The sequence below is a fragment of the Nesoenas mayeri genome (assembly GCF_963082525.1).
Source record: "Nesoenas mayeri genome assembly, chromosome: 3".
Taxonomy (NCBI): domain Eukaryota; kingdom Metazoa; phylum Chordata; class Aves; order Columbiformes; family Columbidae; genus Nesoenas; species Nesoenas mayeri.
Genome location: NC_137544.1, coordinates 61,720,960 through 62,009,317, shown reverse-complemented (window position 1 = coordinate 62,009,317; position 288,358 = coordinate 61,720,960).

Here is a 288,358-nt window from a genome sequence, read left to right as displayed (position 1 = left end):
AACCTCACAAAAATGTCATTTAAAAAACCTAAAAATTAAGTTTTATAGGAACACGTGTCAATAAAACTTAGGTCCACAATGAAATTTCTGCTTAAGATGACAGACTGTAGAGCACTCACCTGTGTATGAGAATCCCTACTTCAAATCCTACTGATTTAATACAGGAATATAATTCTAGGTTTTACATTTCCCAAGTGTCAAGCTGATAAGATACAGACCACATATTTTATAAGCACTGCAGCTAAAGGTATTGCATCTGTATAAAGAAATTATCAGACTATGAATGAAAAGAGAAGTACACATAGGCATCATTCAAGTATGAAAACAGGAGCACAGTTCATTCCACTTTAAATTAGACATTGAAAAGAGACCAGATTATTACTTTCCCCCAGTGACTGTAAAGAGAGCCTTAGGTCACTAGTTCAAATATAGAATGCACTGCAGAAAAGTAAATGCAGATGATGTCTTACCACCCTTTAGCTTTACAGTTTGTTGCTTAGATCCAGATGAATCTAATCAGATTGTTACCATCAGAGATGAGTCCTGCATGAGATTTTGTTGGTTTTTGTTTTCTGGGGGGAAGGTGAAAAGACAAGGCAAGAAGTTTGAAAAATTAATAAGATTCAAATTTGGTTAGCTTAGAAACAAAAATAAATATAAACTCTTGACAGTTTGGGGATGGAAGAACTCAGCTCTTATACTTCAGCCAGCCTTGCTAAAGCTGAGCAAAGAATACTGAAAAAATCTACAGGATTTAAATTAATACTCATTATACAACAGCAGTAAGAGGACACAGGTTCCAGAGACCTGATGACACCAACCAGTGATGTCTAAAGTATATTCAGGTGGCAAAATCCCTCAAAATCAGGTACAGCTGCAGGCAAGAAAATAGAGCTTTTGCTACCTCATGAATGCGTGTATCCAGATCCTCACACAGTCCAGACTACCAGACTGGTAATTAAATCCTGGTGAATCCAAGCAGAATACTTTCAGACAATATAATAAAAATATCTTAGGTCAATTGCTTCTAACTTTCTTTCAGAAACACAAAAATAACTTTTATCCTTACCTGCATTGTGTCTTTGGGAAGGTGACACAGAGAGGACAATAGTTAATTTCTTGATATAAAATTTTCAAACATTTAAAGTGTCTGAAATAATTTAAACCTCATGTAAGGACATTCTGAACATATAAGCATATTTTGTGCTATGTAATTTCAGGTATGAAGGTAAGGACTTCAAAGTGGGCTGGTACAATGTCTTCACATTACTGATATCAAGAGTGCTGTTAGTGCAGGGATGTTTTCCAGAACTCACACATCACACTTAACAGACAAGAAAAAGTTTGCAGAGGGTATGTGTTTATGAGCAACCACAAGACAAAGTGTACATTTTTATTCTTTTGTCTGAGGGGAGGGTATTTTTGACCACAGCTACTTAAAATCAATGTAACCGTTTAAAAATATATTTCACTTATGATTACTTTTGTGAAATTTAAGTAGAAGAAAAAAAATAACAAGAAAAAGGAATGTCTTTTTGGCATCTCACACTCATAGATTTCCTGAAACAAATGGAAATTATTAAGATGAAAATGCCAGGTTTAATGTATTTCTGCAGTTGCTTACTGTTTAAAGAGATGTATTCCCAAGATAAGCCTTTATTTATTTTGTTGACCAACAGAAAGTTTCAGGTAATTATTTTCATAGCCTTCAACTTTTGGGGCTCATGTACCCCAGAAGATTAGGACAGTGGCCCTGGCCTAATAATTGTATTTTATAAAATCTGTCATTCATTCAAGACTTAAGTAATTTTTCTCTAATTAAGAGTTTCAGTAAGATTTGTTTACGTAATTTGATCAAAAAAAAAAAAGTGTTCTACAATTCTAAATTTCACTTGTCTTGCAAAAGTATTGAAATAGAAAGAAGACAAAGTCATGTTAAAAAAAAAAAAGAAGACAAACCAAAAGCAAAAACAAAACCAAAACAAACAAACAAGCAAACAAAAAACAAAACCAAAAATACATACACACACATAAAAAAATCAAAAACAAGATCGCAAAGTCTGCCAGGACAACCTATTACTTTGGCTCAGATTTATTTCTATGAGAACACATTTGAGCATGAGAACCAGAGAAGATTTGATCAGGACAACAATCCTTCCCAGAAACATTCAACTCTATCATTAGAATAAATATTTTCTAAATAGTAGACTTTTAATATTTGGCTTTCTCTAATTTTCAAAGTTTAATTCCTTGCCTTATGTAAGGAATCCAATATACTCCCAAGTAGATCTATCATTTCCTAGAACAGACTGAAAAAAAGGACTTTTAGTTAAAAAAAAAAAAATAAAGTAAATGTGGAGGCTGGTGGACTTAAAACTGTGTAAAGTATAACGAATTTGTAACCTCGGCACTGCTGTAGATCATCAGTGTTAGTAGTAGCACTGTAGTAGTAATTTATTACAACTGTGGAAAGTAATCTGTCCTTTTCTGGACGTATGGAAGCCTCAGTCAATATTGCACATTTAAAAATCAGTAGTGCTCGTCCCTCTGAGACAATAGTGGATCTATTTTATCAGTTCCACAAAATCTGGAAGATCTGAAAGTCAAGCCTGCAGGTAAGCCACTGGCAGAAAGAGTCAAATATATGATTTCTGTGTTGTTTTGAGCCTTTATAATTTAAGAGGAAACTTCTGTATTGCCTAGCTGCCAATATGGGAGAAAGACACCTCACCTGCCTGAGTAGCACAGCTTACACATACAGAAGCATGAGATTACACACAGCTTATAACATTTCCATTCCCTTTTTTTATCCAAATAGATACAAATATTGCATATATGAAAATATTTAAATTTAAAGTGGAAAAAAAAATAAAAAAGAAAAAATAGGCATATGTAATTAACAGTGGATGTTCCAAGGTGGTTACAAGGAATAGTACATATGTCCAGTAAACAGAAGACAGCAGTGCTCACTGTGTTAGATAGGAAGGCTGAAGAACTTGACAGTTCAGAAAACATATATTGCAAGCAATTGTGTTTCAGTTACGTTGTACATATGTGAGTAATGGTGGATGTGCAGCTTTAGCCCTTAAGGAACAGTGAAACAATTGGTGGTGAACTCTTGTGTTGTGGAGAAAATAAAAGTGTGCTGAAGTATAGAAATAAGACAGGAACTGAAACAGAAGCATGAAGTCCAGAAACAGTAACACACAGAATCTTGTAAGGAAGGAAGGGCGGGAGGGAGGGAGAAAAGATATTAGAGTAGTTTAGTGGTTCCAAAGAAACTTAGGAAAGGAGCCATGTGATGCTACTGATAAATGTTGCTGACCTTCCTGGAGTGAGTTTGTGCTTTTTGGCCCATTCATCCTGATGATTTGCTGAAGAATCATTTGCTCTAGCGTAAGTTATGGATGTCATTGTGCTGGTGCTACACCAGGTGAGATAGATTTGCACTGTGCCATAGCTTACCCACGTGCTAATTTGAAAAGTAAATAAAATTAACAAAGACACAATATTTTCAGCTGCTCAGGATTAAAATTCAGAGGACTATGCTGAGAGGTAACTAATGAACAGGAAGAAATGTACTTGTGAATTTTATCAGCTTGTTTTCTGGAGATAAGGAATCCCCAGAAGACAAGTCAGGCTATCAACAGAATAAACAGACGGCAAATACCAGAAAAGATGGGCACCATATAAACATATATTACATTACACATCCTTTCCCCAATAGGTAAACAGTTAACAGAACTTCTCTTCAAAAGTGTGCCTCCCAGAGTCCATTTCCAATGACATGCAGAGCAGTCTGATCCCAGGAAATTCAGAGTAACTCAGGATGAAAAGGAATGGTACAGCTTGCCTCATACCTTTAACACATTAATTTATCTCAGACCTTTTATGGCAGATAGTCTGAACTGGGGTTTTTTTTCGATTTATTTGAAGCATACATGTGTATTTTTCCCTAAACAATATAGAATAGGACATCTTCTTCTTTACTAGTCAGATTTGACAGTGTCCATCATTCCTTTTTCCTCACTGTATTTGTCTGATTTCTTATTCCTCCACCTCACAGATGTAGCCAAGATGAAATCAAGCCAGCTTTCATGCTTGAACCCTAGCCAAAGGGTTCAGACTTCTTCATTTCACCCAAATTTAGATTACTCCATTCTCTCTTTTTTCCCTTCCCAGCACCACTACCTCTGTATTGCACAGAATGGTTGAAAGAGGATGGAATTTAAGAAATAACTTCTATAACCTGTCCCTCTTCTCTACCACATGACTAGTTATGTTCCTAGTTTGTCAGAATAATGAGGGAATTTAACGATACAGTTCTTGTTAAAACAAATTGCATTAAAGCAACAGCTACTGTTTTTGAAAGTTATGAATTTAAACTAGACAACATAAAATTCAAATTCCTGACAGAGCTGATTGTTTTGTGCTAGGTCATGCTGGCATAGTCTGTATTTTCTTTTAATGAGAGATAGTTATTTCTATTGCGGAAGAAAAAGTGTTTTGATAACAGGTGAATCAGTTAAAAATACATTCCTTTAAGCAAAGCAGTAAATAAAAGCTGCACTCTTGCTCTCTGAGGTTTTTATTTTTTCACATGTTTTCAGCCGAATAAGAGCAGGGAATGTAAATATTGCCTGCTGTGTTCTTTCTCTGGATATAGATATCCACAAATTCAGATGCTGGAAGAGATATCATGTGGCCATTCCAGCTCATGTCATTATACTATAAATAGATATCCACAGGCATAGGAAGGAACCTTGTTGTGCTACTGTTCACAATGATGACTGACTGTACTAATGTTTTCCTTTTGGTAATAAAATCTTAGTTAATGACTGCTTCCCTCAGTACTCTATTTTTGGAAAGGATATTTAATTATATGCCCGATTTATCATTTCTTATATTAGTTACATCTAGAGGTCATGTGCTAGCACTTTTAATATTTAATGTTTTGAAAATAAATTGAAATGCATAATTTCAAGATAACAAATTTCTAGCTATTACAAAAGGATTACAGAAACAATCATGCTCTATATTTTAAGTCTAGATGACTCAAATGATGGCTAAATGAGGCTGGGTCTTTCCTCTCTAGGATACCAGTTCAAATCCATCTGCTTTACTAGAGGCAGAATGCCAGTATCAAATACGGGTGGTTGAGTCATTTGCTGGAACAATGAAACTGATTTAGGTTGGGATTTCCAAGGCATCCCAGAAGTACCTAATCTCCTTAGGTACCTTTGAAAATCCTAGTCTCAGCTCTTTTTTTTCACTTCACAAAGTCATTCACAAACTGTAAAATCCTCACTCCATTAAAATCAATGGGAATTCTGTCCTTTACAACAGCAAGGTCAGAATTCAAACTATACAGGCCAAGTCTTACTTTGTTAATTTCTCTTCTACAGAAGTGGGTTTCCAAGGAGGGGACTGACTGTGTTTGATGATCTGTTTCCAAACTTTTCAGGATTTTTTTATTATAACCCAATTTATGTATTATTACTTGCTTTGTGAGTAGGAGAAAGGAGGGAGGTACCTTTAGCAAGAAAACACTGAAAAAATGAGAATTATCTGAGTATGAATAATGTTGTTTGGATACATTCATTTGTCAAAAGACATTCTCCAAACTATTAGTCATGCTGTGATGGATTTTAGAAATCCCAGCACTGCTCAGGCTCCTAAATTCTAGTAACACCTGTAATGAAAGTCTCAGCCCAATAGGATTTGTAATTAAGCTAGTTAGAAAAGATAGGTGAAAGCTGAACATCATCACTCCCTTTTACAGATGGAAAGCTAAGGCACAAAAATCCGAAATGGCTTTTTGGACATCATATAAGAAGAAACTGATCCAAGAGCGGCATTAGGTCTTCAAAATCCTCATCAAATATAACTATTTGATATAACAGCTCCAAGCCTGACAGCATTCGAGAAGTGATTGGACAATGCCCTCAGTTACATGATGTGAATTTTAGGGTTGTCCTATGCAGGGACAGGAGTTGGACTAGGTGATCCTTGTGGATCCCTTCCGACTCAGGTCATTCTATGATTTTATGATTTAACCTATCTATCTATACTCATATTTTCATTCAAATAGGCGCATGCTAAAATACTAACATTTTCAAACAATACATCTAAGTATAAGAAGCACAGCAAAACAAATCAGTCTCAGACTTTAAATAAACAGGTTTTGATTCTGGTGGACAACAAGCTGAACATGAGCTAGCAGTGTACTGCTGCATCAACAGAAGCAAATTGGATCTTGGGCTGCATCCACAGAGGCATTACAAGCAGAGGTAGAGATGTGATAATCCCACTCTGCTCAGTGCCTGTCAGGCCACACCAGGAATATTGTGCCCAACAACTCAAGAAAGACATGGACAGAATGGAGAGGGTCCAAAGGAGGGTGGATTGCACAGAGTGCTAGATAATTTTGTCTAGGCTACCTTACCCATGAAAGCTTAGATCAGAAAATCTTTTGAGATCACTTCCAACCTAGTCTATCCTATGATTGTATGGTAAGTTAGTAAACCACGGTTATCAGGACTCAGTGGTGCTGAGATAATTGTCAAGGATTCCAGTATCTATATACCTGAATATAAAGTAATTCAACATTTAAAGATTATAAGACTAAAAGCAACTTCTTCAGTATGTCCCAACTCTTCTGATTTGCATGGAAATAATTTTAAAGTATTAATTATCACTCCTCAGACCCTTCACCCTTACTCAGCTGTTTGTAATGCTTTTAGGATGTGCACTGGCAAACTGCTGCTCTTCTAGCCTTGTAGGAGATGATCGTATTCCCAAGCCCCAATATTTTGTTCTGTTCTTGGCACTGGCAAGCAATTTCACTCCAGCCACTTGCAACTCATTCACTTCACTTCATGGTATCATTATATTTTCTGTTCATCCCTTCTGGAACATAGAAACAAGAAAAAAACTGTAAAGGGAAAGAAAAAAAAAATAAAATAAAGGAGATTTAATTCAGTCAGAAAGAAAATCCTAGCCAGCACCTTCCTCCATCCTGGTGTATCTCTACCCAAGTCCATTAGATAAGCAGTCTTTTCCAGACCTTGAACCTTTGAGTTGAGAACCAGATTGGACTGCTAATTCTGTGACAGCAGGCAGTGAACGTTCAACTGCTAAAGCAACAAGCTAGGCAAATGCTTTGAAGTACAAAAAGACTGTACATAAGAGAATAAGGAGGGACAGATTAAGAAAGAGCACAGGTGAGAAGGTAATTGCAGATTCTCCACTGAGGCTTCTAAGGGGAAGATGGAGATTTTTGCAAAGACAAACCCAGTCTTGAGGGAATTTACAGAGATTTCATTTAGCTTTCTGGAACAGAAAGTGGTTCAGTTACCAGAATAGATGTCAGACACTGGGGACTATTTTGCTGGAATTATCTGGAACCCAGAAAAGTTACCGGACTCAAAATTTTACATCTATCTCTCACAACAAAGCCAGATGAATTAGCACTGTTGAGAGGGAAAACATTTACTGATACAAACTAGGACCACAGTATGTGAGATGAGCTGATAATGCATTTTTTCCTGCTAGGGTGACACCTTCACATACTTTCTCAGATTGAAATGCTGAAAACACCTGCCTGCAAAGAAATGACCACAGCAGTGATTTCTCAGAGGCAGTCAATATAGGATGAGGAGAAATCCCCTCTGACTTCTTATGTCGCAGCAATAAGATTGTTAAATTTCCAGTGAGTAGTGAGTCATCCAGTTTCTAGTTGAAATCAAATCTAGTGAATGCAAGTCTTTTGTCTTCAGCAGACTGTGAGGAACTTTGACCTGTTTGCAGTGATTGTTTTTTATTCCACAGTCAAAATGGTTAAGAGTTAGTTCTTTGGAGTGTCTGGGTTTGTTCTGCAGCTCTCTACAACAGAAAACACTTTTTGAAATATTTTTTTCTGCCTTTAAGAGTGCCTTATAGGATCCCTGCATGGAAAGAAGGCTCTGAACTCTGTCTACCCATGAATGGTTCATAAGGCAGGAGTAAACATCTGCTCCATTTAACATGATGTGTTGTCCAAGACCCTAACATGACAGTCTCTTGACTATGTTGATCTTCAGTGTACTGAACAAAAGATATTTTTGTGGCTCATGAACTAATTACTCAGCATATACTCTAGAAACACAAAAGGAAAAGTGAATCCATGAAAGTGGTACCTGGAGGCAGAAGGTGGGATTTGGGCTGAAAACTTTAAGATAATACAGAAATCTGTTTTAATTCTGGATGTAGAGTCAGAGGGAATTACTGCTGACACCATCTGGCCTTCAACACTCAAATTCTGTGAATAAAGCATTGCGTTAAATTCCTACCTCATTAAATCAGCTGTTTAGCTATGTTGTGTTCTGCTACTGCGGCTCTGATCTGCATTTACAGTGTTGCCTATAATACCTTGTAAGGCAAATAAAATGCCTGAACGATGAGGTATAATGTAGTGCAAAAGTCAGGCCAGCTACATTCTTGTCTAGTTAAGTACATTTTTACATTCTTCACTGAATACTTGTTGAGCAGTATATTTTTTTGAAGTAGTGTTGGGGTTGTGAGGAGCAATCAGCTTTCCCAAAAACTCAGAACAACAGTAAAAATATCTCTGGAGTTTCAAAATAACAATTTCCTTGTCATCACCATTCAGGAGTCATTAGCCATAGGAACATGGAAAAAAGCCTAATAGGGCTATATCTTTAAAACAGAAATTTGCTGTTTAAAGGTCTTGGACTGGCATCACTGGAAATTTTGACAGATGATTAGGACAAATACTATCTGGACAAGCAACAGCAAAGTGCCCCAAATATACTATTGTCTATCAGTCTTGACTCTTAAATGCCAGCTGTAAGTGACTGTCAATAGACGATGGGTTCTGTCACAGGTCCATTTATTCCCCTTTAAAAGTACAGGATGCTTGGCAGTGACTAGGTTCTCCAGAAGAAAAATGTTGAAAGACTTTTGCTTTAAATGTGTCTCTTGATCCCTGCAATGAGTGCAGTTAACTAAGCAGCTGGGATATTGTGCACACCACTTATTATACTGATCACTAATGTTTCAGTCTTCATTGTAGGGATCCAAGTCTTGCATCTCATCTTACACTTTGAATTTAAATATAGCAGGGTATTTTTGTTCTGTTCTCGCAGTGTGTGGCAAAATAGTGGGATGTCAATGTACAGAAAGAAATGAACAAGAGCACATGAAAAACATCATTTTATACAAACTACCAAAACACTAACTCCATTGTATTGTTCATATAAAATACTCCAAAAAGAGAAAATACAGGAACAGTTCTGTTTTGTCCTAAATATTGATCTTTCTGTGTTTGCAGAATTTTGCCTAAAGCCTTTGGTTTATGGTAGAGCGATAGGAGACAAAAGACAGTTTGATAAGTGTGACACAGAAGGAAAAAGGGATAAGCTTTCCAGTAGGCTTCTCTAAAACATTCATTATATATCTATCTATCACTGCAGAAAAGAAACAGGATTCAATGACCCAGCTGATTCCACCAGTACTTTTGCCACTGTTTCCAAAATTCGGAGTCATTACACAGGTATGCAGGTCTCTGTGCACTCAAGAATGCCCTTTGTCCAAACACCATGTTCAAAATTAACAGGACAGCAATGGTTACTTTTTGCCACTTTTTTTATATTTCACTGCCCTTCTAGTTACTTCTAAATCAGAATTGTCAGGCTCATTTTTATTCATGGAGCTCATATAGATCATCTTCTTGGCTCTGAAATACAGCAGATTTTGTCATTAGTTGTTTCCTAAAATATCTTCAAACTCTTTCTCAATCAAGTGATACAACTGGAATACAATGTAAAATAAAAGCACACTTACTAGTTTTTCAAGAGGCACTGCCTTCTTTCTTTGGTTATTAAAGAGCATTTTTGTTTGCTTGCAAAAGCAAAGGAATACATTTGCCAGTCCCTCGACACTCCTCTGCAAGTGTATGCGCCTGATATGAATTCTGTCACAAGTCAGTGGGAAAAATTTTTGTTGGTGCCTATTGTGAAAGATTGGCAGCACATCAGTGTTTTTATTCCACTACGAGTTTCCTGAGCTGCTTATCTTTCTTAGTGTTAGCACTCATCTTAGGCAAATCCTACATCCTGCCACAAACCTACTGCCTAACTTGGGTCAAGTCACTCAGGGACAGATCCAGGCACAGTGTAGCAATGAATGCTGAGTACAATGGTCGTGCTGTGCAGTTATGCTTAATCCAGTATCCTCTCTCTGACCACTGCTACTAGGAGAGCGAGATGCAAAATCCTATAGTGTAAGTGGGATTTGCCTTTCTCTGTCCCTTCCCCCTGTTAGTAGGAATGGTGTCAGAAGCCAAGAAGAAAGATAAAGGAAAGTGAGGATGAAAAAAAATAGATTGTTGAGACAAAAATCCACCCAAGACATTGCAGTACAAATAAGGATGAAGAAAGAAAACAGAATAGAAGGGAAATTTGTAGTAGCAAGTAGCAGAGAGGAAGTGTTAGGGAATGATAATGCTTACAGCACCCTTTGTTGTAGATATCTATTAAAAATGAAGGTTTCTCAGACCCATAGATTCAGATGTAGTCAAGGTGTCTATTCACTGTACATCTGTAATCTCATGCCTCAGCCTGGGCTTTGGCCCACCAATATTCTGAACCCACTATTTTATTCAAATTAAGACACAGGATATGTGTCTCCATGGCTAGCTGTCATAGGCATTATAAGTATGAAGAGTCTTTGTATTTTACCACCTTTGTTTGAACTGAAACAGATCAACAGAATTGCTCACATGGTTGGTACGAGTTTTAGAGGTAGGTCAACAACTAACAGTTCTGTAAACTCATCTTACATAAGCTGTTCACACAGCATGAGAATCTGAGCTCCCTCCTACCTTGTCCCCTTGGCCATTCTGGAAGGTGACTGAGCAGGAGATAATGATAGATCCACCAATATTAGTCAGGTTTTATATTTAAAGTGAGTGAACTGTGAGCTCAGGGACAATCACCAGACTTTGCCTCACACCCAGGATAAATACTCAGTAAAGATACAATTCCTGACACCAAGAATCATGTTTTGTGAACCTCCAACAGAGTTTTACAGATCTTCAGCATAAAATAAAAAATTCACAAAGAGATATAAGGTGTAATTTAGTACGGATTTCCTCATTGTGAAAATGTCCTTGCTGTCATAGAACTGCATCAGATCTTGAACATTCCTTCCATTTAGTTCATTTTTATTATATTAACAAAATTATGACTTTCTAAAGTAAAATCAGATTTGATAACTCCCACACAGCCAACATGTTAAAAGTGTTATAATTTGCATTCATATAGTGCATTTTATCAAAGAATCTCAAAATATTTTTTTAAATGGCTATTATTCAGTTTTCAGAGAAGAAAGAGAAAAAAGAGTCACAATTCACAAAAGTTAACACTTTTCAACTTGAATATAAATATTAGATATGAAAAACATGACCCAGTATTCAGAATTTCTGAACACCTACAGCTGCTGGTACTTCTGAAAATCAGGCCATAACTGGCTTTCAGGTCAACAAAAGGTATTGGCTAAAATTAACTACTTTCTATTTAAAATAATTGTTATTAAAGATTTTAATTGCTCAGGATTAAAGCTGGTTGAAAAATGATTTTTTTTTTCATGCAGTATTTTGAAATCCAAAGTTTGAGTTCATTCCTAAGGATCTGAAACAAGTTGATTTTCATGTCGCTGCTCTATTTATTAAGCAATTGTTTACAAGTCAATCATTTCCCATTTGTCTTTCAGATACATCTGAAGGATTGTTAGGAGAGTTCTTTTTAAAATTATCAATAATTCAGAGCTTTCTGCCTCCTTCATTATCTGCAGTTACCCTCTGACCAGAGATGAGTCAATCTGCTTTCCCACAGTAATTTTTTAGGTAAGACAAAGAACAACCATTGACAGCTTCTAGACCTTTCTTTAAAATGTCATTGACATCTAAAATTACAAACCTAGCTGTGTTGGACAAGATGTAGAAGGGATGAGGAAGGATCTCACTCTCCACTCCAAGATCAGGTGCTGGAGCAGATCTACCCTCATCCAGAAGGTCGAATGCCCTTTTGTCAGGCTGATCCAGCTCTTCAGCTTTCATTTCTGCTCAAGTTCAAGGAGAAGAGAGGAGAAGATGACTTTAACCTTCCAAAATGTCTTACTCTGTGAGGTTTTGAACAATCTGGAGATGCAGGTTCAGATGAACTTAAGCCTTGGTCTTATTTCCTGGACAAAGTGTCTTAAAAAATGGGAATACTGAGCAAAAAGACACAGAGCACCATTGCTGGCATCTTCTTTCAGAAAAGGCCACCCAGCTCCGTACAGTGTTTTGCCAGACAAAAAACCTATGCAGATGTGAGCAGCTCTCATTTCTGTTCATTCTTCTTGTGGTTTAACCCCCGTAGGCAGCTCAGTCCCACGTGTCCTCTTGCTTACTCCCACCAGTGGGATGAGGGTGAGAATTGCAAAGGTGAAAGTGAGAAAACTCATGCGCTGAGGTAAGGGCTCTACTTTTAATAGGTAAAGCAAAACATGCACGCACAAGCAAAACAAAATAAGGAAATCATTCACTACTTCCCTTTGGCATGCAGATGTTCAGCCATCTCCAGGAAAGCTGGGCTCCATTACACGTAATGGTTACTTAGGAAGAGAAACACCATAAGTAGGAATGTACCTCCTTCTTCCTTTTTTCTCCAGGTTTTATTGCTGATCACAATGCAACATGGTCTGGGATATCCCTTTGGTTACCTGGGGACAGCTGTCCCAGCTGTGTCCCTTCCCAGACTCTTGTGCACCTCCAGCCTACTCACTGGAAAAGCAGCATGAGAAACAGAGAAAACCTTGAGCCTGAGTAAACAGAAACAATACTCTGCAATAGCTAAAATGGAAGTGGGGGGGACATTTATCGTGACCTTTTTGGTCAGAATTGCAAAACACAGCACCATATGATCTTCTGTATAGAGCTCTGTCCCAGTCAAACCTGGTACAATTCCTCACAGAAACAGACAGAGGCATGGCTACACCTCTCAGGTCACGTATCTCTGTATTTGCCTTCAATTTGCCTTCATAGGGATTTTTGGTCCATCATTTAGGAAGCCTCATGCTACTCTCCCTAACTGCAGAAAAAAAAAACCTATAGATTTCAAGTACATATTCACCCAAGTTAGTATGATTATCTTTCTACTCAAAATTCCAGCTGAACTTTGTGTATCTTTTAGTACTTGTTTACTCACCATCAATTTCTATTGCTGTGCTCCTTTACCATAGTCTGCTTGGTAAACTACATGTATTAAACTGTTCTTTTGAGGTGAGGCAGTTCACAGAGAGAGGAAATAGTCTTCAAACTGAGAGTCCAGTCTGTAGTGTAGATGGCAATGATGTTAAAATGTTGCCTTGTCATTGAAAGTGGCAGAAAGGTACTGAAAAGAAGCCTATTCAGACTACATGTTGGTAAAACTCATGTTGATGGAACAAATGGAAATGTATAGCATCTGTGATCCAGTTTGCTTCAAAAGACCTATGCAGTTTGCAACATTTGGTGAAACTCTCAATTTTCAAGAATTTTTCATCCTTGATTCATCCCTAATTTTACTGCACCTGGCCATGCAGCCTTGCACAAGGCCCAGGGAAAAAAAAAAACAAAACAAAGCAAAACAACACAAAACAAACCAACCAAACAAACAAGCAAACAAAACCCTCCACCATTTTCTTACTTTCATTTTCTGGCTTTAACGCTTCGTTTACTTACCAGCTTGCAAAACCAGAGTTTAGCCCCAGCCAATACCCATCTGATTCCTCAACAGGTGTTTTGCAAACAGTAAGTCCATTATTACCACTAGGGTTGTTTGGGCCTTTTTTTACCTATTGTCAATAATTTCTACTATTCTTAAGTGAAATGTTCCAGCTCAGAAACAACTCCAAGTAGGCAATTGCTGCCCAGGCATGACCTCAGAAGTGAGTGCTGTCATCACTGAAGAAATGCAAATACTGAAGATCTCTGGTACTAGTGCTTCAGAAGGAAACATGCCTTATATATTGAGACTGTGGCAAAGATCCATACAAGCCAATGCGGCAACAAGTACCTCAGAAGCTAATAGCAGTTTGATTTCTGGCTGAAGGATCTCAGTCTTTCTCAGATACCAGAAACTTCATCTTATGCTTCAGTGTAATTACACATGATTCGTCTAGATGTAAGTATTTCAGCTATGGTCAGAGCAAACTCAATGGTAATATCTAGTCATTTTAGTAAAAATTTGAGTATATTTTTAAAACCAAGGGATGCTTCATGTTTCAGTTTGATCCTGGAAGAAAAACAAGCGAAGAAACACAATGTTACAGTTTGGCTTTCTCTCTGCTGAGCTAAGACTGATAAAGACATTAAAGTGTCACTAGTGCTATCTGTCTGAAAAAATATTCAAATGCAATGCTGACAGATGAATTTGCATGTCTGTTGCCCAGATATTAAATAGTCTGCATAGCATAGGAAAGTCTTGTCACAAAGATCTTTACTTGCTACTTAGTCAGTTCAGCTTCTTTCTCCTCCAGCTGTTCATTAGAAATTGGAACTGTGGCTATCAAATACAGAAAGATGTTTCAAGGCAAACTGGCCAGGTTTATGATCAAAGGCTAATGAAAAGGTTAGCAATCTATGCCAAGGACAGCTGGAATGTTCACCCTGGAGACAAAACTGTGACCAGCTTGAATGCACAAGGTATCTTTTTGCTGATGTTGAATGTTAAAAATGTAGGATGAAGAAATTTGCAAGGGTGAAAAGAAATGTTTGTGTCCAAATTGCACTATATTCACTTCGTCTTCTCATACATACTAATGGACCTCTGTCAGCCCTTAAGTAATAATAGCATGAATGTTTCTTACTAGCTGAAATAAAGGGTAAGGGCAGAATAAGAAATATATAACAAGTAGAAAAGTATTTGCTAAGACATTAATGTATAAAGTTAGTTTCACTGATTTAAATCACATTTTAAGGTTTTAGTAACACCTAAAAGCTGCTGTGACCTGTTTACTACCTATATGCTGTACAAACAGATAGCTATTGAAGAACTTGCTACTTAAACTTAAAAAACAAATTTTGCTAATTTTGTTCTTTAGCACATCTTTGGTCCAGCTCAATTCTCATAATTTTCTCACAGACGTTTTGTTCAACCACAGATACCTCCTTTCATTCTTAGGCTAATCCCCCTCTGCAGGGGAATGATACTACTCCTTCCTGAAAGCAGTGGTATGGAGACTACACTGGGTGTTTGCAGGCTGACTTTCACTGTTTTTGCTTTCCATTTCTCTATGTATTATTAAATACTACACAATGACAGAGCTGCAGGTGAACACCACCTAAGATTCAGCTTTCAGATCCTCATAGCAGTCAACAGCTTTCTAGAAATCTTACATGGATCAACATTTTCAGGTACTCATAATCAAATCACATAAAGTAGAAGGCTCATTCTTAACACTAATGCCAAAAAGCTGACTTAAAATAAGGTAGAAAAATAAAAATTGTTATCACACTCAATTTTATTTTATCCAAGGACTAAATCTAAGCTCACAATTATGTTGATGTGGATAAACAACCATGGTATTATTTATGGAAAAAAAAAAAAAAAAAAAAAAAAAGAGACTGTCTGGAAGCAGATTAATGAAAAAAATGCATAAATTTTAAAATAACATAAAAAGTATAAAAATATAACTATGGATAGGGTTCAAAGAGTGCTAAAATAAACTTCAATTTGCCTACAGAATGAGACACTTGAGGGGACAGGAAAAAAAGGTTAAACTAAATTAAGAAAGAAACAAGGGAACATAAGGAACTCTATAACCAAATGATGAATAAATATTTGTCTGTTTATATCTGCTTTATCTTTCAGAGTTTTCACTTGATAGTTCCTTGTTGTTGTAAAGGGTGAAGAAAGATCCAGTCTGTGAGATTTATAGCATTTAGAAATACAACAAAACCAACAAATTCCTAATATATCATACAATGGCTTTACTCTGGTAAACTTTCCTGTTAAGATATATGTAGTTGCAAAAAAGGGTAAAGAAAGTAATTTGGCTGATGTTTTTTTAACATACAAATGCATCACTTGCATTAATATTTCTAACACAACTTCTGAAAATAATTTTTGTTGTGTATCACATGCTTGTCCTCCTAGGACAATGTAGGTTTTCTTTAATACTGCATATGTTTCATTTGTACTTTTCATCATCATCCTACAGGGCCCAACTGCAGCCAGCAAACCCAGTCAGCCACCTTCCCTGTAGAAACAACGTAGAAAAACAGGATAATAATCAAGAGATAGAAGTTCCTTTAGCAGATAAATCAGAAAATACCTTGTCTTTCTATTCACTGTGTCCTGACAGATCAACCACCTATACTTTTTACTGTGAAACAGACATGAGTACAAAATCACATTTTTGTCAAATTAGTCAAAGAGAACATAGCATGGAGTCAGCTTTGTACCAGACTGAGAAGGGTTCATGGCACATGGCCCATATAACCTTCCATGCAGTTTAACTGATTTATGTTTTAAATATAGGTGCTGCACTTCGGTCACAACAACCCCCTGCAGTGCTACAGGCTGGGCGCAGAGTGGCTGGAGAGCAGTCAGACAGAAAAGGACCTGGGGGCACTAACTGACAGGAAGCTCAACATGAGCAATCAGTGTGCCCAGGTAGCCAAGAAGGCCAATGGTATCCTGTCCTGTATCAAAAATAGCGTGGTCAGCAGGACAAGGGAACTGATCCTTCCCCTGTACTCTGCATTGGTGAGGCCACACCTGGAGTACTGTGTTCAGTTCTGGGCCCCTCAGTTCAGGAAAGACATTGAAGTGCTGGAGCGGGTCCAGAGAAGAGCAACACGACTGGTGAAGGGACTTGAACATAAGACCTATGGGGAGAGGCTGAGGGAGCTGGGCTTGTTTAGTCTGGAGAAGAGAAGGCTCAGAGGTGACCTCATCACTCTCTATAACTACCTGAAGGGAAGTTATAGCCAGATGGGGATTGGTCTCTTCTCCCAGCCAGTCAACAATAGGACAAGGGGGCATGGGCTTAAACTCTGCCAGGGGAAATTTAGGCTAGATATTAGAAAGAAATTCTTTACAGAGAGAGTGGTCAGGCATTGGAACGGCCTGCCCAGGGAGGTGGTAGACTCGCCATCCCTGGAGGTTTTTAAACTGAGATTGGACATGGCACTTAGTGCCATGATCTAGTAAACAGACTAGAGTTGGACCAAGGGTTGGACTCGATGATCTCTGAGGTCTTTTCCAACCCAGTCGATTCTGTGATTCTGTGATTCTGTAAATTTGAACCAACAGAACAAGTTGTTATAAGGTAAATACCTGCTTGCCGTGGTACTGGTATTTCCTGTTCACTACTATAAGGTTCAAACACAGATTTTTAGTATTGTCAAGCACAATGAAATTCAGGTGAGGCAGTGTGACATACACTTCCCCAGAATGAAACTTTTTCACATTTACAGTTTTTATGGTATTCCACCCTTTATAGAGTTCTCTATCCCTATGCTATTACAAAATTTTATTAAGTTTTGCACATCCAAAGAGGTATTATAAGGTAAATAACAGCAGATTGGCCATTCAGTAGTTAAAGGTTGTCTTTAGGTTAGGTTACAAATGGCTAATAAGATCTGTTCACTGAAATGTTGGGTAGAGGGACTTTTATTATACTTTCAGAAACACTCTAACTTAATGTAATCGCTGTAGATTCTGAGGTGGAAAGAAATTTGTATAAACATTTTAAGTAGCTTCCAAAAGTTGTCTCGCTTCCTTTGCTGGTGTCTTGCACAGATACATGTGTAATACACTTGTCTCGTGAACAAGCTTTAAGTTCCATACCTCATACTTCATCTACTGTATTACATGTGTTAACAGTTCCATAATGCTCTGCATATTGTATCTGGCAATGCTTTAAGTTTAGGTTATGTTATACATCAAAAATTCCATAAGTCAGAATGAGACTTCATAAAACTCACTAAAGATTTTGTAGTGTGAAAATGTCTCTCAACTGCAGGACATCAACTGTCCAAATTGTATGGATATCTTTGAAATTTACCCTTTTTTAACATACTTGCTTACTGCTCAGGAGGACTTTTATACTGATTTGTGTTTTCAGCACTGTCTGGAGTAGGATGTTGCATTTGTTTAGGAGTGACAGCTAAGCATTTGCCGCTTCATACAGATTTGTGAGATCCAGGGGCAAAGATTAAGCAGGCGTTTGTTTTATTTATTATGTTTCAGGATATAGAAAAGGGTGAATAAATAACAGTTTCTTGAAATGCCACTGAATTCCCTACACTCTTTGCTGACTTGTTGGAAGCGGTACTCCACATACAAAGAGAAACTTGTGGCTCACCAGAATAAGTTGCCTGGATCCTGCCATATCATCACCATTCTTGCAAGGAAAACTCTCAGAAACAAGGCAGTCTAATGAATTGCTCTGAACTGATCCCTTTCTTTGACACATCTTCACAGCCCCTCCATTGTAAGGAGATGTCTGACTTCACCTGGCAAAATGTGGTCAGAGTCAAGCCACCATTTGTAATTTGGTCCTTTGCTGGACCATGCTGCACAGGTCACCTCCTCTTCTGCAGGGCCAGATGTGTGCCTCATTGTGTGGTCAGAGTATGAGTATGTATGTTTGCATACATGATTCCCTGCTTGTATCATCCCTGCACAGTACTATGTATCGTTAGTGACTTTAACTATAGATCAGATAATGGCTATACCATTAATGTCTCCACTGAGATAGTATGAGCTTCTCAAGCTAAAAAGACGTATATCACTGATTAAGGGGATGGTTTGATTTGCTAAGAGTTCATGACTGGAACTCTAGGCATGCAATGCAGCTTTTGGATCTGGACACACACAGCATACCTTAATATATATAAAAATAAATGAAACTTACACTTTTCTACAAATTAAAATTCTGTCTCCTTGAAATCAGAGGGAGTTTTATCTTTATCATTAATGAATATTTGGAATGAAATCTTGGCCCATAGTGCTTTGTTACAGGCTTAAACACATGCTTAAGTGTTTTGTTGAGTCAGAGCCACACATTAGGTACAGAAAGAATGTTTTAAACCACAGTTAATATGGCTTTGCTGATCAGCTTATATACAAATAAAATACAAGAACATACTATTAATTCTAATCCTTTAATGGCTAAATCTTCACTGAAAGTATAAAGAAATTAACAGGAGAATTTCACAACCACATGAGATTTAAATTTTAACAAGACACACATTAAACAACAGACTTATTCTGTGGACCTATGCATACACATAATTATCCTGAATCTTTTTATTACGACCATTTATGTGTAAAGTTTTAGCTATTCAATATCTAGAGCTATTAAACATTATGAAAATGAAACACACGTATGTTAAATATGAAGGGATAGTTCTATGCTGGTTTTTTGTAGCACATACTCTTATAATATTATTTCTGAAAGCAACACTCTTAGAATGGTATCTAATTGTTAGCATGTTAGCATCAGAAATACCAGTTCCTAGCACTAGAAACTTTGGCTTACAACTTTTAAAATTGATTAAAATCTTCTGGCAAACTCATGATGTATTTAACCACTAACTTATTCAGATAGCAAATACCTGAGCTCTGGGTTTGTTAACTAATTAGCAGGTCAAACCAGCTCCAAGAATTAAGAATATTTAATACTCAAAAGTGTAAATCAGCATTGTCCACACTATTGATAATAATCTCCTCATGTAACAACCACCACAATATTTCACCAGTAATGGTTGAACAGCCTCATTTATGTATCAATTGTTTTAGAAAATGTGCTCTAACATGTCCCAAGGTGCATATACAAAACGCAATAACTTGCACAGAAATAATGCCCTACAGCATAATAATATACGTGCATAGGAAAAAATGTATGGTATGTGAAAATCATTGAAGCAGTAAAATGGATACCGATGTGGATGTTTTTTCAGATACAAGTTTATACACTAGCGATCTTCTCACCTAATAATACTACTAAGAATGAAAAATGCACCCTTTAGGGATCATCTAAAGAAAGAAGATCCTAGATCAGATAGATCAACTGAAAAAAATCTCTCTCCCACTGTTTTCCCTACATTCTTGCCAGGAAGTTATGTGACACACTAGCAGGGAATACTCCGTAAGCCCTAATGTTTTGCCTGTGCAGATGTACGATATACAATGAATGATCAGCCGAATAATTTTTCCACATGGACATGTCTTGCTAGTTGCCTATTTTTATTTTTTATAACATACCTTATCTTCACTTTTTCCTTCACTTAATAGCTCCGAAATTTTGTATTGTTCACTTCAGTGATATGCATCATATTACAATGAGACTCAGAAGAATTATTCTGTTTTCACAGTTAAAAAAACCTAAATACTCTGACATCACTCACTACACATACTGCAATAATTTTACATCACAACCTTATTTTCCTGAGTATTTGTAAGGTAGAAAATGATTGCCATTTTTTACAGTACTCCTTCCAGTAATGCAAAAGGAAAAATATTTTTGCTTAGTGCCATAAATATCAGGGAAAAATTGAAATATTTACATTCCTGGAGAAACAGTTTAAGAGCATTACAAGGGGAAAATTGAAACTGTAGCACTTCATTTTGGGTCCACAGTAGTCTTTGAGTGTCAGGTATCCCAGTAATGGTGACCCAGCAGTTAAAATTAAAAACATCACTTTCAGCTGTCATGGGTTTTGTTGCCACTTTTGCAGGAGGAGCATAAGGCACCGAAAGAGGTTACTGTACCATCACTGCAAGAGTAAAAAGTTTCATTTCAGACTTATATCAATCACACAATGATATAAATGAAATTAAAACCACACTTATTCCCAACTAGAAGTTTTTCTAGACTTTCTACCTATGATATGATTATATTTCCATTTTACTGGTCGATAGTGAATCATGGCCCATGCCCTCTCAAAACTGTATATGTTAAGTCTGAATACTCAGGCCTGCTTCTTGGTCTCTCAGATTTTTTTAAACAATTCTCATTAAATTCTCTCTCTTTTGGAATTTCATGTCAGAATCTTCTTTGAACAGAAACATGAGAATATGAGACAAAGATTTGTGTCACACAAGTGACTACAATTTTATTTCCATTTCAAAAGGAGTTTTCACAGAAGTTTGGTTGGTTTGGGTTTGGTTTTGGTTTTGTTTGTTTTTTTCAGAAAAAATATCCTCTTCCTCTTCTTATCCTTTTCTTTATTGACTTTGATTGTAGATGTTGAAAATAATGAAAGTCAAAGTTAATAATTATTAATTTGTTAAAATATAAAAGAATAATTACGAATGGACTAATAGATACATGTGATAATTAATCCAATATAAGAGGCAGGTACGTGATTTATGCAATTTAACCTTTATGTGCTTTACATATAAAAACATGCCTTGGAAGAAAATTTGAAATTAATATTTTTTTTCTTCTTCTTTTTTTTTTTTTTTTTTTTCCCCTTAACAAAATACAGACAATTCTCTGAGGAAAGGATTGTATTGATTGTGTAAGACACTGAGGGAATAAAGTATTTTGTTCAAGGCTTTCAAATTCATCATAGTCCAGCTGCTAATCTTCTATGAAAGACATCTTTCATTTTCCTGTACGTCTAGATTGATTATTCTGTTTTAGCACTTCAAGTAGTACAACATTAGATTATTCTAACAATGCAGACAACAATTTCAAGTGAATTACCTTTCAAGTGGTGCTTCATTCCACACCTTGGTAGAATTGGGCTTGTAGGTTCTTCAAATTTTGTGAAGCTATGGGACCCATTAGCATCAGCTGCAAGAATAAAGGCACCAAGAGTGGTCAGAGCTTTTAGTTCAAGTGATAATGCAACAAAAGTGAACATCTACTGATTTCCAGAGTAAATAATGCCTAGGGGGAGTATGGAGTGTCTGCATATACACTGAATTTCAAATGGTCTCCAGATTGTGATAGTATACCACTCTCAGTGAAGAGCATTGAGACTGACTTTTCTAGGGTGACAATAATGTTTAGGACAACTGTCTTATAACAGATGGGAATAAAGTCAGCATTCAGGTGACTCCATTTGAGAACTGGTTAAGATGCTAGCCTCGAGAAATCAAGAGATCAGTTCCCTGAACTGTGCTGTTTGAAGTCTCAGCAGTATTTGAATGACCTGAGAACCCTTGTTTCAGCAATGAGCTTAAGAAGTTGAGTCTGCAGACTCTCCAGCTACTTAAACACAGAAGAGGATTTTAGTGGAATTCAAAAAAACTATTCCTTTGTTTGTATTATGTTTGGAGTGTGTATAATAAAGGCTGTGGAGCACTCTCACTGAAGTGGACAAAACCCTATAAATTTCATACAAAGTGATTGACAAATTCAGGGTTTAAAAATTGTGAAAAGATGAAAGCTGTCAGCTATTTGTTATTTCACTAACTCAGCCAACCCATGTGTTTATTGGAAATAAATAAATAAATAAATAAATAACATTTGGAAAAACAAGAAAAAAAGAGGGAAAATATTGGTTTTGGAAACATTGTTTTTCTGCCAATTCCAAATTTTAAGTGAAAACAAATTAACTCAAAGAGCCAGCAATTCCTCACTAGAAACCCCTTCCCATCTCGATTACTCAGTTCCTCTGTTCTTACCATATTTTCTTTTCTCTAGTTCTCATATTTTTTTTCTCAGAACAAACAAGGTCTTACTTCTCAATGTAAAAACAGTTATTCACACAGAAAAATTACATCCTCACATTAAAAATAATCATAATTATAAAAAATCTTTTTCAGATATACTTTCATATATATATTTATTTATATATATATATATATATAATGAAAAGAAACCTCAAAAGGGGCAAGAACAAGCCCAGTTACTCTCATTTTCTGGTCAGCGTTGGAAGGCAGCTTCCTCCATACATGTGGCTAGATGTCCTCAGCATATTGCATCTGTTATCTTTGATACGCTTAGCACAGACTCCTGTGGAGACATTTTCCTAATTGTGAGCCAGAGAAGCTCTTGGAATCCTGACTGTCTCTTTTACTTTATGTAATGTGACAGGCTCATTTGTCTTAAATACTTCACTTTGCAACCCTCAGAGTCATCCTCTAGTAGTATTCTATAACATGTGTCACTCTTTCCCTACTAATATCCAATTAGGCAGTCATCCATCTTTTGCTATTACCTTCTTTAATCAGAAAGTCATATGCAGAGATGGAAAAGATCTATTTTACCCATCTTCCTGTCAATGTGGATTTATTGCCTAGAGTATATTTTCTAGCGTTATGTTTATTTATCTTAGATTACTACAGATTTGCAAAATAAAGTTCAAGCCAAATAATATGAACAGCTTGGATTACACCATTTGGGAGTTATATGATCAGTAACCAATGCCAAGAGAATCAATAGACAGGGAACATTTAAAATATGAGCAGAGAAATAAATGTGCCTGTTCCTCTACGACCAAATACAATTCATAGGACTAAACATTAGTTAAATAGATTCTAGTGGAACTCTAATAGTTCTTTAGAAAAATTAGATCTATCTACTCTTGGCAACCAAGTGGAAGGCAAAACAGAGACAGTCATGAAAGGCCAGATGCTTTTGCACCACAAATGTTTGACTCTTTTTTAAAAATGTCAATAGCAGTGTGAAATAACTGAATTTTTCAACAAAAGAACCAAGTCTTGTCCAGGGAAAGTACATAAGCCCAACCTCAACCTGCTCAGTGGGTGTCATCAAATCCAGAGCCTGTTCAGTGCCTGGGCAGCCAGTGGAGACTCCTAGTAATGCCAGTTACTGCCAGCTACAGTAATAGTTACTGTGATGTAGACATTTGAACATAAGGATTAGGACTGAAACCACCAAACTTACTTCATTTAAGTCACTGAGCAGTTGTCAGATGACAGCAATATCAGATCATTGCTGGCTTGCAGTGGCAGGTCTTCTTGCCCTCCTGATGTGACTGGGCCTGTCTTCCCATACTATTCCTGCCCTGTTTTCTGTCTCCTGTGCACATGACACATAATACTGCATGTAATCAAACACAAGAGGGACGAGAAGCAGCAGGAAAACAGGTCAAATCATATCTGCGGACATCAACAGCCCTGTCAATAAGATCTCTATTGGACCAAAGAAGATCACAGTTGATTAGTAGTGAAAAGAATTACTGTTCAGATAAATGAAGAGTAATGGGAGAAAAAAAATAAACAGAGAGTGATGACAGACATGTCTTCAGCTTTCTAAGTACTCTAATGCAAAGATGTGACTACACCGGAGCATAGACATTCACTGGATGAACTCTAGACATGACATAGATGGATTCAGTATTAATTTGGTCTGTAAATTAACATGCAAGTTGTTCGCATTCCTGCTTAGCCTTACCTACAGAAATAAAAGCCCTAATTAAATAATAGAAATTGATATACTAGAACTTTAATTAAAAAATCATAGTCACTCCAACACTTTGTATTCAGTTTTTTTTTAATAGAAGCAGTGAAATAAATATACACCCCTTAAAGAGAAACATTGTTTTCTTATTATGAATATCAGCAGCTTCACACACTGTTGTCATTTATAATAAGGTCAAGTTGCAAGAAACTGATGAAAAAGACTTCTTACAAAATGGAATAGGCAAAGCCAACAACCCATGTGTCAAGAATAGTCACTCTCATAAACCTCAGTCTCAGTGAGCACACCTACGCTAGTCAGTTGAATAACTCAAGGAAATGTTCCCAAGCACCGTTGGCTAATCCAATACCGTTGGCTAAATCGTTAGCACTGACACTGATACAGTTTTACTGAAGGCCAATGTTCCCCTCTTAGTTTTCAGGCACAGCTTGGGTGTTATCAGGGACTCAGAACAGGTAGACATCCTCTTTGAGGGACCAGGAGAGCAGGTCAGTACAGATATGGGCTGCTCCTTTCAAGTTGGCTTCAGAGAAGAGTCTCAGACATATTTAACTGGCTGTCACAGATTTGACATCTGGAAAAACGATTCACCCTAGAAAAGGAGAAAGAAAGTTAAAGTTCCTTCCCTTTTTTTCCCTATTTCTGCCTCAAGTAACATGGTTAGCAGATATACTGCCATACAGATATTAATATCACAAGTTTCCCATGCAGATTGACATGGTAGTGAATCACTGTGTGAAGAGAAGATGCACTTTGTTGAAGACAGGCATCTGTGTTTCTACCCCACTGTTTTGCTTGCTGACACAGGAGATCATTTTTGCTGTGAACTGGGAGATACCGTTGTGATTTCCAAGAGATTATGAAAATTTGAGGGTAAATTGTTCTTATTTCAGTCAATAATTCAGTCTGTCTTCCCCCTGTCTTCAGGGCTACCTTCTCCCTCCATATCAGATTTGAGCCTGCTGACATGGTTTCAATCTGGTGAAAAAATAGTGCATTTAGTTGTCAGGAATTTGAATATCATGATAGCAGAGAAAAATTAGCGTTAGGATGACAGACAGTAAATAGAAAATGATGGGTGCGGAAGGGATTCACTGTGTATGGCAGAATGGTCATTCTGGGCTGAGGAAATAACAATCAAATCTGAATTATCATGTAAAGTTGTGATGACTTACTGGCTTCAGACAGAGGAGGCTATATTTTTGATATTGCATAAGCTTGCCACATCCCTATAGCTGTGCTACACTAAAATCAAAACTACTTTGAAGCAGAAAAGTTAGAGTTTTTATCTGTGGGCTCTATACCAGTAAGAGTTATCCTGTTTAATTTTTAAACTGTACATTCTATTTCCTCTGTTATGTAAAGCCGTTAACTGGGTCCTGCAAAATAGTACCCTTTTAATCCTCTTCTGAGCAGGGGAATTTTTTAACAGACTGCCTATATTGTGATACCATTACTTAGCCCTAGATTTGCCTTTGCCTCTTCATTGTCAAGGCAGTCTCACATAAATCAGTGCGGGTGGTCAAAAGGCAGTGATGGTGTCTGCAGTGAAACGAATGCAAAGAGGGTGAGAGTGCAGTTGCAATGACACCAGTGAATATCAGCATTTTCTGAACTGCCCTTACCCACAAAGCTGTAAAAGAGGCTCTAGAACTGCAATATGAAGAAAGTCTGCCATCCTGGAGCAGACACAACCTGCTTTCAAATACACAATTTGGTAGACTGAAGGCAGCCAGACATGCACTGCAAGAAGGCTCAATCTCAGCATTTCAAGTGTCTCTGTTGTTATTGCTGAAGTTTGTGACCACATGTGAAAAAAAAAAGAGAAGAAAAATAATAGAAGTGAATGAGACACAGAAGGTATGTCTGTTAATTTTGAGCAGTTAGCTACAAAGGGAGTTACAAAATCACATCACGGCATGAGTTTATTGAGGACAGCACTGAGAGTATATTGACTGTCCTGTTTTGTAGGGTTTTGGCTCTGATTTTAAGGAACTTATAAGGTATTGTATGGCTTCATGAGAGAAATGTCATTCTGGGTAGAATGAATACGTATTCTGTGAGGCAAAGCAAGGTAGTAACTTCTGATAAGTTAATATGTAGGACATAGCAAAACAAGAAAAAAAAAAAAAAGCCTCAAAAGAAAACCATTTAAAATGGTATGTTCCAATAGCTCCATAGGTCCTGCTGACTGACACATCTGTAACTATTAGCCTTTTTTTTGCTTTTTTTTTTTGCTTTTTTATTTTCCCTCTAAGGCTGAAAGGAAGACCTTTCTCGTTATGTTACACCTGAAAATAAGCTGAGGACAGCAAAGGAGCTGTGCACTGTTATTTGTACTGTATATTGGCTTCTGGGATACAAATCTTTGCATCTTTTTTTCTATATGATCCTTTTTGCCATCGGCTTTTTCTGGTACAGGAGCTACATGCTGTCTTGAAGCAATTTCTTACATTTCTTTTGGTCCCTTTCATCATTCCCTCCTATGTATCAAGGGTCACAGGCTCATAACACTTTTGGGCACTTGACAGACACCTCCTTCCTTCTTCTTTTCTTCTTCTGACATAAAATTGGTCTTTTATTCATGTGGAGAGAATGCTTCTTACAGATATCCCAAACGCGGCCAATAGTGAAAATAGGTTAAGAAAGATATTTTTAGAGATTTATCAATCACAAGAAGATTGTTGAGAAAATCTAATATTTTCTGTAAAAATCTTCTCAGAAATAATGAATTTAAGCAAGTATCATGGTGGCTTTTCTAATAACAATTTAGAGTCAGCAGGGTGAGTGCAACAGTAATTTTCTCAGCTTCAGATGATGATGGCAGTTTGTGGGGTATCCCAAGCAGCAAGTGTAAAGTAAATAGGATGTAAATAAGAATGAATATTGCCAAACCAATTCTGGTAAAGACTGATTTTAGCTGATGTGTCTTTCATGAAGATTTTAAAGGCTCAAAGAAAGCTACTGATTGATTGACGTTGCTCTTTAGGTCTTTACCTAGAAATGCTACTCTCTGAGCTGACTGGAGGAGGTCATGGAAAGCTGTCCTACAAATCTATAGAAAAAAGGCAGCCTACAAAGAGCACATCCACATGAGTGAGGACAATCCAGGGCAGTCTCTGTCCACATGCCCAGACAGCCAGATGTACTTCACTTATTTTTCAGAAGCTGTATTACCAAGGTCAAGAGGGGTTTTGCTCAACACCTACTACCTGTAATTGGCTTTAATGCAGATATGCACCAGGGAAGGTTTTCATACCTCCCCTCCCGAGCAGAGGTCTGTCTGTGCATGTCCCAAGTAGATGTGTTCACAGGAATGCACAAGCATGGTTTAAACTACTTGAAAATATTTTCAAGGTTATACTGGGAAACAAAAGGATTCCAATGCCAAGAAAAATCTGAAGCTTTGCAGATAGGGAAGAAAGGCCAGGCTGGTCTCATTTTGTGAGCCAGCTCAAAGCCAGGTCAGCTTCATCCTCTGACCTAGCAGCAAACTAGCTCTCTGTCCATCTCAGAATTCAGACACAGCATGCAAATAATGTGTTTTGGACTCTAGGCCTGGAAAGCTAGGGCATTTTGGATTGGGTATTTATGTTGTAGGTTTGCTTTACAATTTTATTCTTATAAACCCTGCAGTCCAAATAACTGGTTACTGGATAGCTTGCAAGGATAATTTTAAATTGTCCGTGTATTTTATTTGAATGCTTAGGCATGATTTTCAGTAACGTATTGGTTTATGTTGCTAGAAGTTCCAACTGCTTACACTGCCAAAAGCATGCATTTGGGAATAATTTGGGGTTGCTAATAATATTATCTTCCTTTTTTCCTCCTTTTTTGCTTTTGATTACTCATGCAAGTTGTACATGTAAATTGGCAAGATCCAAAGGAGCTTTTGTTTGCTGCCTGCTGTCAAGCACTGGGAAGGGGAAGCAGGGAGAATACAATCATGCAAATAACAACTTTATTTCAAGAACCACCATGCTTTAATCTGATACCTTAAGTGAGTTATTACCTTATCCAGCACATTTTATCTGAATCGTGAAGAGCACCTGGGATGTACGATATCTTTGATTCTTGTCCAACACTGCTCTGTGGTCTAGGTACATTTCAGACTCTCCTTGCCTGAGGCCATGCAAGGCTCTCATGACATCCTAGCACAGATGGTACACAATCCTCCACACCACCAACAAATACAAGATAATCTCAGATATTTCATTGCTTTCCTTTACAGTCTGCTGGTACTGCCCCTCTCTGACCTTGTTCCATGTTGTGTCATTTTCCAAGTCCTGCACTTGTTTTTCAGTACTCCAAGATGCTTATACTCGGAAAGATTAAAATACACTGACTTTGTGCCCTTTTTCCCTTGGCTGAACTGCATAGTTCTTCTCACAGCCTCAACAGCAATAAAGACAGAGCCACACTCACACATGCAAAACTAACCTCACAAGATATATTCTAATCACACCAAAAATAAGGATGGGGGCAATGAAATGGAATAAGAGAGGAGTTTTTTACTTGTAACAATTCCCTTCTAAAATGCCTAAATCTTAGTCTAAAATAATTATTATTAGTGAAAAAGCAAAGAACTACTGATGATGTCACATGCTGTGTGACTCTGCATAAACCCATATTGTGGTTTAACCCCAGTCAGCAACTAAGCACCACACAGCTGCTCACTGACTACCCTCCAGTGGGATGGGGGAGAGAATTACAAAAGTAAAAGTGAGAAAACTCATAGGCTGCAATAAAGGCAGTTTTATAGGTAAAGCAAAAGCTGCATGCACAATCGAAACAAAATAAGGAATTCATTCACTACTTCCCTTTGGCAAGCAGGCCTTCAGCCATCTCCAGGCAAGCTGAGCTCCATCACACATAACCTTTACCTGGGAAGGCAAACACCATCACTCCAAATGTCGCCCCCTTCCTTCTTCTTCCCTCAAAATATCTACTGAGCATGATGTCATGTGGTATGGAATATGTCTTTGGCCAGTTTGGGTCAGCTGTCTTGCCTGCACCCCCTCCCAACTTCTTGTGCATCTTGCACAGTGTGAGAAGCTGAAAAGTTCTTGGCTACTTAGCAACAGTTAAAGCATCAGTTCATTATGAACATTATGTGCACTGAACATTATGAACATTTTTCTCATACTAACACCATACTCACACCATAACAGCTACTAGGATAAAAAATAACTCTATCCAAGCCAAAACCAGGACAGCTCAGTAGCTATAGCTACCAGGATGAGCTGTAAAATGCACATAAAAAATTCCTCTGTGACCAAGACCTGGACTGTTGAGGGAATTCACCTTTTTTTCAAGCAACATTTCCACATTACAGGTCTCACCCCACCCCTCTGTGAGTCTGCTCCAGTTCTTTGAGATACCACTGCTCCCACATGCTTATGGTTTCCATGCTGAGTTATCTGTCAGAAAGCATATAGGCAGCCTGCAAGTAAAGAGAAATTGCTAGGACAGGGACAGGAAGGCTGTTTTGTTTAACCACACGCCCATAATGGCTTTTAGCTATCGCTAACACTATGGGGTTAGGAGAGCTGGTTCAGTCTGGCAATGGCTTTCATGACCAAATCTCAAAGCTCAGAATGAAAATAAATGAGATGGAAAAATTTAGTGGCAGATCAGGTTGTAACCAGTCAGATTTTGACAGGAGTTGAAAGTCAGATGACTAAGCTTCTTCTTCAAGAGAAAAAAGCGGTTTTGGAAAAAACTGCCCAAAGTTAAAAAAATTAAACCAGGAGTAAATCACTTGATGGGGTGTCTCCCACTATTTCAGCAGGTGATACAGAACTCAGAACTACTCTATTTAAATGGGCCACTGCTGTAATAGTGTCTATAGTGATAGAAAAAAAATACTTAACAAATGTTCAACTATGTTTTAAAAGAGAAACGTAAAATTAGAATAAAACTGGGAATCAAGGCAGATTTGTTCAAAAAACACGATTTATGGTATGGAAAAGGAGGAAGGGTTTCTGGATATTTGAGCTTTGCAACAGTATAAGCATATACATACCTCTGCATACCCCAGTTGCTGGCAATAGGCTGGTTGATATACTCGTAAACACTTATATATATATACATTGCCTTGATTTTATAGCTATCAGAGTTTTATCTGTCTGTTTGTGTTATGTTAATGACCAGCACTCCTCCAGGACAAATAACCTGTCCTAGAGGGTTTTCTTCATAATACCTCAATAAAAGAAAATTTATAAATTTTATGGTAATACTGTAATTCAAATATTAGATGGTTTAGTAAAGATGTTCTAAAAGAAATAAATTGCTCGACAAGTTTATCTACACAGTTGAACCATCATCTCTGGACTCACAGTGGCATTTTTTAAATCTTGTGAAGGAATTCATGTCACAGACTGCTAGTAGTGTTTGCCCTATGGCACATACAGCTACCTGCGTGGTTGTCTAGTCATTCCCTTTGGAGTGTCACAAAACTGTAGTAAACATTTTACAGACAGAAACTTACAGATCTCTGTTCTGCTGAATTTATCAGATGCTGTTTCATGCACATCTAGCATCTCTCTGAACTTCATGGGCTTTCTCAGAAGTGTATAAAGAAGCACAGATGCTTTCATGGCTGTGTGACTAGCCACAGATCCTGCAATTGCATCTAGTCCAGCTGATCCCAGACACCACAGGGAGTGCTGCTATGTCCATGACTAAATTCTTTATACCTGTAAACCTTATATTTTAATACATTTCAGTATCTCTAAGTCAGTCAGGACATTCTGACAGAGAAACTGAAAACTGATTAGAAGAAAACATGGAAAGGAGAGTGACAGTAGGAAAGGAAATATAGATATATGGATTTTTCAGTTCCTTTTCCAGTTATTTCTATAGAAGTTATTACACAAACCTCTTTGTTTTCTGTTCTTGGTGTGGGTTGATATATTTGGAATCACGTCACATTTCCCTTGTTCATATTTCAATTGCACATACTTCCTTCATTCAAATTTATGGCTATTCACTATTTTCAAATATAACCCATACCTCAGATAGCACTATGTCTTTTTGGGAATACTGGTGATCACGATTAAACCTTCAATAATCTCACAAAGTCAGAAGCAAAGAAGAATCAGAGCCTGGGACAGGTGGGAGCAGTGTGGGGGGAAAGGCTGTGTAAGAAAGGAAAACTTATTCTGGGGAGTCAGAAATATGTAAAAGGAGGAGAAGGTTTTCCAGGACAAATCTGGTTGTATTACCCATCACCCATCTGTCAACAACATATCTACTAAAGCATGGAAGAGCTGCTTTTAGCAGATCATCTGTGGATTATATGCACAAAAAATACAAGAGCTTTCTTTTTTATTAATACACTGAACATTAAATCCCTTCTTTTTATGTGTTGTTGTGTTGCTCTTTGAATTTATAATTTCCTTCTCCCTTTCTTTTGTCCACTCCCTGGCCTTGCAAGTGGACATTCCTCCGCAGCAACTGTGGCTCCTCTGAAATGGATGTAGCTGTGCTTGGTAAGTGGGAAGGCCTGTATAGACCCTATTGCAGGTCTGTGGCCTGCAGGTTTTGTCTGCTATAGCAGAAGAAAAGAAGTTGTACAAGAAATGCACTGGCATGAGATTCTGAACATAGGAATTCATCTTTTGGCTGGAACGTGCAAAAAGCTTTTGTAGTTCTTTTGCAGTGAAGCAACAAGCTCATTCTCTCAATTGTCAGCATCAAAATGCAATAATCAACTCCTTTTTAATTCTCTCTTTTATTCATCTTATTTTGGGGGTTATTACATACCTGGGTCAGCCAGGATGAGATTTGAGTTTTTATGTAGTTATCTTTGTTTCGGTGAGGAGGAATAAACAGACCTTCTAGCAAGCAATTAATCTTCTCTTAAATGAGATACCTAAAGTAGGCTATAGCACTAGTACCAAAAGTACCTATTTTTCTATATTACGATTAAGGTAATACAAGGTGGCTAGCATGACAGTATATGACTGTACAAGTATATATCTGTGTTTGATCACATTAATCCCACTGCCTTTGTATTTTTCTGTGGCTATGGTAAATGAACTAGATAATAGACCGCAAAACTTGATGCCAGCTTATTCCCAAATGTAAACAGAGATTTATGAAACAGGAGTAAGCAATCTCTCCTGAGCATTTCAAATGTCTGACTATCTTCTAGGCTTGATAACAACAAAGCTGTATGGAGTCTTGGACTTTTGTTCAGTCAATATTATCTCCCAAGAGGTCTACATACTGTTCTGCTCCTTCAGAAATGCAGGACCACAGGATAATTCAGGTCTCTAGTCAAATCTTCCGCTCAAAACAAGGTCAATTATGAGGTCAGACCATGTTGCTGAATCATGAACCACAGAGACCAAGATTCTTTAATCACATCTCCACATCCTTCTTCCCACTTCATAGAAAATAGTCCATTATCTTAAAAAAAGATCATTACATGTCTGGAGTTCACTACCTTCATTTTATGAATCTTGAAAAATGTGAAATCAAGTTTTTATTCTACAGTCCTGAAAAACAAGTTTATTTATTTTTTCACTTTAGATCTTCTTGGAGTCATAAGATTCCAGCACCTGAGATTTTCAGAATATCCCCTTACAGTGTGAGACTAAGGTAACAGAACTGGAAATGCTACTTCATTAGCTATAACACTACTGCCAATTTCAGTTATGTCTGAGCACATAGATCCATTTCAAGAAAATTATTTTTAATTGGTCAAGTTTTTCCTCAGGCATTTTTGTATACCTTATCTGTACTTCATACTCAGGTGTATTTATTTTCTCCAAAAAGCTCTGTGACACACCCAGCAATATTAACCACATATGTAAAACTATAATGCAAAAATACTAAGTAATTTATCCACAGGTACAGATAGGAAAAATACTCTGAGCAGATCCTCAATGTGTTTCCATTAACAGCCTCATGTGAAACTCCCGTTTTTCCTTTGTGCCAACAGGTTGGACCTCTCTGAAAGACATAAACAGGAGCCAACATGGTCAAATATACACCCCTATGGTAGGATCGCATATAATCTCTTTAGGGTCTGATTGTTACCAATGCTGGTAGTTGGATAGTGCTATGGCATTGGTCACTAAAGGGTATAAAGAACAAAGACACTATACCTGACTTCAAGTTCCTGAGTCAAAAAACACAGTATGGCAGAGATTATATTGAGGCAAATATCACTGTGTGCTTCCTCTTGTTGAAATCTTCCCATATTAGCAGCCAAGATATGGGAGTCTGGGCCCAGCTGACCATTGATCTGGGTTGCTATACCTTTTCTACCTCTCACTCCCTGCAAACCCTTCTGATACATCCTAACAACCTTCCTCCTGCCTCCTGAGTGGTTTTTTTTTTTGAAGCCTGTCTCCATAGTTTGTAGGAAAACAACTCCATTAAATTCTCCCCCTACTTTTGCATGGCTGTTCCATGTCAAATTACTAGCAACCTGAAGTGGGAGACAATGTGTGGAAAAAACAAACAAACAAAAACAAAACAAAAACAAAAACAAACAAACAAACAAACAAACAAACAAAAAACAAAACAAAAAAAAAACCAACCACCAAACAAACCATACACACACACAATAACACCCCCTGAGAATCTAGGTAGAGTTACTTTGTCTTAAAACAAAAGACTCCTTAATCTTAATGTTACAGATCATCCTCTCACAGCTCTTCTTCACAGAGAAATTACAGTTTAATGGCTATGAGATAGCTATATATAGTGGCACTGTTTTTAAGAAAAACCTGTTATCTACTGCTCCATCTAATAAAGACGAGATTCTGCAACTCTTCACATCAAAAGATAAAGTCTGATGTTTCTTATGACTCATGAGTCAATGAATTATGTAGCTCGATTTCTCTTAAGCGTGTAATTTGATCTCCAGCATGAGAAACAGTTTTTGTATTTCAATCAGTAAACAATTGCTCTTTAAAAACATTCCAACTGATGTTTATTTGTACAATCTGTCCTTCAGCAGAGCCTTAGTTTGATGAAGTAAAAGATGTAACTCTAATAGCAAAGTGTCTAAAAACTGACAAAACATTACATTTGATCATGTGTGATGAGTGCACTAAGGAAGTATGTAGTTTGGAGAGCTGATACAGCATCTCACTGAAATGACTGTGTCTTACATGTTGCCTCTTTCTGAACTAACCAGTTGCTATCACTGCAGTGAGAATTTTCTTTTTTAAATTACAAGGATCGGATTTACAGAAAAAAACAAAACAAAACAAAACAAAACCATGAGTAATGCATAGACTAAATGAAAGAAAAATGAAATCTTTTTCTTCAGCCTTTAGAGTGGTTACTGTAGATACTTCATTCCCTTGAGAAGAATTCAATGAGGTCCTTTATTTGACTAGAGATGTCAAACATGGAATCAGTGCTGTGACCTTTACTGGTGGGCAGGCTGGGTGGGCACTTTTAGAGTAAGCAAACAAGATGTTCTTTCTTAATTAGAACATCTTTGTGGCAATTAGGCAGGCTGCAAAATAAAACGAAAAAAGAACAAGGAGGATCAAATAATAACTGAAAATTTTTAACCTTAGAGGTAACAATTGTAGTGCCAGACAGCTTTGGACATCCATTTTTTACACAAGAAAAAACAAGGGGTTCCCACTCACCCTTCCAGTGGACTTATACTGTCCATTATACAATGCTCCAGAATATAATTATTATATAATAGAGGTATTTAAATAAGCAATGGAAATGTCTTGTAATCTGTGAGGTAATAATTTTTTGAGCTGTCTTCACAGAGCTGCGCATCACTTTGCAGAATTCATCCAAACCAAAGGAGTATGCTTTTGCAGTGTTATATTTTAGACACTCTTTACAGGAAACAGTACCTAAGGACTGCACTGTTCAGCAAGGTATCTCACAGAATCACAGAATGTTAGAGATTGGAAGGGACCTCAAAAGATCATCTAGGAACACCTAGATGAGGTTACACAGGAATGTGTCCAGGCAGGTTTTAAATGTCTCCAGAGTAGGAGACTCCACAACCTCCCTGAGCAGCCTGTTCCCGTGTTCTGATACCCTCACTGAGAAGAAGTTTCTTCTTAAACTTAAGTGGAACCTCTTGTGTTCCAGTTTGAAATCATTACCGCATGTCCTACCATAGCTTGTCAAAGCAAACTGCTTCAAAGCATCATGTCCTTCTGCAGATTTAGTTCCTGAAGTATAAATCATTGTATATCCCTGACTTTTGATGAAGGTCAAAAAAAGAAGTGTCCCCATCTCCATCTTCCGTAACGAGAAAATACATTTTTGCCAACTCTGCTATTCTTTTTCTCCCAGTTCACGTTAATTTCCTTTTACTGACTAAAACTAGAAAGAGTGCATCTGTTTTTGCACAAATATGTCAGGAATGTTTATTTTGGTAGTTTGTTGGGCGTTTTTTAGTTTTACCTCCTTGCTTATGGGTTTCAATGATATTATCATAGCTATTCCCAGTGACAGAACAGTGGTAGATTTAGTATATCTATATCTCGTTCTGGATGTCCACAGTACAGTACATTACCAACACTCTTATATATCATAGCTCCTTTAGTGCCACAGTTTTAAAGACAAATCACCACCATGACCATAGAACTTATGGATACAGCCATGCCATTTTGACAAGTCTCTAAATCAACAACTAGATTCTGATACACAGTGACTCTACAGTCACACAGTATTTTATCCACTGAAAAGTTCCTTTATAGTCAATTGGACAATTCATGAGAAAATAACCTCCATATTTATCAGGCAGATACATGTTCAATTTTGTTTTCATGTTCTGGCCCTTCTTTATGTTTATTCTTATATCTAATACTGATCTGTCTTGGTTTTCATATGTTCATTTTCTCACAGTCATGATACCTCAACAAAATAACAATGTTTTCTCATTGATTACTAAGGATGAGTTTCCAGGGCTATTTAGTTCCTTGAGTCAAACTATGCTCTGAGACTTGTATGGTGCAAGAGAACCTTAAGTTAACCACAGGACTTAGAGGTTCATGTCTTCTGTCAGCTGAGGAAGGAAAAACAAGGTTTGTATAGCCTGTAGCAAAAGGGGTCCTAATCTGCCCCAGACCTTTAATTGTTCTTTAAAAACAAAAGTAATAATTAAGTAGAGAAAGTTTACAATAGACAGAGACTAGCCAAGTGAGTGTAGATGTAGCTCAAATAATCCATAAATGAGTGAGGAAGAAGAGATATGTTGCCTTTCATCTCTAAATGGCTGTTTCAAATCCAGACTCAGTGTTTAAAATGTTCATTTGAGCCTATGACTTCTATTATGTGCCCAATGTGAAGTGAATTCCTGGTCCCTGGCCAGTTTCTAATGGACAGGTGGCAACTAACCAAGAAAAGACAGCAGCCACAATTGGCACCCTGGTGGGAAGTCATAGCAATGGCACAAAGTCTGAAGTGGTCAAAAGAAAAAGTCATCTCCTCACCCCCTCCAGACAGTTCAGCTACAGCAAGCCTGAAACAAATGGGCAAAGCACTGTGGGAGAAAATTGTATTATGATTATCTTGCCATCCTTTTTCTTTGTGAATAAAACAGGAGACTTGTTTTTCCAAGGCTGTCAATCTCATACTTTTCACAATTCAAGAAATAAAGAGAGAAATGTTGCTCTGTCCCCTCTTACCAGGTCTCCCTGCTGTGACAGTGAGTGTTGCCAGTCACACGCTTGAGCTCTAGATCAAAACCAGGTGGCACAGCAAACTGTATTTAAACTTTGACCCTCAGTTCCACTCTGTTGCACAGCTTTTACTTGGAAAAAGAAAAAAAAAAAAGGTTTTGCTAGCAGCAAATGCTTTTCACTTGCCAAAGAAATCATTAAATAGATATTCTACCCCTAACCTCAGATATTTCTGCAGTGTGACCCTTCTCCCAGAACACCAATTGTAAAAGGAATTTATTAATGAATTTGTCTTCCAGATTCCAATATTGCATTTTCTTTCCTCTTTCTTTTTAGAACAACAGAAAAAAAAAAAATCATAAAGCACAAGGAAAAATAAATTGACAAATCTGTCTAGCTACTATGAGGAAACAAAATGACTGCTGTGCAATGTCACAGCTAGTAATGCTTCAGATTCAACTGAAACAGCATTGAAAAATAGCCAAACAGGAACCTTTCATGTCTGACTTCACAGGTCACCCACCCCATGCTATGTGTTCTTTCTGTGAATCTCTCAGCTAAGTACTTCCAGCTAAAGTAGTTCGAATACACAGAATGAGAAAAATCAACAAAGAACAAGACACAATGAGCAGTCTAGAAATACCACTTAGCTGGTGCATTGTGACAGGCAGCACTGGATTAGTAGCAACATGGCAAACAACCCATTGCAATTTGAGAGTTTGTTTTACAACCACAGTACATTTCAGATTTATCATCCTAGTTTCAAATGTGCTATCAGATATGTACATGATCAGAGCACAGCTGATGTTCATTTGAGTTAAGAAAATCCCCAGACTCTGCACTTCCAGCAAAATAAAATAGCTTGATAGCAACTAGAGGCTATGAATAAGCACAAAACATTAGCAAGTATATTCAAAGAAAAGAACTCTGTCAAGAATTTATTCTAAATTGTAGAAAACAGAGGTATGGAAACTGAAAATGCTGCCTGTCTTCCTCCACTAAAATAACAGCAATTGCTCAAGTGGACACCTTTTTGGATATCATATTTCCATTTTAAAACTCCATGTGTATGAAGACTATCTGCCACACTTAGAAGTACTGCTTGTGAAACGGAGTAAGGAAGAATATTTTCCAGCATTCTGCAAGTGCATTTGCATGCTTATATACAGTTGCATCTCAAAAACTGCAAAGCTACACAATAGGAATAATCAACCATAAAAAAGCTTTGCAATTGTTGGGACTTTTAAGATTTTCTGCATTAACTGAGGATTATTTTTTTTTTTTAAACACATGACAACAGAAAGCCTTTTCAAATTGACTAAGAGATTTGGAAAAAAGCAAAGGCTCTGATTTCATGTTATTTTTGCACTGTTTAATCAGTTACATTGTTGGTAGTCTTCTAGTGTTTTGTATTTACCTGATTTCTGTCATCTTCCTAGTTTAAGAAGAAAGCACAGTCAAATGACAGCCTATAACCACAAGGATGAAACAGAGATACTCATGCATGAAGTCCCCAGGCCGGATTCTTGTTTACACTGTAAATCCAAATAACTCCATGACTTCAAGGAACTTACTTATCCATGACAATAGTGTAAAAACTATCAGAATCTATGCCACCAATTCTATTTGTTACAGTTGAAAGGCTGACCTAAACACATGGGATTTAAAAACATTATCACTTCTGTTAAGCAGTGAAGAGCTCAGAACAATTCCTTCAGTTCAGTGGCTTTATTATTGTTTTGGTTTGTTGTTTTGTTTTGTTTTTTTTTTATACTTAATGACATTGCACCTGGTCATGTCTTTCTCATATTACCTCTGCTCACAAAAGTTAGTTGACGCTGGTTTACCTTGGCTTGCTAACCTACTTGGTTTTCCATGTTCGGTAGTATAAGCCATTCAGTCTCTGGCTAATTTGTACATGACTAGTAGTACATTTCTAGGTAACAACATGTCTTAATAATTTTTTGCTCAGTAGTATATACAGAAATCAATTATTCTCTGCTTTACTTCTCACTAGTTACATTTTCATTTTTAGCCTAGTTTTCTAAGGAAATAATGCTTGCTAGATAATGCTGGCTTGTCTGTTGACCCCCTTCTAAGACCTCTGCAATCTATCAGAACTGAAAGAGAGGTTGGAATCTGAAAGATAAGTTATGAGAATATTGAGGAAAAGTCAGAAATCACATGGAGGAAAGTCTAGAATTGCTGCTCATGACAAAGGACATGCAGACAGACCCATATAGCAGCAGGGAGCAAGCTGGCCCAGGAGCACACCTACAGTACCAGGTTACACAACACAAATACTATTACTTGCTCAGGGGAGGATAACGCAGGGAAAAGAGGAGTAATTGTGAAGTTGGTAGTGTGTGTTTAAAAGAATTAGGGCACAAATCCATAGGAAGCCAGGTTTCATTAGTTCCTCTCTTTAGGAACTCCACATTTTACAGTTTCAAATCTTTATTAACATATGTTGCCCAGAACCATACCATTCTGTCCCACTTGAGAAATTAAAACCCTGTTCTCCCTGCTTTTATGAACAATCTTCTCTTTACAACACAAGCACTCCAACTGGACTCCTGTATAACTTCTGTAAATAACCTAATCATAAAATAATTTTCTTTATTAAAAAGTGACTATTTGAGGTTTTCTTGTTCATGCTGTTGGCACAGCTCAAATAATCCTACTTTCCCGTTTCCACAACAGCACTAATGTGCAACTGAGAACACTATTTTTCAAAAGGGAAGATCAGATATTCTCAAACATTCCAGGCTGTATTTGTAAGTTCTTATCTCCAAAGATCTGAGTGAAGTTGAGCTGCATTACAAAGTCTTCGTATCACAAAGAGAAAAATATCAGGCCTTCCTTTCTATTGAGACATCTCTAGAATTCATTTTTTTCTCTTAAGTATCTGGTGATACACAGGAAGACACAGCACTGGTGGTTTGCCACGGCTCCAGGTATGAGTCTCTTCTCTTCCTTTCACAGCTGTTGCTTGCTTTTAAAAATTTTTAAGTAATTTTCCAGTGCTTCTCAGCCCTTAGCCCTGCATACTTGAATAAACTGTGGATAGCAATTGATTATCTTAGGTGCGGCTACAGTTTTGTGATTAAACAGTACCCTAAAAATCTCTTCCTTCTCTTCTTGATAACATTATTACTGTTGACATTGTCCCTATATTTGGCCCATATAATTTTCTGGATGCATAATTAAAATTCACATCTCTCAGCCACTTAATTTAATGTAAATGTATATTATAAAACTCTCAAGCAGTAACAGTAACTTGTTACCAAACATTTCAATTTTATTAACCTAATCACATGATGTGCCATTTGGCAATGTTGAAAATCTTTACTGCAACTCAAGTGTAGTTGTCAACTATGCAATTTCTGACACACGAAGTGGACTCACATTATCAGAATAAACCAATTTTACCCATCCTTCTCTCTGAAATGGCACATAGACTAAAAACAATTTTTATGGCTCAATTCAGTTGTTTGCTCTAGCAATCTATACTACTAAAAAGCCAAGCGTGGGCTTAGAAGGGGTAATATTAGTTTTCTTGTGCAGAAATGTGAGAATTTTGCCACTTACTTAGGGATGGAAGTTTACATTTCAGGATATAGAAGATGTAGGAATTTGTATTATCCTTATGGTTGACCATATGTGAGTTTTCTGTTATATCTATCTATATCTATATATATTTTATCAGCAATATACTGGTTTTGTTTTGAGTTACAACTATACACAAGAACATCTGTTATATTGACAATGTTGTTACAAAGTCTTTAAAGACTGTGAGGATCCAGACCCAAACAGAATTATTTTGAGGGTAGCTCAACACAGGGAGTATGAAGAAATATTACATTAATTATTAATATAAAGAATAGAATGCACCTTGGTTTTCTGCCTTCTTTTGTGAAAAGGATCAGGAAGCTGATGTTTGTATCATAACTTTCCTGATAGCACAACATAACTGGGGCAGTTCAACAATGCCATTTTTGAGACTCTGAACTTTTTAATAAACACTAGTGAAAGATCTGTCTATTGACTAGAGAATAGCTAATAGCTCACTAGTTTAGACATTAAGGTAGCACTGGAAAAATTCTGTTCTCCACATCCACAAGTGTTTCTACATCATCTATATCAAGATTGCCCTGACCAGCAAAGACGGCTCATTGTAGTGGGTTGATCTTGGCTAGACCCACCAAGCCACTCCATCATTCCTCTCCTCAGCAGGACTTAGGGGGAAAAAAAATAAGATGGAAAAACCTCTTTGGTCAAGATAAAGTCAGTTTAATAAAGCAAAAACAAAGGCAACTTGCTGAAGCAAAGGAAAACCACATATTTTTTTCTCTGCTTCCCATCAGCAGGCGATGTCCAGCCACTTCCTGGGAAGCAGGGCTTCAGTACCATAGCAGTTGCTCCAGAAGACAAACATGATAGTAATGAATACCACCTTACTCTCCTCCTTTCTCTTAGCTTTTATTGCTTAGCAGACAGCATATGGCATGGGATATCCCATTTATCATTTTGGGTCAAATGTCCTGGTTATGTCCCCTCCCAAGACCTTGCCCCACCCCAAGCCAGCTGGTGAGGAATGAATGTTGAAGAAACAGCCCTGATGCTGTGGAGCACTGCTCAGCAGTAGCCAAAACACTGGTGTGTTATAAACACCTTTCTAGCTACCAATACAAAGCACAGCACTGTAGGGGCTGCTGTGGGCAAAATCAACTCCATCTCAGCCAGGAGAATTCCTCATAAGCTCCCTTTGAAAGAACCCACATGATGTACCAACCTCTAAACTGTGAATCTCTGGCTTAGATTTCAATCTGTGGGGATAAATTCGTATTACTCCCTGAATGATTCACCAGCCCACAGGAAATCAGTCTGCACGATCACTTCAAAGTAGTACTTGGAACGTAGTTCATTACCATAAGCATTTATCTCTTTTATTATTTATGTAAACTAGTACTCTTCACAAATGAGTAAATTTGACAGATGCTTGCAGGAAAAAACACCAAATCAACCTCTAAATTGTCTCATTTAGGAAAGTATTTATATTCTGGGAAATGTTCCTTGTTTTTCCTTAGTAGACACTTTCCATCATATCTTTTAGCAATTTTGTCATTAATATGCTCACTAATACATTAATGGAAGTCTATTGTTCACTGTGTTTCATCTTTTCCTATTAATTCCGTATTGTATCGTTTGTATTCACTTTGGTGAACAATCCTTTTGATCTGCATCTTATCACATTAATGATTTTGCTACAAACAACATTGTATTATGAGACTTCAATATTCTGTTAGCATACTTAAATGGTAGTAATTCAAAGTTGATCAAACCACATGGCAAAAAGCAGGTCAATAAATGAGTAGCCATAATACAGGATTGGCAAAGCTATTAGAAAAATATGGAACTCATTAATGACCTTTGTATCAGATAATTTTAAAGATGAATAATGACATGAGAATCTAAAAGTAGACAGTTAATGTAGTATTAGTGCATAATTTGTGACTAAACATACTTCCAGCAACAAATTATTAAATACATAGGGAAAATGAGACTGCTTTTTTAGCTCTCATATTATTTATTTTCATCTATATCTCTTTCATCATCTCTGTTCTTTTTATTCAGAGTGTGCCTGTATTAGTTTTTCTCTCCAAAGATATGTTTTCCATAATTTTCAGGCTGTTCCTCACATTCAAACGTTTCCTCTCTTCCACATCTTGTCATTTCAAACACAGACTCAATTCTGTGGGTATTTGTGGTAAATGGGCAAAATCCAGAAAGCTGAGTTGAATTTGAAGCTAGGCAAAAAAAAAGCTTTCTTTTATCCCTGCTGTATGCAGTACTGGGATAATTCTTTTTAGAAATGAGATTATACTGGTCTCCTTATCCCATGATAATTTACCCCTTTTTTAATGTAGTATCAGATAAATGCAGGTGAAAAAGATGGTACTTCAGTTGCGACTGTTTAAATGTGGGCAGCTAAGGATTCTGAAAGTCGACTTTATCCTGAGGCTGGGCTTTTAAATTCTGCTTTATATAATTTCATTAATTGCAGTCTCTATGCAGATTTTGAGGTAAAGGTTTTGTAGGAAAGTGAACAGTGTAACATTAACCATTGTTCAAATTAGCACACAACCATGATCCTGAGTTCTGGTATAAGTAATCAATTGGAGAAACAGAAATAATGTTATTTCTTAAGAGAATTAAAAAGGAGCTGCAACCTTTCCAGGATCCAAACACAAACAAATGTTTCTGTTGGAAAATAAAGTGTTTTTCCTGCTTGTTAGATTCACATCTGCTCAGTTTAGAATTGTCTCCTCAAAGGGGGCAGTATTTAGTGATAAAGCAAATGCAGAGTGAACCTTTCAACCTTAAAGCTATTCTGTCATCATGCAGAATTTTAGGAAGATGGAGCTACTCTGATTAATGGCTGCTCAAGCCTCAAGCTAGCTGGTGTTAGACTGCCCCATACAAAACCTTTATCAGTTTTTGCTGGGTTTTATTTTAAATATCTCTTGCACTTACAAGGCTTTTTGGATTTGTTTTAAGTTCAGAGTGTTTGCAGCCAGGGCTCTGAACCTGCAAGCTATTTTGTGGAGCTTGACCTTTCCATTTGAACACAGCCCTTCCGACTCCAACGGCAACCATCCCTAGTGTCAGAGATCAGAACCGTTGTAATGCGGAAGATCCAAAAGTACATAAAAAGCACAAAAAATCCATGGACGTGAAGTCACCATTTCTTAGACGGATCCTCAGAAACAGAGGCATGATATGCTCTGGGGTGTATTTTCCTATAGTTCCAACTAAGATTTCAACCCTGGAACTTGGCACTGACTATAAATGGTCACAGGAGTAGGTCTTCTGGAAAGGAAAAAAAAAAATACCTTTTCTCAAAAAAATAAAGCTTTTCTGGAAGCATTTCTGAACACCTTCAAAATGCTGCAGAATTTTCCATGCTTTGTTTCACACATTCCATGACACAAGCGAAAACTTAGCTATTCTTCCTGAGCCTGTTCCCAAACTAATGTTCTTGGTACAACAAAATGTTATGGATGATTCACAAGTAAAAACTGATGTTCCACTTTGCTACCACTATTTCTAATCAAGTCAACAGACTCGAAAGACAACTGTACTGGAAGATAGTATTTTGAAGTTCCGTAATTTCACCCTTGCCACTGTTATATCTACATCCATGCAAAGGACTCTGGTTCTCTACTCATCAGATATAAAGTTCCTGCCTTCACTGTCAAGTGCATTTGTGGTAAGCCTCCATCTGTCTTTCATCTCTCATTTGGTCTCAGGAGGTCAGTTTAACATCTGTCCACCCTATGATACTATGTAATCATTTTTTTTTCCAAAAAGTATATTTGTATTTTGTTTGATGTTAGCCCACCTGTTTTGGAGAGAACTGCTTCATTATCATCTCTGACCCATCTCATCAGTCTTTAAGTCATTGCTTAACATTCTTCTGCTGCAATGGCTTTGAAACAAACAAACAAGCATCCTTTGGCAGCAGATACGCAAAGGTTGTACTTAAACTCCTAACTGCTAGGGTGACTGATTTTGTGTTACCAGATATGCCCAGAAGGGTGACTTGAGCCTGTGTAAACATGTTTAAGCTTTCTTTGAACTGCCTTTAGACATACCATTGACTTCTTGGACACCCATTCCATCTGTATCCCAGTTTTATCTTTTCTAATCCTGATTAGACGTGCTCAAAAAACACAGACTATATTTTTTTCTTTACAGTTGTACAGTAGGTCCCACACACTGGGGACACAATTAGGTATTTGTTCCTGACATGTTTCTAGGTAGTATTATCATTTTAAATAATTGTTTAAAAAAATACCAAACTCAATAAACCAATTCTAAAGTCTTCCCTGAGGCGTCAGGAATCCAAATCGGTGCAGCCCATTGAGACTGATGAGTTGCTGCACACAAGCAGGACTTGCCAGCCTACTCCACAGTCTCATTCCAACAAAATATCCTGCAGATGTAAGGATCTGCTAGTAAAATGAATATGTAATCTAACCTCTCTACAATATTGTAACCCACTACTGTTGAGCAGAGTTTTGGTGGTTTTGTTTGTTTTTTGGTTTTGTTGGTGGTGTTTTTTTTTTTTTTTTATTGTGGAAGGATGATGCCTAAAATTGTTCTAATCACTATCCTGAATTGTCCCAGTTCTCCCTCAGCAGAAAATAAATGACTTCTAATAACATGACTAACCATAGTAGGACATGGAAACACAACTTTGAATTCTACTTTCCAGTAAATTTTATGGAAAACCTGGTGACTGAATCATTAGCACTTTTCTTTCTTTGTCTTACCTTTTTGTGAAATGTCATAATGCTCTTGCTGCTGGGAACAAATGTACAAACATGCAAGAAAATGAAATCAAGAATTAAAATTTCACTCAGGCCATTCCCAAATATATTTTATCTTGACAGCTTCAATTTGAATCTGCTTACTACTGTGGTACTTGGTCTTGCTTTGGTCTCTGTTTGCTCTTTAAAGTTACTAATTTCAGAGCATTTAAAATTCATACTAATTAACTTGTTCAAGGAATTTAGATGCTTGGTTATTATTATGGTATTTCTCTTTTTTTTTCTGCAAACCAATGCAAGTAGTCCAGCCCCATCTATTTGTATAATCTATTGAGCTAGGCGATCTATTTATGACATAATGGAAAAGCAGACGAGAGTGATCGGAGCTGTGTGCTTGGCAGTAGCTGTTGTAATCAATATTCTAGTCATGAACAAACTGTCAAAAATTAAGGATGCACAGAACTGTATTATTTTATCATGGGCTGGGTTATTTTCAAAGGAATCTGGGAGACTTACAGGCCCAGCTCTCATTAAATTCTAATGGGAACTGGGAGTGTAACTCCATTGAGCTGCCTTCAAAAAAATCACAGCAGTGGTGAATAATTTTATGAGGTCACCCAACCAAAATAAATTCCATCATGATCTCTAGACTCAGTTAAACAACTTCTTGGGCTTAATTCTTCTCTTTTTAAAGGATTAAGAAAATCAAAATAAATTGTAGTTAAATTTCTATAGGATTTCAAGTTACATTTTCCTAGCAATAGCCTGGCTTCTTTTTTTGCTGTTAGAGGTAAATTATTTTTCATGTCATACACTGTCTTCATTGTGCCATAATCTCATGAGAAAGTGATGAAAAATCCAAGTGTTGATACAGGCCCCAACAGTTGCAGGGGAGGGAGATGTGCAGTATATATTCTGAGACTTTCACATTCTACAGGTAAAATGAAAGAGTATGATTAAATTTAGTGTTAGATTAAACATGAAGGATCAATAGTACTCCAGCATTAATAAACTTTTGTATCTTCATATCACCCACCAAAGTTATCTTCATTAATGTATTCATATATTTAATTTTGTGCAAATTTTTACCAGAGCCCTGACTACATGCTGGGCTGCTGTATAATTTAAATGATGAAATAAGGAAACCATGAGCAGTAAACTGTCATGAAGTGGAGCTCTTTCTCTACCCTTGTAGCTGTCCTGTGAATGATTATCAAAAAGGTGGCCTGTCATCCTTCTTCTGCATCAGTGTTGATATATTTCCTCACATAGGCATGAGCACTTCTCCCCACATTCTTCCTCTTACCTCATGACTAGGTAGGAAAATATTACACAAATTTGAATCTTCACTCTCATCAAAAGGTCACTTTAACAGTGACCATCAACAAATTAATAAATTATGTACGGGAAGGGTGTGTGTGGGGTGGTCTGTCTTTCTGGATCAATTTTTTTTATAAGGTAGATAAGCTGCTCGTTTAGCCTAAACTAAAGGACCTTGTTCATGTCTCATACTTGCAAATAAAGACGGAAGCAAATCTGCTTGAGAAGACTGCAAGTCCAAGTCCACTGATGAGTTCAGTGATGTTTTTCTTGCTGAAATCATGTGTCACTTGAGTTGATCCACCTTGTATTATCATACAACCCTTTTGGGAAAAGCTGGGTGCATTTGCAGGTCCACAGTCCTGCATAATCTTTCATGCAATGTCATTAAATTGTCACGTTTTTAAAATATGTGACTTGCGCATGGACCACACTACGCAGCTGAGATTTTTCTTCTGATATTTACTTTATCTGACATCAAGGTAAAAAAGAAAAAAGCAAAGCTGAGGACCTTAATTACCAGTAAAGGTTGATTAATAACAGTCTCTATTTCCTCACTCTTTTCCCCCTCTCCAGACATCCAGTGGTGGTACCAGATACAGTAATTAGAAAACAGTGCAAGAGAGGCAATTTTCTTTTACAATGAAACCTTTGCTTTTACTGCTCCATGAAAGCAAGACAAGGTCTATTAAAATGTCATTAAAAGATGAGCTGCTGGACTGAATTAGGAAATAGGTTTTAGACAACCTGAAGAAGAAAGTAGGGAATGAGTTATGATTAAAATGTTGATGAATTAAGAGACAGAAAAATTGAATTATCAGTATTTTAGTCAAACTAAGTTTTCCTCCACTCTTTTCAATTTTCCACCAGCTCAAAAGTTTTCAGTAACTATATGAATATATTTATAGACATATAGCTATGTGTGTATGAATTAGTGCACAGACAAACACACACATATGTTCTCAGCTTACGTGGAACAGTCTTTTTTCTAAAATCTTTTTCCTGTAATAACATAATGGCTACTGTTCAGTTAAAACTTGCATGCAATCCTTCACTCAGAACCCAGATTTCTCAGAAAATGGTTTCATATTATGTTAATACAGCCAGCAGTTCCAAGAAAATATATCTGGTATTCCCTGTGTGACTACTCTATGATCATGTTTGATTTCACTTTTATTATCAATAATAATTTCACAATTTTCTTAATCTTATCACAATGTATTTGTTTTCTTATGAGTGAATGTTTGTGCAGCTTATGATCTCATTAAAATCAATACCAGCAACTTGCAGCAATAAAGGCAACTGAGTTCCAGAAAAAATACACAGAAAAAAAAAAAAAAAAAAAAGACTATTTTTAAGCATTTAAAGATTTGGTTTTTTACTTTTTTCCCTTCTACTCGGAACATTTTTAAAGGTTACTGGGGCTACTGTTTTTCACACAGTCTTTGAAACTCCAAAGTACCTTCCATCAGCACCTACGAGGAGAGCCATACATTTGCAACCTGTTGAAAATAATTGTGTGGAAAAACCCATTCTGTTGCTTCCAGACACAATCCAATCAGTGTAATGGTTTTTGAGAAAAAAAGGAACTATATTCATATTTCATTCATGTAAAGAATGAGATAATAGAAGACTTTCATGGTAGATGAGCACCCTGCAGGTACTGCAGTTTGCTGCAGCATACATAAGGCCTTGTTGGGTTCATTGCATAAGGAAAAATCACTCTTAAATTGTACTCTTCCCCCAGGCTTCAAATACATATTCTTTTAAAAGGACTGAAGTGGGAACTGGAGGGATTTTGCACCCCAGTACAGTGTTCACTTTGGAATGATGTCTCTGATGTTCTGGGAGAACTTGCCATAATTCATTTTTCTTTAATGAGATAAAATTGACCCAAACAGCAGATAACGGTGTACTCATCATTAAACTTAGATCATTATTTCCAAATCAGAAAAAGAAAAGCCCTAAAACAAAGCAATCAAAGCGATGAACATCTTGTTTGTTTTCAATATTCTCTGGTCCTGCTATCTTTGTGTGGTTTTCAGTTTTAATTGAAATTCAGTAACAGCAGAGTTCAAATGCGAATGGATGTCAGCTAGTGTACTGCAGCAGCAGCAGAGCCGGAGAGGTGTGGCTGTTTGACAAAGAAGAATGTTCCTTTGCTTTTTATAGCACATCATTGTTATCGGTTTCCTTTTTATTGTAGCAGGAAAGATAGCCGCCACTTTTGTGTTCAAATGCTGTGTCCACAACAATCCCCCCTCAGCAAGTCTGCCTATCCAAATCACATTCCTCCTGTGCTGAGACTGCTCACCTTCACTCTGTGCACAGATACAACTGATTTGAGAAAGAATGCATTAACGAAGATATATCATTAAATTAAAATCTGGGCAGAAAAATGTAGAGCTGTAGACATTCAAACATGGCAGAGAAGTGAGTTGGTAACAGTGACTAGAATTTGCTCTAATTTGACTTCTTTGACCTTGCATGTGTTAACTGATTGATTTTAATTCAAGAGATGCTAATGATTAACTGATATATAATCTATATACATATAAAAATAAGCAATAGCGAAAGTATGCAGGAGAAAGCAAGATCTTGAGGAAAAGCTTTCATGGCTTGACATTAATAAGCATGAAAGACGTCTTCTTAGCAAGTTTTATTAACCATTACATGCAATCCTCTCTTTTAAACTGTTTAGTCTCGTGTTTTGGATCACTTCTAAACAGATAGACTACAGATATGTTACATTTGCAAACCACCACTTTTACTACAGAAATAAAGATTTGTATTATTTATTTGTTTTATTAATGTAATGTCGCTGGCAGAGTTTATCTCAGTCTTCATCAAACTTTTCTAGAAAAATAAAATTTTTATTACAACTACATGTGTAATAAGGGATTTGTAGGTCTAGGATTGGTGGTCAGCAATCATACCTGTTCACATACCTGTGTGATATGTCCCAGGTTAACACATATTTGCAATTTCACGTGGCTGAAGTGAGTTCACTTAGAGACTTCTTATGAAAAGGAAAATGCCTGCATGATTTAGCAAAGCTGACAAGTTCACTCACCCCTCCTCAAACCTAAAAGATACTGAAAGACACCTGAGGAATATTTATGTTGTATGTAACTCTGGTAAGTTTATGTAACATGTTACTACTTCATGAAAGTTCTGTAACTCATAGAATACTTATGTTGGTAATGCTAGTAGTACAGAGGTAATTTGAACCAAGCTTGTTTTATTGCATTGGATATATTTTTGTGAAGGTTAGGTGTTAACTATGCAGTTGAATTTAGAATGGAAAATACAATACATCACACTGAAGATGAATAATTCAGTTTTTAAGTTGCTAGCAAGATAAGAATAAGTGGATTGCTGTCAAATGATCTTTATCTTATTTGTCAAGATAAAGCACAGTACCAAAGCCATAAACAGATTGTAAAGGAGACATTTCCTTCATACCCTTTCTTTCACACTTTCAAAGATCTTTGCAAATCTGTCTAACTAAATTAGAGCACTTTTTTCTCTTTATAAGGTGGTACATTTTAAACAAGAAAACTCTTAGTTTATGCATCAATATTTAGAAAGGTTTATATGCCCCTTCTCTTCAAATTGGATGTATATTTAATTAGTCCATGCATAAATCTGCATGCCACAACATCAATTTTACAATATATTTTTTTTAATGTTACAAAATCAAAACAGCTGCATGTTTTTACATTTCTGTCATAGAAAGTTCTAGTCAATATATTCTACGCCTCAGATTTATAAGCTGTTTAAGGTTAGCTAGCTTTATCTCTGACCATAGCTACTACAGTATTGTACCCATTAATGACAATAAGAAAAATAATGTCTTCACCATTTTCAGTCTTTTAATTCCCCAAATTCCCTATTCCAGAAGTGACATCCTGTTGAAATATAGGTGTAGCCTCTTCTTCCTCTCTACATATCTTTTTGAGCAGTGCCTCAGAGGGTAAATATAAGAAGTATTCTGACCAGGTTGGGAACATATTTCCAAGCTGAGCAGTAGTTCCCACCAGAAACAACTTTGGATTCAGACCAGGACTTCAGTTCACATAAATCAGCATAAAATGTCTTTGGAACTGCAATAATTTGCACTTGAAGAAAACGTGGCCCTTAGACCAGAAGATCAGCATGAAAGAATTTATATCTCCCTTCTTAATTATGCCAGACAAATGGTGTGTTGCTTTAATGAGAGAAAGGCAGCTTCCAGAAGTGACCTGTATTTGGTGAGATTAAGTTCTACATACACAATGTCAGGATCATCTGACCAACCTTCTTCCTTTTTGGTTTGGTTTGGTTTGGTTTGGTTTTTTTACCCTTGAGCTATTTTTTCTTAATCATGCATGTAAGTCTACCTGTAAAGCCTTATCAGGTTCTAGTTGTTGTTTTCTGCTATATCTGTACTGGAACAAAAAGATTTTTCAGGGAAAAAAAATACAGTCAACCAAAATCAAGCAAAAACAGTCTAGACAATATTTAGACCTAAGACCTCTCGCTCTTTTTTTTTTTTTTTCATTTTGCTTTAAGACTATTCTTTTAATAATTTACTGAAAATCATCTGTATTTTAAGGATGCTCTTCAAGTTCTTTCTTTCAAATCTTCTTAAAGAAATTAAATTGAGAACTTCCCAATTACAAAATTTCTCCTGGACAGACTCACTGATACAGGCAAAGCATGTTAGAATAAGCAATTATTTTCTGAATGAAAAAAGTTATTTAGGATTCTAATACGAGACATATGTCGTGGTTGAGATGGACAAACGACATAGACCAAGTTCTTCTGGGATGAAAGTAGCAGATGCCATTTATTGCCACAAGTGCATTTTTATACAGTTTTGCCAACTCATGTGTCTCTTCACTATTGGTTACAAGTTACAGCAGTAACATCTCATTGGCTAATTTTGCTATCTAATTTTGCTTCTACTCCCTTCTCTCTCACGGTTACACCTTAATATCTCCGGATACTCCTTTACTCCCACCTTTCTCATGGGTAGGCCTTCATATCTTCAAGGCTAATTTCTCTTCCCATGCCCTCTGTCAGGGAATCCATGGACCCACCGTAGTCCCCCACAAACATATATCAGAACTTTGTCAGCTACCTACAATTTTAGGCAACATTGTGCAACACTGAATTATCCAACACAGAGATGCAATGTCCTGCACAGTCCATTAACATCTCAGTATCTGCTTATAATGTTGTGTGGGCACCTCATTTTTCACTGATGCTGATGTGTTTCTTCTGGGTTTTTATCACACTCCCAGGTGCTCCTCAGTGTACCTGCAGCAGGGTGCTGAGTTGCTTCATTGATCCTCCTTGGGGTCCAGGGCAGTCTGGTATTCAGAAAGCACCTCTGCTTGGACTGGGCCTCCTGAAACAAGATCTGGGGATGAAGCTTACAGTTGTTTGGATTAGCGAGGAGCATAACTTGGTCCATGTCCCCCCAGGGTGTGTCAGAGGGTGGGAACCCCGGACAGTGTGTTGACACTTACCTATTGCCCGTGCCAGGGACAGCCTTTCCAACCTTTGATTTTTCATCTAAAGGTCTGACATCATCCACAATATTGAGAAGCCTCTTTATCTCATCTTAAGGAATTTTTTACTGTCTGAGGTAGCTGCTGGTCAAAGTCACCAGTTCCTGTAAATAAGATCCTTAGTTAGCAAATGTTTGCATTTTGCAGGCAAGTTAGATCTGACAAACTTCATAAACAAGAGACCATGGCATGACTCAGGACCAGCCAGTAGAAGCTTGAGATAACCCTTCAGTCATCTTGCTTCCGAATGACTACTGAACCATTCTCTCAGCCTTCAAAGGTTGAGTCATCAAGCAAAGAGGATAATTAAAAAATCCCATTACTTACTTAGCCCTCAAAGTCTATCTTTGATTGTTTCTTTTAGAATAATAAATGTGTAGCATTATCCAAATACAAGGGGAGGCTTGTACATTTCCCAGGGAAAAATGTCGTATTCTAACCATCCTGTTCTTCTCATGGAAATAACACATGTAGTAGCACAACTCTGACTGAGAACAAAACCAAAATACCTCACTTTTTTTTAATATTTTCCATCTTTTTATTTAAAAAATACAATGGCTGAATCACTACCTCTTTTAGTGAATTTAATTTTATCATGTGAATAAAACACTGGCACATATCTCTGTACTTACTCTTTCTGAGAGATAATCATTTATCATTGGATTACAAGTTCCATTGGGGTTTGTGAGAGGAAGGGAAATAATTTTTCTTGGTATTCAGCAACTTAAACAGCATATAAAATTACGTCTACCTTTTCCATTGCAGCCTAGTACCTGAAGAAGGGATACACTTAGGAAGAAGTCACCCTGAATTTGTTGCCTCACCCATCTGATACACCCTAGATGTACTGAATTTCCAAGTATTGTCTGCTTATATAGTGTGACATATGTTGCTGTCCCAGCGGGATGTATATCGTAAGCACCAGTCTGGGGCCAGAAACAAGGATCTGTATAAAGAGATGTCTGAACCCTGACAGCCTTTTCTACAGACCACACAGGAGCAAAGATGAGCAGCACAAACTCCTAATTTTGGCACTTCCTGTTAGAATGTCCAAATGCACCTGAGGGTGACATTGAACTGGTTTGTGTTTCTGCAAGGGTGAAATTCAAATGCTGGTTTGTCTGGAAGAGTTTTGAACTTTGTGTCAATCAAGGCATAAGATAGTTTATTGTGCCTAATTAATGCATTGATTAATATTTTGCCTGTCTTTAGAAACATGTACCTAGCGTGGAAAACAGGAAAACTTCATAGCAGATGAGGGAGGTATTCTACTGGAAGATGAGAGGTTTTGAAATGTACAGGTTTCTAAGAGCTATTGTTGCCTAAAACACTGAAAATATTGTATTTAGATGTGTTCCACTTACTCATTTTTTCCACTTACTTTGTACTAGTTGGGCTATTTACATGGAAACATTGTCTTTGTTCCTTAAGAGTTCATCTGCTGCTTGTTCCCTGCCTGAAGTCAAAATAATGCTATGTTTGTGAGATTTTAATCACCTCTACTGCAAACAATTATGAAATTATAAACAGAAGATTATGACTTCAAGTGGGAACTAAGTGGTGGGAGCAGATGAACTCTTAAAAGCAAAGATCCTGTTACCATGCAAATGCTTCCAGTAACGAAGAAAATAAAGCAAAAATAATGTAAAAAATCTAAATGTGAGCATTTGAATCATAGACAGCAGTGGGTCTTTCAGACAGGATAATGGTAGTTAAAATTATTTCTTAATGAACTTATAAAACCATGTCAGCAATTATTATTTCATTATATATCCATTTTTGCATCTGTAATATTTTTTCATCAGCAGGATTTTGTTTTGAAAAACAAAATCCTACCAGAGCCTACCATTTTTAAACACAATCTCATTTTCTGAAGACAGCAGATGCTTTTCACACTTCTTATTTTTCAATGGCTGCTACATTATCTATCAGCAACCCTAGCTAACTGGGGAGGTCCCAGTTGACTGGAAATTGGCAAACATGACACCCACCTACCAGAAGTACTGGAACAAGGATCTGGGGAACTACAGACTTGTCAGTCTAATGTTGGTGCCAGGGAAGGTCATGAAGCAGATCATCCTGAGTGACATCACATGGCACATACAAGAAAAACAAGCCATCAGGCCCAGTCAACATGGGTTTATGAAAGGCAGGTCTCCTATTTGATCAACCTGGTGTCCTTCTAACACAAGGTGACCTGTCTAGTAGACGAGGGAAAATCTGTGGGTGTTGTGTACTTAGACTTCAGTAAAGCCTTTGACACTGTATCCCACGGTATTCTCCTGGAGAAGCTGGCAGCTCATGGCCTGGATGGGTGTACTCTTCGATGGATAAAAAACTGGATGGATGGATGGCTGGGCCCAAGAGTGGTGGTGAACGGAGCAAAATTCAGTTGGTGGTCAGTCATGAGTGGTGTTCCCCAGGGGTCAGTATTGGGGCCAGTCCTATTTAATCTCTTTATCAATGATCTAGATGATGGGATTGAGTGCACCCTTAGTAAGTTTACAGATTACATCAGTTTGTTGGGAGTGTTGATCTGCTGGAGGGTAGGAAGGCCACAGAGAGGGATCTGGACCAGCTGGATCACTGGGCTGAGGCCAGTTGTATGAGGTTTAACAAAACCAAGTGCCAGGTCCTGCACTTGGGTCACAACAACCCCAGACAGTGCTACAGGCTCAGGGAAGAGTGGCTGTAAAGTTGCCTGGTGGAAAGGGATCCGAGGGTGTTGATTGACAGCTGACTGGATATGAGCCAGCAGTGTGCCTGGGTGGTCAAAAAGGCCAACAGCATCCTGACTTGTATCAGGAACAGCGTGACCAGCAGGACTGGAGAAGTGATTGTGCCACTGTACTCGGCACTGGTGAGGCCCCACCTTAAATATTGTGTTCAGTTTTGGGCCCCTCATCATAAGAAAGACATTGAGGTGCTGGAGAGAAAGCAGAGAAGGGCGATGAAGCTGGTGAGGGGCCTGGAACACAAGTCTGATGAGGAGTGCTTGAAGTAACCGGGGCTGTTTAGCCTGGAGAAAAGGAGGCTGAGGGGAGACCTGATCGCTGTCTACAACTACCTGAAAGAATGTTGTAACATGGAGGGTGTTGGTCTTTTCTTCAAAGTAGCAAGTGATAGGACAAGACAAAATGGCCTCAAGGTTTAGATTGGTTATTAGGAAAAAATTATTCACAGAAAGGGTTGTCAGGCATTGGGACAGGCTGCCCAGGGAAGTGGTGGAGTCACCATCCCTGGAGATGTTTAAAAGGCGTTTAGTCGAGGTTCTTAGGGACGTGGTTTAGTGCTACAGTTTGGTTATGGTTGGACTCAATGATCCTGAAGGTCTCTGCCAACCAAAAGGATTCTGTGATCCTATGATTCTGTGATTCCACATCCAAGAAAGGCAAGGCATGCATGGTATATACTACAGCTTTCCTCTCTCTCCAGTTGAACAGTGCTCAGGAGGTCACGAGTAAGCCTGACATGTTCAGCTTCAAGGATACCAATAGGATACCAAGGGATACCAATAGAAGAAGCCAGCAAGCACCTACACAACAGTAGCACAGGTGTTCTCCAAACCACTCTCTGCCAGACTTGCTCTTTTATCTCCAAGGCAGGATATACAGAGAAAAGTATCTGACACCAGCCCACCTTCTCAAAGAGTTGCAGTAATGCACCATCAAATGCACAACCACCCCTCTGTATTTCACTGCTTTTTCTTACAGGGAATGACTGCAAGTGTTCTGCTTAGCACATCTGTGCAGGTTTAATTCATGTTACTCTCTCCTGATTGATGTTGGCTTAACAACGCTGGTTAACTGAGTGATGGCACTGTTCAGAGAGACCTGCTGTTCTCATGTGGCTTGTGGATTTGGATTGCCCTGAGAATCCCTGGCAAATCCTGACACATCCTCTTAAAAAGCTTTTCTTCCCAGGAAGCTCTTTGACCTCACTGTAATAAGTAGCTGGATATTTATGGCTCTCACTGAATTATATGTACTGTTTAGGGACCTCTGCACAAGATTCCTCTAAACTTGCTTTATATATCTTTGGAGTGTGTTTTATTTCTGGCAGCTGGCTGAGTGGCCTGAAAGACCACCTGGAGCTGGAGCTTGCAGTCGCTACTGGCATAAGAATGGGAGAACACTAACAGCTGGAGACAACTCCAGGGCACTGAGTCCAGTAGAGGTGATCTGCTCCAGCAAAGGTGATTCACCTGAGGACTGAGGTGTAGTGCAGTTTCCAGGGAGCAGAACTGGTTGTAGTAAAGGTGAAGTCACTGGTGAAACCTAAGTTAATATCAACGTTTTATGTAAGTGGATAGAGTTTTTACCACTGAAGACCTGGTAGATGTATAATTGCCTGAAAGTTAAAGTGCCTTTAGAGCAGGATGGAGGTGAGATTAAGGATATGGCAGACATTACTCACATCATGATCTTTTTATGACAGCATGGTAATCAGGTGAAAATGGAGGTTTCTTCAGAACTACACTTGGAACAAATTGCTGATATTTGTTAGGTGACAAGGTTTCAGTATATTTGCTTTGCTTACTGAAGCTTCGGTTACTCTAAACACATAATTGCATGCCATGTGATAAGACTAACACAGACTACAAAAACAGCTTCCAATGCTAAAAGTAGACATTGAGTGAAATCTGTCACCTCAAAGGAATAACATAAAATTCAGTTAAGACTTGCTTTGGTAATGTTTGCCATCTTGCTTGAAGTCTCATCTTCCAGGAAGAATAAATGCATAAGAAAATCAGGTTTTATTTTTTAAGTAAATCTCTAGCTTTGTGTTGGAGAGAAAATCTTGAATGTATTACTCACTTTGAAAGTGCCTAAATCAGAAATCTAATAAAATAAAATTTCTTTTCAAAATCTCATGGAAAAGAAGGAAGACATTTACCTCCAAAGTTTATCTCAGTGCTAGGTTGCTGAGGCTGAAAGCTGTGGTCACATATACACAACATTTTGAAGATTTTTGTGGAATTTTGCCATATCCTTTTCTTTCAAATTGATACAATTAATAGGTTTAAGCTAATCCAAAACAAGATCTTCAAAGGACATGTATTTGAAAGCACATGCAGTTATGCCATGTAAAGCCTTAGTTCACCTATAGAGGCATTTAGATGTCAGCATCTTACTGCACTTTCTCTGAAAACTATATGGCAACAGGAAATTTCACACTATCATTTACATTTTATATGGTCTTTCTGTAAAACTTCTTTGCAAAACTCACAGAGCTGAAAGAAGAAACTATCCCAGTTTTTGTTATAGCCTAGACAGTTCTTTTATATTCTTGTTGCTCAACCTTGTAATTTAATGGTAAGTGTCTCAGGTTTGGATTGTTTAAGTCAATAGATCATATTAGAAAATCAGCTTAAAAAGAAACAAAATCTTTCCTAGCTACCATTGTTTGATACAAACAATTGTACTCTGAGGGTACAGAAATCAAAAAGTTAAATAAAATGTATTTTTCTTTAATAACCAGACTCATGAATTTTCTTTAATAACCTAAGTCATGAATTTAGAGACCTAACTCAATGTGATGCTTTAGTTTTACACTTAACAATAATGCTTAGATACATGCTTTTTTTCTCTTTACATATAGTGTTAGGTGTTTTTTAAAAGATCAGCAAAATTTTTCTTATTCTTCCTGAGATATAGAAGTGTGAAACACAAGCACACACTTTACCTACTGTCAAAATGTCAAGGTTCCTTTTCCTAGTGCTGTCTGTGGAAATAATTGAAGTTAGACTGTACATAGCTCTTATATAGAAAGACACTAATGGTTTGAATCAGTTTCCTATTTAAGATTCTAAAAGAGATAACAAATAGACAGCTGCTTCCAAATGCAGTGATTGTGGCACCTTTGGAATCCTAGCATTTTCTAACCTTTCTCTGCCTTTATACCACCACTGCTTCATTTTCTTTTCAAAGGACACACAGAGTACAAGCTGTGTTTTTAATAATTTTGCTAGGTTCGTAATACCAGTGCGATGTTTTAATGAGATTCAAGAAGTAAAGAGGCAGTCAGCCAACTGTTTTCACTGGGACACTTAGCAAAGTGAGATATACAACAAAGGAAATTATATATTTTTTTTCTTCTCATTCTTTGTTGGATGCTATTGCAACCTGCAAATGCTACACTGTCATAGACTTCTACCATTCTCTGCTGCAGGAAACAACCAGTGTACTGTAACAGACACACTTCTCTATTACCCTGTTTAGTGTCTCCAGCTAAAAAGCAACAACAGTTCATCCTTGGTCAGGTCCTAGTTGGGACTACGTAATTACCATTGTGGTGGATCAGAGGCAATTAATTTTATTCCTCTTGCTTTAAAAAGCAGCAATCAAAGGGGGGGATGGTGAGGCATTTAATGTCAGAATAGAGTCCAACACAGGGGTTACACATTAAAATAAGAAAATGTCAAACAACAGCAAAGTTAAAATAGCACTACCTCAGCTTGCTTACAGTGGCAGAGCACTACAGGGAACAACACCAGTTTATACTTTCGAAAGATCTGTTGCAGGTTTCCAGTAGTTCAAACATTGCTGTTACTAAACCATGTTTTTTATCTAGTCATCACAAAGTGCAATCTTTCTACTACAACAAGCTTTGCTGCTTGATTGGTTTTATTCAAATATCAGACTAGGAGATGACAATACAACCTTTTTGATACCTTCTTGGATCTTTCCTCAAGGTGCTTATCTATACAGATCCCCAATAAGAATGGTTTCACCCTAAGAAAAAAAAGACTTCTGAGTAGCAAGATCAACCTGTGAGAGGTTTGTCCAACTTATTTCCCAGCTCACATTGCATTTCATTTTCAAAATAAGAAGTCAACCACAGTAACAAATCCTGTCTGTCACCACACCTCACCACTGTCCATGAAGAGGAGGTAATTCACATAGAGGGCATCAGTTGCTTCTGACACACATGAAGATGTTTGCATAAGCTGTTAAGTGATAATCATAAAAATCTGTCTGTTCTCAATGAATTGCCAGCATAGAAATAAAGCTTCCTTGAAAGCCAGTATACAGGTTGCCTTGTCCTTTTTCAAAAACAATGACCAGAAAAGAATGTTCTGTATGGGTAAGATAATAGTATATTTGTTAAACATGTTTCAAAGGAAGAGACATTCTAAAGTATGTGACATAAACTACCTTAAATCTAGTAAACTATGTTATAATATCCTTTGAAACAATGAGCTCCCTAATCTGACAGCAAAAGTAAATGCTAGTTTTAGCCCACTATGGTGCTCTTGAAAAAGAGACTGCAGTAAAAATGATGTACGTGCTTTGCTAAATGATCCATTTCTATTCAGATAACAAACATCTCTTGACATCTAAAAATGTTATCTCTTTTGAAACTGAATGGGCCTGTCAATAGACTCTTGCATGGGTGAATTGGCTCAGGCTATTTCAGAGAATGTTTATGGGGAGGACTTCAGATAAATATATAGAAAATACAAGACAGGATTAGATTTTGTTCTGTCTGCTAAGTTACACAACTAATCCATTTGTTTATATTTTCCAAATTTTTATTTTAAGGTTTTGCTTTTTGTTTTTATTGGATGTGTTTTTTAACATTATCTGAAAGCTTGCCAGATGAAAACCTGGATGCTTTAATATTTTAGACTTCAGGGGTTTTAACCTCTAATGTTGGGAGTCATGCACTTGCAGTATTACCTGACGTCACCTAGACAAGGCAAATAACTAAGTGCATACTGGTCAGCTGTCCTGCAGTGATTCATTTCAAGGCTTTTACCTCATGTCCTCCCCTGTTATGGAGGCTACATATTATTAGTGGTAGCATGGAATTGTCATTGTCTTTAACTTTGTGAAGCCAAGTGCCACACTGGCAGCAGGAATCTGGAATAAGAGATGAGTTATGGAGTTACACGCCGCCGTTGTGGCCAGGGGATGAGTCCCGCAGCCACAAGGAACAGGAAGTCCTCCCCACTTATAATCTCATGTCTGTCTGCTGTGCAGTCTACTGCTCACCTGTCACACAGTCCAGAACCTGGATTATCCCCAGTAGATGACACTGTATGTTCTTCAACCCCAGCACACAGTGCATCAACTCACAGATGTCAAGACTTCAGAAAATCAGAAGCACTGTAAGAACAATTGTGATCCCAATTTTAGGTTTAAGTTATGAGGTGTAATATTGCATATGCAACATAAGTGGAAAGGTTAAGTTGGACTGAAAGTCAAGGCCTTAAATTCATTAGTGGTACTCCTCTCACTACATCTGTTTTACATTGATATAACACCACCAGACTTTCTCATTAGAGCATTTTCATATACATCAGAGCAGAAAGGAACATATTCTAAGTACACACACAGATTCAGGGCCAAAGGCAGGGGGAGGGTTTGGGAGCCATTCAGTGTACAAGAACAGCCATCAGGAAGTTCTCCCTGGTATGAATGTTAACTTTTCAGTGCTTTCGTTAGAAAAGGCTAATACATGTTTAAAACAAACATGCTAGATTTCAGAAAACAGAGGTTATGCATACAGCTGTTACACACATACACACACCCACCAAAAAATCTGTTATCAAACCACACGTTAGCCCAAGCAATCATTTGCTCAATAAGCAGGAGCAATACTGAAGGTAGATTGAGGTAAACTGTTTGGGCTTTCATCACTCATGCGCGTCTGGGTAAACAGTATGGTATCTTACAATTAGCCCTCCCTTTTAGATTCTGTTTTACATGGTATGCAAAGAGTTTGCACTCCAAATTGTTGGTGTCATTTGTGCAGTATACCTCTAAGGATCTTGGTGGAAATACTGAAGAACCAAAGGCAAAAATGCATTTATAATAATATGCAATCTCAATTCCTTGCTAATGTTTTTTGTTTTTTTTCTCAAGAAAATACTTTAATTGTTCTGTCTATCATAGTCCGCCTTTCTGTTGTTAGAACAACATATTCAGTACTGACAGCTTGGCTAAATACCAGCCTACCAGGAGAGTAACCTGATTAATTGCCTGGATTCTGGCTTCATAAAACAGCTTTCACACCTTAATCTGGACTAGTTCGCATCTGTGGCTGTCAGGTTTCTGGCTTGCAAATGAAGAAATCAACTGCTTCTGTTCCTTAAAGAATACCCAGGAGTATCAAACCTCATGCAGAAAGTCAAAACATACAATTTAATTTCCATACAGAATAAGAATAACATATTTTGTTAATAAGAACTTCTCTGAATTACTGTACCTCTCTTTTTTCTAATTTTTTAATACACAGAAAATACCATAACATGGCACTGATGAGAAATTAAATCAGGCTTCTAGTTAAAATTTAGATCACACCACTTTTGTAACCAAACTGACTGTAATCTCAATTATGTCATCTGGGTCCATTCAGACCTTGTGAGTGACATGCTTGAGTAATTTATTTTTTTTTTTAAATAAACAAAAGGTATTATGAAAAGCTTGCCTTATGGCAACATATACTCCAAGAACTATCAACAAACTAAAAATCCTGCCTTTCAAACTTACACATCAGTTCAGTTGAGAGATGTGTAAAAGGACAATGTTGTTGCTGTACAAGAAACAGATTATTTTACCCCCCTACAACCTCCCTCTTTAAACAGACTTGAGCCTAGCTAAATCAATTTCTTTACAGTAAACATAAACACTAAATATCTATAAAACTCCAGTTTTTTGAAAGGAAAGTGAATGCTCTTCTAAATCATAAAAGTCTTGCTGGCATCAGATGTTCTATTAAGAAAAAAAAAAATGCATGGCCTACTTTACCTTCCCCCATACAAATTAAAAACTGTGTACACTCTTCTGTGTTTAAAAGATACTAACATATTAAATGAACATTAAGGGTGACAAGATAATCCCTTAAATAACAAAAAATGCTGGAAATCAGGTTTTTTCTACTTTAGAATTTAAATCAAAGTCCATCACTGTAGAAGCTGAATATCTTGCATACAAACGCAGTATCAATAACAAAATCCTCACAGATTTTATAGCATTTTTCATACTTATCTGCTTTGACATCAGAATTTTGCCTGTACATTATTAATTCAACGACACTGTTTATAAGTATTGATGATACAATCTTTAATTAGGTAATTACCCAGTATTTTTCAACACAATGCACAAGATGACTGGCTCTCTCTTCATGAGCAGCTAATCAATATTTCTTCTTATCCTACCATATATTGTGTAGTTGTGACCTTATTTATTCCAGAGTCACTTCACTCAGCAGAGTAATATTTATTTCTCAATAGACTTCTTTGTGATATTGCTGTCACTGTAATAGGGCTCAAAAGCAAAAAATTCATCTTTGCATTATCCTTAGTAGGCAAAACCTTTGGAGGATTAAGACCTAGGAAACAATTGGTCTCTGCTAGGGTCTGAAAGTCTTTTTCTCCTGACCATCCTTCTGGCCCATGCTCTTGGACTTCTGTCAAAACCACAGAATGAGAGAGAAGAAGTGAAGGAATAGCATATTTCTAGGTCCCATTCAATATGGGATCAAGCCATGACCCTGGACTTGGCTGTTAGAAAACATTTCTGGGTTCCACAGTTTAAACCTGACCAGAGAAACAGAAGGTCTGACATTTGCCCCAGTTTCATGTGCACAGATGTAGGAACAGATTTCTGTACCCTTTCCTCATTTTTTAGCATTTCACCAAAGCAGCTCAGCTGGACAATAGCTGGGATTCCAAGGGAAAGATAACAAGTGTAAAGGAGTTCACTCTCCTGGAATATGGGAAGGGCACCTTGACCCTGCCCAGATCTTCCCAGATCTTCCTCTTGTAGACAACAGCTCTAGCCCCTAGAACATCACATAAAATTAACATGACACAACCATCATCACTGTTCGAAGAGAAAAACTCTGTCCTCTGAAACCAAACCTTCACATCCTCTTATACAGCTTTGGGCAGATAGAATGTCTTGTCCTGAATACTGGGCATTTCTTAATCACTCAGAGGACCTGGAAGAATAAAATATATTAATTAGACCCTCACAGAGAATTTCAATACCTTCCTGACATTGAGTTTCAAAATTTGAGTTGTACATGGAAAGAAGTTTGAGATGTTTTCTAAAATGTGTACTGTCTCCTACCACTAGTGTTTCATGTTGCTTTTTTAATGTAAAAGTTTAAGCAAGGAAATTTCAGAAGGTGAAGATTAGTTTTTTATGTGCCTCATTTACTTTACAGTGTTAGTTCTAAATGGTCAGCAACAACTTTTATCCAATAACCAGCAACTAAAAACCTGGGAAAGTAAAATACACACTAAAGTTCACAGAGGAATTTAGACCTTACTTTAACAGCTCAAAGCCACTGTGACATTCTTCTAGTATGAAAAACTTAGACACCAAGAAGTACATCTTATTGATTTTCCACGGCAGAAGTAGAAGGAAATGAAGGTCCAGAAGGAAAATAAATTCTTATATGACCATATACACTGCACATCATACTTCTAGATTTTTCAGACAATTGGCTTATGCCGATCACCATCTCCACACCATGTTAAACATGCAACTTTCAGGGATAAATAGAGAGGGTAGAAATAATGAAGCTTCAGTTTATGCACAAGTTATCTTTAGTTTAGTGAGAAACTGATAAACTGTACATTCGAATTCTTCTGCCCTGAATCTACTTTGGTCTGAAAACAAACCATTAGAAGTCAGTTTTCTTTCTCTTTATCTCACAACTTGACAGACTGAAGAAAATGAAAAACAGAATATGTCTGTCTTTTTTCCTTTCCTCTTTTTCTTTTTTAATATTTTCTGTAAAAGGAAAAAATGAAAGCCCAATAAATATAGCTGAGGGAATGATGCCTGAGTTGTTGCAACACTGCACATATTCTTATAGCCTTCTAAATCGTAAAATGTTAACAGCAAAACTAAATCTTGACATCTTGATAGCTGAAACCATACTGCAATATGGCACATCAATTGCCTGTTATGTTTTTGAGGACCAAAAAATATTCTCTTCTGTACCATTAACATAAATCAAACTGGTTAAATCACTTTAATACTCCAGGTGCCTTTTTTTTTTTTTCCTCAGATGGCACGATGGTTGATGTCAGTGCTAGTGGCAGAGAGGGAAGCAAATAAGAGGGGGAAGGGAAATCAGATAGACTGCAGATTTGCAGGAGGGTTCCATACACAAATCAAGCCCAATAAGTTTGTCAGATGAACATTTCACATTAAACAAAATAATAACCTGTCATATGATTTTAAACAGCTTCTTTATTTTTTTTATTTCTCTCTTATTTTTTTTTTTCCCCCAGGTTTCAGAAGAGCAATGCAGGGCTGTAAGTGCAGTGCCACAGCTGCATTTCTCAAACTCAGAGCAAACATTTAAAAGCCTCCACACCCTTGGTTCTTGCCAGGTGTTGATTCTGACAGGAGGAGAAGTACCATTTTTTTCCAAAACCTTATCATGGGTGGATTATAGCCAATGCAAAACAAAAAAATAAATATAATCTCTCCTTCTGCAGGTCTGGAAAATTACTGTGCACAAGTAAGATATCCATTAAAATAAAATAAATAGAAAAGGCACAACACACCAAATTGACATATGTCTCTTTTGGATGTTTGAAGTGCTAAATCTCATGCCTTAAGTAACCAAGTTAGGACCTCAGCATCCCCCTGCTAACCACCAGTAACTGATTTCTCTCAAAGCAGCTCTATCCATTCTTTAACAAATATCTAAGTCTTTCATGGCAGCAAAAGCTCATGCTGGAATTCCTCTACTTGGAGAAGGAATGGAGCTCATAAAATCTCAGGGTTCATTTAAGGTAATCTGTCTATGAACTTGTTTTTTCATAAGTTCTATTTCATGAGCTGCCTTAATTTCAGACCACTAAAACTGTAATTAATGGTAATGGAGTGACTAGACCTCATTTGTCTGATGAGTGCACAGTCCACCTGATGCCCGTTCTTATACTAAGGTTTGCTGCTGTATTCAAACACGATTGTATGGGTTAGTGGTTGAGGGATCTGGGTTAATTTCTGCCATTGTTTGTATATCATCTTGGCTTTTGCTTTAACATCTGTGCCTCAGTTACTCCTGACTGTGAAAAAAAAAAGAAAAAAACAAACCTATGCAAATCACTTCAAGTTTTGTGCATAAAGGAGTCCTAGCTGTACATACAGAGCATTAGCCAATTCATTCTCCAGTGTAATTAGGTTGCTTGTAGCTAGTTCTCTTTGTATCCTGATGTATTACAAAACTGTTAGAATTACAAAACAAATTAAGAATTTAGGTTCTGGTTCTGTTCATACTGGATTTTATGGCAAATTTCCCATTAAATTCATTGGTTCAGGATCACAGCTTGTTGAGCATAATTCTTCCAGTTTGTTGTTGGTATAACAAAGAGTTTGTATTGTAGTCTTTGTTCATTGCAATATTCAGGATATAGTAAATATATAATTAAAAGAAACTCAGTAAATGTGTAGCTACATTCAGAGTGACTCAGATTAGGATTTTAATGTAAGAGATACTGTAACAGAGGCAGTGTATATTTGTACATGAAAGAGAACTCAGATGCAGAGCTATTTGTTGAAAGAGTACCTCAAGTCCTCAGTCTCTCTTGTCTATAAATTGCATTCATAATAGACAGCTCATTAACAACTCATTATGATACTGAATATTGCACAAACAGACACAGTGCAGCAAAGGAGACAAAAACTGAATTTATGAAAGGGGAAATAGGGAGATATTTTTTAATTGAAGAGTGTGACTTCATTAATGGCATTTGAGTTCTCTTCCACATTCGAATTGTCAGAAACAAATCTAGTGATAACTACCACTTATCAACATCTGAGAAAAAATATGTATACTATACATAGATAATAGACCAGCTGCATAAGCATGCACTGCCTGCTTTCCACAGACTACAAGATTTAGGAACTATGAATTAGTAAAATTCTACTAAAGTGAATATAAAGCAAATAGGGATTCAGTAACTCTGTATCATCTGTGGAATGAGTTTAGTAACCTTTATAGTGCAGCCTAGGAAATACTACTGCTTCCTTAACACTAACAGTCTTCAGAAAGTTACAGTGACACTTAAAACGTTGCCATTTGACATCTTTATTCAACCACCTATCAACCACATTTTAATTATTTTCTTTCATGGAAAAGTCAGTACCAAAGGAAAAATGTTTTTTTTCAAGTCCATGAGATCACAGATAAACTGATGGCACCAGGGAGAAGAAGTCTAACACATCTTCTCCATGTCCTAGTATCATTTCAAAGGAGGTGTTGATACTGCAGTTACACTGGTAGCATTGAATTACACAGCTCCACAATCATTTTTCAATACAATAGGATCAATGACTCCTGCCAGACAGTAACATCGATACTTCAGATTATTTAAGTTAGGAAATTCATCGTTCCTCTGCAGTAATACTAGTGACAGGAAAGTATGAAGTAGTCAGAGCAGAACTCTAAAAAATCTGGAAATTAGCACAGAAAAAACTGTAAAGAGAAAAGGTTATATTCTTATCTACTAGCAAAGGATTTAGAAATTTATAAGAACTATGTATGTTCAGTGTCTTAGAGATTATTTTTTATTTCAGTACACTTTATGATAAGATCTGTTTTGTACAAGGAAAATTAAGACCTGGTACATTTCATTTTTCCTACCTTCAAGGAAAAGCCCAAAGCTCTGTTGTAGAGTCCAGTAGAGTCTGATGATGAATTATGCTATCATTGCCCTTTTCCAACAAAAGGATCTTCTTTGCACACCTCACACTCAACTCTTCCTTACTGTGGTCTATCTCAATCATGGTGTGACACTGCGATGAAATAAAAAGTTGAAAGAGGACATTTTCTGTCCAGTCTTCCTCTGAGAATATTTTCTTTTTTTATCCCTTAACTGCAGTGCTAGAAGGTAATATCTGGGAAGCCATCTGCCTGCTCCTCACCTTTTTGCCTATGTCATGAGTCAAAATAATGAATCAAAGACAACCCCTTTTTCTTCCCTTTCTCATTTGACATTTAAACATAGTCTTTCTCAAGGGACAAGTTGGCATCCTGTAGTCAACTCATATGATTTCTAGACGGCCCAGAGAGGTCACCAAAATGTCTCTGAATGTCTTCTTCCAAACTTGGAGGTTTATCACAAAGGTTTGAGAAATGGATGTTAATTTGCTCATTTGGGATTGTGTAATCTCATTTTGGAACTCTGGAGATACTGTTCTGCATTGGGATGAGGAGGAGCTGGGTTCTTTCCGAGTCTCAGTAAGAAAGGCACAACAAGTAGAATAAGGTAGAAAGTAGGAAAAAAAAAAAATATCGATAGCAAGGTAATCATGTATTCCTTCAGATGGTGGGGATGTCACAGTTATACAGCATCGGGTAGACCCCAGATGGGCAGCCTTGGTATGCTGTGCAGGATCCACAGCTGTGGAGAGGTTCAACCACCACCTACATGGTGGCTCCTTATACCTGCAGGTCAGAGTGATATCTCTTTTTTAATGCCCACCAGAGCATATCTAGCCACATGTAACTAGGAATTGTTTCTAGGAACAGCACGTACCCAGGGTATTCTGGCACATTCCCTTACATTGTTGTATGCATGGGGTTGTATTGTGACCACTCGTGCTGACACACAGGTTTCTCAAGCCTCAAGTTGAAGGTCCAGTGTAGCAGATGTAGCTTGTTCAAGATCTCTAACTCCCTGAATACACTGCCATCTGCAAGATTCCTAATGCAGGTACTTATTTGTATCCTGAAGAGCTGGTTTCCTCAAGCTAATTGAAACTGATTTGGAGGAAATCCTTTAACCATTCTAAATGCATTTTATAAAAAATGTCACTGCATTTCTGTTAATGTATTCCTACATAGATCACTAATGCTGTTGTTGCAATATAGTAATAAAAATTGAACAATTATGTTATTTGAGACTAGAGACCCTCATAAACTTATATAAATACTAGTATAAAGTTTTGCAGTCATTGTATAGGTTGATGATCAAAACAAATTTTATTAAAAATATCTAGTAGAGATTCTGTGTTTTGGAGTGAATATAATTCTCCATTTTTATTCTCTGGTAGAACAGCACTCTGTCACATAATCACTGCCACAGAAAATTCTGATTCCTTCTTACCAGATAACATTATGAAAAATCAAAATTTGTGGTTTGTTTGTGTGTGAGGGGAATGGGAATGAAGAGTCATATGAGGTAAACAAAATATGAACTTTTTTCTAAGGAGTTATTTCCAATGATGAAATCAGAAAGGGTGAATGTTGAGTTTTCTATTTTTTCCCCTGCCTATTTCAATTGTATTTTCATTTGGATACCTTTGGCAACTTCACTGTTTTGTTTATTTATGATATCACAAGGTAGAGAAGGGGTGATCCACTAGATCAATTTAGTCCTTGAGGGAATGTAGTTTCCCAGTAGCTGCAAGGTCATTAATTTAAAAAATACATCTTTTGGTAGGCTGGCAAAAGATATCTTAGTTGACAGAGGCTTGTGGGAGAGGTGGTCTTCAAAGTGACGGCTTGTTCAGAGAAGGAAAATCTGCCTATGAGGACAGATATTGTCAGAATGTAAAACTTGTGGCTTAAATTCAGCTGAATGAACATGTCACTTTTGCAACGATACCGAAGTGATAGAGGCTAGGACTCTTTCTCCTTCAGGGTTGGGGGAAGAGAAGATACTTTTTTCTAAATTCTAAAACCATGGGTTTTTTAGTAAATGGCTTGAACTGAGTGGCATTCTTTTCTCTTTCTTTCCATTCCCACATGCCTGCTACATTTATCTGCCCAGCTGTGCTAGTAAGTATGATAAGGTATTTTAACAGTCAACAGTGAATTACTTACTTGCAGTTTTATAAAATAGCATAGCTGCAGAAAGTAATCATAGCTCTATATTTTGATGCATAGTGTCCTATTTCCTTACAGGTTTTGATACATCTTTGGCTTAGTTTCATATCTCATTTCTGCAGTTTATAAATTAATTGACTGTTTCTTGTGGTGAAGGAGATCATATTTTAAAAATTTTCTGCTGACGTATTATAAGCTATAGTGTGATACTGTCTATGTGTCTTGATGCAGTTATGATGACTGAGCTGCACTCTGCTAATTTACAAGTTAGCTGGTTGGGTACAAGGTATTTTGGAAACACTCCCTCTGCTGGGACACTCTCCTTGTCACAAAAATTCCCCAATGAAATAATGTGTTACATTTTGCTTCTACAACAGGTAAAACCCCAACTTTTCTGTAAATCACTGACATTAAAGGGTTCAATTGATTTAAGACACTTCAGACTAAAGTCTTAAAGCTAAAGATACAATTATTTAACTGAATGTAATGGGATTGGAAGTTTATTTTTCTGTAAAAGACAAGTTAGCCAGTATTTAAAACAAAATCTAGAATAAGTGCCTGGATAATGTTTCTTCATTTTCCTCATAAAAAAATGTGTTGTTTTATATTATTATAAATTAGCCACTATAAAACAGTGTGACAGTTACAGGCAGAGGTAGAACTTCAGTTTCTACTGTAATGTAGGATGATCAACACTCTATAAAAATGAAAATCATAAATCAAAATACATATATAACACTTGCCCCTCATTCCTATGTTGATTTGATTTCTAAAGCTGGAAAGAATAATTAATCTGACCTAGTGTATAACAAGGCCATTTAATGTCATGTAAAAATGACTATGCGATTTTCAATAACCTATCTTCCAGAAAAAGCCACTACACTAGATGCAAACACTTTGAAGAGATATACTTATTTTGCCAATGATAAAAAAATATTATCTTTGGGTATTCCTGACTGGCAAAGCTTTGGAAAATTAGAGAAAAATTAGTATTTTCCATTCAGAGTATAAAGTACCTGTGTTTCTTTGTCTTTCCCTGTTGATTTCATGTACATTGAAGCAGGTATCAGCAAAAAAAAATTACCCACTTAAAATACTTAAGCTTGACAAAAGACCTCTGTTAATTTCAGGGTGAAATTGTTTTTCTCAATTTCAGTCTGAAATACATATATAAGGATGACTTATTAGCTTTGGTTATCACTGAAGATAGCAATTTAAAACAGAAATACTGACCTTAGCTAGAAAAAATATTAATGTTTACACAGTGATCTGCTTGCAAAGACTTTTAAGAGAGAGCAGAAAAATTTTGGGGTGTTAAGGCAAAGGAAATGAATGCTTCATCTTATGATCAACATCACTTTTTGCTGTTGCACTCTTCAAGGAATTTCACCAATAAATATTATCATCCACAAGTGCACAAATACTCATGACCTTTTGGGATGATCTAAGGTTTTAAATGATGTTCAATTGATCGTTCCAAATCCATATCCACATTTTTCATAAATATCTACTGTCGAGAACCTTGGCAGGGAAAAATCAAAATTTTCCCCATTCCCATATGGCCAAACAGAGACATTCATCAAAGCTTTAGTTCCCACTGACTGTCATTCTCTATTTTCACACCAATTAGAATGTGACACCCAGGGTTCATTAAAATAAATGAAGTTTAAGAATTGTACATAAAGATGGACTTGCTTGGTTTATATTTATTTAGTTAGTCCGTTTATTTATTTGTTTGTTTTCCTTTCCCACGTTTTAAAAAAATGTGTTTATGTTTATCCTATCATCAACAAAATCTTACTGTATATGGTGTTCCACAATTTTCCACCTGTGATTCATTATCTGTCAATGCTATGACATGGGACTGCAATTTAATGTGTGTTTTGTTGTAACAGACACACATACATGTACAACCATCAATTGTTTTGGAGCCTTCATAAAGGTGCTGGAGTCCTCAGCAGAGAACATTTTCAGTGACACTGGCTGTCTAACTCCCATTGTCTGAGAGCCAGTCACACATTTGAAAACTGCCATTATAAGTAATGTTATTGCACTATTATAAGTAAATGCAATATATATGCTATCATCTTCAGCTCATCTTCCAGTCTTGTAGTTCTGAGTCTTTTTGTCTTTTACTATGTAAATCTTTAAGTTAATTTTGTCAATGCATGCACAATTCATGGATATAAGATTGGTAAAAGCATAGTCAAATCTTCCCTGTTGACTAAAAGATCTTGAAGTCTCTGTGTGAAATAATGTTTATACATTTACACAAACATTTAATTCTTGAAATTAAGTGGATTTCAACAGATGGTTGTGCACAGGGACCTTAATCTTCACTTGTCTTTCTATGTAAAAATGTTGAAAGTAATTATTTCTATGGTTTCTTGATGATTTAAGGTTCGTCTAGTTTTCTTAGGATCCTCTTTCCCCTGTCTTGGAATACACTTTAGAGAATGTTACCTTTTATTTAGGAGGTGAAAGAGCCTGTGAACAGGCTAATTTTTTCAGTTTTGGCATGACAATGTTCAGTTATGACTTTTTGCTGCACTCAGAGTAAAGCTAAATCTGGCAGAGGGAAAAACAAGATTCTTCAAATCTAGGAGGGTCTTCTTTCATGAAGGATAAGTGCCTTCAGAACTTTACAGAGGAAAACTGACACATAATCACAATTGCCATTTCTGCATGCCCAAATGTCTTCAGGCAGTACTTCCCACAAAGCTCTGTGTGGACAGAAGGGGGGAAACTGTACTTCTGCAACTATTTGGAAGGGATGATAATGCATTACCAAATCATGCCATAGTAGAGGTATGACATATATGTATACACATAGGAGAAAATGCTTAATGTCCAAGACCAAGAAAACCCTCTGTTACAGCTCCCACCATTTGGCACCTAAAACCAAAAGAAACAACACAAAACAGATCTGCAGAAATGAGTCTTATGGATTTGTTGCTCTGAGAACTACTTACTCTTCTGCTATTCCATGGCATTATTTGTATTTCAAGGGCTGTGGCCCTTCCTCTCTGTTCAGGTGGTAGGACTGTTAAATATTTTTCTCAGATTAAACATTAATCATGAACTCCAAAACTTATTTCAAGGGAAAAATATTTTTCCTGTTTTTTACACCTCTCTTCTTCCTTTCAAAAGAAAGATAAATCTTCTCTCTGGCATATCAGTTCTGGAATAAGAGACACACTGGTGAATCTGCAAGAACATTAAATATGAATTTCTATCCCTGCAGGTTCCAGTTTAAACATTTACTTACAGTGCATTTATCAAGGAAAACAAAACAAAACAAAACAAACAAAACACACAAAACACAGTCCCTTTCTAGATTCAGTGAAACAAACTTTATAACTCAGAATTAACAAAATAGGACCAAAGTTTCATTCTTTAACTGTCAAAAGTAGAGATCCCTTTGAATTACATATATGAAACTGTTACTGGGGTGAAGTAGTTTGCTTTTTCTTTCCCTTGATCTCTGGTCTGCAGCCTTCCAGCAGACAACTAATAATAACCTGAAACAATTTTGTTGCTAGGTTTTCTAATGCCTTATACATGTGAACAAGGACTGAACATACCTTCTTGTTCTTCCTGTTAACTGACACAAAAAAAAAAAAAAAAGATTCCCCCACTTATCATTTCAAATGGTGGCATCTATCTTGATCTATTAAAAAAGGTGATTTGAACCCTTCCTGGGCCACACACCCAACCCTGCCTGCAGGGCTGGTGTCTCATTTCAGGAGTGTTCCATTAATTGGGAACAGGTAATCGATCCCGGCTACTAGGTGTTTACAGGTCATGCTTCAAAGGAAATTGCAAGGAAGGTAATATCCTGAAATAAATATAAAAATTTAATCTTTTAAGGCCATTGCAAATTACATTTCTTCAAATATTTTTAAACCATGTGAGCAGTAAACCAGCTATTCAGAAGAAAACTTAACCCCATACAGTAAGATATCTACCAGCTATTTATTTTTAAGAACTGAGATGTGCTAGTTCTGGATCATTTGTTACACACACCAACTGTCAGCAGGAGGCCAAAGATCTAGCATTTTACACATTTTTAAGTAAATGTTTGTTGATTCTTAGGTTGCTTAAATTAGAGGAAAAGGTTTCCAGTAGAGAATATTCTGCTTTCTTAAATGGAAAGAATTGTAAGATTTGTTGCAACTACAGATAAGCTATACTGAAGTGCCTTTTTGCACCTCTTAAGCACACTTTCCTGAAAAGAGGTTTGTTACCTTCGACTTTCTGTGGATGGAGGCATATGGTTCCACCACTCTCATACTGGAAATCCTGGCGGCAATATCTCATTTACTACACATGTTGAACTGACAGACCCAACTGTGTTTGTCATCAATATGTCTTTTCTTCCAAGAGCCTGTGGCAGCAGATGAATTAAAGTGACCTCAAGCCAGCTTCTCCAAAACAAAGCATTATTCACTCAAACACAGAGAATAGGGCTTAAACAAACAAAAGACCCTTACCTCAGCTTTCATCTTTCCATCTGAGCCTCAGTAAATTCAGCTTTGTCCTACTACTTCTATTTCTAGGCTAGGTGGGGGTAGATGAGACAGTTTATTTTATTTCATCTTGCTTATGTGCCCCTCAGAGTCAGTCATCATCTCCCCCCATGCAACTGCTGACAGCCCACTTAACCTCCCTTCTTCCCTTGAATCAGCATTTGGAAAGTTATAGTGTCCTGCTTGGGCCTAGAAAGGCTAAACTTGCCCACCAATTTGGTATCTGGCAGAGGTGATTTCCAATTCAGAGCCTTCCTGTTAGTTCCCACAAGGATTCTGGACATTTTCCTCAGACTCTGTCATTATTTTCTTTCATGTGGGTTTCCAATTGCAGTCAAGCAAGACAGTAACAATTAGGGAAAACGAGGTGCATATGATATTTGTTAAAAATATGCATAGCTCCAACATCATCCAAAGCAGTAGAAAGGAGACTTTAGTGGAAGTGACAGTCTCATTCCCTGTCACTGTCTCAGGGTTTAATTGATCACAAGAAAATTTTATTTCTTGTTCTTGAATTTCTAAAAAATTATCTATTTAATAGGATGTTTGATATACTGACACTCACTTTCGATTCATCCCACAACATAGGTGTGTTTTCTGTGAAATCAATAGCAATAGATGTAACTAAAAGATTTTAAGTAACTATCTTTTCCATAAAATAAATAAAATGTCTCTAAAAGTCAGTCAATTTGAACTACTTTCAAGATGTCTGGTACCTTGACTCCCTCTGGGCCAAGTGGAGGTGGAACTCTTCCTTGCTTACCCATGTCTCTGAGCTTTCATTGCTCAGAGCACCTCTTCACTCTCCTTCATTCTGTGTTACACAGAATAGGCTTCACCTGCTGAATCTACGATAGTTTCCTAAGAGAAGTACCAAGATCCTCATGTGAGCACTGTTTTACAATGTGCTGGAGAAGACACCTGGAAATACAATATGGAGAATGAAGTCTCTTAAGTGGATGGTGGACAAGACTGTTAATTATAGTAGGATCTATTTGACACCCAGATTTTCTTTCTCTGTTCAGAGAAATGAGGATAAGAGGCTTGACATAGCTTTGGCATTACTTGTATTACAGGTTTTTGCTATTCAGACAAGAAGGGGAGACCTTGTTACCTCCCCAGATCTAAAATACCATCAATTTCTGTACTTTTGTCTGTGAGCAAGTGCTGAATTAAAGTGGGTCACAGACAGCAGAGGACTAGAATGAGTTGTGCAAGCTTTCCATTTCCTTCCTTCTTTGCACTTATATTAGTTTTGTGGTGAGTTTGGCTGCTATAAAGCCAAGTCAAGCATCTAGTAAACTGTGTAGAAAATACACACCATTCAAAAAATTTGAAAAGCAACTAATTGCCACATACATGGCAGGCTGCAGTTACTTTTATCGTATATACATGGTTACTAATTTCAGTGATGAAATGTGTTCAAAGGCTAATTGGAAGCAAACCATTCTCACTGCACTGTAGCGTTAGATTACCACATACCACTAAATGAGCTTTCTACCAACATAGAACTGCTTTCAGAAGCAAAAGAAACCACAGCTCCTGGGAGCACACTCTTCCAGTGGGCTTCCCAACAGGAGACCTAGTGACTCATTAAGTTCCCCTTCACATGTCCTGCGAAGGAAGGGGGCAAAGCAGCAGGAACCACAACTGCAAGCACCAGAGCTGGCTGACAAGGAATCTTGTTTCCAGGTACTCAGTTGGGAATACCTCTGTTTTAAAGAAATACATTCTGCCCAGCTCCTCTGGAGTTCAATAATGAGTACGTTATAACTACTCTCCTCTGTAACAGTTCAGTAAAATCTACAGATATGTCTGGTGCCAACATGCAGTGCACCATCCTCACCTGAGCAGCCTACTCTGTTGAAGATGAAGCACTGCATGGTAACATCAGTCTCCCTGATAATGCTTCTGAATCAAAGTTACCACAGGGCATATTATTGGATTCTTTGGGCAGCTTTGGTCATTTTATTCTATCTCCAATTATTAAACAGAATCATTTCTGATGTTTGATGTTCAGTGAGAGGAAGGAAAAACATTTTACAAGTTCATCTTTGTTAATTCTACTTTATAAGGGATAAAGCCTAGCTGTATGATTGTAAAATCAGGTAAATTCCAAACATTACACCAAAACTTCTTAACATTGTAGTTTAACATCCAGGCACTCATACTGGGACAGTAGGCTAAACAAATTTGTGCTATTTGATGTAAGGAACTTGTTTATTTTTCCAACTAAACAGACTTTGCCAGGAGAAACAGATGATCTGATAACTGGAAGCAGATCTAACAGTGACTCAAAGCCTAAACTGTGAAGGCAAAAATACTTCCTATGGTTAAACAAAATATTATTGTTATTGTTATTCAACACACTTTCAATTGCTATCCCAATGCACCCATGCTAAACCCCAATTGCTAGAGATTGAATAAAAACCAAAACCCACTAAATTTCTATTTGAATTTGGATGTCTACTTTTAAAGTATTTGTATAGTATGGTGTTATAAGCATTATGAGTGCAAAGAAGATGAGGTGGAGTAGACTTGTTAGAAACCGAGGAGTGACATAAGCACACTCACGATCTTTGGTAGAGATCAGCCCGGACAGGTCAGCACATCTGAATAATCCGTCTCCCACTTTTAGGAATGGGGTGTTGGATCCAAGCTCTGTCACTCCTCGGTTTGAGTTTCCTTCCAAGCATCTTGACTTATAGAGTGTTATCCCAAGGCTATATCCATACCATTAAACCAAAGATTGCCAGGGCCCAGTCCCTGGCCCTGAGGTCAATGCCATAGTCTCCCCTCTTCCATTCTGTAGTTTCCTACTAGAAATGGTCCATGGTCTCTGCTAATTCCCAACACGGACCTCAGAAGTTACTTGAGAGTGTACAAGTTGGCTGAACTCAGAATGCAAAGCATTTTTGCCTAAAAATGTTCCTGTGAAGAATATTTTCTTCCAGTGCTTGGAGTGAAGTCCTAATACCCTTTAGTGTAATGCAATGAGCCTAGCCTCAGAGTTTGGAGTTTGTTTTGTTTTGCTGGTGATTGCACATTATAATCCAATCTTTTGTTATTTAAAATAGGGAACAGTCTTATTAACCCCGTTAGATGTTTTCCTTTATGAAGACTACGAGTTTTGTGTAACAGCTGGATCTGAACTGATCTATAAGAGGACACTTTGTTACATCATGACCATTAAATTCCTCAGCTATGCATATTGATTAACTTGAAGAGACACTGATCCCATCCCTAAAGAGCCACTGAAAAACTTTAAAATACAATCCATGTCCTGTGGAATTTGTCAGTGCTTGAGCTGTCCGTAAAGCATACACCACACCACCACCATGATGACCATGCAACACCTCAGCAGTAGTAGCTATCTTAGGTGATGTTCAGAAATCACAACCCACATGTAACCCCATTTCCTGGGCTGTCCTGCTGCCATGACAATGCCCACACACATCACAGAAGAGATGCTGATCAGAGCAAAGAGGAACCCCTCACTAATGAAATGTGGCCTCATAAGCACACTCACGGTCTTTGGTAGAGATCAGCCTGGACAGGTCAGCACAGCTGAATAATCCGTCTCCCACTTTTAGGAATGGGGTGTTGGGTCCAAGCTCTGTCACTACCAAGTGGACACCAAGGGGCCTGATCAAAGTCTTCTTGGGCCTGACATGACAGCAAACAATGACAGAACATTTCTGACCCAGTGCACTTGCCCATCTATCTTGTCTGTAACCAGCTTTTGTCAGCCCAGCCTGTTCTGTCTCACCCTTCACAAACATGGGACTGATGAGCCTCTGGCTCAGGTTCCAACAGCCACCACTGCTACTATGCTAGTCTATGGTAGCACCTGAAAGACAGCCTTATGAGGATACAAAACAGCTCCTGTACAGCATGAAACAGACTGTTCTCACACTTCTATATCCTCCTGCTTCTTTTACCGTTCAGCCATTATCCTCTACAAAATCCCAGGCCAAATTAAACCAATGTACCTCTCTTCCACAAACTTTCCTAACCTCCTTCACAGCCTGTCAAGTATTCCACTTGAAGTCTGCTTCCCAGAAAGGACCAGTACTCAGGTACCAAGCTCTTAGATTACAGAGATGTTTTGGAGGCAAATGGGGGCAAATATCTAGTATAGGCCACAGAACAAGAATTTCTCTCTTTATACTCTCTTTATACATAATCAGCTTTGCATCCTGAGATTTGGTAAAGCCCTTGCTTCCAGCTTCCTGAAAAGCTCGTTAAGCATCACAGTCTTGCAAGAGTGCTTATTGTTTCTGGGCTGGTGTATCAAAGAGCTCATGAAGTAGACTTAATCACCTAGCACTGACACTTCATCATGCCATGTCCAGTTTCATCAGAGATGGACTTGCCTGGGGACAACATCATCTAAAGAAATGTGACATCTTTGCATTGCTAGTTCACTGCAGAGGATTATAGGGTCAAACTGCCAGTGGTGAATTAGCATGGGTGAAAAGCAGCAAAAGTACACACACATGGATTTGTATTTATGGTTTTGTGCCCACCATGTAACCTAATGTAAGTACAGGGAAACGAAGGAGACTCGACCAATTTAATCATATTCAAAAACTGCACTGTCAGTCTTAAAATCTCAGTCATAAGATATGACGGTAGAACTCAGTCAGTAACCGAAATTTTAGCAGTGCTACTGGGAGCTCAAGGCACAACAGTCTTTTCTGGATTTAAAATCTAGGATTATCAATGAAAACAAACATATCTGCTGTGTCATCAACTATCTTCCAAACTATGTAAACAGTATGTTAGAAACTACTGGCCAAGTTTATTCTGGAAAGAGTTTATGCAACTCACATGAAAACAGAAAGGTCATCCACTAAAAAGCAGAATTTACCTTTGTTCACAAATATCAAGAGTTTGTTTGTAACATATAGCATTTTTCAACATGTAAGAGCCATGTATATGATTTGAAAAAAAGAAAAAAAAAAAAAAGAAGAAGCTTAAAAGTGATAAAACAATTATATTTCCTTAGTAAGAAAGGAAACAAGCATAGCTAAGAAAGAATCGTCAGGGAGTATGAAGAGCGAGTGGTTCCCCAAGGGAAGGGAGGCCAGGAGGGGCCCCCACACAGGTAGGGCCAAGCCCTCGTTGGTGGGGCAGAGCCCCATGGCAGTGAGGTAGGGTGAACAGGCCAGGGTGATGGCAGCAGCTGCTCCTACTGACTGTCCAGTGGTCTTCTAGCAAAAGCAAAGTAACACCTTGAGTCCAGGGTTAAGCCACAAAGTACAAAAAACAGGACTGAGGACAGGCAGAGTCACATCAGCCCTACAGGTGCTCTCAGGGGCCTGGTAGGGAGAGATTTTTTCTTGAAATATTCTAGTTTTAATCTAATGCAATCCAAAATGGGAAAGGTTTTGACTTCCCCAAGTGCTGTGATAAAGACTTCCGTTGTATTTCATGACTGTGACAATTTATTAAGATTAACGAATTGTAATTTCCACATTGGTTCTTCTTCACATGGACCACTAGGTTCAGTGCCTGTGTTTGTCAACTGACTAACAGGTGATGGACCAAAATGTAAAATGTTCCCAAGACAGCACTGAGTGCAGACTGACTTCTATTTTTTTCCTGGTGGATTTTCCTCCTAGTAGTAGGTATGGTGTTGTGTTTTGGATTTAGTATGAGAAGAGTGTTGATAATACACAGATGTTTTAGTTGTTCCTAAGCAGAAAGCAGTCAAGGGCTTTTCAGCTTCTCACACTGTGCCAGGTACACAAGAAGCTGGGAGGGGTTGAAGCCAGGACAGCTGACACAAACCAACCAAAGGCATATTCAATACCATATGACATCATGCTCAGTATAAAAGTTGGTGGAAGAAGAAGGAAGGGAAAGACGTTCAGACAGATAGCATTTGTCTTTCCAAGTAACAGTTATGCACTATGGAGCCCGGCTTGCCTGGAGATGGCTGCACACATGACTGCAGATTGGAAGTAGTGAACTGAGTTGCTTTGTTTGTGTATGTGGCTTTAGCTTTTCTTATTAAACTGTCTTTATCTTAGTTGATGAGTTTTCTAACTTTTACAGAAGTGAGCAAGCAGCTTCATAGTGCTTAGCTGTCAGCCAGGGTTAAACTACAACAATTTTACATGTTTTTGCAGTGTTACTGCCAATGTCAAACAAGTTACTTTGAAACATACATGATAAAGTGCATTCCAATGCACTACTTGTTATCACTGATTAAATGCTCCCTGTGCCATCCAATATGGCTCATTCACTTGCTTATATATGATACAAGCAAGGTGGAATCATAACTATTTGCCAAACAAAATGTGAAGAAGAGAGCTTCAGTGGTTTTAGAGGTGCACAAATATCTCAATATCAATAATACTACTTTTTAAAAAGACTGCACGGTGTATAAAAGAGTGAGGACATACTTATTGCTGAGCTGAACTGTCACCTGAATACTCTCAACTTTCATCACAACTGGCCTAAATATCGTCTCTCTTTGAAACACATCACAAGCCTGGCTGGAGAGATTTCTAGTTTATTTTATTTTTAACTGTCATTCTCCAGCAAAGGCTGAAAGAATCATCCCCTAAAGTCTTTTCCTTTTACTACCAGATACATAAAGGACAACTAGCCTGGAGCTTCATATTTTTCAAGCTTTTAATTTTTTTTTTTTCTCAATTTAGAATGAGTGTGTGTCATTTTTGTGGCAATTCAGAAGTAAATGGTCCTGAGTTCAAACTGTGACTTTTCAGATTAGATCTGCCAGTTAAAATTTTGTTGAGATGAAATGGAATTCATTTGAAGTAGATGACAGCCCAAATTGACAGAAGGCAAAGCAAAAGCAAATTTCAGGGATCCAAAAGTCCCAAACACGGCAATGTGTCAAATGAAATGTCTTTATTCACAGCCTATACACCTGACTGTTCTCTTCAGTGGCAAAGTAACAAAGGGATTATCCAAAAAGCAATCAGGCATCTGGGCTGTTCCATTTCTAAATGGTAGTTTCTCTGTTTGAAAAACACTAAGTGTCAGCAGACAGAGAACAGAAACATGGTGCCAAGAATCAAACAATCAGTATGGGCCAGCTGGAATACACAGACAGTTCCTTCTCAAATTCATGGCTTTATTTCTGTGGTCAGCATTTCAATCACCAGTCATGAATTAATAAACAATGATGACTCAAGCTTCCTCACAGTACAGCTCTACCTGCAGTATCAAACTGAGTAAGGAGACATGGTAGGGAACATATAATAGTTTCCTATAACTGGACATCAGCAAGGACAACCGTGTTCATCTGTTAATTAAATGTTAGAGCACAGTGAATAATTCATCATGAAGTATTTGTTTGACAGATCTATTCTTTCACTGATTGCCTTCTTGAGAACAGTTATGTCCTCCTCAAATTCATTTTGTTTCAAAGGGTGGAATGACCATGAATAATTCAGCCCATTCATTCATTATTTTACTACTGAAATATAGATTATCTTTTTCAGGTTTATTTGTTGGCTTAAGGCAAATGAAATAAGTACGCAAACTCTTTCTCTATAAAGGCTCTTTTACAGGAAAGTTTTAGACAGAAATGTCATAAAACTTATTAAGCAGAGGAAATTAAGAACATCTCTGCCTTTAAATGCTTCACTCTGGAAGTGAAAGCTTAGAATGCAGGAAGTCTAAAAGTTTACCATCAACTTAGAAAAATCATGCATCTCTCACAAAAAAAAAGATGTATCTTACAGTGTATGAAATTCTGAGAAATTCCATATTTATTAAGTATTTTTGCCTTTTTTTAGCCTGTGTACCCGCTATTTTCCTCGGTGTTTTGATGTTTCAGAGTATTATCCCAGGTACTTACATCCAATATGTATGGCATTAAAGGAGTTCAGTAACAACAAAGTGAGATATTTCTTTCTTGATATATTCATATATTTATTACTGGGAAAATATTAATGCTTAAAGGCCCCTATGTGACACTGGTCTTAATGGTGTGGGGACTGAGATACACAGCAGTATAAGATTTTGCTACCTAAATGAAGTAGACAGATAATGGTTGAAAAAGACTAGAGAATGACAGAAAGATGTCTCCTGTCAGAGGGGTTTTGAATGTACAGCTCAAGTCTGAATTTTCCCCTAGGTACTTGGTAGAGCAATTGCTCAGTGCATGGCCAGATGTCTCAGAGAAGTGTCTCAACATGAGCATCTCTGCTGCTTCTGTGTGATCCCAGAAAGGGACATCGAGGTGAAAGCTTTGACAGACAGTAGCCTTTCCACAAAAATATACAAGGGAATGACAGTGGAGACAATCAAATAAGATGGACAGTCTCCCGTTCTCCTGTCTGTAAGGAACTAGAAGAAAAGAGCGTCTTTCAAATGAAGGAGACCTAAGTATAATAGGTATTTCTGAAATAGAGTTGTCTGTGCCAAGTTGGAAGAAATAAAAGTAGCTTATTTCTACTGTGTGCAAATAAGAAATTATATTTAAGACAGACTGAGAACAGGATTGAATGTGGATGCAAAATTAACCTGGTAACAGGATTGGGGAGCAGACAGTGTTCAAACAGATAAAGGTTGGAATGACAGGACAGAATAATTCATGTTTAGAAAGCACTGACAAGCTAGTACTTTCTTCCTGGAGCAAGTCTCATCTCAGTCTGTATGCAGCAGAAGAGGCCTAAAACTCCTCATTCTACTGTCAGACAACACAACAGTAGAAACCTAGGAGAAAAAAAGAAAATAAAAAAAAAAAAAAAGAAGAAGAACAACTTATCTTTTCATTCTGAGGATGAACTGTGGCTATATATTGGACAGACCCTCTCCTCTTTCATGGACAATGTCAAAGACAAAGATGTCTAATGCTAGCACAAAAGTTAACAGGATTATAAAATCTTTCTTCTATATGAGAAGAAACAGAAATTGAGATAAAAGAGAATAAACCCTTTAAAACTTTATCAATGGGTGACCATAACCATTTTTATATAAACCATCCATACACCATGTCAAAAATGAGGTGTGTAATAGCAATTTTTCAGTTTAATATGAGTTGCATAGTTCTGTCAGCTTTAGTAAATGCAAGAAGAAAACCTCATCCTAAATAACACCTAAGGAATTTGATTAAAATTTGGGTTGAACATTAAGTATAGAGATTGAGCTGTAACTCATGCAACACTGTAGTACAAAGTGGCTTCTACCAAATCAGGAAATGTGCGTACACTTTCCCCCTTTTGCATCACCATTGAACATGCTTTCTTAGTCCTGAAGACAATTTCTGGATCTGTCTTTCTAAATAACTCAACCTGCCTGTATACCCTTCACAAGTGGGATTTCATTTTGTAGGCCCCATGCTAATTAATCATGAGGAGAGATTTGAAGAAGTTTCCAGTTAAGGTTACCGAATGTTTTCCAAGCATGACAGCATGAAAGAGAGTTTGAAAAAAATCTTGCTCAACCAAACAGACTCATAGATGACCCATGAATGGCAGCAGCAGGGTCAACTTGAGGGACATTTAAGAGGCAAGAGCAAGCAAGTAGAGGGAACTGATTTCTGAGGGAGATGGTGGAAGAGATTTTACAGTCATGTGGGGTTTTTGAGAACATGAAAATCCATGGCCAGACCCAACACTGGACCTCTCCAGAGATATGAGCAGGAATAAATTCTATGCGTACAAAAGGTAGTTTCTTTTCCCTGCACTGGCGATTTGTTTTTCTGCAACTGTGGATCTTCAACCAAGGGCAATTCCCACAGAAGATGAGACCTTTGATAACTTGTATCTGTTCTAATTCAGGTGGGAGGACAAAACTGTGGTCTGCTGGTAGATGAGAGACCTGCAAAAAAATTTCTGTTCTCCATGGCTGCATCCTGCTTAAGCTCTTGAAGGCTATTAAGAGTACTTGAAAACAATGATTTATGTGAGTCATACAGATATGACCATCTAGCAGAGTGAATTCCCTCCCAGCTCAGAAGCTAAAATTGGCTCAGTCTGCTTTGTCTTTTTTTTTTCTTTTTTTTAAACTTTCACAGGAATGTCATATCATGCCACAATTGCTAAGAGGAAAGCAAAATCTTCAAAGTCAATGAGGCTAAAACTGATACCTAAATCATATTTAATATAGTTGGACTCAAAACAAATGAAGAATGCCTTCAGCCCTGAAACAAAGGCAAATAGAAAATGAAAATCACCTGATGAAAGAATAGAGTTATCAGTTCTTAATGCAGCAAAAGTTGGTGATTCAACTGCTGGAACAGAACAAAGCAAAACAGAAAGCATTTGTAGATAAGAGAACAGAACCTAATGGATATTTTCAGTAAGCCTAAAAGCTCTGTTACCACTATATTGCAAAGATAATGGTTTCTACCTCTGCAATTCCTTGCAATGATTGTTTTGCCAATATATAGTATAAAAGAAACAAAGACTGATAATTGCTTGTCAGCACTGACGAAGCATGACAGGTATCAAGCATGGGAAGGTTGATTGGTGACTGCTGTATCCGATAGTAATAGACTGCATACAGTTTATATTGTTCACCTCTGAAATTCGCTCAGGACTGTAAAGGAAAGGACATCTGAATGTCAGCTTAAACAAGCTGTTTATGTCTCTCTAGCTAAAATACATTCAGGAAGTCTCAATCACAGAGATCATTTAAAATTGCACAGATTGGTGTTGCAAATCATACAATAGACAGATCTAGGCTCTGCTCACAGGTCAGGTCCAAATGAAGTTCAGAAAAGCTGCAACAGAAATATTTTATCCAGGAAAAAGCATGTGTCTCAGAACCTTCCATCACAGATAGGTATCTAAATATAGGCTAATTACATAAAATGATATGCAGCATACAGATTCAAATTGTGGAGTGGAGGCACGGAAGGAAGAAGTCACCAGATGAAACCTCATTATAAAAAAGCATGCACAGTGAAAGATAAATCATAGTTTATGAAGATCCTTTGTTAACTAAATGAAATCATAGCAAAGTGGAAAAAGAAATGCTGATAATGTTATTACCCATTTTCCTGGATATTATTTGAATCAAGGCTCTCAAGTATAGTTTCTTAAGGATTTATTTATTATGGAATTCACAAAGACCTGTTTGGAGAGTGGTTTTTTTAGTATGTTTGTATTACCATAAGAATAAGGCTGTTAACCTTTTTAAATCTGAATAAAACTTCCAAAAGGCACCAGCGGTCTTAGGAATTCCACTTGAAGTACCTTACAAAAGTCAGGCTGTCAGAGCCTGGGGCTCTTTGCATTCTAAAATTCAGGAGGCAATTAGTAACCTAGCCCTCAAGATCCTCTCACTCTTTAAGTAACAGTATGCCCTAAGAAGGGGCAAAGAAACCTCTCATACATTAAACTATACAGGAGATCAGGAATCCAAGTTCTACCAAGATGCTTGGACCATAATTTTAATTGCTAGTTTGATTTACATATGGAAAAAAGTATATATACATTACATGAACAAGCTGGTTTAAAAATATACAAACCCTCTATTAATTCTGGGAGAATTACAAAGATTCTTGTTGTTTGTCACAATTATTTTAAGGCTATTTGTCTTCTCAGTCACTTGGCTCAGCAGACTAATTTTACTGTAAAAAATCTGGGGGTGTTTTCCTGCAATAAGAGCAAATATTTCCCTGAGGAAATATGACAAAAGTTCAATGAGTTTATCAGAGGCAGGACTCTTCCAATTTTATTGCTAAAAATGTGTTTACCAATGGAAATATTAGAATATACTACTAAATAAAATTTATAATAAGCTTATAGAAAACAAACTGAGGTTTTACATAGCAATATTTCTGGGAAGAAACAAAAAAGCCACACAATTTTATATTTAAATTCCAGAGAAAGCAGGTCTGCAGCTAATCAGCTTTACTCCCCTGATAAGTATTTTATTACAGAGCATGGAATTGCTCTAGAGAGGTTCACAGATGCAGAGACTAGATGTCTCAAGGGAAAAACACTGTGCTACTGAGCCTTCCACCTCTAAATTGACAGCTGAACACAACACAAGGAAGAACTAGATTATATTCTGAAGGCAGTGTAATGTTTTATTTAATTCATCACTAGACTCTATAAAAATATTTTGAAAGGATTCTTTTAATCTGGTGGATGTTCAGGGTCAGTCTTAGTCATGCTTGAATCCTTTTTTATGTATCAGAAGTCCAGTCATCACCAGTACTTTATGACAGCTTCAGATTCATGGATGTACAGGACATAGAAGATGAAACATGACCCCAGGAATTTTCCCTCACAGCAAGATTTGAGACAAATTAATGGATTAGTGTGGGGAAATTTACATCAGGTTTGTTTAAACAACAGACCATCAATAGATGTCTTCAGTCCCCAAGGTTATCAAGTCAATGGCTTTCATCATTTTAATACCTTCCAAAAAAACTTGTAAGACAGAGCACATTCTCAGGAAATCTAGATTCATACAAATCAATGCAAGATAAATCAATGAGCCAAATAACATCATAAGCTACCAAGAAAACAGTGCTATCTGAACACATAAGAGAATAAACATTCAATACTTTATGCCATGCAAACCTTTTGGTGAGTAGAGCTTTTTAACCACTAGAAAGGTTTCTTTTAAGATGTACATGTATTTGTTTTCTGACACAGTTTTCTCTTTATAATCAATGTTTAGCTTTTCTGGGATTTTCCTTTTAGCTTAGTACTTTGAAAATATGTGTCCTTCACTGTAAGTTCTTACATCCAACAAGCAATTGTTTAGATTCATTTAATTAGGTATGCTTTCCAATTTTTCTTACTTATTCCTGTGTATTACTTCATTTTGTGGATGAGTGGATGTTAACATTAAAGGAAAAGAAAATAACAACACTATATTCTCATTCTTATTGCCAGTCACAATGTCCTTCTAAAATGCAGATTTTTTTTTTATTGCCATAATTTCCATAACAGATATAATACAGACAGAATAATTACAGTGTGAGATTATGAAAGTGTGTCCTTTTTGGTCAACATCTTGAGGGGCATATTTTCTTCCTCTTATTTTTGAGCTCTATCACATTCACTGCAGGCAGCTCCCAGAGGATTTTCAGAGCTCCTCCTCCTGTAAATAGGCCAATTCTCTTGCAAGTATGTACTCCAGAAAAGAGTGAATATATAAATCTTGAAGGTAGCTGTTACCATGCTCTGGCTACACCTTGCACTTCACACCTTGTCTACAGTAAGGATGTTTTAGTGGAAATTTCACACCTAGACTAGAACACCTATTTTGACTTCTGTCAGCATTTTAGCACCATATTGATTAGACTTGCATACACAGTTCTCAAAACACTGGCAGAATATGGTGGTACAGATGCCTTCTAAGTTGAAACAGTGAAATCAAATTAACGGTAGGAAGAAGAAATTCCTATTTCCAAAACTTCCTACCAAAAAAAAAATAATTGCAACAACTCCTGTAGAATTGCAGACTGTATGCCAAGAAAAGGCTGTCTAATACTGTGGGAAACTACTGAAGTAGAGAGAAAATTTGTGCCACCATGACTATACTCCTATCATTCAGGTATATTTACATATAGTTTAGTCAGATCTGGGAATTTCAAAGTTACTTGCTGAGGGTACTCTGAAAACATACTCTCCCGTGGCCTGGGCCATTTGAGACACCTTTCCTGACATCTTCTCACAAATAAGCATTAGTGATATGACATGTATTTGTTAAATCTTCCCATTAGAGGTTGGTGACCAGTACTTCAAGCTGCATCAGAAGATGCTGCAGTAGATTTGAACTCCAGAGGGTAAACCTCTCCCAGTATTCGCAGCAGTGGCAGCAGTAGTGGTGTCCTGGAGGCAGAAGCAGACTCCCATGGGTAGATCTTCTGTACAGCACAGCACACAACAAGCCTGGACACAGCCACAGCAACTCCCTCCTACCCATGGGAGTCCACAATAGATGGCTTCACATGCTCTTCTTTTTGAGGTTTATACCTACATAAAGCAAGATGGTTTTTGAATATGGATGAGCCCAGAGACTGAATCCAGTTAGCATGTACACTTTACATACTTTAATGGAGCTTTTATAGTAAGGCACAAATCAAGCCCTGTGATTCTGAAAATTTGTGGGGTATTATTGTGACTAATGTGATTAATAGGGTTTAGAAGGACACACTAGGTGTTCAAGGTCAGATTTCTATCAGGCAAAGTCATCACCAATATAAATCGCATTCAAGTCAGATTTTGTAGTTACCAGCATTAATATCTGACATTCCTCACCTAAAAAGCCACTCACTAACTGTGTGTTTACACCATATGTTGCATATCAATAGGAGCTTGTTGTGGGCACAAATTAGCTGATTCTATGTGTGTCCAGAATGGAGGAAAAAAACAACAGAAAAACAACCAAACAAAAAAACAACCAAAGCCACAAACAGAACAAACAAAAACCACAAAACACTTACACATCAAAAAAATTTCAGTGCATTACCCACTGTGTGCTAATAATCTCAGCCTGTCAACACCTTTCATTGGATCAACATTTTATTATTGTAATGCTCTCATGTATCCTTTTTTCTTTTAACTCAGGGCACAGATAAGGCAAACCTGCACCTAAACATAGTGTAAGCACTGTGTAAGAGGACTCTATAGCAAGGATTATTTGTCATCCCACACATGGAGCAGACTGCACTCATGGATAAACAGAGGGCTTAAGGACATGAGCATCCCCTAGCTCAAGTGGTGGAAGAGAAATAAGATGCTGGGAAGGGACGAAGGGCAGCAGCTGTAGAGTCACTGATTGATTGGTGTGGGAGGGGCTTCCATACAAAACTGACATTGATCTATCTTTTAATCTAACAGCACAACAACAAATCTTAAGGCAATCAATTTTAATGGTATTAATAGTCCCATTCAAATTATTCACTTTCTACCTTAATTTAGGAGGCTGGCTTCATATTTCCTTGGCAGACTTGTCAAATAAATATTGCTGTTTCTTTGAGAGCAGCTTTCCTTACTGCTCCATTTCTTTAGCATGCTTGCTTCTTTAAAGACTGCTAGAATTTCCTCTCAGGACTGAATAATTAATAATTCATTCATTTGCTGCTTGTTGTGATAATCTTTCTTGCTTGTATAAATCATTTCCATGTTGGTTTGTTTTTTCTTTTGGCAAAGCACAGCCAACCCTAACATTTCTTAATCCAAAACAAGCTCTGATCAGTTTAGATAATCTTTGTCACTCCTGAGTCAAGGCTGGGCACAGGTCAGGACTCTTCATTCTAGTAATTGCCCTCGCTTCATCTATTATTTGTTCTCTTGAATAAACCATCAGCTCAGAATATATATTTTTTTTTTTGGTTATTCATTTCAAGCCTCATCCAGTGGCCATGAGAATCAATGGGAGACTTTGGGAACAATAAGCACTGACCAAAATTTTTATCGCTTTCCAGTGTATTGAACTGAGTGAGAAGAGCAAATGGAGCAGGGCTAGGATGAACTGCTTCGAGACAGAAAGCAGTAACTTGAGCAGCAAGCTCACAGAGCTCATAGCCCTGCAAGCATATGATCATCTTCCACGGCTGCTTAAGTCTCTGGAATAAGTAAATAAATAATAAATACATGAACAGAAGCCAAATTGCAGTATTCCTGTAACCAATAGCCACAGAGTGATACAGTAATGTTATTTTCCATTTTAGTTTGTTTCTAACTAAAATATGAACATAAATACATGTAAACACCATATGTAAAAGCCATACATCTCTACTATTAAGGGATTACATTTTCATTTAAGGGAATACAGTTAAAGGAATGCAATTAAGTAAATACATCTTCAGTTTCAGAGAACTTTCAGAAAATTCAAACACTTTGAGAATAGACATCTCTGCTGGAAGTTGGCAGACTGAGTTTTATTTCTCTCTCTTTATTCATATAGTCTAACATAAGGATTTGCTACTAACCACTTCCAGAGGCAGGTTTGGTACATCTTTCATCTCACACAGTAAAACAGTCCTTACAACCATACACCTCACACCTTCACTAGTGGGACTCCCTGTACTACAGGTCATGCTAGCCTCATACATCTAAGTGTCTGGCTGTCAGGTAGATTTGGAGCTGTTAAACATATATCTGTCTGTCAAACATCCACATCTGATCTGTAAGCCTGGGATTTATCTCACCTAGCTTAAAACTTCTACAAAAACTGAATAGAAGATCTCCACATTAAAACAGCTGAATCACTTTCCAGAAAGGCTTGTCATCTCCATCTATTGCAGAGAGACAGCATAGTCATTTAAGAATCAACTTCAGCTGGCTGGTCAAGGGTGTGAAAGGCTGTGTGAAGCTCTGCTGTGTAGCTGTGTCCCAGACAACTTTGAGCTGTAGCTGTCAGTATTAATCTGTGAGCAAGAGAATCTGTTGACTATAAAATTGTGCAGCTTAAGAGAGCACAGAGTGGAGGATTGAGGCTGTGCTCATAAGAAGCCATGAACTCAGTTTCAGGAGAGAAAAGTTGGCATGAAAAGCTATAAAACTTCGAGGTAAAAAAAAAAAAAGTGCAGAATAAAAAGAAAACACTGAGAAAAAGGAAAAAAAAAAAAAAAAAAAGAAAATACTGAGGAGGAACCTATTTCACAGAGCATTGGAGGTCAATGCTTTCCTCTGACTGCCTCACCAACAGAGACTTCTCACATATCTGCACCAGGGTGACAAAAATAAAAATGCTTAACTTAGTAGTATCTTTGTTTCAGTCTTTGATAGCCATATTAGGCAATAAGCAATTTCTGTGTAGGCAGAAATTTTGCACATGATCCTGATTGCAAGTCTTCACACAGACTAAAAGATAGCCACATGAAAAGGTCTAAATATTTACTAAAGGAAGTGATCCAGGTCACTAAACTTAGGTACCTAGTACCATTTTAGGTGTTTATAAGATCTGATAAGACCACAAATATACTTAATTCTGACAGATAAGGATGCAAGACCTTCTGGAGTACCCTGCTGAAATCATGTGTGTGATAGCCTAAGATACACCATTAAGTGCTCAGGTAGTGTCCTGAATCACATCCTTAAAACCAGATGAAATTAATCTTACTCTTGCAGACTAGACCTGAGTGCTGGACAGTGAACTGCAGTAGTCATGAAATGAGGAAGTAACTCATTTCCCTAAAAGCAGTATAAGATACTTGCTCTGTGTCTCCTTCAGGTTTTCAAAAGAGTTCCCTTACCCAGGTTGATAAGGAGATTTCAACCACAGATCTCATATGCATGTCCTGTCATTATTTATGTGTAATTTGGTAGCACAAGGAAGCTCTCATCGTGATCCTGGACTCTTATGTTACACTTAGTAAAACAAGACAAAGGGAGCATTTCCCAAAGACCTTAAAATGTAAACACAAGTTTCTCCCAGCAGTCTGCTCGGTCAGCAGTCTTTTTCTTTTATCACTTTTTGTTAAGAAAAAACAGGGAGAGAGAACTAAGAGAGCTCAGATTACTCTGGCAGAGAAAGAGAAGATGGAAGAGGTAGGAAAAAAAATGCAAGCAGAAGAGGGACAGAAGAGAAAAATTTTGGAGGAGATAAAAAGGGTAAATGAAAAGAGAAATATAGACATCCATCCCTCAATAGGAAAGAACACAAGAAATCATTTTATAATTAAGCCATCCATAAGGAAAGCAGAAAATATTTTCCTTGAGAATGCCAGGAAAGAAAAAAAATATTTCTCTCTTTAAGATGTTGTAGTGAGAGAAATATCTCTGCCATAATTTAGTTAATGTATGACAATGGAGATAACCCTATCAGAAAATCAGCAGCAACACAGAGATCTCATGGAAAATCATTGCAGAACTCACTCTGAAAGAAGATGCACTTCATGGTAGAGCATAATTACGTGACAGTTTCACTGCAAATTATATGACAGTTGCCATCAATAAAAATGGAACACAATCTTAGCATGTATCCCACAGTCTGATTTTTTAATGTTTGTTTTTGAAATCCAGGTATAGTATATTTGGCTGCAGACATAATAACACCATACTAAAAAAATCTGTAATCAAAGTTTACTGTACCAGTGATGAATTAGCCATGCATAATCACAGTGCAATTAATGCATTTTTTAGAGCTCAGATTACAGTCTACAACTATATATCACACAAATGTGAGATACAAAGACAAATTACAATGTAATTGCATTGTACCTGTTGGATATTGAATGTGACTGTAAAGTATCAGCCAGCCAAAAGGATGTACGTGTTTTGACTCCCCAACACTATCTTGGGAAGTGAAGTGTTAGAAGTCCCAAGAAATTGAGCAATAGGTGCAAAGGAGCTTATATGGAAGAAGAAATTATGATATTTAGAGTAACAAAACTAAATAAATTGAGTCTTTGGGAAAAGAGTCAAAGATATCAAGAAGACTGTGAAGAACTGACTATGAACCTCTTATACTACCTTGAAGGTAGCATGTGCCCTTGAAGATGCTAAAGAAGGAAATGAGAATTTTTTGTCCTTCTGATGGCTTATGGAAGGATGTTATAGAAAAGAGCCAAATAACGCGAAGGTGGACAACCCAAAAGAGAAAGGCCACAGCTCTTCTGCAGCTCTGTGTCTGGAAAACAACCTCAGCTGTGTGTGAAAGAGAATGGGTGGTGGTGCTACCCATTTGTGCAAGGCATTGTGCTCTCACCATACCTTAGTCTTTTTCCCCGTTTTTTCTCTTTTTTTGATGTTTGGAAGCTAAACTGGTTTTGATATCAATGTATTAATCTTTCCTCTGCAGAAATATCTTCAGTGTCTAACATCATTGCCAAACTTCAGAAGAGTTAAAAAAATCAACAAATGCCATTAATCTCAGCAGAAATCCTCATAAACTCCAACTATGTATCCTTCAGTTTATAATTTTCATATTCTCCTACCCATTTAGTCTGACAAAATACACATCACCTCCATGCTGCTAGTCCCATTTGGCCAGAGACTGAGACTTGGAGACTGAGACTCCACTTGGAGTCAGGAACACTAGAGAAGCAAAGGTATGTGGTGGCCACAACACTTCACCCTGCTTAGTAGTTAAATTTGGTTTCTCAACATAAGGATTTCTCACTGATTTGTTTTGAAAATTAAAGCCTGAGCTGTCAGAGTATTATTTTCCTGACTATATCAGAAGACAAACCTGACAAGCAAAAAGGCTGTATAAGAGATCTACAATGATGTAACAAAGAGGAAGGGAGAGACTTGGTTATCAGGGGAAAGGTTGTGCTTTCTTTCTTGGATATCTGCAAATGGGTTGCATGAACCATGTTAACACATAACTTTGCAATCTCTCCCTCTTTCTCTTCCCCTTCTCTTCCAGCTAAAGAACAGGTAAATGTCTCTTCCATTCATTTCAATCAATACATGATAATTAAGCCTTCTTATTCATGTGCTATTAATAACTGTTAGTCCTGGACATGGACTAAGAACTTGTGGTCACAGGCAAGGCACAAGTAGAACAGAAAGCTATTCCTACTCTACCTTTTATTCTACACAGCTTTGGGAAGCAATTTGCTAGACAATAAACTAAAGTCAGCTTTACTATGTGTGCAGAGATTGGTATATTTTGACTGAGAAACTGAAATTGTTCTAGGTTGAGTCTGAAAATCATTTCTAAAATATTGATTCAAGTGGGCAGTTAAGCCCATCAGGGCAAGACAGAAGAATGGTTTATGACCTTTTTCTTAATAGGGAGAAAAGGATAGCTGCAAATTTTCAAAATACTTCACCTGCCATCTCCTACATTCCCCTTCTGATAGCCCCTCTCACAGCTGCCTTGTACTAGAGACACTGTCCTGGAAACAATGAGCTGTTCATACGAGCCATCCTTTCCCATGAGAGCAAACAAATGGCTCCTGGAGCAAGAGGAGGATAGGAAGAACTATGTGAGTGATAGGACCTGCAGCCTACACTACACCCTGCCAGTAGAAGTCTACACTTTGCAGATGCAAGACAAAAATTCCAGGTTTTCATGCACAACAGGCTGTTTTACTTTGAAATTCAGAACGAGTTAACTAGCAGGGCATTATATAAGAAAAGGATTGTTAATTTATTCCCCTAGAAGTCTGGTAATGCCGGGAAAACATGCCATCTTAACAAAGCCTGGGGAGCTGGGAGCAGCTATAGTGACCACGAGCACTCTAAAAAAGGTGTAACCTTACCCCTCCTCACCCTCTGCATGCACTGAGGACAGCAATCACTCTCAGGCCACTCTGCTTCTGCATTTCTCTTGCAGCCTTTGACATTTTATTTGGACACAGAGATAAGGCTGTAACAGGAGAACAATAGAAGCTGCGACACCACCGAGCAATTTCCCTCCCTCCACCTCCAGTTTCTCATCCTCTGCCAGCAGCACACAAATAAGGGGGCTGCAGCCTTTTAACAGCTTGGGATCAGGTTCACACTTTCATTCCAGACACTGCACTAGGATGATTTGTGTTTATCTGAGCCACCAAAGCAATCAAACCTGAGACCAATGTTTTCGTGGTAAAACAGAAGTTAATTGGAGCATTTCAGGCTTTTTCTGTTAGTGTCTTCAGCCTGATCTTCCATAGGATGGAGTTCAGTGAAAAATATAAATGTTAAAACAAAACAAGCAAGACCTACGTCCATCCGATGCTGCAGGCACTCCATTAGTGGTATGTAAGATCTAGCCAGCCTTAGAGTTCAGAAGGTGAAGAATTCCTCAGACGGATCAAAGCTGCAGTTTTCTGAGGGTAGAACAAAAAATTTTAAAGCAGCAGAAAGATACAGAAAAGTAGAGGTATCTTTTTTTGTAAGTTTACAATAATTCAGATGCTTCCTATCAACAGGTATGCTGAGTTTCTTCACTATTTGAAAATGGCGTATTTGGTCATTTAAAAAAAAAATTGACCTGGAACTCAGACCTCTTTGTATTTCAAGTATTCAACAAATCATATCTGTTGGCAACATGTTCATATCATTTTGAACATTAATTTTTCTTTTTTCTGCTATTTGCCTTTTGGTTTCAGAGATATACTTGGTCACTTTTGTAGTATCTTCTCCAGAAAAAAGGCTGAAGCTGATAGTTTTTTGAAGGTTTTCTTCTGATGCTGGGTTTCTGACGTAATTTCATAACTCCAGGAGGCCATACTACCAAAAAAATACATAAAGCAGTTCCAATACTGTCTGTCTTTCCCTAATCTGAATATAACAGCTGGTGAAAGAAAATCTAAATAACTGTAAACAAAACAAAATTTCACAGATGAAAGATTCTGCTTTCATCAAAAATCCCACATATGTTCCCAGATGAAGATTTTCTTTTTAAATTTTGTTTTTTATTTCATCTGAAAATACTATGGAAACCTTTAATTGACAGGAAAGTTGAGAATTCTTCTGATATGTTTTTCCCCCAGTGCTTAATCACTTTCTCTGCATAAAGATGCTTACCTTACTTCTCCTTTGCAATCATTTCTCATTTGCAATCGTCTGACTTCAGCTTCCAGCTATTACACTTTGTAATGCCTTTGTCTTCTAGATTAAAGAACACTTCAGTACCTAGTGTTTTCTCCCTGTGAAGTTACTTGTATCTATGCTATAATCAAGTCACCTCTCAATCTTCTTTTACTTTAAAGGAGTGTGAAGGATGAAAGACCTAACAGACTGTGAACTCTGGAGGGGTACTAGAATGGAAAACCCAGTATTCATTATGGGACCTGTCATTCACCCTCAGGCAAACCAGTTTATCCACTCCATATTTTCCTTCTTACAGATCTTTCTTGATTGTTTAAATTGCAAAGTCTTTGGGTGTGTCTGTAGCACAACAGATTAGCAACCTTCTGGTATCTTTATTAGTGCAATACAAACAGCTAAACCATAGTACAAAGGGGTCTGTCCATTGTTGCTCATTTACATTTATTTGGCTGGTAACTGTCCTTACACAGTTCTCTAAAGTTTGTCTTTGTTTGTTTGCTTTCTAGTTGAAACATTGATTGACTTAGAGGACATGAGGATCCCTCTTCAGATCATTGCTGACCTGATTTCAGAAAATGCAGGATCTAGTTAGCGTAAGAATATGAAGCTTTTCCAACCTATCAATTCTAAATCCCAAGAGAAAACCAATGGAAAAACATTTTCAAATATACATTTGCGTGGGTTTTGTAAGCAGACAGATTACTAATACAGACAGTTCTGTTCTTTTGGAATATTAGTTGCTCCATTTTAATTAAGCATAGGCAAGAGATCCCTGCCCTATACAAACATGCATAATTAGCAAAAATGTGTACTTTATACACTGCTCTTGTACATATTTCTGCAGTAATTAAAGGCCTTAAATGACTGAGGTGAAAGTAAGAAGGTTCATTTAATGATATCTGAACTCTGCCCCATAATGCTTATTGGTTTTGATGTAGCTTGAGTTAATTAAACTTGGAGTAAAAGGTAAGAAGTTAATCAAAGCCAGGGCAAAGTGAAAGATTTTTGAAAGTGTCCAGAGGCATAAGTGCAGTCAAGACTGAACAATTATGAGAATACTTCAAAAAAAAACCCTAAATAGCACAGTAAGCTGCAATAGGTAAATCGTGATAGATAATTTGTGGTAGATAACATCTCTCTCTGGCCACACAATTCTGCCTGCATGCTACTGATACTAACAATGCCACCTAAACTTTACACAATGTTTTAGTAAAGAAAAAAAAAATCATATTGGGTTCTGCTCACATGACTGAAAGAAATACTAAAAAGGTCCCTGCTTGTGCACACCAAAGAAAGATTGATGAGGTAATAATTAATTAATTAATTTTGTTATTTTCTTGACTGACCTCATATGAAAGAGCTGGAAGAAAAAAACCTGAGATTTTGAACATCAATTCAAGGACCATTGAAACACCACAGATGTTCTTTATCTCTATGCTAGACCACCTTAAGATGAGACAGCGATTAATTTTAGTATAAGCTATAATGTTGAAATGTACCTTTTCAAAGCAGAGGCCATTTATGAAAACTGTGGAATCAGAATGAAAGCAACATTTAGTGACATGAATGTACTAAGCTGTACACTTTCATAAGCTTCGCTAAATAACTTTTTCACCCAGCCCAAGAAGAAAAAGGCTAGAGGATATTCTATGTCCCAGTCCATTCTGGGTCTCCTCCAAAATTAATGAAGCTGAATATTAAGCTTCACTCCAGGGAAAGAGCAAGCTAACGTGCTGTAGAAGAGAGAAACAAACTGATCAGGACATTGTGAGGAATTTTTTTTTCAGTAGTTGCACAAGCTTACTTCATACCTTTGTATGGTAAATGCCACTCTGACCTAATAAATATAGAGAAATAAAAGGAAAAAAGATCTGAGGTGAAGATGGTGACATGTTCATTAAAGTGACACTCTATCTCATTTTAAAATAAGTGTTAGGGTCGTCATGGGTCACCTTAACACTAGCAACTTATTTATACTGTCTGTCTGACCCCTCTGGGCAGAAGCCTAAAAGTGAAGCAGGTGGGCTGAGATTTTCTTACCAAACCCACACCAAGGTTGAATTCCTGTAACTATGCAAGGCATGAGCTGATTCCTTAATGCTGACCAAAAACTTCCAGATCTTATGACAAAACTGGACAGACAGCCCATGTTGGTACCTAACAGTCTGTTGACCCTGCTGTACCCAGAGCTAACTCCTGGTGGCAGAAGCCCAACATCCTGGTTAGTCTCTGGGTCAAACCTAGCTATTTGTCCTTATATTTTGTGCTGGCTCTTTCCAATTCTAACATTTACCCTTTGGCTCTGATGACCTGAAACTTAACTTTAGGGATGGCCCAAATGTTAACCCTGAAGAGATCCAAATAGCCAGACAGGCGTAGTTCTTATGTGAGTACAGTGCCTTTTGGAAACCCCTGCCTGTACAAGCCTCAACCCTCTCTGGAATTGATTTCAACCTGGAAGCCACTTCCATAGCAAGAGATCATAAAGTGGCCACAGGTCATGCTCGCTGATCCTGCTGGTTGATCCTGCTCTAGCCCTAGTCCTAGTTTGGCCCAGTGCCATCTGTTGTGTATGTAAATGTCATACAGGTAGGTATAGGAATAAGTGTATAAATTCATACCCACATTGTATATGTTTGTAGAGGTATATGCACATTGTTTACATGTATACAAATACAAACCACTATACACACAAAATAAATAAATATATAAATATCTAAATATATAAATATATATGATCAGTTTGGTCCAGTAAGAAATACCATTGTTAAAATATAAACTATAAAAACCAGTTGATATCTGCCTATCCCAATGCTAATTTCTTCTATATCTGTATCTCAAACATATAAGCCTTTCCCAGCCTGACCACCCAAAATAGTCTCATAGTAGTCCTTCCTGGTATGGTAATCCGTGTAGGTTTCTCCTGGACATTAGGATTCCGTCAAGAGGAAAAAAATTACATGTGCAAGGCACTCCTGGCAGGTTGGTTTGAGTTTTGTTTTTACAATCAGCAAATATGATGTGATTTTGAAAGTAACTAAAATGTTCATTATGTATCAAGGACATAGAAAGGCTCTTTAACTGGTGCCTTGGATGGCTTAAAATTGTACTGGCGCCTTCCTGCCTGCTTCAGTATCTTAAACAAGGCATGAATCACAAGTAAATTGCTCAGTCTAATCAAATTCTACCTGAATATATGTTACATAGAGTTGCACAAGATGTGCTATATCTTGAAAAATGGAAATATTTCAAGGTCTAATCAGATCACTTTAAGTGGAAAAGCAGTGATCACTAACGACAAATGAAATTAGATTGTGGAAAGTACAGAATGGGTTATTAGATAAGGGCTGAGGGATCACTAGTATAAATTATTGAGCACTACTTCCGAATTCCACTCTATGACTGACATCTCCAGTGTTTCTAAGCATGGGTCAATTGTTATGTGAGTAACATCCCCTAACCTTATACATTCAAAGTACATGCCAAGTTTTCTAAGAAAGAATCAGTGTGATAGATAAGTCTGATTCATCGCTCTTTAATTCCAGTTTTGGCACTGTACAGAATGTTATTGAGCTCAATGGCAAATAAGAAGGGTTAGTGCATAAAGCTATAGTTATCATTAAAATAAATGACAGATAACTATCTTAAATTCCAGATTGTTCCAGAGATGCAGGATTGAGCTGAGAGAGATGGCCTCAGAAGAAGCAATATGATTTCAAAGAACATCTGTAGTCAAGAACTAAATCTTCTTTCACTGCCATAGGTGCCCAGAGAGCTAAAACAGGAAGGTAAAGGGTGTGCGGGCTATGCTTGCCTATGTTGATATATAGGGAAGACAGGGATAAGAAAGGAGGGTATTAGTGAGAATGGGCTGAGAAGTCCCCTTGTTATGAAGGATATCCTTCCTATTTCTTGAGAGGCTTTCAGAGACAACCAAGAAAAATACAGTTTACTCAGAGCAGAGAAAACCTCCAAGTACCCAATTTCCAGGTATTTGGAAATACTGAATCCAAGCCCAGAAGCTGGTGGAGGTTTATCAGTGCCACAGAAATAAATACTGACAACACTGAGCAGATGTGTAAAAGGAAGAGAAAAACCACAGACTGACTCACAAATTATGGATCACTGGACTGATTTGCCTTTGGAGAATCACTGCAAATCTGTACCTTTCACTTACACTGCAATCTATACTTCACACTGCCTACTCTTCCGAGCCAGGTGCACACACCAGGGTTTTGGCTCATTTAACACTTTACATTCCTGTGATTTTGAAGACTCTTCTCTAGACTAATCTATCAAGTTTCTGCAAAAAAACTAGAAAAAGGGAAAAAAAACCAGAATTCTTATACAACAAGTTTGGCCTTCCTCTGAAGTGTATGGGCTTAACCTTTCTTGTATGGAAAGCAGACAGGGAGTGGGAAGGAATATGGGAAAAAAATAGAGAGGAAAAACCAGTTGCTCTGAACAGCTTAGTTGCAGTCAAAACTAGGAAGTTAAAGTACCATGAATAGCACAAAGGATGTCTTTTGGATTTCATGCAGAAGTGCACTCCTCAAAGATTTCTAGCTCAATTTTCAAACAAAAAAGCTTTCAATAGAACTGTAATATTTTGAGTTCATTTTCTGCTGAGCATCATGGAGTGTGTGTCACATGTATTATTTAGATCAAAAGTATAATTTTCATTTGAGCTCTTAGTCTGAATGTTCACATCTCTTATATTTGATCTGGGTTTTTTTGGAGTGGAAAAAAAAAAAAAAAGTAATTGAAACAGGAGTTATTGCACACTAACAGCATGCATTTTATACAATATTTTTGCCAAGCCAGGTTGCTAGATCAATTGAAACCAACAGCACTGGTCTGGGCACTTGCTATCAATTCAGATTTGATAGGAAGAAAATCAATAGAGCTGTTGAAATTAATAGAGCCATTCTAAGGAATATGACCTGTTAACTAACCAACATTTAAATAATCACTCCTGGGCTCAATATAAAATTTCCATGGTTTTAAACAGTAATTTGAGCAAATCCTTATTCATTAACAGGTGAGATTTGTTAGATATGGGTTATAGATTTCCAGATCAATGAAAGATGGTTTTGTAAATGCAACAGGAACTGTTTATTAAAAGCTCTAGTTTAAACTCACAGAAGAGCTAACTATGATAACTAAAGATAAAATCTCTGGTATATAAAACATTCAGATCAGTAAGGAAGGGCACCATTTTTGCAACCACATTATGCTTCTCTACACCAGGCTGATCTTTCTACTACATAAGCAAGAATCCTGCTATGTAACAGAAAGTCAGAAGAAACATATGGGAACATATCTACAGACACAGATAAAAATGCTTTTAAAATTATTTAAAATCAAGAGCAACGAATTAAACCTGTGGAAATCCAATTGATCCCTTGAAAAACAATAACAGGGTCAAGAAAAATACATTGTGAAGCATATACTTAGAACAGTTCATTGCCACTCAAAACTAAAGAGATTTTTATTTATTTTTCTTCCATTAAAATTCTTATTGTAATGTAGGTTCTAGATCAAGGCAAAGAACTTCATTTCATTTTTAAATTTTTCTAGCACAAATGTAGAAGTGAATTTCAAGTAAGTATACACAAAAATGGGATTTTCAATCCACCCATGCAAATATTCATCCTGGCAGAGCATATGTGGTCACTCAATCCAGAAATAGAAATTATATCACGTGAGTTTCTGACCAGCTACAACTAAGCAACACAATATAAATCTGGCTGTTTGCATATCAACTACTTTCAGAAAATGGTTTATGATTAATACCCTCAGGCAATAACTATCATAAAATGGCAAACAGAGTTCACTGAAAGACACAAGGAATCTTAACCTGAACACAGCTATTTCAGAGAGCATACAAAAAAAGATTCAGTTATAAAAATGATTGACTTCAAATTATTTCTGTGAGGGAAACAATTTGTTTCTATTTCAGCTATGGTGATTCTAAGTGAAAAATTCATTCTTTCCAGTTATCCAAAAGTTAGCTTCATCATTACTGACTGTTCATTTACTTATTAACCGTACATGGGAATGTTTTCCACTACTTATACACAGCATAATACACTACAGAGAAGCAACAGAGCATGAATTTCTGGACACATATAAATTCTAAGGGCTATACTGTCTTTAAGATTTATTTCGTCTGTTCTTTTGCATTTGATCTTCAAAATATTGTTGCATGTATATATGCTATAACACAATAACATTATGCATTTTTTTTCCTGTTTCTTTAAATTTTGCAGTAAGAGCAAAACTACAGACCTTATTGACTTGAAGAAGACTGTGACTATATTGCCTTTTGGAAAGTCAGGCCATACAGATGTATTATCAGCAGGTTATTTTCTGCTCTTTGACAGCAGGAGTCACATTGTGGGATTTTTTATTTTTTTTTTATTCAGACATTTGGAATTGTTTGTTTCTGTTGGTAATGAGTCAGTGTTCCTAACTCATAAGTGCTTGAAATTTTCTTATTTCAGAAAAATGACAGAAAAATATGAAAGATGCTGTCACTTACTGTATTTTTCTGCAACCTCTGTGACACATCTCAAGTAAAGAAAAGAAACAGAACGTTTATTTTCCCCCATCAACAGGAAGAGAGATTGCAGTGGATTCAAACAGTTTTAACTCTTTAGTATCAGACAGCAGAAGTGAAGCAAAACGCCGAGTTCTAAAAAGAGAAGTGTGGGAGAAAAATTCAGACAGGCAGAAAGAACAAAGCAGAGATCCACCACCATTTCTACAACCAAGGGAGGGGGACTAACAACCTCAGGGACTTGATAAAGATGTCTTGAGTGCTTGGGAAGGAAAGACTGCTTGATCCTAGCCCAAACCATCCTCCTCTGTATGAACACAGTAGGACAGCTCTCTAAACTGATTAAACTGGATTTTCTTTTCAACAAATAAACTCCAGGAAAAGGTGAACCCTCTCTCAGCACTAAGCTGAAGAGATGTGTTTTAGTTCCTGTATGAGCCCTAGCTACAGGATCACAGCGCTTCAGCTTAGTTGCTTATTACCACAAGCACTCCTTCAATGAATATAAAACCAGCTTAACAAGCTTCAAGTCAACAAAACTGGAATCACAATGGCTAATACCTACTGTCTCCTCTCAGGAGTGAGTGACACAGCAGCAGCGATCTTTTGTGACTGACTGAACATGAATGTTATTTTCCCCAATGTGGCCTAATCTACCCTGTCAGTTTCGCAGGGGGTAAACTAACATCAGTGGGAACCCTTCAGTTAAATCCCTGTGAACCATTCTTTAAATATCTCCCCACATGTCACCTTTTAGAAAGGCAATTGTGCTGCATAACAACACCCTCTCAAGCTCTGGCATCTCATTGACAGAGGAGGAACACAGTTTCAAAATATCAGGGTATGTAGGTGTAATGTAGCTCAGTGCTGTTAAGGAAATCCCTTCTAAGTGAAGTGAGATGCAGACAGGAATTTCTAATGATAAACTGGACATGCTAATAGCAGGAGATCCTACCCTGTCACTGGTATTGTAGCTGCTGCTGAAACTACTTACACTGACCTCTATACTCAGAGAAAAGTTTCCAAGGACTGAGGAATAAAATGTTTGAGGATTTCAGGACCAAGTCTCTTCAGTCAGACAGGCCTAGTGGACTTTCTGCTACTCTATTCTTAGGATTTCTATTAAGAAATCAAAGGAAGCCTCAACTGGCAAAAATTAAGACATTAAGTATGCTAAAACCTGCTTTATCTTTCAATTTTTAAAACTTTACCTTTAAATTTTTATGCCCTTTTTCCTTGCAAACTCACTGTATGACCTTATGTGTGTCATACCTACTGCTCTAGAGTTACAGCAATCATAACCATTCCCAGCTCTCATCCTTTCCCACAACTCACCTTGTGATATGAATTAATGAATGGAAGGGTTAAGAAACCTTAATTCTCTTTTTCATCTGTGGCCAGATAGCTGCTTGCAGTGACATATTGAATAATTTTCTGTCCACTGTTGTATGCTCTGCTATCCAAAGGGAGTCCAGGCACTGCAGACCCAGATGTAGATCTCATCAACTTTCCATGTTTGTCACTTTTTGGAGGATTTTTTCTAACCAGTATTATTCTCTTACAACTCTTTTGCCATGGAGAAAAAAATAAGTTAAAGAAGCTGGTAAGTCATTTCTTCTTCTTTCCAAAGCCTGATTATTCCCACAACAACAATTCGTTGCTACTTTCTTGTAAGGAGATTTGTATTCAAGGATATCTAATACCTCACTTTAAAGGGGACACATAGAAATACTTCTTTCTACATTACAACTGTTCTTCCCACACTCTAATTCTCCTCCACTCTTTTTACAAAATAGGAAAATAGCATCTAAAAAAAAATAATCTGAGTTTCCAAAAAGGATAAAGAATATATGAAGTAAATTAAGATTGGACAACTTTGCCTTTTTTCTCTACCCATTTGCAGCATTTTTTTCATCAGTTTTTCCTGAAATTCCCATCAACTTTTCCCATTCCAAGATCTACACACTTTTTTCCTTTGTAAACATCCTGCAAATACAGACCTTAATTAGTAGAGAGTATTCCCTACGGGTGGATTTTTTCAAGAGCCCTCCCAGGCCCTCTGGAGCTCTTCAGCTTAAAGTGAAGATGACTAATACTGGTGGAATGAAAACGGGGACAGCAATTTTCTTGAAATGAGGGGTAAAAATATTTTCACTCAAAAATGTGAAACATAGTATGTTGAAATTTAGATACATGGATGCCTACTGTCATAATTAGAAAACATGCAAAAAGGAAAGGCCTTAAAAATCCTGTGGGGACTGTTCACTGGCCCGAAAATTTAGCTCACCATGCAGTGTTTACTCATGTTGTAAACAGCTATTCCCTCATAAGCAATTTGGATTTTCACTTCATTTGCTTTGGTATTCAGTACTGTTTTGTACTCTTTGTTTCACATATTAACTTTGCACTATATAAACCAAATACAACCCTCTTTATAATGAAACACAAAACATGACACTGGTGTGTAAGGGGCTGAGAAGCTTCTTAGTGAAAAATAGCTTGTGTCGTGCTCCGGTTTGAGCACAACAGAGCCTGGAAGGACAGCATGTTGAAATACTGCCTCTGTTTCCCTTCATCAAGTGAGAAGCCCATCCTTGAAGACTGACAACTGTGCAACTGTTTTCTGCACTGCCTTGCAATGCCTGTTGCCTGGATGCCGTCTGAGGAGCAAGGGAGAACCACAGCTAAGTAATGAGGCAAAGCACTCTCCAGAAATAACACATGTAGTCAAGCAGTTGTACTTTCCATTCACCAGCACTGCTAACATTTATCTTTTTAAATTCTACTTTTATAGTATTGCAACTTTTCAGAAGGGAAACACTGCTTTTAGGTAGGGATAGCCCATCTTCTTTGTACATCCAAGGAAGTGTAATTATTTCATTCATCTTCCAGGTTGAGAGCCACTGGTTCTTTTATTACCCCAGACACTTTCTGAGATCCCAAATAAGATATTTTTTCAGTGCAAAATGCCTCTGCTCTCCAAGCCAGCACAGGATTTCTTAGATAAACTGCTCCATTTATGCTAATGAAGATGCCTGCTTGGAAGTAAGTTTATAAAACTCAGAACCTACCCTAGCTGCTTATCTTCACCATTACTACCAAAAATAAATAAATAAATAAATAAATAAATAAATCAAAACAATGAAAACATGCCCCTGCGACTTCAAGAACAGCTTATGTTACCAAAGAAAAACTCCATTACAGTATAAAACCCCTGCACGTTACTGCAGAGTGCAAGTTAAATTGTGTTAAAAGTGGTGGATACAAAGCAAGGTCTAAAAGAGTGCAGAATCCATTTTGGCTTTTGCAGATGCAGGTTGTTCTCAGGTGCAGCATGAGGTAATTCCTCTTACTAATTGATTAATTTATGCATGAGAGAAAGCAGTTGTTTATGTCTTACAGGAACTTTTGCCAAGCCCCACTCCTGCTTTCCCATCTCATGCTATCAGATGAGATATTTCAGTGTGGCTGGACCCTTGTCAAAAAAGGAAGAAGGATGCCACCGTGGGGACTCGGACTAACAAAGGGTTGGTTTACCTCTGGGAATCCTTCTAGGATTCTGGAGCACCTAAATTACAATTGTGTGCTTTGAGGTCCTACCTCAATGCTCTTCTCACACATGTTCATCCTAATTGTCACTATCAGGAAGAGAAAACAGAGCTGTGACACCCAAGATTTTCCCCTTATCTGAGGTAAACTTGTATCTTTGTAACCCCCTTTTTTCTCCTGAAGCAGCACAAAATGATAGCTGAGGAGAGGGGTACAAGGATCTAAGCCACATCCCTTTTCAGGGATGCTCTATTAAAGTGACAGTTTGGATTGGAAGGCTGTTAGCGAGGGCCTGTACATTAAGGTTGTTAACACCTTGTACAGTGTTTCTTTAAAACAAACAAGAGCAACTTCTCCCTGTTACTACTCATGGCTGAATAGTGTGGCAAACTAAATAGCAGATCGTACAATATTGTGCTCTTAATTATGCCGATTCTCAGCTGAAGAGTCAGCCATCAGTTGGGAGTGCAGACACTCCCACTGAAAAGATGTAACAGCAAAGTATGTCAGGAAACAGGGAGGAAGGTGGGGGTGGGGCTGTTTATGAGACATATGTGAACCAAATGCCCAGACAAGCCTACCCCACACAAAAAAAACCCACAACTGTTCGAGTTTTCTCCTAGAGACTAAGACATGAAGCTAACTGGAAAAAATTATCATCAGATTTTTGTCAGGACAGATGGATATAACACTATTAAAAATAATTTAAAAAAAAAAAAATGAATAGCTGGCTTATTATAAGCCAGTTGAGATATCTGGTTATATTACTCCACACTTAATCTCTTATATACTTTTTCAGTTTTTACCATTAAAATGAAACCACTGGATTTTGTTTTTGCTTTTGTTTTTCTTTTAAGCATTTAAGAATGACATTGCAAAGTCATGATAGACATCTTGTTCCAAATACACATTCTCTGCAAATTCACTAGTTTGATGGTTGTCTGTAAACATCCCTTTGAGAGGAATAGATTTTATATAACCAGATTAGAAACCCTCCCGCCCGGTCAGCTTAGCATTTGTTCCTATTTAAGAGCATGAGGGGAGCACCCAAGGATTCTGGCTGGCAGGATGCCCTATAGAGATGTCACTGCTTAGCACTGAGGTTTTAAAAGTACTTTTGTGGACAGAAGATGAATCAGACAGAAATATTGTCACAGAACAGCAGGAAGGCAACTTAAGGAAAGTCCTTACATTGCATGCATTTAGCCCTCAAAGCACAGCTAAGTAGAAATGAGCTTATGTACTCAAAAATTTGTGCTTTTTCAATGGTACGAATTCTTCTCACAGAAAGCAGCGCCTCTTTCCACAAACCTGGCTGCTGAACAGGAGAAGTCTGCTTCAACTGAATCAGCAAAACGGAAGAAGGCAAAATGAAGGAAAAACAAAACTGAGCAAAACCTCAGCAACCATATTGCAAAGGCTTTTGTTAGCATAGTAGATTGCGTAAGTTAGTTTTGGTTTTAAAGTACACAGATAATTTGCTGGTTCTTATTAAGAAGTAGGAAACAAGTTTCATTGTCAACAAACAGCCACCTCCAACCAGGATGTGACAGCATCTTGAGATTAGACTTAATCTTTGTCCAAAATAAGTTTCGCAGAAGGAAACAATTTACTTGCATTTTTATCATTACGGAGGTTTTTTTGCAGTGTATTGACAACAATGTGACCATTTAGATTTATTCTACCAGTCTGGAACTTAGATGATGCTTAAATTGTTATTTTTGCTTACACAAGCTCTTGAAATTATTTTCTTTGGTGTTTATGGGCCTGATTTTCAAAAGACCCAGGCAGATTTTGAAAATCTGGTCACCACATTTTTGTTGGAGGCAAAAAGAGATTGATTGTGTGACTGAAAACATTTACTTTTTTTTTTTTAATTGATACCAAACATTCATCATGACTATGCACTGTACCTCAGAACTTTGGTATCAAACTGCTGACCTCTCTGCTTTTTGAAATAAGGAATGCATCTGTTAGTGTCTAACTTTATGTCAGCAGTATTTAGAAGGGGAAGAATTTGTATATATTGTTCACCTATATAGCATTTATGTCAACTGGTACTCTGGCATATGCCTTGTGGCATATGAGAACCATGTGCACAGACAAGTGGGTCACAGCCAACCTCCATCTCTGAAAATATCCCTGGATAGCAAAATCCCATTGAGTCCTCAGACAGGACTGCTTATGTCTATTGTCTATTTTAAAGCACATGCTTTAAAAAATACTGGCCTCAATGAGTACAGAGTGCTCCTTAGCAACTCCACTTTTCTTCAGGTTTCATGTACAAGTATGTACATGTACACACTTTCTTATTGCAGCTTTGCTTCTCAGTACAAGATAGAAGAAATGTGTTTTAACATCAACAACAAACTTTCCTACCCCAGGAGTGATCTATTCTCAGGTACTGGTTAGGTCAGCAGGATGCATCATCACGAAACAGCTGCCTCATGAGAGGACTGTTGAACTGTCTGGATCGACCTTGGAGCAGACCTGGAGGCAGCAGTGATATTAAGAAACAGAGAGGATAACAGTACCTAAAGACTAAAGCATCATGTTGCAGTAACAAACTGTTCTTGCAAGCAATCAGTTTCCAACTGAGACTAATGCTAGGACTGTGAGACAATAACTGAAATACAGAATAAATATACTTTACTCACATGTTCCCATGCGGTGAAAAGAAAGCAGTTTTCCCAAGAGCACAGAATATCATTCAGCTCCATCCTCCAGTGACTCCTGAGAGTTCAAAGTTCATCTGATATGAAATAGTTGTGATTAGAAGCAGGATGAACTGAGCTCATCTTCAGGTGTACAGACAGCTAAGCTAGGAAACATGGTTGTACAGGGAAGCTATCCTTTATTGATTACACAAGGAAGCCTAGAGGATGATTCCAGATAAAATAAAATGGGATTAAGACCTCACAAACATAAAAACCACCACACCACAACTATTCAGTGGGTAAACAAAGAGCACTTTTACAGTGGAACATCTTTATTACAATAGGTGTATTAGAGTGGACTTGTGTTCAGATACCTGAAATTACAGAGATGAACAAGAGCAATATTGATTACAGAGCATGTCTGTTATAGCGTAGAGCCTAATGGCCTAAAACTGAAGAAGTAGATCACAGTAGACCTTGTCTTCTGTTTCACAGCCTTCACTATGATTGCAGCAGGATACCAACGCAGTTTGGCCTATTAGAGCACTAAAATTTTCTCATGTTCTGTAAGAAAATATGTCACCACCCAGCTTCACAAAAGTGAACTTCACTCACTGCACACTTGTATAGGACAGTATCAATAGCGTTTACCAGTCAGGGAAAAATAGTTGGATAATAAAGAACTGTTATCATACTGATGTACAACTTATCTGCTTTGTGTCAACTGCTGGGATCCTTGTGAGTTCCATCTGATATAAATGCCACTAACTAGCAGTTCTTCTTGAGAAAGGTTCGCTGCTTAAGAACTATTTTTATTGGAAAAACACTGCAAATGACACACACTTCCATGGGAAAGCAATACATCCTCCTCCTCCTCATAATTCATCAGGGTCAATTACCATTCTTGACATAAAACATTCATGTTATCATCACTACAATCTTGAAATGTATGCTAACCCATGGGAACACAGTAAATCATTTCTTAAAGAAATAATACAGCATACAGTTTGTATGGTACAAGCCTTTTATTAGAATTACAAACTAGTCTATCTGTATTTTAGGAACAGTGTTTGTGTTACTCCATAATCCTGGAGTGCGACATTCCATGTCATGTATCAAATATTTACTTTTGACTTATTTGGCTCTCAGTCTAATATAAAACACCTTTTGGGACCACCTATCCTCTAATATAAAACAATATTATTTGCTAGGGGAAAGCATTCCATATTCCCAGGAGGATCTTAACAGCTGCCTGGCTTAAATCCAACATCAAAATGTACAACAAATAAAAGAATATTTTTTCAGCAACCATTTTATTTCTGAGGGGCCTAGTATGATAGGGGTGTTATCTAGCATGGCAAATGATCTTCTTGTATTGAGTTACACACAAAATCTCAGCCGCATGACTCACTGTTCTTTACATTACGCGAGAGTGCCTTCATTTGACATCTGTATCACTAATTTCTCCAGACCATCTCAATATCAAGAAACTTCCATTCCAAACTATTTCAAAGTTGTACAGGAGTAATCTGACTCCAAAAGAGTATTTGAAAAGCATTTCAATAATTAATGGAAAAACAATTATTAATTAAGACAAATCTTTCCCTAATAATTTTTCCCACCTCTCAGGTATGGCAAATAGGCTTGAGCTGCATCTGCAGTCATAGGGGAAGGAGAGTACATTTCTATGAGTGAGTGCTTGTTTCAGATGAATACAGAACCTGTTGAGCACACTTACATACACATTAGGGAATGACTAGCAGAATTATGGGACTAACAATTTTGAACCTAGCATTTGAATGAACCTGCAAATTCAACAAACAGTGAAGAGATGACAAAGGAAAGTTGTGGTAGGCTGTCTTTTCCAAACTTTTTCATCCATGTCTTGATTTGCCTTTTCGGCACAATGTAACAGTAAAAAAAAAACCCAAAACATTTATGAAAAGCATATGAAGTAATTCTGACTTAAAAGACCACAGTCCTCAGAGATTTTTTTTAAAATCTCTTAGCTGCAAGAAGGAGGATAACCCTTTCTATAATTCGTGAGAATAGAAGACCAGTCTATTAGGTGAAAGGTCCAACCAGATCAGTGTCTTGTGTTTGTGAATGACCAAGCAATACATCTGCTTTCTTGAACTTCCATTCCCCCCGATACCTTTGCAAGCACACTCAGATTATTTCCTTTCCTTCCATGAAGAGTCCTCACTCATTCTATAGAAGCTGCCTCATGACTTCGATCACCTTAGTGTGAAACCTTCATATTTTTTTATTATTATGTCTTTCTTGAGATGATGCAACCAGACCTATACAGCCTATGTAAGATGCTGTCACATCTTGAATTTTAACACAGGACTGTCTTTGATAAGGTTTTCCATTATTTTCTTTATAATTTTTAAAGGATCAGTTTGCTTTAAGAACGTTTGGTGAGAAGGTTTCATCTTTTGGAAACCCAGCTAAATTATATCAACCAGATATTCCTTCATCTTCATACTTGATGATTCCTGGGATATCAGCTAGGACAATCTTTTATTCTCATGATTTTAAATTCCTTCAGAAAACTCTACTGGCTTTGTGAGAAATTATTTCCATTCACACTATCAAAGCCAACTGTCCCTTGACAAAACTACATTTATCCATTTGTGTAGCAATTCAGTTCTTTAGCATAGTTTTATCAGTCTGTCTAGCATGAACATGAGGCTCAAGACAATTTTCAACAACATGTTAAACCATGCATTAATTGTTCATGCATTTCATGTTTAGAATCCTTGGTAAAGTATCACCAGGTACCAATGACATCTGACAGTTTATTTTGTCCAGCTTGTTCCAGAAAGTCTTCAGCTGACCCTTCATTTTGAGATGGATCACTCAGTGCTTCTCCCATAAAGATTATGGAATGAAACCTCCTGAAGTTTAGCCACGGTGCATACAGACACAAATAAAGAATACAGTTTTTCTGATATAATATCATCTTCTCTGAGTGTTTCTGTATTCCAAGAGAGGAGGCCCTACAGATTCTCTGGCAGGTTTCCTGCTACTGATATGTTGAAAAAGGATTTATTGTTAGCTTGTTTGCATTTTCCAAGAATGTTATCTTTTTTGAACTCCCTCGATGTTTTTATGTTTTACATAGCAGAGTTTGTGGGTTTGGTTTTGGTTGGTTTTTTTTTCTGTTTTGTTTTGGTTTTTGGCTGTTGTTGGGATTGCTTTTTATTTGAACACAGCTTTCAAGGTCATTTTCTTACTTCTGGTAGCCTACCACCCCCCGCTATATAGCTTTCTTTAGCTTCTGTCTGAAGTCTTGTAACAGGTAGAGTCTTCTGTGAGCCATCAGTGTTATATCTACAAAATTTTCCCATCATCTGCAAATATTTTCTCCTTATAACTGCTCCTTTTGGTTTACATCCAGTGAGATTCCTAATTTTCAAGTGTTTTTCCTTTCTATAACTAAGCATTACAGTAATTAGTTTATTGGCTTCATGTGTGTTGTATTTAAGGGCATTTCATGCTATGTCATAGCTCTGACACATGTCGTGTACTGTGTAGTCATTACGTAGCCCTTTAGCCTTTGTTTTATCATGTCCTATTGGGCTTACTGTTTAGTGAAAGAAAAAAAAATAAAATAAAAAATAAAAAAAACCTTTCCTACAAACAAACCATAGAAATAAAAACCTGTCTAAATGAAAATGGAAATCAGTATATTACTTTCCTGCAGTCACAAGGAATGAAAGCAGTTATGAGCAGATCCCAACACAAGATAGTCTTTGTTAAAGACCAGGCTGTCTCCACATACGATCTCAGTTGCATAGTTATTAGGAGAAGAGATTTTGAAAGTTTGTGGGTGGAAGGGGGCACTGAGCTCCCTTGCCATCATAACTGAGAAATGCCAGCTGGGAAACAGCAGTTTTCTGAGAAGGTAGGGAGGTGCAGAGCTAGTGCAGCTCCCCAAAATAGGAGAATGACCAAGGGTGATATAGAGGAAGATCCATCAACAAGCTCTGATAATGATATTCTGTAAATAAAATTCCCAAAAACCATTTCTGGTAAAAAAAACTAGAATTCATATCAGCATGGGGTAAGCAAGGCAACAGACTGGCAAACCTGAGAAGTGGCTACACATGTCAGCGGGTAACCCCTGGGTCTTGGAAGAATGACAAGGAAAAGCAAAAGTAATACTGACTCTGCTTTGGGAGATCAGAATAGCTCCAGGACCTGCCCATGTGGAAAAGGCTTGAGTGCTTCATACACACAGATAGTCTGACATATGTTTTTTATATATAACATATGGTATGTGTGTGGACTGTAATTAAAGAGAACCACTCTTATGAGTCAATATATGATCTCACATAAGTTCAATATGTAAAACATATGCTATTTAGGTATATATAGCACTTGCATACAGCTTACATACATTTTTGTGATGCATCATGGACAGGCATAATAGGAGACATTTGGATGACTGTGGATGCAAGAGGAAAGGATTTTTAAGCCAGGAGAGACAGTATCGTGACAAAGGGTACAATAGCAGGAATGACAAAAAAAAGATAAAGAAAAATCGGTGAAATCATTTAGAGATGCTAAAACCACAGGGTGAGAGGAGGGGAAAAAAAAAAAAAAAGGGGGGGGTATTCCTGTTTCCTAGCTTGGAGTACAAAAAAGCCCAGAGTGAGAAAAAGGCAGCTTCTAGAAGAATTCGCAATGACAGGTGGGAGAGAAGAAGCGTAAAACAAATACAAAAAAATAGGGGCAAAAGAAAATAAATTTTAAAAACTCAGTAGCAGAAAACCAAAGGAAAAAAGGAAAAAAAAAGTAGTGGGAATGAAAGAAAAGTAAATGTTCAGATCAGAGAAGTAAAAGAAAAAGAAATATTGTGAAAAAAAAATAAACAGAAAGGAACAAGAGGTAAAAAAGACACAAAAAGCACTTGATTATTTTATTGATAGCAATTAAATACATTAATACAGCTTGAAAAATAAAGTATCATTTTCTGTGTATTAACAAAGTAATATTAGACATTTTTCCTCAGCCTTTGTCACATCTTGCCTCCTCCGGATGTTGAGATTATACATCATTAGGATCCATTCGGATGAAAGGCACTATGTAAATTTAAACTTATTAGCATAGTAATTGTGACATTTTCACAAATGCATCATGATTCACTCTAATTTATTTGTTATTTGAAATGATTTGCCAACTAATTTCTGTAATTCTTGGTCTGCAGCTCATTCATAGTTCATTGTGAAGAACTGAAATTCATAATTTAAGCTATTTTGGTTGAAGAAATAATCACATGGTGATTTTCTGTTTGCTTATTGGAGAGCTGTGACTCTTAGAATATGCATATTTGTCCATATATCTTCTTGATTACCAATTGAAAATCTGTTTGTAGCTAACAGTCTATATTTTTCATATAAATCCCTGTGCTCTAGAAAACACTCTTGCCAGGAAACTTGTTTGTAAGAGTGGATATTGATGGAAAGTGAATAAAATAGTTATATGTACAAAGCAAATGAAATTCATTTAAAATTACAAATGAATGTTCACAGTATATTTCTTCTAGCATTTGCCAGCTCTGGAAATAATCATGGCCTAAGTTACACCCAGAAACATGTGTGCACACCATATTTAAGCCAGATTTAAAATTCCCACTAATTTATCTGTGAAAAATGGAGTTGCTAACACTTCTAATGAGCTTGTTTTACAAAAGAGCAACATACTATTGTTCTTCTAAAGAGAATAAATTGATAGGCCCTAGAACAACAGCAGCAAATGCAGTTGGATCTGTGATTGTGAGTCTTTTTTTAAAATGTTTATTTGTTTTGACAAATGCAAAGTTTGATACAAGAAATGACCCATTAAACCTGAATTCTTAAAGCAAGTTCTTTATTGTCACAGAAAGGTTGTGTCAAATGCTGGCATGAAAATATTGCTTGTGATTTCATCTTGCTTCAAAACATTGTCTGCATTTATCTGTGTATTGAAGAACTGTCTTTCCATCATATAGATCTTAACTTGAACCTATAATCAATCTCTAGTTCCTATAACGGCTAATCTCAAGTTCACATGGCACTCTGCCGCATCAAACTTATGTTTCACCTAGAGGGAAATGAATCACAGCATGGATACAGCAAAATGCATCCAGATGCAGACTTAGCTGGGATTTCTTAATTACATTCATGTAATCAATTTTTGGTGCTGTACATCACATGTCAGCTTTTTGATCCACATTGCCATGGTCTCATGTTCATTTGAAGATACAGGTTCTTTAACTACATTATCTGTCAATGAGTGTAGGGGGTTTTTTTTAGGGTAGGGAGCTTTTCTGTAGTCCAAGATCTGAGATACCCATATTTTGCTGAGAATTTGAAATTAAACTGAAGCTGTCAGCAACTGTTAACAATTGTTTATTTAAGCAAAATATCCACACTACTTATATGTTTGCCATCAATCTTTGTCCTCCCAAAACAACAGAATAAAGTGGAAGACTTTCTTGCAAGCAGAATCCTGTGCTTTCCAAAGGTGGGACATGATAGGTTTAAGTTTCCTCTACAAATAAGGAAGACAGGATAATTTCTAATTCCATTATTTCATTACATGTTAACTTGATGGTTATAGAAAGTGATAGATTGATTGTCAATGGGAATTAGCAACAGGAGTTTCTAACACTTGCCTTGAAAAATGCCTCAATGCTCTTGTTGAAGATAAACAAGAAAAATCATTCATCCCCTCTTGTGTTTCTCTGTTAGATTCCTAAAAAGTGGCAACCATAATGATTTTATGTAGGTAACACACTGTGGGCTTGGATATGCAGTCAGTCCAGATGTGTAAGATAATGTCTGGATTAGTGAGCAGATGTTCTAGACAGACCTACTATAGAAGTGCAGGATATTTCTGCATTGCCTGTTTATTCTCTAGTACATATAAACATTTTTCTTTGTTCCCTGTACATTAGGAAATTACATTCCACTAGAATGACAATCGATTAACTAAGCAAGTAAACTCATGCAAAATACACTATATACTGGACGTTAATAACAATATAATTAACATGAGAAAGGGTTAAAGCTGTGAAAGTAATTATATTCCGTCTAAATCACTCATTAATTCTCACTGAAAATGGAAGTTGTAATGAGTCTTTTTAAACAACAGCTACTAAATTTGTGATGAGAGTTGAACTAGACTCTGAGGTATAGGGAAAAATAACTTTTTTTTCTCATAAAAATGTTTTCAGGTTTCAGCTCTAATTATAGTCTTCTAGGAGTATAAATTGTGCAGTCTTAAACACTCAGAGGTTCTCCAGAGAACATTAATAAACTTCAATAAACTTCAGCTGAATTTCAAGAAAATCAAGCTGTGTTTTGAGTAAACTTGATTCAAGTTATGAAAACTTTTAAAATTGTATAGTTTAAAATTATTCTAGTCACTAAACATTACAAAATGACTGTTGCCAGTTTTATTGCATTTTAAGAACCTGGTACTTTTTAATTTTACATTGAAGAAAAACTCTGTGGGGGAAACAAAACGAGACAAAATTATTGACCGGAAGGCAGTCTGTTGAATCTCATAGAGACCAACCAGTATCTCTGAAATCAAATATGATATTCAGAGAGAAGAGGAAGAAGAAACAGCACAGTTGTAATTTACTACTGCAAAAGCTTTTCTTATTGTTTGCCTGCAGAGCTCTCACTTGTTCTAAGATTTAATTGGCTAGATAGAAAAAAATATCAAATATCTATTACAGAACATGACATGGTACTTAAGCATATATATTTAGACTTTCACATCTGTTCCTAAGCTCCCACACCCACTTAGATGCAAAGAGAATTTAAAATCCGGTGGAAAACCTTGAGTGTCAGCTCATGCGACTAATTCAAAACACATTCAATATAGATAATGAGTGGGCAAAGCTAAGCATCTAAATGGATCTAAAAGAGTGCAAAAAAGATATGTGGGCAACTTCCACTTGTGGTGAACAATACAATTTTCAAAGACTATGCTTACTATACAATAAAATCCTTATTAAATTACAAATTAAACTATTCAGGTTTTATGTGGAAGAAATTAACAAATACAGTATTAAGAGAGCACCATCTGACAAATGGGACACTGGAATAGCAAACAAGGTTATTACTCCTGTTTCAACCAGGAGTATGCTTCTTTGTGTGGAATGTGCATTGTATTGAAGGACAGTGTAAAATATTATAATGTATTTATTATAATGTTTCCTCACTATAAGAAAGTAACACCACTGACTATCTGGATGAGTTGAGGGGAAAAATGTGTCTTTGCAAAACCTTTGCAACTTACAGAATTCTCTATACAAGCGAGTAGTGGGTTTTTTGTTTGTTTGGGGATTGGTTTTGTTTTTTGTTGTTGTTTGTCTGGTGTGGGGTTTAGGGGTTGTTGGTTTGTTTGGTTGTTTGGTTGTTGTTGTTGTTTTTAATTTTCCCAAGTCTATCACCTGAAATACATTTCTCTGTCACTAGGGCAAGGAAAGGACTTTTGAAAGCTCAGTGTCACAGTGTCGTCTTGTCAGTTTTCAACCAGTGTTCCTGGACATCAACTGGGATAGTTTGTATTATGAGATTCAGTAGCAATTCAGATGAGTATCATCTCAACCACATGATAACAGGCAGTCCAACAAATAGTTCAGTGTTTGCATAAGGCACTCTAGGAGCCAAATTGCAGGACTGAGAGTATTAGTCACTTGAATGAGCTGATGGGCTGAGCATTGCAAAGTGCTCTTTAGTAAGTGCTTTCTTTATTCTTCTCCTTTAAAAGGCTGGCCTAGAAAGCTGACAGGCTTTGTAGGTGGCAGCAGGCAATTAAAGTCTTATTCACAAATGCAAACCCCTGTAAACTGAACATACTCTTCAGTGGGCATTTTGTTTATTGAATTTTATTTTAGTTTCTTTGAACTTTAACTTGGTGTTAAATTGTTTTCTTCTCTTGTTATTGGTGTTATTTGTATACAGACATCCTACACACATTTCATACAATACATTTCACGTTGCACTGTGATTTGTCTTCTTTTAGGCAAAGTTTTCTTTCAGACTTGAGGCTTTTTCTAGGCTCCACGTAATTCCTGTGCTTCTGAAAGGTCAGCTGGCTGCACAGCACATTTCACTTGGAGGCAGTAAGCATGCCGCATCCTCTCATAGGCTCACACCTGCATCTCCCACACTGGCCTGTAACATTTTCAGGGGAGACCTATTTCTTGCGGGACTTCCCAAACTTGGGCAATTTGGTCGCTGCCTTTGATCCCAGCAAATATCTATGAGGATGGAGAAAATTTAGCAGACATATTTCAGTTGATGAACACTCAGCTCCATTGCAAAACTCTTCTACTCAAATTTAGGTAGCTACCACAATGATACCTGCACCTGAGCTAGCCAGCCTGGATTCTCTTTATCATTAATAGAGAGGGTAAAGTCACTTTGAGACTCATCAGATCTAGCTGAAGTGTTCACATTAGAATCATAGAATCATTTTGGTTGGAAGAGACCCTCAAGATCATCGAGTCCAACCATAACATAACTCTAGCACTAAACCATGTCCACAAGAACATCATCTACATGTCTTCTAAACATCTTCAGTGATGGTGACTACATCATTTCCCTGGGCAGCCTATTCCAATACTTCACAACCCTTTCCACGAAGAATTTTTTCCTAATATCCAATCTGTTACATGGGAGGAGAGACCAACACCGTCCATGTTACAACCTCCTTTCAGGTAGTTGTAGACAGCAATAAGGTCTCTCCTCAGCCTCCTTTTCTCCTTAGGAGAGAGTTAAACTTTATGATGGAAATGCCTAAAAGGCATTAAAAGAGAAAAATGTCTGAGCAGGATGGAAGAACTATTGGAAAAGTTTTTTTTTTTTCTGGCAGATGGAGACTTTTCAGCTGTCAGCATAAGAGAAAGTGGGAAGCTGGCAACAAAGGAAGGAAATGTAAAAGGAAAGAAGGGAATCTACTATTCAGAGGATAATCAAAACATATGAAGGTATTTACTACACCGAAATTCCTGAATTCTTGAATAACCCAAAATATTTAAGTCTGTTAAGAAAACTGATGTATTACCTGTTTTGCCAAGTTCTTTTTCTTTTTGGATTTTTGTTTTCACCAACTGTTCTACAAAGCTAGTAGTTCTGACTGTTTTCACCATCAAATGTCACAGAAGCAATGAGCTGTAAGATAGAGCTGTGACAGGATGAATCTTCTGGGAAGCTTACCTGGGAACTTTTAGATACTACCTAGTCTTGAAGAGCTGAATTCCCATTTCTATAAGTTGGCAAAATAAGTCTTTGCCTAGAAAGTGTGCAAAAGAGGCCATGAAAAGCACCAGTCCTTGAATGTCCTCAGAAATTAAAGACATGAACCCAGAAACAAATGTTCAAACCCAGTGCCTAAAACTACTGAGTATGTAGCTGAAGTGCTTGGCCAGAATTTACTTTGCAGCATGTTTGATCTTGTGCCAAAGTAATCCTTTTTCTACTATAAGCACTCCTTCACAAATTTAAGTTCATAAAAGAGGATTTAGACTATGGTGGTAGTACATTTAAAAAATAAAACAGCATGATCTGATAAATAAAAACTCCCGTTTCACTACGAGAACCATTGTGTTCCTTTGCTTTGAAACATTTGTTCTAATTTTAAGAGGCCAGAGTTCAAATATAATGACCTGCCAGCCAATAAGACAGAATTTTGCTGAATGGAAGAAAATATTTAGTTGTCTACATAAAGAGATATATTTAAAAAAAAAAAAAAAAGTAAAGGTAACTAAGAAATATTTTCTCACATCAAGGCAATAGTCTTCAATTATGAGCTTAATTAAAGTCTGGAATTACTAGTTTTCCATAGGAATTAAGAGAATTCTCATTATTTTAATAGTGTGAATTGGCAAATATGCTGTAGATAATCTCTCCATGGCAGAAAAGTTGACAAAACAACATTATCACAGTCACAGAATCACAAAATGGCTGGGGTTGGAAGGGAACTCCAGAGATCATTTAGTCCAACCCACCTCCTAAAGTAGGTTCACCTAGAACAGATCTCACAGAAATGCATCCAGCTGGGTTTTGAATGTCTCCAGAGAAAGAGACTCCACAGCCTCTCTGAGTAGCCTGTTCCAGTGCTCTGGCACTCTCAAAGTAAAGAAGTTACTCCTCGTGTTTAGATGGAACCTCCTATGCTTCTGTCTGTACCCATTGCCCCTCATCCTATTACTGGTCACCACTGGAAGGAGTTTGGTCCCATCCTCTTGACAACCACCCTTCAGATATTTATGAGTATTGAGGAGATCCCCTCTCAACCTTCTCCTCTCCAAGCTGAACAGACCCAGCTCTCTCAGTCTCTCCTCATAAGAAAGATGCTCCAAGCCCCTAATCAGCTTTGTAGTCCACTGCTGGACTCCCTCCAGTAATTTCTTGACCTTCTTAAACTGAGGACCCCAGAACTGGACGCAGTACTCCAGATGAGGCCTTACCAGGACACAGCACAGGGGGAGGAGAACCTCCTTCAACCTGCTGGCCACACTTTTCTTAATGCACTCCAGGATGCTGTTGGCCTTCTTGGCCACAAGGGCACATTGCTGACTCTTGGTCAACCTGTTGCGAACCGGAACTCCCAAGTCTTTCTCTGCAATGCTGCCTTCCGGAAGGTCAACCACTAACCTGTACTGGTGCCTGGGGTTATTCCTCCCCAGGTGCAGGACCTTACACTTGCCCTTGTTGAATCAGGTTCTTCTCTGCCCAGTCCTCTAGCCTGTCCAGGTTTTGCTGAACGTCAGCATAGCCCTCTGGCGTATCAACCCTTCCAGTTTGGTATTAGCAGCAAACTATGATATTGCTAATATCTAATTTACATGACACAAAGAGCCAGATGCTTGGTCAATGTAAATTTCCATAGTTCCATTGAACTCAATGGACCTGTGAAGGTCTACAGGCAAAGAAGTGCCCCCATACATACAGCAGTTTGTTCACTATGGAACATCTCTTTACAACCCCTCTTGAATGGAACACTATCCTATTTCTTCTCCAGCTTTTGAGCTCTTCAGTGTAAAGATATTTGAAGTTGACCTTAATTTGATTCTGAAGTTCTAACAATTTTTTTTCATAAACCCTATTTCAGTTCTTAAATTCCCAGTCTATAATGAATTGAAATATATGCATTTGACACACCTTAACTATATGATTACATATGTAAGTAAGTACTCAAGATCTTAACTCCTATGTCAAAATATACAAAATGTGAGTGCTAGATTAAGAGCATGTGTGAATACCATCACAGAAGATAATCACACATTTTCCCTTCAACACTTCTTTTTATGTGTATTTAGCATTTAGCAATAGTAAGATACATTAAATGATTCTGAGTCTTTGCAGGTGCAATTAAGTGGATAAACACAAAAAGAATGGAGAACATTTACCTTTCTAGCAACAACATAATTATTTACCTTTCAGATATTGAGTAAATGTATATTTGTGTTGATCAGTACACCTGATTTTTTTCCTATTGTTGCAACGTTCGTAAGCAACCACAAAAACAATCTTAGTCAAAATCTTAGCTAATGTGTAATTTTCACAAACTGTGCCAAACATTGTGTTTAATAGAAAAACAGCTTCAGAGGAATTTAGCAAAAAGATACATTAAAAAAAAAATCATTATATTTTAGATGAGGGAAAAGAAAGAAAGTGTTTGTGTGAGCAAAGATTCTTGTTCTGTGTAGATTCCTATAGAACATTTAAGGATGGAGTTTCAAACTCATTTTGTTGGAGGCAACATCAACCACCTGGTTGCCTTCAAAGGGCCAAATGAAATTTTAGGACTGTATAAATGTAGGAGTAGTTACATTTATACAGTCCTAAAACTACATTCAGCCCTTTGAAAGCAACTGCCAGGCTGGTGTGGCCTCCGGTGAAAATGAGTTTGACACCCCTGCCCTGGTTTAAGGGCTTGAATTAACCATGATATTATAGAAAGAGAAGGAGAGAGGTGGAACGTAAAAGTCTGGAGCTGCATTTAGCGTCAAAGCAGAAGAACTGCTTAAAAGGCAAGGAAATAATCCTTGTATAACTCAACAAACCTTAATATTCAATTAAAATAAAACAACAACAACAACAATTATTAGTTCTTAGTACTGCCTTATCTGAAAATATTAATTGCAAGTGCAAATAGTTATCAGCTGGTCATTAAGGCTGAAAGTTTGTCAATGATTTCTCCAAATAATCGAAGATTAGTCACATTCCTCGCACTTCTGGTAGTGCTGTCCTTTACTGGGGATGAGCCTTTGGCTGGCAGCAGCTACCCTTAAGCCTCTGGCTTCAGCAAGTTCCCTGGCTCTGAGCTATCTGATCTTCCAAAGCTTCTGCTGCTGAAAACCTGTGTTACCCTCCAAAGCTTTAACATGCACACAAGCCAGCACAGCGCTAAGGCTTAGTTAATGAATGCTTGTAAGGGCTTGCAAACATTAAATGTTTACATTCAGTAAAATGCATTCAGAGCTACCTAGGGCCTGGAATTCAAAAGGCCCTTCAAACCCCAGCTTGCTTGGATGGTTGTTTTAATATACCTTCAAGGTCCAATTTTGCAAGGCTGCCCATACAAACTTGTGACACTTGTGAGTAGAGTTTGCATGGACAACTGTTACTTGGAAAACAAGTATTTACAGTGCCAGGAGAAGGGATGAAAAAAAGATGCAATGCTTAAGGTGCTGATTTATATAATCACATTCTATTTCCTTTAACTGTGCAATATCATTTCTACATTATTGTGTGTTTACAAAGTATTTTATTTCAAATTTATTCAATAAAATTATTTCGACATTGTGTAATCCTTAACTTTTAGCTACTCCAGAGCAAAAGTCTTTTCAACACTGTGTGCACGCATGTGTGTGTGTGTGTGTGTGTGTGTGTGTCTTTGCCTAGAATATCATCATAATTACAGGTAACAGACCATGACTTTCTGTAGCTAAACTCATCTACATATGATGACTTGTGTCAAAAGCATCTTAAAATGAAAAGCATTATAATTGTCCAGAAACTAGTAACCGCTTTTTATCCCTTTGCTCAAGTCAACCACAACCAGAAGGCAGTTCTGATGATACATAGGGCTAGAAGAGGCACCCAGAGACTGACAGATCCGGCCTTCAGTAACTGAACATCATTGCTGCTTGCACAGTCTGGCCTCATATTTGTTTGAAGGAATTGTTCCTCATTGCTTCTCTGTATGGACAGTCCTGTTGGATACAAAGGCCAGGGCTATACTGTGGGGTTTCACCCTCTGCTGAGGGTGAAAGGAGGTGAATATCAGCCCTCTACTCTTTCTTATCACAAGCCCAGGTTTCCACACAAAGATACCTGAGTCAAGTAGGAAGGAAACTGTGCTACACATTAGTGCATCCATGTTGAGTTAAAAGGGTAAATGAGAATTTCAACACTACATAAGATATGTATCACACCATACAAACACACCTGACCTGTGAATTTGCAAATGGATGAAATTAATCTACTAAGCAGAATAACGGAGTCTTAAAGGAAGACAGTGTGGAACCAGTATTGTGCTCTAAACTCCAAAAATCCCACTTTTAAAATTTTTCCCTTGTGCATATACTTGCACTTTTCATCCTTTGAAACACAGCTTCATCTGTTATACTGGACAGGCACACAGCAGTTCATTCATGGAGGTGCATGCAACTCAAGTTGTGCTGAAACGGACTGCTCGTGGTTGATCAAGGTGAAAAAAGTTGGTTATCATCTCTCGCCATTGCACATAGCTTCTTGCTCAAACACATTAAAAAAGCCAAGAGCTGATGCTCTGAGGAAAGCATCCACGCTTTCCTATTTTAAATATCAGTGGAATATCACAACCCAAAATAGGACATGACCTGAAAAGCTGGGAACATTTCTCAGTCCTTCAAAGTTAAAGTATCACATTTCAATAATTTTACACATTTCCCTTAAAGAGTGGAAGTCAGGAAACTTGGAAGCAACTCCCATATCCTAAGTGCCTACTTCCCAACTAAACAAGTATTTTTCTGGGAGTTTCTCTGAGTTGGAGGTCTGTTTCTGAGCTATATATAGACATCACATCCCGCCGCAAAATTTAGAATCACATGTGGAAGCCAGCTGAAACAGATGGCTCATATTTTAAAGACAGATTATTAATATTTGTTAAGTGCCCATCATCATGTAGGCATTCATCCCTTTCACAAATCTGTGTCTTCAGAGCTTTACAACACAAGCGAAAATAAATATTTTATAAAACAACTTGGCATGGAGCATCATTTCCAAAGTCTCTATTCTACACAGCCTTAAGCGTGTCTGCACAACGGAACTGACCATTACAACTACAATAGAATAAGCTCTCCCAGTAAGCTCTAGTTACTCGGTGAATACTGCACTCTAGAATAAAAAGGATTTACTATCAAAATAATTATTTCTCTGAGATTTATTTTGCCGTTGGTAAGCTAGACAATTTCCTGTTTCCAGTTTTTCTGTTTCAAAAGGACTACCTACCTGGAGGTTTTAATTACTTTGCAGTTACTGCACATCTGTAGCAAATACTGTAGATCAATTTTTTGGAAGGATTTTGTTCACAACATTGCTACACTTTCTAATAAAGTGCAACTACCATTTAGTCTCTGCTTTCAACAAAATGGCTTCCTATGCATATATAAATAAGAGATTTTATTCAGAAAATCGGAAATTCTGTGGGTTGCTCCAATTAGATGTGCTAATGTTTATTTCACTTTAAAGGCTTTATTTGGTGAAGAGACCACATATTGAAATCCACTATATAACATTCATACATTTGAAATACTTTTTGTGTGAAATATTTTTAAAGACCAAACAAATGTGACTAAAAATTACTTTCATACACTTATGCTAGAATTGGTAAAATTTGAAGGGACTTCTCACCCTGCTGTATGACAGCACAAGCTAAATGAGGACTGTTGACTTTACATTGTATTTCGTGCCTTTTTTGAGCTTCATATCAAATGCTTATTGTAGTTCAAACATTTAGTATGGAAACTTAATCATTTCAGTCATATAAATATCTATAACTGAGATCTTTCATCAGCCTATAATGTGAAGTAGTTTAGACAGCATAAGCTTAAACAATTGAAGAGCTTTTTTCTTCCACCACTTACTTTATGGCATCTGTCAGACATGCTCTCACAATGGGGATCAGACCCATGCTAAGCTAATACTGGCCTTAGGTGGTGACTTGAGCCCAAATTGACAAAAGGAGAAGAAAGAGGAAGAAAAAATTCTCAGGAAAATCCAGTCTCCATAGAGCTCATTTTTGGGCTCCTTATTTGAAAAGTAAACCAAATAGAGCGAGTTTTATTAGATGATGTATGTTCAGATCCTTCAAATGTAACACTGAAATCGTCTCAACAAACATTGTCATATCCTTATACCTGTACATCCTCAAAAACATCTGTTGCACTTAATCAGCCTAAAGACTTTTTTAATTCACATTTTTCTGTATTTATGGGCTCAAGCAGCACTGAAAAAAAGACATATATAAGATCAATTACGAGCTGCTGTGAGTCCACATCTCCTCTTGCAGACCATAGCCATTAACCTTCTTTCAAATCTAGGGATCTGAGAATTCAATAACCAAGGAAGTCAAGTCATTCCCAAACACAGGTGTCAGAGGATTACTGCTCACTGCTCACCCTGGAGGAGAGACATGAGGTCCCAATCTTCTTGTTTCTAGTGACACTTGAAGCACATCTAAAATGATCTAGTAGGAAACACTAACCACCCTGCTATCAGCCAGCACTCCCTGCAAACTGGACAGAGGTACCAAGTTCAGGGTTAAACCTCAGAAAACAGATCAGAACTGTGTTGTCTTTGTGACTCACAAAATCATCACATAGCTATAAAATGAACGGACTTTTTTAGTATTGGTGTTACAGATATTCTAGCAAACTGAAATTAATTTCTCTTTTTGAAGCTCAATTTATGTCTGTCTGTATAGTATCTAAAACTTTATTAGACCACTGATGCTGGCAATTGAATCTGCATCTTATGTTACCACTCAGGTAAGAGAACAGGAACTCAGCTTCCAGGCTTTAAGATAATGCTACAAAGTTTTAATGAAACAGTTTCAGAGTGTATCTTTTCTAAGATGAAAAATCAGATATCAGAAGTGTGATAAGACAACATTAATCATGTGAAAGACATGGAAAAGCAATAAAAAAGGTATCTAGTAACTTCTTGCTGCTAAAATTTTGGAAGTTATTTTGATGCCTTTCAACAGAACCTTGAGTATATGTGTAGTTTTAAGCACCTAAGAAAAAGCAAGGAAAGAGGAGGACTGGTGTTGAATACCACTAGCATTTAAATGTCAACCCTGGCTGCCTGAAGAGGTATTTATGTGCCTAAATTCTCCTTGTGAATCTAGGTCTTTAATGTTTAATGTGGCTGTTACTGATTGCTAGAGTGAGATGAATAATTCACAATTAGCAATGTATTCATCCAGCCTAGCTTCCTCTGGTTGCAGAATGTGCAAGAGTAAATCTAGATTTCCCTGAATTTATTTGCTTTATTCCTTTAGACGGCTTGCAAAGAGCTTCTGGCAGAGATTCATCAATTATGATAGATTTCTGAGCTTCATGAATTAAACTGTAAGAGTTCGGATTATTCAGCATTTTTTTCTGATCTCTGATCATGGTTTCTAATAGGTTTTGAACCTCCTGGGGAGTTGCAGTAGATAAAGAAGATTAAGAAATCTTAGAACACTTTAATTCTTGTCCTCTTTAGCCACATAGCTTTTCAGGGATTCATAGCCACCAAAATCAGCTTGCTTCTGAATACATTTCCTGAAAACGGAGGTGAAGTTAATTTTTCTTTCACTGTGTTGTAAAATGTTTGCATATAAAACTCCTATGAAATCAAGGAGGTAAAAAAAACAACAACAAAAACAAAGACAAAACCAAAACCAAAACCAAAACCAAAACCAAAAAACAACAACAACAACAACAAAAACACAGAAGGCTGGTATGCCACTTTCAGTTGTCAGTTGTCCATACCTTGTTACACAGCACATTTTCCTTCTCTTGGACTGCAAATTTTCCTCATATCCACAGCCACTGCAACACTGAAAAATTGTGTGAAGTCACTGTTAACAGTCAATGCACGACATCGATACCTCCTTTTCTGGAGAAATCATCCATTTTCAGTGGGAAGTCTGGATGCAGCTGTTGCCTATCTCTGGGAGTGACATGCTTCTCTGAAAAAACTCTTCTATCTTGAGATATCAAACCTGCACCATAGCTGGCAGTGCTAATCCAGTTGGAGAAAACACTGCAATCTCTCAAGTGTTTACAGTAAATCCCTAATAATGCAAAAGCTATTTTTGAGTCAGTTTTGAACTCATATGTGCTGCTTCTGTGTATCCTCTGTACAGGAATAAATGTTACCTATTTTGTAAAATGGTGCAAATAAAGCCTGTTTGCTCAAGCCTTTGTGGGAAGCAAGTGCAAAAGGAATAGGAAATTGATGTAGAACTCAACCAAAAATGCACAAAAGATATTTTACAGTATTTGTCTAGTTCTTAATGATTAAACAACCAATATGTCAAGCAGTTGCCATGCAGAATACATTCACTGTTTGTTTGGCAGTTTAAGGCACCTAATGTACTTCAGTGCAAAATGTCAATGTTTTATTAACATGTCAAGCTTTTTTAATGTGTCGTTAATTAAACATTAAAAAAATCTCCAGGATAAATGTTTTGATAAAAATCCAGTATTTGTCACCGCTTTCCAACCATGTGCTCTATCTACTAAATCTCTACAGGACCAACTGCACTGTAGCAGTGAGAATACTCTAAATGTCTATTTTGATTTTATAACAATAATTATTTTGGTCTAATTTCTTCTTTGGTTAACATCATAAAGTTAATATCTTTTTCCTTTAGGGTGGAGAGGTTGATACTGCCAGGGATTTCAAACAGGAAACCTACACAATCACAAACCTTACAATCACAAAACAAATGATTACTTCTTTTAACACATCTTGTTGGCCTAACCTTCTAGGTTGATTCAATGTGGCCATGTCACGGCAGAAAGAGTCTCCTCTAGAAATATCTGTGTGAAGATCCTCTTCACTCCAAGAAGAATAGAGAAGCTCTGAAAATATTAGACAATATTTCTTATACACGTATTTTGCATTTATGATAGCAGTATATTTTGATGTTAAGCCACCAAGAAATGAGACAGAAGTCAGTATCATGTAGTAAACGATCCAAAAAATATATTAATAGTGACTAAATTGCTGCCACAAAAAGCTGGAACTGAATAAATGTTAAAATCTCTTTTGATGTTCAGTTTTTAATAACACATATTTCACATATTATTCATCTTGGGTAATGATAATACGGACCTAGATTTCTGTTTCCTGTTAGCTTTAATTTCTTAAGTTTTCAGGTTTATCATAAAATTCCTTATGTTCTTTCATAGTACTATAATATTTACGTTTCCTCCAACGTGAATGTTTAAAAGCTTCTAAAATATTTTCCTGTATTCTAAATAATAAAAAACAAAAATAATTTTTAAATATCTCATATAGAGTTCTTAAACTTAGGTTCTCTCATAACTTGAGTGTAAGAGCAATACTTGTAAAAGGCAGGTGGTACCTAAATTTTCTGTGTGGATTTTGACTCAGGAGGAGAACCTAACTTACACTCTTGTTGGCAAAATCATTGCACTGACAATGTATCTCAAGAGGGCACATCCAAAGGAATCTCAAAGTAAATTGCAATTCTTTTAATTTCTGCTTATATAAATAGCCTCATGTGCTGCTTATGCAAAGTGTTGATGTTTTTGATCTACTTAATAGCCTAATATAAGTAAGAGATACTCATGCCTTTGAGCACGTAACACTTGGAAAACTATGGTTGTTACAACAGGTAATTAATCAAACACAAGAAAAATAATCTCTCCACAAAAAAAGTCTCAGAAGAATGTTTTCCAACAGCTTGTGGCAAAATACTGCACAAACATGTTTAAAGGAATGTTCTTGCCATAAAACCACATATTCATAAAATCTAGAGTGGTCCACACAGGACAAATCAAAAATACATTGTTAGAGCTACAGCAATTCCTCCTCTTGAAAAGCAGAATCACCTATTCTTTCTTACACCGGCAAAAGCTTCTTGAAATCCACATGTTCTTGAAAGTTTTCACAAATCTTTTCGTCAAAGAAGTTTCATGTGTAGTGTTCATTGCTGTTAGGTAATATGTGCCAATAGATTTAGACTTTCTGCCAATAAGAAATCAAATCCTGGTTATATATCTCTTCATTTAAAAAAAAAAAAAAAAAGAGTGACAACTGTAGTAAATCATGATCAAATTTCCAAATTTCCACCCACTTCAATTTACTCAACATCCCATGAGTGAATCTGGTGACATCAGGATTTCCCAGCTTTTGGTAGTTGAGATCAGGTGTGTTGCTGTAATGATGATTCTGTTTCTGCGGAAAAAGGGAAAAGAATCATCACTTTTTCAGCATCCTTCTCTAACTTTGGCCTGGAGATGTCATTAATGAGATTCAGACGAGTGTGCATTCCACCCTGCTTGCTTTCCTGATTTACTTAAGCCTCTCCTGATGTTAGTTTCTCACAAAACTTGCAGTCTAGAGTTCTCTAACTATGAACTTGTTTGTTTGCTTTTAATACAGCAATTCTGGGGCAGGGATAGCCCTGTATTCCAAAGTTGGCTGGAGAGACAAGAGCCTTTCTGCATGGCATCAGCACTATGCGTCTACACTGCAGATTTACATGCCTGAGCTCAGCACTGGAAAATACTTCTCCCTCTCTCTGTTTAGATATTTTCCATCTAGCTGTACTCATTTAAATGGTATTTATGTGCAACTGGCACTGGTGAAGGAACCTAGGAGACAACTCCGAACAAGCACTGAATTGAAAACTTAAGTTTCCAAGATGCTGACCTGTCTAAGCACTGAGTCTCCAAGGTACCATCTGAGGCAAACAAAATGGATGGCGATTAAGATCTCTAGATGTACCAGGTTGCTTTCTGAAATTGTACACCTCCGAAGGAAGGTCGTGTGGGCACTTGAAAGCCTTCACTATACTGATTACATTTAATATCCTTGTCTTGCTACTCAGCATCCTGGAGCCAGTCTTGTGAATATGTACTCTGACAAAAATAATTTCATTCCAGCATAGCCACTGGCTCTAGAGGCATCACTTGTTTGATTAAGCATTCAGCCCAAGAGCAGAAAATTGTCAGATCAGTCCAAAATGGTGGCAGGAATAAGAAATGTTTGTAACAAACAGAGGTAATTAGAATAGGGGGCATGAGTACAAAATCTCTTCTTAGTGTTTCATAAGTAGAAACTTAAGCTTTTAGGCTATTTGAATATTTTCTAGGAAGACTGACATAAATTCTGAATATTTTCTTCTGTTTTCTGCCTAAGAAAAGTATGTGGTTTCAAGCATCAGTTAGATTTTCTAAGCTATTTTAAAGTCTTGGGTGCATGTGCAAAATAATCTGTGTTACAAAGGAAGAAAAGTACATAACATATAAATATTAATTGCAGTTCACAGTCTATTACAATTATTAAATATATTTCTTTTATCATAAATAAAAATAGACAACTCAAGAAAAAATAGGATAATCTGTTGTTTGTATTAAATAGATTTATGTGGATTTTATTTGCACTATTCTTCATTATCTAGAAATCAATTAAATGAAACTCACATTCGAGATCAACTATAGAGAGAAAATATAGAATCAAAAATGTTCCAATACTTTCACAAATGTGGACAAAATTTGATCTATGTAAGAATGACTTTTCCTGAAAAAATTATTTTCTTTAGAAGAGTTAGCATGTGAACATTAATATTCCTAATTCTTATTAAAGATCAGGAGCTGTATATCAAGAAAGAATTGGATTGCTTATTGTTAGGGTTTTTTCCTATCTAAATAATAATCTCTTAATGTCAGTATTAATGTCAAGGGACTGAAAATAGATATGAATAACCAGTTTATTAAGTTGGTGTAAAAGGAATTGTGGTTTTTGCATTGTTGAAATTTTCCACTTGATATTGGAATACATTCTTAAATACATATGGTTATGTTATACACTTTAAGGCACTTTGCTTATGTTTTTTTGCTACTGACTTATTACTTGCTGTTTGTTTTATATGCATTTTAGACTATGGAAATGATGTTAGACAAAAAGCAAATTTGAGCAATTTTTTATTCTAGTCTAAAATGGATTGTAAAAACAGCACAGACACCTTGCAACATCAACAATGCATTTGGCCCAGGAACTGTTAATGAGTCCAGTGGTGGTTCCAGAAGTTTTGCAGAACAGATGAGAGCCTTGTAGATGAGGAGCATAGTGACTGCCCATCCAAAGCTGACAACAACCAATTGAGATCAATCATCGAAGCTGCTCCTCTTACAACTACACAAGAAGTTGCCAAAGAACTCAATGTCAATCTTTGTATGATCATTTGGCATTTGAAGCAAATTGGAAAGGCGAAAAAGCTTGATAAGTGAGTGCCTCATGAGCTGACCGGAAAAAAAAAAAAAAAAAAAGTCATTTTGAAGTATTGTCTTCTCTTCTACACAATAACAATGAACCATTTCTTGATCAGATTGTGAAATGTGACAAAAAGTGGATTCTATGTGACAACTGGCAATGACCAGCTCAGTGGCTGGACAGAGAAGAACCTTCAAAGCACCTCCCAAAGCCAAACTTGCATCAAACAAAGGTCATGTTCATTGTTGGGTGGTCTACTGTCAGTCTGATCCACTATGACTTTCTGAATTCTAGTGAAACCCTGACATCTGAGAAATATGCTCAGCAAATCAATGAGATGCACTGAAAACTGCAACGTCTGCAGCTGGCATTGGTCAACAGAAAGGGCCCGATTCTTCTCCACAACAACGCCTGACCACAGATCACACAACCAACTCTTCAACACTTGAACGAATTGAGCTGTGAAGTTTTGCCTCATCTGCCATATTCACCTCACCTCTCACCAACCAACTACCACTTCTTCAAGTATCTCTACAACTTTTTGCATGGAAAACACTTTCCAAGGTTTTGTTGAATCCTGAAACATGGATTTTTATGCTACAGGAATAAACAAACTTATTTCTCATTGGCAAAAATATGCTGACTGTAATGGTTCCTATTGTGATTAATAAAGATGTTTGAGCATAGTTCTAATGATTTAAAATTTACAGTCCAAAACTGCAATTACTTTTGCATCAACCAAGAGGTTTTTAGGACTAGCTAAACTTGTCATAAGACCAGGGATCATTGTAGCAATAGCTTTTTCCCAGGGGCTGATAAGGAATATAATGTTTAATTATTGTGTAAATAAGATACCATCACATATTTCAGAATATATTCTTACAGAAGGTAATGGTTACTTTTGTGTTAATTTCCAAAGTTGTTTTATACATAAATTAACATTGGATGGAATTAATTTGTCATTGTCTTTCAGGGAAAAACATCTTCAATGTACTGTGTAAAGCAGGTAGAGTTTGCTTAGGCTAAAATGTAGAATTACTCTAAAATTCTTCCTAGGAAATTACCTGTGGCCAGTCTAGACTGCAGAAACATGGAGAAGACCCTGGGAAAGGTGGAGAATGTGATTAAAGTGTAGGTAGGTACAGAGTCAATGTGCAGTAGGAGGTTTTTCTTTCTCTCTTTCTAGTTCTTTTGGGATAAATAAATAAATAAATAAATACATTACAGGTTTTGTGGCAGTAATGGAAGAAAATGAATGTCAACAGCCTCTCTGTGGAATGCACAGAAGGCTCAGAGATGTGAAAGAGACAATGGTTTGAAGAAACAGCTTTTCACCAGTTGAGCCATTTGAAAGGCATTTGCAAGGCATTTGCAGGATTAAGGCAAAAAGGCTTTGTATACCTGAAAAAAATTGCCATGGATAAAGTGTATCAAGTGGTGTACAAATTTTCTCACATGCACCAGAGGTTCCTGTTGTCACCATGAGCTGGCGGGCTACCTAATTTGATTGTTCAGATATACGAAAGACATGGAGTTATGCAGATGTTGAGTAATTGCCAATAAAGATCAGGTTAACTTTAGAGGGAAAAATCCAAGTAGCCTAGCACAGTCTTCTCCATAACAGAAGACTAATTTTAACCTAGCAAGTTAAACATTTCCAGAGAAGACAAACAGTACAGAAACACAAAATGAGGTCAGGAGATTAAAATAACAATGCCAAACACAAATGCATGAAAGCCAAGATTTCGATAAATGGTTTGCTTTTGATTTTTTTGCAGTACAAGATTCAGAGTACCTATAAGTACTTTTAAGCTCAGTTTATCCTTTGGACTACTATGTTCTGTTTACCTTTATGATCAGCTGAAATACATGCAGTAATACCTACCATTTGCTTCTCACAGTATTTGTGGGAGACTCGTTGTGGGCACTAACCGATACACTCTCATATTCATCCTACCTGTCTCCTAGAGCTATAGGCTGAGCAGGCAGGGAGACAGACTCTCCTGATCTCTGTTAGATCTCTGGTACTTTATGTTCACTGAGGAAAAGCAAGGATATCATGTAGAAAGGCAGAACAAACAGAGCACCAGCCTATTCACCTGCCTGCATTGCCTCAGTTTAGGAATCATATTGTTCTGGCTTATTCAGGTGGAAAAGGTTAACAAAGAAGGGCCCTGTGCTGTCAGAATACACAGAAGGAAAAACAGAGGGATGGAGAGAAAGGAGGCACCACCTCAGCACTGACAGAGTACCAATACTTAAGGATATATAGGGTAGAGATAAAGTGTCTAGTTCCAGATATAAGATGTTGCTGGAGGAACTGCAGTTAATTAATAATGGAAACAAGTAGGCAAATCTGAAGTTCAATTCAGCCAAGAAACATTGTTTTTCATATTCTATTTCACACAGCTCTAGTCTGCCCTGCAAAGAACTTAAAGTGCTGCAGGGGAATCGCTGTGATATTTCCTCTTCCTTTGCACAGGAGAGAAAACATAGAAACCGTTATTAGTGCTGTGTTTTCATATACTAATGGATGAAGGACTGTTAATACTCTCAGGCACCTGGAAAGGGACCATCATTGCTCAGAAGGGCTTACAACCTGTAATCTCCACAGTATGTTTACATAGACCTGGACACTATTCTTTCAGCCTGATACTTCCAGCTTCCCTCAAACATCCATTTGTCCAAATCTGCTTCCAAAATAGCTGGTTGTTTTGCAGTTGTCAATTAATTGTCATATTGCTGCCAATTTTGACCAAGCAATTAATCAGGTGTGAAAGAGAACTTCATCGTATCGCTTGTACCAAGGTTGAAGAATAGGCTCTTGCCTCTAATAAACCAACAATTATTCCACTGTTGAGGTTTTGATTGCGGGGTGACAATAAAACCATGGCAGATGTATTGTTAACCCCCTCTACCCTCACTTTTCCTCTTTAGCCCCTCCCTCTCCCCCCTTTCCACTAAGGACAGGTGATTGGGAGGGAAAGAAGGACAGAGAGAAGAGAGTTGGAAAAATTAAAAATGTTTTACTAATGCTACTAATAAGAATAGAGAAAATAATACAAAAGATACAAAACGATTCTTCAAAGTCTCAGCAACTGCTCCAGCAGATGAAGGGACAGCACCTGAAGTCCTGGACTGGACTCTGAAGCCAACCAGAATTGGATTCAGTCTGTCACTAGGTCTCAGTTCGCAGGGAAGACTCACAAGGTCCTCTCCTAATGTTGGCCACAAGGAAAGGGGACAAGAACCTTGTGATCTCCCACTTTTATAGAAAGTATCATGTGAATGGGATGTTATACTCAGTTGGTCAGGTTTTGGTCACCTGTTTGTCATTGCCCCTCTCGTGAGATGTGCATCAATTCTTATCAATGACATTGCATAGCATTGCTTTGTCTACCAAAACATGTATCTGGCTTTCAGGAAAATGCAGCTAATAAGAAGGCATTAGCTGACAGGGAAATTCACTAAAAAAGAAACTCATTTTTAACAAAACCAGGACATCCACCTAGTCTGTTTTTTTCTCAAATCAATATCTGTTTTACTGAAATTTATTTTAACTGTATTTCATTACTGAATATCATAAAAAGAAGTAATAAAAAGGTACAACCTGTTAGTTTCTGCTAAAGTGATGTGAAAACCCATCTTATTGTATTTATAAGCTTTTTAGGCTATGACTTTATGATCAAACAGCTGTTGCAACAATGAATTTTATCTTTGCAATCTCAGCTAGTGATTTCTCTTAAAAATTGATATTATCTTTTGTAATACTAAATAATTGAATCTACAAATAGCTACACAATATAGATGTACTATTAAAACAAAAAGACAGTGCTGCCACAATCACAAATGAATATACATACCCTGCATGGATGAACAAGGAGGTCCTGGATAAACTCAAACACCCTGCAGAGGGTGTAAGCAAGGACAGGTAGCCTGGGAGGAATAGAGAGAAATTGTCTGAGCAGCCAGGGATCAGGTTAGGAAAGATAAAGCCCTGATAAAATAAAAACTGGCCAGGAACATCAAGGGCAGCAAGAAAAGCTTCTATGGGTACACCAATGGTAAATGGAACACTAGTGAAAACATGAGCCCTCTTTGGAAGGAAATGAGAGACCTGGTGACTGGAGTCTGGAGAAGAGTCAGGTACTCAATGACTTTTTTACAATCTTCACCAATAAGTGCTCCAGCCACACCTTCCAAGTCACAGAAGGTAAAGGCAGGGACTAGGAGAATAAAAAACTGCCCAACAGCCCACTGTAACAGAAGACCAGTTTTGAGACTCTCTAAGGAACCTGAAGGTGCATAAGTCCATGGAGCTGGATGAGCTGCAGCTGCAGGTCCTGAGGGAACTGGTAGATGAAGTTGCCAAGCCACTATCCATTATATTTGAGAAGTTGTGGCAGTCTGGTGAAATTCCCACTGACTGGAAAAGAAATTATTCAACATGAGGGTGGTGAGGCACTGGAACAGGTTCCCCACAGAAATTGTGAGTGTCCTATCCCTGGGAGTGTTCAACGTCAGGCTGGATGAGGCTTTGAGCAACCTGGTCCACTGGAAGGTGGCAGGGGGGGTTGGAACTAGAGGATCTTTAAGGTCCCTTCCAATGCAACACAAACCATTCTATGATTCTGTGAATGAATTTAGGTTGGACATCAGAAGAAGGACTGTGGTTCAAAAACAGTCTACCAAGAAAAAAAAAAATCAAGCCTGTAGTGGAGGCAAAGAAGCATTTAATTTCTGGAAGAATTTGATTCCTGCTGTGTCAGCAAATGCTGCTTTTGAAGGCATATGCTCTTTGGTGGTCTTGCTAAGTTTGGAAGGGTCTTTGAATCCTCTTTTTTAAATTTGATCTTCTTTTTAAATTTTCCTCCACAGTTACTCTGTCCTTGACACTGCAAATAAGAACAGCATCCTTTAATGTCTGTTTTAACACTTTCATAAGACTTTTGAACATCTAGCCATGAAGAACTAGGGATCCCTTCCAAAAGCCCATGACATGTTTTTGAGAGCTTCATATGAGGGAAGTGACATGTTCACACCTGAGACAGGTTTGTTCTCAGAACTCTTGTGCTAGTTCGCGGCTGAGGAAAACATGCAGGCCGACTCAATGTGAGTGATAACGCATGATTCAACTTTATTGCCCGGGATAGCGCGTATTTATACCAAATACCATAATTATGCATACTTGTCTCTATCTAATAGGCTTAGCACTAAAAAGGTTACATTCACTTACTCCACCTACTTGCAGTTAGCTAACTATGCACATTCTGCACTCTTCTGACTCCTACTTTCTCAAGTTGTTTATCACCTCTTCAAGGGCATGCTGACCCTGCTTTAATTAGTACTTTTCCATTTCTCCTTTTCCCACGGCCTACTAGCAAAGCAATCTAAGGCCTACTTATGTCAACTAGAACGGGCTCTGCTCGTACAGTTGCTCGGTGGACTCATGTCCATGCTCCTTGAGCCAATTCCTGACACTCTTGCTCTTCACTAGTTTTTCTAGATCACTCCCAGCATTTCATGTGTCTTTTCATCTCTGTGAAAGCTCCTATATTTATGAGAAGGGAGTTTGTTCCTGAGTAGAATATTTAATTTATGTCTTTGACTTTTCTGTGTGGACTACTCTAGCTAGAGACAAAAATGCTGAGATAGCATACTGCAGATTACGCTCATTTTATTTTGTTAGCTACTCTTTTAAATGAGCAACTTCTTTCTGCATGTAAGAAATCTTCCCTTCAGCCCATTTTTCCCCTCTGTCAGCCCACACTCACGAAGCATCTGAATTTCTTACATCTTCCTGTTTGCCCTAATAACAGAAAAAGCCTATACTCATGCTACCTGTCATATCATTGACATTCTTCCTCATTTCACTTGTTTTTTTAATTCTACCTTTTCTTTTCTGTATGTTTTCTTGTTTAGTTGTGCTCTATGTCTCCTTCAAGGACCACAGCATGTTTTCCTGGTTGTTATTCAGCACAAGTGTCAGGTCTCTGAATGCATTTCCTGTTTACCTTCTATTGCTGCACCAAAAGATATTTAATTTTTAATGAGAAAGTCTTTGAACAAGACATTTTATCATTATGAAAAATGACTGTACTGTTTTCTCTTCTTACTCAGTCTGTACCTTTTGAAATATATATTCCTAGAAAATTTATTAAGTTTTTTCTGATTGTAGATCTGCCTGCCTGCTGCCCCTCTGGCAGAGTCAGAAAATCAAACACCTCACACGTTCTCAAGACATCAGCTTGGGAGAGTCTATAACTTCCATTTTTAGGACACTGCAAACCTACTGAAGATGCACTAATGCTCTTGCTGGCCAAGTGCTATGCTAAAGCTCCTTTGAAGCCACTCAGCTCAGTCTTCTGTGGGAAGACCTGAAAATGTTGTAAGTACTTAGAGTTTGTACCTTCCCTTCACCTTTCCCTTTATTCAAGGCTTATCACAACCTCTTTCAGTACAGGCACACATGCATGCATGTACAAGTTCTCATGCAAACTCCACAGGCATATACATTTCTGTTACTGTAGCTTTGTTTCCTTGCTCACTTTGAGCACATTATTCCAGGAATATTGAGATCACAGAATGTTAGGGATTGGAAGGGAACTCGAAACATCATCTAGTCCAATCCCCCCTGCTGGAGCAAGAGCACCTAGATGAGGTTACACAGGGAGGTGATCAGGTAGGTTTTGAATGTCTCCAGAGTAGGAGACTCCACAAACTCCCCAGGCAGCCCGTTCTAGTGCTCTGTCAACCTCACTGTGAAGAAGTTTCTTCTCATATTTAAGTGGAACCTCCTGTGTTCCAATTTGTACCCATTGTCCCTTCTCCTATAGTTGGTTGTCACCAAGAAGAGCCTGGCTCCATCCTTGTGACACTCACCCTTTACATATTTATAAACATTAATGAGAACACCCCTCAGTCTCCTCCAAGCTAAAGAGACCCAGCTCCCTCAGCCTTTCTTCATAAGGGAGAAGTTTCACACCCTTAATCATCTTCGTGGCTTTGCGCTGGACTCTCTCCAGCAGTTCCCTGTCCTTGAACTGAGGGGCCTAGAACTGGACACAATATTCCAGATGCGGTCTCACCAGGGCAGAGCAGAGGGGGAGGAGAACCTCTCTCAGCCTACTAACCACCCCCCTTCTAATACACCCCAGGATGCCATTGGCCTTCTTGGCCACAAGGGCACAGTGCTGGCTCATGGTAAACCTGCTGTCCACCAGGACCCCCAGGCCCCTTTCCCCTACACTGCTGTCCAACTTACACTGGAACCTGGGGTTGTTCCTACCTTGATGCAAGACTCTACACTTGTCCTTATTATATTTCATTGAATTTTTCCCTGCCCAACTCTCCAGCCTGTCCAGGTCTCGCTGGATGTCAGCATAGCCTTCTGGCGTGTCAGCCACTCCTCCCAGCTTGGTGTCATCAGCAAACTTGCTGACAGTGCACTCTCTTCCCTCGTCCAAGTTGTTGATGAATATATTGAACAGTACTGGTCCCAGTACTGACCCTTGAGAGACTCCACTAGATACAGGCCTCCAACTAGACTCTGTCCCATTGACCACAACTCTCTGGCTTCTTTCTTTCAGCCAGTTCACAGTCCACCTCACTACCGGATCATCCAGACCACACTTCCTCAGTTTAGCAGCAAGGATGCTGTGGGAGACGGTGTCAAATCCTTCACTGAAATCAAGATAGACCACATCCACTGCTCTGCAATCATCTATCCAACTCGTTATGTCCTCATAAAAGGCTATGAGGTTGGAGAAGCATGACTTCCCCTTGGTGAAGCCATACTGACTGCCCCTTATGACCCTCTTATCCTTGATATGCCTTGAGATGGCACCAAGAATAAGTTGTTCCATCACCTTTCCATGGATGGAGGTGAGGCTGACCCATCTATAGTTACCTATGTCCTCCTTCTTGTCCTTTATGAAATACAGAGATACTGAGATAATGTGTACAAGAGTTTCACACATAGAATTACAGGTTTCTGGTGATAATACTAAAATATCAGCAAAACTCTCTTCTTCTCCCTGTTCTGCTACAGACTTTATTGTGACCCCAGTCAAGCCAGCACTTCAGTTCTCCCAGTAAAAAGTCCTTCACAAAGATATGTCAATAATAAATTGACCACTGATTGGTTGATGCTCAGGCATTGTATAGATAGGGAAATACAAACCTACTAGTATAGAGTCTTTGTATGAAATGAAAGTTCTGCTGATTATTTTCCTTCATAATATTTTTCCCAGATTCTGGTTAGACAATCAGCAGAGTTTTTTGGATTCTCACTTCAAATTATTTGAATGTTTCTTTTTTCCTGTCTCAATTATACTCTGACTAGTATTATGGGAAAAACAGCATAATTTTCTTTCCTTTTTTTAAAAGCCTGGAAATTGAACATTTGAAGAGATTACAAGCACATTGGAAGTTGTCACTATCTCTGTGGCCATTCTGAATGCAAACTTCATGTATTCCATGGCATCCAAGGCCATTTATCTGATCATATCTTTTTCAGTAAATTTAGCTATTAATTAGAGAGAAATTGGCTAGTTTTTCCCTTTTTTAAAACAAAACCAACTTCCTTTGCACATAGAAACACTTGCAGATCTTTAGTATTAATACATAAAGATACTAGGGAGGACATCTCTGCAGTTTTCTGAAACAGCAAAAAGTTTAAGTTACTTATTTTACAAAAAAATTGCTCTTCACACACCCTAGAGAGATATTCTACTTCAAAATAATAATGCTGCATTCATTAGAGAGACACGACAACATCAATATTTAAAGGCTTTGTGGACTCTATGGTAGCATATCTAGTTCAGTATTATCAGAGCACCACCACATATAATACATAGTAATCTTATTATGCATTGACAGCTTGCACCCTAATGGCTCTGATGGAGTTGTTATGATGTGTTGTGTCAAATCCTAACAGGAATATAGTGTTAAAAACAGCCGTAACTTGACAACCTCCACACAAACTGTATCGGAAGGATCTATGGCTCTGCATGCAGACAGTGTCCATAATCTAAAAAAGTTTATATAAACTGAAAAATTAAGTGCTCAGGAGAGGTCCACTTTAGTAATAATAACACTTCATTCTTATCTAGACTCTTCTGTGTGAAGATCTTGAAAGACTTTGATTAATTGAACCTTACCAATACCCCTGTGAGTTAGGAATTGTTTTAATATCCCCATCTCACACTGAGGCACCGATATGTTCTGTGTCTTGTCAAGGTCACCCTGCAAGTCTGTGACTGGGAACTCAGTGCTCCTTCCTTCAGCCCTAAGCCTGGGAAAGACAGTTCATCTTCCGCTATTGTTTAGAAATATTAACAAACTTGAGTTGCACCCAGTTATCATGTCATTCAAAGACCATTTAGTAATGCAAATTCATACTAATTCTAGTGCTAATTCTTCAGCACTAGTAAAGGATAAAACTGATGCCTTTGTCCTTGCCCTTCCTTGATTCTATTCATTAAACTTAGACTGATGATATTATATGCATATAATTTTTGGAATTAAATTTTAGTCAGGGTGATAGCAAAAGATATTTTGTATTTTCTTGCAGGTTGGTTCAGAGATGTCACAAGACTGTGCTTTTACATAATTTAATGCAGTCAGTGTGACTGTAGAAAGAACTGCAGGACCATAAAATTTAAAAATAGAGAGACAGTTCAGGTGCAGAGTAAAATGAGATTCTTGTACTGGCACAATCATTTGCTTTTCCCATGAGGAGCTGAAGTTCTGAGCCTTTAAGCTTAAAAAAAGCAATATTTTAGCACAAATTAATATTAAACCTGTGCAGAACCTTCTGGCTGGAGACATTTAAGCCAAACAGGAAAATTAATAGGAGATACACTGTACATGCTGCTCTGCTGGTTCTGCTATAGGGGAGAAGGGTACAAAGGGGCAAAATATTTTCAGAATCATTGGTAGAGAATGCAGCTGAGATATCTGTGCAATAGGCTGAATTTTCTTTCTCACCATGCTACCTCTCATGCTGTTTTTCAGAAAAAAATGTGATGCACTAACTCAAATAACCAATGAGCTGGCATTCTTCAGAAGCGTGCCTGAACATTAAGTGTGCTCTTAATTTTGTCACTCAAAGAGTGAGTCACTAAATATTCCCTTCCACCAACACATGGCTTCCTCCATGACCCAGGATAGGGAGTCCTTACTCTGTCCTTAGTCATACGTAGTTGCAAAAGAAAGAAGAGTGAAAGACTGATCAGATACCTGAGACATGACCAATGATATTTTAAAAGACATTGGTACACACTGGTACACATACTAAAACATAATTGATACTGTCACTTATATGAGCTTTAGGAATTCATACAATATCAAAACCTAATGAGAAGTTTCATACATGTGCTCTAGAAGGTAAGAAAACAACAATTTCCAGAACACATCCACAAGAGCTGCTTAATGGTCAGTACAGTAGCAGGAAAAAAGCCACAGCCTAAGGGGATAAGAGACTTAATGTCAGTTAACAACATTTCACACAGAATATACATGTACAGTTGCCCAAGAGAATTGCAAGAGGATAAAAGGATGAAGAGATAATAGATATCCCACTGGCTGTTTTATACTGGCTTCTCAATTTAATCTAGTCTGCTTATGAGAGAAGAGGAAATAATTCAGAAAATATAATTTATTCAACAAATTTATTCTCTAATCCAAAGGAAAATTTTCTCTAATTTGTTTAACATTCAAAATGATTTGCAAAATGTTTTCTGCACACAATGCTGGGTCTGAAATGACTTCTGAGATTTGCTGCGTAACTATTCAAACCATATTGATGAGAGAGAGAGATCTGTGCTTCAGTGAATGTCAATTGAAAAATCAGCTACCTGATTTAAATTTAGCCATCCATTTAGTTATATTGAAGTCTGATATTACTATCTACTGATTATTCAAGAATGTGAGATAGCAAAGTAAATTTACCAGCATATTATTAATACAGTGAGTGCTTTGTCTCTATAAGCCTGATTACTGCTGTGTGATTTATATAAAGTATTATTTTCTATCAAAACTAAATAAATAAATAATAAGTTTTATAAAACTATTAATTTGTTTTCTAGGAATGTTTTCCAGTGTTCCCTCAGGAGAATGCAGGACAGCAATTTAACATGTTCCTAATTTTACTTCTGTTCCAAACAGCACAGAAGCACTTGCTTGTCTTTAAGAAGATATGTAAGATCCACTGATTTCATTGTATTATGTGTCCTGAATAAACATTATTTTCTCGGGAAAGAGAAAATTATATTTAGCCTTTTTTCTGCATAACTGCACTGCAAATCAGGATATTTGACAATTTTTAAATCTTCATGCAAAATCCCTTTAACAAATTACCCAGCTGAGCATAACCATACCCACTGAGTAATTTAGAAGTTATCATTATCAAAGTTATTTACTAAAGGTATTATTGGAATAATGCAACAGTCTCTAATTAAGCAACCTGATCACATATCCACACATAAATAATGTAAATTACCTGTAATACTATTTCTGAATGGAAAACTCTTACTTGGATTCCTCTAACCAAGACCTTGGAAACCAGTAATGCTATGTAATTCTTGAATGGCTCAAAATCAATAGAGATTCACTTTATAATTTGTTGCAATGTTTAGTTGAAATACCCACAGCAGCATCCACCTTAAAGATTTAAATCTTTTCCCCTTACAGCACAGGCTTCCTGTACCTGGATATCTGAAGTCTTCACAGGGTGCTTCACACTTTGAAATTGTCCAAAATAAAGGAGAGATGACTATGCTTAACAGGTAGAAGGAATTCAAACATACTCCTTCTGTTGGACATATAGCCATCATTTTCCCCCATAATCTCTTTGAAATAAAGTGTTATAGTTTCCTATGCCCTGCTATTTGCTCTCTAACTCAATTATATATGTGTTTCCTACCCTGGAAAGTAGTACTAGCATATTTTGAAGTATGTAACTCAGTGCCAAGGCACATAATCAGGTGGCTGTTTCTTTCAGAGGCCCATGGCAATGTAATTTGCCAGTTAGGTATATGAAATAAAGTGTGATATCAAACTCCATTAATTCCACTTCTATTTGCCTATGATATTTAATCTTGTGCACTCAGAAACCTATTGACTTGTTACTTTCTCCTTAATTTGCTATACATTATTGTGATGTTAGTCCATATTTGTTATTTATTTCACTGTCTGGGGAAGCAAAATGGCAAAATAAGCTTCTTTCTTCTTTCAGCCAAGAGATGACTATTTTTTCCACTTGTGTGTACTCAATTCTTAACATTGCCTAACCTTTTCAGGACTTATCATTTACTTGTTGATTTACCAGATTAAGCAGAACTTATACACTATTTTTATCCCTGCATAGAAATGATTATCTAATAGCAAACTTTCCACAGCAGCTGAGACAACCTGCGTGCTGCAGAGGTATATGCAGTCCTCATCTGTGAGACTATGAAAATGTCAGTCTTGTTTAAAGAGGAGATTGGGCATTCACTGAAAGAAACCACATACAGAATTCTTTGGACCAAAAAAAAATAAAAGAAAGGATATGTAAGAAGCACCTTTCAGCAACAGGTCAGTACTCATCCAGACCAGTATGCTGCCTCTATAACAGATGCACAAGGAGAGAACCTAAGCTTTGCCACTTTCTGCAGCCCATAGATGACTTAAGTGTCCAGAATTTTTTTTTTTTAATATTGTCAGGGGGTACATGGCTCCTATTGTTAAAACAACTAAAGGGCACCTCTGTGAGAGTGTTATCCGCTACTTCATTTAATCCCTTTCTGAACCTGTCAGTAGTGGTTTCCTCCACCATTTCCAGTGACCCTCGTTTCCAGAAGTTCCCTATGTTAAGTACATTCACCAGCTTTAAACAAAACTTCTGCAGGTTTCAAGTTCCCAAGGGTCTAATATTGTGGAGTTTTTTGAGCAACCATAGTGTATTCAGATTATCTATTGCCTACATGATGTAATGAACCTTAGTCATATCCTCCCTCAGCCTTTTCCAAACTGAAATGTCCCAGCCTTTTAGTCTCTCTGCACAAGGTGGCTGCTCTATTATCTTGAACATTTTACTTGTTTTTCTCCATACTTCTTCCACTTCTGCTAGACTGTTCCTGAGATATGGAGACCAAACTTCACATGGTGCTCAAGACATGAGCACAACAATTTTTAGAGTGATGCCCTATTGTCTTCTCATCTCAGATGTTTTCTGCCATCCCCAAGATCATCTCTAAAGCACTTCTGACAGATGGCAGATGCAACAGCTGTCCTAGTCCTTTAGTTCTGTGTCCATTTGTAATGACATTTTACATCCCTTAGCCAGAAGTTTGGAAATGTCATATTCAGAACTCTTGGTTTTATGCCATCTGGTCCCTGTGAACTTCCTAACCTGCCTGGCTGGTCTAAGACTTTCTGTGTATTTACTTCAAGTTGATCCATATCATCTAGACAATCTGCTACAGAGATGCAACCATTATGGGAGTCACAGCACTAAATGCCAATGCAAAGACTTCACTGAGTTTCTCCACTGTGTCTTCATCAACCTTGCATATCCCTTCTATGTCCTTGCTATGAAGCAGTAAAGGTAAAGTCATTGACAATCCTCACTTTATGGATTATCCATCTTGGTCACACTCAGGTATGAAAATTTTTTGTCCTTAATATTAAGTATAGAGTAAGTTGTAGATATTGTGAACATAGCCCTAATGTGTAAGTATGATGCGATCATAGTCCTGAACACAAGTGTAATGTTCTAGGGTATGTCCATAGCTTGCTGTTAGGTAGTGTTTTCATAATCTGCATACCTTACAAGTATTTAAATACTTTGACAGCCTTAGAAAAGCACAGGGCACAGGCTGAGATCACACGCTGCAAAACATGCAAAATCAGCCTACCTGAATGTTTATCCAAGAGAATCAAAGGACAAAGGTGTAATAGAATAACACCATACCACTTCAAACAAGACTACAGCAGCTTCATTTCCTTCTTAAGGGCTTTATAAAAATTAAGTCCTTATTTTTGAAAAGTAAGCTTTCCAAAAAGGTGAACAATAATCACACTAACATCAAAGTTTTTGTGCTGCTACATGCATGCTATTCCTATGAAGTATAGATTTTTCAATTTCTATACTTTATGCAGACTAACTTTTAGGAAAATAATGGATATACAGAAGTATAAATCAAAAGGACTCACTACCCAAAGGAGAGAGAGATTATCAATTGCTTTTGGTAATTAAGGTGATAAGAGAAAATCTATGTTATTGCACTAAATCTACTTAAGCTATAAAAAGAAGATTTAGCTCTTACACAATGCTTTTCAGTTTTAAAACATTTACAAATACAAAGCTGCAACAACTCTGAATGATATCTAATCCTGTACAGGGAATAGTATAAGGTTTATATATTTCTTATTCTCTACTTCATACTGTATTTTGGAGATACAAAAGTGTTTTGGGAGTGGGGAACGAGTCAGATTTTTTTTACCTCAAAGGGTGTTTAAAATAGAATTTGGGAGCCCTAACTCCCACAGCTGCACTCTAATCATAACAATCTTTTATAAGTTTGGCTCAAAACTCTGCAGGTCTGAGTTATTTTGTTCAGGGAATAAAAGATTCCTCTCCAAGAATGGCCACATTATTATGAAGCCACATCAGTCCTATTAACTGTCAACTCAGTTAATTTTTTAAAAATAACTACCAGTAAAACATTTGAACATGGGACATATATCCTGGAAAAAACATCTATGGCCTCATGACACCCAGTGAGAGTGAGATCAACCCTCAGAATTATGTCATAGCAAGAAAACAGATGACTAGTGGCAGTTAGAAATCTTTCATTCTGCAAGATATTTTTATATAACTTCAAGCAGAGCAGTATGCACTAGAAAATGCTTATAAGGAAATAATAATTAGATTTTTCTGACTTGATGTATGGTATCACTTCTAGGAGCCTCGACATTTCAAGCCATTGATCTTTCTGATTTAAGCAGTTCTAACATATTCAGATTATGTCTGAGGAAGACCAAGGGCAGATTTGCTTCTCAAAGGGTGAAAAATTCCACCCTTCCTAGTATTTCTTAAAAGATATGCAGAGATTTTTTTTTATTAATACACTGGTACTACTTAACAGTACCACACAAAAAGAAACATTGACCATCATCACTCCTTAACTGAAAAGACAGAAATCACACTAATTTTATTACAGTCCATTAATTCCCATCTGCACAAATAACAGGCTGAGATGGAATACTGAGATAATATTTTGTATAGCCTTATTTAACTTTCTTCTCGAAGTTCAGGTTAACTCTTTGCTGCAGTGGAGAGCTCTCTTGCCTTTTCTGAAACATTAAACGTAATGAAACTGTGCAGCAACTTAAATCCTGAAATTAGGTACTAACTACATTTCACACGCCGAAGTGCAGACTCTATACTAAAAAAGTCATAAAACATTCTAAATAGTGCCTGGAATACTGACAGAAAGTTTGAAAATATTAAATATACTGTTAATTCCTCATTAGTTTTCACATTGGTGCACATACATTTCCATGTGAGGTTTTTACATAAAACCTTCACATTTCATCTTTAGCAAACATATAAATACATTCACCTTTGAACTCTTTTCAAAGACAACGTCATGTTCTTTGTAGTACACCTAGACTCTTTAAAGAATTGAGAAAATTGCAGTGTCAGTTCTTTCTGAAGAGTTAGATACGAACTGAGATCTTTGCCCCTAACAGACTTTGAATATACGGGCCACATCCCAATAGAGGGTAGATGTGTTTTTTAGCCAGATATGAATACCATTGCATTTATCCAAAGTCATATAGATATAGTTTAAGTATATACAATAGTCATCCCTGGAATTTTCTAAGACTATTATTCTGCATGTCATTTTCCCACAGTAGCCTATTAAAAAAAACAAAAAACAAAAAAACCACAACCATAAAAGCTTACCTCAGTGCCTTCTCAGTCTTTCTGCTCTCCATATCTGAGACAAAATGACAGCCTGAAGTTAATTAGTAGGTCTGTTAAGCTCTTTAACTTTTGGAAGTAGTGGAAGTTTCCCCCCTGATCTGCAAATTGAGTCCATAAAATGTATTGAGAAGTTTCCCTGACAAACAAAGTTGAAATAACATACATAGCTGAGGGACAAGTGTAGAAGAACTCATGAACAGATGGGTCTCAGCTCTTGTTCATGTCTTTCAGACATCCTTGACCTCAACTCCCAACTCTCACCATTCAGTTTCTCAGACTATGAGAATGATAATCTGAGTAATTTGTCAATATACTGCACATGATTTGTAACAATGAAAAATGTGGTTATACGTGGAGTGAATTATATCACATATCCTGTAAACCACAAATGGTAGGGGGTATGGTAATCCAAGATGAGCTCCACTTGAATGGGAGGACCGTGGTACAATACGTTTTCACTACCAAGGTGAAATCAGCTTTGTTTTACTTTTTGTGAATGAGGAGGAAAGAAGTCACACATGGAGAATGGGAAATAAAAACAGTAAAATAAAATCCAGCTCAGGGGATTTCCTGATTCTGATGTGATTGTTCCATTTAATGACACTCAATACATCTCTCTCTCACTTACTTGTCCAGTCTATCCTATGACACATGTAAAATTTCTCTATTTCCAGCACCTTTTGGAAAGGAATTCCTTAGTGCTGTTTGCTTTTACTTGTTGTGATCCTGTCCCCTACCAACTCCATTTTATGTTCCTTTTTTCTTAAATTGGAAGAGACAGGACAAGAGGTAATGGCTTTAAACTGAAAGAAGGCAGATTTAGGTTAGATATAAGGAAGATGGTGAGGCACTGGAACAGGTTCCCAGAGAAGTTGTGGGTGCTCTATCCCTGGAAGTGTACAAGGTCAGGCTGGATGGGGCTTCGAGCAACCTGGTTGAGCAGAAGGTGTCTCTGCCCATGGCAGGGAGGCTGGAACCAGGATATTTTTAAGGCTCTTTCCAATCCAAAGCATTCTATGATTCTATGAGATGGAGATGCAGAAGGTTAGAGACTTTAAAATTTGTTTCTCTTCTACTCTGCTTCTTTCACCAACCTTAAAAAAATAGAATGCTGCTATAGAAAATGCACAGGTTAACCACAGAACTGAAAAGTTTGCACAACATTAATATTTCTCTTAAGGATGGGAAAAGCACATCATCAGATTTGGACCCCAGTGTGTTATAAGTAACATATGTCCTGTACAACTCTAACAATGTGGCTATAAGCCTAAGTCCTTTTATGTTTATGGTACCAGTTGACAACAAGGCCAGTATTTTTCACCACCACAGCCACCTGTTACAGGTCAGCAACTTGTAATATAGAAAAGGGTGTCAGATGGTCATCTTCAACATTTTCAGTGACAGTGTGAAATTAATTTATAAATTAATGCCTTTTTAAAGTTAAAAGGTAGGATTAAATTATGTGGGCCTGAAAGATAATGGTATTTGCTCTGAATAAAGAGGGCAGGCAGAGAATGGAGAGATGATATTCACCATTATCATCATCAGTGTTATTATTACTGCATGATCCCACCCATAATTCAGTCTGAAGGTGCCCTTGATAAAGCAGCTATGGCCTGAAGGATAAACAACAGTACAAGTAGTCACCATCAGGGAAAGAAGGAACTCAACAAACAAAGCCTCATGATTTGCTATCAAGATTGTCTTGTTTTCCGATGACCTCTCTTCTTCTGAATTCCCCTTGGTAAAGGTTATTTGCAAATGCTTAGTAAATGTAGCTTCTTAATATTCTCTCTGTGCCTTGTCATTGTAACATGAAACAAACAAATAAACCTTTGAGCTGATTGTTTTATTTCATCTTTTTCCAGATTTCATGGTGATATCACAAAAACTTGACACTCTTCTTGAACTCTTCACCTCAGAATCTGACATGTGCTGTATTTCGTATATCTCCTTGGGATTCATGTCCTTTAGTTAATCGTCAGCATGCAAGAAAGCTAAATGGAAGGAGCCTTTTCAGCTAAGAAACCATTCTGAAGACAAAACTTCATGGTTTCTACTGTTCTTAGTTTATATACAGTAACATTTGTTTTCTGCAGCTCATTCCATCTATGATATTCATTACCCTATTAGTCCAATCACTAATTTAGCATGATTTACACTATGCCCTGCCTGATGGCTCTTTACAAAAAATCAATCCAGTAACAAATATTTGGTAACAGTTGAAATTCAGTGATAAAACATATGAGCAATGTTGCTGTGAAATGTGGTATTAATGGCATACAAAAAAAAAAAAAAAAAAAAGTCAACAGGTGAGTAAACCTTCAAGACAATGTAGGACAAAGTAACAGCCCCTGCTGTATACAGATGGTCAAGACTGACCTTAAGAGGACAGGAATGTTTCTGGGTAGAAAACTCCAATTGGAATCAGCCCAAGAATGCAACAAAGAGTATCTCTAAAACCAGAAGTAAACAATGGAAATTTCAAAAACCTGTTTAATACAACACCAGCAAATACTTTTGAGATGTATGTCCTGCTTCATCTATATTAATCCTGCTTTCATATTGCTATTCTTGGTAAAATAAAGGGCAGTGGAGGAGAAGAAAAAGATCTACATCGTAAATGTTCTATATGGACTGTTGCATTCACTTGACATTCTTCAAAAATACTTGAAGTAAGTTTGGTGCTTATTGTTACCTACATTTCCATTGTAAGGTAAAATTTCTGCTGTAAAAAACTTTCTCCCTGTTATGAATTGAATGCTTTGCTTGCGCTACACCCTTTGCACATTTGATCAACAAATTTAAGACTTTATTAAATCTTAAAGAGCTTAAGATAATACAGAAGGAGTTTATTTTTCTAGGCATGGTTTGCATTATAACTACCTGCAGTTCATTTTAGATATAGAGAGTTTTATTTGCCAGGAAAAGAAAGGAATACACTTATCTTTAATATATGATCATTAAATAAACATCTTTCATGCAAGAGATTTGTTATATTAAAGAGTATTAAAATTATATCAGCCAGCTCTTTTATTTTGAAAGGTTGCATACGAGTGAGGAAATACAGTAATACTGATATAGAAAGGTATAAATAATAAGAAAAGCTTCTCAGTCTCGAAAAAAAAATGTCTTTTTTTTACTTGCTATCCTGCCAGTCCTCCCTGGCAGATAAAATTATTCCAATTCACAGTTTACTTTGGGTCAGATTTTTTAAGTTTCTACCATGGGCATGCAACTCCATCTAGTTTTCTATGAGATCTGAATATCAACCTCTCTTCAATCCTAGATCAATCAGGAGGCCCCAAGTGTCATATTTTAGAGGATGCTCACATTGTTAGTGAAGGGAGGAAATGTAACTAAGCTTCTCTAAATGCTAGTAAGAACCAGAGGCATGAATCAGATCTGTTAATCAACAAATCTATGGTTCACTAAGAACTTATAATAGTGTGTTTAAATTTTGCAAAAGCATAAAGTATTTCTCTTGGACCTTCTGAAGTGTTCTTCCAGAAAAGTGTGTCAAATGAGTGATGGAGATTCAGGACTATCAATTCAAAGCAAACTGGATACCCTAATTAACTGCTCTCTCCATTTACCCTACTCCATGCTCTACCCTGACTATCCTTGACCAGTCCACCTCTTCCCATTCAGGATGATCTCTTATGTCAGCGAAGACAGGACTCTGTATAAAACTTTTTCCTCAAAATAGTAAGAAAATAAGGCAACCACACAAAGCAGTAACCTCAGAAAAGTAAATAGCATTGTTAAAAGCCCCACAGTGAAAGCATGGAAAGCATCAGTACAAGTCCCCTGCACGAGATCTGGCAACGGTCTGGTAGGTACAGAGGCTTTTTAATCTTTTTAGATATTCTTAGGTCTCTTGATCACTATTAATGGAGTATTTGTCTGACACCAACATTATCTGCAGCTATTATCAAAAAAATATTACCCTAAGTCCAATATGGGGAAACATCTGAAGAGACAAGTAGGCTTCATCTGTGTTCAAAACAATGTGTTAAGGATCATATACTTTTCTGAAGCTCAAACAAGGTTTCTTCTTCTGTTTTTTTGTTTTTATTTGTTTGTTTGTGGGGTTTTGTTTCATTTTGAGGATTTTTTGTTCCTGTTTTTTTTAAGACTTCAGAAAAAGCAAAATCATGTGAGTTGTATGAAATCTGTTGTACATAGTTCCCATAGTTTTGTTAAATGAGAATAAGCAAGTTTAAGCTTATATCCTTTTCCTACATAAAATTCATTTTCGCACAGTTTCTCACTTTGCACCAGTTTTGTTCCACAGAAGCCCTGGGCTCTACTGGTCTCAGTCAACCAACTTTAGACTACCTAGACCAAGAAAGAGGTTTTCCAACAGCTCTATAAATCTCAGATGCTCCCTTGAAACTGCTGTCAACAGGTGGTAAACTGCTACCATTCACTGCGAACAATTTTGCAGCACTGGCATCAAGATACTACTGTAACGGATGTTGCAAAACAAATGGACTTGCAAAATTCCTGGGACCACACACTAGGTTCATTCATACTGTGAAGTAGCCATCAGATGGCAACAATTTTGTCACCACTAGTATCAGACATAATGGAATATGTGTCCTGGAGCTAAAAAGCTCCATATCTCATTAACTATCCCCTGAGTCATGCCTGTCACCACTAGCTTTAAGTTTTAATTTCCTTGCTTTCACTGGTTGTCAAGGTTATTTCACTATATCTCTTTTGTGTTTAATCAGCAGTACCAATGCTTTTGATGAGATTATGTTGCTAACCTGGTGCTCCAGGAAGTCACAAACACAGAATTGTTTATACAGGAACAAATTAAGCACAGCTCTTTACTTTGAGGCAGAAAAATAACTAGTCCTATGAAACATAACATCTTTAGCAAAAATGCTTTGGAGAGCTAGATTATCAAATATAACAGTTCAGTGGTTCAATTCATACCTGACAGGCTTCAAAGAATATATATGCAAATCGATCTCCCAGCTGCAAGGGTAATTAACATGGCCTGCTGCAGGGGGCTCTTTTTCTACCCATTCTGTTTCATTATTATTTTAGTGACTTTACATTTTTCTCAACCCAGTGTCTTTTGGTATGGAAATAAATTTAACTTTCTGCTTTATGTAAACTTCATTACACTACAATCAGCAGGGGGTCTAGCCTGCTGGAAATGCTAATGTTTGAAAACCAATACAGCCTGACGTAAAGCTTTGCACTGTACAAACACTTTTGTTGTTGATATTATTATGTGTATTTTCCTGGGTTTGCCTAATACGGGTCTTGTACTCTTTAAAGGGACTACCATAAACTTTTCCTTAAGTTGTATTTAAACCAGTTTAACAACATTGAGACAGAGCTAGCAAAGGACCAGACAAGATGAAGAATTTTGTGGCCTAATCCATTTTTTGCTAGAGTACCGAAATTGTATTTGCACTCATGCTAGTGGACTATTTTTTCCAAAGCAGGAAGGATACAGCCTAAATGTATAGAATTTCATTCAGTATTGGACTCATTAGCCATATACTGGGTTATGAACTAAGGTATGTGGTTCTATTTCCACAGAGAGATGTGCCCTGTGTATTGCATGTTGTAAAATGTTCCCCGTATGGTTATGAGGGAACACCAAAACTATTTTCCCATTGTAAAGGAAGAGTGCAACTTACAGAGCAGCAGTCACATTACACATGCCTGGGAAATCTATAGACATAAAAACATTACTGCTTTTGGATACATTTCATAACCAGAAACTTCTGTATGAATCCACTTCTATGAATTATGAAGCAAAATCATATGTTAAATGATTTTAAGCAAATGTTTACGAGTAGATATAGACTAACAGGTATGTCTATAATTCATAAGTGGCTAAACTTTCCTGGGTCACTGAAGTCAATTGATTTACTGCAGGGATAAATGTAATCAAGCCCACTGTATGTTTCTCTGTTATACATATTTATATCGAAGTTTGATATTGCTTTTTTCCACAAAAGCCTTTACGAGCTTCAAACAAAATATAATACAGTGTGTATGCGAATGTGTGCATGTGCATAACCACAATTCCATGTTAAATAATGTTGGGAAAATCCTATCAGTGGTATTTAGTTAACTATTCAGGCGTTTTCCTCACCAAATCAGTGTCAGCTGCAAACAGAAAAATTCCAGTTTGTATGTTACTAGATTTAGGCCAGTGCCCTGGAGGGTCAGGTCATGCCCTCTATTTATCCTCATCAGATGCTAGAGTGCTAAACAACTAGAGGAGCTCTTCTGCTGCCTACACATTATTGCATACCCAATACTTAACTGAGGTTAATTGAAGATATGCTAAAAGGACTCTGGTGCGAGTAAGAACAGAATCTCTACTGCATGTGTGGATAAGGCCAGTCCTGATCCTGGATATCAACCTCATATCTTTCCAGACAGTAAGTAAATGGACTATGAGAGGGGAAAAAAAATGTGACAAAGAAAAGAGAAAACTAGCTGTTTGAATTTGTTTTACATTTATGAAGAAATATTGGTTTAAGCATTAACAGATGGAATTTTTCAGTGGTGCCTTATAGAATTAGGTGCCTATTTCCCTTTGAATTTTACTGTCGGTTGAGAATCTATCTTTCTTAGCCTCCTTAGAATAAGCCAACCTGCATTTCAGTCTGAAAAGGAGACTTCATAAATTACATGTTGCCGGTATGGCAAATTGCACCTTTATGAGACAATTTCTGGCAGATTAGCTGATGTGCATCACCACAGCTTCACATTCAAGTGATTTGGACGTGGTCCATAATGAATAAGACATTCCCAGCAACAGAACACCAATTTTGCATTATTATAAACCAGGGGTTGACAGCAGAATACCGATTTTGCATTATTATAAACTGGGGACTGAAAGTTACTGCTGTCTGGCAAGTATTCAGCAATCATTTGTTGGCAGTCTCAGCTGAAAGGTCAAGGACTGGGAGAGCAGGGAGCCTGAACATATCTTTCTGTGAGAGAGTCTCTCAGGTCAGTATTGAGAAATACTTCAGTGCCTAGGGAAGAGACTGAGAGTTAATGTTGCCATTGCCACTCACGCATCATGAAATAAAAAAGTTTGAACTTTCAGAGTGGACAAATCTCCATGTCCCACCTCCCACAAAACTCAGGTTTTAAAATAACTACAGGGAAAATGGCAGACCTGTAACACAAGCCCAAAACACTGACAGGATAACGGTCACAAGCAGTGACTGATTTTTTCACCTTTTTTCCAGTTTTTCTATAGAGCTGAAAAGGGTGAAGTGGCCAACAAAATTTCTGCTTTTGTAATTTTCCACTGCATCTGCAAAATGGCTGTTTAAATGTCACTTAACCTTGATGCAAAAATAATCTGTCCTTAGTCATGTCTTTTCATGTCCCAGTTTACAGCATCAAATTTACATTCTGCCTTACTGTGGATCTTCCTGTGGCAATTAATTCAAGCAAGTACCTCCACTCCAGAAATTGATTCCACTTCACTTTATAAAAACAGGAATGCAGAACCCTTTTCTCTGTCACCTACCATTTGACTCTTACCTATGGGCACTACAACTGTGTATTAACTCTGGCTCAGAATCCCTTCACTTCCACTCAAGACCTATACCTTGAAAGGCTTTTGAAAACTGAAGACCTCAAGTCATTCTTATGTAATAACAAACATTTCTCCTTTGTTACCCTGCACATCTTTTTCTCCACCCCTTCTTTCTATTATTCTGGTTTACTAAAGTTGGTGAGACTCCTCATATGAAAAAAATTACCCACCTGAGTAACAGCTGGCAAAGCCAAACATTTAGATTTACAGCTGTGGATTCAGGTTAGTCCTGGATTCAGCTGAGTTCTTCCCTTCATACTGCATGGTGCCCTGTGCTTTTTCAGGTGATAGATGACAGCAAGGCTTGGATATGTATGTGGCAGGGCTGGCCTTCCTGTGCAAGACTGCAAGGCAGGCAGGGAGTGGGATATGGCACACCCGCACATTCTTGACTGGCGAGAATGAAAGCTCCCCAGGTCCCTCACCCACTCCCATTCAGATGGGAGCATGTGTTTTTCTGGGCCTGTTTCTGATTCTTTTGGAGCATGCCCTGAAACAAACTACAACAAAAGGTAAATCCAACAAAGAATAGGGTAGCATGGATAAAATGACACATCCTCACAGGCTCACTAATGTACTGCTAAATTATGATGCATTAGTTTAAAAGTGCAAGTACAAGAACTTTACTCCCCTGACTCTTCCACTGAATTCAACTAATTATGCAGCCTGGAATAAAGATATTTTTCTGACAAAAACTAACTTAGGCATCTGCAAGGGTCATGACAGGACATTTAACAAATTAGAGAACTTATGGGGCTGTGGAAAAAAAATACTAGCCTTCTACATCCCTACCAGCAGTAGCTTAAATGAAAATGCCCCAATGAAGCTGAGGGTCTCTGTAACTCTTTTGCCCTTTTTCAGAAGATCTTCCAAGAACCATACAGGAGGCACTGCCTCTCTCTATTGAATGCTGAGTGTGCAAAACTGATGGCAGGTGTCCTATGCCCTGTCTGTAACAGGCAATCCACAAGTAACACTGTTGCACAGGAGAAGATGCTGGGCTTTTTCTGTGGAAGATTGCTATTCTGAGATTCTATTCTAGCCATGAAGGCAGAAGGAACAAATGTCCTTGACATCTATAAGGGGCCACCTAACTGCAGACCTGAAGAAAAGCCTCTGATAATGCACTATCCAGCTCATGGTGGATTAGTGTCAGCAGCAAGAACAGCAAGCTGTACTGAAGCCAGCATGTGCAGAATGGAGACAAATATATTGAAGAAACTGCAACTTACCAAGGGGAAAAAATTGTGAACTCCACTCTTTTATTTTGATACACAGTCCTAGGAGCTGGTAAAGATATTAAGACATTAGAACCACATCCATATTGTGCCTCTGAACTGACTTCTGGAAGGAATCCTTCTGTAGCAAGGAGGCTGCTGTCAGGGTTCTCTCTGCTAATATGGTCAATAGCTATTTCACTGTGTACCAACTGTTGAACCGCATATCCTCTTCTATAGAGACTTCTAGTAGAGAGAAATGAACCTCCTCAGTAGGACTGAAAATATCATTCTGCTCCTTCCTGTCTCCAGTTTGGCCTTCTCTTCAACCAGGAACTTTATTTATCCCTTATCAAAGCCACATTATAAAGCAGATATTTGGCTTCATCTACTGTGCCATGAAATGTATCTGGATATGCTTGATTTCCCTAATGAATTGACACCCTTATGGCCCAAATAAAGCTAGGTAGGAAGGCTCCTTAAATAACACTATCAAGTTGTCAAGTAGGTTAAAAAAAAAAGGACAGGTATTTGAGCTGCACAAACAATCACTGCATTAACTTCTTCATAAGTTAAAAAGGAACAGCTGTCTAACTCAGAAAACTATTGGTCATTTAATTAGTTTCATCAAACAGATGAACCTTCCCTTGGAAAGTAATGCAGGATGATGTTTCTGAACACATTGGTTGGTCTAAACACAGGACAAAGTGCTAAGGAAACCTATTATTGTTCTAGTGGCTCAGTATTTCCTCCAGCCACCCCAAATATTCCTGCGGCACTAGCAAGATGCTGCTGATCTTGCCCACCAGGCCACTGCCAGCAAATGAGCCAAGCAGGGATGTCACAGATACAGTGTCCTCCACAGGGGGACCCTGGTAATCCTACACAGAGCTGCCAGGCTTCAAAGGTCTGTGGGGATGCTTCACCCAGATGTTTGTAAGAGCTGGTAAAAAATATGAAAGGATCTTGGTATCCTTAAAAATGTTTGAGACCTTATAACACATAGTCACACAAGCTGGGAGTAGTAAGAGAGGGAGTTTGCAGTATGATATCTGCAGGTTCACAAAGCTAGCAGCACTCGTCAGAGACCTCACCGTCATCAGTGAACGTCCTCTTCACCGTCAAGCCTACACAGAGATCACAAGGCTGTATTATGGACAAGTATGAATTAGACAGACCTATAAAAGCATTCTTAATCCCTGACACACAGAGCAGCCCATGCAACACTAAAAAAAGTAGACACCTTTGGCCTTTCTCAGATCACCTATCTCCAGCTGTCTGCATGACCACAGCTGGGTATCACCTGGTGGTAGGCACCAGAGCTGATGCTGTAACCCCACAGCAGGTGACCTAGTTCAGTGTTTTCTGGGGTCTCTGGTGAATCAGTGTGATCATAGGTCCCAAGCTCATGACAGTGCAGCCAGACTGCCTTGAAGAATCTCCACTTTTCCAAAGCCACAGAGTTAGGGTTTCTTTGGGCCAGGTGATAACAGGTTCTGGATATCCCCTAGAAATAAAAATATTTACAGGGCTGGGTCAAGAGAACAGCTTGAGAAAACTGAGGGGAAAGGGAAAGGGAGAAGGTGAAGGCAAGACTGTATCAGTAAACATTGTAGGGCAGTAAGTCAATTAAACTAACATTATTTGCTTTCCTTGGTATATCACTTGCCTGGATAGGAAGTTAGGAACACAAAGCAGCTGTGGCATCTCTTTTCAGGACAATTCCTGTGAAGCTGTCCAAAATGTGTAAGGCCAAACAATGTTAGGGAACACCAAAGTATCCTCCTACAGGCAAGATTTAAAACTTAGGGTCCTTATTGCTTGCAATCATTAAACAAACGCTACATTTCTCAGGTAAGCTTAGAGCTAATTCCAGACTCCTGGCTGAAACACTAAGTCATTGCATTGTGCTTATCAGGTATTCTCCATCAAGTTCAAGTGTGCACACTATTTCTTTCTTCCCGCTTTTTGTCTGGAAGGACCTGAATCCCAGTGATGGGGTTTGTAAAGGTCACTGATTCCTGGTATAGTTTTTAATCCCCAATTTTTTGCATGAAGGATTAGATACACCATGTCCTGTAAATATGCATACTGTGATATACAAAAATACTACCAAAAAGAATCCCCTCCAAACTATGTGATCATTTAAACTTTGGATGGGTGCTTTTACATTTCATATTCAGTTCTTGAACTCCTCAAAACAAAGACCACATTGACATCTGCAACAGACTGCAATCTTGCAAATCTGCAATATTTCTCATTCCTACATCAGGTTCTCTATCTTGACACACATTTGTGTGGCTCTGCTCACTTAAATCTAGAGTCAGTAGTTAAACACAGTGCTCTCACCAAGACCCAATTCCTGTTGACTTACAACTATAGCGCTGAAGTCAGAAAGGCTGAGTTAAGTTAGCAGCACTACTGACACCACCTCACTTCCCAAGTTAACCACCCCTAGTCCACTGCTGGAGCTCATACTTCTTTCTGCTTCATACAAAATGACAGGTTACTTTAGACAGTAAAAGTGCAGGTTCTTCAGTCTCTTTTGGAAGAGGAAATGGCTGGAAGTGATAATTTATTCATGTAACACAACCAGATGAGGATATGGGCCATAAAATTATCACTGATAACTTCGGTGACAAAAGTCAAAATTCAAATAAGCAAAAATTTTCAACTTTCTGGAAACATCTACTTTATCCAAGTGTTTAAGCAGTAGCTAAGTGAAAAGAGATCTATGCATATTTGTAGAAATGGCTTTTTGAATTACAATATTATGAGAAATTGAAAGTAAAAACATTATTATATGCATCTATATTTTCCATATAACTCGGGTATTCAGTTCAGTTTCTATTAACATCTTACATCACCTGGCTGTTGAGATTTTCAAATTACATACACACACACACATATTTAAAGATAATTTAATGTTCTGGCTAATTCAGGGGTTCTTTTTTCTTTCTGAAGAAGAAAATTTTTGAACAGTTTTGTTTCAGGGTTTGTTTGTTTGTTTGTTTGTTTTTTAATTTAGAAGGATTAAATTTGAAGTTACTTTCCAAAAAAAAATTCCCTGTTTTCAAACAAGTTCTACTAGAGAGGCAAAATACTAGCCCTATACTACTGTTTTATTACTTATAAAAATTGCAGGTACCTCTAGAAATCACAGCGATGAATTAATAGCTTCTGTTGTGGCTAAATTTTGTCATCAAGCCATGCCATTTCGCAGAAGCAAGAAGTGATGAGCTTAATGTTAAAGATTCTCTGGTTTTCAAGAACAACTATTTCTCTTCAAAACCTTTAAAAAAATATTATATTAAGTTGTGTCTTCCCATGCAGTGATGGAATGTCCTTCCAGACCCACAACAGTCTCCAGGAGATTCTGGCCACAGTTAATTTACTCCTGTAAATTCTGTGCTGGGAGGATCTTGCACACACATCTGAGATTCCTCTGCTAGCAAATGGTATTAGCTGCAGAACTAGTAGATTTGAAGTGTGTTTGTGGACGTGGAGCCTAGATCCTAAGACCCAAGATCTTGATGTGACTGAAAGATCTAAGTTTAAAGTAATACCTAGTCACAATGGAGATCCAGGGGGTACATGCATAAATGCTATCTGACAGCATAACAGACTCTTAGGTGAGAGAAGGAGTACTTTCAGGGCCTGCAATTTAGCCAATAGCAATTCTTACTACTGTTTCCCTAATAGCCAAAAGAGGGGGCTAGTTCATTCCTTTTTTCAATGTTTTTAAAAAACATGTTTCTATTTCCTGACCTTGGGGTTGTTGGAATATTCGTGACAGAAAATGAGGTGGAATCTTCTCCAGAGGCACCTTTATTACTAGCAGATTGACTCACAGTGAGGATCTTTGCTTTCCATTTTGTTCGCAAGCCTTCCATCTGTATCACTGTACTTCATATTAAAAGGCTTCCACCCTGCCACAGTACCTTTCAACTTTGTTGGACCATTTTATGGCAACAAATTGACTGAAGCAAGCAAAGACTTGTTGGACAGTGCATTTTCAGCTATCAGAACTTGCCTTAAACTGTTCTTTGCTTATAGCCCAGCAGAGAACCAGGGAAAGAAAAGTTGTTACGCAAGTTTCAGCATTAAGTATCTTTGACTTATTGCTGTGATTATACTAATTGCTCATCTTCCTAGTGGGAGGTTGCAGGAAGCTGTTTTGAAGTAATCAAGCTGAGATGCAGCCTTCTATTTATAAGAGGCCTAGAAATCTTACTCTCCCAAAAAGAGTATCTAATTGAATCTCTAAAAAACGACAGATACAATTTCTCTTTCCTCCCTTAAAATCTCACACGACAGTCTATGATTCAGTTCCTCCTCACTGTGAAGTCCTCACTGTGTTTTCCTGTTTGCCCACGCTTCGAGCACAAGGCAAAACCTCTGTAGCTCTGTGTTAGCTGCAGGATCACCTCATAGACCTATGTGGTACCATATGAATGCACCTATTCCCTAACTCCTAGGCAGCTTAAATAAAAAAAATAATGAAGGATTTTGGCTCAAAGCAGTTTAATATTGTGATATATACATACAGCAACAGTGAAAGAGAGTAAGTCCTGGCTGCCATACAATTGCAGCCCCAAGGAAATTCTCTACTTCAGCTGATGGTGACAGGTAATTTAGGTAAAAAACACTTTGATCTATGTTGATCACAATAAGGACCCCAAACATTTTTTCTCCATGCAAGACCTTTTGAAGTAAAAAAAAAAAAAAAAAAAAAAAAAAACAAAGCCAAAAGTCAATGTATTTCAATGTATTTACCTCAGACAAATGAGGGCAGAGCCCAACACCAGAGGATTTGAACCAACATTTCTAACTGATCTATTGAAAACATTTGTGTGGTAAAGCCAGGGTAGATTTCTTCTAAACAACAAGATCATTCTGCTGAGATGAGGTTAAATTTCATCATAGATCACTGGCAGGATTTTGCTGTTGTAGATACTGTTGTTCTCTTTTTTTCCTAGTTTGTGACAACAGTTTCTTGGTAAAACTAGGAATGTATTCTTAATAAGTTGTTCCAGGAAAGCCAAAATTACTTGAAAGCAAAGGTTATATTTTGCCCAATATTTTCAACCAAAGAAAAAGAAAATGGAATGTCTAAGTCAACTGTTCTGACATTTCTGAAGCACTTAATTTACAGGTACTTGCAATAAACATGAAGGAAAAAAAGAGCTAAATCCACACTGGTACTGAAGGAAGATTTATAGGAGTGGCTTTAAAAACAAATTAAGCTGGCTTAAGTATTTGGTCCTTTAAATCCTAAGAGCTTTCTTACTTGAATGCTGGTATTTCTCGATGTAGTCTCAGCTTAACAAATGTCTCTCAAAAATTGTACAGCAATGTAAACAGGACTATAGAAGAAAACACATCCCAGTCTAGCATGCATGTCAAGGCACTTTCCTGGCAGATGAGATACCATTTCAAATCAGCTTTGGCAAAAAGGATCTCAACTAAGGTCTCCTATATGAATGCTCTACAGCTGAACTTTTCAGGGATAGGCGTTGATGGCTGTGTAAGTTTCATTTTTAGATAACTTGCATCCACAGATACTGGATGCTGAGACAAAAGAAAACAGGGGTTTACAGAGAATAACTTATCATGGGAAACTGGAAGGATTAGGGAATACCATTTGATTGCTTATTAGACAGACTTATGGGAGTCAGAGGCCAGGGAGAAAAGATGGCTCTTGAAATGGGATTTGAAGACAGTCAGGAGGTTACCAAAGCAAACATCAGGTTATCTGTTACAGAAGCTGAAATTCACAGGAGAAAGACTAGGAGAAAAAGCTCCAGAATTAAAAGTCATCTCCCTCTATACATCATCACAAATCAATACAAACCAAGTAATTCACAGAAAGAGGCAATTTCACGTGTTTGTTTGCAAGCCCTGACGGATCTATTGGCTAGCATGCCTATTGTTCCTATCCTTGACCTGACATACAGAGCAGAGGTATCATGATGTATATACACCTTGAAAAACTCCAGTGTCTTTCATTACCATGAGAAATACAGGGGCTGGCTGCTTTTGACAGCCAGTGATGCTATTAGCTAGCCTATTGCGTTGGTAGCTGAAGAAAATTCAGTCAACATATTTTAACCTTCTGAGCAATCCCAGCACATTGTGATCTTACCAAAGCAGCTGATAACAACTGAAGTACAAGCTCTGCGTCAGACAAACAGCAGCTGGGGGAAGGGAGCTCTGCTCTCCTTCCTCCCCCACGCCAGCCCAGCTTGTAGATCAAGCTTGTCATCCCTTTCAAGGCAAAAGGCATTGACAATATCTTTCTTCCTCAAATAACAGAGAAAGAAGTGAGTTTACTACTGCACTGGACTTTTACAGAGCAAAGAAAATAACCAAAAGCACTCGACAGTTCTAAGAGAGCACAGGGAGGACAGCCCAAACCCACCTGATGCTGGGATTCCAGCATAGATCTTGTATTATAAACTGAACTAGGCTCTGGGCCAAGACAAGTTGTGAACTCTACTGACTTAATTTCAGCTTCTCTCTGCAGCCTTTCATTAGGAATTGTAAAGGTTCCGTCCGAGTTTTTTCAAAGTAAGGCAACACAAGTGGTCTCCAATTTCAATTGTGCACTGTGATTAAAGTAGGCTGTCTGGAAGGAAAAGGGGGGTAAACTGGCCAGCCCTTTGAGTTCAGACTGGGTCTCACATATGTAGGAGTGCAGGAATTCCTCAGCTTCACATTTGGAAATGGGCCCAGGTCAGAAAGTAAAAATAGAAAAGTGTATATGCAATTCTATCAAGCTCAGCTGCAAGGAAGGGGGGAAAAAGTTTCCTGTAGACCTTGATTCAAGCATTTCAGAAGTTTCAAGGACAAAGATGAAGCAGCTCCAGGGCTCCATTTCATTTTGGAAATTCATAATTCATCATTCAGCACAGTGGAAAACTATTTGCAGAAAAATGAAAGTTGCTTTATTTTTTTTAATCTGATTTTATAGTATGCTTAAAAAAATTAGGCAAAATATCCATATATTGTCTCCATGTCTATTTTGTAGCATGACCACATTTTAACCGTTATTCTTTTAACACTAGAAAAGGAGAAAATATCTCATAAATTGAGAGAATTGACAGTAGATAACACTGTTCTTTCAAGCTTCAGCCTTAGTAGAGAGCAGCTGTATCATTTCCCTCAGGGAATACAGTTCTGCTTCCTTGCTCAAATATCCCCAAAATGGGTGAAACAGGTTTGCATGAATACGTGTATCAAAGAGAACTGAGCTTAGAGTGGGATGCCCAAATCATCTGTACATGTAAAGCACATGCAAATTCTCTGTATAGTCCAGAGCACAAGCTACATGTACCCTGAGGGAAACATGTACATGTACAGAGGAAAACAAGGAGTCACTAGCATGGGATTAAAACATCCATCCCTTGATTCTGTCTGTTGGGAAATGGTCTGTGTGGGACTCAGCTGACAATAACTAGCTGTATACACAGCTCTGTGTGTGTATATGTACGCAGCTATATCTACACACAAAGGAAGCAGCTGCAGGTGGAGACACAGAGGCCAGGGCACCACTGTCTGTTTTTTCCCCACAAAAAGAGTCTGGCTGCTACAAGGCTGATGCACAAGTCTTATGAGGAGTGGCTGAGGGAACTGGGGCTGCTTAGTCCGGAGAAAAGGAGGCTGAGGGCAGACCTTATTGCTGTCTACAACTACCTGAAAGGAGGTTGTAGCATGGAGGGTGTTGGTCTCTTGTCCCTAGTAGCAAGTGACAGGTATGAAAAGAAATGGCCTCAGGTTGCACCAGGGAAGATTCAGATTGGATATTAGGAAAAAAATCTTCACAGAAAGGGTTGTGAAGCAGAGGAACAGGCTGCCCAGGGAAGTGTGGGTGTCACCATTCCTGGATATGTTTAAAAGGCTTGTAAACAAGGCTCTTAGGGTCATGGTTTAGTGCTACAGTTAGGTTACGGCTGGACTTGGTGCTCTTAATGGTCTCTTCCAACCTCAATTATTCTATCATTTTATTCTATGCTGCTGCCAAATGAAGAAACAGGGAGCAGGAGGAAGTGGCAGCATGTCTCAGAAGCAGCACTTCTACTCCTTCCCATTTCTCCATGAAGCTTGATTTTCTAAAGTCTTCCCTGCTGCTTCTTGCCTCCTGGCTGTGTCTTTGCTCCTCCCATGACAGAGGAGGCGTGGCCTGGCACGTCCCCTGCACATCATCCCAGGTGGCATAGCTGGATTTTGCCTACCAAAGGCAGCCTCAAGGTAGCCCTGCAGTGAGGCCCCATGGCCCCCCAAGCCGTTCTCGAAATACATGTGGCTGCCAGGCTGCCTCCCGTCAGTGGCAAGATGTACAGCATCCCTGGGCAGCCAAGAAAAACTGGACTTTCCCTACGACTTACTAGACCTGATACAATGAGGTCATCTTCTTGGGCCTTTTCTTTCTAACTGTATTTTCACATCAACAAACAAACAAGGAGGAAACATAAATGCTAGCCTCTGGAGGAAGGACACTGGTGCAGGTAAACACACTCCTTCACTTTTAAAAAATTAACAACACTGTCAATTTCACTCATGTACATTCTGATGCAAGACTGCATTTTACTCACCACAATCTTTTTCTCAGCTTTTTTTTTTGGAAGGGAGGGGAGCATGGGAAGGGGGTAACAGTAATAAAATAATTTTGTGTGAAACAAGAACACTCAAAACTTCAAATAAATCAAGCATGAAACAACAGAAAAGTAAGAGAAGTTTTCAGCAGTTCTACTTGCAGAATCAGAGGAGACTATAGCTTAAATGAATAAACAAAATGGCTAGTAATTTTGTTGAATTATATTGTTCAGTTTCAGTTGTTTCCCCCAATATAAACAGACCAGTGACTGATGTGTTATTGTGAATTTGTGGATTGTGTCTGTAATGAATGTGTACTGGAATGACCCTCTGAGAGTAAATCAATATTGGAAAGAAGACACCTCTGCTGATTCAGATTTCTGACTCTTCTAAATCAGTTTTCAAATGGTCAGAATTTCTGTTAACAACAGAAGTCATCCCAACATATGAAGAATAGTCACAGTTTTCAGAATACAGGTCCTCTCAGTATCCTTGGATGTTCTTGCAAGGTACTTAATGCCTTTCAGACTTCTGACAAGATAGTCAGATATGGGGAAGAATAAGCTACACATTTTCCAAAAAAAGTAGTTTCCAAGCTGTGATCACCACAAACCCACAGGCTAAATAGCCTACAAAGAGAATCTGTAAAGAATAAGCTAGTTGTGAATACTCTTGGTTTGGGAATGAGTGCACAGATAAAAACTGGTGAAATACTTCTTTTAAAATAGAGGAAGATAAACTCTGCAAAGTTCATCTTTCAGCATTCAGTGGGCATAAGGCTGAAGAAATGTGGTCCTTTCTCCTTGTATTCAGACTGGTCCACGTAACCAAGTCCTTTGACTTGAGGGCATGGCTGGATGGTAAATCTCTTTCTCTGGCATTGTACCCTTGAAAATTTACCTATTTCAAGTACCGCTGAGGGTTGTGCTGCTAAAGTAACGTAGCTGCTGGAAGCATCCAACCCTGTATTTCTCCATCTGTGTCCCAGGGCAGCAGCATGTCAATAAAGTCATGTCCTTGGTTGTCATATTGCTTAGCAAATCCAAATAGAAACCCAGAACTAGATCTCCTTAAATCTAGTGAAGAAATTACTATCTATGTCTAAGTCTGAAGTTGGCAGTAAATAATTCACTTCATTCATCCATGCTGCAATCAAAAAGATGCTTTTTAAATTTGCACCAGAATTTAATGCTGCTGAGTCATAGTTACTGAGCTTCACCTCAGTTTTGCTGCTTTCAAACTTCTTTTCCTGTTTGTTATTAAACCAATATTGTGTGGCTGTGAGTTTAAACAGGGCAGGACAGCCTAAGTTTTGCGGATGAGTAACTTCAGTGTTCTGAGGGTGAAGAAGAACAAAGTACTTCAGCTGCAAAAAATGAATTTATATACTGTAAGGAGAAATTACTCAAATACGGGCAGGTGACAGTCAAAGTCACTAGTATTATTGTGAAACTGCTGCTAAAGCAGAATAATATTTATGCACTGCAAACAGATTTGTGCTGCTGAGCAAATCTATCTGCTCTCAGGAGTAAACCTCAGAAATGTGTTCCTTTGCAGGCAACACAGTAGGCAAACAAACACTGTAATGTCAAATAAAATGAAATATAAAAGAGTATAACGTTGCTCAAATGGCAAAGCAAGAGGTGGATATTCTATACTATCACTTCTCAGGCCTTTTGTTTGAGGGTGCATGACTGGGAAGGGGTTTTACTACTATTTGTTACTATTCGCTATAACCTCAGTGCCCTAGAAGATGGAAAGTTGGGATACCAAACATAAAGAAGCTAGTAGGAGGAGAGCTTACAGTCACACTCATGTCCGCCTCTGACTGCTAGTCATCAGCACCCACTTCCAAAATGGTATCACTTTACTCTTTCCGGTACCAAACCTGCATTAATGGCAGTCTAACTGTGACAAAAGGCGTTGGTGTTCTGTGTACAATGATGTGACAGCTCTCAGTAGCAATGCATTCAAGTGTGGATTAAAAACAAGGAACAGATCAGAAAATGGTTCAGCCAATCCAGCATTCCCTTCTAGAGAGAATGTGATATTTAGACACACAGGAAGATACAGATATCATGTAAAATATACTAAAAACTCCACTTATCTGGCTGTTTGTTATTTATTGAGTTCCAATGGTATGTTCAGCAACCTGCATGGAAATCTTCAAATGCAATTATTTACATCATTCCAAATTATAGCATCTCATTTTTCCACCCCTATATTTACAGATTTAGATTCTTTATGCAGGCTCCAGCTCTTACAGACTATGGAGAAATTTCACCAGCAGGACATACAGAACTGTTCATTTTCAGTATCTGTAGCCAAGTGTCCATGGCCTGCCCCGTGGATATACAGATTTCCCAGGTCTTTTGAGTTTGTAAGGCCAAATTGTTCTGCTTCAATATAGTTCAGAGACTCCCCTGTCTCCACTGATCTTATTCCCAAGATCAGTATGAGATGAAGGGGAAGAACAAGTAGGACAAATGCATTCCTGGTGTAAGCAGATGAAACCTTATAACCTCATTTTTCCTCTCCCCCCATTTTAGGACTTGTCGGTTGAGTAGCAGCTGTTTACACCAATTATGAATTTGGCCTAAGACATAGAAATAAAGCAATGGATTATATTCCATGGAGAGTACATTAAAAATAAACAATGCATGTGTGTGTGTGGCAGAACTGAGTCTTGAGTCCCTAATTATAGGAAACAGGAAATACTTTGGTTGCCCTCCTTCCCAAGATCAAAATTAGTTAATAATTACAACACTTCTTTAAGGTTCACTCTCCCTTTGGCTTTACTGCCACTGGGGAGGGGGAGGGAAGGGTGGAGGAGGAGGAGGGAGGAAACCAGGGATCACCATAACAATATGTAGGTGGAAAAAAGAGACATTACATGTTCTAAGATAAGAGCAAGGAAAGCATCACACGATAAAATCAGCCAGTCCTTCCCTTGTGCAGCACAGTAGGTCATTCAGGAGCATTCAGGAGAATTCTTTTGCTTCATTATTTTTTTTCACAGTCATATTTAGGAAGCTGAAGAACATTATCAAAAGACATTCAGGAGCTGGGGTTGGGGGCAGTTTTAGCAAAAACTTCAACAATCTTTAAACCATCTGGCAATTTTCCGTGCAGAGATCAAGCTGGAGGTGGGGATGAGGGGACGGAAGTTTTTCTTAAATAAGAATAACCTGACATTTTTCTCTACTTTAAGGCATTGTCTCCTCTGTGTTTGTATTTCTCTCTTTTTTAAATAAAACAAATTTTAAAATAACAACTCCTTAGGTAATCTGAGCCAGATTCCCAAAAACATTGCATGAGACAACTCAGTGGCAGCATTTAGTTTGTTGCAAGCAGTCTGCACAGGCTCAAACCCCATTAAAGCTCCTTTTTTTAATATTTTTTTTAGACCAGTATAATGACTCACTTTGTACAATAGCATATGTAAAGAGCGAGAATCCAGGCCTGCAGCTTCATTGTTGAAAGAAAATTCACATCTTGTCAATATTGGGCAAAAAAGGCTGCAAATGAAGATGTAAAATCAGGTTCATGTTTAAAACATCTAAACTAATATTGCTTTAGGAAAGAAATAACACATTAAGAACAACGTGTGAATATCCACTGACAGCCCTGAGTGCAGAATATTGTTTCAATAGTGCAGTTTGCTCATATACATAAAATAAGTAGGATTCAGTTGGTTAATAATTTATCTGGTGACGTTTTAATCTTGAACCAAAAATATCCTTGAATGTTTCCAGAGAAGCTGATATCAGGCATCCACAGCAACTGTAAAATCTGCCCTTTTTCTGCTTTATACTGGCTGAGAGTTCATCATAGTCTTGGCTCTGCAAAAGACATACATAAGTGATTAATTTAATGCGCAGCAAGTAGTGCCATTAACACCATGTGCATACGCCTTTCCAAATTCAAGGGCTTACATTTGCCCAGTGCCTTCCCAACACAGACAGACCTCTGGGGAGGGGCTTTGAGCAAATCTTATTTCAAAGAATGAAGGCAAGGGAAAAAATGTATTTTTCTCCATAAAGCAAATCTATCTGCCAGCAGCAATGAGCTGGGGCTGTGCACAGGGGCTTGCAGGACCCCTTCTCTTGCCTGGCAGCAGCAGGCACTGCCCAGCCACAGTGGCCACCACCATCTCTCCAGTTGTTAGCCCTGAACTCTCAGCAGCATGATCAAGAGTACTGGAATCACAACCAAATAAAAGTTCCCCAGAAAATGTAAATGAATATACAGTTGATCTTGCCATGCTGGCAAAAGAAACCTCTGTGTTTGAACCTTTTGGCTTCCCTCGAAGAGTCCTGGCCTTGTTTTCCTACAGTCCCTTAGAGAAAAGCCCCAGGGCTGAGGCAGTAAGAATTCAACTGCTGACAGTCCTTCAGCAGACACCATTAACCCTTTGGCTGCTAACTCCTGTCCACTGAAAAATGGGTGTCTGCTCTCAGACTACTCAGCATTTAGCTGCTACCCTCAATGTCCTTGTAAGCTCAAGGTTCAACAGCAGCTGAGCACTTAGGCAAGCACTTACTGCAGATTGGTGGTCAAATGTATAAGAGCGATCACCTCCGTGGGCTCCTGGAGTGTTTTCAGCCTTGCTGCTGACTCCCTGGCTATCCCCAAGCTGCTCCTCCTGTTTTGCTGCATGGCACAAATTAATGCTGAATGGGTGAGGCTTACTTAACCGACTAGTGTAAAAGGCTTTGTATCTCCTGAATAAGAGGAAGCCACGTGAGGAAAAATACCTAATGTTATCACAGAATCACAAAGAATCACAGAAAGTTAGGGATTGGAAGGGACCTCGAAAGATCATCTAGTCCAATCTCCCTGTCAGAGCAGGAACACCTAGATGAGGTTACACAGGAAGGCGTCCAGGCGGGTTTATTGGATTTTAAAGTATAAATCCAATCAGCAGATTTTGGAGCACAGCTATGCTGAGCGTACACATTCATCAGCAGGAAGCATTGATACTTCATCTCTCCAGTCAGACAACAAGAGTGAAAATTTCTTATATCAATCTTGAAATGGATGTGTTCCCTTGCTGCAACAAAACAAAGCAAAACACATTCACACAGCTGGGTAAAGCTCCTCTTAATCCATGTGCTTACAAATACCGTGGACATAGGTATTTGGATGTTAAATAGATTTGTAACACAGTGCTGTAAAAAATAATAGCACTCTTGGTATTATGTGGTAATTTCACAATGTTGGGGAGAGGCTCTTAATGAGTTTACTGTTTGCTACCATGGAGAAGATGACAGGACTGGGATGCCAGATCATTAAACCCTTGGAATTAGTATTCTTTTTAATATCGCAGTGGACATAAAGGCTAACTCAGTCTCTGCTACAAAAGATCTTACAATCGAGTCTCAATTTTTCCCGAACTTTATTTGTTGCTTTTGGTTTTCAAAGTTTGAGAACATTCAGCTATATTTCTGCCCTCCCAGACTCCATAAAAAGCTTTCAAGGCTATGTGTGGTGAGAAGATAGTGTGGATATTAAAGACAGAATACCCACCCACTGCATTGTATTATTTTGTGTTGCAAAAGTAATTACCGTGCTAGAAATCAAGTTCAGTGTTATTGAATGGTTATAAAATTCATCTAGCATAATTCTCACAGAGAAAAAAATAGCTTATGGTAAAAGAAATAGATTGAGAGTGTACTCTGAAGTATACCTTCTCCCCACTCCCATTACTCTGGAAGAACTCCTAAGTATTAAACACAGGCACTAGACAAGCTGTACAAATCAGAATGACACCTTCATTTCTGTTTAACGAGTCGTTATATGCTCTCTCTTAGTAATTCTTTTATGCAAGAACTTTCTTAAAATGTAATCATTAATAACATGCTATTTGAATGCCTCAAATGAGTCTCAGCTTTCCATTATAAACACACTTGCTTGTGGATACCACTGGAATAATAGGATTTGAGCATTAGTGCTCTGCTTATCCACACACAGGTAACACTCAGGATTCAACCCCTAGCAAGCTGTCTTACAGCCTGACCTGCTCTGAGCTGAGATAGCTAATGCACGTACAGTTCTACCTGCCCACAGACAGCAGCGACTCCCTGGCAAGCTGTCTCTGAAGTCTAGCATTGCTCTGAATTTTCTCCAATCAACTTTTTTCTTTTCTGTAAATGTGTTTTTGCTTTCAAGAGGTTAAAAAAAAAATTTAAAAAGACAAAAATTACAATTGCTGCAAGTGGTCTAGAGGCTTAGGATATGAAATATCCTAAATATGCTATGATCCTGAAGTCAAAAACCTGGTGTTCACATGCTAAGAAATTGTATCATCAGACTATGGTGTCCTCAGCATCACTGTTGCAGCTCTTCACAGTGTTTCATACTGAAGTAAAATTCCTTGACTCTTAGATACTTTATTTTAAGATATCAGGAACACAAGAAATTTACACCAGCTTGAGTGGGCGGGCCACAAAAGGGTAAGGGAAAGACATCAGAAAAGACAGATATTAAGTTGCTTTGGAATATAGCAGTTTCTCTCAGAACAAACTGGCTATACAGAGAGAACAAACTTGGTATGCAACATATTGATTATTTAATGATTTTTTAAAGCAAATAATGCCACATTCTTCTATATTATTTGGTTATTTTTTCTGCATTGTTGCCTAGCACAAGTCTCATAAACTGTGAAATCAAAACAATGTGTCATAAAAATCTCCAGGCAGATACATGGTCACACACACAGCTTTAATCCATTTACATTTCCTGTGGTCACACCAGGTGTTGGCTAAGACTTCAATTTTTGCTTTTTCCAACAATGACAACACTGCTAGTTCCTGCATGAAATATAGGTCATTTGAAGAGATAGATAATGGGAATAGAGATATACACTTACCTACATATATATTCAGGGAAGAAAAGGAAGGAAGAGGATCATAATATATATATATTCCTGTCTAGAAAATAAATGATGTTTGCATTTGTACATAGGGCTCTTGATTCCCATGAGGCAGTTATTAGAAGTTTCCTTCTCGCATTTAGTCATGTTTGGAATTGTTTTCAGGATGTTTAGACTCTTTTCTTCAAGTTGTCACCAGTTCATTACCACAGAATTACATTTTACAAATAAGAGCTGGCTAGAGCCAACTTGGCTTGGCTACTGCTGCCTGAGGGAATTTGAAAAAATTATAATTTCCCTGCCTTTGGAAATAGACAGACATAGACCCAACTGCAGGCAATCTCACCTCTTTACTGTCTTTCTGAGCTGAGCAATGGCTTTTGGTTTCTTGGAGGAGCTCACCTCTTATTTGCAGAGAGAACACGCATACAAAATATTTTTTACTCCAATACACTGTACACCTGAGCAGACATGAATTTTCATCTTAATGACTCTGCACAATAGGGTCCCCACTGCATCACCATCAGAAAGAATTACTGAAGATGGGGGGCAGAAGAGTTTCCTTCAATGGAGTGGTGAACCATCCCAGTGTAACCGGTACTCAGAGCAGGACTCCACAGAAGGTCCAAAGTAGCCAAACTCCTTGTCTTTTCCAAAAGAGGCAAAGTTGATAATGACACTGGCTGCACCCAAAGCCTTTTTCCCTTAAGGGTCCCTGGGAATTAAACCTTGTCACATCTATGACTGGCCCATCTGCACCTCCCTTGACAGCAATTTACCCACCACTATCCCTTACACACACATACACACACAAGCACACACCTCCCTATGCTGTGATAATGTCATAATTAGCAATTGATCTTTTTGTCTAACAAAAATTGTCTTGTTTCTGCCTTTTATCCTTCTGAAAGTGTCCCTCCTCAGCTTCATAAACTGTGATAAAAACTGTAGCCACCACTTCCCTGTAATTCTCCTTTTTGCAAAGGATCTGCAAAGATCTCTTCAGAGAAGGAAGCACCAGATTTATAGAAAATTAGAGGCAAACTTTAAGGAACGGTCTGCCCACATGATTGCTCAAAGGTCAAAATGATGTGTCTTTTCTTATAATTACAGTTAGATAGTAACTGCTGGTTAGTGATAAATTAAGTCAGCACATCTGAAGTTGATTTGGCATGAGAACAGGATATTAATCACCAAATAGTCATCATTTACCTTCAGTTGAAGCATAAATTGCAATTGTGAATAGATCAAGCTGAATATAAGCTTATTCCAAAAGCAATCTACAGGACAGATTCTCAGGCAGTGAGAGCTTCCAAAGTTTAATTAAATTCAGAGCTACATCAATTAACACTAGCTGAGATCTGGGTCCAAAGGATGATCTGTGGAGTAAATTGAACACAATTTACCTTAATATCAGGAAGAATATTCACATTTTTCATCCTGATGGAATAGCAAATCTGTCTTGAGTGCACAGGGCCATATTCTCATGCTTCTCCCAGGTGGAACAGTACAAGCAGCTTTGCTGAAATCTGCAGAATAATTCCCTCATGACCACACTCTAATCTTAAGTGGCTACCTGTACTTGTTGGGAACATCAATTTAATTCCAAGCTAGTGGTTCTCATTGCTAAGACCTCCTTCAAGAGAAAGTCAGATTATCTAAAAGGTAAGTCTTTAGTCAAATTGTGTGAACAAAAATAATGCAGCCAGCAACTTCAAGTGTTCAGGACAAACTACATCGCCTGACTGCTAGCCCAAGCTTATGAAAACCAGAAAAGAACAAGTATGCCCTTGAATAATCTTCAAAATACAATGCAAAATCTCCTGTTCGGTGGAACTTCCTTAAAAATTTAGTAACAATTAAGAATAAAAGGGAATAAATATTTTAGAAGCTTTCTAGTGAGGTATATTTGTTATTTCCTAGCTCATACTCATTCTTTGGGGGATGATTTGAGAGAGCATAGTGCCTGTGAAAGCAAGAAATCCCACTTTTCAATTTTTGCTGTCATTTTCTTATAAGATTCTGGTCAGAAAATGAGACTAACATTTTACAAAAATGTTTGCAACATTTTTGTCACTGTCTCAAAATGGATAAAAATGTGTCAGAAAGTTTGACAAACATCAAGAATGTGCCTCTATGCTGTCAAGAGCATTCCCCTTCTTGATGAGCCAAGACATGTACTACTCCCACATTCACACTTCTGCCTAAAGCTCTGTAACTTTTTCCTGCAGGGAGTCCTAAACCTTGAGCCGGGAGATTTTCCCTCTATTTACATTAGGTAGGGCACAGCCTTTTGTCAGGTTAACTGAAATGCTACTTATCTTGGAAACAGACTGACCATCTGAGCCCTGCATCATCTGAGTGCTTTTAGATGTTCAGTGGGTGAAGTGTCCTATTGTGGATCATTCCTTTGCAGAACAAATGCTCTCTGAGACTGTTCCAAACATTTGTTTGGCACACGAGCATTCCCTCTCCTTTTGAAGCAGTATTAAAAGCACTGTCAGCTCATTAATGGATTTTTTTAACTTTTTCTTTTGGCAGAAATGAAGCTATCACTGAAGGAAATATCTTGTAAACATTGAAACAACCACAACAGCATTCCATGTGTACACGCTGGAAAACAAAAACAAAATAAAAGCAGCCTTTTGCAATGAAACGTGTCTTTCCTGAATCAGCAAAGACTTCCATGACCTTGCAGCCATTCTTTGGAATAGCCACTGAGAGCTGCATGAATCAAATAACAAAATAAAAGCAACTATAGTGCAAAGGACAAATTTTCCAGGGTTAGAGGAGAGACACTGCTCTGAAAACACCAAGCACTGAAATCTTACCCATAGGTCGACTTGTGTACAGATGTCACCATGACTACATCAAAGGCCAGATTTCCCAGAGGATTCAGCTTCCCTTAGAGAAATTCTTTAAACATTAGAGTTTTAAAGACCTCAGCAAGCCAGATTTTCAGAAGACCTTATTCCAGAGGGCTAGTATTGGTATTTAGATGAGACCTGGTTACCACAAAAAATTTATACTTGAAGAAGTCATCCTGATAGATAGCACGATGAGCATTCTGTGTAAAATGTAGGAATGTGCTTGTTACCCTTATTCTCCCTCCTTTTCTTCTTTTCCCCCACTTTATTTTTCTTAATTTGAGAAACCAAGGACACTTTAACTCGTCTCGACACACTTAGGTATGAAAGGAAACAGCTTTCATCCGAACTCTGTAGCTACTGCATAGGCACTCTCTGTAAATAAATCTGTATCTTTCCTCCTATTACTGGTTATTTCTGACTGGGTTTTTTTCTTTTATTTCTAGGCATTTTTTATGAAAGATATGTTATGAAAATCGAAGTGTTCTTCTAGAATGTGGCTGATTTGGATGAAATATTAAAAAAAAAAAAAAAAGAAAATACCTTTCTCAAATATTTTCCGTTTTTAATTTCCTGTTCTTCACAAGACAAGTTGGTCCTGGAAAATAATTTGTAAAGAAAAATGTCTTGCTAATTACAGAAAACTCCCAGTCATTTGTTAGATTCATGCAAAATCAGACATTTGACTGTAAAAGCATGCAACTTGAACAAAATATACTTTGTGTTCTTTTGATTAACTGTCTAGGGTTGGTTTACACTTCCACACTTGTAAAAAAGGCTAGATAAAAATTATTTTAGTGAGAAGTTAGGTGCCTGTTTAAAAGTGACAGCAATAGCTTGGGGAGATTAGGTAGGCAGATAGACGAGTAGATAGATAGACAGATACAGAGAAGTGCTGGGACTTGGAATGAATTTCCCTGAAATATCCTAGCCTCAAGTGCTCTCAGTTTCATGACAGATTTGTGATATGCAGTTTGTCAACAGTCAAGAAGAAAACTAGATCTAGAACTGCCAGGTAATGTATCGGACAGTTTTTCCTAAGTTGCAAGGTTTATGTAAGATAACCACCTGTCTCACTCATGCTTACAGCAGTTTGGACAAAATAACTGTGGTCCTCTTCCTCTCTCATAACCATCACCGTCCACTGAGCACTCAATGCTTCAGACAACCTGAGCAATTACCTGGAGCAGACCAAAGTCTGTGCGTCTTACTTACCAGAAATCACAGGAAACCTGGTGCATGTTCTGATGTCATTGCAAGAGGGTCTGCAACAACAAATGAGCTTATATTGCATTTGCAAGAAGTCAAATCACTGAAAGGAACAGGTATAAAAAGGAAAAATAATCAGATCATCATGGTACTAGTTTTTTAAGTGCTCTGCCTTAAACCATGATCTATAATAAAGAAGATTGCACAGAACATATGGAAAAAAAAAAATTAGATTATAATTTCTGGTTTCATATCCCCGTTTCACGAAGTTTAGCCACTCTTTTTGGATCAAACTTCTTTGTGACCTCAATATTGTATAAGGATATTCATTAACTCCTGATGTAATTAGTCTACAAGAAGACAAAAGGGAATATGTCCCCTCCCTTGTATATTCAATGTACCCATTTAACCATTCAGTTGCCCAAATCTTGTATAGGTGCTTGAAGGCACTGTTAAAATTTTCAATTTTACATTGGGAATTGGGCAAGCAATGTACACCCCAATACATGCATAAAATATTATTTGGAAAAAGCATGACATCCCTGATGTAGGTTAATTATTAACGAGCTTGGTTCTGAATTAGTGTGTTTCAGTTGCAGAAGAACACTAGTGCAGTTGAGATTATCCTAGAGCACTTGAGTAACTAGTCTCATTTCCAGCAGAACAGAGAACATGTCACAGCCCATGTTACTTCCCAGACCTTAACATGACAAGGAAAAGATTGTCTTTAGTGAGGCCTTTCGACTATGGAAAGGGATAAAACTCCAGAAGTTGTATAAGGTTAAGTCTCACGGCAGGCCCCAACACATGTTGGGAGAAATGATGATCCCTCTTTTCTTGCCACTTTCCCAAGATCTCTGTTATCCCACACTGTGATATCTGTCTTCATTATTTTGCCAGCCTCAGCAGGTTTCAGTCTCCCAGTCCTGAAGGAAAGAGTTTAGAATGCAAATTTGTTCAGGTTTGCTGCATTTCACAGTATTGCTGCATCTCTCTGATCTAATTTACCTAGAAATTTATGTCATAAATATATATATACAGAAATACATAAATACATAATCATAAATGTATATATACATAAATACACAATGACAGACACACAGAAGGTTGTATGGTCACATGTCAGCAACTTTTGAGGCTGGTGAAGGTCTCACATATAACTTTGACATGAACATAGATCTGGTAAAAGGAGCGAAGAAATATCCATATCTATACGCATCTTTTCTCTCCTTTTCCAGGCCAAATACAATGAATCATCCCCATCACTTTCTCTATCAACTTTTCCTCTGTGACTGTCTTGAAAGGACAATGGGAGAACTGCAGCAGAAGAGACACTGTAGTCAGTAGCATCCTTACACCAGTAACTCAGAACTGCTGACATCCCCTAGATTGACAGCTGCCTACACAGGCCATTACATCACTGCACCACCATTAACCAGGTGCTGTCAGGAGCAAGAAACTAAGAAAGAAAGGTATAAATCATGTTTACAAACGACACGTGAGATGTCTTTCAGTCCATTTGTGGTCTTTCTGTAGCTCTATTTAGTATTCTGTACATCTGCTTGGGGTTTTGTTGTTTTTTGTTGGTTTGAGGTTTGTGTTGTTTTTGGTTTTTGGTTTTTGTTTTTGTTTTTTTTTCCCACCGTGTTTCCTATCATATCAGCTACAGAATTGCCTACATTGAGGTATCCATAAATTATACTGCAGCCTAGGAGGTTTTAGTGTCTGAACAAAAGGCACAAATGCAAATGCAAGATGTTTAATTCACTGTTTATGTGTGATGCTACCCAGGTGCCAGTGACATCCTTCTGACCAGAGCAGAGGCACTAGGGACCAACCCAACATACATTTTTAATGTGATCAGCTGTGACAGCACATACACAGAGCAGACCTTGCGGCCTTAAAGCCATCCTTTTGGAACACTTCTAGGGGCCCAGAAGAAATGGTTTAATTAATCTTCTTTTTTTCAGGATTGCAGCTTTTTTTTTTTTTAATATAAATTATGTACACTGAAAACCTGCCAATTATACCAAATTAAGGGACTTGGCAAGTGCATCCCTTGGAGACAGATGGTAAATAACATTCAGATTTTGAGTTGAAATAGGGCTAGCGATTAACTGGTACAGGATAGAAAAGCAGTCCAAATAAATTAAATAAAAGGCTTTGATATGAATGCAAGTACGGTAGGTTGCTTTTTTTGTGTGTGTGATAATGGTGGCACCAAAAATATTGATGATTCATAATTAATATGCTGCACACTCTGAGTGGCAGTAGGATTCTAGATCTTTAGTACTTTTTAAAAAAACAATGCCAGTTGTTTATTTTGCTTTCACGAGACTGCAAATAACTGTCATTTCATCCTCCCTGAAGGATTTACCAGTTAAAAAGACAGGAGTGCAGCCTTACAGCTAAGAGAAAGTGACCCTGCAAATAGAAGAGGACCACAGGCAAAATTCAGAGGAAACAGGGCCTCCTGAGATGCAGAATGATATAATGCAACAATGGAAGTACCTGAGGAGAGTCCATTTGTTTCCGACTTGAGCTGCAAATGAAACAGGAGTGACGACCTCAGCTTCATCCCCTGCTGACCATTTCCTCATTCCAAAAATTCACCATGCCTACTGATCAGAATAAACCTGCTGTCCCTGGCACAACAGAGGTGGTGCTGCTCAGAAATGCACTGGCAGAACTGCAAGAGGGTAGGAAGATCGCGCAGCACCTGTGTGCACTCTGCCTGGGAACAATGATTACTGCTAACCTGTCAATCTCAACAGCACTAAAATACACCAAATCTAATTTGACTTAAAAATGCAAAAGCACAGAAAGATCTTTTTAAGACTCCAGTCAGAGATAAAAAAGATGACAAAGTCAAGAGTGTGTTAGTCATTTAATTTGTATTCTGCTTAGGATACTAAATTCAGGAAATGACTCAATCATGCACACAATTACAGCTATTTTCAGACCATAAATGATGCAGTACGCCAATACTGATGCAAAAACATACCACAATTAGTTCCTGCAAATGCTCTTTCAATAAGGCATCATATCCAAGGGAGCCTTCAACCTAATTATGGCAACAGAGTATGCCTCAAGGCACACCTCTCCGTATTATTTCATTATTCTTGTAGGGTGACCTGACAATGATGTCACCAGAGTGCTACTTCACCTTGCATGCTCCCAAGCACATGATAAGAAGGTTAATTGCTTTGATATAAGTTTAAAGGGTCCATTTTGATTTAGATGTTAGAACCACACAGAGCAGTTCCGTTAATAGTCTTTTCAAAGTACAATTTGGATCCAGGAAGAATTAATACGGAATAATGTTTACATGTGACTGAGAAATTGAAGACAAGTAATAACTGATGGAATCTACTCTAAGAACTGGATTAGTTATTCAAGAAAATTTGACTTGTCAGTTAGTGGCTTTCCTCATAACAAGAGGCCAGAGCTTTAAAGAAAAAATAAATGCAATAAATGCACAGGAAATATCTCTGTTCTACTTGTTCATGTTCATGAAAGATCAAGATCCGGAAAAATTCAGAGTAAATTTGAAGATTAAAATCTGGGCTCTGAGGAAGTGCCAAAGCTCCTGCTAGATGCATTAGGACTTGGATGACAGGAAGAATTTTCACCTTTATCTCAGCTGCCATGCCGAAATTATGCGTAACCCACTGTTAATAAGATGAATCACTCGCTCTTCATAAATCCCTCCAATACCCACTCAAATGCAGTAAGCTAGAGCAATAGGAGCCAGATTTTCAAATGAGGGACTCCAGTTTTCCCCTAAGAATGATTTCATTCATAGCCTTGAATAAATTTTCCTTCTCAGTTTTAAATCCAGCCTACAGTATGTCAGTGATATAAGATTTTCCTTATGCTGGAAAATAAATTTTTGCTCAAGCAGATTATATCATTATATAGCAATATCAAACTGACAAATACTTTTCATGCATTTACAAAAATTCTGAAAGTTTACATTTTATTATTTAGACTTTCTTCCATTTTAAAAGTTCTGTATTTCCACAATTCTAATCAAAAGTGTGCACTCTCGGTCTTTTTAATCACAAAGAAGATGTTGCTAGCCAAAACTACTTCACAGAAACTAGAAAGTACTGACTCAAGCAAGAATTATAGCATTTGAGTCAGATTTGTCAATATGGCCATGAAATTTCAAGAAAAACAGGGAAAACCTCCAGCTTCTCTGATACTTTTCAATTACATTAAAAACTTGGTAACTGTAAATTTCTGTTTCTGACATGTCATTATATCAACACATTTTATATGTTCAACCTAGTTTTACTTAGTTCTTTCCACACATGATAAAAGGAAAGTCCTAAATGTTTGTGCAATGTGAACACGTCTATCCTGCAGAAATTCCCAGTCTCCAATATGCAGTATTATTCCCCTTCAAATTCTACTCTGTTGTAACCCACCTGACATTTGATCAAAAGATATTTAAAGGAAGAATAGGTTCTGCAATGTAGTTCACAGAGACCGGTGAAATAAAGAAAAATCAAGATAATCTGAACTACGATAATATTACTAAAATTTCCATAGGGCAACATTAAGATCATTCTAAAAAATGTGTAGTCTTTCCTTTATACACAAGTAAGATCTTTGAGAAATCTTGTTAGCTGATTTTCTTTTGATTGGTTAGGATTTTTTGCTTGTTAAAGGAAAATATTTTATTAAATCAAGAAATAACACACGGGACCATTAAAGGCAGGGCGGAGGGGGAGGGTGTTCTTCCTAGGGAAAGAACAAGATTGTATTTCCTGGTTAAAGGCCAGAACATGAATTCGGGAATCATAAGAACAACTTTGTTTATGCTGTTGTGTTTGGGGTGTTTATATAAATCTATATCTGGCTGTTTAGTCAAGAACTGGACAAACACTGTGAAGCAACAGTTCAAAACTTTTTTTTGGTTGTAAACAGGTGGTTTTTAAACTGTGGCTATGCATATTTTTCATTATTTTACAGGAGCACATGTTTGGTTTTTTTGTTTTGTTTTGAGTTTGGGTTTGTTGTGGTTTTTTTGTATGTTCATGACTGCCTGGAGGATGGCTGCTGTCCACATGAACATCAGTGTTCCCATATGAACAAAAGGGTAGCAAAAATATTGCAAAACTTAAGCAGCCACTAATAAATTAGAGAGAGAGAATTAAATTGAGTAACACATGTTTGTATTAACTGCATGGCAAATATTTTTTATTAAAACTTGTGTTATTAGACATCTGGCAATGGGTAAGGACACTTTCTGAATTCCAGGAACAGCAAAACTCAACAATCTAAAATTCTCAACTCGTTCTTGGTCCAGTCCTAATTAATATTTAAATACATATAAGCTGGAAAAGATAATGTGCGTAAACCTGTGTTTTACTAGCTTTTAAATTTGATTATTTGAGCCATGACAGTTCTACATCCATATCAGAGGCTCATTGCACTTGCTTCTCTCTTTGCCCACGTTAAGATGGTCGCTGCCCTGAATAACTGGTAGTTCAACAGGAAGATGAAGGAAAACAGCTGGCTTCAAAAAGCAGATGGGTGGATCACACGGTAATGGTGAGAGCATAATTAACACAAGCATCATCAGTCACAGCACACCAGCTGCCAGCAAACCTGCACACATCGCTTTTGTGTTGTTTTGGCTTCTTCTTCCTCAGAAAAAAAAAAAAAAAAAAAAAAATCTCTTTAAATAAAGTCGAGACTCTCAAGAAGGTTTTTTCTGCTTAACTTGGGACTCTTGCCGAGCACCTCTCCAGCTGTGTGAACCCTGGCCCTGCCACAGCGTTGTGTAAACTATTGATGAGCTCTCCAAAAAGATACAAATCTCAGCCAGGTCTGATGATTCCCCTGAGCTGTGAGAATTAGATTAAAGCAGGAAGCCAAACACACCAAAGGGGAAAAAATATGAGACTATGATTCCTTTGAGAGAATAATGGAAGCAACTATATCACAGCAGTGCAGAAAACAATTTCACAAGGCGTAAATGAATGCAGAAAAGAAATCCTGTAACACTCCTTTTGTGCTTGGACACATGTGTTACCTCTTGACCCACATTTTAAGTGGTTCCCTTAAAAGTAATTTAAGAATTTCATTAAGGATCTAGATGATCCTTTTATGAACATTGTCATCTAAAGGTCAGGGACCTAGGAATGCTTCTCAGATGCACGAGTCCAAGCGAGTTCTTCAGTCATATCTTGATCGCTGCTGCTGGAATGAGATCTAATTACGCTGTGGTTTCTCCATGGTATCACTGTTATCCTTGAGAATAAAACCTCAGTATGGTGGCCTTAAGAGCCTAACGTGGTAGGGTCCTGGCCACATGCCTGGATGGTGAGAGGAACAGGACCCAATAGGACACATTTCAGCACACAGTCACCACAGAATTCCCCCATATCCATAAGGTTTTCTGTGATATGTATATTCACACAATGTATAAGAACATTGTTTTCTCACTATTGCTTCCCCTCCTCCCTTTCTGTCTTACACAGCTGCCTGTGCGTGCATATCTTGTGTGATCTACTGTAGATATATCAAAAAATATTATGGTAGTACCAAGGCAATACTCACAGCGTATGACATAATGTCATTGAACCAATCCTACTAAAGAACTAGCCATAATCATTGATGAAAACAATAAATTAATCCAAAGCTTCTCAGATCTTAAAAAAAAAAAAATGTTCTTCTCTTCTCTGTTTTCATACATTTATTTCTTGCCTTCCCAATTTAGCAGAGGGTTTTAAAGAGATGTGTCAAAATATCGTAAGATAGGCTATTTTGGTATCAGTCAGAGTGGAAACGAGAACTTTCAGTTGCTTATCTTAACATACTATAATTAAGACTCACATGTTTGTGAAGTTCACTTCTCGGTTATTTAATAAGCAGAAAAACTGTGAAATAAATACTAATAAAATACTACTGAAACTAAAAATTTATTGAGAGGTTTCCCATAACTTGCTTCCCTATTAAAAACTGATTGGCTAACACCAAAGTTGTCCCTGGGAACATGTCAGGTTTTGTGAATTTTTTGCATGGAAAAAATGTTGAACGTATTCTGAAGATGTCAACATTATTTTTCAATATCTACAAAAAGAAAATAACTCTTCAGTTACAATCTACTTCTTACTTTGGAATGCTCAATTTTTATTTGTAAAAGTGATCAAAACTTAAACACTTCATGATTAGCTAAATTATATGTTTCAAGTTTTTTAGTATTTTACTAGAACATGACAAGTGTTTCCTTCTTAGCTTTAGCTGAAATTTTCCAAGGCTGCTGATAGCCATTTCTAAAGGTATGTTACTTAAGTAAAGAAAAAGAAATAGAAGATGAATTCAAAACCCAGTGAACAAGGATATGTTCCACAACAAAAAGAATTTTTCAATTATTGGATTCATTTCCACTAGGAAGAGGCCTATCCTATTCTCTTTGTGCTATAAATGTTTTAAGACATGAGATTTCAAGAACTAAACAAAATTATAGTATAAAAAGTTTAAAATGAGGTGCTCAGCATTTCTGAAAAGCAGGTTTTCAATTGCTAGTATACAAGGAACAGAATAATTTCTAAATTACTGCCCAAAAGCATGTGACATTATGTTCTTGATTAATATGTTCTTTGTACTCTTAGAGGGGATATTCTGACTGAATATGTTGATACAGTTAATCAGTAATTAGTCACTAATCCATGCTTTTATGATTCAACACTTGAATGAATCAACACTTAGGCGAGAACTATTACTCATTTTTTCTAATAGACATAATAAAATATAAAGAATTAAGTGAAGTGATCATGGTCACACATTTCTATGCAATAGAAGCAATAAAAGCAGTCCATCTTGAACAAGCAGTAGGTCAAATATGCCAAATAGTTGTACACTCCAGCAAATGAAATCAATCATAACAGCTCAGAAGCTTTGAAAACATATATCCAGTCTTAGCTTAAACAGAAATGTCACTTCTCTGGCTACACTTTAAATTAGTTTTTGTTCACTGTTTCTCTCTACTGAAGAATTTTAGGGAAGGTCTGAACAATTAGCCACAAGGAACAAACTTTTATTCAAGGAAGAACAAAATTTTCCTTTGGGGGTGTTTTCCTATTTCACCTTCCCCCATCCAGCTGATGGCAAACACAGCAGAAATATTCTTGGCTTTAAAGGCATTTACATTTTCAAGCAGGTTCATTTACAAGTGTCCAATTTCATCTCTTGGGTATTATACACACATCTTTGGGTGATACTCTCTAGTGTCCCTATTGTAGATGAATTTCAGTCTGCATAGTTTACACTTGCTTTCAAAAATATTTGTGTTAGCCTTGAGCTCACTGAAAGGCTACTTCTTGCTGCAAATTATATAGCATCTTTTCAGAAATACCTCTATCTATCACAGAGAAAAGATCTTCTTGGGCCACAAGAACTACCAGACTATGTAGGACACAACATTTAATGTTATATTAGCTGCACTGTGTAGTTTGTTACATCACTGTATAGAAGTGTCATGCTATACAATTCAGGTTGTGACAAATATCTTAAGTGTATCTGAGTACCGGTTAAAATATCTCACAGTTTTTGACAGACTGTGCCCTTTGGAAACATGCACTCTGTTGTATCATTTGAGAAATATAAGACCATATAAGAACATCAGTTGTTTTCTGTTAATGCAGCTATGTGTTGGGTCAGCTGGAATCAAAGTAATTTTCCATGCAGTTAGCATCTTTTCTTCTCAGTAACTGGCCTGATTTTTTGTTGTGGATTTAATTTGAGAATAATGAGATAGCACTCTTATATAGGGTTAATGTTTTCTTCCAAAAGCTTTCAAGTATTTGGGATTTCATATGAAGAGAATGTAAGAACTTGTGGATACCTTGGCTCATGCCAAGGAGGCAAAGGACTTTTCAACCATCCTGCTGAAGGTGCAAATTGGTAGGATTGGGACACAGGTGGGACAGCACCTAGATTGACATCCAGGTTGATCAATTAAGTACTCCATACCATGAACATCATGCTCAATATATAAGCAGGAAGTTACTGGGGACAGCCTTTCCTCTTTGATGGCGACTGTCTATGAAAGGTCCTGCTCCTGTGGCTCCCATGCATCCACTGTGTTCCCTGCGTTTTGCTGGACTTGCTGTGCTTGCAGTGTCCACTCTCTGGTGCTTATTGCTGGGAGCTCGTCTTCCAGCAGCTAGGTATTGCTTTGTGTCACTCTTATTATTGTTCTATTAAATGTGTTTCCATTTCAGCCCACAAGCCTTCCTCCTGTTCCCTTCCTTCCCCCTGGGAAAGGAAAGGTGAGAGAGTGGCCCAGGGCTAAACAGTAGCAGCTAATACTGCAACTGTATGAAAATATGCTTGGAACCAGTTTTGGGGCAAACAACTTAGGTAGGTATCTGAATTCTTAGCTAAGGAGGAAAGACTTCTAGCCTAAGTTAAGAATTATTAAAAGCCTTACACTGTTGAGTAAAAGGAAACAGAAGTCTGCATTGCAGCCTTTTCCAGGCATCCCATCTTAATTTAAATGGTTATTGTACTTAGCATCAGCATGTTACTGGCAAACACAGAAATGTTTGGTTTTTTATTACAACATGTGCATATTACATGTCTTTTGTAATATCATGTTATAAAAACACTTACATTGACTTCACTTAGAATATTTCACCATTATTCAAATTTATTGTATTAGGAACACTGGTTATATAGTAGCTTGTCAGCATTATGTAATTTCAAAGGACTGGGTGCAAATCTTTAAAGAGGGAATAAGTAGGTTCTTTCCCAGGACTTTTTTAATTCTCCATACTCTATGCAGTACAGTCTATTGTAACAAACCCAAATTACTTCTCTGAAACGTTTTTAATGAGACATAATGATAAACTCTCTTTCTGGTGTAGTAGTGGAAACAGAGAAATTTGTCAAAGTAAGAAAATTGTAACCTCCTTTTCACCACAGGCAGACTTTAAAAGAGCACTCCTAAGCCTTTGTAGATATTGCAGAGTTAAAAAAAAAAAAAATTCTAGATGCTGATAGGCAGTACTGCCCAAAAAGGTAACCCAATGCTAATACATGGACCCTGATACTCCAGAGAGATATTTGTCTGTTTTTTCAATGATGGTATTAAACAATAGCAAAGAAAAAAAAAAGTCATTCTAGCCCTGACTGGGGTCTAAAAACACTACGCAATCTGCAGGCCTGTATGAACTTGCGTTTAGCAATGTTTTCAGTAGCACATTCTGAAAATAAGAGCAGCATATTTTAACGGGGGTGGGGAATGCAGCCCTATTTTTTTCCTCAACTTCACAGCAAGCTAACAGGAAGACTTCTACTTTTGTTGATTCTTCAACTTAGTCCAAGGCATTTCCTTATTGTCTTTCACTGCCTGTTTCCCCACATTAGCATTCGGTATGCCACTGGCCTATTAATAGATTGTATGAGCGTGCACTGCAGACATATTCACCAGCACAGTTGCACATATGGCTGTCACTCCGTGTTCTGCACTGAAGGATGGGTCCTTGCAGAAAACATTTCTGCCCTCAGACTTCCACTAGCCAATTTGACATCCTCCCCAGATCATAGACCCTTGCTGGTACCTCCAGGGTCATGCTTGGGCCTAGGCGCATGCTGGCTCCATGAATATTTAACAGAGAAATTGAGAAGAGATTTGCTAGTGATCCATCTGTTAAGCTGCTGGAGCTATACCAGAGACCCATGAATTGGCTGCAGACTTCTTCCATAATAATGCCAAGGTTCAACAGAGAATTTAAGGCATTCAGTTGATTCACTGCCCAAAGCTGACTATTAGCAAAAAGGGTGGCCATAGTGCATAGCTGGTGACAACAGATTTACTACTGAATAAAGCCAAAACTATCTCTGAAATAATCAGCTGTGACTAATAATAAATAATAACCTTATGCAATCATTTTTTAAGGATAAATTTAGGACATTTCTGCCTTATTTAAAGTAGCTAAGGTATGCTTCTTCCAGCCTGATATTAGCAAGCCCTGGTATTATTCTAGCATGCCAAATAATATCCCTTGGACTTCTTGACTTCCAGAACTCACTTCACTACCCAATACTGCATAATAACAATTGTATTTTGGGAAGAGAGCGCAGGATAAGAGGGAGAATAGCGTGACAGATCAGTCCATTATGTCACCTACTGACACCTAATGAAAGATGTTTATTTCCTGGGGAACAACACTGGGATTTCTAATAAATCATTGATGGCTCATAAAAATGTTGAGTCAGTCTCCTGCAGGATATATCACTCCTGTGTTAACATGGAATCCGTGGGATAGAAGTTAAGTTTTCTTTCTCCTTTTCATGAATTTTAGATTTTGGTTTTGTGCTTTAAAATTGAAATGATCTGGTGCTTTAAGAGTCAAGTAAGGTACATTATTACTTTTCAAACCATTTCAACTATTTTGAAAGAAACGTTAGAAGAGAACAGTTGGTCATTTTTCTCAGTATGAAGTAACATTTTTGATTTTAGGTCATATCTGCCTGCATTTTCCTTTTCTTTTTGTCTCCTCCTCCCAACTCACTACCTCCATGGGAGTCCTTCAAGGCTGGAAAAAGCCTCTAGAGGTTTGCCCCTTCAGGAAGTTTTCAGTTTGTTTAAATAAAATTCTTAACAAATGAAGTTAGCTGACACCGTATGAACTGGATGACAGCAAATACAGGGAGAAGCTGTGTTCAGCATAATGGCCTCTAGTCATTCTTAAGCTCTGCAAGACCAAAATATAACCCTGTCTACTAGGTTACAGTGCAGAAAAAAGACTTCTGTTTCTCCACACTGACTGCAATTGGCAGCATCATGAGAGCTCAGTTGTTAAAACCATGTCTAAACACAGTAAAATGCCCAACTGCAGTAAAGCCCTTAAGTACCATTAAAAAGACAGAGTAGTTAGTAAAACTAAGACTGTGGTTTGATGGCACCATAAATCTGTCTTGAGGTCTCCAACTTAATAGTGTAGCAGTGTGAAGCACAGTCCTGCTCTGGCTAAAACTCACAATCTTGCATGAAATTTACCCAGTTTTTTTTCTGACAGGCAGCTTCCATACTGGTATGTTTGTTCATTTACATCTGGTCCATGTGAGAGTTTCTCTGCACTTCCCTATTTGGTGTAGTCCTGCTGTTCCTGCTCTGTTTCTTCAGAAGACTCTGGATGTCACCAGCTTTCTCTAAACATTGTCTCAGAGCTTCCATTTTGGCTGTATTTCCATTTTTGTTTCTCATTGTGGTTGAACCTTTCCTGATCACAGACTCCTGCACCAGCCCTAAGTAGTTAGATCTTCAGCAGTCAACAGCTGTTACAATAATGGCTGAGTTTGTCCATTTCAGGGCTTTTCTTCTGTCTGATTGGTGACTTTGCTCTTCCTGAAGTTCTGTCTTTTGGGAACTGAACAGCAACTGTTGGCCCTGCCAGAATTCTGGCAGTGCACATTAGGAAATGGTCTGCCATTCCCTTCTGCACAGGTGCTTCAGTGTAGGCTCCAAAGCAACCTTGAATGAGACAGGCCAAGACTGGTCTCCACAAAAAACTATAAACAGAGTAAAAAAATAGACCTTCTGGTGCTGCAAAATTAACATACCTCCAGTAGGAAGCACTCCAGAGTACCTGAGAATGCTCTTTAATGCTAGTTCACTTTACCCAAGGGAGACATCCCAAAAACTGTGATAGGGCTCTCCAGAGAATAGACCTTTGTCGTTACCTATTACCAGAATCAAACAATTGATCAGCTTGTCCTGGGCTAGAAAATGAAGCCTTCTTTCTGGTCATTCAGAGGGGAAGCTCTAATGTAATTTTCTGGGAATGTATTTAGGCCCTGGATGCTTGACCAAAGACTGACTATTCTGTGCTGACAGTCACCCACCTGCACCAGTCCCATTTCATTTGTGTAAGTCTACCTCACATCAAGAGTTTTCAACAAAAAGATCTTACACTTTGAGGCTGGAAGTCACTGTAACTGGAGACATATTCACTTCACACTTGATTAGGCTGGAACTAAAAGACAGTATTATTTTGGAAATCTTTAAGGACACCTACACATGAACAAAAAATCTCATTGGCAGTTCATTGTAGTCAGGAATTAATTTGGTGAAGTAAGGCCAGCCTGCATTCATGTTTCCCCTCCTAAATAATCATCAGTCATATGTTACGTCTCAGAAATGTGGTATAAGACTGAACTGTAGTTCAAAACACTGATACAGCATCCACCAGATGGTCTTCAATATATAAAGTCTCTTTCTTGATCCTGTGTGGGTTGCTTTTCCTGACCAAGAATTCAGCATTTGCTTCAGTCACCACACATGGTAGCAGTATCATGCTGTATTTGGCTAGACTTCTACTGATCATGGAGAAAATAAATTTTGGCACTGTCTTGTCACAGCCATTTTACAGATGCTAGCAGAGGCCATGGCAGAGAGTATCACCAACACTTTCAGATATTTCACACTCAAAAGCTTTAGCTGGATTGATGGTTTTTTTCTGCAGACGAATTAGGCATAGTAGAGACAATCCACGCCAGGGCAGGTGCCTAAGATGCACAGTGTGAATTAGATGCTGGAAGCACTAATCTCTTCTTCTTTGACTGCAGGATATCTGACTATAGGCCTAAGGTTTAGGTGGCCATAGTCAAAACAAGATGAATACCACCTATCACATAAGTTCAGGGTATGTTAAAGGCTTCAAAAAGACTGTAGGAGCAGAGACAACTAGCAAATCCAGGCAAGAAGGAAAGCTAGCATGTCTATGCTGGTGTGACTCAGTGCTGATGGTGTTTCAGTGTTTTTTCAGCATTACCTTCCTGACAATTGGCTACATGGTGTTCTGCTGATCCAAGTGATCCTCTGGATGCAGTTGTTGGCGTATGTGACTAGCCTAGGAGTTCCAGCTCAGTTCACAGTGGAGCTGTTAGATACAAGCTGGCTTTGAGAAAATTCAACACGGGGCCCACAGTGTACTACCATTGATCTTTTATCACTGGCCCCTTCTCAAGACTCTACAAGACCACCTAGAGTCACTGCTGAATGACAGATTTGCCCTCATCCCTAACTGTAGTGCCTCTACTAGCAATAACTACAGTCATGGCCCAGAGCACAGAAACTCAAGAGATTTAGCAGGAAGGGGTCCCTCATCTGACTAGCAAAGTCTGTAAGCTGCAAGAGATCAGTGGCAGTTTGAAGTGATTACTACAACCAGCCCAAATCTTCACTGTCAATGGATAGCATGGACAAGAAGCTCCAGAACCCAGACACTGGATGCAGCAGATACAGTCTTAACCACTCAGTTGTACATATGTTGATTGTTCTGCAGCAATAATCAGGCCAGACCATGCTGTTTGACATCATCTGGACAGTCTAGGTTGCCAGTGTCCTACACACATGGTTAGATAGGGATTTCTAATGCTCACAGTTCTGAGTTGAGGCTTGGGAGGTGAACCAGTCCTGAGAGACCTTCCTGCTCAGAGGCACTGTGTTCTGCCAGCAACTTTTGTTCCTTACATAAAATCTGAGATCCCCATATCAGCCAGTAGTTCCTCCAGCCAGTTGCAGGATAGTATCCTTAACACCCAAAGTAGTACCCACAGAAATTTTATCTTCAAAGTCCTCCTATAAGACTATGGGAAAATGTTACTCAGCTACAGACATACCCCTCAGGATTTTGGAAGCAGGTCTTAGGATATTATTACAATGAGCAACTCACTTTCTGAGCAACTTATGGAGGAAGAAACAACCACAGTAAATCTCTGATCTTGCCTGATGGTCAAAACCTGCAATGAGATTTGTCCCAACACCCTGTTGAGCAAAGCTTAGTACCAGGCAGGCTCTGTAGATCCTTACAAGTTTCTCTATCTGAAAAACCAATTAGACACACAGGATTTGTAAACCACATAAGACATCTAATGGTGGGAGACAACTGAAATCAAGGCCGGAGTTAATATTGACAGTACAGAGCTATTCCAGTCACCATTATGTAACGATATATAGCTTTGATCCAATGACAAAAATCAGTGCTTGTGACACTGAATTAGAGGACAATTAGTTTTAGAAAAAAAAAAAAAAAAAAGGTCTTGGAGAGAAATGTCACTACTTAGTTGAAAATAAAGAGTTTATGCATCCACATATAAAATGTTTAACATTTCTGCTGAAAATGAAAACAAGCAGCACAGTTTTGACCTGTACTGTAAAGCAGTGTGGTGGAGTCTGTTTGCTGTATACCTAAATATAGCCTGCAAGCAACCATTCCTTTGGGAGGGCTGCACACAACAGCAGCAATGATAAATAGGATGATGCACAACACATAACTTTTGGCTTATTTAAAAACATGTTCCTTTCATAATGAAACTTGAAGATTGTGTGTCCCTAATTCTCTCTTTTAATACTTCCAGTCACTTCCATTTTCGCAAAGCATCATCTTTCACATACTTCTCTCCTCATTTCTCCTGCACACGAAGCATTATGCAGTTTGTCTGGCTCAGAGCTGTGCTGCACTGATCAGCTAGTCAGTACACACACATCGACTGGCCACTCAGGTGGCCCCTCTCAGAATGGATAATGGACTGAATTCTAGCAGAGTTTCTCCCCAGAATAATGTTTATTGTGGTTTCTACCTAGTCATTGCACACCAGATATCCTGGCTGGATATTTTTCATCCTTCTGCCACCAACATTTCCTAAGTCGATGAATGGGTTTCACACCTACTGAGTATGAAAGATGTGGGCTGTTGGGAGGAAACTAAAGGGAAAGTGACAGACAGAACAGACAACATGATTAGATAAGCTAATTTCCTCAGGAAACTGGGCTGAATATGTAAGCCAGTACAAGATCATGTTTCTTCTTCCTGATGATGATCCTTTTCTAAGGATGTAGGTGCTTGAAGAAAGCAGATTTCTTAATTACAGTTTGAAGACATTCTTCCAAAGTTAATGTGAGTGTAGACCTCTACTGCCAAATGAAACAGAACCACTCACTGAGTCTAAGCAACTTGATTTGACTGCACCCACAATGCACAGAAACTGGCCCTGTGCCTTTTTATTGTTTGGATATGTACTAGCTTCTGCTAACCTCAGACTCCAACAGAAATGGCTAGTGTCAGACAGTCTGTCTAAGGAATCATCTGTGATCCTGTACACAAAGACTTTGGATAAAGTACCACTGACAGTTTCTACTCTCACTAAAACTACGATTCCTAGTGGACAGGTCAAGGTCTCTTTTGTGTGCTTTATGAGACACAAAGATACACAGTGATGACAAATGTGTCAATCCAGTGATGGAAAACTCTAAGAAGCAGGGTCTTTCTGCACAGCATGCAGGAATAAGGAACTCACAGAGCTACACTGGAAAGAATTTCACCACCTCCCCATCACCACCTCCCCACACTCAGTCACACATATTAATAGATAACACCCTCCCTCAAAATTCAGCCTGCCGAAGTTACAGGGGAAATTTCAGAGCTCTCCAACAGAAGCAGCCCTCAGGGAACACAGCTCTGTTTTGTAAGACTGAACTGCTTTACTTAGCTCCTGTCAGGCTTCCTTTGAACATCTGGTGTCATCCATCCCATCCTTTGTCTAGCCCATCTCCATAGGCAAATCAGATACGTGCTTATTTCCCTGAATCTCTCACTTGTAGTAGACCTATCTCAAACATGTGATTCTATCACAATACTGTGACATATATGTTACTACAAATTTATAATGGAGTTAAATTGAGTGTCCGTTTCCAACAGCATCTCCAATAGTTCTTGAAGTCATAAATAAACTTTGTTTAAAACTGTGGTGTTTATAGAAGGAATTGATGCAATGAAAGATAACAAGTTCTGATCTTTTGGCCTTGCCTTGTCTTCCTCTTCCAAAACTTCATGAAGAAACACCAAAGTGATGACAAAATATTTATTCCTCTTGCTGCATGAGGAGAGGGGGCTGGGGTAGTGCAGGAGGGAAGACAGGACTGTTAGGAATGGAGGGCGCTTTGTAAGGCAAAACTGTAAGCCAGACGAAGGACATGAGAGCACACTGCAGAAATTTATCAACTATGTTTGTTTGACAAATGTTTTCTATGTCAAATAACACATTTGATGAACAGCCTAAAAAGCTGATTGAATATCAGAATAACAGATTTGTCAAAAACATTATCTAATGAAAGATGACAATTTACTGACTAATGGTTGGCTTTTGTTAATCAGATCTCAAAGTCCTCCATCAAGAAAAAATCCCCTGAGGCCAAATCCTGGAATCTTTAATTTGAGCCAGGGTTTGCTCCACACCAGACTACACAACTACTCACTACAGTCCAGATGGTGCAATTCACCTAGCAGGAAATGCACAGGAGATGAATCTATGCACTTTAGATTCTGATTTTTTGGCCCGAAGAATACATTTCAATGGCCATTATAAGCATACAACTTTTTTCTCCCAAATATCTCCAACATTCTCTCCTTATCCGACGGCAGTTGTTTGTACAAAACATAGCTATTAAACTGCCTGAAAACACCAGTCTTGAGTCACCATCATCAAACATTTAGTCTTAAAAATATAGAGTCTACTGGCACACAGGAATTGTTTATACCAGGAAAAGAACACAGGAGATAATTGAGTCACCCAGAACTGTAACAACTGTACCTATAATTATCATCAAAACAATGTATAATTTTTTATATATGCATTTAACAACCATGTATTGCACTTATCACTGAAACAGACAGGGCTTTTACTGTTCTGGTGTTACTACTGAACTTTCCAGACAATTCCGTACTAGTTCTGGTCAGCTTTCCATGGTAGTCATGTAGACTTTGCAGCATCAAAGAGAAATATTTCCTTCCTGTTGCTGATCTTCATTTGACACAGTTAAGGAAAAGGGTATGAAGAGAGTTGCATGCCCATATGAGTGAAAGAAGGTGGGAACTGAAATGCCAGTGTAACATTCCATAAATTTGTACAGTAGAAGATATTTCATTATTTATTTTGGCTTGTATCTTGCCACTACACCACCCCATCACTTCACTCCCCTCTCTATCCTCATTCCATTTGAATGAACTTTGGGCAGCCCAGAATAAAATGTGCTGTATAAAAGCAGCAGGTGTTATCATGTGAAAATAAAACCAAATTAGAAATTATTCCAATAGCTGCCACTGCCTAATGATCAGAAGAAATCTTCCATTGATGTCTAAACCAGAAATAATATACTGTTTACTGACTTACGTGCATCTAAACAGAATCATATACTCTGAATGTATTTGCATATAGGGCTGAACTCTTCTTCACTAAAATTAGTGCAGAGAAAGAAGATTTATACTATTTGATAGCATAGGTACACTAGCACTTCAGATTACTTGCTTCTGTCAGGACTGTACTTCTGTGCATGAATGACTTGGTTTAGCTTCACTGTATACTATTACTACAGAGTGATATACTGTTGCTAGAGAGGCCTGCAAGAATAAGGCATCCTATGCAACTTGACATTCACTGGGAATTACACTTGAGTTATTTCTTTTGTGTAACTGCTTCTTCTCCCTGCCTAAACTTTATAACCATTGTGGGAGAAGCCGGAGTCAGAAGAGAGCTACAGCTGCTAATTGCACTTGGGAAGAGTATTCTACACATACACAGACACACACACGCATAAACACACACATACCCCACAAAAAAAAAAAAAAAAAAAAATTAAAAAAACAAAAAAAAAAAAAAAACCAACAAACCAGCACCAAAAACTCACAACTGCTATAAAAGACATCATCGGATAAAAGGAAAATCTCATTGATCTAATTGGATGGAAATCAGGGAAAAAAACCACTAAAAGTGCTTTTTTTGGAGATGTTTTGATGATTTGTTGGAATCTGGAAGCAGGTTCACCTAGCTTGAACAGCATGCCTAAATTCACCAGGGCCAGGTTGGATTTCAGTGCTCAGCCAAGGATATCGTCTTTTCTCGCATTTCCTGTCCTTTCCTCATTCTTTTCTCCTCCAGTTTTGTCTCTAAACTCTTTATAGCTTTGTAGGTGCATACCAGCAATACCTGTAACCTGGGAAAAATCCAAGACAACTCACATGATTCATGATCACAGGGACTGATCATACCAGAGTCACAGCCCTCCCTGGCTTGACCAGCATACAGCCCAGTGCAATGAAAGGTATGTAGCAAGGGCATTGAAGGGGCTGTCTCCCATCCAGACCCATAATTCTGGACCCCTGGTTCTCATTTCTCTTATTAGGCTTCCTACTCAAAAGTGCATCATGGCACACACCTGCACTGTGATTGATGTAATTTTTTGTGTAAAAAAAAAAAAAAAAATTAAAATAAGCTATGAACCAGATTCACTGTAGGTGGCTGCTTAATAAAATGGATATGTAAGGAAGACATATATATTGTATATAGTTATAGATACAGATAAAGGTGTTTTGGGTTTGGTTTTTTTTTTTTAAGATAACAGATATCACCTTCATGCTCAACTTCGCTCACTTGCACAAATGTCCAAACAAAGGTACCTCAAATACAATAAGGGAAACTACCAGAACTTTTCTGATTGCTAAAAATGTTGGCTATATGCCTTGCATTCTCTGGGGCTTGTGCATAAATGCTGTGTTATTCAGACCATGGACTGTATTTCACTATTTATGTATTTGTGATGTGGTTTCGTTTTTTCTTTAATTTTTATTGAGCTTGAATTAATCCTTTACCAGAAAAACTATGACATTCTTTGACACTGAAAGCAGAGTAGATGAAAGGAAAAGAAAAAAATACGACTATCAGGAAATAAGACCAAGTAGAAAGCATGGATTTTCGAAGTCTGCAATCGTGACCAAAATTTTTATTGGAAATGAAGGCATGCTATTAGTATGATTCCTCATGACACTACAAAAGAAGTCTTGCAATAGGATCATTCAGATGAGAAATCTAACTTGAGTACTCTTCAGGAAGAAGTAAAGCTGTGAAAACACAACTGCAGTATAGAACCTGTTTGTAAGCACTAAAATTTTTCCAGGTTTCAGAATGATTCAAAGAGGAAAAAAAATAAGTAAAATAATTAGTCCACCAAAATGTGGACATTAGACATTTTGGATATTAACAAAATTTAAAGTATCTGTTTTTAATGCTAAATATAGGCTAAAATGTTCGTGAGAAACTATTGGCATTACCAATGTTTTTCCATGTCAATGAATTATTGTGTAACATATTTTAATCGTAAAGGAGAGGTTAAAACCATTATGTGAGTTCTCTTGTTTACCAACACTTTGGAAACCAAAATATTGTAACTGGTACATCTTACATTAAAATGCTAATTAAAAATATCATAAGCATGTGCTGCCAAGAAAATTTTGAAAGAAAATTTGAACTCTTTTCAATGCTTTTTTGGGAACAACTTTTTTGCTGAATTGTTTTGTTGTTCTGTTAATAACACCACAATTATGGGGGAAAATGTATTAAGAATGAATTAAGAATGAATGAATCACTGGATTTGTTCTGTTGTAACGAACCATCACATTCTAAGTATTTTTTGCTGTGTAGCATAGCAGCCTGCAATCTGAGTGTTTTAATATAAGTATTTGGATACTATGTAAGGTATGTTTTAATGGACACATTATTTTATTATCTTGGAACATTACCACAGGCTGGGTTGACTCAGAAACAATCTGGTCATTGCTCATAAAGCCTCAGAGCGGTCAGCAGAACTTTCACACTTCCTAACATACACCTTGTCGGCAGCTTGTCCAGTACATGGCAAGAAACAGGCCATGATCACCTCAGCTTTGTCACCATCATTGTTTCCACAGTGATGGTCTGATGGTGATGTCTGCTTAATAAAAGACTGGAAGGCAAACACTGATGCTGAGCTCTTGTTTCATTGCAATGCTCGTTACTTTAGCCCAAAGGAAAACTCCCATCCTCTCCCATGTGCAGAATGAGAATAACACATAGCCTCATAATTTAAGGACAGTCTCCGTGCTTGGTTTGTTGCGTTGCTTAATGAAGGAGGAAGCAGCTCCTGACCATTTGCCCTTTCACACTAGCAAGCCCTCCCTGGTCTGTCTGATCTTTGTGAGTTTTCACTCACTGATCCTGGACCAGCTCTCCACAGAACATGGTTTTCAGAGCACTGTGTGTTTTGGGTGACATTTTCAGAAGCACAAGAGGAGCTTTTGTGTTCAACTGTGTACATATCTGGAGGTCAACACCAAACACAGAAAAGCAGTATGACTCCCTGAATAGATAAGCCCCAAGCTCCTTTGTCAAATAAAGAGATCTTGGCTCTGAAGTGCTAAAATCACTTTTGAAAAAATGTGGTCAGGTGCTTTTGTAAAATGTAACTTGTTTGACCACTTGGATCCTGAAAGAGGTCAGCTGCCTCATATATGCAGAAACTCTGACAAACTCAGTAGCATGGAAAGTGCACATTTAGCCAGCTGCCTTCTTCCTTCTGTATTTAAAGTGTAATTTCCTGCAGGAGAGGGGAAAGATTAGAAGTCTGTATCTCACTTCATTTACCCTCAGACAGAGAAGCAGCATGAAAAAATCCATCACGAAAGATAAAAGATTATCGTTTCAAAAACTGCCTGTTTCCTCAGAGAGAGGGACTTTATGATGGAAGTTCTCTGTTGTTGAGGAGAAAGCACACACGTATATGTAAACATATCCCACACAGTCTGTGACGCACTGCTTCCCTTCTAAACATAGAGCGTGTTATCAGCACTGCCGTACATATCAGCAGCTGAGTGGCTGCTCAACACCATGTTTATCTAATGGACCATAATATACAGAGTGACTGAGCACAATAGACAGTGAACTGTGTAAGTATGTTCTGAGCTAGTACAAGTCTTTTTTTCTCTTCCCCAAACGGGGAAAGGAGGGGGTGAGGACATTACACAAGACAGATCACACGGCTGTCCAGCAGCCACTGAAGCATAGCATAAAGGCCTTGTTTAGATAAATAATGACTTCTTTACTTTATTCTTAGAAGTGGAAGTCTCTAAAGCTGAAACATAATGTCCCACAACTGCTTCTGGCATCTGTTTTTCAGGGAGAGGATTGGGCCTTTTATAATGGGATCCATTTTTACAAAGGTCTGCTCTGTTATAGAGAGAATTCATCTCTTCCCATCAATAGATCCCATCCACTTACAAAGGGCAACAAGGCAGTGAGCTAAGAGTTTCAACACAGTGCTTCGGAAATGAACTAGGCAATCAAATCATGTGTCTTCCTCAGGCCTCTTCTGAGCATCCTACAAAGTGTCCCAGGAAGAGTACACTAAGCAAAGGAAAAACTATCATCAGTCAAAAAATTTGGATTGTAAGATATTTGCATGTCCATTGATTTTTTAACTTTATAAGAGAGAACTCTTTTAGAATATAACCTCACAGCTTGCTGAATTCTGGAAATCAGAATAATGAAGCTGACATACTTCCCATGTACATGGAAAGGCTTAAGATTTCCTTATAAACTGAGTATCTGAAAGCATATGATTCACAGGACCTCCTTGATCATAAGACAACCACAGAAGTCTGAGAGAAGATATTTTCTCTCATCTCAGCAAGTGTATACTAGAAGGAAATAAGTATGGTTTACTTATGAATCCTGTCTCGGTCTCTGCTGAGAAACTGCTTTGGAGAAGCACCTGCATTGAATAGTTTATTCATCAAATTATTCCTTTTTCCCTAGTTGTGACTTATTAACAAATTGCTCCTGGACTCTATTAATCTATTATATATTTGCTACTCGTTGTTCAAAAAGGATCTTGGTCTGTGCTTATTTCATGACATGATCGTGGCAGGTTGTACTAGTCATTTTGGAGAATGTACAAGTGTTCATAACTTGAGCTTCACAACCAAGTGAAGCTCACTTCATTGATAAATGCCTCTCCACTGGCAAGAAGGGAGTGAATCCTACTCAAACACACCTGCAGCAGATGTCAGGCAGGAAGAGGGAGTGCGAGGGGATGGAGAGGCAGGGAGAGCCTCCTTGTGAGGTTACAGCCAAGTGGCAACTAGCTGTCTGGAGGAGACTTTTGGGAGGAGAAAAGGCTTAGGGAGCATGACTGAAAGCCTGGATATGTGAGGATATGTCCAAACGAAGAGACAAGTGTTAGGTAGGATGACCTATTTTGAGTGTCTGGCTTTAGTGCACTGCTGGGAACTTTATTACTACAGAAAGGATGGGAGGCCAAGAGTGCTAACAGACTAACACTGATGGGCTGCGATATTCAAGGGAGACCTGCCTGGGCAGAGGAGGGGGAGTGAATCTTTAGACTGACTGCACGAGTGCTTCTGAATTTTTTGCCTTGCTTTACATCTCTATAATGTTGTAAATTTTAGAATGAACTTCAAAGAGTAACCAGTAGGCATTGCTTGATGTAGCTGCTTCATGGACAGTTTAACTGTCAGGAAAGCAAAGCAGTTTACTCCTTTTGAGAGAAGAAAGGTTGGCAAGTGCATAACAAAGTGAAGGACATCTTGGAATGCTATTTCAAGTAGTCCAGAAGCAAAACCACATAGTGACACCAAGCCATTCAAGGAGCTATAATTATCTACTCTGTTTTGGAGAATACTTGTGACAAACCAGCCAGTGTTGCAAGTGGTGGCCTCAGATAAGAAAAGGAGCCTGCAAAATCCAAGCTTCAGCAGAAACTAGAAATGAGTCACAACCAGCGTTAAAACTGAAACAAAAGCCCACAATGCATTAAGATCCTTCATTAAGATAAACACCCAAGATAGACACACATACAATCCCTATTGCCTCGTACCAGGAACAGTTCAGTCTTTTCCTGATGATTTTATATACCCACCCTCTGGGGATACAGCTGACTGCTAGCAATTACCCTTGATACACCAGCAGGTATTTCCTGAGGGGAAATGACAATCCTAATAGCTAGTGGTTGGGAAGCCTCCAGCTGACTGAGCCAGCTTTAACTCCTGACAAACTAAGGCCTGTCCATTCACCTTGTCACAAGTACTTTTAATGCCTTTTTTGGACAGGACTCAATGTTCTTAGAAAAATTTTAGAGGTTTTTATGGGTGCAGAACTTTGCATCTCTGTGTCTGGTTGCCAGGCTGTAGAGGAGAAATCTAGAACAGGTCACAGCACAGCTCAGGCTCCCCAGACATTCTTCACTACTCAGTGAACATGGGAGTATGAAGGTTTCTGAGGATGCAGCATCCTAACTGGTTAGGGGGAAGACTTTCCATGACGGAGCAAGTAACAGAATACACGAACCTTCCCAGGGTTCACAGGTGAGACTGTACCTGTGCCACACGCAGGTACACGTACCTTCCATGCCGCCAGCTTTGCCCTGTCTTTGTGGCACAGCCTCCTAAGTCCACGCTGTACACCTCAGCACCCTGCCATGCCTGGGAGCCACCAGGCAAGCTAAGGCTGGCCATTCTGTGTAACTTCTCTCCCTAGACCTGGCAGCAAGGGGCTTGGTCTCATTTGAATGAGGGTTCCCAGCGAAATCCAAGTTCAGGCCCTCACCCAGCAATTTAACTATTGGTGCTCAGTTTGTTAATTATCCACACTTGCAAATTTGAATTAACTGCAACAAGACTTTATCAAAGGGAGAAGGGAACATTCATAACCAAGTAACATGGCTAATATGCACCACCTAAGCCATGAGGTACAACTGTCTCACAGCCTTCTTTGGCAAAGCTACATCAGCCAGTTGTTTCCTCCTTCCTGTGGTAAAATCTCCTTCCCATTTTGAGACTGTCAATTTTTCCCACATAGAAAGGTCAGTTCAAGCCACTTCTATTCTTCCATCTTCTTCTTTCCCACCAGCCTCTCTGTGACCTCTGTCAGTTAACTGCTGCAGTTTCTATTATTTCACCTCTTAATAAAACTATGTATAGCGCTAAGAGAACTATCATTCTTCTTGCATATGTGAGACTCTTAAACAGGTTCTCCTATTTCACAGCTTAGCAGGAGCCACTTTAATAGTCTTTTCACCTCTAACTTTGATGTACGCAAGAAGCCATCGCCTTACTTTAGCATCAATACACACCCCAGAAATATTAAACCATAACTGGCTAATAGACACTTTCTGACACTATTCCTAAAATTAACTTTTTTACAATTCATGATGTGCCTTTTTTCAGCTATGGCTCTCAGACACTACAAATGACATATATAAACCAGCCATTTCTCAGGACAGTCCACTGGATCCTTTCTTTTCTCTTTGGCAGATGCTGACAAGAAGCCCCTCTTCTGGGACCATGTTCCTGGTTGGAGGAAGAGTTAATGGAGTGTGTTGCTTTAAGTTCAGGCTTTCACTTCCAATTTTTCACAATTTTTTTTCTGTGACACAGCTATAAGACACCCCTCATATAGTAGGGTATGGATAAATTCCATTGACTTCAATAAGACTTTCATTTCTCAAGATCTTTGGCACTTCTGGTAATTCCATTGTTAATCCTCTCAGAGTGGACATTAATCTAAAGAGAGGCTTCTCATCACCTCAAGGCCTGGATGACTTCAGCACTGGTCTGTATCTGCTTTGGGGTTCATAAAAATCACATCTAACTAACAAAGATTTTAGGAAAACAACAACAACAACAACAACAAAACCCTCTTCCATTTGGTCCTGTATTGATGAGAGAAACAAAACCATAAGTATCCTACTTAAATATTTTCCCTCCAGTAATGTGCATACATAGAGACACATGCATATATACATGTATATATAATGCATACATATGCATTATATATACATACATGCATATATAATATGTGTATATATAGGAAGCATGAATAAAACAAATAAAACCCACATCACCTAAAGATCTGAAAAATTCAAATCCAGACAGGTATAGTATGCAAACCTAAGACATTGTATATATGGCTTTTGGCACCCATTATTAGTTATCAATAGTAGAATAAAATATTTAACAATAACCAGGAATTAAAAACATTTTCTTGGCTTTTGATTTTTACCGCAAATCAACTTTAGTCTGCTGCTAGCTGGCTTTGTTTACTTAAAAATGTTTCTGAATGCTTTGTTAGAGACAAGTGTTATAATGTTATTGCCAAATTTTTGCCAGACTGAAAATGTGCGTAGCTTATTTTCCTTTTTAAGACTGCACAAGAAGAGTATGTTTCAGGCCTCAGATTGCAACTCCTGCAAGTTCTCATTGATCAGATTTTTTAAAAAACTGTAGTACCTACATGGCCAAAGTGTGGATCATGACCCTACTGTGCAAATTTTTACTAGTTTGCACAACTTCCTCAAGATGTGGTTCTGAATAAACTGTACTATATCACTGCCTCCAACACACAGTTTAGAATTGCAGCTCTAATAAAGACATAGGCACATACCAGAGTTTCCAAATATTTGCTCAAAAGGGAGCCAGAGAAGTAAAGTCTACAGCTAGAAAGTACAATGCATTATACAATTATGCATCCTTTTTTGGAAAAAGACTAACAACTACTGAAAAAAAAGCAGTCTTCAATGGACTGCATGACTTGAATGCACTATAGGTTTTCTACATGACTCAAACTGTCAATGTTTGTGTGCCACTGTTAGAAGTACAGTCCAGCTCTTAGAACCTCACAAGTCAGAGCATAGAGGTGACCTACGGGAGTGCATGACTGAAAAGGAAACCAGAGCAGTGGCTGAGGCCAGTAGGCAAAATTATGGCAACTTCTGGCTTTGCTTATTTTTTAAGTGGAGGAATATAGATAGGGGAAAGCATTTGACTGTGGAGAGAGTGGAATGAAGACCAAACCACACTAGCTGTCAGCCAACAAAAAAGGAGAACCTTTTTCTTTGGACACTGAATGCTATGTGAGCTGCTGCCCTTCCCCCACCATTCTGGAAAGGAATGTTCTTCCTTCCCAGATCAGCAACCCACACTGGTCACTCTCTTCAGGCCATTTCTTGCTGAAGAGGAGATTCCTATGTCTAGGTAGGACTTTGTAGAGGACAATTTCAGTTTCCAAATGATACGTCCATAATCCCTGACCTGGCTTGATAGCAGTGCAGAACAGTTCCCTGGCCACCCAGGGAGACTTTGGCTCCATGCTTGTGAGCAACTGGCTTTTTGCTCTTTCTTCCAGCCTCAACCCAGTGTTGCACTTGCAAGCACACAGCTAGTCTACACATTTTTAATAAAGATCTGTGCAGAGGCTCTAGGAGGAATACAGCTTAACAGATTGATTTAGCATGAAGTATTTACAGGATATTTAAATTGCATTTAGCTTAGTGTTTGCAAGTAGTTCCCAGATGTGTTTTTTCTGCAAGTACCAGAAATCATTTCTCATTGGTCTCTAAAAGTAATCCGGAGAGAGAGAGAAAAAAATAAATAAATAAAGAGCAGTAGGGCATTTATTATAAGCACTGTAATAAAAATTAGAATCTCTGCACTCTTCTGTCATCATTAAAGTCTTCCTGATCTTAGCTCCTGACTGGATTCCTGTTGCCTCTTCCAAACACCTGCACTGAAGAAAACCTCTCTAGACTATCATAGTGATGCTATCCACTTTCTGAAAAATCATTTCTTATAGAAGTCAATCTGTAGTAACAATGTGGTATATTTTATTCAGCCTTTTACATAAAGCTGAGCAGAAATAAGAGGATACTTTTACAAAGGGGAGGAATTGCACTCTCGGGAAAAAGCAGCTGATGTCTGACCATGGTAATTTAAACATAATTCTGGTGTTTTGGACAACCGTCTATCAAAACACAACTAACATATATCATAATTAGAAGTAAGGCAATGAGATAGAGAAGATAATAATGGAAAAAAAAAAAAAGATATAATGAAGATTGTCTCTGGAGAGAGAAGCAAGAGATTTTGAAATAATCTGGTTTTGTGTACACACACACACACCAAAAAAAAAAAAAAAAAAAAAAAAGATTTAAAACACAACTAATGGGTACAGGCAGCAGAAAAATACCAAAACATCTGCAACAAACAGGCATGGTCAGAAGGGGATGAGTGGCTAATGTCCACATGTAGCTGGCATTTAAAAGTGAGTGCCAGTGATACACAACTATCATAATAGGCATGCAATCAAATGAGTATAACATGTAGGTGGAGTGAGGATGTGAAGAGGAAAAAGAACAAATGTGATCTGCTTTTGCTGTTAAATCATAACATCAGGTAAATTATGGAAGAGAAGGAGAAATTCTTAAGATACTGAGAGGAAAGATTTCAGAGAAAGCTCAGTAAAATGAAATAAATATAAAAATAGACACAAATGTAAAATGAAGTCTGCACAGCTATTCCTTGAAGAGAAAGGGATTACCATCACCAGAATTAGACAACTACTTTCAACTCTATCTGCCTTTGTGGGGTTAGAATTATTAAGCTGCAATGCATTTCTTAATGATTGGAACATATTATAAAGTTCAGAATTGCAACAGAGCACAGGAAATATTTATTTCTCCAAGAGCCTACAGTTCATTGCCTCTTAGTGAAGACTTTCTACGTCAAACGACACCTTTCAAATCTCCTTAGTGAAAGGCGAAAAGGGAAACAAAAGCAAATGTACTTTTTTCTCTGATTTGTTCAGAAATTGATCATCTTTTGTGTTAAGGTTTCAAAGAAATAAATAAAATTAATACTAGGACAGAAACTATACCAGTAGACTTTACTATAAGACTCATTTCAGAAAGTTATGAACATTTAGTAATAGTGGGGAGGCAATAATAAGAACTACATTTTTTATCTAGTGGATACTGAGTGCTCTGATTGAAATAATAAAGACCATTTTTATTTCCTACATACAGACTGAACTGCATGCAGAGGCAGTAGCTGCTCCTGGACATACCAAAAGGTAATAACCTCCTGATACACGTGGAAAAGCAAAGAACAACAGAGAAGCCATGCTGAATTTAACCTTGACTTGCACAGAGTTTGGCTCGGACATGGGAGATTGTTAAAACAAAAGCACTTCTACCACCTGCCCTCCAGGGTCAGAAATCTCATTTGTTTCTCCCCAAGCATAAGTCAGGACAAGGATTCCCAGCCAGTACACAGTGAAATGCTTTGGGCCTTGGTTCCAGATTAGTTCCTTTCTCACCACCCCCCCTTTTGCCCCCACCTTCCTGAGGGTGCTCATGTGATGAGGTAACTTCCTCCTTTATTTGTTTTCCTCATTGTAGGGAAAGCATCAGTTTCTCGGACAGAAAATGTTCTCTCCCTCCTTTTTTCCCTTCTCTCTTTTTTCTTTTTTTTTTTTTCTTTTCTCATATACTTTTTTATTGTTGTTGTCTTTGCTGAGTGACATTAAACAAACTTCTGATTCCTACAATCCACTACACATCCACAATTTCCATAATATAAAAGTAATTTATTTCTATCAGATCTACTACCAAGGGAAAAAATACTAAGAAATCTAGAAGTCACAATGGAGGGAGACAGAGCTGTTGGCTCAAAGAGAAGAGACTGTTCCATAGATCACATACTTGTAGCCAGGCTTTATCCACCTCCAGCAGTCATTGTAGCTAGAATCACCGAGACTTTAAAGAGCGCATTCAAGGGCCCATTGCACAACACCCAGTTCTACAAAGCCTCTAGGGTCCAGAATGCATTGAAAAATGAAGACGTGGAATAATTCAAAGTGAAAAATGTGTTACTCTTCCTCTGCACCAGAAGAGGTGATTAATTACATGAGAGGTTTACAAAGTAATGCAGCACAAAGCCATGTCCAGCAACTCCATCTTTCCTTGTGAGAAATAGCTGAATGATCTACTAAACATTTTTCAAGCCATCACATTCATTTTTCCACTGTTGCCTTCTACTAATAACTTTATCTTAGAGTTCATTGTTCTTTTCCCATTCATTTTTCAAATGTTCTTTCCTTCTCTTTTAATATGTAACCTCCCTTCCTTCAACAGCTATCAGTGATTTTCATCTCTTAACAAGTTGAAGCTCTGAGGATATAGTTTAAATCATATTTCCTCTTTCCAGAAGTAAAAAGCTGAGAACTCAGTGATATTGTAATAGGAAGATAATTTCAAATCAAAATAATAGTGCACCCAGAGCTTTTTGTGCTGCTTAAATGAACCAGAACCAAGCTTTCACTATTGAAACTGTGCAGGGAGTAATTTTTTTCTTTATATGTTCGCATTTCCTCTTAACATGCTGAGTGAAACAAGTCAAATGTTCTAAAACAGGAATATTTATGGGCCTCTCCAATAAAAACATGTAAAATATAGCAGAGTTCTCATGAAAGACTCTTGAATCCTCAGGAGATGTGTAGCTTTCTATCTGAGGCCCTTATATTTGGACACCTTTCAGTTGTAAACCCAAAGCTTTGGTTAGATAATTTGGTACACAAATTGGTTTCACTCTACCCACAACCAAACTGGAATTCTCCTCATTCTCTTCATTTGTAAATCTCCCCAGTTGCTAAAGATGGTGCATTGACACAGTGCTTCATAAAGTACATCAGAAATTTTATACCTGAGATGTCAGAGCAGACAGAATCACAATGCAGTGTTATCACGGCTACACCTGGGATTTACGACCCACATGCAAGATATTTAAAAACAAAACCAAAAACCACTCTGGGATAAAAGCAGTGATAGAACTAATGCATGAGATCACATACAATATTTTATCCTGTTTATTTAAGGATATTTGAACTGCATAAATTTGCTACACTAAGAAAATAAATCAGTCACAGTGCCCACTATTTCTTTAATTTACTGAATCAATATGCAATATAAAAGGAAAAGTGCGAGTGCAATTACGTACGCAAATAATATACCTGGTGTAAGATATACAGTATCATACTATATTAATATAGTAAAAAAGCCATACTACAATGAATAAACAATATTCAGATGGTTGTATTAAGCGCCCTGATCTACCATGTTTCCTGTTACCTCTGTTAAGTAAACACATGCTCTGACTCCTGAAATTTCAAATAAGTACTCTTGAAAAACTATAGAAGAACATGCTGTTATTTAAGTTCCAAGGATGAATTTTAGAACGAGGAAATTCAAAGAAGTGGAAAGAATCACAGCTCAAATAATCAATAAGGATCTGAGCAATTCAGATTTTTAGTGTAAATAGGAAGATATTGGAATGTGGGTTTGGTTTTGTTTTGTTTTGTTTAATGCATAGGCCATCTCATTTAATTAGATCTTCCAGTCCCTGGGAAGCTTTTCTACATTGAAAAAGGAGCAGTCAGTGTTGGTATTTTCTACAGTTTAGAAAATCACCCTTCTTTGAATACAATGCAGGCTTTTCCATCAGGAATTTCCTAGATTCCTGGGCCAAACCAAAGGAACTGAAAGCACAATTTCTCTGGTTATGTACTGAAGCAAACACATAGAGCTAGATGGGGAGCATGTGCCTATGTATGTGGATCTGTCACTCACACATTTCAATCAAGAAGCAGTAAACTTGTCCCATGTGTTTTCTCTCTTAATTGGTTTCTTCTATCATTCAGATTACAGAGGAAGTTGGAAGCCCCTAGTAAAGACATCATATGTTGGAAGACTTACCAAAACAAGTCTTCTTTTTTAAAAAAATGTTTATTTCAGCACCTTGTGAAATTCCTCACCTTCATCTTTCGTTCTCTATGGAGCAGGCTCTGAGGAAGTGGGCAGCACCAACTAACTGGTTGCTTTGAAACTACAGACCATTTGACTGAGAAAACTTGAAAGACATAATTTATTTTTCTACTGACCTCGCAATTCCCCCATATGAGCCTACCACCATCATATCTACAGTTTTGGATTTTGGCTGCCACTTTCCTCCTATATTTTTGACAGATGGATTCATTTGTTAGTATGCTTTTTTTTCATCCCTGCATTTAATTTTCCTCTTCCCCCATCCTCAAAGCACCAACTTCAAATGTAACGTTTCTTCTCTTGGAGACATGCCGCCCTTCCCCAGCCCCACAGAGGTCAAGGAGCCTGAGACCTCACGCCATCACCATGAGAAGCACATCAAGTGTCAGCTGCTCCACACCAGGAAAGAGCTTTTTGTGAAATTCAGAAAATACTTTCTGAGCAAGGTGTCAATAAGTACCCCAAATTTCAGTGTTATATTCCCAAAAGTATTGATTGATATTTATCATTTAAATTTCTTGCTAATTGATTTCTTGCCAATGAATTAAATGCACCTCACTGAATAGGAGGTCCACCTTAACATTAAAAGTACAGGATTTTACTTGCAGGTGGAGAAAAACAAATATTTAGGGTAATAAAAGCTTAATTAACTAAGGACTTCAGGAGAGTCACAGAAGTAAAACTTAGGCAGCTATTAGCAATCTGACATGATGCTGTTTATTTAGGTCAAGTCTTCGGAGTGTCTGTTAGCCCTGTAATGATTTGTTAATATCTGTAATTTTCCTTAAGGCTAAACAAATGAGGAAGCCATCTTGTTTTCCACATCGTTGGACCTAGTATGCTCCAGCAAATTACCATGGCAACCAGAGCAAATGTGCCCGGTGTGAAGACAACGGTGTAGGCCTCATTTCCTAAACGCATGTTCCTACTGAGGTTGAATCACCAATTAAAAGAGTTTTCTGTCCTCCAGGGTTTTGAAGATGCAAATAGAGTTGTGAAGCCTGGCTGGTCAGCTACTTCATCTGAGCTAGTCGCTCTTACTGATTGTCTAAATATAGAAAAACATTCAGCAAACAGGGAAAGAGGCGCTTCTGGAATTTCATCAATGACTCTATTAATCCTAAAAAAATAAAAATAAAAATTAAAAAGAAAAAAAAAAAATCACCAACCACAAGATTGCTTTGAAGAGTGGACTGAGACAATTCTTGTGATTTTTGATTACTGAGTAAACAGCTTGAACAAGGGGGTGTTCTCCAAGCCTTGGAAGATGCTCACAGTGCATTTCCTACAGCATCAACAATAACATGTTTTGTCATCAGCCCTCTGTCAGTGTGTCTGAGTCACACACATTTGGTATAAGTACGGATTAATTATAGATCTAATAAAAAAAAAAAGTGAGACTGTGGGATGACTGTTCCAACATCACTTTTAGGCATCATTCATCTTCTTATAAATGCCTTATTGTGGCAAATTTCTATTTAAATTTTGAAAAAAATATCTGCTTCTCACAAGTTGCCTTTATTAAAACAGAACTAAATTTTATAAAGAAAGGTAACCTTTACAGTACCATCAATTAATGAATTGTCTCACCAAGAAATCAGTTTGCTTAGCACAAAACTGTAGCTACAGCTGATTCAAACCAAAAAATGTCTGTAATAAATTTTCCTATTTTGTTATACTGAAACTGATTTAGACAAGATGCTAGAGGAAATTGAGAAATATGATAGGACTGCAAATACTAACAATGGAGTAACATTTTGCTCAATGTAATGAATTTATTTAATAGGTGGTCATTGTCAAAATATAGATCAAGCACTGAATAAAACAGTGAATATGCTGCAAATTGGACTCAGTATAAGATCTATCTTACACATTTATAGTTGTTCCCATTCATGTAAATGTCTCTTATTTGAGGACATCCATCGCAAAACACCAGAAGCCTTCAAACTCTTCACAGATGTGACTAGAACAGCCATCGGAGCCAGAAGACTAAGAAGAAATAGCCTATTTATAACACTAATTCTGTTTGGATAATCACTAACCACACAGTGTTTTTCAGTCACGAGTTCCTGAACAGCAGTAGATCGTAAAGCATCCATTTATTATTCTGTTCTCACTTAGCAAAGCAGAATTTAATGTGAAGTTTATTTAGTACATACAAGTCTGGCCCTTAAATGCGAGATCAGTATAAGATATTGGGTGAATTAGGCTTAATATACAGACCTATATTTTGTACTATACTCCAAATGAAGGACACACAGCCGAAAGGTTGATTCACGTATAGCATGATGTCCGTATCTATTCATTTCAAGATGCAGATAAGTCTCTGTTAAAATTTTCCAAACCTATCTTCTGTTGATTTCCATGAGAATCTCACACAATTTGAGTCCTATTTAATTACCTAAATACTTTACTGACTTCCTTCTATATCACAGTAAGTACAATCAGAACCTAATTCAATAAAATCACTGCTTCTAAACTAAAAACATTAACACCCACTTTATTACTCTCCATAGACCATCACTCAAAAATAATTCTGTCCTCTCCATTGAATCAATGTAATTGTCTGCTATTGAATCTAACTAGCTAAATACGTTCTGTTTAAGAGTTATCTTGTAGATAAACTCAATAACTGCCTGCCTTGGACTATCAACAGCAAATTGTGGCTATGGTTTTGGCTCACTAACTAATCAGCATTTCCTCTAACAGTTTCCTACACACAGTGCTGTCCAATTTGACAGAGCTCATTAGTTTCCAACTTTTGAGAAAAACAAAGTGTTGTTATAAAAAATTGTTCAAAGGGCCAAATAACAATTCAATTTGCATGTACCTCTGCATGCTGGAACTGCTAAGAAGACTTCTGGCCTTAAAGAAAAATGCCAAATTTTAAGAAAGACTTTAAAAAACTACATTTTAAAATGGACAGAAACAATATAGAAAATATATAGCACCATATAAAAATGATCAATTCTCACTTGTAGTACTGAGTTCAGTTGTGGTTGACTCACTCTCAAGAAAGATAAAGCAGAGATTGATGAAGTACAGAGTAGAGGTAGAGGTAAGGTGGGATTTATATTGGATGAGAGATTAACCCAGACAGGACAAGAGTAACAGGAGACTTGATGGAGGTGTGCAAAATTGCTACTGGTATAGTAATAAACTGATCTGTCTCTCCTTTTATTAAACTTGTCCCATCATATAACAACATAGGGTTGCAAATTAAAAGGCAATAAATTCCAATTAGAAAGAGAAATATTTACTTACGGGAGACATAGTACTGCACAAGGTCATTAAGTGAAATACTATGGATACAGTTTAAAAGAAAGCTAGTGTTACAACCATTAATACCTTCTGTAGACATGAAAGTCATCATAAATGAGTATCAAATCTTATGTCATGGAGTATATAGAGAATGTAATTTTTCCTTATATAGTTCTACTCGCCTACTGGCTTGGTTCACTGACAAAGATTTTACCTCCCTCTCTAGCATCTACTGTCAGCTGCTGCCAGCTTATTCTTTATAGGTTTTAATTTTGTTTCACTGCCCACTGGTTGTAATTATCTCAGATGCATGAAAATAACATTTTATCCGCTGATTTTTATCCTTTTGCATTTGGCAAACATTGGTTTCTTGTGTGTGTTTTGAGCCAAGCTGAAATCAACACATCTGTTTCAGTTTAATATCTTCAGTTTATATAACAAGACCTATGCAGTAATATGACGTCTTTACAGTGGTGTTTCCTAAATGGTGAAATCAGGCCAAAACACCTATGGCACTTTAGAATTTTACTGGTTATAGGTAATCAAAGCCTTGATTATATATGTCTACTAAAAGTCACATTTAGTCCTGCCAAACCACCTTTTATTTTTTGCCAGTATTATCAATTGCTCAGGAAATGGTGTGCTTAGTTAATTATTACTTTGAAGTCAGCAGATGGGGGACAAATAATGTCAGTTCAAGAGCTGCAGAAGTGATGGGCATTGTTTTGTTTTACAAATTCCCAGTGATGCAGTATGCAACTTAAATAAGAAGGACTGAGTAGTGCTTTTGGCATCCTGTTGTACCATGAATAGATGCCACTGAAACCAAGAATCCTTCAAGTGACATCCATCTGCAAACCTGCCTGAAGACACAAGGGTCAAATTTGCTTTGAATAGATGCAACAAAGCAAAAAAATCCAGTCTGTTTCCAAATAACTAGCCCTTAGTGATAATGGTATTTGGATCCAAATACAAATTGTCATCGGCATTCAAATGTTTGATCTGTAGCTTGACATTGAATCTATACAACAGTAAATAATTAAAAAGCAAAACCAGTAAGATTTAGACTCATGACAGCTTTTACTCAGATTGCAGTATCCTTATGTCAGGACCCCAAGGGTATCCACAGGTCTTGCCCTGGTGGAGCCTGTCACTATCATCACCAACCTAGTCCTGTTCAGACCCAGTGGGATGGTGCCTAGCTGATGAGAATGCTGCCCATGTGGAGGTAACCCTTGGCTTCTGGCCTGTCTTCCCTCATGGATTGAGCCTGCTCTTGCTGCTCGCTGACACCTTGGATATATATTTCTAAAAATTTCAACACGGAGTTTATTACAACAGTGATTTTCACCTGAGTAGATTCAGCTCTGTGCATTTATTCTGAGCTCAAACAACTATCTCAGATCTTCCAGCATATTTTTTTCCTAGTGACGACAATTGTGTGCACTGGTTTATGCTATTCTGAGTGCTTATACCTACCAACAGAAAGCATTTCTATGGTGCTGAGTGTAAAAATAGCCAAATATTTCATTTCCAAATAGAATTCAAAAGTACAGCAGTTTTCCACAACCATCCCCAAATGACTGTTTCTGAAAAACATTTTCAGTTGATTCCTGAGACTGTGACAGACACAATGAAGTGAAAGCTTACAATAGGTTCTTTGCTCAAAGTCTGGATTTGGTCCTCTCTGCAGATCCAGATTTAAATCAGTTTAAATTACTTGATCATTGAAATATTAACTGGATAAAAATATCACTTTGGTTCTTCCTGCTGAACCTGTCTCACTGTCAGAAAAAAAAAAAAAAAATGCAAAACTCATTGGCCAGAGAGAAAATATAGCAGAGAAAGCATTGATTCTGCAGTTCAGCAAAAGGAGATTTCTATAAAGAAGTCCTGGCTTTTAGACCATTCTTCAAGAATAATTTACGAATTCTATCAAGCAACTGTTTAATGCAAAATATACAAACAGTATTTGAAAACAGGACCAATTTCCTCATTTTGTCTCTTACAACTCATATTGAAAAGCTCTTCTAACGATACATATGCTGGATCACAACCCAGGTAGTTTGTTTAGCTACTTTGCCTCTGCTGGATTTCTCTGTCAGATAAGTGTTAATCTTTCATTGTGCTCACACCATGAACATGTTTCATCTATGACTTAGGGGGATTCATCGCAATGCTAAGTTATGTACATTTATTTCATGACCATTATGGTCTCAGAGCCTGCTCAGAGGCAAAAGACCTCCTCACTATAACTAAAGGTCCTTAAATTCATCAGCATTAGGTCAACCTCTCAGCTGTCTTCAGAAGGCATCAAGAACAATTCTGATCTTAGACGCATAATGACTAAAGAGATAACTTAAGACCACTATGTTTCTAATTCCTCGAGCTGGCTTGCTAGACCTAGTTGTAACTCAGAGGTTGTTCTTCACTCAGATGTCATGAGCTGTGTTCAGTCCACATAACTCCAGCTGTACCTTTTTCAGCCCTATATTAGAAGCTTCAAGTTCAAAGGATCCTGAGTCAACAGGATGTAGCCTTCTATTTCACCAGAACACTTTGGAAAATCTTATCCTTTCATATTCAATACAAAGATGGCATTTTTTCCACAGTCCTCTTCCAAAGTAATGGCCTTCCAGAGCTCATACTTTGAACTATAGGAAATTTGGGAGCTATTCAATTTCTTTAGTGAAATCTGCATTTCCTCCTTTTGCCATGTTTCTCATTCTCTACCAAAGCATCAAGCACTGTACTCATATTTTTGAATTGTGAGAGGTAAAACTGGGCAATAAATCCTTACATGCTAATATATTATGTTTTAGCAGAGGAACAATTTATATTGAATAACAAGCAAAACAATTTTCAGTTGGATGACTGACAAAAGAAATCTTTGTTCATTCTTGCACAATGAACTATGAAAAGGTACCAAGTTGAGGTAAGAATGAACATGTAGTTGGTACTTTCATGCTGCAGGTAAAGGACTGGAGATTCAGAAACTAGCTGAGCTCATTGCCAATAGATTTCATTGAAACTCAAGAGGTTACACTCATGGGGAGGCTATCTGTACATTTTTTCTTTATTTCAGTCCACATGGCTTCAACTTCACCCTTTCCAGTCTCACTGGGAGCTTCAGATCCAAATGATTTAAAAACTAGAAATCCTTCTCCTGGAACTCACCTAGAGTTAAGAGTTTTTTGAACCTAAAATCATGAAATAGCCACAGTTAACATGAAACCTGATCTTTAATGGCACGATACATCCAAAAAGAGGCACGCCTTAATGAAAAAAGATTAATCTGAGTTTTATTTCTGTAGAAGATAAATGTGAGGCTTGGACAACTAACAAGGTGTCTTGTTTATTTCATATAGTTAGTACTTCTGACAAAGCAACACTGGAAATTATTCAGAAGCCCTGCACAATGCCACGCAAGTCCTTCATGTTACTGATAGGAAGGACAAACGTAAGGTCAATTCTGTCTGAGATTCCACATACATCACTGCTACTTGATATAGGTATAGCTAGTCAGATAATGGCAGAGAAAAAGTGGCAATTTGCTGATCAGAAGGAATGGTAAAAGTACATTGCATGTTGGGTTTATTAAAAAAGACAGAATAAAATATAAGGCATCATTATTCCCTTATTATATATAAACACATGGTGACAGACATCTTGAATGCAGTGTACCATATTGGGCCCCCATCTCAAACATGAGAACAGGAAAGATTCAAGAAGGGAAATATGGAAGATCAAGTGCATGGCACAGGTTTTTTTACAAGAAACAGATAAGTAGACTAGGGTTTTTCAGCCTGAAAAAAAGGATCCCCGAGGAAGGATGTGACAGAAACCTATAAAATCAATGGCATGAAAAGGGTGAAAAGGAACTGATTGTACTTTGTTTTTCCCTCAATATGAGAACACTTGCTAGTATAAAACAAGCTATGCAAACAACACAAAGAATTCCAAGAAACCCCAGTTCAATCACCTACCTTAATATTCCACAGCAGCAACATTTCTTTTTAAATATACACAACTGTCTGCCTGAAAACCTATGCAGTAAGTTCATCTATGTTGATCCCATCAGATCTTTTTCTGAACATTAGGAGAGCCTGAATTAAGTGAATTGCCACCTACAGCCATAACTGAAAACTGAAACTGAACTCCTAAATTAATTGTATGCATTTCCTACTTCCATGATGTTTCTGCAATGTAGAAATATAAAGTGTCCTTAACCCACAGAAAAACTATTAATTTCTGACATTTATTTTGACAGACCTCAGACTTATCGTGACCTTCTGGTAAAATCAGCTACCAAAATAAAAAACAACCTCTGGGGGAAGGAAATGGACATTTAGGTCCATTTGGAGATCCAAATTTGACTTTTTGGAAATCTGCCCTTGTTCTCTGCTGCTCCTCAGTGGAATGTTGTCCTGCTGATACTGTCTGATGACAATTAACATGCAACCCTATATATTGGAACAAAGGCTCTGGAGTCTCTTCTGCTACCAATACTGTGAAAAATGTTATTCTGACAAACCTTGACAGTGAAGCCATGTTAATCAATTGACAGCATCATTAAAAGCACATAGTAAAGACACAATTGGAGGTGGACTGGAACAGAATGCCTGTTAAGAAATAGGAAATATCAAATTAAGATCTGTGGTGGCACGTTGAAAATAAATGAGATGAGATATTCTTCTCTGAAAGTACAGTTGTGTCACTTATTGACACAGTATATCATGGATGGCAAAAGCCTTCACGGTTTCCCAAAATCATTAAATAGCGTAATAGAAGAACAAAACATCAATAGCAGTTAAGCAAAGAGATAATATCCATGATTAGGGAAATACATGAACTGTAGATTACTGTAAGTTCATTAATTATGACTATAGGATAGTCTTTTACTTATCTAAAAGTAGTTATCCACTTTTGGCCACTTTAAGATAGCAGTTTAGGTGGATCTTTGATCCGACATACTGTGGTTATTCTTATGCTCTGCCTTGATCCCTTCAACATTCCTCCAGGTTATGTCACATGCTGACATCTCCTCTGCTTTCTCATCAGTAATTTGCTGTCAGAAAGACTGAGCAATGAGTAGCTACTTGCTTGTTGAAAATCCTAATGGGTTATGTCCTACTATGTCCTACTATTATTTCCGAATCAGAGTACTTCAAGAACACAATTGAATTTCTGCATTTTGCAAGAGCTCTGCAATCTCTTTGAACATCTGGCCAGGTAATTGATTCATTAGAGACAACTAGTCCTCCAAATAGAATGGTTAGTCCACCTAAGCTTATGAAATTGTGCCATACTGTAGTTTGCCTTGGCCAATCTGTTAACCAGAATATTAATGATAATTCCTGTGGGAAACTGCAGCGGGTCTGTGGAATCCTTGACAGAAAATATGAGAGTAGAGATCAGCCTTGAGATATTAAGATTTACCCTTGAGAAGGATGGGAGTAAAGGAGTATCCGGAGGGAGGAGAGATGTACCCGTGAGAGAGAAGGGGATAGAAGAATAACATGGATGATAGAAAAATTAACCAATGAGATGTTAGTGCTGTAACTTGTAACCAATAGTGAAAAGACACATGAACTGGCAGAATTGTATAAAAATGCACTTGTAGCAATAAATGGCATCTATTACTTTCATCTTGAAAGAATTTGGTCCATGTCGCTTGTCCGTCTCAACCGTGACAAATTCCTATTCTTATTACTATTGTGTAAAGTTTGTGTGGTCCTCTGGCCTCCATGGATATCCTCTGTCATCTGCTCTTTTATATATTCCATGCCACTTTTATAAATGGTCTAGTGCTCTACTTGCAGTCTTATACCCGGCATTTACTGTGTTAGTCAGTCCACTCTATTTGGTTTCATCATTTCCCTGATGGTTCACGACCTAGTGCAGGGACAGCAGTTACCTATCTCAGTTTCTTTGGGAGCAAGGGAGTGCTACTGAAGCATCACAATTTTATCTGCCACACAGGGAATCGCTGGGATCACTTCTTGCCCCAAGCCCATGCCAAGTTGAACAGCTGAGGTTCATTGGACCAAGGTTTAGAGGTTTTGAACAATACTTTGAGAACAACTTGCAGCTTTTGGTTACATTTACAATATTATGTGAAATATATATATGCTAAGCATGTTGGCGGGCTACAGAGAGGAAAATAGAGAACTGAGATGGATAAGCAAACTGAAACACAAAGAAACACTACCCTAAGAATGTTTAGAAATTCTTGTAAAAATTGCAGCATCCAACTTCCATGAGAAGTCTAAAGGCTGGTCTCCGCATTGGTTTTGACAGTCTTCCCTGTATCTGCTTTTCACTAATTCCTGTCAGGTAGAAGGTTAGTGGAATAACTTGTTGTTTCTGCACATTATATTAATCTCCTAAGATTCTGCTGCTGTATTTTATTCTCTCCAGTTTGTCAAAACGTGATGATTCATTATAGTAGGTCTGTATGTCAATATCTGTATTTGAATACTACAAAGATAAACTTTCTGGCCGGTACAGCTGACTTACTATTATACGTATTTATTATTTGCATTTGTCCAGCTCATCATTGTCCAGACCAAAACAGATGCAAGTTATTGTACAGAATAAAATTAAGATCCTGCCAAGAACAGATCCAAAATACAAGAATTACTGAAACTCATAGTTATTAAAAAAATCAAAGTTTACCAGTGGCCTACCAATAGATATTTATGATGGGAATGAAGGAGGACTTTAAAAAGCACTTTGAAGAGAAACAGTGAAGTATTTGGAGTGGTAATGTGGCAAATGCTGTCTTGCAACTGGAGAAGACAGGAGAGCCATCATTGTTAAACTGTAAAGCGTGTAATTGCTACAAAATTCCTGAGATCTTCTTTAGGAGGAAAAAAAAAAAAATCTATATTTTTCATTCTACCCAATTCACATTTCAGCTTGGAGAATGTTCTCTCCACCAATATTAGCATGGTCAAACCAGTTGACTCTGTAACTGTTAGTGACTGCTGTGGGGAAAGCCATTTATGTCCTCTGTGGCAATGAGTTAACAATGACTTGATAATGCTCCACCACCTGATGCAATCAGCCTGCTCTCCACACATGGCAAACCAAGCCTGAACTGTGAAATTGCATCCTGTAAAATTGTAGATGTCCCTGCAGAATAACACTTCATTGAGAGTTTGCAAGTATTTTCTGCTGACTTGGAGAATTTTTGTTTATTTTCCCCTCTAGAACAGTTTTCATACAGTTATTTTTTTACCCTCAAAGGCCACTTTAGAAAATATAAATTGTAATTATGCAAAACACGTAAAGGTAGTGCTGAATTCCTCAGTTTGGTAACTCTCTATAGAAAGGCACTGTAGCAGAAATCCAAATGGATCTGGGAAATAGAACAGAGCACCTCCCTCCAAAATCAGTTTCACTAAAAACATCCCACATGCAATGTACACAAATTGGTTGAGTTCATGTGGCATTGCAACAGTCATTAATTTCTCTTAGTACTTCCACTTACTAGAAAGGATTAAGTTATAAAAGATGAATAAGTAAATCTAATAACCCCTTGTGGCTTGAAAGGGGAAGGTCCTGACACTTCATCCATACATTCCCACTCCTGCACCCAATCTGTGCACCAGATCTGGTGTTTATCAGACTCCAATGTAAACCAGCTCACTAACATGGCAAAAAATTAATCCAAAAAGATAAATAACTATTTTATTCTGGCTTAGTAAATCAAGTTGGCTCAAAGGAGGATCTAGTGAGTGTCAGAGCCAAAACAGAACTGAATCAGAAGCCTGGGAGTGGAAGTGGTGGGACTTCCCCATTCCAACAGACATGATTTCTTAGAATAGGAAGACCTTTTTGAAGGACCATTCCAGTGGGCTATGAATTCTTAGAGCAGCTCATCTCATGGAATTTTACTGCAAGAACCACACTCACAGCCTTCTCCCTGGATAATGGAGTCCTGGAAGATAGACAGTGCTATCTTCTTTAACTCATTTTTTCCAGTATTTCACTTCTGCTTGACAAAAATTACCCTTTTTCCTGATCAATGTACCAGGTTTCTTATGCACTTATCTAGTCTCTAGGAGAAGAGACAGACCTAACTGGCCAGGCAAACCCACTGTTGTAACCAACATCCAGACCCAGTTTTGTCATTTTCGATAGTAGAGTTCTTTCACTTTCATGAATACATTGTGTTTTCAAAAGAAAAGACTGTCAGGCCTAGCAGGACACCTGGAAAAATTACACTCTTTCAGGTATTTTATTTTATATTACTCTTGCTAGATGACCTTGAAGCCTTTATCTGGAATCATTGCCTAGAAAATCATGACCTTGCAGTTACTCTATATTATCTGTTCAGCTTTGAGCAATCCCAAATCAAAATGGAATATGATTATCCTATCCTACTTTTCCCATCCTTTACAGAAGTACTGAGGATTCCAACGTTGAAGCATGTGCTTTTGAAGGCAGTATGCAAAGCAGAAACAACAGTGGCAGAAGTAATGATGGTCAAAGACATTGTAAACCCCTCTAACACTATGCTAACTTCCTTATTTTTGAGGCTTGGCTTAAGTCTTCAGGGAAGTTTTGATTTCTGATAGCTGGAGTGATGCTGAGAAATACAGTGAAGAAAGACACTCATCCAGGGGCTCGATTCAGCAAAGCAGTCACATATGTGAAAACGGTATTGAAGCTAATGAAGCTGCTACAGTTTCAAGAAATTACTGCTTGGGGATCTCAGTTTGCAAGACACACCATTCTGTCACCTTCTATATAGGCTTTGTCTGCAGATACTGAAGTTCTCATTACCGCATTGGATCTGATTCATGAAACTGTCTGGACCACAGGGAAGTGTTTCTATTCTCTTTTATATGTAGCCTGATACAACCTATACAACATTTTGTCTGTATGTCTGCAAAGGATGGGGAGCTAGTTATGCTATTCCAAATATCACCTGATATGTTCCCCAACATCACTCAGTCACCAGAGAAGTGAAATTAAAATACTTGAAAATGGCAGTTTTTCTCACAGTTGGAACAGCTTCTACCTGTGTTAAAACTGAGATGAAATCTGATGCTCTGATTGCCTAAAGGGGATATTAAAAATCGTGTCCCTAATTCTGATTCTTATTTCTGAAGCAAGCCATTAGAGTAAATCTCTGAGATGTAATTTAAAGACACCTACTTTTCTCTGGAGAGTTGCTTATATTGTCTTGCTTATTAGCCCCCTTAGGGTAAACTGACTATAATTTCCACACAACTTTCTACAAACTTTATTTAAATCTAAAAATTTTACAGCAGTGACAGTGGAGTGAAGAATGAACACAGAGCCCCAGAAATCTTTGCCCTACATAAATTTTGTAACTTAAAATATCAGCAAATACTCAGTCAAGATGAAATACTTACTCCCTGCAATGTTTGCCTTAACCTAATTCTTTGAGATACAAGGGAGCAAGCAGAGAACTTCCAGGATTTGCTGGACTTAAAGATGTAAATAATACAGACTGCATGTATTTGGCAGGAAGCTTCTTTTTTGAAGGTAAAATTAATCTCTGTACGGAGCACCAACATCAGCCTGAGCAGCACTGATGTACCTGTTAAACGCTATTTTAAGAGTTTTGTTAGGACTTCAGAGGGCTTTGTTTTGGCTTCTTGAAGTTGGAGAGATTTTCATTGTCAGTGATTTATTTTCTTGCCAAGGTTAATTAGATCCAAGCTTTGGTTTGTTTTGTTTTTCTGAGTTAAAAGGTAATTTTCACTTCTTTCAATCTCATTGTAATGTTAAGGTATTCATCTGAATTTTGAATTGTAAAGAACACCACGAAAAATCATGGGACTTGCAACAGTTTTATGTATTTTGGCAATACTAAGAACAGACTGCTGCCAATAAACTGTTTGAGATAGGAACTAATTGGAGTCATGTGGTTTTGGACTGATGCTGAGGAGGAAAAAAGGACACATATTAAATACCATTCAGACAGATATCCTTTGTATGAAGGTGCTCGAAATGAGGAATTTGCCATATGGTCCATGTATGTAAACATGTTTCATTATGATCTGCTGCACAAATAGCTAGTGACATGGACTGATAAAAAGAGATTCTGCATGCTTGAGGAGATTAGTGTCATTACAGTGAGCAAATTTTCTTAGAATAAAACAGAAATTATGTTTATACAGTGTCACAAACCAAAGCAGCTGATTATTATACTATACTATACTATACTATACTATACTATACTATACTATACTATACTATACTATACTATACTATATTATACTATACTATACTATACTAACCAAGCAAATTACAATCCTTACTGTAGAGGTTACAGTCTAGCTCAGATTATTGAGGAGTGAAGCATTACTGTCTGATAGTTGAGTCTGAGCTAAATGAAGTGTCTTGGTGGTTTCAGTCTTTCTAAGCAGGCCTCTAAAGGTCTGCAGAACTTCCAGCCACCACTAGACCTATCTCTCATTGATACCAGCACTCCTATGACCCATGGAAGATATGCGCTGATAGTTGAGGCTGTAGTTATGGCTGCACAAGTTACCTCTGATCAGCTGAGCAATGGCGGACATGATTAGCTCACACTTTTTCATCATGGTTGAGCTATGGAACATATTATTTCACAGCCGAGCAGACTCAGAGCATGTGCCTAAATTCCACCAACAGTTAGCATACTTAAATTGACACCTGACAAGGTAGTAAACTACCATAGCTAATTAATGTGTGTGACCTTTGATTTCTACTAATGTTACTGTAGAGAGATATGATTTCATCAAAGCACACTGCATTTGGTGGCATGAATGAAACCTAGCCTTAAAGAGAAAGACTTTCTTTCTGCAAGGCTTTCATCAAGTGGATACACACTTAGGGCTTGAGAATAAAACTTCAGACTGAGACAAATTTCTAACTTTCGAAGATCTGGTAAAGCTCCCCCAAGAGGGCAGGAAATCATTGCTGCATAAACTTACACCATATTTTATCAAGGTCAGGATTATAATCAGTTTGCAACTAAGTCTTATCACCAAATAAATACCAGATTACATTTGCAGGGCTTTACAAACAATGATTAGTTCACATGCATAAGGCAGGCATTACTAATTCACCCACTGAAGCAGAGTTCATTGTCTAGGACAGTCAAATGAACAGTTTCCATCAACACAATATTCACTTTTAAAAATCAGAGGATACAAGCATAAACATTGTTTGGAGATCAACAAAAGTAAACAGGTAGTAGGTTTGCTACTGTATGTTTCTTAATTGTGCTACTGAACATTTATTTTTAAATGTGGTTGGTGTTGAACCTAGAACATTTTAACTGAATAAAGCTGCCTAGTCTTATAACAGAATTTCTTTGAGACAAAGACAACAATAATTAACAATTAGGACAGGAAATTTGGCTTGACGACTTCTTCCCCACAGCAAAATCTATTACTAGCAATGTTAGGCAGCAATAATTTAATATCTTTTTTTCATAACATATTGCCATAATGTTCCAGCAGATAGGAGATTATTTCCAACACATGTACACCTTTACACATGTACTAGAAAGCCTAATTTAAGGAAATGTTCCAAAATATCTGAATCCCATGTAAGACTGTGACTTAATATTTCCTGGGAGAACAAAGTGGTCCCATTTCTGGATAAAGGGTGAGGGGCATGTATGTAAAAGAGTGACAATCCAGCCCTCTTTTCAAAGGAAAAAAGTCTAACAAAAACATTATGTTCAGTTTCGTCTACACCAGGTACATTGCTAGAATATTATAACTGATAGAGTCTCCCTTTTTTCTGGGTATAGAAAAGGCAACAACAAAAAAGGTACTGATCTTATTGAGCTATGCTGTTTAGAGGAGCTTATAGTTCAAACTGTCTACCCTGTTTAAAGACCTACTTTTATTTTTGCTGTTGAAATTCTGGAAGGTTCACGCTAGGTTGAATTAATCAACATTGCCTTTAACTCTGCAGAATAAGAAAGCCATACTGTCTTAAAAACCCAATATAATTGTAAATGTAATAATGGCTCAGAAAAAAGAGAATTCTGCACCATGGACTAGTGACTGGTGAACCCACACGTCAGTGATGGAGCTAGAATTAAATATATGACAAACAGTTTTAAAGGAAGAGGGGGATAAACCAGTAAAGCTGTCTAACTGTCCACATGAAGTTAATTCTAAATCCCACAGCTGCTGCTTAATCTGGGACATGCCTCATCCTGGAGATATGCAGAAGTACCTAAACTAGTTCCTAAGACACAGGTGACTGAGAAATTGCTTTAGGACGAGTGCAATAAGCCTCACCAGAGGAAGTCTCCTGCTAGCACCTGGTGCTGATGACACTATTCAGAGAGGGCAAAGAAGTTGACTCAGGTCTTCTTAAGGAGGAAACAAAGCCAAACCTTGCCCTCCTGCATCCTAAGGGAGTATTGTGTTCACTGGAGCACTAGACAAAGGCAAAACCTTTTCCGTGCCTTTCATTCCATCACTTTGGACATGCAGTTCTCAGTAAACCACATGTGGAAGAGCTGAGTACCACAATCTCCAGGGGTGCAGCAGGGAGTGTAACCATCTCCTGAGCTTTTCCCCAGAGCTACATTCAGCAGATCAGCCCACTGGCCTTTATAAACCTCATTCACTGTCAGGTCTCCAGGAGTTGTTCATGGCACGAAGGCACAACCTGGGGCTGTGTGATCACACTGATGCCACAGTGCTTTCCAGATGATGCAGAAGTTATTTTGTGAAGATAATCTGAAGTCTCCAAATTAAGGGAGGAAGACTGTGAGCAAGAAATGGAAGAAAAATATGTCAGAAAATAGGAAACACAAACTAAGAAAGAGAGAGAACATATTAGGATCATTCCTCCATTTTGAAGATGTCAATTCAGAGAAGAGTTTTGTGGCAGAGAAGAGTTTACAGGCAGGTAAAAGTTATATTGTTTTTGCTCTGTTTTCTTAGTTAAAAATTGGTACAATTGAAAATGAAAGAAGGAAATGGAAACACAGGTGACAAGCTGAAGAAAAAAAATCATTATTTTGCACGCACAAAAATGAATAAGAGGTGGGTGTCATTTTAGATAAAGGAGCAAGGATCAAACAACATGCAAGCAGAACACTCAGGTTTGCAAAACTCTATGTATTAACAAAGAACTTCCTCTTCATGCAACCGCACAGGTTCTTAAAGTATTTAAAACATATCTCATTATGAACTTGTCCTTGGTGCACAGCCTCTCAGCAGTATCTGTCTAAGAACTCAGCACACCAGTTTGCTCCTCCCAGCTGGGAGGTGGTACAGGACTTTGAGTAAGCTGCTTCTCCTCTTTGGCTGTCATCTATAAAACGAAGATTATGACAATGTCTTCCTGTTGAAAAGACTGTAAAAAATGCTAGGCAAGAGTAGCAATGTTATTATTCAAACTAATTATCACAGCAATTCCTTGCCACACTGTTTGCTTTCTGAACGTTCCTTCAAATATTTAAACTCTTCTGGGGAGCTCAGTTTGAAATCTTAAACAAGGCATAGGAATATATCTACTTGTAAAAACACTGTAAGAAACACGTTCCGATTATACCAAAGCCTCATATCCTTCTTCAAGCAGTTGCACCATCGCTTGTGTAGGAGCATGGAAGTGATGGATTTTATCCTCTGAGGGCACACATATTTAACTTTGTTTTCTAGTCCAATGAGCTGGCCACAGAGAACAAAGTTATGCAAATATTTTATAAATGTGGTTGTACATGAGCATCCATAACTGAGGGGAATGTATCACTTTGGTTCTTCTAGTAGAGCAACATTTTGCATAGACAGGCCTAGGCATGTGATATAGTTTCCCAGAGGAAACTTAAAGCTTGTTAGCTAAAATCTAGAGAAGTATGAAAAAACAAACCCTATTAGATACTGACAAACCAGCAATAGGCTGGAGCAAATCATCTTCATGACAAGTGCCTTACAGCTGTAGATGACAGTGCCATAGAGGCAGAGAGTGAGCTATTGTTGTGCAAGCTATTACGTTTACCTCAACTACAGAGCAGGACACAGGCCCAGGTGAATTAGGGGACTGAAAAGTGCAAAGACTCTTCATATGAAATGGGAATATGCATCACACAAGTCAATGCTGGTAGGGGGTCTCTCTCTGGGGACAAGGATTGAACTAGATAGATTAAATCAACAAAAAGCTATGACTGTAATTTACATTCTTTATTTTGCATTGCACTGTGGTACTAGTAACAGTAACACACAGACACTTTACAAAAAAACAATTTCTTTCTTTTGCTAAGGCTTTTCTACACAGGGAACTTTGGTCGTATCTTTATATCAGCATAACTCCCCATGTGGACACTCTTCCTTCAGAATAATTCCAGGATAATTACAATTATGTTGCATAATTATGCTGCATAATTATAACAGTGAATATCTTGGTCTAAACAAGCCTTAACTCTTTAACTGAATCTACTTGAACCCTCAGAATTATGTCACTGCCTTTGCTGATGTTTAGAGCCTTCACCAAACTTGTCATTTGTGCGCATTCCCAGAACATTAGCTGTTGTTTACCCAAGCTAAACATGTTTGATTGTTCTAATTTGTTCTCAGATCAGTCTTTCCAGCCTCATAGCCTTATCTGACATTCAGAGCATCACAGTATTTGCTGGGTCCTGCTTAATATCTAAAACAGGACTTGAAAGCACGGCATGTACACAGACACTTTTAAGTGGCTGCAAATTTGACCTGCTTATTAATAGACCAATACAAGAAATTTCCTTCTCATTGTTGAGGAGTCTTGAGGAAGAAGAAATCCAGTTTGTTCACACAGCTGACAGAGAAATTCTCCTTACATTTTTCCAAGTGTCTTACCATCATCCTCAGTTTCACCCAACTCTGCTGCACTTAGCTGAGGAGTCAGAGACAACGTCAAACAAGGTGTTTTAATCCTGTGGGCTGCATCTGAGGATAAAAGCATCCATCCATCCATCCATTGCTGCTCCACATTAACATTGTTGTCCTCATAAGCAACCATCAGTTTCAGAGGCAGAACAAGATTTGTTAGTCTGGTACAAGGTCACCAGCATTTTCAATCCTATTTCCTTAGAGATCTGAGAAGCAGTTAATTATCACAAGATACACTGTTAAACAGGTCATCAGTCCAGCATTTAGAGAATGTTTCTCCATCACCTTGTTTGAAAGCATAGCATGACACTGAAAAACTCTTCACTGACCTTTATAGTTGCCTCTAAACAGCCTGCAGATTATTTACTGTAAAGGATATTCACACCTAATTTCTCTCCCACTTCTAAACCACATTGGCAATGATATCACTAATACTAATAGTACTATTGTTAACAATACCAAATAAAGCTAATAAATTGTTATTTATAATTTGCCTGGCCCTGACATTTTGAGGCATTTCTGGAGCACTTACTGTGATAGCTAGCACTACAGTAGACACAAGGATGTCCTCTTCACCAGACAGGGAAATGCGGGTTTCCCTGGACTAAAGTGCAGCAGGCTCATAGCTATGCACATCAATGCTACTCCAGAGTTTAAGGCAGAAAGTATAAAAAAATATTCCATTTTGCTGAAGGGAGAAGTTTTGGACCTTAATAAGTGACAAGCAGTAAGCCATACAACTCTTTGCATTACAACTTCAAACTCTTGTTCAGAGTTTCACTCCCTGTTCACAAATGTACTGGCAAATTAGTATTTTTTATTATTATTTTTTTCCCCTCTAGCCACCCCATTTGCCATCCAAGCAGAATAAAACTTATTTCTTCTCTTGATTGCAAGGAATAATCCTGAATCTGCTTTTTGCTGGTGCATTCAGATCTTGAACTGTATTAGCTGGGAAAGATCACGCTAGGGCGAGTCACAAGGGAGTTCTGCTGTGTCCCTAATTAGCTGAGCTACCCAAGTAATGTAGAAGGTCATCAGAAGCCATTTCAACTCTGTTTCTCAGATAGGCAGAGAGGTTGTGTTCAGCTGAGCACTCTGATCTCATTTTAAAGAAAAGAGAGAAGGAATGGAAGATTTTTGTCCATTCTGATAATTTATTACATGCAAGCAGTACAGCTGTTTATGTCAGAAGGCAGAAGTGGAAGAAGGGCCTTTGTTTCTGTTTGGCAAATTTTCCATGACACTCTCAGTAGAAGAGAGCTATTTTATTCTGTTGGGTGCAGCTCTCACATGGGAACACAACAGCAACAACAACAAAAGGCTTAGCTGATGATTTGGCAGCAGCCTAGTATTCTTCATTTCGTTATTTAACATTAGCATTCTTTTAGCTTTTCCCAGTGGCAGGAATAAAACCTAAAAGTTCGTTGAAACTCCTGTTCTTCCTTTGTTCAAGTGCAAGCACAACTCGTACAGACATTTTGGAGTCTCAAGCATTTGAAAGAAATAGACCATAAAAAAAAATTGGATCCTTTTGTATTCAAATCGCTACTCTTGGAGTTGATATGGATGCAGGGACCATGTATATTACTATTCGTTAATTAAGCTATCACTGTGCTTGGAGCTATACAGTTGAAACAGAGCAACACTGAATCACATCAAAGACTGAGTAGGTGGCTGACGCTGTGATTCCCAGCATGGCACACGGTGCTGGGGCCAGTTCTGTCCACAAGCCCCCAGGATGGGACTGCAAAACAGTGAGGTGTCAGGGCCAGCGCAGGCACAACAGTCAAGGCATAAACAGTACTCACCCAGAGGAACAAAAGAAAGGTGGGTTGTTTTAGACACTGTGAAAGAACAGAAGGGCTAATATGTTACCACTGAACATACTTGTAGAATTCCATTGGTGAGAATATAGTTCAGGAAATAACACACATCTTTTATGTAAAAAAAAATTGGTTCTTTTTAAAGTTTGTGTTGTATTATCAAGGAGGGTAGCCAGCAACACATTTTTGCATTAACCAGTGTCCATATATCACATTCAGAAGAGTTCATTAGGCACTTCACTTTTAATTGAACTCAGTGAAGGGGCTTTTTTCATTTAGCCTCAAAGGTCCTGCTAACACAAAATTCCCAGTGATATTAGGAAAATTATATATATATGAAAAGCTAGTTGTGATTGTATCTCTAACTTCTTCATGAACTGAATTGTGTCGGGGAAATCAAGATAATAAAAACTTGCCAAATGGGACTAACTAATTTAATTTTAAATAAACTCGAATTTTCTGTTGTATTATAACTCTAATAGTTGAAGGAAAACATTGTAAGGCAGAAAAGTAAATGTTAATACAAAAATCTAAGGATAATAAGGGAAAGCACTAATACTGATTAAGATGATTATGATGATTATAACTTCCAGTATGTAAAATCATAATGAAAATGATACAGTCTAGTACGCTCTCAGAAGTTATACATGTACTTAGGCACTAGGAAAATTTTTCAAGCTAAGATGGTTTGTGCAGTTACGGTAGAACTCTGGAACGAATAAGGAAAGGACCAGAACCACCTGATGGGAGGGACAACGCTTTATGCAAATAAAAAGTTTCCTGATTCAAAAAAATCTTCCAATCCCATCCAGAAAAGTAAAAGATATATTTAAAGTAAAGGAAAATCCATTTATATAAATCATTCAGAGGTAACACTGAGTGGCATGATGTCTTCAGTTGCAGTCAATATTAAGATTTATTGATCTGAGAGATAAATATTGACCAAGGTGATGCCAAAGCCAATATTTAACTTCAGGGACCACAAATCTTAATAGTGACTGTAAAGAGCAGTCAGTATCATCCACATTTGATATATATTTTATTGCCTTTTACAAGGGTGTAAAAGGTTTTTTAAAAGAGAAACTGTTTCCTTCAGTTTGAAAAGCTCCTTGCCTTACCAGAGCAGTCCAGATGTATACACTTGCCTTTTCAAAGATCATCTAATGATTGTGAGAATCATTTGAGTGATGAAGAAGTTGCCTATTTAACAACAACAAAAACCACAGTTGGCAGCATCTTTTGCAGATTTATGTTAGCTATGAAATGCTGATGTACATGCAACATGTTCCTAGATAAAGCTATTTAACAACTTAGAGGAAAATCAACTCTAAATTATGCAGTATCAGCAGTTCTCTAGGGGTTTCTTAATTTTAAATGGTTCCACCTCAACACATCAACTGGATCCATAAAACGTTCATACACATAACTTCCTACTCGATTTACAAATTATTCCATTATATATACTCCTGTACAGTCTTGCACATGCTATTTTGCTGGTTTTGTTATTAATATTTCTATCAGTTCTGCTTCTAATATATGTGAGCTTTTTTTTAACCCAGTGTCTAGAGTTCAGAGTGTTAAACAGAGATCTTTTTCTCACTTGCTCTCTCTTTCCTCTTCGCTTATATTACAGAGATGACACTGACAACAATAGCAAAGGTAAATGCAAGTTAACAAATACAAATAATTAAGCAAAAATCCCCATGAGTTAGCAAATGATAACTTAGTTACGGTCTTGGAGTATTCTTAACCATACCAATGTTCTCCCTAATGTTCAGAGGAGATTTCTGTTATTACATTAGACGACATTTGTTTTCAAAAGCCACTGCATAGTTGACATCCACTTTTCTAACACCTGAAAAAACCATTTATAATAAAAGATTACTTGGACACTACTACAGTGAGTGAGCCCAACTCTTCCTGAACAACAACTTTTTTAGATCAGTTTATAGGATCTAACCCAGCACAAGGGAATGATTTGATACAAACGTATGTAATAAGGCTTTAATTCTATGAAAAGAAGGCTTTATGACATTAAGAAGCATGAAAGATAACCTCAAATGGTTTATTCATGTCAGCACAGTCCAAAGACGTAATTAGTTGTAATGTCCTTAGCCTCAGAGTCAGGGGTTTAGAGAGGGAATAACCACCAGTGGCATCGCCCAGCTCCTCCTACTCTCTCCCCAGGGGGCTGCGCTGTCTAATTTTATGTCTCAGGGTCCTGACAGACAATGGCCTTTCTTTCAAAAAGTGTCTGCACATTACCAGGATGACTTACAGAGAGATTTTTCATGCCTGAGAAACAGCAAACATACATAGGTATATATCGAAACCAATGCTGCACTCGGTGCTTAGGCTTTGGCATCTCCTCAGGTTAAACACTTGTTAGCAGGCACTTGTTAGAGGTAGTAGACACTTGGCAGTTTTAGTTTGATCATTTCCACAACCCATTAAGTTTTTGACTGTCAAAAGAAAACAATCAGAGTTGTCTGGAAAGGGATTCCTTTCTCAGGCTGTTTTTCATTACTTTCCTAGTCTTCAGAACTCTGCAATTAAGTGATTTAGTTTTATTGATATCACTTCTTGTTTTAGAAGGTGGCAGGACTAGAAACTGTGGTAATTAGTGAACACAGTAAAAACTCATGTCCATTCCCCCTTTACCAGTGCTAGTGACTGAGCAAACACGTTGAAAACATATTCAAAGTTTACACGTGGCTGAGGGAGTACCATCCAAACTTTACTATAATGGGAAGTCAAGTATTTTGCTCATTTTAAGTATCTGCAGTTGTAAACAGTGGTGATAATGCTGGGAAAAAATGCACTTCAGAAGAGAGATGACTGTAGACATGATAACACTCTGAGATAGCATTTCGAGAGAGGAAAACTAAGGGGGAGGTGTCCTTTATCTATTACATCACAGCAATATGGCTTTTGAAATGTTCAGTAGGTAGCTTTATTTACAGGCTGTAACTTGTGATAACTCTAGTGATAGAGGGAGTGTCATCCCAGTTTGGGAAAAAAAAGAGAAAATCACTCCGTATTTTGTGTTTCCACTACATGTAGTCATCATCTGGCATTTGGCTGGGGTGTAATAACTTGGTGTCTCTTTGTTTCCCCATACAGAATGAAGGCTTTAATCAGTTTTGTCAGAACGTTTGCTCGGTTAATCTCCTAGCAATGTGTGATGAATAATCTGCTTATTGACTGTCTCAGCAGTTGGTGGGTTCTCCACCCTCACCCCATGGTGAGATGCATCTAGTTTCTGCTGGCTGCTCATTTTCCTTTAAAAGAGGAGCACTGTCTCTCTCCCCAGCAGGCTTATCCCACCCAGCCCACCCCCTTTAGCCTCACACCCCTCTTCCCCCCTTCCCCTCCCTGCCTCTGGAATCTGGAAAACGCTGCCTGCTCTCATTGGGGTTTGTCTTTGGATAATTACTGCGTCCCAGTCACCTTGAGCTCACATACCACAGAGTGCTCTCTCTCTGCTGAGCTTCGTATCTTTATTTTCATACCAAGAAAAACAGATTTAGGGTGAACAGGAAAGTTTTGGCAACAACTGTCATCACATTATCAACACAGTGCTAGTGATGAATAGTTCGGGAGTAAAGAAAATGCCATAGGAAGCTATACTTCATTGGGACAAAAATACAAGGACGGATCTGAGACCTTCCTTCATCGCTGACTCAGAAGGAAAAAAATGAGGAAAAACTCTAATCAAAGTATCAAATCTCAATTGCCTGCAACTGTGAACTAACTTCACAGGAAAAAAAAGCCTAGGCCCCTATCGTGCACGTGACTGCACACAATTATGGGTTCTGCCTGTAGCAGCTCTTTGCAGAGCAGATAATGGTAGGGAAGTTTCTTACAACCAGCTCTGATTTTAACATTCTTGGTAACAAACCCTTAACAAAAAATCCCTGAGAAGTAAAGGATTTCAGCTCCCAACTCAGGACAACACTTCTGAAAGTTTCTTAATTAGGCCAGAAATAAAGTCCATCATACAAAAAGCAGTGTAGTTATTTGGGACAGTGATATACCTTGGGTTATAAAGGTTGACGGAGATACATTGTGCATGAAGGATAGAGAAAATGTTATATATTTTAAAGCACGGATTTGAGGAAATATGAATGAAAAGCTTCATGACTTCCAGCTGTGGGGTCTTTTCAGACCTATCTGAAATGCACAGTTCTTGAGAATGAGTGGAGATGTGCTGTTAATGTAAAATTGCACTTGTTACAGAACTTCCTTTATGCACAAGTAAATCTGCCTTAGATCAGGCTCCAAGTCTGACAGCCAGATTTCACCAGAGTGACATATGTGAAGGCAGGGTTCTTATATTTATTATGCAATTTGGATTCAGTATCTCCCTCACTTTTTAAGGGCATTCTATTTTTCCCATTGATGATTCTCACCTAAATAAAATTGGCTACAGTTCCTGTTGTTTTTATGCTTCTGATTTATTTTCTGCATCGTTCCACAAAGGTATAGAATTATATATGCTTTTGTCTGAGCTAAGTGGTACCAAAAGTCACCTGCTTTCTCTGTTCCTGAACCTCACCCAGCTTCTGCAGACAACCTAAAGTCGGTCAGTTTGTATTGTCTACATTTCACACCCTTCCTTGCCATAAGGTGGCCTCACCATGTGAGCTTTGATGATGGATCTCTGAGTCACCTTGACTGCCCAACCAGCAGGGCTGATGGGGTGGATGGAGCCAGGCATCGCACACCAGGTCCCAGCACACAGCAGTTAGTGTGTCCCCAAATGTGTCTTCACAAATTTACATGCAGGTCTTACCCAGTGTTTTCCCCAAAGGCATAGAAACTGAATCATCTCAGAGCTCACAGTAAGCAAACAGATGGTCAGCAAGAATATGATACATGATGATATCTGTGCATAAAAGTATGCATATTTGAATGTGTGTGCATGCCTCCTTGGAGCGAGAATATAGTTTCACTGCTTTTTCTAGGGTTCTGGGAAGTTGTTTTCAGCTTGAATTTAGTGTCAAATAAATCTGGTTTATAGGTCACTTGTGATAGCTTGTGACCAAGTTGCATAGCACTGTAAAGCAGATACCATCACATATTATATCTTCAAAAATTCCTGATGCAAAAATAAAGAAAACAATTCAGTTCTGTTGATTTTGTGTTTTGAAGCTCTTGCAACTGAGAAACTCTCTAAAAGAAATGAAATGCTGTATAAAGCACCTGACAAAAGCAAATTATGCTAATAGAATGGGTATGTGTAGCTTACTATAGATGTAGGTTTTATGGTTCTTGTTTACACCCTGGCATCTCATTCACACATTCTTGGGAGAAGGATCAATCAAAAGTGGAGTGGTAAATAGCATGCCTTTAATTAACTAGATTTTAGAAGTGTCTATATAAGCCCATATTGGGACCAGTACTATTTAATATCTTCATCCATTACATAGATAGTGGGATAGAGTGCACACTCAGCAGGTTTGCAGATGACACCAAGCTGAGTGGTGCAGTAGACACACCTGAGGGATGGGCCTATCTGAACCTCACCAGGTTCAACAAGGCCAAGTGCAAGGTACTGCACCTATGCTGGGGCAATCCCCAGTACCAATACAGGCTGGGGGATGAAGGGATTGAGAGCAGCTCCACAGAGAAGGACTTGGGGGTACTGGTGGACGAAAAATTGGACATGAGCAGGCAATGTGTGCTCACAGCCCAGAAGGCAAATCATACCTTGGGTTGCATCAAAAGTAGCATGGCCAGCAGGTCAAGGGAGGTGATTTTGCCCCTCTACTCCGCTCTGGTCAGAGTCCACCTGGAGTCCTGCATCCAGCTCTGGAGCCCTCAGTACAGGAAAGACATGGACCTGTTGGACAGGGTCCAGAGGAGGCTACCATGATGTTCAGAGGGCTGGAACACCTCTCCTATGAGAACACGCTGAGAGAGCTGGGGGGTTTCAGCCTGGAGAAGTCTTTGGGAACACTCTGTTGCAGCCTTTCAGTACTTAAAAAGGGCCTATGAGAAAGATGGGGACAGACTTTTAGCAAGGCCTGTTGTGATAGGACAAGGGGTAGTGGTTTTAAAATAAAGGAGGGGAGATGCAGACTAGACATGAGGAAGACATTTTTTACAATGTGGGTGGTGAAACACTGGCACAGGTTGCCCAGAGAGGTGGCAGATGCCCCATCCCTGGAGACATTCAAGGCCAGGCTGGATGGGGCTCTGAGCAACCTGATCTAGTTGAAGATGTCCCTGCCTGTTGCAGGACAGTTGGACTAGATGACCTTGGAAGGTCCCTTCCAACCTTAATTAATCTATAATTCTATGATTCTATGAAATTCTGGGGGGCTGAAAAGGCTATGCCTAATGCTCCACTTTTACCTCAAGTTCCTTATGCTTAGATCTGACCTTCAATACCTTTTCTCACTGGAGCTTGTTTACTGAAGCTAAAAGAATTAAAGCTTTTGCCAAATACTTTATGTCTTTGAAGCTCTGTAGTCTGGAGTCCCTTACAGGGACACACGGCAATCTTTTCCAAACAGATCAGAATTTAACATTTTAGGATCTGTCAAGTGGAATGGAAAAGCAGGACTTGTGTATTTTTTTTTCAGACTAAACTGCCATGATTCCAGCTCTCCTGCTATGTTCTGCGGCAGAGACCTTATTGCCAATTCTGCCGCTAGGTTTTCATATATGCTGCCTCTTTTTTTTTAAATCAACAACAGTAATGACTAGTCATTTGTTTTGCTAAATCTCAAAGTAATGCCCTCTTAAAGGAACAATTTCAGATTAGTTCTTTATACTAACTCCAACGTGCCAATTTCAGCAACTGATTTGATCCCTCTGTTCTGAGAAGAAAACTTACTACTCTGGTCTTAGGAAATCACAGTACCACGATCTATAAGCAAACTATTATGCATGGGGAGGGCAGAGGGAAAGGCACAGATGCTCTCTGTATTTTCTGTAGACTCTCATGCAATTTCCCTGGACTTGTCTCCTCCTTCCTTTTCTGCCTTCATTCTACAGGCTTCTGCAGACTTTTTATCAGAGGTAAGAGACTGTCAGTTTGTTCAAGGCACTTACCATATTTGCAAGAACTAACACAGACCTCTCACATATTTGGTCTAGGTGTGATAAGAACATTTGCTCTTTATACATTAGCCCCACTTAAAACCTGTCAAAGACACCAAGTGGTCCTGCAATCTATCATCTATTCTGCAGTGCAAGTGAAGCTGGGTGGTTAGCTTCATCAGTCGTTTAAAACCAGATATCACTATTGCTTCCCCAAAACAGCCACAGCTCGGGGAGGTCAGCAAGATACATATGTCATATGACATGATCCAGCCTGTAGAAAAGCAGCTTTGGACCCCTCCATCAGTAGAAGATGCCCTGAAGACAGCAGAGGTAAGTACTCCAGGTGGAGGCTACAACCCCTTAGACTACATCTGTACAAGTAAAATAGACAGTGCTGGGCAGGCTTAGGCACTGAACCTCCATCACCTCCACTGTTACATTTCCAGAATGGTTTTGACTCTGGCTGACTCGCACTCACCCAAACAATCTCTAGGATGACTTCCTGAGCTAGCACAGGCCAGGGACTCTTCCCAACAAAACTTCTGGCTGCAATCAACTCTCTCTCACAGGGTAAAACTGTTTAATCTTGTGGATGTGGGCAGTTCGATACCAGGTGACTTCAGCAGTGTAGAGCTGGACATGTCTGATGTAGCCTCACTGTCTAACAACTTCCTGCAGAAACTTCTGAAGGAGCCCAGCAGGTTCCCACGCCCCGGATCGCCCCTCTGCTGCCTTCGAAAAACCAGGTTCTGAATTCTCTGCTTAAGTCTTCAATAGCATTGAATAAAAAAGGGGATGAGAAGTACAAAGCAGATACAATTTTCCAACCTCCAGATTATCAGCCCCAGATCCACATGCAGAGGAAAAAATGTATATGCCTGGATTTCCTTTAACAGATTATGCAGTCTATTCACTCACATTTATCACATGAGCTAATGTAAGATTTACTGTCCATAATTAATCAACCTTAGGCAAGAATATTTAGCACTTTTACTCCATTTTTCATTTTCAAACTGCTTTTCAAACACTACCTAATTAAACATCAGGAACAATTATTTCCAAGCTACTTTACAGGCACATTTGAAAAATGAAATGAGCACATTTTAGCATGCATATGAGGAATCTTTGTAAACCAAAACAGGTCTATCTGCAACCTGCTGAAGGAATGACAGCAGTAATAGGGCAGAGATTTCCAAACAGACCAAAGTAGCCAGTTATTTCTGTTCCTATGCACATAAAAGCCAGTAATGTAGCTTCACTTTTAAAACTTCCGCCTATCTCACATTTTCATTTTGTCTCTGAGAGGATATTTTATTCTTAAATAACTGCAGAACTGGGATGAGGAAGAATTTCTTCTTTGCAACGGACAGATGCCAACAATGGGCCTCGGGCTCTGATTCACATGCTCAGCAGCAACTCTTGAGGTCACACCTGTGAGTTTCACCTCATCTCTTTCACAGAGGTAGCAGGTTGAGCTGTATGTTCATGCAGCGGTAGTGTTTCCACTAGCAAGGTCAATGCAAGGCATGATATTTGCTCTCTGAAAACTGTTCCAATACCGTTCCCTCGTGACTAGACATACAGTCAGCACTGGCAATTTTTGACCGCCTCTAAGGAGAAAGTCAGGTGGGGTGGACCATGCCTGTCATCCCAGTGGCTCAGGATGGGTGGCTCAGGTGCATGCCCACAAGCCCAGGTCTGTAGTGTACTCAGCCAGCCAGGTTTCCCCATCACTTTTGGCATCAGCGTGACAACCCCAAAGAGCTCAGGTCAGCAGGTTGTCTAAGGGGGAGTAAACCTACCCAGGCCAGAAAGGAAGCAGCTTGGTTTCTGGCAGCACAGTTCAGTTTACCTAGGAGAATGTACTGAAAGTGTTGGATGTTTAAATCAATAGGGCAGTTGACCACACATTGTGATTGAGAGTGGACACACAGCCACTTCTGTCCTCTCTGCTACAGAGACAACACAAAAGTAAGGTGCAGCCTGCAGAGTTAAGTCTGGCAGGTATCATGAGTCAGAGTTGCCAGAGCTTAACAAGTTCTCATTTGTGACAGAATCCTCCTTGCCTTAATAGTGAAAATAGGTTTAACCTGCATAAATAAGCCAACAAGGAAGCACGGGATCCTTAGGGCAGAAAGTGTGATATTTTCTCTGATGAGATAAATACAATCAAGAAACCAAATATTATTAATTAAATATTAAGAGTTTATGGATCTGCCAACATGGCCTGGTGCAGTTCTGAGCAAGCTCTAAATTAGCCAGCTCCACTAGTGGAAGCAGTACAGCCAGGCAAATGCAGCATTCTGCACCAGCTCATTAACACAGCTGCAAAGTTAGCTATATTAATTCAGATAGTGCATCACACGAATGTTTCTTCACTTCTTCTGGGGCCCGCAGAGGTTCATTCAGCATGGGTAACTCAGTGCAGTGCTTACATGAGCTCTCCAGGTACACACCAAGGCAGGGGACAGTAAATTTTCAAGGATGGTGTGTACCAGATGGTATTTTTCTTTCCCACATTAGAGGTTAAACATGCTGGTAAGAACGCGGTGGGATCCATGAGAGACTGCCTCTTACAGAAACAATATGCTACCATTTTCTATCATCATTAAATCGCATCTGTAAGAGGCAGAAGCTCCCGCTGCTCTCAGAACTGAGAGTGAGCCAGAAGGTGGGAGCCACCAATGTCTCTCTCCAGATGGCACAGCCCCAAAACTAGCTCTGAGCTGGTCCTCCTGGCATTTTTAGAGATTGACCTCCACATTGCTACTGGTTTCAGTGCCCTAGACTGTAAACAGGCTGTAGGAGTCACAGGGATGCAAAAAAAAGTTCAGCAAAACTAAAACTTAAGGCTAAGGCTTTTCTACAAATATCCTTGAGTGCTGTGCTTGGGCACAGCTGCCTTACACACAAATTACAGAATGTGTTCTGGCTTAGAAGTAGGCAAACCTATCTTCAGTTCACAACGAAATAATTCAAGTGTCTTTCACAGAGTGCTAAAAATTGGGCTTTGGATTAGGTTGTTGACCTACATGCCTCATCTCCCTGGCTGTGAAATGGGAACAGTCTTTCCAGCAGGGACATTGCTGAGAGAATTTCATTCTTGCTTATAAAACACTACCACAGTGAAGTGATAATAAGAGATATAGATGTGTTAGTTTTACTAAACTATTTAAAATATTCAGAATAGGGAAAATGGTCCCAACCTACGTTTTGCTTGTGCTAGTGTAAATGGAAGCAACTCACTGGATATAAAACTTAATTAAAATCAGTCTCTGTGTCTTTCTGTGCACTTAAAATAGATAAAGGGAATTTTTATGATCCCACTCACAGCCGAGCTACAGCAACCTTATATTCGAGGACCTATATATGGAGCTTTTTTGCTTTAAACTTTAGGTGGTTTCAAGGCTTACAAAAAGGCCTGGGATGTTTTGATTTATTTATCTCAGTATTCTCCCTTGAGCAGAGCAACTTGGAGGATGCACGAGTCTGAGTTTAAAAATAATGCCATAAAATAATTTTTGAAACAATTTTAGAAGCCAAAGCAGCAGATATTTTAACACTGAGTCATAATTATGCAGAAACAAGAGACAAAATTAATTGCATCTATCTGGGTGCAGAGGTTTCTGTTTTAAGTTTGCTGCAAATGCCCACATGTATTTTTACCCTCCTTGCAAATATAAGTATTCCAAAAACTCTACATAGTGTGGACACAGCTGAAGGCTACACTTCATTGATCACAGCCGATTCTGTTACGATGCCCTTCCCTCTAAGGCAGAAGCTGCTCAGCTCAGCATCAGGAGGCAGCGACATGATGACTGACAAGGAGCGCATTCCCAATCGTCAAATGTGATGTGTTAGTTAAGCCACCAGACTACATTTGTCTTCAATGATGACTGAATCCTAGCTTTGAAAGCTATATTATTTCAGAGAGAAATAAAAACCTGATAGGAATGGCAATTCTAACTTTTCCATTCCTAATACCTTATGTTTTTCAAAAACTGTGACAAGAAAAGAATTTTCCTGGATTTGTTTGTAAACAAGCCTGATGGACTGCAGGGGTTCATTTCATACCACTATGTGAAAGCACAGTGTAGAGGGCCCATGCAAGATTTCAGGCCAGTAGCTATGCCTCTTATCACTTCAGAAATCTGTTTTCCCATAAGTAAACCCATTAGCATCTCTCCACCTATGAGTATGTGTGTCAGAAAACAGATAATAAGACAGAAGTACTTCAGGCTGGATCTCTATGGCAGTTGTTACATCCTCTTTCCAAGTGGCCAGAAAAGCCAAACTTCCTTCTTCTTTTGGATTGACAAGTTAGATGATGCCTGAGGTTCAAAATGGGACTGAACTAACAGTTTTTTCTACATTCCCTTGCACACCAGCAGGAGTTTTGCGGGCAAAATTCTTACAGGAAAGCCAGTCAGATATTTACACTTTGTACCGTTTGATTCCTGGAAAAACAAGCTTAAGATCGAGTGCTGTATAACACTGATTCTATTTCTAATATCTCCCACCCATAGCATTGTTGAAGGAGACCAGAATAAAGTTAACGTGAATGCAAATGGCAAAATGACAGCTGTGATGGTACAATTCCAGATTAAATACCTGATGAAACATCAAAGGTGGTTGGCCAAGCAATGTCATACTTTACTAAGTAACTCCCCAGACTTTTCCACAAATCATAATACTTATTTACATTTCTGGTAATTTACGAAATATCATATTATAAATGACCATTATACAAGTCAAACATATAATTCCCTCATGAGGAGGCTAGGATACTTTTCATGTGCCATGAATTCTGGACTAGTCAGTATTTTCTTAGGAGCTACTTAATAGCTGTCCATTATTGCATGTCACATTTTGTTGCTCCACACCAAAAGAATCATATTCTGATTAAGAAAAATGGAAAAAAGTCATTATTATGAGAAACCCAAAGGATTCTGTTTACACTATGAAAAAATGGTTTTGAACTTTCCAAAGCAGTTCACACATAAATGTTCCAACAGGTATAGGAATTATGTTTTAAAAGAATAACAAGAATACAAGCAGCACATAGGCATCTAAGAAGACAAAAATGCGCTACACTGCTCTTTCAAATACCCAGCTGTTGGTTTGGGGTTTTTTTAATTTTATGTCTAGCTGTTTATCTATTTTCCAAATTGCAAGTCAAAATTTCAAGAAATAAGAGGAAAATTATAAATATTAAACCATTTATACTTAGAGAAATGCAGCCATTTCTTTCCAAATTCACGCAAGTTTCTCAAGCTTCAGCTTTTAGTGGATTCATCTAGGTCAGTTGTTGGCCAGCGACAGGTGAGGAGGGGGAGAGAGGAAAAAATAAAGGAAAAAAGGAAGAGAAGGGAAAGAACAAAGAGAGAAACATAAAGTAAAAAAAACCCACTCCTTCTCTAGCAGAGGCTGCTGCAGTAGTATGGCACAGAAAGTCTAATGGGGACACTGAACCAGTGCCTGAGATTATTCTGAAATATAAAAAAATAAGGTGTATTTTGTTTTAAAATTTCCATGTTATTTTTTCCTTATTTAAAAAAAAAAAAAAAAGGAAGAAGAAATCCAGCTAGGATGGAACCTACAGAGACCCCTTGAATAAGTTGAATAATTATAGACTTGGACAAATTGTAGTTCAACCATTTGTTTCAGATGTGCTACAACCAATAACCAAACCAGCAACAGCCTTTTGGTATAAGAGTGGTTTCTGGCTTCAGGATAAAGTACAATGAGCTGCAGATAGTCATTGGCCAGCCATACACTATATAATGAGAAAAACCTTTCCTCCATAAAGACTGTGATTTCCACATTTCAGATACCAGCAAAAATAATCATATGCATTTGCTTGCCATTTGTATGCAGAAAACAGTAACAGTATTTTCCTGAAACAGCAAGGGCAGACTTGTGTTTTGTCTGTTGTATTCTTTGATTTCCAGAATCAGAGTTGTCTCAGTAATAAACTAATCCTCATTCTTAAGAGGCTATAAAAGTAGAGGCAGGAAGAACCTTATTTTCCTGTTAACAATGGCCAGGGCATCCTACACATTCCTGTTTAAAATTTCACCTCCTGCCCTGTTTGTACTGAATTTGCACCAGTTGGTGATTGCAGGTACCAGCTACTATCCCAAATGTGTGATCTTTTTCCTTTTCCACAGTTGTCAGTGGTGATATACAGCAAAGATTCATGTTGAGGGTACCATGAGAATTATTGTGAAATTTATTTTATCTTTCTTATATGGACAAACTCCTGTAAAAATCCTTGATTTTTCAGTGAGTTCAGTACCATGAGATTTCTCTGTCCAGCTGGATCCTGCAGGGCTCAATGCAGTTCAGTTTTGCTGCAGGATCTGCCAAAAACACCTCCCAGAGAAGAACAGGGAAAGAAGTAAAGACAGGAGGATTTAATCCACTCAAGGGCTCGAATGTGCCAAACACATGAAGGACATCAAATTGCTTAATTTGATTAAGCTTAAGGACACTGGAGGAAAACAATGGTACTCTAAGTCAAGCTTCTACACCATATGATGGCTTCATGTGCTGCAAACAAACCACAGGTATGTTGTAGAAATCACCTTGTCACAGCTACGAGTGATCTCCCAGCAGTAGCCCCACTTGCCCTTGCCACTCATAAGGGTAGTCATTTATTTTCTTTCTGTTACTCCTTCACATACACAAACATAAATGTGCACACAGCAAATGCATCTAACCACCATGTTCAGCCCTCTCACACTGCACATGCAGTTGGTTCAGTATTCGCCTGTGGCTGCCAGGATCATCACTGAAGCTTGGCTGCCCTCCCTGAAGTCCTGCTGCTTTGGATGTCTCTGCTGTAGTATGTAAGACAGTTGGGGCAAGGGAACAGATGCTTCTGCAAGGTCCTTTTATCTAGTGAAATGGAAGTGCTGCACTAGCAAATAGGTACCTGTGAGAGCATACTGAAATTGGGACAAAGGTAAAATGCACTTATTTTGCATTTCATAGTGAAATTTCTTCTTCAAGAAAAAAAATATTGGGTAAAAATGAAAAAGGAACTAAAAAATTTAAGAAATTGGGAAACACAATGGAAGATCTAGTTCAACAGAAATAAAATGTGCCAGTGCAGGAAAACTTTAAACTCCATCCATAAGTTGATGGATTCTATTAGCATCTCATATCGGGCATTTTTTTGATCAATTCAGTGACAAGCTCTGTTTTCAGCAGTGATCAGAAAAGCAAAATCAACTGCTTGACTGTAAAAAACAGGGAACTCTTATGAGGCTAGAGAAAAGCACTTCCAGAGTTGGACAGTGGGAGACTGAAGCAGATGATCATGGCATTGCCTGTCCTTATTCCTCTCCTAGAAAGATGGAAGACAACCTTACATGCAAAAATGGCAGTGGAGCCATGACCTCTAAGTAATAGAGCGTTCTGAAGACTAGATATTTGCCACAATCCTGAAATCAAGCTTTCAACAACTGGATGTGGCCAGAATCAAAATTTGAAAAAAAAATTATTATTATTATTATTATTATTATTATTATTATTATTATTATTATTATTATTATTATTAATTATAATTAATAATATAATTATATTATATATAATAATATATAATTATAATATAAATAATAATAATAATAATAATAATAATAATAATAATAATAATAATAATAATAATAATAATAATAATAATATAAACAAACAACCATAGTAAAAAGAAAGATTTTGTGATGTATTTGAGTTTGATATGTTCAGACTCTCTATGCAGCAGAGGAAGTCTGGGAGGTTTACTGATATCTCAGTAGTAATATCCAAGCCTTCAAGATGCTAGGAATAACTGAGCTGCTAATAGTGCTACCCAGAGGGCAGCTTTGGGGGTTGGCTGGACTGACACCTGCAGCTTGCCCCCCATCACCTGAGACACTCCTCCATCCCCACAGTACCTCAGCAACTGAAAAACTCAGAGATGCTAAAGACAGTCGACGCTGATTTGTACACACTTGGTATAGCTAGTGACCGTAACTTCTAGAATTAATCTTCTGCACAGATTTCCCTCATTCACACCATGCAGCTTTTCAGTTGTGCCCTTCTCCCAGGGTATATCTGAGTACGATGAGGAAACAAGCAGTTTATAATATCAGCCTTAAAGTTCTAGTTTAACATGGCAACTATTCACCTGTTCAAACACATGCATTCTTGAACCCAGGCCCAAGTCACTGTGTTCAAATCTATATAATATTTATTACCAATAAGATCTATTTGCCCCTACTATCAGTGTAATACTGACATATGGCAAGAAGCCCAGGGGAGCTGGACTTTTCAAGAGATATAAATATCTCTCTCAAAACAGTAGCGAATACCTTAGCAAAGTCTTTTGAGAGAATAATTTAAGATGGAGAGTGTGTAGTTTGGTTAAGAGAGGAAAGAAGAAAGAAGACTGAAGGAGCAAAAATTGAAGTTTCTTTAATTTGAGGATATGAGGTAAAACAGGGAGTAGGTAAAGAGAAGATCAGCAGAAAGAAAAAGCATATCTGTCAATTAAATGTATTTAAACTACAGGCTAATCTCAGAAAATCTGGACAAAAGTATGTAAACCTCCTGAGCAAGGATCTGAAACAGAATAAGAATCAATAGCAGAAGCCGGAACAGGTGATTAAACAGAGCTCCTCAGTCCCCAGCTTCTGGGAGTGCAAGAACATCTTGCAATGTCATTTACCAATGGCACTGTCTCATCATCAGTTCTGAACATTCCTATTAGATACACCAAATAGCAAAGTAATATTGACATAGATGACATATCATAGGTACCTCAGAACTCTCTGTAGGAAAAAAAGAAAAAGGTAACAGCTGAGACATCACTGATTATGAACTGGATCTTAGGCTTCAGACCAATACACATTTCTCAGCAGGAAATAAACAGTAGAGACTGGAAACAGAAATTAGAGTAAGTGAAAAAGAAAAAGATGGACCACTATCACATTCCTTTGTGAAATTATCTTCACCAAAAGGGATCTCATCATAGTGATGAAAGAGATATTAAAATGGAGATTTGATAGTTTTTCAGTGTTTTGTCCAACCCACTGTTAATTATTTCAGACACTTTTTTTTTTAAACCTGTTCCTCTATATGATTATACAGCATTTCTACTCAAACCCAGCCAGTGTCTTCTACTGCTTAATTTCATCCTCACATTTCCATTTAAAAATCTCTGAAAAAAACTAAATAATCTATCTATCCTTGCTGTTCAGTCTTTAAGTGTTTATCCATCATTATTTGAGATTTAACTTAAGTTGACAAGCTAAATTAATTTGATTCTTTCAATTTTCTGTCATAAACCAATTCTTCTTGTCTCTTCATGGTGTTACATCTTTGATTTATCTGCATTTTTACTGGTATTATGAGGTTTCCAGAAAATAATGTATGATTCTATTTATGCCCTCATCCACGCCAAAAGTTGTACAGGGTCTCTGAATAAAGCTGAACACTGCAAAAGACTGCTACTTTTAAACAGGAGGCTATGCCATATTCCACTTCTGCTCCAAAAGTCAGATTTTCAACTACTTCTAGAGTTTCCAAAGTGTAAAAATTATTTCACCCCACTGTAATAATTTATGAGATTTTTAAGCTTCACTGATGGCAGTGACTTGTTTCCCAAGTGTCACAGTGTTGGATTTGATTGTTGTGGCCCTATATGCTGCAGATGGTTACCATACAGGGACAATTGAGTTAGGGTAAATTTTCGCAAAACCCTCACAGCCATGCTGGAAATCTCTCCTTGCCCCTTCCTCACTGGGTACGCTGAATATGGAGGCAGACCAGTAAATAGGAATTTTTAAAGTTCAGTAAGCGGAAGAAGCCTGGGGCACAGTCTCCCGCTTCTTCTATAGGCAGCTCTGACTCTCTTATGAAAACCTCCCTCTGAATCATCTGCCTAAAGAAAATTAGCTAGCACCTGCTTGGCTTTAAATATGTGAATAGAATAGTGACTTTGATTGGAAAATCCAGATGCTTACATTTGCGTACGCTTTAAAGTGTTTTGCTAAATCAGAGCCTAAGGACAAAGGAAACAGTTCAGAAAGTGCATCAGCAGTAGAACTGTTGCCTGTAACCTGAAAAGAACTCAAAACATTTTAGCTTGGCTATTTATTTACTTTAATATTCACACATAACTGTAATTCCTGCAGTGAGAATTACTGCAATGATATGATATGCAAGAACAGTCTTATGATACTTTCCGCACATGTAGAAGTGGAAAGCTCACAAGGGAATTTGATCTTGAAAGATTTTCAGCCTGATTTCTAAACTAGAATGCTTTGTTGTGCTTTTGGATTAGCTTCAAAAATTTTTGATACCTCCTTCCAAGGTTCACCAACCAGTGCTAATGCAGTGATCACAATTTCAGTTTTAAGCATTTGCTAAAAAGTAAAAGAAGATGACAGAAGTCTTGAAGGGGGTGAAGGGAGGGGGGCAGTGGGGAACAAATCCACTCATTCACCAACGTCAATTAGTTTGCATCAAGGAAACCCAAATATTTTTCATTTTGCTCTTAAATTCTCAGCCACCTCTGGCATTTCCCTACCACTCCCTGTCAGTTTCACATGGAGGATGTGTGATGAGGCTGTGTGGGGACATGCAAATCATGCACACATCCCTGGAAAAATGCTTGGCAAATCTGGCTTTTCAGTTTTGCATTCACTTGCCAAAAAATATTCCCTCATCCCGCAAGCCCTCCCTCTGCCTTGCCTAATTTAATTTCAAAAGTCAGAAGCTTAACAGGGACATAAGCTTCCTAAACATGCTGTCATCTAACAAGGAATGTGAATTCAAAGGTTATAATTATGATTTTCTTTAGGTGCAGAAAAGACTGTGCAATCTTTTAGATATTCTTGTCCACAAGCACTAATACAATGACAGGCTTCACATGGCTGGTGGGCATGTTTTCCCCCCTAAAAAGAGATATCAGGGTTTTTCACAACCCTGCCTTGCCAACAGGACATGAGGCTTTTGTCTCTTATGCCAGCAGTTCTGGTTAGTATAAATATTCCACATTTCAGTGCAATGAGAAGCTGAATGACTCTGTAGAGAGCTCAGGGCAAATGAGAGTTACTGACCTGCTATTTCTATTAGTCCGTTATTTTATCTCTCAAAGGGGACTTGCATACACTGAATTTTCAGGGTTTAAGTAAAAATAAATCACTCACTTTCAAAGACACCCCCTCTGCACCTTCCTTTATTTCAAGTCCTTAGGACTTTCAGGACACACATGACTGTGAATACATGTGTACATGCTTGGGAGAGAAGAAGGGAAATGATAGAGATATCATCATTTTAATCACTAATTTTGAAACAGCTGGTGAGACTGGACTATTTTCTTTAAGCACAACCATTTTGTGCCTTTATTTTCCCTCTGGTGAGGAATTCTTGCTCAAAGTGAGACTTAAGTATTTGCCAATATCCCACAGTAAATACTTTTTTTTGTCTTTTTGTACTCTTATGATGACTGGCCTTCTTTCCCCTTCAGTAATCACTGTCTAAAAAAAGAAAACCTCCAGGAGCACTTCACTTCTGTCCCTTCCCCCTGGCAGAATGCCCAGCCTCAGTATGATGCTTTTAAACCCTTCCCCCCACAGACACAAGGTTTCCACCACATTATTATCCTGCATAGTAGAGGGGGGGATGCAGGGCTGAGGGATATGATACAATTCAAGCAGAGGTACACGGAGACAGAGCTTTAGAGTACCTAACGCTTTGCATTCTATATGTGTGCATAAATCCTTACACACATGTACATACACACACACATACCCAGGCAAGACAAACCTGGTGTAACGTATTTCATAGCTGTCTTGGTTAAGAGGACTCTGCCACAAGGAAAACATAATGAATATACAATGAGTTCAGATTGCCAGGCAGCCTAAAGTGCATGTGTATGTGTCATATGCACATGCAAGTGTGCTGGTTTGGTAGAAATTCAGCAGTAATTCCACAAAGCTGAGAATAACAGCCAAAAAAGAAACAATAAAGAGCCTTTCTATTGTTGTGCAATGCGCAAGTTCTCAGATAATCATTCTACATGTGATACAACATTCTTTGCACAAGGAAGCTACTGGGAATTGTGATGATGCGTGACAATTCGGGATCCTGTCCTGGATAAACAGTGCTATCATCATCTTAAATAGGGCTGCAGATAGGTCACCAGCAGACGAAGGCTGCATTATTCAAGGCATTTTGATGGGAAAATTAAACTTGGATTTACTGAGATAAATCCTTTCAGTGCTGTAGCTTTTTCAGTCACCCAGAGAATCAATGTGTTTTTGCTATATCACTTTTACTTCTGCAGTACAGCAAAGATCTTTTGTGATAAACTGTAGTTTATTTTTTTCATTTGTCTTCCCAAATGAGCAGTCCACACAGGTCATTCAAAGCTAAGTGTCTTGCTTGCTTGCTTCCTTGTAGCCCAGTTCTAGTTTTCTGGGTATTAGCTCAAAGAAATTGCCCAGAAAAGCTAAATCAGACTATGATCTCTTTGAAGTGATGGTAATAGCATAAAAAAATGAGTCTGATATCTTTGTTTTAACTTGCTTATAGCACAGTTTCAATAGACACCAAAGTAAATATATAGACAAGTGTATCAAACTAGAATTAAGATAACCTGTGAAATGTCACTAGATGAATTCCACTGTTTGTCCAAGGTTGTGATCAATGACACCAAATGTTTAAAGCAGCACTGGCTTAAATTGTCTCTTCCCTCTGATCCCAGCTGCTTGTTCTTTTTCCATCAGCATAACTATTTGCAGGGTTGCACCATGAATGAAATCAGGAAACTGGTCCAATTAAAATAAATAAATAAATAAAACAATAGAGATGGAGGCAGAGAGACGAAATCAACTGCCGAGGCCAAAATTCCCATTAATTACTTTTTATCATCAAATCACAGTCTTAAAATACATTTCCAAGTGACTTTTAGATGTTGTGTAATGTATTGTCATGCTACACAATGTGCCGCCTTCCACAAACAGGTACAGCCCCTCCATTTGTGCCACATTAGCTGTTTGTGTGGTTGTACTCTAAGCCAGATCTGAGAAAGAATCTTCCTTGAAAAGCTGGGGTTTTAAGAGTTTTGCATTTGGTTGGTTGGTTGGTTTTGGTTTGGTTTGGTTTTGGTTTTGTTTGTTTTTTCCTGGAAAGAAGGCAGTGGGCTTGGTTTTTAAGTAGATGATTTGAGAGGCCTTTTTGAGCATGCGGCTACACCATTGAAAGGAATATCTGCTCACAGGGGGAAGGAAAGCAAGCAGGGCACTGGGGTCAGGTTGGGAGGAAGAGCTGTCACTGCTGGAATCTTCCTGAGCAACCCCAGCCCCAAAATGTGGTTTCACACACACAAATTCAGCTGCAGGCACCACACTCACCCGGAAGTTCAACACAATTGTTTCACTGCTCAGGTGAGCTAAGCCCTTATGAGACCTTTTACAGAGGCAAATCTACCACTGAATTCAACTCCTTCCCATATAAGACAAGATCAATACCAAACCTAAGGTTTGAACTTCAAGCAAGCTGGGATACTGCTTGATACTGCCTGATGTAGTATGAAAACAGCATTTCCCAGATCATTCCCCACAGGCTTGGGGCTGAGCCAGTTGGTGAACAGGTGAAAAACCTGACCACATCTTGTGCATTTGGAGCCACCTGCATACAGATGAAGAGCTTGTGTAAGATGGGAATAGAAAGCTAAATGTTGACACTGCACTCAGTCAATGAAATCTTGCAGCTAAATAAGAAGGATGCCTTGGGCAAGACCTAGTCGACCCAGATTTCGAGACTGTGTAAATAGTCTAATCCTATTTATCTGCTACCTCTCTCAGGGAAAAGCAAATCCTCCTCAGTGGTCTCTCAAAGCCCCTCTCCTGTTTGTTAGAGTTACATTTGGCCAGTTAAGGAACAGAGACAGAGTCATTTCTGTAGCCACTCACCAACAGCTCGAGTCCCAAATATCAAACACTTGCAGCAAGCTGCTTGCAAGAGTGCATGAGAGGGGAGACTGTGGCAGGTACTTTTAATAATGAATGCATTTGAGAAAGAGAAAAGAAGGGAGAAGGGAAGGGAGGGAAGGGAGGGAAGGGAGGGAGGGAGGGAGGGAGGGAGGGAGGAAGGAAGGAAGGAAGGAAGGAAGGAAGGAAGGAAGGAAGGAAGGAAGGAAGGAAGGAAGGAGGGAAGGAAGGGTCTGCTCTCACACATCTTGAGCACAAAGAAAAAACTAAATTCCCTGTGTCAGTGACCAGGGGGTCCAAAGACCATTCCAAAAAGCAATTAACATTAGCTGGAGATCACATTCACCCTAAAGCAGAGGTAGAACAAAACCAGATTACAATTATAGGGATTCAGATGTCCACAGAAGTGTCTTGTCACAAGCCAACACCCATGATCCTTGCTGTAAATCTAGTATTTATTTAAACATGAAGATTTTCACTATAACTACTACTACTATTGCAGGTCCTAAGCAACTGTGTGGAACAGCATTGACTTAGAGAAAGCGGGGGGCTGTGAAATTAAAATCGGCAACAAAATGACCCATGTATTACTAAAATGGAAAGGCTTTTTGCAAGAGAATTGTGCTGAGAATGTGAAATAAAGGTTGTCCCTCATCTGCAGTAACATTTCCCTCCCATAGCCCGCCTGCCACGAAGTGCCAGGCACAGGGCTGGGGGAGCAAGCTGGCCGTTCTCCTCTGGTGGGAAGGAGCGCAGGTTTAGCAGCTCTTCAGGCAAGGAGGGAGGGGAGGTAGGAGGCCCAGAAATTCAAGCCAGTTCCTTTCAGTTCAAAATCCTGAGCATTGTCCCCCTCTCCCATAACAAACAGTTCTTGTAGCTATTCCAGTAAAATGCAGATGTCAAATATCCTCTCTCTCTTCTTTTTTTTCTTTCTTCCAGGACTCAGGGCTCCAATGAACCAATGTAACTCTACCCTGTTTTAGATTGTGCAAAGTATGTTTACCAAGGTTGAAAGGAATTTAGTGCATACTCCCTCCCCCAGGATCTGCAGGGCTTCAGAAGGGCTGAACCAGGCAGGGGAAGAACTAGAGAGTTAAGAACTACAAAGCAGGCAATTTTGTTTAACGCATGCCTTTTTATTGTATTCTTTAATGCCTGGACTAGTGCGCACAAGACACAGGAAAAGCACATTTTTTTAGTTCAAAACGATTTCCTGCATAGATTGCCATTGCTGTTTTAAAAATACTTAATTTTGTTAAAATTCTACACCCACACTCAGAAAGGTACAGGCAGGGAACAGATTTCCCTTTTAACCAATGAGGGGGAGGGGCGCTTTAATTTTTTATTTTTTTTTAACCGAAACAATTTAAACTACTTGATTAATGCCGCAGCCACAAACAGACACATCAGTGCAACCGAAAGGTGCCACAAAGCAAGGCGGGGTGCCAACAAATAGCCGGGGGCAAGAAACAGGAAACTTGTGATTCACAGTCTCTGTAGACCAGATGAATCTCCCCTCAGAAGTGTTTGTCTCCATCAATTATAGATGGAGCCTGGCCAATCAGCCAAGATTAGACACCTGACTTTGCTGTCTGGCAGCTGGAAGCAGTAGTGGAGAGTAAGTGATAGTTTTAGGAGGCATTTCAAAACTTTACACATCTGAGGAGCACAGCAGTTCAGATACAGACTTTCTACATGGTGCAAGGTCTTGATCTCTCAAGGCACTGTGTCGCTCTCTTCAAAGTAACTGGGACACTGAGCATCCAGAAAATGCTCTTCATCTTTGCAAAATCAAATCCTAAATCTCAACAGTAAAAAAAAAAAAAAAAAAAAAATCTGAATTCACAGGCACTCTGGAGTTGTTCTTAATATGAATTGCACACATGCAATCTGAAACGTTTTGGCATGGTAGGGGTTAATTCCTTACAGACTGAAATACTTTGTTCTGTGTTGTATAAATTTGACTATGCATTTGAGCACGATTATGGCTGATTCATCAGATGAGCTACTTCTGCTGCAGCTGAAAGGGAATTTGTTACACAGTCAGGCACTATCACTTTGTGTTTGACTCTACTGGCAGCAGGGTGCTAAGACATGAACTCTGTTTGCAGGTGGTAATACTGTTTTATCTACTGGGCTTGTTTGTTGCAATGTGACTCAGTCTAAAAGTTCTACAGAGGGAGCTAGGCTCTTCCATCTGCCTTATTTTAGACATTTAAAACCAGGATTAATCACTTCCTGAAAGTGTCCGTATCTCTCGATGGATGTACAGAGTGTTCTGGACAATAGTTACATACATAAGTGAGGAGAGAAAAATCCTTCCTCTGCCATTGCTTTTTCTTATTGTGGCCAACTATTGTGAACATTCCATCTAAGTATGTACATATCTGCAATAACTACAAATTGCTATAACTCATATAACAAAGGCACCACAATTCCCCTAAATGAATAATCATCATCATCTCAAGATTAACTTCTGCATCTAAGTTTAGTGGTAATTTGTGTTTCAGCCAAGAAAGACCTTTATCATATTCTCACCACTTTCCTTTCTGCAGGTGCACATTTACCAGCCATAGTGAGTGAGCATCATGTATTTAACTATGGAGGAATAAATAATGCATAAAAAGCCTTTTTGTGAATACTCAAGCCACATTTTCAACAGATTTACATAAAGTCACATTCACCCCGTCCTTCCTTCTCCACTTTCAATGTAAGATGTATGAAATACTCATGGGAAGCAGAATTTGAGGTTAAACATTGAAATTCCCTGTGATCTTAATCTTGCTGCCTGCTGCAGTTACAGGAATATCACTATGGTAAGATATCTTCATCCAATCCAGAAAACAGAGACAATACCACATATACAAAGAATTACAGCTGGCATACCCAAATAAAACACAAGTCACAGAACCACAGAATGTTCGGGGTTGGAAGGGCCCTCTGGAGGTCATCTAGTCCAACCCACCTGCTAAAGTAGATTCAACTAAAGGAGATTGCATACGAATGTGTCCTGGCAGGTTTTGAATGTCTCCAGAGGAGACTCCACAACCTCTTTGGCAGCCTGTTCCAGTGTTCTGTCACCCTCAAAGTAAAGAAGTTTTTCCTCATATTCAGATGGAACCTCCTGTGCTTCAGTCTGTGTCCATTGCCCCTCATTCTGTCATTGGGCACCACTGAAAGGAGTCTGGTCTCATCCTCTTGACATCTACCCTTGAGATATTTATAAACATTGATTAGATCCCCTCTCAGCCTTCTCTTCTCCAGGCTGAACAGACCCAGCTCCCTCAATCTCTTCTCATAAGAAAGATGCTCCAGACCCGTCATCATCTTTGTGGCCTGCTTCTGGACTCCTTCCAGCAATTCCTTGTCCTTCTTAAACTGGGAAGCCCAGAACTGGACACAGTACTCCAGATGCAGGCTCACCAGGGCAGAGTAGAGAGGGAGAAGAACTTCCATCAGCTTGCTGGTCACAATTTTCTTAATCCACTCCAGGATACCATTGGCCTTCTTGGCCACAAGGACACATTGTTGACTCATGGTCAACTGCTGTTGACCAGAACTCCCAGGTCCACCTCTGCAGAGCTGCTTTCAGTCAGGTCAATCCCTAACCTGTACTGGTGCCTGGGGTTATTCCTTCCCAGATGCAGGACCCTACACTTTCCCTTGTTGAACCTCATTAGTTTCTTCTCTGCCTAGTGCTCTATCCTGTCCAGGTTTTGCTGAAGGGCAGCACGGACTTCTGGTGTGTCAATCCTTACTCCTAGAAGTCACAGACCTTTAATATGATCAGCTCGAGTCATTTCAAACCAGTAGACTCACTGACCCATAAAGTACTTAGCCTAGCAGGACAACAATATTAGTTGAGATCCCAAGATTCTATCACCATCTACAAAATACGAACAACAGTAAAAGCCAGAAGGATGGGAAATTTTGTTCGCAGGCAATATGTTAATGGAAATCAAGGCATATTATTGGTATAAATTATTTGCCCAGTGGTATTTGTAGAGTAACACTTTGAGGACCTCCAGAGCCCCCTCGTTTTTGAAACTAGAAGTACTTTGTTTGCTTTTAAGTCAAAGAATGTTTTCTGGCTCCCTATCTTTCCTTTTAATCTGAAAACCTCTTTTTTTTCCAGCCATCACAGCCTAAATGTGCAAAGACAGAAAACAAGTAACTCTTTTGCACTGCTTCTAGAACAACAAACAAAAAACGTGAACCAGGGGAGGTTGCCACCTCAATAATAACCATGCACAACCTTTTGTTGTGTTAATAATAGTCAAACATGCAAAACCTGTCAAAAAAAGCTGAAGGTCTCTTCTCTGAGGCACTCTGAGGTCTCAGAGGTTTGTACTCCTTCTGTTTCAGCATGACATGCATTGTCTTTTTGGCACTGTGATTATCTTTGCCTCATTGTCTGCCTCAGGAAAAGATATCATTTACGGTGCCACCTTTGTGACTCTTTAGACATCAGATAACCTACTTAATGATCACTTCCCAGATGCTGAGAAATTTGGACTTCACTGACATGTGGGACCTTCATGGCAATGTACCCACTGTCAGAAAGGATTTTCTTCCTCCTCCTTTCCTTTCCTTTCCTTTCCTTTCCTTTCCTTTCCTTTCCTTTCCTTTCCTTTCCTTTCCTTTCCTTTCCTTTCCTTTCCTTTCCTTTCCTTTCCTTTCCTTTCCTTTCCTTTCCTTTCCTTTCCTTTCCTTTCCTTTCCTTTCCCTTTCTCTCTCTTTCTCTTTCCCTTCCCTTCCCTTCCCTTCCCTTCCCTTCCCTTCCCTTCCCTTCCCTTCCCTTCCCTTCCCTTCCCATAGTAGATAGGCTTTACAGAAAAGCCAGACAGTACATGAGGCAGGCAAAAGTAGCACAATTGGTATTGCATTGTTACTGTTCTTTTTTTCCTCTTCCTCTCCAGAGATCCCCTGCCTTAGTTTTTCTCCATCATTACACTAGATTTATTGCTCCAGTAAATTTCTGCAAAAGGAGAAAAAGAAGGTACTTGAAGACCCTGGGGACTACCAGCATGGATCTCCTGGCCACTCAGCCCTGCATTGCAACAAAAGCATTCCAGAGGGTTCAATTGTTTCACTCTCAGCTAGAGCAACTGGGATGAGCAACAGAGGGAGTGGGGGACAGAAGGGAAGGGAAGGAAAAGGGTGCATGTTTGGAAGAGCGAGATGAAAGAAACCTCTGGAAAGAGATGGGAAGCTGGGCTGGTGCTATTGATGGCCCCAAGGGATACGTAGATGAGAGGAGGAAGAGCAAAGGAGGAGTGAGGCAAAGGCTCCCAGTTCTGCTAGTGAACAGTGTTCCCATAAGGGGGCTGCTCACCTTTGGGAAATGAAATGGTGCTGCCTTGTCTGTTACATCTTTTATTTGACTTTGAATTCAAGTGAAACATTATCTTTCTCTTTTCTGATGTTATTTGGTCTGGCTGTGTTCTGTAGTGGAATACACTGCATGACTGTTTTACCTCTTTCACTACAGTAATTTGCACACTGGAAAAGGGAGAGGTGTAGAGATCTTGTGAGATGGGCCATGGAAGTGTCATACCATGTTCAAAACTTTACTTAGCATGACTGTGTGCATCATTTAAAATCTGACAATCCCCATTCTCACACTGCACTTCATTTAAACCTGACATTCCAGTTACCTGGAGCAAGTGCTTTGATGAAGAGAAACTTGGAGGGTAATCCACCAGGACACATTAAACTGTTACAAGTCATAAAACATCTGCACCCAATAGCAAGCTTTAAAGCTGAATGGATAAAGCTATTAAACACATAGCATTGCTGGGCTGAACTCTTCCCCCTGTGAGCACACTCAGCTGGTTCGCTCACAAAAGGTTTTCCCATGATTGTATCATGAGCAGCTCATATGATTTTAATTTCAAGTAAGGAAGACAGCTAGCAAGAGCTGAGTTAGGACAAATTTGCATGCTTCTGGTGAACACAAAACAGAGAGCATATAAGATTCCTGAAGTATTTACTGAGCATATGATATGAGATGTCTTTTCCCATCACATCTGCTATACGACTTTATAAAATGATGAAAACACCAAGAATAAGCTAAAATGAAATAATACTCAAGTAGAATGGAAAAGCCACCCATGCAAGAAAATTGTATGTTTTACAAAGCCATGGTACTTCTGAGTATCAACCCTTTTTATTCCATTCCTACTTCTGTGCACAGAAGTGAACAGGGGACACGTGGTGACACCCAGTTCCAGCTCTGCTCTGAAGTTCAGCAGAGCCACCAGCATCCTGACTGGGCACAAGGAAAGCTCCTACACATACCCTAGTTAGCAAAGATCAAGCAGAACACAGCGTGAAAGGATTATGTCCTCTTTATATCCAAACACTGTTACTATCTTTGCTGGCTGAGACTAAATAGAGGTTGTCCTAGGTTTCTTTCTAACAGCCTTACACAGACATGAAATCACCCATCCAAGTATGATTCCAAGGGACCATGTTTAGTTTTTTAAGGGGGAGCTGAAAGCAGTCCTCAAAGGGGAAGGAGTAGAGGCATTGTCTGTATGGTCTCATAGAGTCCTACTGATTTTGTCTGAGAGAGATGACCTTATCTTTGATCCACTCACCTCTTCTTAGCATTGCCAAACCCAACACAGATTCTAATCGGTGGAAACCACATTCATTAAAATCTGTAATAATTTCTTCCTGGTCCAACAACCATTACTTCTTCCTTATTTTCCATGTGTGGACTGCCATTTTCAACATAGGAAACAACTTTTTGTTGCCACAGGGTCCACAGAGTCCAGTCTAGATAAGAACCAGGATCTCTGCTTCACTAATATTTTCACCATTTTTTTTTTCCACTCAGAAGTAGAATGAAGAAGAAAAAAAACCATTTATTTCTAGACAGATTCTCCAAACAAAATCCTGGTGATTCAGCCAAAATTCTGTTTCTATAAATCAATATTCCTTTCATCTTTACCAGTGATAAACTCCTGACACTGAAGATTAATTTCCTCTACAAAACTTCACACTCTTTACAAAGTAGCATTTTCGAAAAGTAAAATGTTAAATTGAAAAATGGCCATCCTGCTGCACCTAGCATATTTCTGGGTAATCTTGTCTGCAAACATTAACTCAGCTACCACCTCTAGCCTGGGCAATCGCTTGAGCAAACATTCATTCACTTACTATCTCCGAACAGGCAACTCACAAAGCTATATTTTTGCTATAGGTCTATCTTCTTTAAATCAAACAGAAATCTCAGGTTGATTCTCTGTTCACTCAAGGACAGTTTCCTTCATGTATATTGTATAAGATATTTACTCTTTGGATTGTCATCTGCCACTCAGACCACTCCTTAGGTCTTCATTGGCAGGGTATATTTAAATTTCGTAAATCCCAGCTGCATATAATCTCCAGGGCAAGTCTTAACGCAGTAGACAACTGCTTACACAAGCAAAGCAAGTACATGAGATTGTATGATACTATCCCTATACTAAAAGCAGTATAGGAATTTGGACAGTACAACACTGTCTAAGACATTTTTCCTATATTCCTGTCTTTCATGCTTTCCCATATGACCACTACTGCTCTTATTCACTCATTAAAATTCCCATAAGTATCATCTTCATGTTTTCTCCCATGTTTTACTTTCTGTTTGGGGGAAGTTTCTAGTTAACAAAGACATTTCATTAAACTATTTAAAATTCTTTCTTAGTAATCTCTCTTGCCAATCAGTCTTCAGAAATAATTGGCAATGCTTTAGGTAATGGTGTGATGAAGCCACTGTCTTACTGCTTCTTTAGATTCCTCTATTACTTGTCTCAAGTGATTTGCTTTCACTGACTTATACCACAGGCTCTTTGCAGCAGGTCTTCCCTTGGTGTCTTAGGCACACTGTAAGGCAACTCATACTGCCACTCGAAAGAAGAAAAAAAAAAACAAAAAAAAAGAATCAGAACCATTGTATATTCCAACATAGCATCACTCTTTTCACAAAGACCCATGATCCCAGGCAATATTTCTCACACTCCCGTTGTTCCACGTAATCGTGATGAAACATTTGTCCTTTCAATATGGCACAAACTAACTATTCACTTATGAAAGCCCACTCTCTTGCAACGAACATATTTTGGAGAGTCACAGATAATGTCATTCACTGTTTTAACTCTCCAAGAAAGGAATGCATAGTATGTGTTGCAATGAAGGCATAAGCTTCAGTTACTCTGGGAGCCATGGCAAGAAAGTTCTTCAAATAAAAATAACATCAACATGCACATCTTAAATTTAAACAAGACTTTACGTCTATGAAAAATACCTGCATTTTTTCTAAGATAAATTACCGTGTATTAATATATTAAAAGATACAAACTTTTGCTATTGCCAGGTCCACCTGATGATAGCTGATGAAAATTCTAGGCTAGATAGATACCAGTACATTTTATAGGTTTCAAACAATTATCCATACCTGAAGAAGAATATTACATATGAATCACTCACCCAAAATCGAAAGCTAAAGAACTTGCAGAAAAAAAAAAAATGTTGACATTTGTAATACTTCCTGAAAACATTGTTTTCCTAAGATTTCCTTAGTCTATGTACAGCTGACAGACATTTGGTGTTTTGTGTAAGGATTATTTTGCACATCAACTTAGGGTGGCATCTCTGCAACAGATACCTCACTGGAACTTCTATGTCTTAAATTTTCTCAGCAGGCTGGAATAATATATCCTGGCTTCCTGAACTTTTGTAGCATCTTGCTTACAAATTGCATATGTATTCCATATCATTTTAGGGAATAATATGATTTTAGCAGTCTGGAAACCATTTCAAATATTTCTATTTGGATGTCAGCCAGCCAGGGCTAATTTTGTTATACAGTAATCTGTAAAGATGCATTAGACTAGATTTTACCTGTCTCCTAAGCCATTGTATAGTTTAAAGGTACGCTACAAGAAGCATTTCTGTACTTTTTCTGTTACCTTTTTCTGGGAAAAAAAAAATCATCTTTGTAAAACAATCAATTAAAATCATTTTAATGAAATCATGTACCCAACAGGAACAATGGCTTTACCAACAAAACTTGACAAAAAAGTGTGATCTGCTGTTCTATTAAAGGAAATAGAGACTATTTTCATGTTCTAGAACAAATGTGATTTTAGCTTCAGCAGACCATTAATGGCTTCAGTTTACTGAAATGTAAAAGGAGATGAGTTAAACCATCCATTCTAGTGGCTGTGAACGAATTAAATTTAGCAGCATATAAAATTTCAGGTTTGCTGATGTCACAGATCTTTCACTAGAAATCCTCTAATAAGTAAAGATCTAGGAGACATGATCCAGACCACTTCTAACTCAGTTTGAGACCTTGGCATCAGCTTAAAAATTCAGTCTCTTTTTTAATGTGTCTAATAGAAAATTTTTGAATCAATAACTTGCTTTCTGTCTTGGACTAACATTGGCCAGATAATAGAAAAAATAATTCCTATTATGGATTTTAAAATGGCTCACCTTCCTTCTGTGACTTCAGGAAGCAAACCTGTTCTAGTACAGTTTTCCAAACAAAAGGCATCATTTTCAGTGGTTCTGAGAATTAGTAGTTTCTCTGAATCTCCAAGTCATTGAGCTGGGAAGGGACCTCCTGAGATCACCTGGTCTACCCACCCTCCTCAGAACAGGGTCAACAAGAACAGGTTGCCCAAGACCACGTTCAGCTGGATTTTCAATATCTCAAAGGATGGAGCATTTACACCCTCTCTAGGTTTGTTCCAGTGTTTGACCACCCTCACAGTAAAAAAGTTTTCTTATGTTTAAATGGAGTTTTCAGTATTTCAGTTTATGCCCATTGACTTCCCTGTCACTGAAAAGTGTCCAGCTCCCTCTTCTTCATTCCTGCTCCATCAGGAATTATACAAATTTATAAGATCTTCTTCAAACTTCTCTAGGTTGAACAGTCCAAATTCTCTCAGCCTCTCCATGTATAAAAGAGGCTCCAATCCCTTAAACATATTTGTGGCTCTGCACCAGACTCTCTCCAGTATGCCCATGCATCTTTTGTACTGGGGAATGCAGCACAGGATCTGGTATTCCCGATGTGCCTCACTAATGCTGAGTAGAGAGGAAGGATCATCTCCTTTGACCTGTCAGTGATGCAGTTCCTGGGATGCAGCCTAGAATATCGTTGGGCCTTCTTTGCTGCACAGACACATTCCTAGCTTCTGTCTAACTTTTTGTCCAGCCTGACCCTCAAGTCCTTTTCTGCAAAACTTCTTCCTACCAGCCTGTACAAATGCATGGGGTTATTACTTCCACAGGTGCAGGACTTGGCCTTTCCCTTTGTTGAACATCGCAAGATTCCTGCTGGCCCACTTCTGCAGCCTGTCAAGGTCCCTCTGAATGACAGGACACCCATTTTGACTATCAAACCACTCCGTACAGTTTTGTGTTGTCTGAAAAGTTGCTGAGGATGCATTGTGTCCCATCATCTGGGTGATTCGTTAAGATGTCAAACAGTATTGACTCCTGCCATGCACCAGCAATGACTGGCCTCTAACTGGATATTGTGCTGGTGCTCACAACCCTTCCAGTACACTTCATTGTTCACTTATCTAGCCGATCCTTGGTCAGTTTCTCCATGAGGATCTTCTGGGAGACAGTGTTGAAAGCCTTGTCTGTGAGGTGTTATGTGACTTCAAAAGCCACGTTGAAATCAACACAAACAGGTAGTCATTTTGTGGTAGAAGGCTACCAGATGAAGTATGATATCTCTTTCATAAATGCATGGTGACTATTCCTGGCCACCTTCTGGTTCTTCATATGTTCGGAAATGGCTTCCAGGATGATTTCTTCCATCACCTTCCCATGCTTTAAGGTGAGGCTGATCTGCCTGTAGTTTTCCCTAGGGGTGGCATTTGTCTTCTCCTTATACTCAGGAACCTACCCTGACTGCCACAGCCTTTCACAGGTAATCAAGAGTAGCCTCCAAAGGACACTGGCCAGCTTCCTTGGCACTCATGTGTGCATCCCATCAGGTCCTGAGGACTTATGTATATCTGGTTTAAGTATTCCCTAAACTGATCCTCCTCCACTTCCTTGCTCCAGACTTTTCCACTGCTCTCAGGGACTTGAAACTGCTGAAGACAAGTCTTACCAGTAAATACCTAGATGAAGAAGACATTGAATTCCTCAGCTTTCTCCATATCCTTTGTGACGAGGTCCCCTGTGCCATTTAGCAATGGGCCTACATTTTCCATACTCTTGTTTTTGCTATTGATATAGCAGGTCTTCTTGTTGCCCTTCACGTTGCTTGCCAGATTCAATTCTTTGGCTTTCCTAACCCCATCTCTGCATGCTTGGACAGTGTCTCTATATTTCTCCTGGGTCACCTGCCCCTGCTTTTGTCTCTGGTACACCACCTTTCTACAGCTGAAATTATTCAGGATATACTTAGTCCTCCATGAAGGCTTCCTGCCACCTTTGCTTCCCAGCCTTAAGGATGGGCACAGGACAGGACTTTGCGGCCAGAGCCTTTCCCACCACCCCAGCCAGGAGTAGGATGGGTGGGAGGCACCAGAGCAGCCTCAGCCCCTGGCACCAGGCAGCTCCCTGGGGACAGGGATGGGTCAAAGCTGAGCTGGGACATGGACATGTGGATGGGGGTCAGGATCAGTCCCATTGAGGAAAGTCAGGATCAGACAGTGTTTCAAAAGTAAAAATTCTAGATTTTTAAAGCTTTTTTTCTTTTTATACTTTTTTTTTAATTTGAAGTAACTTTACAGATTCAGCAAAATATGTGAAAATACACCATCCATATCCATATTACATGACAAAAAAACTTTCATCCATTTATACTAAGTACATCCAGGGAGGTTTTTTCTCTATTCCATGTTTGGAAGTAGCTTGATGTATCCTTGATACAACTAGCTTGATGTACCCTTTCCATCCCTGATTCCAAAATTGCTGGGGCCAAAATATACTTGCCTATTGGAACACCAGAGTGATAATTTATTCTAATTTTAATTCTAAAATTGAATGTACTTTTTTTTAAATCTAAAGTATTAATAATACTACTTTGATATGGATTTTTCAAAATATATGATCCTGGCAAAGCTCATGGAATCCCTTTTAAATAAGCTCAAATACTAATCAGTGTATACAGCCTGTAAATCTCACGAACCTCCAATTCAATTTATTGTAAATCTTTTTATTTTTCAATGTACATTTTACAAAAAGGTAACACATCAATGACTAGCTCTGTTTTGTTTGTTTGTTTGTTTGTTTAAAGCCTATCCAAATACATACCTCAAGCTAAGCTTAAAGTGGTCCCCTTCAATTCCGTCAAAGCTGTGGATTTCAGAGAGGCTTTGTCAGAAATAAAATGGAGATTGAGAATGTGTATAAAGGAGCTTTCAGAGGAAGGGCCATATACTTAGTTTCGTTTATAGCTTTACCTTCACTTAGGTTTATATATATCTCCTATCTCTCCTTGTGAAAAAAAGGTCCTGCATGTATTTCATTGCACAATCAGTGACAGAATTATTACTTCTCTTAAAATATGAGTGCAGCTGAACAGTACTTGCAATCCTTATGAGGATTTCCTATTCAAATTAATATACTAGATTTTGTGTGAGGTGCTATTGAGAGGGCCAGTTGCATATTCTGGATTACATATGGAAGAATGTGACAAAATAAAAATTATCCAAATGATCCCATCTTGACAACAAATCCTTGTGCAGTTTATTTTTTTAATCTAGCCCCATTTCACATAAGACAGTCCAGACACATAGAGCAAATTAGCTCAGAGTTCATATAGATAAGTAAGTGGAAAAACTCAATAGGAAAAGTACGATTCAAATTGGTAGGCTTATATTTCCAGACCAGAGGTGAAAACAGGAAACTTAGTCCTCCCACTTAACACTATGGAGTTTGTGATACAAACTCTAGGGCCACACCTTCCCTCCCCACTCTTTAGCTTATATTTAGGTCACATCTTCTTTCATGTGACTTTGCTCTTCCAGATGCTTAATATATATTTAAAATAAACAGATCAGCTTTTTTGCTACAACAACCCACAGGAGAAGGAGGCCCCTAGGGAGTAATCTTCTGGTTTTCTCATTAATATTATTCTTTGGCCTTTCTATGTGTAGTGCTATATATTTTTACTGGTGATACTAAAAGATGTGTCCCCTTTTCTATTTATCTAATGGCAAATAATAATGCACATTAGGTCATGACCATGCAGTCAAGAAATTTCTCTAGGCAGTGAATGAGCAGATTGATTATTCACTATGGTTTCTTTAAAGCCTTTGCAATAGAGTAATATCTGGTTTGGACAACTATTCCAAACCACAGGTATTTGTGTCAAGTCCTTCTGTAGGAAATCTAAGCTTTCCAATTTCACATACAACACAGACCACAGCTGTTTTAATGCACATCAGCTCACTGCAAACAGGTGTTGATAAACTCCAATACAAATTGTGCACTTGCTCATCTGCAACACCAGTTACCACTCCTAATTTAAATAGCCCAACAGACTGGTGGGTTTTTTTTATTTTTGTTTTTTTCTTGCAACCTCTTCAAGCTTTATAGCTTCATTACTCTAGGAGTTGGATGACATCCTTGAAAGCAGAGACCTTCCAAAAGACTGTAGATGCTACACTGGCTAAACAACTCCACATGAATCCCAGTGTTCCAGCAAAGCAGTTAATTCGGCTATTGTGTGTATAACCAGAAGAGTAATGCGGAAAAGCAGAGCAGAGATGAGTAGTGAAGCTTAATATAGGATACTGATAAGAGTAATGCTTATTTTTTGCTTCTGGTTCTCACATTTTACAGTGTTGATGCAATGGCAAAGGTACAATGAAAAGTCACAGAAGTGATCTGAAGACTGAAGGAAATATTTCACAATGAGAGTTAAAGAGCTCATTCTGCTTCAGGGGTGTCAAACATTTTCTCCAGGGGCCACATCAGCCTCCCAGTTGCCTTCAAAGGGCCAAATGTAATTTTAGGACTGTATAACATTTATACAGTTACACATTTATACAGTTATACATTCATATATACCTACACACACACACACACACACATATGTATTATACAGTGCTAAAATTCCTGTTCTATTTAGCTCATCAGAAAACATGCCAAGAGATTGTGTATAAGTACTTTCACAAGGAGGAATCACCAGTTATTGAAGGCCTTTAAATGTAGTAAAGAAAGAAAAAAAATCAGAAGCTGAAAAAAGGTCTCAAGAAAATTCAGGTGAGGAATTGGGCATAGAGATTTGATAGCGAAGAAGATTAACCATATGAACACTGTGGCAGATGCACTTGACATCCCACAGCCAAATCAGTAGAAGTTGGGTCCAGACTCCAGAGGTAAAGGCCTGAGCTGCAGCCAGACCAAGAACTTTTAGGAAACACACAGGAAGCAGAACAGCACACTGAACACCAATAAATTGTGGGTGCAGGGAGCCTCGTACATACCTTTCCCACTGTATGCACTTTAACTACGAGTCAACCACTTTATTTTATAAACATGACAGCCTATGTGAGTCTACTTTGAGCTCTCTCTGCTAAATAAGCTGGCTGTATGGCAATGGTTTTACCACTCACAGGTCAGTGGATGAACCCAATTTAAGTTTAATATTAATCATTTATCTTAAGTAAATGCACACTAAATATAAGGAATCATTTAGAAGTATAAAGTTGTATGATTTTTAATATACTCTTTGCTTCATGTTACTTAGTGAGCTGGATTTGCTAAAATCTTAAGCTGTAAAGTTCCGCTCATTTTTACCAAAGGCAACTACAAATGACACTGAACACTTGCAAGACAAGGTCTCGTTTGCACTTTGCTGGGAAGAACAGAACAGTTATCAGAGAGAGAAGATGCCTGAAAGTTTGCTTCATGAACAGGTATAGGCTTCTGGAGAGAAGGTAAGCAGCATTCGGCTTGGCATATTTCCCCCATGCAGTAAATAATAGAGTGAACCTGCCACCAAACTCTTTTCAAGTCTCACCTCTGAGAAATCTGCAACAAGCATCTCTTGATGTCTTCAAATCATAATACCTTTCTGGAATATGTAGCTATCTCTCTAGAAGATCCAATCTCGAAAAAGATAAATTGTAACAAATTAGCTAACTCTTTCTCAGATAATTTTATGTAACTGTGGTTAAATGTATGTGTCTTTGAAATGGAGGAAAAAAAAAAATAGACTAAGCAGCAAACAAAGCCAGAACATGAACTGGGAACACAGCCCACAACCAAGCCAAGAGAGAGCTGTTGGAATAAGTACTGATTAAAAAAGAGCTCAGGGCTTTGAGGAAAGATAACATCTCTCCCCATTTGATGTTTGTTGTACTGAAGAAAAGAAGCCTTTGTACATTTTTTATAAAATAAATAGGATTTTAGCATCAATTTCTCTTTCCTACTGACTTAAACAACTCAACAGAATCTGGATTTCTGGCTAACTGCTCATGTTAGAGAAAGATAACATTGCGTTTTATGGGCTCAGTACAGGGAGCAAGAGGCACAATTCAGAGGTCTGTTACTGACTAGAAACTTACATGATCTCCTCAGTCCTTTAGTTCTGTGAATCTGTGAATTCCCTGAATATTTGTTGATATGTCTTTCCAGCTTAATACAACAAATCTGAACTAATGTCTACAGCTCTACTGCTTTACATTCCTAATGCTCTTCAGTGAAACTTGACATTGAGAGCATATTAAAAGTAGTTGGAAGATGTTCATGCAGTCAAAGCTGATACAGAGAAAGATCTCCAAAGTCAATTTATTTTCCCATCATCTCTAAGTGCATATCATCATTTCCCAGGCTACTTTGGATTTTTTTTTTCCTTTGTACTGTTTTGGTGGCTCCAGACAGTTTTGCATTACATTTGACTGGTGTTATCTTGGTTATAGTATCTTTGTTCCTCTGTTAAAAGTGTGCCCGATAAGATATGCCCTTAGACTGAGCAGAGCAGCACTGTGTGTTCCCACCAAACTTACCTCACTTCAGCTCTCTCTCAATAGTCCACGAAGCTTGGCTGTTTTGACATATAACAGAATGACACTAATTCACAAAGGCAGAATTCATTGGATAGTATTCATATGATTTATTTGATTATTGGTATGTTTTTGTGCCTTAAATTATTAAACAAATCATTCCTGACAAGAATGGACAAACTCTGTAAAACTCACCAGTGTCTGATTTCTAAAACCTTGTTTTAGATATTAGTTTACTACCTTTATTAAATGCATAACTGGGGATTTCCACGTACTAAGCAGTGCACATCAAAAGATTCCTGTTATTACCTCTTACCCACAGTGCAGATACAGGAAAAAAAATGACCAAAGTACTAATGCTGGTTTGTAAAACTTAGAAGAAAAAGTTTTCTCCTTGAGTTTTCAGCACTTCTGGTCACAGCTGCACACTAAAAGATCAGCCTTTTTTTAGCCATATTTCAGTTGATTCTAATTCAGTTTCCCAAAATTAAAGTATATCATTAAAATCTGAAAATGTTATTCTAACTAGAAATCTATACCTAACCCGGTGCTGTGTCATCAAAGCCTCCGAACTTCCGAGTCACATTCATTCACTCTTGATGCAAAAAGACGTATTTTCAAACAACCACCTCTACAGACTTAGCCTTGATTCTGACCGTCAGGTGTGCCTTTTGGGACTCTTTCCTCACAGTCCGTTGTAAGAGTCTGCAGTCACATTTTGGTCTGTTACACCTGCACAGGACTACTGCCTTCCTTGGTAGAGCCAAAAGCCCAAATAAATCCATATTAGTTACTCTGTTCATAAGCTTAACAGCAAAAGTTCAGGTCCCTCAGTAATAGTTGCATTGGCTCTGCAGGGATGAAGAGAGGAAAAAGAAATACAGATTTATTTCTGTGCCACTAGTGTGAATAAGTTTGATGGACTAAATTCAAGGCTCAAATGGGTTGAATAAGAAAATGACATTTAAATTGTAAAACAGCTCTTGAGATTCTCCAGAATGGAATGTGTTCCCAGGATTCTTAACCAAAAATACAGAAGTAACGAGGGCGATAATAACATGGTTTCCCACCTCTATACTTTTGCTGTGCTGACTTTCACATCACTGATAGTGTTGCTAGTAAAGGGGTTGAATGAATGAAGCCTGCAATTACATCATTTAAGCAGTGTTATCTTTTATAATATTTTCCTCCCATAATCTTTAACAGAATATAGATTACAGTTAACTCATGCTAAATCTATCACTTTCAATACATAGAGCCTGGTGCAGTTGTTATCTATTTCAGCTACGCTTTAGAACTGGATTGCATAACAGTACCCACAGTCTTTTGTTACTTGTGTCATCCTTCCTGTTATGTGGCATCGTTCACACTATTCATATTCACATCTTGTACATTCTGAAATGCATCAGAGCTCTCTACATCTTCCACAGTCAAAGTGTAGCTTAGCATCGGAAAAAAAGCATTATTAAACTGATTTGCCAGAATGTTTGATTCATGTATGCAGGAAGCATTCTCTCAACTCTCTAGGGATGGGAATTTCCAATCCTTAGAGAATTTTGAATTTGTTTTGAATTACATCAGAAAATGAAATATTTACTCACCAGGATTATATAAATTTTCTTTGCATTTCAGACAATTCAGAACCTAAATGACTGAAAAAAATTAAAAAAAAATGTACAATTTGACAATTTCACTTTGTTTTAATAATAAAAAATGCACATGTAAAAGTATTTCAAAGTGAAAAAATTACAGTCTCCATTTTGACACTATAAAAATCACAGAAGTTTGAGTTTGTTAAAACTTGTCCTTCTTCTTCAAAATGGAGTTTCAGCAACAAAGATCGAGTTGTGTCAAGTGGTTGGATTTATATGAAACTGCATTCTCTGATAGATTATTCAGCCACAGCTCTTCCAGCCAGCCCTAGTTAATATACACAGAACGGAGCCAACAGAACAGGAAGATGGTTAGTGACTTATCACAAGGTATATTGTACTAAATGGCTTTAACACAAGTAGAAGCAAATATTCCTGAGTACCTTACTATATTGGTTTAGAGACTGATTGAAGCATCATCTAGCAATCTGTTAGGGTCTGCAATATAGAAACAGATATCTCTTAAATATATAATTTTGATTTAGTTTGCCTAAGAGTATTACATATCAGCTGCTGGAGTTCAAGAATATCTTGTTAAATTTGTGCATAGCACTGAAGTCCTGTTCTGAAAACTCAACAGGTAAACATGCTACAAACATATGATTCCTCCCAATGGACAAGATCCTAATTTGTTGCCATCATCATTATATCTTTATACATTCTATATTAATGTGCAGTTCAGCTGCATGAACTTCATACAATGAGAACAGGTCTGGTTTATTATAGCTGGACCTATACACAGGGTAGAAAAAGAAATATTATTAGTAGCTACCCTCATTTTACAGGTGGGAAGCTAAGGCACAGAAAGATATTTACTTTCACAGTTTGTTTGGGCAAAAGTGCTAACATTGTACATTTCTGAGCCTTCTCTGAGTGCCCTTGCTGCAATTTCAGTTTAGTGGGAGTGCAGAAAACTGTGTATAGCACGTCTTCTTTCTGAATCTGTATGAATGTCCCTCATGAGTGTCTCAGTGACATACCCACAAAGTGCATTTTGACAGCCAAGCTATTCTGCCCCTTCTGCAGACTAGTTTGCTACTATTCTGAATGGAAAGTCCAGGTTGTAATGACCCAGCACTATCGATACAGTGTTGCCAGCTGTTGATGATACTTTATTCCCATCAAGTGTCCAGACAGAATCACAGAATCATATAGGTAGGTTGGCAGGGACCTCCTGAGATTGTCTAGCCAATTACCCATCTCAAGCAGAGTCACTCAAAGCAGGTTGCCCAGGACCGTATCCAGTTGGATTTTTAATATCTCCACAGATGGAGACTCCACAGCCTCTTTGGGTGACCTGTTCTTGTGTCGAAATTCCATGTTTTAATTTGTGCTCATTGCCTCTTATCCTGTAAGTAAGCCTCAGTAAGAGTCTAGCTCCCTCATCTTCATTCCCTCCCATCAGGTATTTATACACATTGATAGGATCCCCTTCAACCTCTTCTTATCCTGAAGGAAGAGGCTGAACAGACCCAGCTCTCTCAGCCTCTCTGCATACGAGAGATGCTCCAGTCCCTTAGTCATCTTTGTGGCCCTTCACTGGGCCCTCTCCAGTATGTCTATATCTTTCTCACGCTGGGGAGCCCAGAACTGTGCCCAGCACTCCAGATGTGTCTCACCAGTGCTGAGTAGAGAGGTAGGATCATGTCCCTCCACCGGCTGGCAGTGCTTCTCCTAATGCAGCCCAGGATGCCTTTGGCAGAGGAAGATGACTGTTGTGATAAGTAAACAGCAGGACTTCCTGTAAAGAATATGACTATCTGAAAAAGCTTATTTAGTAGGTGAAAACACACTGCAATATGACAGACTTGAGTACAAGTGGTGAACAAGTCCCAAACCCAGGTCTGGCTATCAAGCCACAGTGGTATGCAGAACTTCTGGGGTAATTTACCTGTGTCTCCATGCAGAGCTCTGTAATCCCAGTAAGACAACTAGCTCCTTCTAAACCACACTGGTTGTTCTTCCTTCTCATAACAGACTACAACGTAGGCAAAGCCATAAAACTTACCTGCTTCTATAGCTGGTAAAACAACTGAACTTTTGTTTTACACATTAGTGCTACAACAACCAGTTAAATTTTGCATGAGCTAGCTTCTAACTTAAATAATGTACTGTAAGTACCTTTTTCTTTAATGATTTCTTGGAGAAAAATTACTAGTTAAAGCTTATCTGTGGGTACGCTGCTGCCTTACATTACTTCTGTTAAGTGTCTAATAGATCTGCAATCATGATCGTGGTACATACAGAACACTTCAAGGATTTTTGATGGGGTCTTATTGACTCCAAACTACAATTACACACCTATCAAGTGAAAGGCTATGTGGTAGCATATGTTATTTGAAGGTAAGACTGATCCATATTATTCTAAGGGGCTCTTCTTTTACTCTTATTATTTTTATAGCTACTATCATTATCATTACCCAGCATTATCTGAGAATCAGTAGATTCATTTAGTGAAGGGTTTTTTTTCTTTTCTAATCTATCACCATGTAACATTCTTGAAAACTAAGTAAATGACAGGCTAGGTCAGCAACCTGGTGTTTGAAGTTATCACAAGTAACAGTATGTTATATCATTTTTGTGAACAACACATACATTGGTTAGGCCCTACCTAAACTGACCACAGACACAGTGTCAGTGGCATCTTTCAGAAAAGAAATACACACAGAATAGTTTTTGGAACAAAAGAACTTTCTCTGAAGATGAACCATCTTGGGTAAACAACTAGCCTGTATTTACATTATTCACCATTTTTACGCAAGCATTTTTTCATGGAAGATACACAAGAACTGACAGTGGATAAATAACTGCGAGGAACAGAAACCTCATTTACACTGAGATTTGGAGATATTTTATGATCTTAGTAAAAGATAATTTTTGAACATGCTTTGCATAGTATAGTAACATTACTGTTTACATGACCTGATGCATATTCTGCCTGCATTTCATTTAGGAAATAAACATGTGCTTCTTTACCACCCAAACTTTAATAAATTTAAGGGGAGAATGGCTCTTTTTTTAACTGTGACTCATTCTTTGCTAATTCAATCAAGCTGCAACTGACAAAATAACAAGTAGTTTTTGGAGGTATTTTTACCATGTTTGTCACTCCACCAAATGACAGTGCAAAGTTCCCTTGTCTGAATTTCGATCAAATACTTACCAGGAATGCTAAGCCTTTCAGAATTCTATTGTACCTCTGTTTCATGGCATGTGAGTTATTTGCTTTCATCTCCCCTTTACTGTATAAAAGAGGATCTAAGGCTGTAAAAACTTCAATCCAGAGATTCATGCAGCTGTACATAACAGATCCTTCCTCTCTCGTCATTGCAGCACAACATCAAACCAAACAAAATGTCTCAGAAAGCTACAGTGAGGCTGTCACAGATCTCCTTTTTTTGCTTTTGAAAAAAAGTGGCTGAATGCCCAGCACCTGCCTCCATACTGACATTTTCTGAAACACTTAAGGTAGGGGAATCAACCTTTGTCAATATCATCTCAGTGATTTGTTAGAAACAGTGAAATGAAAAGCCTCAGCCTCTATCCTTGCTTCTGGAATACAGGATTAAAATAAAAGACACATGATTTTATTGATTTAATGAGGGGTGGAGGCTTCAGTGGAGCATCCCTTGTGATTAGAGAACAAGCCACGTTTGCAGGTCTTACAACCAGTTCTTCCCCATTTGCTTGGCTTTCCCTATTTCTTGGGAATTTGTTTATGTATTTGGCTGTTGTGATGGCCCACAGAGTTCACTCCTGTGCTGCATGAAGCATTCAAATGCCTGCAGTGATTTCGGTCTGTCTCTCTCAACAGGGAAAGAAAGAAAGAAACAGTGAAGGGATTGTGGTACAGTTCCGCAAACTAAAGAGATGAAGCAGAGAAGATAGGGAGAGGAAAAAAAAAAAAAACCTTTAAAAATGCTAGATAAAACACAGCAACAGGAACAGGAATAACACCTCCTACCTATGAAGTAGGCTGTGTGCAGAATGCATTAATCTCTTTGTATATTTTATCAGATAGGAATCCCTCCCCCCAGCTATGAACTGAGAGGTAACCTAAAGGAGCTCACTTGTAGTGTTTTGTGGTAGATTGATCCATGAATAGAAAGTTAATCTCGTCCCTGAGACCTTTTACCTTTGTTCTTCTTTTCCTGGAGGTATTCATATGATATAAAATTACATTTTCATATGATAATGTCTCCTTGTAGCATTGCTCTTCAAGATTAGCCAGAGGGATGAAATACAATGAACAGAGCTTTCCCAGGAACACAAAACAAACAATAAAAAGCAAAACCAAATTGAAAACTAAAATTCATTCCTTATTGTCGATTTGGCTGTGTGATAACAGTAATAGAATCACCGATGCTTGATGTATGTAAATATAGCACAATGGATATAGGCTTATGTCATAAACACCTACAGTAATAGTTCTGTGTACATAAATACATATCACTAAACCAGATATACAGCATCTACTTCTCCCACAGCTTCAACTTTCTCAGTTCCCTCTGGTGTTACTGTCTCTGGGCTCCAAAAGTTAGAAAGAGTCTGTGCCTGAGCACGTGGTTTCCAAATCCAGCCATTCCTGGCTCCCCATTTTGGTTTCCCCAAACTGAGCTGCTGTCCCTCCTCCCATCTCCTTTCCTCTCAGTAGGCGAGTGAGTGTGAAACCAGGGGGCAAAATCATTACTTCCTAATTATCTTAAGGCATGCAAGATAACCTCTCTTTCAAGGGCCGATGCTAAAATATGCACACAATTCTGATGTCTAGACAGGTATGAAATATAGGTGTAGGGCTCTGCATATGCAGAAGGGAAATGCATCCCAAATGAAGTGCTTTTATTAAAGAAGTATAATCACTGGGATAACTAATTACGTCAATACCACATAGTTAATTAAACCCATTATAGTTACTATTCCCATGGAGGGGAGGTCAGACAAAGCAGCTGTCCCCCTGACTCTGCTGTGCTAACAAAAGAGAGAGAAATTAAATATATTAAACGATGCTTCTCATTCAGGTTAAAAAGAAAAGTTTAACAACTACACAGTCACTCAACAAAGAAACTCCACAGAGGTAATTTATGTTGGCACATTTGCATGGGACTATTTCAAATGCAGGTCTTAACAGTGCACTGTAGTTCCATTAGGTTTGTGCTAACTGAGGGGATGAGGAGAAAATACTGGTCTGACAGAATTGTTCCGGATTTTTTCCAACGGAATTTAAATACATTTTTTCACCAGTGGGTATATTTGATAAGTGACCAGAAAAAAATGACATGATGTGGAAAGATAATGAGGTTTGTACTGCCACTCAGTCAAATCTCATGCCATCCCTCCCACCTAAATGTTGAATAGTTAAAGATGACATTGTGGGATGCCCAGAAGTGCTGGTAGGAAAAGAGAGATTTTTTCTGTTCCAAATCATCCATCAGAAAAGTTTTCATAGGTTGCTATCACCTGTCTTATGACAAGGGTAATTACACTCTGAATCCAGGGACTGGGGTTAAAAATCTGAGCCATAAGAAGTTCTTGTATAAGAACTTGCAAGTTCTTAATCATTATCCAGTCAATACTTGAAGCAAAAATATCAAGATGCATCAGGTATAAAGTGCTCCAACAATACCATAAAGATCCTGCAATTTTTGTGAAAGACAGGTATGAGTCACAAAGCTCAGAAATACACTTATACATACATGCACACAGAAAAAGCAGAAATCTTCACAAAGTTTGAGAGGTGCTTTCACAAAAAACTACAGACATTACAATCATCAATGTTTGTGATAATTGCCTATGTCAATGTTTTTCAACTTTTGACCCATGGACTCATAGGGACCAACACCATACTCCAAAGAGGCCCATGAGTGGTGCCCAAGAACTACTTCTTCACACATGTCATACAGCAACCTAGATATAAGAAGCTTCCTCAGGAGCCCTCACCTCCCTGGAGATTTTGGAAATCCACAAGTCAAAAAGGATTGCAAAGATGGTCCAATCCTACCCTTGAGGGAAAGGGAGGGAAGGGGGAGAGCGACAAAGAAAGACGGAGGAAGGGAGGGATGAAAGAAGGGGAGTTGAGGGGCAGTAAGCACTTAAATCTTGAAATCTTGACTGAAAGAAAAATAGCATAACCTAGTATTTGCAGAGAGTGAAATTCTGTTGCAAAATTATTTACCTATCCAAGGAAATTCACAACTTATTAATAATCCACCAGCTCTTAACACCAGTCAGAGTCATTATAATGACATTATTAATAGTATTACATTCTTGTTTTATGTAGTGCTAGATACTACATTTCTATACACATAAGAAAAAAGGCTGTTCTGAAAGCTTAATATCCAAATATGGAACAAAATCAATGAATAAAATGTAGTGTTATTAGTCCTATTTTACAATAGGCAAATGAGACACATAGCAATCGAGGATATGTTAATATTGCACAGTACTATGTATACAATAAAAATCCCAGACTACTTCCAAATGAGCTGGTTTGCCCAGAAAGCACCACAAAGCACAGCTCCCTGAAGAGATAGTAACTCACCTCAGAAATTATATTACTGTGTCACTATGATACTACATCCTAGTCAGGACGAGTGCAGATATACCACATGTGACAAGCTCAGTGTCACACAGGAAACTTGTGGCAGAGACAGTCGTGCATCAGCTGGGAACAGGCTAGAAGCAAGGCTAACCGGTTTCATTATGTTTCTCAAAGAAAGTTGAGGTGGACGACATTGTGTTAGTGGGGGTACATGACACCATGGGCATCTGCTCATTCTCTGTATTGAAGCCTTTGGTTTGTTGTGTTTGCTCAGCCAGCCTCAGTCAGGAGGTTCATCCTGAGACCAACCCAAGTCATGGTTCATCAAGGACTGGCTAGAAAAACTGTCCTGTTTATCTTTATGGGTACCACCTTATATGCCGAAAGATAGTATCAACATTGTGAGTCCAAACACTGTGAGGTGAATGAGGGCCTCACTCCTGACTGCCTATGCAGCCCAGTCTCAGTGAGAGCTCTTCACAGCACTACGGCTATGCTGCCATAGGATGGTGTTGCTACCTTAACATTCTTATCACACTCTTGCAAGTAACCACAAAAGGATACCCAAGTCTCCAGGGAAAGTGAAACCCAGAAGGGTCCTCAATCAGGGAAGTGCTGCAGCGAGAATAACCAGAACATGAAGAAACTTGCAGTAGGTTGAAGTGACCTGTTCATTCAAGTGGCTGAAACCTCTCTTCAGTCTGTTTCCCTCAAAAGTGAGATCAACCTAAGTCTCAGACTGCCCCTATAGCAGGAAATACATTGCAAGGCTCAGGGTGGCACCGTCAGAGCTCATTCTCTTCTCTGCTAAATGGTGAGAACAGTCTCTGGCATGCTTTTTGCCCACATCACCCAAAACTCTCCAAATCAGTTCCAAAGTATGAATCAGACGTTAAGCCAGGAACTATTCCAGGTATGCAGTTGGACATATCCAGACTCTTTCCTGCTTTGGAAACCAGAAAATTTAACCATACGGGTACACCCAGACAATGCCAACTGGACACAGGGCCAGAGAAAAGGCAATGACATTGTTCATTTTACTATATAGAGGTAATTCAGTTTGGGTATGACTTAACCACTAGTCCCTAAACAGTCTTGCTACTTTACTAATTAAGCCCTTAATTTCCTGAACTTCCACTACTAATACTTAAAAACAAACCTTTTCTGAAATGTCCAAACATTTCAGAGACATCAGAAAAGTCTTTGAACTCATGATTCCTCCAATTTCTTCTTCCTTTTCCTTAAGGTTTACTGCCATATAATCATACCTGCCAGCAAGAAAACTGTGTGATCCAAGGAAATAATAGGTGAGTTGGTTGGTTTGGTTTGAATTTTTATTTGGCAGCCAGGCAGAATGGGCGTTTAAGGAATGAGCTCTTCACTGTAGTGGACAGAGTAACTTTAAGGTTTAAAATATTGTTTTTATTCTTCTATGAAGTCTAATCAGACACTGTCAGAAAAAAAAAAAAAAAAAAAAGTGACTCTCTGAATTATTTTTTTACTGTTGTCACATAACAGTTTCTTAAGCCCAAGTAGGACAGCTGTACTTGTCAAATGTTTTCACTGATATAAGTGTTCAGTTCCAATTCAAATCAAAGGCAGACCTGTGTGCTCTCCCTGTCAGAGTGCTAAGGCCAATTAGAGAGAGCTCCAGACACCTACCAGAATCAGAACTCACTGTGGAATTAGTGTTAGTTACTGGTGTTTTTGAAATGCCCTTTTGAGAAACCAGATACACTAAAACTAAGAAATCTGAAATAAAGACCCTTATTCTAAGATTGTAAGTCATTGGGGAGTAGCTTTAAAAATAAAAAAATTGATCCCACTGCATACATTCACAACACTAAGAATTTTCTTCTAGCTTTCTGCCTTAAGGCACTACGTAAAGACCCGCCAAGCCTGTCTCTTTGGAAAACACTGACCGTCATTTGCCCCAGAAGAACCTGACATGTCATGGGGCAGGTTTTCAGCCTATGAAGCAGGAAGAGACTAACGTTGAATTCTGTTGGCCTGTTGCAGGAGCTAATAGAGTGAAATGATTTATGTACAAAGGTTATGTTAATTATTATAGGTCCTGGTCTTTTTCAGTACATGTGATCTTTCCTGTCTAGGAAGCATAACTTACCCCTCCACTTGATCATCCTTCATGAGTAAAAGGAAATTATGTTCTGTTACCCTCTCTGGAAAGTTCACCTATATATGCCCAGAAAAAGCAGAGGTCAGAGATTTGCAGTTGTTGGGAATGTTTTATGTGAAGAAAAAACTATTAAACTACTAAGCAGTGGATTGAAATGTTTGTCCTCACCACTGAGCATAGCAGACAGTCCAAAACTCCAGTTTTCCCTACAGTTCCTTCCAGTTAACGAGACAAAAGAACACATGCAGAGTAGGAGGCAGCTTCATGCCTGTCTATAGCAAAACACCAAAGGGGGCCTGTCTGCAACAGTAGCACAAATAGCCTTCTTCCTGCAACTTTCTGTTTTTTATTCATGCTGCATTTTCTCACTGCTGGAAATGCTACTGACCCCTGAGCAAGCCCAAATGCTATGAATACAAAACAACTGACATTCCTAAAGGTGAGACTGGAGACATCCTGTCCAGATTCTTCGGTGTGCACCATCCTTCCTCCTTCAGATACAGTCATCAGCTCTGACAGCCTTAGTGATGAATGGGCTGAGTGTTGACAGCTGAAGATGAGGGGCTCCAGCAGAAGGAGAAATCTCCAAGACTGATCAAGTCCTGTGATGCTGACTTTACAGTGGGAATAGGCAAAAGAATAAAATGCATCTAAACACATGTTCTGTGTCTTTCAAATTCACCTCTAGTAGTCATTCAGCTTTCAAAGATATTGGTGGTCAACCTGTCTTGCATGTAGACAGGAGCATGAACATACTGTTGCAGCGCTATCATTAAAGGTTAAAATGCAAACAAGATGTTTCTAATCCTAGTCAGCCAATAACCTCAGCAGCATTATAGCAAAGGGGAGAGGAAAAAAAATTAAAATAAATAAATAAATAAATAAATAAATATAAAAAGAAATGAAAAAAAAAAATCAGTTTTCCTATTCCCATCTTTTCTACATTTGTCAAGGTAGTTAAGGTGCATTTTCATATGGTAAAACCACCAGATATATGTCTAATTAACATTCTTACTGAAAGTACATTTCAATCCGTCTTCTAAATCAGCATTGCCTTAAGTTGACAAAGCAATATGTCAACCTATTGGTAAATCCCAAGAGTGGAAATGAACACTGAAGGATCACCTGTTCCATTTGCTGCACCTCAAACAAAACGAGTGATATCTTTCTCACTTCTTGCAGAGGTTTTATCTAACAACAACTGCAACTCCATAATCTCTCAATTTGTCAATAATCTCTCCCATTTAAAGTCTTTGCTGCCCTAATCATTACAAGGTTTTCATAATTGTCTTGCCTATTGCTTCCATCTTATTCATCATGGACAGAAAGCACAGTTGTCTTCCACATCACTGCACTCTTTCTTTTATTTGCACATCACTACAGGATATCCCTTCTCAGTCCTTGAAAACTTCTTCTTAGGCCAAAAAAAGCCAATTTATTCAAACTTTTCTCACAGTCATGTTTCATAGCCCTCTGATCATTCTGTTTGCTCTCCTCAAGGCTCTCTGGCAAGTTCATGTATCTCTTAAAGTCGAAAAGGAGAAAATGTGCTCTCTTTGAGGCCTTACCAATGTCAGGAGGATCATTTCATACCTGCTGCATGCCATAGTTCTATTTAATGAGAGCAGTGCAATGATTGCCTTGTTTGCTAACACTATGGCATGTAAGCTCATATTCGGATATGACTCTATGCTCCTCACGACCTTTTCTATGAAACTGCTACCTAACCAGTTATTCTCACTTTACATTAGTGCAGCAGAATATTCCTATCTGGGTGTTAATACCTGGGACTTTTTTCTTCTGGAAAGTATTATTTTCTTTTTGGAGAGAGCACCAGTGCCAAAGACTGTCAGTTTACCATCAGTTGTGCACAAGGAATCTGCACAATGAGAGGCCAGAACAAAGCCAGGTGTAGTCAACAATAAGGTTTCCACTTGTTTTTTGAACTTTTCTCTGGGATCTACTGCCAATATCGTCAAGAATGTGAAGCCCTAAACTCCCACAGATGTGTATCAGGGATTAGGCAGGCACATAATGGGGTAGGATTTGACCTAAATGCTTAAATTAAAACTTAAACTTGTTCATCAACATGTAAGAAACCTAGTCTTTCCACATCTAGGCAGTTAACTGGACACATCATACGGATCATTTATAAAAAACTTATTTACCTTGTTCAATACTCTCTGATTGAGGATCATGTCCACAACTGGAATTCAAGACTGGCACAACTGATAATGTCAGAGTAGTTCCTTTATATCAACTTCATTTGCTAATGATTTGCCATTGAAAAATTAAAATACACCTGCTAACAAGACACATTCACTGAAAGATGTTTCACAAACATGGTTGACTAATAACAGTTTCAAATGCATCCATACTAGAGAAAGAAAGAAAGGAAAAAAAAAAAAAAAAGGAAGAAAACCGTGTGTTACTTTTAAAAGATGCAGCAATACCATCATCAGCCTAATTAGACACAAACTATAATAATTTTTCCCAAAACATGCAACAGTTAGGAGTTTTGAGCCCCAAAATTGTCTGTATTTCCTTCTCTAATAATGGACCGAGGATAGTCTAGATAAAACTCTACTGGTCAGCCATGGGATACCTTGATCACAAAAATAATTTCTACTTCACCACGACAGTGGTGCAGTTTTATTGCCCCTCAGGTGGGAAGACTTGCACGAACATTGTAAAAAGGCATTTTCATTTGTTCTTAAGGTGACTGAATAAGCTCATTATCTGTAACAATGTCTAAGGCTTTTCTGAAACCTGTTGAACTTTCAGCTTCTCCTAATGCCACAAGACTGGGATCAGAAAGATGTGGGCACCACATGGAACATAATTTTTTCCATGCAATTGCCACAGATTTGTGTGGAAATAACTGCATGAACAAATGATCAGGTCACTAATAGACTGTTTGCACCTGCAAAAACCCAGTTTGTTTTCATAGCCATGGTAACCACATTTTCATGGAATTTCTTTTATTTTTTTAACAAGGCTTTTATGTGTATTTTGGGAGGGAAAGCCCTCCATATTTTGTGATACACCTAATCAGACAGGCAAACTGGATGTTGTTTGAAAACTGCACTATTCATAATGTGTTAGACATTGCCACTCAAGGGCAGCTGAGACCAAGCTTAATAAATCCCACCCAATAAGCTTATTTTAATTGAACAAAGTTAGTGAAAGGTGCCAAAGCAGAAGTGCACAAAAATGATGTTCCTTATTTAAAGAAGTGGTACAGTAGCTATGGAAACTTTCCCTACACTTCCATGCCAATTTGTCTCCAACCTGATTGCTAAGCTCAACCATTTTGCTGAACAAACTGATGCATGTCCAAGTGACAATATGCACATTCAACTAAGGGATGTATACACAAACTGCATGGAGTTTCACATTCATTCATGTACATACTTAATTTAAAAAAAAAAAAAGAAAAATGAAAAGAAAAAAAAAAAAAAGAAAAAAAATTATTGCAGCCGGTTTGGACCAAGCTTTTAAGTGGTAATTCATTGAGTTCCTGTTTAGTTTTATGGGTCTGCCTATATTTCCTTTTCATTTGGCTATGCTAGGGGTCTGTGCACCATGGCAAATATTTGACAGCTTACTCAGCAGGCTCTGTGCTCTGCAGAGCTTTTACAGTGCTACCTATTATTAATTGGTTTCAAAATACATTCTCCTGTAACCCAAAATAAGATGTGACTATTGTACCTGTCATCCCAAAGTAAGTGGAAATAAAATATTTGCAATTAGTCCATGAAATCTTTATAAGTTTGACTGGTTAAGCCTTCCAAGTTTTAAATATATTGTGTAAAAATATCTATTCGTGTAAAAGCAGACCTGATCCTCCCAAAGCACCTGCCTGTTATATTCACTTCATTTACCTAATATGCAGTGGTCTAGAGACTTCTGGAGCATCATGACAGAATGTTTAGTAGAAAGAACACTTTATGTCTATGTTATTATAAAGAACCCTTTTAAGCCATTAATCTTAAGGCACTTCATAAGTACATGTTAAGCTTCACAAGTCTCCTAACAAGAAGAAGCCCAAAGGAAGGAGAAAATCAATTCATGCAAGCGACAGCAATGGACAATTCTTTCTGATGAAGGTGTCTGAAATGATTGATGGCAATCACTGATGCTGTTAGGTGAATGATCTCATGATGAGGAAATTCAGAGAAGTTGCTTCTGGAAAGCAAATGACTGAACACTTGTCAAAAGCACGAATTCAAGATTTGCACACACGAAAGAACTGGAAGACAGACAGCTGCCACTAAGCTGAGCAGGGAAACCCTCACAATAAGAGACATCTGCAAGCTTTGTCCAGATGTTTGACCCAAAATTTGCTGCTTTAGTGTACAGCCTCTGGTAGTAGCAAGCATTATGCCTATTATTGAAGAGCTCTTTGTTGTAGATGTTTTCAGACTAGAAAATAAAACATTCATCATGCTTTAACTTTATTGGTCATCTAAACACTCACCTAAGGTTTAAAGCTATAACGTATTTTTGAAGTTATTAAAATCAAAGCTTCCTTACAAAGGGCATTTTATGAAATGAATGTCCAACATGTATATGCAACAGAGGGACTTAAGTGTCATTGCTTGCCACATTTATTTCTCAAGTGCACTTTCTTTGGGAGTTCCAAAGATTTGCTTTTAGAATGCTTTAGAACACTAAAAATCTGATGTAAGTAACTTCTCTGCTGTTCATGTAGACAAAAAGGCAACTGCTGTTGATATTTTTGCTTTACAGAGTTTTAGAAAGTAGATATTCTAAAAAAAAAAAAAAAAAAAAAAAAAAGAGTAATAGAGTTCAGTAAATCACTTCTTATTTATAAATAGAACCATATGTATGGTCACCTTTTAAAATTTTGCCAGCTGCCTCAGATAACTAACTTAATCACAGTATTTGTGAATTGTAAATAGTCCCTGTAGTAAGTTTGGAGTTATTTAAGAAAAACTGCAACTAGGCAGAGATCCAAAATATACTGAACTCTGTGGGATCCTTTCCACTGAATTCAGGAAAGTTTGCACTGGGCCCTTATTGAATTAGCTTTTTTCCCAAGACAAAATTTGTAGGTTTCAAACAGCTCCAAAAGTTTCTTCCGCTGTCCGCAATGCCTGTAATTAAAACCTTACCTCTACTGAAAATCACTGAACACACCATATCAGAATCAATGGATATTTCAGTTCATTGTTCAGCCAAGCTTCCTGAAGGCTTGTGAATGGACAGGAGAAGACACCTGATAACACCAGATACTACACTAGGTATATACATATGTACATGTATGTAGTGGAGTAGCTTTACCACTATTGAATATATTTCCATTAAATATTATAGCAAGACACATGTTTTAATAGGCAATTCCAGTGGGAGACAAGCTCTGCAGTTTTGTGTCACAGTTAGTCAATTTATTACTTAATACACAGAAAGAAAGTGAAAGGCAGAGCAGATGAACTGTGTGTTCAGTATTTTTCATTTTCAGGGCCAGAAAGGAGGAGGACACAGCCAGCAGCATTTGATAACAAAGGGTGATGTGCTGGCCCTGGGTATTCTGGGCAAACCCTACTCTGCTCACAGCTCACTGCAAAGTGAACTGTTCCAGTTCCCACGAAGTATATTTAATTTGGTCATGCAGCCCACTGACCTTGCTACCAGTGAGAAAAACAACAGTGCTGTCAATCATGCTTCAGGCAAGTAAAACAACTAACACATTCCCAGTTCCTCAATATGTCCCAGTATGGGCACAGATACACATACCCGCACACACTTCAGTGTAGCCTGAACCAATACCATTAAAAGTTCATGAGTCAGTATGTAGTAAATGTGGGTATATAAATATATTTATACACACATACACACATGCATATGCACATAAAAATTTTTGAAGAATTAACTGTGCTACTGTAAACATGAAAATACATATTCATTCCCCCTTCCAACCATTTCCACCAAAAATGTTTTCAAAGAACAAAAAATCTGAAAAAGTAAATACTTTTTATTTTTACTATTGTTTTAATCCTGCCAATCATAGCCTTAGGTTCAGCCTATTTTTCTCAGTATCTACACTCAAAACCAGATGATAATTATTTGACTTACTTTGGCTAGAGAAATAAAACTAAAAAGGCTTCTCAAAATGTAAAAGGCGAACAGTGAAATAGATATAATACTTAAGTTTAATCCTTACTATACTAGTACTTTGCAGACTACCAAGTTAGTGACTACTTGTGAGAACCAGGGAAATCAATAATGAGACTTTGCAAGGGTATTACTGGCTAAACAGGGGACTGCCATGGGCCCACCTAAAATCAGTACAGGGAAGATTCCCCCGTGGACATCCCTTCTGATCAGGCTGCATAGTGGTAGTAAACTAATTGCAATAGAAGTCTATAGCTTATTTCTATAGCTTATAGTTCTATAGCTTCTATAGAAGCCATGGAGAGGGCAAACTCTGCTTTGTTCATACCCACCAACCAGAAATGGCCTGTGTGAACCACATTTGAAGCCAGGCCAATAGCTGGGTGCCTGTTAAAGGTCAGAGAATGATCTGCCCTGGTCATGGGAAACACAAGCAAGAGGTTTCAGCAGCTGCAGCAGACCAGGAGGAGAACAGTCAAGTTCTGATCTCTGCTAGAGAGTTCTGTGCCAAATCCAACCGGTTTTGTGAGTCTGGGTATGTGTCACTTATGGTCTCCAGATTCCCCACAAATTGCCAAATTAATACCTGAATTTGTGGCTTCATATGTTGCCTGAGCATTTTATTCGATCTCAGTCAACCTCAATTTTCTCTTTCTCCTACTCCCAGAAAAAAAAGATTATCATATTCCCTGGGACTCTCAAGTACCTCTGAGTCAGAAAAAAACACAGACATTTCAGTACAATGGTCCTGAAACCTAGGAGCTGTGAAATTTTATATGAACACAAAGCTTGTTCCACATGGAAATCCCAAATAGCACTGAACTGGTGATTGCTGCTGCTGGGAAAATGTGGGAAAAAGTCATGCCACCATGCTTTACATAATCTATCCTCGAGCATACCTGTTTCACCAAATTTTAACTCACAGACACCAAGGCAAGGGAACAAATTGGAATTAACTGCCAGCTGTGGGTTGTGTTTAATTGCTGGCATTGCTGGTGGTGGACAGACACATAGTTTAGCAAGTTATCAGGTATCTGCATTTTCTGACCCCAAGAAAAACTCAATTAAAGAAAACTATTTTTTGTGTTGCCAGTCAGTCAGAACCAGACACTAACACACAAATAGGAGCAGTTGTCTTTGCACAGCTCCTTCCTAACAATCAGCTCTTCCAAGAGGCTTTCCAAACTTTGTGGATTTCAGATTCCAGATGGGAGCATTTAGAACCTGAAATTTATTGCCTAATGTCTGTTGAAAAAAATAAGTCCTTCGTTCTATCAGTAACTCATTGATTTGACCAATATCTTACAGATAAAATATCTACCTTGAGAAACTTACGTTGCTTATTTGACACGGTATTTTGCACTGTGGTGGCAGAACAAGTGCTGACACAGCATCAGAGAATGAGGGCAGCACAATAAGGTACACACACAACTGGGGTTAGCAAAGGCAACATACTTCATGTCAGATTAGGTACCTGATAGCAAATTTGATGTTCTGTAGTTGGTGCAGCTGTTTCAGATGGCTTACACAACTGATATAAAGCTATTTATTTATGTTTGTATCAATGGATAATTCACAATAGGTCTCTTGAATAATTTATTTTAAGAGTTCTTTGATAGTCTTTAACATTTTATGTCCCTCCTATAATGGTGTTTATAAATATTAAGCATTCAGAATAAGATGAGGGAAAATTCTAAAAATTCCTTATCTGTTACAATTTCAAAGTAATGTTCTACTGAAGAAATGAAGGTATATGAATGCCAAAAAATACTTTCTCCTTAGAGTATTCACTTCCAAGATGACTTCCATGCCATTTATACTCAGCACATAAGATTGGAAAGATTTTGGACTCTTTTCAACTCTGTTGAGGCCAATCCAGATGTTGAGTGCAATATTTTTATTTTTTGCTTTCTATTCACTCAGCATCAGGCATCAGCCAAAATCTGCCTCTCTCCTTGTGCAGTCTTTTTCATTAGTACAGAAGAATATGTAAAATGTTTTTAGCTGAAACATGCGGAAGGAAAGATAGCCAGTTTATGTGAGAATAACTCATGAAAATATTTATTAAATATTGCAGGCAAGACACTGAGTATAATTACATCCAGTTGTCTTCCATTCCTCTTTATAAAGATGACATTTTCTCATTCCTGCTTTTGTTTCTGATGCTATTGTCACAGTCACTAACACTGAGAGATTATTTATTTCCAAATAAAAAAAGTAAGCCCGTGTTTTGAGTGAGGATTTAGAAATCTGGAGTGAGGTCTGATTGATGACTTCTTGAGTCTGTTAAGGAGCTTCCAATTCAAATAGACGTTCTGTCTGAAATCACTTTGTTTCTCCCCCTAGATACCATCCTAAATGTGAGGGAGCAGTAAGGGAACAGGGGAGGAGAAGAGTGGAAGAGGTATTTCTGCTTAGCAAAATCTATTTACATATAAGGAGCTGCAAAAAGTACCACCAATTGTGACGGAAGGACTTGAACTAAGACACCTCAGTGCACACACAGAAGCCTACAAAATAAAGGAGAAGGAAATGTTGTTTTCTGATGAAAAAATATTTCAAGAAAGTAAGAAAAGAACATGCTATAGTGGGGAATGTTTATAAAAGCCTCTTTTAAATCTTCTTGGCAAATAAAGTTTTGTTTGGTTTGGTTGAAAGCAGTGTGGCTTATGCCTTTGGCATTCAAATTTACATGCTAATAAAAGTGTGCTTATAAACTTGAATAACCACACTGCACAGTCCCAAACACTGCACCCCAGAATCTAAAAGCTGCCACTGCCAACATATGTATATTGTCCAGATCTCTCCATCTGCAGTCAATTACTTCCCATACTATGAACAAAAATCCGAGTCCTTTACAGCATACTCCCAATTATTAAACTGCAGTTCTATTCTCTAAAAATTGCAATTTTTTATAATCTTTCCAATTCCATATCAAATACATTCAGTCTAATTATGGCTTTTCCATCAATTTGCAAAGCTTTGCAGATCCATGCTGGATTCTAAGAGTGAAGCAGAACTACTGAACATCCTCAACAAAGAGAGTTGCAGAACAAGGTTACTCATCATTTATACCTGTGCAGCCCCATTGGCTTCAAATTATACTTTCTGCTGCCCTTGTATAACTCAAATTTCAATGCCTTATTATTGGTGCAGTTGATCAGAACATATTAAACAGTGTTGACAATACACAAGAAGAAATAGATGAGTTTCTCTCACATCACACCAAAGGACAGGGATTGTTAAATAAAAAGCTGTTATTTTCCAGATCACTTTTCACACTCCGCATGCAATTTAAATAGATACCTGTTGTGCCTTAAGATTGTGTTGTCCCTACTGAAAGCAAAAAAGTGCTGCTTTCCCTAGTGTTGCATCCTACTTAATCTGGCAAATCCTAAGGGATGCTGGAAAACACAAAGTAGAAGTTGCCATTACTTAGCCAAATCAGAAAGAGAATAGAGATTGATTGAGTCATTGCAACCTGTGATTCCTCCAGACTCAGCCCTAGTTCTTCAGAGTGACAGAAAGCTACTACAGTGTCAGAGCTCAGCTTCCAATGTCTTTCAAAACGCATACCATACTTGCTGTATGCAGCTATACAGAGCAATAAATGAAGAGGAAAAGAGAAGGAAATTCTGACAACCTTCAGATAGCATCCTTCACATTACCGATAATTTTTTTCAGATTTAGGTTTCATCATGAGAGCTTATAAATGCCTTTGTATGTGAAGTTCAAGCTGAAGAGACTGAACATCTGAATAGCTTTATTTTCTGGTAGACATGTGGATGGCAGAAAGCCTGCTAGTACTCAGAACTGATTTAATCAGTTTTCAGGCAACAAAGAAAAAAACACAAAACAGACCCATAAAATCACTCTGAAGAGATACCAGAGCTTGTCAGCAAAGTGACACACTTCTGACAAGAACCAGTGGGCAGTGACATGAGCTATACTTGCCTAAGACTGCCTTGGGACTATTACAAATCCCTGGATCCTGGTCATATAGAGGAAGTCAATGAATTAAGACTGGCATAAGAAAATAAGGAATCAGGCCCAATACTTTGGAAGCTCCTGGCATTTTTACAGCATTTGCTGCTAATTCTATAGTATGTCTGATTCTAAGTGACAGCATGTGGCATTATCATAAATGTCAGTTGCGTTATTGTTGCCACTTTCACCCCCTAATCTTAGGGAAAGCAGAGCTGTTGAGATGTTGGAAAAGAGATTGAATATTTTATCCCGATATTATGGACATATGATCACTTGTAGCATTCTGCTATCATGAAGGGGAAAAGAAGTGCTAAACCTTCTGAGCCACTCTCATAAGATTTAGGAAATTACCAGATTCAGAGGGATAAGTGGCAGGATGGGGGAAGCAGGGCTGTTAGCTAAAACTCCCCAGTGCATCTGCTGCAAAGGGGGGAGTGCGCATGTAGGTGTGTACTCATACTGATGGCATAGTTTGAGGGGCTTACAAGAGATTACACAATGTTGTAATGGAATATCAAGGGTTTATCTGCGTGTACTGAGTGAGTTATTCTAAAAACTCCTGATAAAACCTGATTACCATGCCATCTTGGACTGTAAAATATATATGTCTATACACACACACCAAAAAAAACTTTTACAGAAAAAAATAAATCTTTGACACCATGAATTTATAATTGTGTTGCTTTCACTTGTCCCTTTTCCTCCAAGAAAAAAAAAAATCTCTGTGAAGACAGTAGAGTCTTTAAAGTCTTCAGAGAAAGAGGAGAAAAAACTGTGGCTAGTAGAACTGCAATGTGAGAAACATCAGAACAGACTAAGGTGCCTAACAGCACTGATGAAACCCTTTAACCAGACCAACTATATTGAGGACAGAACACGCAAAACTAGTGACAGTTCCACCTTTACACCCAATGCTGTTGTTCCTTGCAGGTCCTAGATGTTTTCTGGGACAAGCACTAAGAATACCACACTGCTCACCCCCTCCTAGATTAACTAGGGGAAAAAAAGATGCTTTGTGGGAGAGAAAGACTGGTAATCTTTACTTTCTTTCAGTCAAAAGGGCATTTTGTCATTCCTAGGTGTTTACACACCAGGTAAAATTAGCTTCAGCATTAAAAGCATAATGCCAGTGGTACACAGTCTCTAGAGATAACAGCATTAACCAGCTTCAGTAATTTTAAACGTCAGTTGAGCTTAAAATTAATTTAAGTTAAGCAAAACTAGGGCTTGTAAATCCACCAAGGATGTGCACTTGACTGAGTCTCTTTGGGATATCACAGGCATTGGTTGTAAGTTAGCATTTTTGACATTTACCAAACATCCTGTTAAAGCTTCTTCAGATTAGACAGTTCATGTTACGATCAACTTTGTTTTAAAAAAATAAAATCGTTGTTTGAGCACCAACCTTTGCCCTGAGGCACATCTGCTGAGGAAGAGAGAAAAACAGGTTACATCATCTTGTTAGCTTAAGATGGGGCCCTCAAAATACATATCGAAAACAGAATCTTAAGAAATCACATATTTTTATTATTCCAGGAATACTGAGTTGGCATGCTTGTCCTTGAACTCATAGTGCCAAAATTAATACAATTATGCACAAGAGCCTTGTTTTATACAAAATACAGTTTATATTTTCAAAATATTAATACTTGGCACATGCAGAAGAGCTTTCGCCATGGAAGAATTTCAGCATGCCTCACAAACAACTAAACAGACTGCACGACCTGACAAAAGAAATAAGAACAGTCCCTATCTGAAGTGTGTATTAAGAGAGCTTCAGAAAGAACAGAAGGTTGTTTTGCCACCTTCATCCAAAAAGAGACAGACTTGGGAAGGCAGACCCTACTCTGAGGGGTATTTCAGTAGTGGGTCCACTACAGGCACATTGCTGAACACTTGGATGCAGATACCTGCCTCAACACCTTGCTGAAATGAGGTCCCTATCATCATGTCTCGGTTTTGCCCTTCTAACTCAATACAGTCGTTGCAGAGCTGGTCCCTGCCCAAAAGGATCAGCGTAGCCTGTAGAGTACCTTTGATCAACATATTCATACCTGCCATTAGCACCTACAGCAGAACCACTACTGATCAAGGACTGATGTGACCCCTTTTTGGTAAAAGTGAGAGTTCACCTCCTTGCTAGCCATTGCAGAGATGTGAGAGTTCTGTTCTCCAGCCTTTCCTCCTGCTGAACCCTCCTTGCCCCTCCAGCCAAGAATCCATGCATGGGCTGCTTCATCTGTCACCTGAGCTTGGGAAGCGCAAGCCTAAGGAAGTCAGTGAGCAAGATGAAAGGGAAAGCATGGTCAGTCATCTTGAAAGAACTCACTTCCCTTCCCAAATTCATCTTCCTCAGTCCATCCATCTTCCTGCCACCTCCCATTTCAAAATGAGGTGCCCTTGTTTTCTTTTTCTTCCGCCCTATCACAGCCAGATAGTCTGACTCTTTTGTTCCCCCTTTTCAAGCACAATATAGTGCTATAACCAGGGAATGTTCCTTCCTTCAAGGGAAGAAAACACACCTCATTGTGCCTCCCATGAGGCAAGACACTTGTCTCTTGGGTAGATTGAAGCACTGGAGGAAGTCAACAGGAGATAGTAAAATAACTGCAAGTAAGATTTCCAATGACAGAGACTTTCCTAGACCTGGGTGGCTGATGCAAATCACTCTGCACCATTCTGGTAACCCTGGGTATTGTCTTGAAAACAGGAACAGCCCATTATTCTTTATTCACCACTTGGTAGGATTTAATACAGAAAATGCCCCTGGGAAGTGTATCTTGGCATCCTTAGGCACCCACAGGGAATTGCCAGTGCCCACTTGCCCCAGTTTTAAAAAAATCAGAATTTCAATGCCATTTTTATTTCTGTGAAATCTTCACCATTTTCAGCTGTTCAAATATCATTATTCCAAAAAAATACTGGCACTGCAATGTTCCACAAGAGCCTTTTAAAACAACCAAATTATAAAGTGTTACACAAAGGGCATTTTGTCTCATTCAAATGAAATAATAACAAAATTAATCCCAGGAGCAACAACACATCTCACACACCAGCTTTTAAAGTGAATTTATTTTTTTGTATGTCCAGTTGACATCTGCTCTTTTGTGAATGAAGTGAAAGAGCTAGCTCCTCAGAATTAACTTGCTTTTCTCATTACTATGACAAAGAACTTTTTTTGTGTCATGACAAACTGTTACTAAGTAATGATCATTTCACATGTAGCCATAATCATTGAACACACCATGGAGCTTATGATCTGAACAATCCACATGCTAAAATCTTAAGAATCAGATATAATAAGTTAATCAGATAAATCCAAAGGATTGGAAGAGAAGGCACCCCAAATCAATTGGTTTCTAGCCATAGTATTTTCCTAGTTCCTAGCTTCCTCATGCTCACCCAGAGAAGCAGGGAGGGGATTAGGTGCACAGCCCAGATCTTTTGGCTATCTGACTGGTGTCAATCTAGAGCTCCATTGAACAGTGCAACTTGTCCTCAGGGTAAAGACATTTTTTAAAGCTTACTGTGCTCCAATACACACCAATAAATCTGATGGGAACTCTGTCTCAGTATGTTGCTGGGAGAGCAATCCAAAGGGCATGAAGACCTTATGGAACCACCCTCGGCATTTTCAAGAATCTTCAGATTGAGCTTTTCCATAAGAGTTAGGGGCTTCAAAAGACATGTTTCAAAACCTGGCGGAATCTCCCAAAATACTTCTCTGCAACTTCAGGCTCCCAAACACTATGTGAAACTCTGGCCCTCAATCACAGAAGTCAAATAGTGGGGCATCAAGTAGCTTGTCCTGCTAATTTAGCTACTTCTTCTGGAATAGACACTTTAAGATAACGTCATTCTGTAAGATTGCCAGAAGCTTGCACTCTCTTATTCTCAGTATGTTTGGTCCAGGATTTCACTCAAAACAGCTGGTCCTCCAATTCCATTTATTTTTATTTTGCACTATACCACATGATTAAAACAGAAATCAGAAGTCTGAAAACTCAAAAGAAAAGGAATTGCTAAATAAGGCAGTATTAAAATAAGAAATTACATCCCTACAAAAGTGCTCCAAATTAATCAGGAAATGTATAAGTAAAATTGAGTGTGGTACTCCACATAACCTAAATTCTAATTCTACTTGATACTGATGGAAGCTTGTTGATATGTGATGCCTGCTTAATGACCCGTGAGATAGGAATATATTGCCTGAGCCCATTTCTTACAGTATATATGTAGGCGTCGCACAGCATGGCTATGACAATAGCCATGACTTAATGCCCTGGTTGGCAGTATATCTACACAGCCAGCTGATTGAATTACTGTTGAGAAATACTCCAACTAGCCTTAAATAAGACGTAGAATAAATCAGGCTTTGTGTAAGTCCTTTCTGTCATGGCTAGGTGAGTTCCAGTATGAAGCGAGGTTATATTAAACTGCCTCGGGTATTTCTAGTCTAAGATGCAACCTGCAATGTAGACATGGTAATGAAAATGCTGGCAACATGAAGCCACAAAGAGTGAACCACTTGCATGTCCTCAGAGTCAATCCTCTCAAACCAGGGCTCAGGCAAGGGTAGGAAAATAAGTATAAAAGTCGGTGGAGCTTTTCTTCCTGAAAGCTTTCCAGGGGCACTTCACCCACCCACAGAGACCCTGTGCAAGGGCCCCATCTAACTGTCTATCTACCCTTCTGCTTTAAATGAGATGTCAGAGTCCTGTACTGCCCATCAGGCATTTTTCTCTTACAGCAAAACTCTTGCAAGTCAGTAGTTTCTCAGTCTGATTCTTCATATAGAGGTTTTCATATGATTC